Consider the following 288,358-nt stretch of genomic DNA (forward strand, 5'->3'; position numbering starts at 1 on the left):
GCCAAATTGCTAAACCTACTGACATAGCAAATAAAACCCAAAGAAACCTAAAGGTGTTATTGCTCAGGGTTAGGCGCCTAAACAATAAACTCCATACCCTACAAGCTATCCTCACTCTGGAGAATATAGACATCTGTGTGGTTGCCAAGACGTGGTTTATACCTGCAGAAAATACTCCAGGATTGCCACGGCTTCAGTGCTTTTCACACATTTACCTTATCAGTTGTACAGACAGGGACAAAACGTGGAGGAGTCTCCATCTACATTAGCAATAAGCATAACTCTAGGTCAGGCAAACAGGATGATGCCCTGCAATTTACTCATGTGCAAATCACCAGAGACAAAACCTCATACCATATCCTAGCAAGCTATAGTTCACCCTCTATGTCCCTAGAATCCCATAGCTGTTTCTTAGGCCTACTGGAAACACTCACCATTAAACCAAATATCCTATTCATGGGAGACTCACACTACTCCTCTATAGACTGTGAAACACATACTGCCTCATACTCACAGGCACAATGATGCCTGGACTTTATTAACACAAATACCCTTGACCCAATAGTGAGCAGAACCAACAACGGTTCAAGCATACTGGACTTGGACTTCCCCTCTCCCATCCTCACCTCATTATTTTGCATTTGTTTCTCATATTTTTCTTGCTCTTTTTTACTTCTAAATTCTCTCGCTTTCTGAGTGTATTTTATATGTTTTTATATACATTAACTATCTATATGTTATACACATGTAAAAACGGTTTCATAGTTAGATGCTCCTTCTATAATCCTGCCTTTCTTTTGCAAATATTCCTTATTTAACTTATCACCTGTTAGCTTTTCTTTCTTTTCATTTTTTATTGTATCTTTAATTTTGCCTGCAACTATCATTATTAGTCTGTGGTCAGAAAACCTTGTTTCTTTACTTCCTCCATCAGTTTATCTCATATTCTTTGAGTGTCTTGCTTAATCTATTTCTATCCTTATTCTACACCATATTGCCTTTTGCTTTCCTCAGATTACAATTAAGAACGCCCAATATACTTACACATAAGTAGATTATCACTTATTTTATCCCCTCAAACATCTATTTTTTCCCTTCCATATTTGTATATGCATATAATACAATTATACCAGGATTTATCTCTTATCTACTGCTCTCTATGCTTCTCCCATCTTTACAAACCTTAACAAAAGTGACCTTACCAAACTTGAATCAGCCTACAATAAAATAGCCAAGTTCGCCACTAGCTCCCCATATAGGCCCCACCACTGCTCTGCCCTACAACAAATAAACTGGATAGAATTCCCACAACAACTAACCTATACCCAACTTGTCTTTACTCACCAACTAATATACCAGCCAAACAGAACCCCAGCCCTACAACAATTACTCCAACCATATACCAACACTTGGCAACTCCGATCCTCACACAAAACACTCCTCCAAGTATCCAAAAGCAACAACAAAGCCGCGGACACCCTCTACTCCCACCACATTTCTGAACTTTGTAGTTCAATCCCCCATCACATCCTAAATGCTACCAGCCTACACCAATTCAAAACTCTGCTCAAAGACCACCTCACTAACAACTGGCTCTGCTCCTGCACTAAGCCAGGCTAATACCACATAAGCCCACATCAAATTTTATCCCCTAAATTTTAGTCTCCATGTAGACCCCACTCCCACTTGTTAACAACACCTATCAGCTACCTACAATAAGAGTATAATTTGAAAATTACTTTTCTTTTGTAAGGGTATACATATGTACACATATTAAAGTATACTCAAATGATCAACTAAAGATGGACCCCTGCCCTCAAAAAAATGTATAGAGATATATACAACTTTAATATATATCTACAGCCTATTGTATATTGTACTTTCTTTGTTGTCTCTAAATATCTCTGTTAAATTCTATGTAAAACTGACACTGTACCTGTCAATGTTATTCTTGTTTTATAGGAGCTTTTCTCCCTCGGCCTCCGCTGTAAATGGGCTCACACCCAGACAGAGTAACCTGGTCAACAAATGTAATACATAAATAAATAAATAAATAAATATATTAATTTAATTAATTAATTCATTATTAATTAATTAATCTCTCTGGCTTCAATTTTATTCTTAAATTATACATTAACACTCTACCTGCCAGCACTGATATCGAATCCATGATTTTTACTTCTTCGTTTTTCACACTTACTACAGTCCAACATACATCCTTCCTTATTGTTCACACTACTCTATTCCCACACATCAGTTCAAACCTTTCCCTTTTAGCATACCTTACATCCTATAAACAAATTACATATACATCAATTCTTTTGCACCATTCAAACACAGCCATTTTCCTCACATCACTATTTATGCTGTTTATGTTTAATGAGACCACATTAATATTCGCCCTTTCATTTTTCCATCTTTTTCATCCCATCTTTTGTTCATCTCCTTATCCCACTCCCTATAATCTCTGTCACACCATTTTCTGATTCTCCAAAAACTTCCCCTTTTTCTTGCTCCTTGGTGTTAAATACATCATTTTTATATTGCATCAAAACCCCTTTTATTTTTTTTTCTTTCTTTATATGTTCTCCTCTATGTTCATTCACTTCTTGTTGTGTGTCTGTTTTCCCATTTTGTATCAGTTTTTCCTTTCCCATTGTCCAATTTCTGTTCCATAATTTTTGTTTCTTTGTTTAAGAATTGTTTACATTGATTTATTTCTTCTATTTGTTCCCTTTTACTGTGTTCAGTATTTCCTTTCATGTATATTTAAAAAGCAATGAAACCAAAAGTGATCCTCCCACCCCAGCATTTTCTACAGTTTCATCTGTAATTAATCATTGTTGCTCACACCACCTTTTGCAACAATTCTGTAAAAGATGGGAAAATCACCACAAAAAAAGGAAAAAAAAAAAAAGAAAAGAAAAAAAACAGTGCTTTTGGGTGTCCCCTCTAATATGCATTTTCTGTCTTTTTATTTGCTACTACATCATACTGGATACATGCTGCGTTTTGCCCTCTTTTACATTCAGTTATCCATACTTTCCAATAAACTGTCAACAATTTTCTTTCATCTAAAACTTTTTTATTTATGTCATGCACTTCTTGACATACTTTTGAAAAATGTGTTTCAAATCACATTCATCTATGTCTGAAGCTCTAATCATATTTTTGTTTTATTTGCATATTTAAGTTCTGGTAAGACTACTCATTTCATGGGCCTACAAAACATTTTTTACATTCATTTACAGATTGTCCTGCCAAAAAAAGTCTGAAAAGTCACTTCACAAGATGATTCTATCCTTATAAAAGTTTATTGCACCAAAGTCTGTTACTTTAAATCCCTGTAGTGAAACAATATTGTGAAAAATAAGGTACCTTTTAATTGATTTTTCTTCTTTTTTTTTTCATTTTTCAGATTAATTCTTATCACACATCTTCTTCTAAGTACTGTTTCTTGTACATTCTCCTGATTAATATTCCCTCCATTATTTTGTACCTGATGCTATTTCCTGCAGCTATTATATGACAGTCATGTAAACAGAAAGCTTCCCTCTATGTTTTTCTCATCAACACGCTCTAGAATTACGTTAAGCGCCTCTATAGAGCATATTCTTAAAGCCAGCTACTCCATCCGTAGTTACGCTTTATGTTCCCTCTTCATCTCTGCCAGTCTCCTTATCCGTTTTTCCACTTAGTTCTACTGTTATTTCATCTCCATTACTGTTTTTTCCCTCTTCAAACAAAATGCCAGCCGCTATACCCTACTGCATTCCTCACCTTCTCCTGGTTCATTCTATGCCATTGTCGACATTAAGACTGGTGTTGCCAAATCTCTTGAATCCACAACTGTAACTTCTGTATCACCATTTTCAATAGAAACAAGTTTGTTCACTGCAAAATGACCAATGCTCTCTAAAACAGCCTTGTTGCCTTCATTTATCAAAGTGAACTCAAGTCTCAGCAGAAGCGCCTGTTATCAGGTAATGACTTGGAAGAATATCAGGTATCCCTTGGTGCCCTGAACAAATGACCCCTAATACTATAACTACCACCTGAGGGTCTCCCCTGAAAATCGTCTACTAGCCTAGTGGGACTAATCCAGTTAACAAAGGATAGATAGATGTACAGATAAACAGACAGATGATAATAAAGACGGTAACAATGGGTGCGTTATTTTACCAGGCTTAAATGTTTTTAATGCACTCAACTTTTGATGTCTATTGCAATTTATCTGCAGGTCCACCAGATGGCAAAATTGTTCTAGTTTATTATTTTTGTGTGTTTTTTCCATTGTGATTAATTAGCACCTGTACTTTGCATTTATTGAAAGTGAGTATATATTTTAATATACTATTATTAGGAATAAATTAATTTTTGTCCTAAAGGCAACAGAATGTCATCTTTATGAGTTTGTTTAAATGTTCTTTATATGCATGTATACATGGTAAAGATGGTTTAATCATCAAAACCATTTTGTCCTGTATTTACTTTGTACTTTTGGCCACAGTTCAACACCAGCATTACATTAATGAATTTGTTGCTTCATAATTAGCTGTGGATCTTTTTTTGTTGTTGTTCTTGTGCTGGATGAAGGTTTTCCTTGTTTGTATTTGGTTAATGTACAGACATAGATGGAGGAGGAGGATGCAAGCATGTTAGAGATTTGGTACCTGAAAAGCCCTGACATTTCTGTAACTCTGTTCATCTCACATTATGGTAGTACATCCTGCATGCTCATATATGGAACTTTTTTCATTTTTTGCACATTTGTAGGTGTTTTATGGGATGTGGTAACTTCTGAGGAAGAGTGGCTCTCCTGAGCCATCCTTTGCATGATACCACAACTATACATCATTCACCAGCTGTTATGGACTGATGAAAAAAGATGAGGCACAGGAGAAGAGTGAGACTTGGGGGACAACATTTCTGCTCACAGAAGATGACACAGTATTAAGAGGCCCACCCCCCTCTATGCTGGCATCATTCAAAAGAGCATTGTGAGCTGTTAGGCATGAGCACCACTTTAGGTAAGTCCATCACCCTCCTAAGGTCATAACACAATATCATAGCCTGCTCATTCCCCTACTCTGACCTCTGCTCATGGCTCTCTGCTTCACTGAGACTTCAGGTATGACCTGCCTCACATCAGTGTATCAATTTCCTGTAGAAATATGAGCAAACATAGCCTCATCATTCCTTCCTTCCCTCAACAGGTCTTACATCTTGGGGTGCTAATTTAGACCAGTCTGTTCTGGCCATAATGAAGATGTTATCTCTTAACACAAATGACTTTTGGATTCTGGCCTGTAGTTTTGGATTCAACAAGAGTTGCCAGGCACTGTCACTAAATGCTATTAGTCCTTGAAATTCTGAAATATTTTATGCTAACAAGGTCTGTTAGTGATATATGGTGCTGAAGAACAAAATCTGGCAGTCAGTATGTTATATACGTCTGTAGTATTTTGAGATGCTCATATTTATGTGATTACCTGTACGTAGAGAAGCTGCCTGATACCAAGGTATGTCAATTAATTTTATGTCACATCGGTCCTGCTGTAGTACCTTTTAGGTTTGTGTTTAATATGTAATGTAACTATGGTACTCCTGCCATGAATTTGCTAAAGACTTATATGGAAGATACCACCTGTATGTTATGATGCTGCCTGTATTTGTGAGGCTTCATTTGGAATCCACTCTATGTAGCTGGTGATACTTCTACTGTAATGCCTGTTGTGGGCATCTTTTTTAGCCACTGATGCATATTTTTCCACACATATATGTGTTGTTCAATTGCATGTCACATCTTACATAGAGAGCTGTTTGCTGTCTACATATGCTCATGATAGTATGCTATATATATATATATATATATATATATATATATATATATATATATATATATATATATATATATATATATATATATATATATATATATATATATGTGTATATATTTTAAGGTCATGCCAGAGCATCTCAATTGGATTCAAGTCCTGACTTTGACTAGATCATTGTCCTGCTGCAGAACCCAAGTGCTTCAGCCATCAAACACAGCAAGTTGTTCAGATCCAACCACCATGTTTAACTGTTGGCATGATGTTCTTTGTTTCATCAGTCCACAGAATATTTTCCCAAAAGTCTTGGGATCATCAAGATGTTTTTTAGCAAAAGTGAGACAAGCCTTTTTGTTCTTTTTGGTCAGCAGTGGTTTTCTGCCATGCATGCCATTTTGGCCTGCAGTTCTCTAGATGTTGTTCTGGGTTTTGTGACCTCTTGGATGAGTCATCACTGTGGTCTTGAAGGTTCACCACTGTTCCATGTTTTCTCCATTTGTGGATAATGGCTCTCACTGTGGTTCACTGGAGTCCCAAAGCTTTAGAAATGGCTTTGTAAACTTTCCCAGACTGATAGATGTCAACTACTTTGTTTCTCATCTGTTCTGGAATTTCTTTTGGGATCTTTTGGCCTACTTCACTTTGTCTGACAGGTTCTATTTAAGTGATTTCTTGATTCAACAGGTCTGAAACTGAACTCAGCTTTCACAAAAGTGTGATTAACCACAGTTACTTCATGATTTAACAAGGAGGGCAATTACTTTTTAACGTAAGATGATGTAGATTTGGATACTTTTGTTTTCCTTAATAAATAAAATCATCACTTATTTAAATTTGTTTGATGATCTTATATATATATATATATATATATATATATATATATATATGTGTGTGTGTGTGTGTGTGTGTATATATATATATATATATATATATATATATATATGTGTATGGGTCTATGTCTAAATTTTGAACTTTCAAAACGTCAACTTTTTTATAGTCGAGACCATAAGATTGAAGTTTTGAAAGTTCAAAGCATTTAAATGGAGATCGCTTTACAGCACAGAATAGTATATTTACCATTTTCCTCACTGTAGTGTGATCTCGGAGTTGGTATATTTAATTAGCAGTGGGTGCAGTGAGGCTTGCCCCCATGCAAAAAATGTAAAAAAATTTTTTTTTTTTTTAAATTTAAATTTTGAACTTTCAAAACTTCTGTCTTATGGTCTTGAGGTCTCAACCATAAGAGAGTCGATGTTTTGAAAGTTGGAAATTTTGAAGTACTTATATATATATATATATATATATATATATATATATATATATACATATGTATGTGTGTATATATATATATATATATATATATATATATATATATATATATATATATATATATATAGTTATAGGGATCTACATTTGGAGCTGCACCCTCCACACCACTCGCTACTTAAATATACCAACTCCGAGATCACACTGCATTGAGGAAAAGGGGAATCTTCCCATTCCACACTGTATGGAGATTTCGATTCAGACCGTTCAAACTTTTAAAAGTTCAATTATATGGTCTCGGCCATATGACATTCGAACTTTTAAAAGTTTGATCATCTAAAGAGGACCCATATATATGTGTATATATATATATATATATATATATATATATATATATATATACACACACACACACACACACACACACACACACACACACACACACACACACACACACATATATGTAACCTTAAAGTAAGGAAAGCCAACATATACTGCATTAGTGCTAGAGTTCACATTTATATTACACATTAACTTTGTTTCTTGCACTGCCCCTTAAATTATTTCAATAAGATTACAGTGCCCTTTTAATTATTCCAAAATCACAAAGCTATCATATAAACAACAACTAAAAATGTGTGCAAGAGCAAAGTGTATAACAGCTTTTAAAGCTGTTGATTGCTTAGAGGTACCCTTGATTTCTGGCCACCATTTGTCTCTCAGAGTGAGGCGTGCTACTTTTTTAAAGGGTTACACAGTTGACAGTGGCATGCTTATTTATCTGGTAATACACCGGGTAGCTAAAACTCCCCAATTATGATCAGGACTGTCTGCAGTCCTAACTTCAGTTTGTTATATGTTCTCAAAATGGTTTGCGATAATTTCAGCAATCAAGCTTTGATCTCAAGATGAATTTCTTTATTCCATTTCTGAACAACATGAACTGCTCATCACTGGCAACCTAGATGTATTCCTCTATATTATTATTATTATTATTATTATTATTATTATTATTATTATTATTATTTATTATTATCATTATTTACAGAAAGTAGCAGCTTATTTGGGTATTCATCTCTAGCATTGCCTGCTTGTGATAGCACTATGAAATTTCCTCTGTGTAGCACAGGTAAATAGGAACAGTGCAGTGCCATTTGTTAAACTGCACAAGAGGCATTGCATGAGTAGCCATCTATGCAAGAACATCACAAAAATCCATTCCTAAGGGAAAAAAAATTGGCTGGCAACAGGAAGAAATGGATAATTCCTTATGTAGTATTTCATGCCATGATTGAGCTTTCAGTGTGTTACTTTTAAATCTGTATAAACTATAACTCATATGTAGCAGTGCTGGCTAGACTATAGTCAGAAGCACTCAAAGTCATTTTGAAAGTAATTGCTGCCTGAAGCTGTGTATTGTACATTGACTAAAATGCAGATTGCTGTTCTATCAGGCAGTAAAAAAAAACAAGCTGTTGGATTCAATGAGGCAATAGTAATCCATTACCATGGCAACCGTATTCTAAAAATATCACCATTCTCCAAGGAGCCATAACAAAAGAACAAAGGCATGAGTGGACAAACATACCAAACTGTACAGTGATGATGAAAAACTGGCAAAAAAATGAGGGATCACATTTCCCATGTTTACTAATACACATACAGCAGAAAGTCTGTATGCAGTGAAAAAACATGTAAAACTTAAAGTAGGTAACAGTACTGTGGTTCTATTTTATTTTTTAGTGATTGATAAGTCACTACATCCCTTCATGATCTATGTTTGTATTCACTGCAGTTCATAAGTTATTGCATTTATTCACATAAATAGTTTATTACATTTTGCAACAATCTACAATGATCACATCATTCATGCTTTTTTTGTTTTTGCAGTTTTATGTATTTTTGTTTAAACTTCACTTTGACCATGTGACACTACCACATTGTGGTTTTTGCCTAAAAATTGGAATTTCATTTCATAGGCATCTACCTAGTTAATAAAAATAAATAATTTACAAAAATAGCTACATTTGTATAGTACAATATGATGTATATTATATATAGACAATGGCCAAGTTTTATTTCCCACTAGCATACACCAGACTTCTGCTTGTTAGAAAACAAATGGCTTCTAAAATAATAAAACCCACAAGTCATTCAGAGTTCTAAATGTATGAATTAATGTACAAGGAAAGCCTAATTAAAAATGAGAGCACCAGCTTATGACATACAAAGTAATCCCTCATGTATTAGCTCAGCATGAGAAGCAACTGCTTTCATTAAGATAAGAGCCATTTGAATGCAGTTCGTAAGTTGGGGATGATGCTTTTCCCTGTTATTGCTCTTTCCTCACTGAACAGTAAAATAGCCTATATATATCTCCTACATATGTGTGTGTGTGTGTGTGTGTGTGTGTGTGTGTGTGTGTGTGTGTATATATATATATATATATATATATATATATATATATATATATATATATATATATATATATATATATATATATATATATATATATAGATATATACTCATGCTTTCCATATTATTTGCTTTAAGCATGAACAATTTCCTTTTGTTTCCACAATTTTAATTCTTTAACACAAAACAATACACAGTTTACACTAAAGTAAATAATAATTTAAAAATCACTTTAGGGCTCTAACTCTCTGACTATGTGAATGTGTGCCAAGAGACTGTGCATGTGTGCGCATGCATGTTTGTCTGCGTGTGTGTGTGTGTGTGTGTGTGTGTGTGTGTGTGTGTGTGTGTGTGTGTGTGTGTGTGTGTGTGTGTCTGTGTTTGCCGTAGTAGGAAGGAGATGGCACTATATAAGCAAATAAGGAGTCATAAGTATATCTGTTCAAATACAACATGTATTAAAAGGGTTTTGTAGAAGGACATTTTGTACCAAATTCCTTTAAGTATTGTTTATTTTGATAATAAAACTTACAAAACATATTAAACATATCCACAAGGAGCTTATTTCCAAGTACAGTAATACCTTCCAGGGTGAGCATTAAAGGGAAATAGAAGGCCTTTCAGGTGTGGGATTGTCCTCTGCCTGTGGCATTAGGCTTCTCAACTCCCACCTCCCGTGCAGCACTCCTTTATTTCTATGTAAAACCCACTGTCTTGGTTATTATTTATTGTAAATCCTACAGCAAAAAAAAAAAAAAAAAATTGAAACAGAGCTCAGTGCAGCTACTAAACATTTAAAAACTAATGACCATCATTTTTTCTTGCTACTAAATGTCAAAATGAATGCAGCATGTTTTGTTAAATACAGTTCTGTACAAATAATGAAACACAAATTATTTTATTATTACTGTTCTTGCTTTAGACTGTTGTAACAAATGTTATCCTGTACATTAAAACATTTCTAATTTCTGCTCACTGATGACCATAGTGGTTGAAAGTATGTTATAATGAAGTGCCATGAATCTGTAGCCACATACAACTGTATGCACATGTGCAGTTCATCACTAGGTTGTCCACAGTGAACTATATCAGTACGGAGAAACAGAATGGAAGTATAGTCTTTATTATATAAAGACATTTTTTTAAAAAATTTGTTTATAAGCTAATGACATTGTATAATAGAAATACACCATGTCACTGCTATGGGTATCTCATACTTTTACCCACAGTGAGGGGAGGGGGCTCTAGTTTTGACACTTTAGCTGTAATCTTGTGATGACAGTACACCCCACTGTGGGTCGAATTTGAATTAACACTCCAAAGGTTCATAGATTCATAAGAGGTTACCAGGCTAATGGCCCTGTGGCCTTTACAAGCCTAGTCATGTAAAAACCTGAATACTCTTATTGACCAAGTTTAGAAAGTTGTTAGCAGAGCGATCTGTGATCAGTAATGACTGCCCCTGTCCATGAGGAACATAGGAGCTACTCCAGGGATGAATTTGATTTGTAGATGAGCAGGAATTCCATTAGGGTAGGGTCCGAGACTGCTGTATATTCCAGTAACAGGTCTCTTCTCAGTAGCCTGTATGATACAAAGTACAGTGACAGAGCTTTTAGTCTTTCCATGTATGTCATGTTTTGGAGGCCCTAGATTGTCTTGGTAAGACACCTCTGTGGTCTCTTCAGATGCTGCAGGTTTTTGTTGTGGTACATACAGAAGGGAGAATTGTGCTCGATTAGTGGTCTGATAAGGGTCGAGTACAGTGGAGCTATAACCTCCCTGGTCTTGGATGTGATAACCTTATTTATAGGATATGCAAGGCAGAATGCTTTTCTTACCACTATAGACATGGGTCTACTTTTAAAGGTTGAGTTCCACATCACCGACTTTCAAAATCCCGTGATGAAAATCACAAAAATTCAGAAACACGAATGGTGACTGTGTACTAAGGCAAGTAAACACTTGGCCAACATGTCCTGTTCTCCACTGTAGTGTGATCCTGGAGTTGGTATATTTAGTTAGGTGGGTGTGGGGGGTTTTACTTAGGTGTGAGTTTTGTTGACAGCTAGCCACATATTTACTTACCCTGGTAAGAATTGCCATTCAGGTTTCTGAAGTTTCGTGATTTTCATCTCAGGATTTTGACCCATGAACACATGGTGATTGAAGTTTAGATTGCTATCAAACTATGTTCCCAAGTCTCACACCACTGAGTTTGTGCTTAGAGGGGTGCTGTCTATATCATAATTAGCAGGGGATACATCTTTGCCAAAGGGGATAATGAGGCACTTTTTTGTTTTAAGTTTTATTCCATGAGTTTGGCACCGATTATTTGTCTGTGTTAGCCCTTTCTATTATATATTAACATCACTGAGGGCTCTATGATTGTGCCCAATTTACAGTAACCTGCAAACTTGGTAAGCCACAGGCCGACTACCTTCGCCTGGTCTTCAAAGCAATAGATTCCAAACAGTAGATGGCCCAGCACAGACCCTTGTGGTACCCTGCCGGTAACTGGTCTACTGCTGGAGGTGGACTCTCCAACTTTGACAGTGTGTGTTCTGTCAGTAAGCCAGTTTGCTACCCATCTAGTAATGTATGAGTTAATCCCAAGCTGGAAAAGCTTCTCCATGATACCTGATTGTGGGACTGTGTCAAAAGTCTTTGCTAAATCAAGATAGGTGGTATATACCATTTTGCCCTCATCCAGGGCTTTGATGACATCCTCAAAGAAGTCCACTAGGTTTAATAAGCAGGATTTACCCTTGACAAAGCCAAAATGGGTCAGATAAAGAGTTTATACGTTCCCTATAACCTTATGGAAAGGTCCATAATAATTTTTTTCCATGGCCTTGTAGATAAGGCTGGTTAGGCTTATGGGGCGATAGTTCCCAGGGTCAGTTGATGGACCAAATTTGTGCAAGGGGATTACTGCTGCTGTTGTCCACTCAAATGGGACAAAGCCAGTTTTCAGGCTATGGTTAAAGAGAAAGTGCTGAGAGTTTCTGTTTGGTCTTCTTTCAGATTATTGAGTAAGCAGCTTGGGATGTTATTTGGTCCCATAGACGGTGTGTTTTTGGCCTTGGAGAGCACTTGTATGACCTGTTCTTTCTAGATACTTAGTAGGGGACTGGTGTTCAAAATGATTTGGGATATGTCAGGTGGGGACCATACCTCTCAACCTCTTAAAGAAAGAAAGCTGGAGTAAGGCATAAATACAAGTGTGACAAAGGCCAGAAAATAGGGACAATTTTTAAATATTGCTCTTACAAACTTAGAAAGTTGATAGATTAGCAGGTTTTGCATTAGCATGAATTTTCTGAAGGGTATAACATCTGAAACTCAAATCTCTGTTACTATTTTCTAACTTCAGTCTTTAATGATTTGCCACTATTTTACCAGAAAACCACATTTAAAAAAAAAGACCAATAATATGAGGCAGAAGTCTGGACATTCTGTGAAAATTTGTACAGTTGTGAGGTATGGTGGGGACATGGGGGTGAAGTTATTGCCAACTCTGTCGGCTAGCAGGTTGGAAATTTCCACAGGTTCAGTGTGAGTGGTACCATTTACTATAAGTTCAGCACACAGCTGGGTATTCCCTCATAGGTTATGGACATAGCTAAAGAATGCCTTATGGTTGTCTTTAGTTAGGAATGCTAATTTAGATCCATAGCTAGTCTTAGATGACAAGATATTTAATTTTCTTGCTGAAGCTGTGGAGGGTATTCCTCCTCATTGGGTTAGTTCCCTCCTGTTCTTATTTATCAGTTTCTTTCTTTGATTGTATAACTCGTTTATACTTACAGTCCACCAGGGTGGCTTGTTCTTTTGGGAAGACCTGGGTTTGTTCCTGTTAGGTACAGCTGAGACATTGTTGTCTATGTTGACAGGGGCTTTGAAACTTTTTATACCATTTCAATAGGCAATAGTTAGTTTTGGAGACATTTTTTTAGTTTTTTTTTACTCCTGTGGGGGTGTCAGGTTTGATTTTTATTTCAAATGAAACAGATTTATGATCTGACCTTACTAGGGTGGGCAACACAAATGGGGTATTGGAATGACCCCCAACGTTGGTGAGCACTAGGTCCAGGACATTTCAGCCCCTTGTGTGGGTCTGGACCAACTGTTCCAGGGCATTTCAATTAACAAAGTCCAGGAATCTCATAGCAATCGTGTTTCTGCTTGTGTAGGTCTCCTAATTGATGGAGGAATAGTTGAAATCTCCCATGACCAGTGTGTTTGGCTGTACTATAGTAAGTACAGATAGATGGTATGGTTCTCCTGGTTCATGGTTGGGGTCCTGTTGTTAGCGATAATGTGGAAGGGTGTTTTCCATATAATTAATTATGGACGGTGCAGTGGTGTAGTGGTAGCATTGTCTCCTCACAGTAAGAGGTCTCCAGTTTGATTCTCAGCTGGGGTGCCTTCTGTGTGGAGCCTGCATGTCCTCCCTGCGTTCGTGTGGGTTTCCTCTGGGTGCTCTGGTTTCCTCCTATGATACAAAGACATGCATCTGGAGCATTTCTCCCCAGGCCTCCACTGAAAATTGGCTTTGTTCCAAGTCAGACTTTCCCGGTTAACAAATGTTAAAAAAATAATTGGACTTGGTGTAGCTCCATAGAGTTGCACTTTCACCAGTATTGGGGTGTATTTGGATTTGATGACTACGGATACACCTCCACCTTTGGTTCTTTTACATTCATTTTGGGGTCTAAATGTGTGAAAGGCATTGTAGCCTTGTACGGCTGGGGTGCTCTCAGCGGCCTTGAACCAAGTCTTTGTGGCAACATAAACATCAGCATCTTCCAAGATGAGGAGTGCTTCCAGGGAGTGCAGTTTACTGTTTATGCTCCTAGAATTAAGCAGCATGACCTTGATTTTGTCTTTAGTTGATTTCTTTATGTCAGAAGTTTAGATGTTTTGACATTGCCTAAAAAATGCATTATGGGTGGGGCAAGCATCTTTGCCAGTATTCTAAAGCCTTGAGGAGACAGGTGAAGGCCATCCCTGTCAAAGCAGCATGGACTGTCAACCACATCTTTCCAGGCAGGTAGATACTGGATCCCCCTGGAGTAACACCAGAAGCTAAGCCAATTATTGAAATCAATCAGCTTTTGTCTGTATTGTGGCATCATCCTTGGTGAAGGTAGAACTCTGCTTAGGGCTAGAGACATACCTGCCTGGGACATATAATTTGAGAGTTCGGTCATGTCTCTCTTCGTATAGTCCAGGGAGGTATGTCTCAAGCCATTTACACCAACATGTACTATGACAGAGTCATAATGGTAATTGTTGCTGAGTTACTTCAGTGTTCATGATTTGATGGATCCTAGCACCTGACAGGCAGTTGACTGTGACCTTCTCCTTGTTCAACCTGATTAGGGGGACATCTGTGTGTCTCACTATTGAGTCACCTATAACCAAAACATTTGGTTTTGAGGTGTTTTGCCTTAAGAGATTAATTGCTGAGGCACTGATATGTGTGTTGTGTGTTGTGATGGATTCTGTTCCTGTACTTGTTTGTGTATGCTTGAGCTTGGGATGTCTCTGATCTTTGTATAGGCTCTTAGTGAGTACCACCAAGTATGTGGTTTTATGTGTCTTGACGTGTCTTGACCTTCTATTGTGTGAGATAGAAGGTGTGTGTGCTGACAACATGTTGTATATCTTGTTTGTTGTATTGTGAGAGGACTAATTATAGTTTCTTGGTATAGTTACATCTCCCACATACTGTATTTGTTGCTTTAGGGGTAAGTGGTTGTCAGTGTACATGAGGCAATTGCTACATTGCCTCAGAATACCCATGCCAATCAGTCTGGCTGGAGAAATGGTAGGAAACTCTCCATCCATTATTGCAGGTATATATTAACGTGACTTAGAGGCATGGGTAGGGTGGACCAGGATTTGCTTGTAAGATCAGAAAGGGTGGCTATCCTGTGGACTTCTAAGGGCAGAAGACCATGTCAATGCATTAGAAAGTGCAACTGGGTTGCTCACTGGGTAGCAGTGCGCAACTGCGTTTCTCACAGAGAGACAGTGGAGCCAAAAAAGGTTCACTAACGGGTATCAAGGAAAAAAGTTTTGCTTCTAAGTGTTTGCTTCTATACACTGCAGTGCCAAGCTCCTATGCACAGTGCATAGCTATGTGCAAATTCGGTGCTTAAATACAAATGAAATTAAACAGTTGTAACTAACTAGCCAATGGGAGAGCCCAAAATTGAGCCTTCCACCAACAATCCCCAATTCAGATGTGTCCTGGGCTGCACATGTCTACCCAAAGGGTGGAGGATGTCCTTCCTAATGTAGGATGGCTGGTTTTAATGCCCAATATATTCAAACAACCTAGATTCAGCATATATGAATCTAACCTGTGCTATGACATACAGCAGTACTAGGATATCAAAGTGCAGGAAATAACAGTCAAAGCAGAAACAAAAAAATGGAACAATTCAGCAGAAAACAATTCAAAAAGTGCAATGCAAGCTTTAAATATACTTATTTTTGTAGATTGCAGTGAATGCCTCTAATTTAGTTTAGATTCACTACAGGTCTCTGGGTAAGTCACCAAACTCGGAGCAGCTCCGCCAAACTGAGTGCAAAACCACATAAACATGGTGCTTAAATATAAATTAAATTAAACAGTTGTAACTCTAACTAGCCAATGGGAGACCCCAAAACTGAGCCTTCCACCAAACAACACTCAACTCATATGTGTCCTGGGCTGCACACTTCTGCCACAAGGGTGCAGGAGGGCCTTCCTAATGTAGGATGACTGATTTAGTGTTCAATATGTCCAAACAGCCTAGATTCAGCAGATCTGAATCTAGCCTGTGCTACGATATACGTGGTGTTGTCAAAGGATATTTTATTGCTTCCACTTATTGCTCTATCTTAATTGAATGCAATTTTTTAAAGTTAGCCTTGATGTACCTGGTACTCATCATCATCGTTAACCCACATGAGGTCGTTATATTGCAACAACTATCTTGATCTCTCTCGATTTAATGCCACTCTACTACCTTTTTTGACAGTCTTGCTTGATTGTAGCTTGTCTTCTATCACACAATCCATCCATCTCTTTGTTGGACACCCTCATTTCCTCTGGCCTTCATCCTGTCTGTCCCAAATCTATACCTTGAAATTGCCTTGAAGTGTGTGTGTTCCTCATTGTTGGCTTCTCTGCCTTTGAATCAACTTGCAATTACTTGTATCTAGTTGTTAGACTTGTTTCTGGTACCCTTTCAGTTGTGACCAACTAAAGTGCGTTTTTACATTAAGAAGGGTGAGACTGCAATTCCAATGTGAGTAGAAAGGTAGCCTGGTCAGTCAGAGTTGGGAAGCACACAGGGAGGCTTAAAGCGAGAATTACTTGTTGTAGCTAGTTATTTGATTTGTTTTAGATACCTTTTCACTTTTGTCTGCTTAAAATGTGTTCTTACATTAAGAAGACTGGGACTGGTATTCTAGTGGCAGTAGTAAAGTATCCAGGTCAGTCTGAGTTGAGAAACACACTTGGAGGCTTAAAGTGAGATTGATTCATCAGCCTAAAGGTTTTTTAGGGACTTAGTTGGGTGCTAATCTGCACTAAAGAGCTACTTTTGCTCTGCTTTTACATGAAGTTTGAGGGTCATCCATCTTGTGATAGAATGTGTTTACCTGGTCTCTCTGAGTTGGGAGGCACTTTGGGGAACTTAAAGTATAGTCATTTATTGGTCAGAGAGTATAGGAGTTAGTTTTCAGCCCTTTCTGTCTGCTATAAATTAGGTGTGTTTTCATGGAGCTGTTCACTGCTCAGTTGTTTATAGCAGTACCCTGTATAGCAGCAAACCTATAAAGCTAGTACTGAGGACTTTAACTGATTACATAGAAAGGCTTTGCATGGAGCTAAGCTTAGGGCAGCTGGATTGTGCCATACAGCACTAAGATCATAGCACTATGTAGCATCTAGGCTTCTCCTGTGGCACCCCTCAGATGAACCCTGTAAAACCAAGACCCTAAACCATAACAGCCGAACCATAATATAGGTCCTGATAACATGGATTTGCAATTTTCTAATGTCTCTGTGGCCATCTTGGTAGATACAGGCATGCTGAGACAATGCAGTAATTGTCTCATGTACTCAGACAACTTTTTAATCCTCAAAGAAACTAACACAGTATACGAGAAATGTACATACATAACTTCCTTGGAGACAAAAAGCTGTTACAAATAAGGTTGTCAAAAACACACACACTAAATTCTTCACACATACTGCTTACTATACACATAGACCGTCTTATGCTGAGGCAGTAAAAAGAAACCTCTACAAACTCAAAGACCTCCTAAGCTATCAAACTGCAGCATCTACCCTCAGCAAATGCTAATGCATAGAAAAAAGCAACACCTAACACTACGCATAAGCCTACAACCACAGCCTCAGGAAATTACAGACCCTTAAGTTTGACTAGTCTATATCAAAGGCCATAGAAAGAATAATCGTTGACCTGATAAATGATGACATAGGAAAACTCCAAACACTGGACCCAACCCAATTCGGGTTTGTCAAGGACAGGTCATGCATACTGAATCTGGCAGATTTCTTTGAGAAAGTTACAAAGGCCATGGATGAGAGTAAAACAGTGCATACCACCTACCTCAACCTGGCCAAGGCATTTGACAGAAACATACCAACTACCTCAACCTGGCCAAGGCATTTGACAAAAACATACCACCTACCTCAACCTGGCCAAGGCATTTGAAACAAACATGCCACCTACCTCAACCTGGCCAAGGCATTTGACACAAACATACCACCTACCTCAACCTGGCCAAGGCATTTGACACAAATATACCACCTACCTCAACCTGGCCAAGGCATTTGACACAAACATATCACCTACCTCAACCTGGCCAATGCATTTGACACAAACATACCACCTACCTCAACCTGGCCAAGGCATTTGACACAAACATATCACCTACCTCAACCTGGCCAAGGCATTTGACACAAACATACCACCTACCTCAACCTGGCCAAGGCATTTGACACAAACATACCACCTACCTCAACCTGGCCAAGGCATTTGACACAAACATACCACCTACCTCAACCTGGCCAAGGCATTTGACACAAACATACTACCTACCTCAACCTGGCCAAGACATTTGATACAAACATACCACTTACCTCAACCTGGCCAAGGCATTTGACACAAACATGCCACCTACCTCAACCTGGCCAAGGCATTTGACACAAACATACCACCTACCTCAACCTGGCCAAGGCATTTGACACAAACATACCACCTACCTCAACCTGGCCAAGGCATTTGACACAAACATACCACCTACCTCAACCTGGCCAAGACATTTGACACAATTCCCCACTCAGGTATTATCAATAAACTCACAAAACTGGGCATAAATCCCTATATCATCAGATGGCCAGCAAATTAGCTCACAGACAGGACACATGGTTAAAGTGGGTCAATCCAGATCCAGCAAGAGGCCAGTGATGGGACCACTTCTGTTTGGAATATACTTTTCTCAAGTCAAGGCTAATGCGGAAGGCCTCTGAATGACAAAGTTTACCGATGGATGCAAATTGAAGGCAATCATTAAATCCATCAGTGATGCAGATATCATTTAGAAGGGTCTATATCAAACAGATGATTGGTTCCAGAACCATGGCCTAAAACTAAATGTGAAAAAAATGCATTATCATACCCTTTGGGAAGTCAAATACCCCTGCAAATTGCAAATTCAATAGCACACTCCTAAGAGTAGACTCAGAGTTGAGAGATCTAGGTATACAGATAGGTAGTAGCCTGAACTTTTCACTACCATGTATCCATAGTGGTGAGGAAGTCCTTCTAGGTGGAACAACTTATAAGTAAAGTTATGGCATCCAGATCCAGCTTATCTATAGTCCCACTGTACTCAGCCCTCATTAGACCAATAATTGAGTACAATGCACCATTTGGCATGTACTTCACTAGGCACTTACAGCAGCTTTAGTGACATCAGAGGCTCCTCACAAAAAAATACAAGGTGTAAACAACATGTCCTGTATGGATAGACTAAAAGCCCTCTCCCTTTACTTTGTCTCCTACAGACCATTAACGGGTGACCTATGCCTGACCTACACGGCACTCACATATCCAGACCTGATGGAGCTGCTGGACATTCATAAGTCAAACTCACCTGATCTAGGGATCTAAACTTAGTCAGCGACTCAAACAAAACATGCTTGAGAGACAGTCGTGTCTCAGAAATTGCTCCTTCTTTGGAGCGGGCTTCCTATTCGTGTTAATCAGAGCCCTTCCCTGGCCCTCTTCAAATGCAATTTAGATCAATGGAATGGGATTCACAAATTCACACCTGGGGTAGTACCTATGTCCCTTATGGACAGGGTCAGGGACAGTATGTAGGAAACTCAAGGCAGAGGCACAAACCTATGCCATCTTCCCGCCGCTAGATACCATATATTGGGTAAAACTGGCTTATATTGGCTAAGCTTGTAAGGGCTGTTAAGCCATTAGCCTAGTAATTTCCCATGAATCTATGAACCTATTAACATTCATAATATTCGAAACAAAATTGCACACCTAAATGCATAACTTATCTTTCTTCTCAATGTTAATAAACATACCAAACTTTGTATAGTTGTCTTTTACATACCACCAAGTAATAAGATTGGCTTATTAAAAGAAATTCTGTGCTAGATAATTACCTCATATCATGCGTTCTGGCCCCAAAATCCAGACAATACCAAGAAAGGAGGGGGGGTATCCATATTCCTCAAGGACACCCACACCTCAAGACTGGTGGCAACGCACGATGCATCGGAGACCATCCAGGTGCAATTAACCATAGGCAAAACTGCTCTGCAAATTGTAGCATGTTACAGGCCACCCTCACAAACTCAGGAACCTCACATGGCCTTCCTGAAAACACTAGAGGGGATAAATGTATCACCAAATACCATCATACTAGGTGACTTCAATTACCCTAATATAGACTGGGAACACTACTCAAGCCCAAACACCCTAGCCCAAAAGTTCCTGGAATTCATAAACTCAAATGCCATGGAACAACTAGTCACCATCCCCACAAGAGGAGAAAACATACTTGATCTCATCATCACGAACATGGGAGCACAATGTTCAACACCGGAAGTATACCCCTCACTGGTGAGATCGGATCACAAACTAATCTCGCTGGAGGTCCTCATCCCACCCCCACCTGAAATAAAAAAGACCACAGTAAAGAACTTCTAAAGCCGACTTCACACTTCTAAAGACTAGTGTGGTCTCCTTTAAGGACCCCGAGCCGGCAGAAAACAGTACTCAAGCCGCTGAATCACTTACAAATGCCTTCTACCAGCACCTGCAGGACTGCATGGATAAGGCAATCCCAAGCAAAACAAAGACTCTTTGTACCAAAGGCAAGCGTCCAGTCTGGTGGACCTCAGCCATAAACAAACTCTACAACAAAAGGAGGAAGCTACTACAAGATAGAGCAAAATCCTTAAAAGGTAAGACACCCTTGATCACTATAAGAAAAAACTAAGAGCTCTCATAAAATCATCCAAAGCAAATTTTGAGAGAAAAATAGCTAAAGACTCAAAAGACAATCATAAGGCCTTCTTTAGCTATGTTAGAAACCTGGGAGGGAACTCCCAGATATGCTCAGAACTAGTTTAAAATGATGTGAAGATTACTGATCCTACAGACATTGCCAACATACTGGCTGACAGGTTCAGTGCAAACTTCTCCCCTCCCCAAAGGAGAGATATCTATACCAAGCGATTGCAGCCCCCAAACATCTCCAACGCCCAAGTGAGAACTGCTCTCCAAAGCAAAAACACAGCATCCATGGGACCTGATGGTGTCCCCGGCTGTGTGCTCCACGAACTCAACGAGGAATTAAACCCACAGCTAGGACAGCTGTTTAATCATAGTCTTACCTCTGGATACGTACCCAGGGAGTGGCACACTGCAACTGTGGTCCCACTTCACAAAGGCGGTGCCTCCACCGACCCTGGAAATTACCGTCCCATTAGCTTGACAAGCCTTATCTGCAAAGCCATGGAGAGGATCATAATGGACCTCATAAATAAAGACATAGGGAATTTGCAGACTTTGGATCCATCCCAGTTTGGCTTTGTCAAAGGCAGATCATGCCTTCTAAACTTGGTTGACTTTTTCGAAACAGTCACCAAAGTCATTGATGAGGGAAAGGCAGTCCATACAGCCTACCTCGATCTGGCAAAGGCCTTCGATACAATACCCCACTCGGGTATCATTGAAAAACTCATCAGCTTAAATGTTAACCCATACATCACAAGATGGGTTGCAAACTGGCTGAGTGACAGAACCCACAGGGTCAGAGTTGCTGGCGCCATGTCAGACTCAAAGCCTGTCACAAGTGGTGTCCCACAGGGCTCAGTCCTGGGCCCACTCTTGTTTGGCATCTACTTTTCCGAAGTACAAGCAAACACAGGAGGGTTATGGCTGACAAAGTTTGCAGATGACTGCAAACTGGGCGCCATAGTAGAAAACACATCTGACACAGATATCCTTCAGAAGGGTCTCACAGAAATGAATAACTGGTGCCAGAGCCATGGCCTAAAGTTAAATGCCAAAAAATGCATAGTCATACCCTTCGGGAAAAACAAGGTTAGCCCTAGCTACCAAATAGGTGGCAATCCACTGAGCACAGAAGAAGTTATCAGGGACCTGGGGACCCAGGTTGATAGTAGTCTGTCATTTGACACCCATGTAGCTAAAGTAGTTAGGAAGACCTTCTACATTGCCCACCTTATCATGAAGGGATTCTCATCTAGATCAAGGGAGGTCATAGTTTCCCTATACTCATCACTCATCAGACCAATGATTGAGTACAATGCCCCATTCGGAATGTATCTGACCCGACACTTGCAGCAGCTGGAGAGGCCACAAAAGTTCCTCACCAAAAGGATAAAGGGTCTCAAACATCTGTCCTATGCTGCCCGACTGAAAGAACTCCAGCTCTACTCAGTCGCCTACCGCTTGCTCAGAGGTGACCTTTGCCTAACATACAAGGCCATGTCAAACCCAGATTTGATGAATATGCTTCACCTCAAAAAATCTAGATCCGTCAGAGCCACAAGGGCAGGAGACTTAAACCTCGACACGGCTATTAATAGGATGTGCTGGAGGGATAGATTCATCACCCAAAGACTCCCTATGCTGTGGAACAAAATCCCGGTATATGTGAGGCAGAGCACCTCGCTGGCCTTGTTCAAGAGAAATCTTGACCAATGGATGGGAGATCGCAGATATACCCCAGGGATTACCTCAGTGTCACTGCTCGACAGAGGCACAGCAAAATAATGGGTATAGTTCCCCATACTAAAGGGGTGGCGTAAGCCACAAAACTATGGGCTAGGCTTGTAAATGCCCTCGGGCAGATAGCCTAGTATGAACCTATGAACCTATGAAGATAATCACAAAACAGGAAAAAAGGCACAGGTTAAAGCCAAGAAGCAGATCCTCTGCACCCCGATGGTCCTCCAATAAAGCAAGCAAATGATATACGGGCACAACACAGGTTTATTGCAGCAATAAAGGCTCTCCCACAACACATAAATGTTACACATGTATTATACGTTTTCGTCCTCAACTTCCTCAGATGATCTGAGGAAGTTGAGGATGAAAACATATAATATATGTGTAGTGTTTATGTGTTGTGGGAGAGCCTTTATTGCTGCAATAAACCTGTGTTGTGCCCATATATCGTTTGCTTGCTTTATTGGAGGATCATTGCGGTGCAGAGGATCTGGTTCTTGGATAACTACAGATATTACTATTGAAATCATTATCTTAGACAACATTAACATTGACTGGTTATCTGTGACATCTAAAACCCCAACTACTAGTCTTAATTTGTATGGGTTCAAACAGCTGATCTCTACCTCTCCTCAGCTCAACAAAGTGAATCATATAAAGTCTATCCTTGACTGGATACCTGTCTCTGACCGGTATATCTTCATATGTCTGAAGGGTTCCCATTCAGAAGCCTGAAACATCATAAGCCTGAAAATCAAAATCCTGAAACCAAAAGCCTGAAAATTCAGAATCCTGAAAACTCAAAATCCTGAAAGCCCAAAATCCTGAAAGACCAAAATCCTGAAACTCAAAATCCTGAAAACACAAATAATGCTAATATGTCACTATAAAGACACTAATATCTACCAACTGACCCTGACCCTAACCCTAACCCTAAGGTCCGTCACTATCGCACACTCACCTGACCCGCGCCCTAACCCTAACTCACTTAAACCGCCCCTAACCCCAATATTTGTCACTATTGCATACATGCCTAACCTGCCCAACCCTAACTCACTTAAACCGCCCCTAACCCTAAAATAAAACCAACCGCACACTTACCTGACCCCAACGCATGACCTAACACCACAGGGCTAACAATAGCAAAGCCACAATGACATCAGTATGTCTATTTTGTGTTTTCAGGATTTTGAGTTTCAGGATTTTGGTCTTTCAGGATTTTGGGCTTTCAGGATTTTGAGTTTTCAGGATTCTGAATTTTCAGGCTTTTGGTTTCAGGATTTTGATTTTCAGGCTTATGATGTTTCAGGCTTCTGAATGGGAACCGTCTGAAGACATATTTCCGAATGTGCTTAAACGTGAACCATTTAGCTGAATTCCGTCACGCTGACTTTCTTAAATGTCATGAAAATATCACATTTTTACATTCCTGATTGCTCCACTGCCGAAACGAGTGCTACCATGGGTCAAAAAGGGGGCAAGGTTTTGTAATTTGGCGTTTTGGTTTTTGCAATTTTCAAATTTCGTGGTTTGCAGTTTGCGGCACCAGCGTTGAAGATGTGACTGTCAGACTTATGAAGGGTATACTCTCTGATCACAGCAAGTATGCTATCTCAGGGGTACTACTTGTGACCATCACCCTATATTCACCAAGAGAGAAATCACTCAACCGCTAAAAAAAACAATACACAACTACTGAAACTTTTCTTTCATCCTGATACACTCAATAATCTACTAAAATCCTTCAGTTGGATTCCACTCAAAAACCTACCACTAGATGATGCTGTTAACAAATTCAAAAATATATTCACGAATACCCTTGCCCCTACCAGAAATAAAATAGTAAATAAAACTCAAACTCCTTGGCTGTCTCATTCTACAAGAATTCTCATGGAAAAACATGACAAAGCATGGAAACAATGACACAAAGATAAACCCCCCTAAAACCTTACAAAGAGTTACACAATCTCACCAACAATTAAATTCACCAAGACAAAAAAAATTATTACTGATTCATAAAGTAATCATAAACAAATTCTCAAGAGATTCTGGAGCTCAGTTAAGAAAAATTTTCAACCTGGCTTTCTTTCCTCACCAAATCCCTATCCAGACTTATCCCAATCAGAAACAGCTACCAAATGTAACACTTTCTTCATTCACATCACTGCCTCTCTTACCTCCAGCTGTCAACAAAACATTTAGTCTACCTCAAAACTCTACTAGTCCTGACATCCATGCCTTCAGTCTCCAACATGTCTCCACATAATATCTTAAATAGCTACTAAAGAAACTTGAACTCTGTTCTCCTTCTGCTGATGATCCCCCTGTTTTGTACCTTAAGCTTGCTGCAGACTGTATAACATGCCCTTTCTCTATTCTCAACAAATCTATTCAAGACTCCCATGGCCCACCCTGTGGAACAATGTCTTCATTATTCCCCTCCATAAAGAAGGTAACTCCTCTAAAACCTCTAACTTTAGGCCATTTGCCATCTTGTGTCCCTTTTCTTAGATCCTGGAAAAGTATATTCATAAATAACTCTTCCAGTACCTCCTGCAAAATGATCTCCTAATCCCAAAACAACATGGTTTCTGACCAGGCCTAGCACCAGTATATCCCCTGCCATCCTTTTTGACACCATTACTAAGGCTAGAGACCAAGGAAAGTTTATCTCTTTTGTTTTTCTAGATCTCTCAAAAGCCTTTGACACAGTGTCACATGAGAAACGACTGACTCAAATATAATTTCTGGTCCTTTCTAAACGAACTCTAACATGGTACTCTAACTACCCGTCTGAAAGATATCAGTCTCTGAAGTGGCTCTCTTCTCTCTCTCTCTCTCTCTCTCTCATTTTCTCCCAATTAAAATGGTTGTTCTTCAAGGGTCTTTTCTCAGTCTACTGCTCCCGAACATATTTTCATCATTAACCTATATACCTTCTCTCAGCAAGCTTGCCTTATTCAGTATGCAGATGACTCAACTCTCATCTGATCATCTGCTAACCCACTACAACTACAATCCATGGCACAAAATGCCTTCAATTCAGTCAAACTGTGGCTACATCAAAAAGTATAAAAGCATGCACCTTCTCCAATATTATAAGCTGAAAGGTATGATCTGTATATTGGGAAATGTGTTTATATAAAGCATTAGACATTTTTCCTGTTTTTATGTCATAAAGATGTTCAAATATTCCTTGATCTCAGTCTTCCCGATATGTATGCAGTATGCAAACAGAAATGCTGTACACTGATATTGAGAATGCTAATGTAAGCTTGTATGTTCCACAGAAATCAAATATATTTTGTGATAAATTACTAAATTATAGGAAATTACAGCAAAAAAAGGAATGCATTAAAGTAAGACAAGTCCCAAAAGGTTTAAGGATATGGAAGTGTCCAACTGGGCTTGTGGAGCATTCCTTATTACGCCAAGAGCTGATAGCATTATATTATAGTCACGGTGTGAACTTATGGAACTCCTTGTGAAACAATGTTAAAGAAATCGACCAACATTATATAGAAATTAACGAGTTGGATGATGCCATCACTTGTGATATGAATTTTCGAGTCCACCAAGAACAATATAAACAAATATTTGGTAAAATTGACAATATATGTAAGAAAATTTAAAAGTGCAATTGTAGAAAGATGGCTCATGACTACAAAGAATATAACACTGGCAAAGCATATCCTAAACCACCGAGCAACCAGAAACGGGGTGCAGTACATGATGCCAATGAATGCATGTTTGAACAACAGGAACAAAATGGTGATGATGAATTACTTGAGGACTAGAGAGTCCCTTTAGAGGAACAACAACCCAGAAGATCAGAGCAGATTCACAACCAGGGGGTACAACACCAAATATACCCTATATCTGTTACAAACCAACCAGCATATGCCATGGCAGAAAGGAAGGGGCAACAAACCGTGAAACCGAATAATGTGTTTAGTCCAACATGTAATATTGTGTCCATTTCCAGAGGAGATTTTTTTGTGTACAATTATAGTACATCTGAATTCACTGTGGAACATGTGGACTTATTTACTAAATGTTGAACTTTTGTACCTAGTAAATGAATGAATATTGTAGAAACTATATGTGAATTGAGACTGTTTATTCGCAATCTAAATTTGGCTTTATTTTTTCAGGATACAGATCATACACAAAATGAAGAGAATAGTGTAAGAATGCCTAGTCAGTTTAACCCTGAGTTATATCCACTTTTAGTGATTTTCCAATACATTTGGGTTGTTTGGGAAAAAGGAAAAACTTTTTTTTGATACAACCACAGCCTCAGGAAATTACAGACCCTTAAGTTTGACTAGTCTATATCAAAGGCCATAGAAAGAATAATCGTTGACCTGATAAATGATGACATAGGAAAACTCCAAACACTGGTCCCAACCCAATTCGGGTTTGTCAAGGACAGGTCATGCATACTGAATCTCGCGGATTTCTTTGAGAAAGTTACAAAGGCCATGGATGAGAGTAAAACAGTGCATACCACCTACCTCAACCTGGCCAAGGCATTTGACAGAAACATACCAACTACCTCAACCTGGCCAAGGCATTTGACACAAACATACCACCTACCTCAACCTGGCCAAGGCATTTGAAACAAACATGCCACCTACCTCAACCTGGCCAAGGCATTTGACACAAACATACCACCTACCTCAACCTGGCCAAGGCATTTGACACAAATATACCACTCCACTCAACCTGGCCAAGGCATTTGACACAAACATATCACCTACCTCAACCTGGCCAAGGCATTTGACACAAACATACCACCTATCTCAACCTGACCAAGGCATTTGACACAAACATACCACCTACCTCAACCTAGCCAAGGCATTTGACACAAACATACCACCTACTTCAACCTGGCCAAGGCATTTGACACAAACATACCACCTACCTCAACCTGGCCAAGGCATTTGACACAAACATACCACCTACCTCAACCTGGCCAAGGCATTTGACACAAACATACCACCTACCTCAACCTGGCCAAGGTATTTGACACAAACATACTACCTACCTCAACCTGGCCAAGACATTTGACACAAACATACCACTTACCTCAACCTGGCCAAGGCATTTGACACAAACATGCCACCTACCTCAACCTGGCCAAGGCATTTGACACAAACATACCACCTACCTCAACCTGGCCAAGGCATTTGACACAAACATACCACCTACCTCAACCTAGCCAAGGCATTTGACACAAACATACCACCTACCTCAACCTGGCCGAGGCATTTGACACAAACATACCACGTACCTCAACCTGGCCAAGGCATTTGACACAAACATACCACCTACCTCAACCTGGCCAAGGCATTTGACACAAACATACCACCTACCTCAACCTGGCCAAGGCATTTGAAACAAACATACCACCTACCTCAACCTGGCCAAGGCATTTGACACAAACATGCCACCTACCTCAACCTGGCCAAGGCATTTGACACAAACATACCACCTACCTCAACCTGGCCAAAGCATTTGACACAAACATACCACCTACCTCAACCTGGCCAAGGCATTTGACACAAACATACCACCTACCTCAACCTGGCCAAGGCATTTGACACAAACATGCTACCTACCTCAACCTGGCCTAGGCATTTGACACAAACATACCACCTACCTCAACTTGGCCAAGGCATTTGACACAAACATACCACCTACCTCAACCCGGCCAAGGCATTTGACACAAACATACTACCTACCTCAACCTGGCCAAGGCATTTGACACAAACATACCACCTACCTCAACCTGGCCAAGGCATTTGACACAAACATACCACCTACCTCAACCTGGCCAAGGCATTTGACATAAACATACCACCTACCTCAACCTGGCCAAGGCATTTGACACAAACATACCACCTACCTCAACCTGGCCAAGACATTTGACACAATTCCCCACTCAGGTATTATCAATAAACTCACAAAACTGGGCATAAATCCCTATATCATCAGATGGACAGCAAATTAGCTCACAGACAGGACACATGGTTAAAGTGGGTCAATCCAGATCCAGCAAGAGGCCAGTGATGGGACCACTTCTGTTTGGAATATACTTTTCTCAAGTCAAGGCTAATGCGGAAGGCCTCTGGATGATAAAGTTTACCGATGGATGCAAATTGAAGGCAATCATTAAATCCATCAGTGATGCAGATATCCTTTAGAAGGGTCTATATCAAACAGATGATTGGTTCCAGAACCATGGCCTAAAACTAAATGTGAAAAAAATGCATTATCATACCCTTTGGGAAGTCAAATACCCCTGCAAATTGCAAATTCAATAGCACACTCCTAAGAGTAGACTCAGAGTTGAGAGATCTAGGTATACAGATAGGTAGTAGCCTGAACTTTTCACTACCATGTATCCATAGTGGTGAGGAAGTCCTTCTAGGTGGAACAACTTATAAGTAAAGTTATGGCATCCAGATCCAGCTTAACTATAGTCCCACTGTACTCAGCCCTCATTAGACCAATAATTGAGTACAATGCACCATTTGGCATGTACTTCACTAGGCACTTACAGCAGCTTTAGTGACATCAGAGGCTCCTCACAAAGAAAATACAAGGTGTAAACAACATGTCCTGTATGGATAGACTAAAAGCCCTCTCCCTTTACTTTGCCTCCTACAGACTATTAACGGGTGACCTATGCCTGACCTACACGGCACTCACATATCCAGACCTGATGGAGCTGCTGCACATTCATAAGTCAAACTCACCTGATCTAGGGGTCTAAACTTAGTCAGCGACTCAAACAAAACATGCTTGAGAGACAGTCGTGTCTCAGAAATTGCTCCTTCTTTGGAGCGGGCTTCCTATTCGTGTTAATCAGAGCCCTTCCCTGGCCCTCTTCAAATGCAATTTAGATCAATGGAATGGGATTCACAAATTCACACCTGGGGTAGTACCTATGTCCCTTATGGACAGGGTCAGGGACAGTATGTAGGAAACTCAAGGCAGAGGCACAAACCTATGCCATCTTCCCGCCGCTAGATACCATATATTGGGTAAAATTGGCTTATATTGGCTAGGCTTGTAAGGGCTGTTAAGCCATTAGCCTAGTAATTTCCCATGAATCTATGAACCTATTAACATTCGTAATATTCTAAACAAAATTGCACACCTAAATGCATAACTTATCTTTCTTCTCAATGTTAATAAACATACCAAACTTTCTATAGTTGTCTTTTACATACCACCAAGTAATAAGATTGGCTTATTAAAAGAAATTCTGTGCTAGATAACTACAGATAATCACAAAACAGGAAAAAAGGCACAGGTTAAAGCCAAGAAGCAGATCCTCTGCACCCCGATGGTCCTCCAATAAAGCAAGCAAATGATATACGGGCACAACACAGGTTTATTGCAGCAATAAAGGCTCTCCCACAACACATAAATGTTACACATGTATTATACGTTTTCGTCCTCAACTTCCTCAGATGATCTGAGGAAGTTGAGGATGAAAACATATAATATATGTGTAGTGTTTATGTGTTGTGGGAGAGCCTTTATTGCTGCAATAAACCTGCGTTGTGCCCATATATCGTTTGCTTGCTTTATTGGAGGATCATTGCGGTGCAGAGGATCTGGTTCTTGGATAACTACAGATATTACTATTGAAATCATTATCTTAGACAACATTAACATTGACTGGTTATCTGTGACATCTAAAACCCCAACTACTAGTCTTAATTTGTATGGGTTCAAACAGCTGATCTCTACCTCTCCTCAGCTCAACAAAGTGAATCATATAAAGTCTATCCTTGACTGGATACCTGTCTCTGACCGGTATATCTTCATATGTCTGAAGACATATTTCCGAATGTGCTTAAACGTGAACCATTTAGCTGAATTCCGTCACGCTGACTTTCTTAAACGTCATGAAAATATCACATTTTTACATTCCCGATTGCTCCACTGCCGAAACGAGTGCTACCATGGGTCAAAAAGGGGGCAAGGTTTTGTAATTTGGCGTTTTTGCAATTTTCAAATTTCGCGGTTTGCAGTTTGCGGCACCAGCATTGAAGATGTGACTGTCAGACTTATGAAGGGTATACTCTCTGATCACAGCAAGTATGCTATCTCAGGGGTACTACTTGTGACCATCACCCTATATTCACCAAGAGAGAAATCACTCAACCGCTAAAAAAAACAATACACAACTACTGAAACTTTTCTTTCATCCTGATACACTCAATAATCTACTAAAATCCTTCAGTTGGATTCCACTCAAAAACCTACCACTAGATGATGCTGTTAACAAATTCAAAAATATATTCACGAATACCCTTGCCCCTACCAGAAATAAAATAGTAAATAAAACTCAAGCTCCTTGGCTGTCTCATTCTGCAAGAATTCTCATGGAAAAACATAACAAAGCATGGAAACAATGACACAAAGATAAAACCCCCTAAAACCTTACAAAGAGTTACACAATCTCACCAACAATTAAATTCACCAAGACAAAAAAAATTATTACTGATCCATAAGGTAATCATAAACAAATTCTCAAGAGATTCTGGAGCTCAGTTAAGAAAAAATTTCAACCTGGCTTTCTTTCCTCACCAAATCCCTATCCAGACTTATCCCAATCAGAAACAGCTACCAAATGTAACACTTTCTTCATTCACATCACTGCCTCTCTTACCTCCAGCTGTCCCCAAACATTTAGTCTACCTCAAAACTCTACTAGTCCTGACATCCATGCCTTCAGTCTCCAACATGTCTCCACATAATATGTTAAATAGCTACTAAAGAAACTTGAACTCTGTTCTCCTTCTGCTGATGATCCCCCTGTTTTGTACCTTAAGCTTGCTGCAGACTGTATAACATGCCCTTTCTCTATTCTCAACAAATCTATTCAAGACTCCCATGGCCCACCCTGTGGAACAATGTCTTCATTATTCCCCTCCATAAAGAAGGTAACTCCTCTAAAACCTCTAACTTTAGGCCATTTGCCATCTTGTGTCCCTTTTCTTAGATCCTGGAAAAGTATATTCATAAACAACTCTTCCAGTACCTCCTGCAAAATGATCTCCTAATCCCAAAACAACATGGTTTCTGACCAGGCCGTAGCACCAGTATATCCCCTGCCATCCTTTTTGACACCATTACTAAGGCTAGAGACCAAGGAAAGTTTATCTCTTTTGTTTTTCTAGATCTCTCAAAAGCCTTTGACACAGTGTCACATGAGAAACGACTGACTCAAATATCATTTCTGGTCCTTTCTAAACGAACTCTAACATGGTACTCTAACTACCCGTCTGAAAGATATCAGTCTCTGAAGTGGCTCTCTTCTCTCTCTCTCTCTCTCTCTCTCTCTCTCTCTCTCATTTTCTCCCAATTAAAATGGTTGTTCTTCAAGGGTCTTTTCTCAGTCTACTGCTCCCGAACATATTTTCATCATTAACCTATATACCTTCTCTCAGCAAGCTTGCCTTATTCAGTATGCAGATGACTCAACTCTCATCTGATCATCTGCTAACCCACTACAACTACAATCCATGGCACAAAATGCCTTCAACTCAGTCAAACTGTGGCTACATCAAAAAGTATAAAAGCATGCACCTTCTCCAATATTATAAGCTGAAAGGTGTGATCTGTATATTGGGAAATGTGTTTATATAAAGCATTAGACATTTTTCCTGTTTTTATGTCATAAAGATGTTCAAATATTCCTTGATCTCAGTCTTCCCGATATGTATGCAGTATGCAAACAGAAATGCTGTACACTGATATTGAGAATGCTAATGTAAGCTTGTATGTTCCACAGAAATCAAATATATTTTGTGATAAATTACTAAATTATAGGAAATTACAGCAAAAAAAGGAATGCATTAAAGTAAGACAAGTCCCAAAAGGTTTAAGGATATGGAAGTGTCCAACTGGGCTTGTGGAGCACTCCTTATTACGCCAAGAGCTGATAGCATTATATTATAGTCACGGGTGTGAACTTATGGAACTCCTTGTGAAACAATGTTAAAGAAATCGACCAACATTATATAGAAATTAACGAGTTGGATGATGCCATCACTTGTGATATGAATTTTCGAGTCCACCAAGAACAATATAAACAAATATTTGGTAAAATTGACAATATATGTAAGAAAATTTAAAAGTGCAATTGTAGAAAGATGGCTCATGACTACAAAGAATATAACACTGGCAAAGCATATCCTACACCACCGAGCAACCAGAAACGGGGTGCAGTACATGATGCCAATGAATGCATGTTTGAACAACAGGAACAAAATGGTGATGAGGAATTACTCGAGGATAACTGAGTCCCTTTACAGGAACAACAACCCAGAAGATCAGAAGGGATTCACAACCAGGAGTACAACACCAAATATACCCTATATCTGTTACAAACCAACCAGCATATGCCATGGCAGAAAGGGAGGGGCAACAAACCGAGAAACCGAATAATGTGATTAGTCCAACATGTAATATTGTGTCCATTTCCAGAGGAGATTTTTTTGTGTACAATTATAGTACATCTGAATTCACTGTGGAACATGTGGACTTATTTACTAAATGTTGAACTTTTGTACCTAGTAAATGAATGAATATTGTAGAGACTATATGTGACTTGAGACTGTTTATTCGCAATCTAAATTTGGCATTATTTTTTCAGGATACAGGCCATGCATGAAATGAAGAGAACAGTTTAAGAATGCTTAGCCAGTTTAACCCTGAGTTGCATCCACTTTTAGTGAATTTCCAATACATGTGTGAAAGGATACTAGATATCTGGCAGAACACCAATGATGAATGAACATAGTAATAATAATTTAATGATGCAAGAAAAACAAAACACATGAGATGTTTAAGACCTGATAAAGGAGACCGAGTTATAGTTATGAATGAATATGACTATGAACAGAAGATGATGGTTATTTTGTATGATACTATGTACTGACAGGTCTCATTAAGTGATCTTAATGTTGCATATAATAGGACTGATCAACATATGGAAGATTTATTATTAGAAAAATCAGTTACATTGGATGAATTTAAGTATATGGTGGTGAAGCATCCTATATGGCCATCTATACATAGTTATCCCAAAATTCATAAAGACACTGAAAATCCACCTTTCCACCCCATAGTAAGTGTAACATATGCAAAACCTAATGTCATAGCCAAGTTTATTGATGTGCAATTAAAAGAACATGTTAAGAAGATTCCTCCCCTTTGCAAAGATTCATGGGATTTTTTGAATAGTTGTCAGCAGTTGAACAATAATACTGATGGCATCTTCATTACTATAGATGTTCCTGATTTATGAGTAGCATTCCACATGACATCAGATTAGAGTGGTTTACTGATTATATAACATTTAATATGAAAATTATGCAAGAGAAAACCAATACATTAGATACTTTTATGGAGCTTGTACTACTGAATAATTATATTTATAAAGGCCAGATTTTTTGTCAGTCCACAGTAATGGCCATGGGGGCATCCTGTGAATCTACATATGCTAACATTATAATGGCCTATTGGGAAAATACATTTCTTTATACAAGTGACTTTTTCCAGTATATCAAGATGTATTCAAGACTCTTGGATGACTTATTTATTTTATGGTCTGGGCCTGAAGTGTTGATACACGATTTTATGACATACATAAATAATACTACAACATTTTTATTGTTTTCTTGTACTATAAGTCATGAGACTATTTCATATTTGGATGTTCAGTTGAGTAAAGACCATCAGAATAATACATTATTTGCTAAAATCTTCAGAAAGCCCACATTTTCTAATGAGTTACTACACTTTGATAGTAATCATCCATACCATCAAAAGCAGGCCACCGTGAAGTGACAGATGGTATGTGCTGCTAGAATGATTACTACAGAAGAAGATTTTATGGAAGAGTGTGCATGTTTGAGTGAATTGCTCAAGAATCGAGGTTACCCATTTAGGCTTATTACCAGCATTAACAAAGAAGTGACATGTCAGAGAAGGAAAGGCATTTCCCAGCTCATATTATCAAATCAAGTAGTGAATTGTGGTGAAGTTCAATAAGAAATAGATGGGCATGAAGTGCAGTTAATGAGATCTAATAATATTATAACAGAGTTGGATAAACATGTACAAAATGGCTGTCACTTTGTTACAACATACAAAAATGATAGTTTGGTAATAAACCAAATATTAATTAATTGGTCAATATTTGGACAAGACCAAGACATTTACAATATTTTGAGTGCCAGTCCCAAAGATGTGTATGAAAAAGATATGAATTTTAAACAAATATTAGAGAATATACCAAAAAATAGTTCACAGAATGAAGGATACATGCATAAATGCAGATCCTGTCCACAGTGCCCTTATATAATGGTGACATCAAGGTGTAAAATAAATAATAGAAATATTATAGTAAAAGGGCACTATAACTGTCAGACAAAAAGCATGGTATATGCTGCTTTTTGTAAATTATGTCAAGCATACTATACTGGGAAGAATGAACGTCATCTGAGATCAAGAATATATGAACATCTTTATGACATAAAAACAGTCTAATGCTTTATATAAGCACATTTCCCAATATGCAGATCACATATTTCAGTTTATAATATTGGGGAAGGTGCACGCTGATGTAAAGGGTGGGATGTGGAAAACTATTTTAGAACAAAAAGAATTATGTTAGCAAATTTACCTGAATGCTACCATGTATCCAAGTTTAAATGATGTAATGTCTATAGCAAGCATTTTAAAGTTGCATACCAGCTACAGCAAAAGATGATTTTCAATGTGTTTTGCATGGTTAAACTATTTTTCGTTCTAAAGGCAAGTTCTCTTCAAGAGTGCAGCTATGTGACAGAGTTTATAAAAGCACCTTCACGTGGTAATTTTAAAATGGATCTGAAGAAGTTTGAATGTTATGCACTGCAAATGAAAGTACTTATCCTTTTACTTTGTAGCAGCTTTTCAACAGAGTATTATTACATTGCAGGCAATTGTTGCCTTTATAAGATGTTATCATTAACATGCTGAATTCTGCTGCAGTTGGATTTGTTTGTATATTAAGAGGTTGAGACGTGTATATCTAGACAAACTGCATGTAAAAATCATACCATGCTTCAAAGGGGTCTATATTATTTTGTTGAAAACTATTCACATTGAATGACTGTTCATCGAACAGCCATTCAATGAACATTCGCATCAGCGAAAGTTTTTCATAGGGAAGGCAATTACTTGTCCACCACAGTGACCATCAGACACTGTATTATTTCAAACCCACCCCCACCCCACCCCCCACTTATATATACCAACTCTGAGATCATACTACAGTGGGGAAAAGGACAAATTTCTAATGATGGCCAACTAACTCCCTTCCCTATGAAAATGTTCACTGATTTGAACGTTCTATGAATGGCTGCTAAATACTTTTTTTTTTTTTTTTTTGATAAATACTTTGTGTTTGATGAACACCCATTTGCTGTAGGTATTTCTCAATAAAATAATATAGCCCCTTCAAAGCATGTAACCCATCTGTACACATTAGGAATGGAAATCGGAAGAAACGTGAGTGTAAAGCAGACACTAGCAGCATAAAGCTGACTGTTATATTGGAACACTTCATTTGGAATATTCACTTTCTAGAATCAGCTATAATTCTCTGAACAAGCAACCCATATACTCGCTGAATGAGAGTGAGCACAGAGGACACCTTTGTTTCCATGGAATATAGAAATAAATTTAGAAAAGAACCATGCCGCCATCTTATAATATGCACCATAGCCACTGTAGACAAACAGTAACAGTTCAACAAAAACTGACAAGAATCCAAATCTGTTTTAGTGCTTGTCAATGAGAATCCCATGAAATAATACCAAAGGCAGACCTACCATTGGTAGAACAGTTACCCCAGTAAATAAATGACTGAATGTTAATGCAACAAAGTGGCATCAGTGGTTCTCTAGTTATAAACCTACTCTTAACTAATACAAATTGATCAGTAGAATGAATCCTGGTCAGTATGTAAACAGCAGAATGGGTCTTAGCAGTTATAATAGTTCCAGATGATCCATAAGAACCACTATAAATAGTTAGTGATGAATAACAAATGATGCGTGTCTGGCAATAAAATTATTTTTAATAGGCTTTGAGATGGGTGGTAATACTGCCTGTAAGATGATGAAGACTGTATTTTAAAAGTAACATTCTTCACTGGCACAAATAAAGGACAGATAAGATATTTAAAAATGTTGTAAAATCTTGACGGAAAGCTTTAAATGAAGTATGATTTTAAGGGAGCTGTCACTGCATAGTGCTCCAAACACAGTAACACAGTCTATGATCACATTCAGCTGCACATCCAGATGTGCATGAATTAGAAAATGCCTTTTATTATCCTGCTTAGGCTGCTTTTGAGACACAGCCTAAGGGTGATGTGGCCGAGCTTCTCAATGGTCTCTTCTTACATAAGCTCAGTTAGAAGCTATGAAGCAATTTGCTTAGAAGAGAACTGAGTTTTGGGCTCTAGCTGCACATATTTAGGTAAAGGTTCTAAATGAAAGAAATGATTCCTGAGGGAAGCCACTAGAATTGCTTTATTTTTATGACCATGGTAGCCCTGTCAATCATCACTCCTTAAGTACTGTGTCTGGACTGCTCCATGGTGAAAGACAGTCCCAAATTTGCAACGCCTTGAGACAATAAAAACCTCCCATAATGAATTCTAATAAGTAAATGTTCAAAACCTAACTTCAGACACATAATTATAAAAACATGTAAAGTTTAACACTAAAATAGGCCTTGCATAATTAATTATAACATGACAGCTAATTACCCATCTAAAAATAAAATTCAGCTTCCTGCAATATAGATTGTTATTAACCACACATCTATATAAAGTGTTTTAAAAATAGAAATAATACAACTCTGTCATCCCAAAATAACATATTTGCTAGGGAAACAAGAGGTATAAAACAACAAAAACAACAAAGGAAAGCTGTCACACTGAGAGTGGGGGAATGAATTTAGCTTGTGAAAAGGCACAGCATTATCAGGGCCATATTAATATATAAGTAATCCTAAGACATTTATCTTTCTTGTGATTGTCTGACTGGCAGAGCAGAGGATTAATGAGCTGCTTCATGTATTCAAAGGTATGGGGTTTGATTCCTTTTGCTTTCATTTGACTACTGTGAGACTCTGAGAAAGTTATTTAACCAGGCAGTGCTCCTATGGGCTTATCTGGTTAATAAATGTATAGAATTAAAAAAATAGGTGACTATATAACATTAGACAAGATGGTAAAGACAGTTCATTAAATAACAACATTGCTAACTGGAGGTACCCAATCAGCAGAGCACCTCTAGGTTAAAAGTGTCCGCAGATGACACTGTGAAGGGCCAACTCATTAAGCACTACTGGTTGGTGCACTGTTTCACATGCCCTCCTCATATGTAGCATTTCTCCCTATTTTATCCTTAATGAAAGACATTATATAAATTAGCCAATTACACTTGATAATGGCTAAGACAACAGTCACTGTATAGTCCAATCAGTGGATTCAAATGTGCCAAGTACTGAGAACATTGTTTAATGCAGATAAGAACAATAGTCAATCTAAATGACTCAACCAACATGTAACAATCAATGTTATACTAGAGCTTGTGGAAGTTCTTCTTAAAGTGGAATGTAGGCATAAGCCTGCAAATTACCAGCAGCTCATCAGATAGTGAAGTTCAATACAACTTTCTTGGAAACAACTCATTTACCAGTATCTGCAGGAGATGCAAATTGGATAGTATTCTTCTTTGCAACACTTCTAATGTGCATATTTGAATTTACCTCAGTACAAAATTTTGCCAGAGTATACTGCACTGACTTTACTGAGTTATAAACAACCATTCCAGCATTCAGAACAATACAAAGCCTTACTGGCTGTACACTCATTGCCTCGTTTTCTTTGAGCAGGCAGTACAGTAGGAAAAAAATCATGGTCAAAATGAATCAGTCTGGCTTCCTACCCCTACTCTCCAATAGCCCACAATTTCTGCAACATCTCCTGCGCTTTTTAAATAGGTCAGAAATCACAAACTGTGGAACAGTTCTTTGAGCCAGGAGTAATACATTATAGGGTTAATGGCTCTTGTGTATGCAACATTTTTTTATGCATTCCCTGCAAGTTAGTAAGTCAAACATCTGTGGATGATTTTCCAGATCATGTTATCTTTAAAGTTTTGATTGCCTTTAATAGTTCAGGTATTATGGCATGATTTTACTTACCTCAATTTCACACTCTTACATCAGTAATCACAAAGCTGTATAACAGGTTTCATTTTCATAATGTGACTTTTTAAGTTTATCAAAAATTGCAATGACTGTGTGCTAGATGGCAAGCAACTTTAAGTGCAAGTAACCAATGTGCCGTTTTTACATGTGGCATCTGCAATGATAGGTTTAAATTCTAAAAGGCAAATATTTCACCTCCCAGTGTCTTTGCCTTTTATTGCTTATGTTTCAGTTCATCAATGAATTTTTAACATAATCTTACAACATATAAGTGCCTGTTGGTATATTTTTTTCATTGCTGAAATAAAAGAAGGGGAATTTAGGGTCCTAGGACAAGAATATCCTATTCTTCCTGTGACTGATCATCTCATGGGAGACAACTATTTATTACAATGCCTTATCTGTGTTGTTTAATATATGTCAATCATTATACAAATTACTAGGAATCTTATCCTGTTCTTTTTCAATTTTATTACTTTTTACTTGAATACAAATGTATTTAGTTATTTATTGATTTGTCTGATTACTTGACCAAATAATTCATTGTGTTACCATGTTCTTTTTTGTGTTGAATTCTACTTCAGACTACAGAAAACATGCATATCCACTACAAGTTGTTTATCCTGTTATTGTGTCATCAACATGCAGGACCATATAACTAGGACTTGAGGAGTATCTGTCAGTTGATCACCATGCAGGAAATGCAAAGAAAAGTTAATTAGTTCCAGTGAAAAAACTAAAATAAATACATTTTATAATCAGAAAGTCCACTTGACATAATAAAAACATAATTAATGCAAAATGAATTGGTAAAAAAACACCTTTGCACTTGATCTTTAACAAATAATGGGCACATTTATGTATAAAAAAAAGTGGTCCATGGATGGTTCCTTAAAGTGATGTCAAACTTTGCCATCCATAGCTGAGGCTGAAAATAAAAGGAACACCTCCTGGAACTAAATGGAACATAATACAAGTAACAAATAAACAGTTGACAATGAGCAGACCGATACAGATATTTACTGAGAAAAATAATTAGCATTTTCATCTGACCAACACTTACGGACGTCATCAGAACAAAACAATTGTAGAAGACACATATTAAAAATTCTAAAAAAAATGTATCATATGATAAGTCACATAACTAAAAACATGAGACAAAAATAAATACATACAGTTAATGAATTTCCAAATAAAATTATTAAAGTTCTCAAAAGGTATAAATAAATGTTTCCTATAAAAATACATGAAAATAAATTATTTTCTTTTAAGGCATGCCTTAAGAACATACCATTTAACTCCAGAGGATTACATGATACTAATCTATAAATGGCCTGTGTAACATAAACCTAGAGACATCCTAGAGATATTATACTGTCTAAAACTGTAATACGTTCCTTTCATTTTATCTGCAGATGGCATGGCAACAACACTAGAATCATTCTGTAATGTATATTTTTATATATATATATATATATATATATATATATATATATATATACACACACACACACACACACACACACACACACACACACACACACACACACACACACACACACACACATTAAATTAGCATTTTTCTAAATACAAAGCATGATCTAGCTTCAGTACCCAACACCAATTTGCTTAAAACAATCTTCCAGTTGACAATTGTAATATTTTTGATAGAGAAACAATTAGCTGTCATATCAAAAAGTTTACTTGTTTTATTTACAGACTCATCTTTAACAGAGGCTCCTTGTTCTAAAATAGGTAGAAACTAACATTTTCTTTTTTAGATTCTTTTAATAATATTTTCTGCAGTAATAGTTCAAATAACTAAGTCAATAGCCCATTTTCACAATCAAATTTAAAAAAACCTTTGCACTTCATATTAAAATAATTTTTATTCTTATCATTTGACCACTCAGCATACATTATTTTCAAATGAGATGGGTGGTTACTGGTGAAGTGCAAATAATTTCTAACAAATGTACTTTTCTTACAAATAACACAAGAAATGCCCCTTTTTTAGAAAAAAAATATTTTTTATATCTGAGAAGTTAATAGCCATATCATAATCTCCTGAAATGAGCCGAATTAGAAAGTAAGTACAAACAGGTAAAACAGGGTAGGCAGCGGTGGGCCTTCCCCTTCCAGCCGCTGTAACTATATTTATTTTGTTTAAACTGAATAACATCATCTTTGTTAAAAACTCATCTTTAAGGTGACAGATGAGCCTGTTTTTTTTTTTTTTTTTACCCGGAAGAAACAACACAGACAACCTTATAAGATCTTGTTAAAGACGACTGTAGCTGATATGATTTATCCTGGTTTGTATGGTAGAAACTCCAAGTACCAGTAACAGGGAGAGTTTCCGCTCTCAACATAATGGTTTTCTCTCTCATTATTCATTGCCACTCTCATATACCAGCACAGCATATTCACAATGAAAGATTAAAAATGCCATTTTTAGACGTAATTTGAAAAGGTAAGGGATAGCTAATACACACTTTATACTCTAGTATCTCATGCAGCATTTATGTTAGCATATATGTTCTTCTTGTCAATCTGACCATGTTAATTGCAGAAGTCACAACAAAGCAGCTGGGATGGGCCAACATAGTTATTAAATGCATCAAGGAGGCAATTGCCACTTATCTAACAGAGGTATGGCTGGGCTACACAAAACGATATATGTCCCTTGCTACAGACAGACCTCTAAATGGTTAACAAAAAACAGTTGCTTTTGAGTGACTCATCCCAGATCTAAGTTAGTCAAGCGTACAAGGTGTTGATCATTTTAAAGGAACAGCTAGCAGGATACTGAGTATATCTGTGTAGTTGGTGGACATTATTGTGGCCTTTTCTGCCTCATTCAGTAGGTGAAAGGAGATAGATAATGGGATCCTGACTATAGAACGGAGTAATGGAGTAGCTGGTGTGGTAAGATGGTGACATCACCGGAGTCAGTTCTCTGCACTAACAAAATGGAGGTAAAGAGTAACCATGTCACATTTCCACTTGACTGGGGCATATCAATGATAGATATATTTATCAAGAGTCATTTTTTTGTTATGTCCAACTACATCACAACAGTGAAGAAAAAAGCATGAAAAGTCTTTTTTGTCCTTCGCTGCCAGCAAACGGCAATTGTCTGTGGAGGATTAATTAACCACTTCAGATCTCATGGAGTTGAAATAACAATTCAGCAAAGGTTATTAAACAGATGATATTATGCTCATTGCAAAATTAAATCATTTTTTTAAAGTGCTGTTATGAAATGTTGGAAATGTTATGCTGAAAATGCTAAATACTACCATATGCAGTAGGGCTTCCCCAAGGCTCTCATTATCCGGAAATATTTCACAGTACTCTGCATTAATATTTGCCAAATCCAGATTTCAGTATGTGATTTTATTCTAGTATTCTTCCTACCCCTTTATTGACTGGTAATGGTAATGCATATAAAAATATTATCAGATTAGCTTTATGCACACCCCCCAGATTCTGTATTCTAAAAACATGTTCTCAATAATGAGCAGAGCCAACAAAAGAGATTGTCAGCATGGTAAACAAAACAGAGCACCTTTATATTTATCAGGGGAGGGCTTTCAATGCCACAGCGTTTCTTGTATATCTGTATAACGTTGAATGATGGCCTCCATGCTTCAATTCCTATATATCATCACCTGAATACTGTCCAGTGTGCAAAGTTAACAGATGACTTTACTTGCATCCTTCACAAGTAATTAGCTGTGTACTGGAAGGACTTTGTTTTTAGTTTATTGCTGTGACAGTAGCAGTCATTGTAGGGACAACAGTACTATGCAGAGAAACAGTATGGAGCACAGCCAATACACCTACAGTCACCAGTGCTTCTCTGTGCCCTGCTAAAGCACTGCAGGCTACTTAGCCCAGGCCTGGGGAGGAAAAACTGTATCTATAGTCCTCCCACATTGTCAAATCAAGTGTTGTGCAATGCTACAAACTCAAATGAGGAGACAGACCTTCGAAGTGTGGCAATGAAACACTTATTCACTGGTTTTAAGTTCTTCTTAAAGTAATACTTTTAAGTATTTTATTTATTTATTCATTTGTTTTATTTTACATTTGCTTACTGGGAAAGTGCAACTGGGCAGAAACCCATTTTCAGCAGAGGCCCAGGGAGAAAAGCCCCACATGATGAACATCGGATAAACATATACATAGTGATGATTTTATACAATACATGGAAGTTAATATAAACAGAATTTACACAGCTTGTATAATTATATATATATATATATATATATATATATATATATATATATATATATATATATATATATATATATAAAGATAATGCTTTTGAATACAGCTTATCTCAAGACTGACTGTTGGTAGTGGAGTAAAGAAAGGGCACTTAAAGTTTGAAGTATAAGAGTGAGTTAGAAGTGGACTATTATTATATACTCAGTTTCTGTTCAGACTTGGAAAAGAGGGAGAGGTAGGAGTTATAGAGGATGGATAGAGATGGGATAAGAACTATTAGGGGAAGAAAAAATCAACTGCAATAGTGACTGTTTGTCAGACAGCTATTTTCTGAAATTGAGCAAGTTAAGGGAGGGGAGGGGAGAGAGAGGTAAAGTACACTGTTAGTTTTCAGAGTAGGAGAGACATTTTAGTAGCATTATTATTTACTCTGGGCTGTTACAAAGGGAAAACCATAGTTTTCAGAGTAGGAGAGAAATATTAGTACTATTAATATTTACTCTGGACTGTTGGAGGGGCAAAGCCGTTTGCCTGTTAAACAACTTTTGAGCAATTTTTTAAATTGGGTTGGGTTGGAAGTGGTTCTAATAGAAGGAAGAAGTGTGTTCCAGGTTTTTGCTACTTGGCAGGAATAGAGAGAGTCACCTGCAGTGTTTGAGGGTTTGGTAACTTGCAGTAATGATTTATTAGTTGAGCATACATTACATTTATTGCAGTAAGGTTGTAAACTAGGAAAGCTGGAATTTTCTCAGACTGATACAGTAGTTTGTGAGCCATGGTTAGTTGAGTATAAGCTAAAAGTGTAGGTAGTTCTAGCCATGAAAGTTTTTTAAGGTGATACAGTGGTGGGTCCTATGTGCAGAGTCTGTAGCAAATGTAACTATTTTTTTATAGCATGTTTCTAGTTTATCTAAGTCTGTCTTTCTAAAATAAAATAATCAAATAAATAAATAAATAAATAAATAATATTTTCTTTCCCCTTTACAGGTCCTCAAAATATAAGATAACTAGAAATAAAAGACAACAGAGTGAAATATCAGGAAATCTTGTGTAGGGTATGCAAGAGGATAAAGAAAGCCTGAAGAAAAGCACAAAACTTGGGATAGGGGGCACATTCAGGAAAACTGTAGGGAATAAGGAGTGAAAAAAATCCTTAGCATCAACAACCAATGGCCTCAGCTTCTTTCTCTAAACTAAAAACAGCAGAAAACTTTAGTCCCATCACTAACCCCGATCCTATATAAAAAACATGGAAAAAATAGGGCTAGCCACCCACTTGTATAAACCTTGGCTTTAGATGATAGTCACTGATGAAGTGACATCTCAACCCCATGTATAAAAATGGGAAAAATGGATTGTGGATGGCTGGATGGACGAATGGATTTACCACAAAATATTAAACTATGTAACTCAGTACAACATATTTTCAGCAAACAGCATGGCTTTAGGCCCAAATATATCACTATCTCTATACTCTCAGCACTCACTAATAGCATATATACCAAATGAGAGAAAGGCCTACTCACAACAGCCACGTTCATTGACTTAGAAAGGGCATTTGATTGTATAGGTTACAATATTTGACTGCTAAAATTGAAATGCTGCAGTTTTTCTGATGAAGTATGTGAATGATTTAAAAGCTACCTACACAACATAATTTCTAGTATAAGCTCTGACAACACAGATCACAACCTACTGCCAACCAGCATGGGTTACCTTGGGGTTCACTTCTTTTTTTTTAAAACAAGTTTATTGTTTTTAACATACAAAATAAATATCATAACAATCTTATACAAGCAATTAAAATGTAAATAATTATAACATTTAATAAAGCAACCAAAATATTTACAGAGACATCCACTACAAATCAAATCAATTGATTAAACTGTAATGTCTTACTAATGAAACTAAGATTTTTTTAACAGGTTTTGTAAAGTATCCCATATAGTATAGTAAGATTTATAGTAGTTCTAGACTTTATTGTCATTAATGCCATAAGACACACTTCTGTCATAACATTTTAAAATTCATTAAATGAAGGAGGAGTATCTGAAATCCAGTTTCTGGTTATTATTTTTCTAGCCACTGCTAGAATAGACCATAACAAGGGAAGTTTCACTTTTTTAACACATTTAGGAACAGGAGTGTTAAATAATATAAGTGATTTAGAGACAATGAAATTATCTGTGAAAAGAGCCTGCAAAAAATCATTGATTAACATCCAATATTCCTTCAGTTTTATACAGTCATAAAACATATGTACCCAATCAGCATTTATTTCTACATTACATCTCTTACATAAGTTGTATTTATTATTTATTTTATTCATCATTAAAGGTGTATAGAAAGATCTATGTAAAAATTTCCAAGTAAAAAGTCTCCAATTAATGGAAGTAGTTTTATAAGCAGATTCCAATATATATTGTTTATCTTGTTGTTTTGGTGATTCATCATTAATGGAAATAAAATAATTCCAATAAGTATCTGAACTGTAATGAGTTTCTTCTCTAATAATTTTATGTATGTGTGAGAGCTTACCTTTATCAGAAACCCTATGTTGCAAATTTAATATCAAGTAATCAATCAGAATTGGGACAGATTCTTTAACTGTTAAAGACATTAAATCAAGTTTATTAATAAGATGTTGTCTAAAAGTCTGAATTTCTAACCAACATGTTTCTCTCAAATCAAATTCTTGCTTTAAGAAGTCTAATTTTTTTACTTTGTTGTCAGACAGCAACTGATACCAATACTTTAAATCATTCTCTGTGACTAAAATAATTCTTTCAGAGGTGGTTGATAAAAGAATACCTTGTGTATACATTATAGGGAATAGGATAAAATTCCATTCCTTATACTTAGGATGCATAAATATAAAATTACAATATCTAATAATAATATTTAATGGGTAACTAGCTAGATATTTTGGTGTAATAGATGAAGTACAAAATTCCTTCAATAACCATAACATGGGGTTATTTACAATAGTATTTTTATGTATTAAGGAGATTTTCATGAAGTGAATGCTAATTAGTTCCCAATAATCTTTCCATTTTGCAACATATGACTGATCTATTAACAAAGTAATACCTTTTATAATAGAAGAGATAGTATATAAATTAAAGTCTGGGAATGAAATGCCCCCTTGAGACCAGCTATTAGTATGTTTCTTTAATGCAATCCTAGGTCTATTAGGTACCCATAAGAAATTTAACATTAGTGAATTCAATTTCTTAATAATTATTTTTGTAGGTGGGAGTATTATTGATTGTATTAAATATAATATCTTAGGGAATATTATCATTTTAATAATTGTGAGTCTCTTTTCCATGGTAAAAAACATATTGTTCCAGCTATTGAAAATATTTTGTATATTATGAAGACAGTTACTATAATTATTATGTATAATAGATTTAATATCTTTAGTTAATATTATACCTAAGTAAGTTATCTGACCTGAGTTGGGTATATATTTGTGAAAATCATTAGTGAGGCCATTTTTTCATGTGTATATAGGTAATATTTTAGTTTTTTCTTCATTAAATATCAAACCAGAGATATTTTTAAAATCTGTCATTTTATCAAATAATGACTGCATAGAAGAGTTAGTTCCTGCTGATGTAATTAGAACATCATCTGCAAAAAGTTGAATTTTAGATATTGTATTTTCATCTATATCAAATCCTACTATATCAGTGCTGTTTCTAATCAAATTAGCCCATGGCTCCATTATTAAAGTAAATAATAGTGGAGAGTGGACACCCTTGTTTTGTACCTTTTAATATGGGTATTTTTGTGAGACATATGTTCCTATCTTAATGTAAGCCAATGCTCCTTTATATAGATGTTCAATTAGATTCACAAATGCATCAGATAAATTTGTACACTTCAATAAGATAAACAAGTAGTCCCAACTTACTGAGTCAAATGCTGAACTTATATCAAGACTAATAAGTGTTAAGTCTTTTTTTTCCTGTTTGCATAATCAATTAACGTTAAAGTTCTTCTTATATTATCAAAAGTATTTCTATTTATAATAAAGCCTGTCTGATCTATATCTATTATACCTGGAATGATTGTCTTTAATCTGTCAGCAAAAATGCTCATAAACATTTTATAGTCAACATTAAGTAATGAAATAGGTCTATATGAAGTGCATCTGGTTGGGTCTTTATTGGGTTTTAAAATTGGTGAAATAAATGTGTATTGCCAGGATGGGGGAGTTATTAACTCATTTTGAGCTGAAATAAAAACCCTATGTATTAATGAGTAAGTACTTTTAGGAAGAATTTTATAAATCTCTGGTATAATACCATCATTACCTGGTGCTTTGTTTGATTTAAGTTTGTTTATTTGTGTAATAACCTCTGTATATGAAATATCTTTATCTATTAATTTAGTCTGTTGTTTATTAAGTTTTTTGTTCATGTTTGTTGTTATAAATTTCTTTATTTTATCTTTAGAATCTATGTTAATGTTATTGTGATTAATTTTATGAAAGTGATTTCTAAATTCATCTAATATTTCTGGTAAACTAGAAACATTCTTCTTTTTGCCTGGAGAGAAAATTTATTTGATATGATTTTGTTTATTCAGCCTTTTTGTTTTATTTTTAAGTCTATGTAAGTATTTGGGACTTATTGAGTAGGACAAAAACTTATATTTCTCTAATGTTATTTTGACTTTATGAGTTAAAATTTCTTTGTATTTCTCATTTAATTTATTTATTTCCTCAATTACTTTTTTGTCCATAATATTTTCTTTATTATTATGTTTATATGAGTCTAATTTGCTTTGAATATCTAGTAATTCTTTGTCCCAGGATTTCCTTTTATTATTATACCATCTGATACTTTGTCCATACAAATATGATTTTAAAGCATCCCAAATGTAAACAATGGAGACATCAGGTGTAGTGTTTAAGTCTAAGAAATGTTGCACCTCTGTAAGTATATAATCTTTATAGTCCTTTAGTTGAGTTAAGTATGCTGGTATTCTTTTGATCTGGACATTATAAGTACTCTTTACCATGAATTCAAAGACAATTGAATTATGATCTGATATAGGACATGAAATGATTTTGGAATTAATTAAGTCTGTTACCAGTTGGTTAGAAATAAAGACTCTATCTATTCTTGAATAAGTTTTATATCTGTTAGAAAAAAGTGTATGGTAATGATTTAGAATCTATCTGATTATTAATATCATTCAAATGATATAAATTAATAAAATCCTTTAAATGTTTTGCATTAGATGTAATTTTCCTCTTTCCTGTAGTAGTAGTATCTTTTTCATGTAGGATACAATTAAAGTCACCTGCTAAAATAATATCTCCTATAGAAAATGATATAATCTTATTGAGATGGTGTTTCACTGTATTAGTGCCAATTCCTGGTATCCAATATACATTGATTAATGTATATACTTTCCCATTAATCTGTATTGTAACCATACAAAACATTACTTTATCATCTTTATAAGACTTATTAGTTTTAGGTATGGGCATATTTTTGTTCCATAAGATAGCCACTCCTCTTTTTTTCTGTGTGTGTTCTGAGCTAACCAAGACTGTATATTTATTAGTGGCTAATTTATCTATATCCTTTTTCAGGAGATGTGTTTCTTGAAGGAATATTAAGTTGGCTCTATGCAAATTAATATATCTCATTAAATTTACATGGGTTATTCAATCCATTAATGTTTAAAGAAATTCCTTTTAGAGATACCATTTAACTTCTATGAACATATAAAACATATAATCAGAATAATAATTAACAAAATAAGTATTATTATGTCTCCTCCTTTAGGTGTTCCATTAATTATAGCTGTTTTTAATGAAAATCTTATGGAATTTTGTGTAAGTTTTACTTTTATTTGTAGTGACAATGAGTTTATAAAATGTGATGTGGATGTCAAAACTATATACATACAACAATAATCAGGTGAAAATAATGTTTGGATTAAACATTGCACCCAGCCTGAGTTGAAAACTCCAACAATACCACTCAAGTTATCCACCTATCCTAAGCAGCAGTACTTCAGCTGCCACCAAATTAATTCAATACTAACTATTATTAACTAAAGTTAACCTCATTTAACTTGATTATCTATTATAACAAAGCTAAACAATTTTATAACAGCTTCATATAAACATATAAAACATTTAGAAACAACTAATATTGCTATGTACATCTATTCTGTATAATACACTCATAATCAAAATAGCATTCTAACAATCTTGATAAAGGGAGCAAAGAAGAGAGAGAGAGAGAGAGAGAGAGAGAGAGAGAGAGAGAGAGAGAGAGAGAGAGAAAGGGAATATCCATATGGTAGTTTAATAAAAGTTTGTAAGAATAAGTTCTTATTATATGTTTATGTTCATTTGAATTCAATAACATATATTATCTTAGGCTATTATGGTTCAGACATTACTTATATTAGGGTATTCCCACTTTCTGCCATAGTAATACAGTTAAAAGCTCTTAAAACTTTAAGTTACTTGCACCAAAAGCTTCCTTCTCATATTTATTATTGCCAATTAAATAAATATTTATTCTCATGCATAAGTTAAAAGAACATACTGCACAGCAATGTTGATTCCTAGTTATACATAAATCATTGTGATGAAAGCCATCTCTTTTTTATATATCTGAACTGCAGCTTTAAAATATGTCATATGACAATTTCTTCTAAACTATAATCATAATGATACATGTACTTGCCTGTTAGTCAAGGCAAATGATTTATAACATTACATATGTTTAAATCATAAGCATTTATATACATTAAAGTGCTGCAGTCATATAAGCTTTCAAAAACAAGTGTACATGTGTTTTACCTTCTATGCCTTCTAAAATATCTCATTAGTTTACTATGTCATATTAAGTCATTTAAAATCATTTTAACTTTTATATTTTATAAATTACATCTTAAATAAGTAAGTTATTATAAAGAAAAACTCACATTTAGGTGTCATAAAGTTCGTTTTTCATCACAAAGTCGCATTTACAGCAGTTCTACTTCCTGAAACAGTTTACTTCTTGGATCTGTGATGTGTCAGTGTGAAATCAGGGGTCAAAGTTCAAAATGGCTGCTTTCAGCTTCTCTGCGTGTATTCTGAGTGTTGAAGCTTTTAATACGACTCGAGGACACTATTCACAAGGAAACCCACATCCCAGATTGTCTCCCATAACATTCTGGCGGGAATTTTAGTAAAAGCAAGTGACTGACATTCATTTTATAATACAAATGAATCTAAACAGTAAACCTTCTCAAGCATTTTACAAGTCATTACAGTCTCTATGACAGTGAAACCAAGCCTACAGTTGTTTAACATAAACACAACTTATTTTTATATGCCCCATTTCATTTTCTCATACAGATCTTATTACATACACATATCAGTATTATCAGAAGCATATAATTTTATAGATAAGAGAGAGAGAAAATAAAGGGGACCTACAAAGAGTATCTACAAAGATATATTACTTGCTGTTTGTTTTTACAAAGATATATTACTTGCTGTTTGTTTTAATAAAGTGGAACATGAGACATATTACTTTCAACTACTTTAGTTCTAGTTAACTGCAATTATATCATGACATATTATTTGAAATCATGCATTAAGTAATTAAGTCATGGTATAATATTTATCAACAGTATTTAAACAGCATAAATAATTTTAAAAAACTAATAAATAATTTTTCCCCTTATTTCATATTTTCCATCAAACCTCTCTCCCTGCCCTCCCCACCCCTCACTGAATATATAGTTTAAAGAGAATGCCATTATTTAAAACAAGAAGAGAAAGGGAATGTATCAAATTACTAACCTTAGGTCTCTTTATCACAAAGAGAAACAAGTTGATTCATAACAGGTTATTTGTTCCTCAGAAAGTTTGATTATTTATAAAACAAAATCAGTTCTTTGCACACAAAAAAGTAACTTTGAATAAATCCTTAAGATATTTGTGGCTTTCTTGAAAATGTAGTAACTGTAATTAAAGAGTTCAAAGAAATATAGAACATGTCATTTGTTTTTTAGTCTTTTTTGCTTCTCTGAAGTCTTCCAAGAAGTTCCTGTTGCCATCCTCTTTAGCGAAGGGCTTGCCCATTCCATATCTTTTATTTTATCTAATATTTTATTTTTTTTAAAATACAGCAAAGCAGAGTCCAAGTCTTCAAAAATTCTAGGGCCATCTGGTAAAAAGATTTTTAGTTTGGAAGGAAATAAAAGATGAGTTTTGAACTGTGCTTTCTTAAGCTCTCTTATTAATGGCAAAAAACTTTTCTTTTTGTTATTACCAAGGAAGTATAGTCATTGTCAAAACGCACAGTTGCCTCATTAATTTTTATAGGAGCTTTAGCCCATGCAGCCTTTAATACCATCTCCTTGTCATAAGATGATAAAATCTTACAATAACTGATCTAGGATACTTTTTATTTGTATTAGAATTAGATAAAGACCTATGAGCTCTTTCAATACCAAAAGAAAATGCTTCTGACAGATCTAAAGTTTTGGGAAGCCAAGTATTTAAAAAGGAAGTAATGTTGTTACCTTCTATATTTTCTGGCAGTCCAAAAATCCTTATATTATTGCGTCTGGATCTGTTTTCAAGGTCATCTAGTTTGGATTGAAGGTGTGTGTTCTGTTTCAATAAAAATTCAATGTTAATTTCTTCTTCCTGAATTCTGTTGTCCATATCATTAAGAGTCTCTTCTATACCTGTAATCTGGGCTTTCTGATGTTGTAAGTCTTGATGTAACAAATCCATTTATTTTGTGTTTTTTCTATAAAGTTATCAATTTTAACATCCAGTCTGTCCATTTTAGTTGTTAGCTGCTGAATAGTTGATAGTAAAGACTGAAGCTCTTTCTTGATGCTGGAATCCTGACTGTTAGCCTTACTGGAACTCATTCTGAACAGAGGTGATGAAAGAGAAATTTCCAAGAAGATTTCTGACAGGAAAATTATTTAAAATTTCTTTCTTTTTTAGATATTATTCAAGATACTAGTATTCCAAACGTTTTTAGAAAGAAAATTATTACATTAGTTGAATTTTAAAGTAATTATTTCCTGTCAGTGTAGTTATGTTGGTGGAGCTGAAGAAATCTGCTGCTATCCTGTGTTCATCCTTGGCCACGCCCCCTTGGGGTTCACTTCTGAGACTCCAATTATTCTCATTTTTCATAAGCAATCTTCCATGGAAGCTCTTCATCCTTAATTGCATTGTATAAGCTGGTTATCTTATGATCACCACAGTAGCCACTTTTCAGGAAAGTAACACAACTCTTTCAATTAAATTTAAAACCCTTTGGAATCTGCTTCAAAGCAATGGATTGATGTTCTTCATATTGATCACTGCTGCAGCATCCTATGCTATACAGGTTATATCCTGTGAAAGATAAAGCACCTGGCCAGCTTCCAAAGTTTTAGTGCACTTTCCATGCACCCAAATTGTCTGGCAACTTGAGCTGAGCTCATGAAAAGAAAAGTTTGGATGGCAAGCCCTTCAGAGCTTTCCTGACATTGAAAAGTATGCTCCCCTGAATCTTTTAAGAATCGATGGTCGGCTTGTGCTGCTCCTTTGCTGGCCAGATAAGTTCCCTTTGGGGAAAAAAAAACTCCATTATTTATTTTTTGTTTATTATTAATACTTTCCTCTTCAGGCAAGTTATTTTAAAACTGGAAGTTTGTGTTTTCATGGCTTGTCAGACTGTACTGTACCTTTAAATAGGCGTGCTCTTATTTTCATGTCAGTTTAAAAATTTAAAGTAACTGTAAATGATATTTTCTGTGGTGGAACTGCATTTATTTTCCTTTGTGGGACTGTGAAGTGTTGTAAAGTACCTTTTACTATGTTTGGTTTTGAAAAAAGTAACCTTTAAAGATTTTTGTTTTGTACTGACATTTGCTGCTTGCTTTCCCAGGAAAGAGGCACCGTTTTTAGTTTGATTATGGAACACTGTTTTGATCCCATGGTCAGTTCTTCTTCCAGCCACAAAAAGAAAAAGTTAAGCCAACAGCTTTTGCCATCACAGTGGCTATTAATTTGCATAATCTGGTGTGAGACTTTGTTGTGGTCATTAGTTGTACTTCAGACCACTTATCATTTACTCTGAATCCTTTTTGAGTAGCACCTACAGCCACCATGGACTGTCCTCTGTGGATTTTGGGGTCTCCTCAGTGGGCAAGAAAGAGCCACTCTTGTGGGTCCTGGGAGAGAGAAAAGAAAAGACTTGCCTGTTTTGTCAGAATGTTCTGCTCATTCCTGGAGAAGCTGCTACTGCCATTGATAAAACTGTTGGCCACATTTCCTGTCAAAAAGAGACAGAAAACTAAGCAGGCAACTACTCTTCCTCAAATTTCCTTAGGCAAGAGTAGATTACTGGGTCTGGCTCATGGTTTAATTTGGCCTTCTAATAAAGTAGTTTCTGGTAAATGAAAGGGAGATGCCTCCTTTCCTGAAGACATTCAAGATTCTGATTCTGGGCAGGAGGCTGTTGTACATCAGTGTGTATCTTGAACCTAGTCAGCCACTGTAGTTAGATAGCACGTGCATGTAAGTTACTGAGCACATATAGGATCAGTGCCATTTTGTATTGTCAGCCAAAGTGAATGCAGACATGAACGGAGTTGCACATGTGAGATTTTTGAAGTAACAGTTCTATGGAGTTCAAAGTACATGTTCCAGTTACAGCTCCTGATGTGTTTATGTATAATAAATTACTTGAATGCATACCCAGCCTCAGTGTCTCATTTGAATACACAAAACATGCAACATGGTGCGCAATGGGATATGAATCTGGTTCAGCTTACAAACCATGAGGCACAGAGTTAGAAGTGGAGAAATATGCAGGAGTGAACTCACAAACAGGTCAGTGGTTATTCAGAGTTACTTAAACTTGTTTAATTGATCTTTCAGTCACCGAATGAGTGATGAAACATTCAAAACATTCAAAATAATTACTGAGATTAACAAAATGTCTGAAATAGTGACATATTGATAAAAGTGTTCGAAATAATTTCCGGTGTTTAAAATGTACAAAAAAGCTAAAATTACCAATTTTTTTGCATTAACCAAAATATTTCAAAGTATCCCAGTGTCCAGAGTGTTTGCAGTGTTTGTAGTGTTAAAACCATTTCAGAGAGATTGTTGTGCAGTTTGCATAACTACAGGTCCCTGGTCTATACTTATGTTGTTGCGTCTTTTAGCTTTTCCCGGTTAAGGGTCACCACAGCGGAACTCCGGTCCGCTAATGATTGGTAGTTGATTTTTACGTGCCGTGTTACCAGCCCTGGCGCACAACCTGCAATGAAGGTATGCCCATTGTCGCATATCTCCACGCAGAAGACGCTCTAGCTGAGAGTCGAACTGGACAGCGTCTTACTGTGAGGTGACAATGCTACCAACTTATATTTAAACAAATTTTGTTGTTATGGCAGAGGGGTTTCACAGACCTGGACCTCTGGTGTTTGATAGTAATACTACTGAGAATTGGCGAGTGTTTGAGCAAGAATATTATATTTTCATACAGGCTGCATTTTCTGATAAAGATGCATGTACAAGAGCATTTATACTCCTAATTTATACTCCTGAATATAGCTGGCTCAGAAGTCATTAAGAGGGAATGCTCATTTGTGTATGCACCTGCTGTGTATGCAGGGGGAGTACCACCATATTGTGACACAGGCTGAAATGCGGGAAGACCTTGAGTGCTTAAAATGTAAATATAGAGAAATGTGTAACTCTCAAATGAATATTACAATGGAAGGACACATATTTTACACAATAAATCAAAACCTTGGTGAAACTACTGCAGCATATATTACTGACTTGAGAAATAAAGCTAAAACGTGCAGATTTCATGATCCAAGGGATGAGTTGATAAAAGACCATCTTTTTTAATTTCTCCAAGTCTTTTGGGTTTCTAATACTATGATGGGAATGGCCCCATTCCTAAGTCAAAGCATGAGTAAAGTTCATGAAATTAGTATTGTTTCAGTCTTTGACATTAGCCAAAAATCACTTTGCAGCACCCGCAATGTGCCCAGTAATGACTCCTTCTGAAATTAGGTTCATAGGTTCATAGGTTCATACTAGGCTATCTGCCCTAGGGCATTTGTAAGCCTAGCCAGAGTGTGTTTGGCTTTCGTCACCCATTTTACATGAATTTTACTATGCCCTTTTTCGAGGTTAGTTTACTGTGCCTCTGTCTAACAGTGACACAGAAGTGATACCTGGGGTAAACCTATGATCTCCCATCCACTCATCAAGATTCCTCTTGAAGAGAGTCAGTGAGGGACTCTGCCTAACTTGGACTGGGATTTTATTCCAGAGTGAAGGGAGCCTCTGGGTTATGAATTTGTCCCTCCAGCATGTCTTATTTATTTCAGAGCTGAGGTTCAAGTCCCTCGAGCACGTAGCTCGATGGGATTTGGATTTTCTGAGGTGCAGCATGTCCATTAATTCTGGGTTGAACATGGCTTTATACATCAGGCACAGATCGTCCCTAAGCAGGCAGTATGCAACCAAGTAGAGCTGGAGTTTTTTTAACCGGGCAGCATATGGCATCTGTTTGAGCCCTTTGATCCTCTTGGTGAGGTTCTTTTGGGGTCTTTCTAGTTGCTGCAGGTGTCTGGTGAGGTACATCCTGAAAGGGGCATTGTAGTAAATTATTGGCCTGATGAGGGATGAGTAAAGAGGCACAAAGACCTCCCCTGATCTAGATGTGAATCCCTTCATGATTAGGTGGGCTATATAGAAGGTTTTTCTAACCTCTTTGGCCACGTGGTTGTCAAATGAGAGATTGCTATCAACTTGGGTCCCCAGGTCCCTAATTACTTCTTCCGTACTTAATGGATTACCACCTATGTGGTAATTTGGGGGCACTTTGTTTTTGCCAAAGGGGATGACTATACACTTTTTGGCATTTAGCTTGAGGCCATGGCTCTGGCACCAGTTATCAGTTTCTATGAGACCCTTTTGGAGGATGCTTGTGTCAGCTGGGGAGTCTATTATGGCGCCCAGTTTGCAGTCATCTGTGAACTTGGTCAGCCACAGTCCTTCCATGTTGGCCTGTACCTCCGAGAAATATATACCGAACAAGGGAGGTCCCAGGACTGAGCCCTGTGGGACACCACTTGTAACTGGTTTGGAGTCTGACATGGCTCCAGCAATTCTTATCATGTGGGTTCTGTCCTTGAGCCAGTTTGCAACCCATCTAGTGACATAGGGGTTTATATTTAAGCTGGAGAGTTTATCTATGATGCCCGAGTGAGGCATTGTATCGAAGGCCTTTGTGAGATCCAGGTAGGCTGTGTGGACCACATTCACCTCGTCAATAGCCTTGGTGACTGTTTCAAAGAAATTGACCAGGTTTAAGAGGCAGGATCTGCCCATAACAAAGCCGAACTGGGTAGGATCCAGTGTCTGTAGGTCCCCAATATCTTTATTTATGAGTTCCATGATGATCCTCTCCATAGCTTTGCAGACCAGGCTAGTCAGGCTTATGGGGTGATAGTTCCCAGGATCCGTTGAGGCACCACCTTTGTGGAGAGGGACCACTGTTGCTGTACGCCACTCTTTGGGTACATAACCTGTAGTAAGGCTGAGATTGAACAGTAGCTTTATGTTGGGGTTCAGCTCTTCTTGGAGTTCATGTAGGACGCAGCCCGGGACACCGTCTGGTCCCATTGATGCTGTGTTTTTTGCTTTTGAGAGGACGGCTCTTACCTGAGCATCTGAGATGTCAGGGGGGGCAGCACTCTGCTGGGATAGATATTTTCTCTTTTGGGGGGGGAGAAATTTGCGCTGAACCTGTCAGCCAGGATGTTGGCAATGTCTGTGGGTTCAGTGTATTTTTTGTCATTTTGGACTAATTCTGAGCATATCTGGGAGTTCCCACCCAGGTTCCTAACATAACTAAAGAAAGCCTTGTGATTATCTTTAGTGTCTTGTGCAATTTTTCTCTCGAAGCTGGCCTTAGATGATTTTATGAGTGCCCGTAGTTTTTTGCTAATACTGATCAGAGATGCCTTCCCTTTTAGGAATTTTGCTCTATCATGTAGTAGCTTCCTCCTTCTATTGTATAATTTGTTTATGGTTCGGGTCCACCAGACAGGATGCCTGCCTTTGGGGGATTGAGTCTTGGTTTTATTTGGGATTGCATAATCCATGCATTCCTGAAGGTGTTCGTAGAATGCGCTTATAAAGGATTCTGTGGTCTGAGCCTTATTTTCCACAGGCCCAAGGGCTTTGAAGGATTCTACCTCGGTTTTGAGGAGTGTGAAGTTTGCTTTAGAAAAGTTTTTCACTGTGGTTTTCTGGGCAGGGGGTGAGGTCGGGATGTGGATATCCAGTGAGATTAATTTATGGTCTGATCTTACCAGTGAGGGATACACTTCTGGTCTGGAGCATAGAGTCCCCATTTTGGTGATGATCAGGTCCAGCATGTTTTCCCCTCTTGTGGGAATGGTGACAAGTTGTTCCATAGCATTTGAGTTTATAAATTCTAGGAACCTTTGGGCTAGGGTGTTGGAGCTAGAGTAATGCTGCCAATCTATGTTTGGGTAGTTGAATTCACCCAATATAATGGTGTTTGGAGAGACCTTCATATTTTCCAGTGTTCTCAGGAAGGCCGAGTGGGGTTCCTGAGTTTGGGAGAGTGGTCTGTAGTAGGCTATAAAATGGAAGGCAGTTTTACCCACTGTCAGTTGCACATGGATAGTCCCCGATGCTTCGTGCTGTGCTACCAACCTGGAGGTGTGGGTATCTTTGACAAATATTGATACTCCCCCTCCTTTTGTGGTTTGGTCCGAGTTTTGGGACCGAAAAGCATGGTATGAGGTATAACCTGGTAGTGCTGGGGTGCTTTCAGGATCCTTGAACCAGGTTTCTGTTACTGCACAGATATCGATGTTCTCCATGGTAAGGAGAGTGTTGAGTGCGTGCATCTTGAGGTTTAGACTTCTGGCGTTGAGTAGCATTACTCTTAGTTTCTTATCCCTTGTGATACCTATGGAAGTGGGTTTGTCTTTTGAGCCTTGCCTAAAAAAGGCACTATGGGGGTGGCAAGAGCCTTTGCCAATATCCAAAAGCCCAGGAGTGACAGGTGAAAGCCATCCCTAGCGAAGCAACATGGCTTGTCGAGCATGTCATCCCAGGCTGACAGGCATTGGATCCCCTTTGAATGACACCAGTACTTAAGCCAATTGTTGAAATTGATCATTTTGTCTTCATATTGTGGCATCATTCTTGGTGAGGGTAAGATGCTACTCAAGGTCAGGGTCATACCGGCCTGGGCTACATGCTCAAAGAGCTCCTCTATGTCTCTTTTCATGTAGTCTAGGGAGGTACATCTCAGGTCATTCACCCCAGCATGGACAATGACTGAGTCATATTTGTACTTGCCTTGGAGTGACCTGAATGCTTGTGTTATGTGGCAGATCCTAGCACCCGACAGGCAGCTCACTGTGACCTTCTCCTTGTTCAGCCTGGTGAGTGGGACGTCAGTGTGCCTGATGATAGAATCACCCATTACAAGTGTATCAGGTGTGTTTCTTAGCCTTAAGGGTTGTGATTGTTCGGCACACTGGCTTTGTGAACTATGTGTTGCACGTGTTTTGTTTTGGGGTAGTGGTTGCTTGGATGTCTGTTTTGGAGGTTTCTGCTGCTTAGGCAGATTTTTATTTAGAGCCTCCGAGTATGTTTTTGTGTGTTTATGGGTTTGGTTTGCTGTCGTGGTAGGTCTATGTGAGACTGGAATTGTAGTGAGTGTGGTTACCTTCTCCTCCTGACTGGTTACGCCAGTACTGAGTTGAGAGAGCTTAGCCTCCAGTTTGGCTATATGGTTGCATCTGTTGCATATGTTGGAGCTTGTTGGGAGGAGGAGAGGGTTGTCTGTGTACATGAGGCAGTTGTAACATTGCCTCAAGATTCTCAGATTCACCAGCTGGACCAGACAGGAGATTGACAACTGACCTTTGGACATGCTAGAATAGTATTGGGAATTCCTTTATAATTTTAAAAAAGGGCCATTCATATGGGGTTACATGGATTGGTAACATACCTAAATACAATTGTAAATTCTTTTTTATAAGACCCGTTGCTCCTACTACTATTGGAACTGTCTGGGTAGCTTTCTTCCACATTGCTCGTTTCTGCCTGCAGAGCTTGATAATTTATGATTTTGTGTTGCACTGTACGCAAGATACTGTAGTCATTGGGTGTAGTGATTTCAATTATCAATGCTACTCTTGTCTTCTTTTCTTGGGCTACAATATCCGGTTTTCTAGCATCTGTCTTTTGAACTGTTGGTAATGGGTGATCCAATGTGATATAAACTTCATCATTTTCTATGATGGTTTGTGGCTCATGTTTCCACTGCTTTTCAGCCACTTCAGTACCATAATGCTTGCACAATCCCCAGTGCAACGGTCTTACCACATTATTATGCCTTTCAGTATACAGTCCCTCTGCCATTAGTATATCACAACCAGCAACAAAGTGTGCGACTGTTTCCAGTTCAGTTTTACAAAACCTACATTTGTCAGTTTCTCATACATATTCAATGGTCTTTGTAAACCAACGTGTGTGTAGCTCACTATCTTGGGCTGCCAATATTAACCTTTCATCTCTTGGTTTGAATTTGCCTCTCCTTAACCATTCCTGTGTTCGCTCCTGATCAACATGAGGTTCTTCCAGAAGTTTCTATACTTGCAACTATATTTATACTTTTTCCACATTTCTTGCCTTCTCATCTGGTCCTTCACCTTATATTCTTTATTTTGTTATTTGGCACATTCAGTTGCTGCCTGATTGTTATCTACTTCTGGTTTGATTTCCATTCCTGCTTGATGCTGATATGCTGATATGATTCTGCTAAATTAAGCAGGGAATCATCTTAGATTTGTTCTCCTCATGTTTCAAAATGTTCACTACATTTGGGTCTTGTGAGGTCAGCAGATAAGTATAGAGTCCCAGAATTGCAGAACTATACATGTAATCAATTTCAAGGAGGCCCATCCATCCTTCAGAATGGGGAATATATAACCTTGGTATGCACTGATTTTTATAAATCATTTGGTGAACTTGAAGCATCCTTCTTGTTTTCCTGTCTAATCTATCCAATACATTTTGGGGGCAGTCAATCACTCCAAAACTGTAAGTTAGGACAGTAAGAGCAAATTGGTATATAGCTTGGATTTTGTTCCTAGAGGTTAATGCTGTTTTCAGAATTAATTTAAGTCTTCTAAAGTAGTCCTTACTAAGTTTTATTTGCATTTGTTCATGTTTTATTGTTGATCCTTCACCAATTCCCAAATATTTATACACTCCCTCTTGTTCAAGTTTTTTTATATCACATTCTTGTCCCAAATTGATATTTTCCTGGTGCTGCAGTTTTCCTGCTTTAAAGGTTGCTTTTGCACACTTATCAAGACCAAATTACAGTCTTATATAATTTGAAAAAGTTTTGACTACCTACAGCTGTGCTTTCAGTTCCTCATCTCATGAGCTATACAGTTTTAAATCACTGGCAAAGAGAAGATGAGAAGTCTTTACACTTTGTTGTTTTTTAGGAGCCAAATTGTAGCCATGACATAAGCTAAGTAAACAGCTTAATGGTTAATGTCAAGGCAGAATAGCATCAGTGACAGAGAGTCACCCTGGAATATCCCCCTTTGAATTTTTATCCCGGGAATAATAATTTCTCCTTTATCATGGCTTAATTGCAAAGTGGTTTGCCACTGTTTCATGGTTACTGTAATGTAGTTGATCATGTCTTATACATTTTAAAGCACTCTTTTATCCATGAATGTGGGATACTATGAAATGCTTTTTTATAGTCAATACATACAATACTTAAATTCTTCCCCTTTTTACAGTTCTCCACTATGCCTTTATTTAACAACAAATGATCCATTGTTCCATATGACTTTTCTTTTATTACCCTTTTGTTTTATTGCCATAATTGAGTTTTATTCTAAATGACTATAAATTCTGTCAGCATCAATTTCTGTGTATAGTTTATACATCATCAGAAGGCAAGTTATTGGTCTATAATTTTTAGGGTAGCTTGCAGGTTCACACTTAAGTAGGAGCATTGTTTTTCTTGTTGTTAGCCAGGTTGATGTCTGTTCAGGGTGTGCATATAAATAGTTCTTACTCATGGCTAAATCTTCATGCAAAGATGTTAATACTTTAAACCAGAAGTTAGATACTGCATCTGGGCCTGGGGGTTTTCCAATTGGAGGCTTTTCTTAACTTTGTTTCAATCTCTCTGGCTGTTACTTCATCCCATTTCATATCCTGTACATTTAAACTTCTTATTCTTTCTTTAGCATCTTTGTTATGATCCACAGGATCTTCAAAGACACTTCTCCAAAATGTATCTATTTCCTCTTTTTTTGGCGGTGTTTCAATTCCTTTTACTTTATTTCCTAATTGTCTATAAAATTGTTTTGAGTCATAAATAAATTGCTTATTTTGTACTTTTCCTTTATATTTATCTGTGTATCTTGTAAGTTTTTCTGCCTGTGCTGAAATTTTTAGTTTGTTATTTGCGATAGCGGGTGATAGATCCTGGGCTGTTGCAAATACTGTGCATTGCTTTAATCATATCTATTTTATAGGTTTTGTTGATCTATTCCCTCTTCTATAGTCTTCTAGGAGTGGCACTTCTTGTCTTAGTTGCTTTATAGTTTTCTCTGTTTGATACTTCCATGATGGCATTCAATTTCTCCCCTTCCTTTCTCCTCACTGTCCTGTGTTGTTGTGGTAGAACTTTATCAGTTATTAATTTAGCAGCACAGTAATATAGCCGGTTTACTTCTGTTATATCACATGGATGTCTATGGACAGTCCTAATTACTACATTCATTTGTTTTATCAGACTTGTGACTTTTTTGGGTTTTATTGACCTTCTGTAGTCTATTTCTCTCACTGATCTTAGTATATCTATCCATGTCTATTAAATCAAGCAACTCTTCTCTTAGCTCATTTTCTTCCAAACTGAGGGTACATCTCTTGTTTTCCATTTCCTGTGGGAATTCTATAGAAAGTTCTATATCATCTTCCTGTGGCACATTCTCTTCAATTTTGTCTTGTGCCATCGGTTGCTCTGTCATATGGGAACTCAGTGGCCTATCACTTCTCAACATTAACTGCATCAGAGTTCCCACAGTTTCATGTTCCTTTCCTTGCTGTCTAGCTTCAAGTGAACATTTATACTGGTTTCCTGTACAAGGCTCCAACATATCTGGATATGGCACCTGACCAATTGCTTCCTGTTCCACTGTTTTCCCCTTAAATTGGATATCCATTGCTCTATCCTGTTGTGGTGCTTTCTGCATTTTTTACACTGAATCCTTCACTTTGCAGGTACTCCATGACCTTAGTTTCTATTTCTTTAACTTCTCCATTACTAATCTCCTTTTCCTCTTTGTTTTCTTATTTTTTGTATTGTAAAGTTGTCCATGTCTGGATTCCTTTGCATGTATTTCTCTTCAATTATCTTTGGTGCTGCTCTTTTTGTATTGATTAGTTTTGCTTTCTCCTTTGCATAAATATTGCACCATATTAAATCTCTTTTTCTTCCCCATGTTCATATTTCTTCTTCAGATGTTTCCTGATCTTCCTGTTTCTCCTTACTTTGGGGACTGACTCCATCATGCATGTTATGTAACCTGTATTAGACCTTCTACACCAAATCCTTCACTTCGCAGGCACTCCATAACTTCAACTTCTATTTTTTTAACTTCTACTTTGCTAATTTTCCTTTCTACATTCCATCTTTGTGATGTTATTTTTTTATTGTAAAATGTTCCATATCTGGATGCCTTTGCCTGTATCTCTCTTCAAATATCTTTGGGGCTGCCTTCCTTATATTAATTAATATGACTTTCAACTTTGCATAAATATTGTACCTTATATTTTATTTTATTTAATTATTTTACATTTGTTGACTGGGAGTGTCTAACTGGGCTGAAGCCGTTTTTCAGCAGAGGCCTGGGGAGATAAACTCCAAGTAATATAAACAAACAATTTTACAATTTCAAGGTAATTTAAGAAACACTTCCAGTAATATATAATGCTTAATAGTCAAAGTCATAACAGAAACAACAAATGTAAACAACAACAGTACATCATTATATATAAAGGTATACATGCATCGGACGTTACAAGAAAAGCATAGGAAGTTTGCTATTTAGGCTAGAAGTTACATAATACATGAACTATTGCCAGTATCTAAAATGTGTATACAGTGAAAGGAGTTCAAAAGAAAATGTAGAGGTGACAGAAGATAGGGACTGATTAAAAGGGAACAGTATGGAGAGGCGAAAAGAATGTATCTAGGTTAGATGGATGTATTCAAAGAGGGTGAGAACAGTAGCAGGTACAGTGCCTTATAAAGTACTCTTTCATGGCCAGTTTGAATTGTTTAGGATGTGTGAGACTTTGGATTTCTAGTGGGAGCTTGTTCCATGCTATGGAGGGGTAGTAGCTATATATGTTGCACCCAGTTTTTGACTTGGGTTTATAGACATGTAATAGATCTTGGGTTGCACTCCAGAGATGTCTTGTAGGAGAGTAGTGGGAGATGAGGGGGTTAGGGCTGGACTGAAGGCAGGCTGATATACAATGGAGTGTATGATTTGGAGCTGTGAGAGGAAAAGCAAGTGAGGAAATTCAAGCCAGTTTAAGCATTTTAGGCAGAGACAGTGGTGGGATTTATAGGTTTGTTGAGCTGCAAATCTACCTATTTTGTGATAAATTAACTCAGGTTTGGTAAGTAGAGAGGAGTTAAGATTTGTGAGTATTTGGGAGCAGTATGTCAAGCAGGGTAGAAGGTAAGGATGAGTGAGAGAGATCCTAGCTTTTGCAGTAAAATTTTTTTATTCCTGTATAGTAGTCTTTCTTTCCCATGTCCATATTTCTTTTTTATATTTTTTCAAATATCTCTAGGTTTTGTTGTTTATATTTTCACACTTCCTCAGATGCTTCTTTTTCCAAACAGATCAGTTTCTTGATCTATATACTGTTTTTCACAAATCTGTTGTATTAATAAACGCAAATTTTCATTTGAAACCTCTGACAGTTTTTCTCGCGGACGTATTTTTCTTTCTTCTAATTTCACTCTTAATCATTTTGTATATGTCGTGTCTGGAAATTCTGGACTTTTTGCTTAATAGTAACAATAGATAATTTCTTTCTTGTGTGTGGTGTTAATAATGATGTAGTAGAAAAGATTTTGCTTCAAGATAATGAATTAACATTGAGCAAAGCTATTGGAATTTGCCAAATACATGAGATTACAGAAAAGTGTACAAATAGGTTTATGAATGAGTAAAGCATGTTTGCAGTATCTGCTGCTGCGAATGTTGATAGTGAGCAACAGAAATTTAAGATGAAAAAGAAATATACACCGTTGGGCAACACCACACCAAACCTCATTTTTTTAAGTGTCGTAACTGTGGAGGCAGTCATGAGCCTAAATGAAAAAAGTGTTTAGCTTTTGGTCAGCAATATCACAAATGGAAAAGGTTGAATCATTTCAAAAGGCTTTGCAAGTCTAAAACTTATGTTAAAAGAGAGCATCCAAAGAAGTGAGTAGATAAGATAGAGAGCTGTGAGAAGCATTTTATGTTGATGATATCTCTGTGATCAATGTAATAGTTAATATAGTAGACTATCAGCAGCAAAGAGTGAAATATTTTGTACTGTTCGGATTAATAGGAAACCTGTGGAGCTTAAAGTAGATACTGGATCCAAGTGCAATGCTTTATCAGCACAAATGCTTGCTAAAGTACAAGCTGGTGAGAAATTTAATTCAGCAAAGTGTGCAAAACTAGCTGGTGGGAAAAAGAGTAATAGCTCTTACATGGCATTCTGCTGGAAACAGCTATGACATGCAGTGTTACATAGCTAAAAGACATGTGCAGTCACTGTTAGGCCTCAACGACAGTTTGAGAATGGGACTGATCTCATTTAATAAAGAGGTTCACCATATAACTCTGAATAACAATGATAGTTTTACACATAGTATTTTTAGTGAATATGCTGATATGTTTAAAGATGAGATTCGTAAGTTTCCAGTCACATATTACATGAAGTTAGACCATGAAGTAAGTGAGCCCAGTTGTCAGACCAGAATGGAAGATTCTAGTAGCAGAGTAAAATAAAAGTAGAACAGATAAAATGGTGAATTTAGGTGTCCTTGCTCCAGTAGAAGAACCGACTGAATGGGTATCCTCAATGGTCGTAGCTCAGAAGAAAAGCTCAGATGATATCCGAATATTTATTGATCCAGGAGCCTTAAACAAAGCACTTGAATGTCCTCATCATCTGATGTGCACAGTAGAAGAAATAGCCACTCTCATGCTAAATGCCACTATTTTTTCAGTCTTAGATGCAAAAAGTTCCTTTTGCAAATTTCGCTGGATCGCAAATCTTCATTGTTAACCACTTTCAGTACACCGTTTGGTAGAGACAGATTTTTAAGAATGCCATTTGGGACAAATTCTGCCAGTGAAGTATTTCAATGTGCTATGGAACAAATATTTGCTGGATATCCACGTGCTATTAAAGTAGACAACATTATTTTTGGAGGCATGAGTGAAGACGAACATGATAGAAATCTCAGGAAAGTTTTAGATCATGCATGTGATGTAAGTCTTAAACTGAATCCTCAGAAATGTAAATTCAAACTGAAAGATGTTACTTATGTGGGACATTTGTTTACCAGTTCTAGCTTCCAAGCAGATCCATCTAGGCAATCAGCAATTCTTGAAATGCCAGTTCCAGAGAATGTCACAGCTTTACAACTTTTTTAGGTATGGTCAGCTATTTAGGAATGTTCATCCCAGACATGAGTGAGCTTTCCTCCCCATTACATCAGCTGACATGCAAAATGTACACTGGTTCTGGATGGAACAGCACCAAGCAGCACCTGATATTTGGAAGAAGAAAATTGCCAGTCCACCCACATTGAGATATTATGATGTTGACAAACCTGTAACTCTTTTGTGTGATGCTTCAAAGTACAGTCTTGGCGCAGCATTGTCTTTAGGAAGGTATATCAGTAGCTTATGCATTAAGAACTGTAACTCAAACAGAGGTGCACTATACACAAATAGAGAAAGAGCTTTTGGCAGTAGTGTTCGCATGTTTGAAGTTCAGTGATTATATTTATGGCAGACCTATCCAAACAGAGACTGATCACCAACCTCTAGTGACAATTTTGAAAAAGTCTAAACATACAGCTCCAGCAAGCTTGCAATGCATGATGTTAAAATTGCAAAAGTACAATTTCAATATAATATATACAAAATGCAAATATTTATACCTTGCTGATGCTTTGTCATGATCACCCAGACAAATAACAGAACAGCATGAAAACAAGAAAGCAGACTTTGAAGTCATGGAAGTCATAAATTTTTCGTCAACACGTCTTGATGAACTCAGAAATCACACAGCTTCAGACCCAATTCTCCAGAAGCTGAAAAATATTATCAGTCAAGGATGGCCAACACAGCAACCCAATTTACCACTAGACATTCAGCATTATTTTCCCTATCGAGAAGAACTCATGATGGAAGATGGAATCACCATGAAAGGTCATAAAGTGGTAATTCCTACAGCATTATAACAGGAATATATCAAAATTTTGCATTGTGGTCACCTGGGTACTGATTCAACCAAAACAAGGGCAAGAGACATAGTATTCTGACCTTCTATAAAAAAAGATATAGAGAAGGAAACTGTAGCATGTTCAATTTGCAACAGCACCAAACTGCACCAACAAAAAGAACCACTTCAGCTAAACCATATTCCTGTATTACCATGGTCGATGGTTGCTACTGGTATTTTCAAATAGAATGGTCAGCATTACTTACTTTTAGTAGACTCTTATTCATATTGGCTAGAAATTGCCCTTCTTCCTAACTTAACACCCAGCACTGTCATTACAAAATTGAAGGGAATTTTTTCTGTCCATGATAGATCGCACAAAGTAATTTCTGACAATGGTGTACAGTTTATAAGTCATCAGTTTAAGACATTTTCTGAGTCTTGGGACTTTGTCCATATTACTAGTAGTCCTGAGTATCCACAATCCAGTAGATTAGCTAAGCATGTAGTTCACAGTGCAAAACGTTTGTTGGAGAAATCCAAGAGAGATGGTACCAATGTTTTCCTTAACTTACTCAATCTCAGAAACATTCCTGAAGATAACTTGCTTGGTTCACCTGCTCAGAGGTTGATATCCAGACAGACTAGAGCAACTCTACCAATCAGTAAACAATTGTTAATACCAAATGTAAAGAACAACAGAATGTTCAAAACTCAACTTTCGAGAAAACGTCAGTCACAAACGCTTAACTACAACGTCGAAAACGCCAGTCACAAACGCTTTGTACACACCCAGTAAACCTCTTAGACCATTACTACAAGGAGAAGTTGTGAGAATGCAAACATATAAAGGATACAACCAAGTGAGAATCGTCAAGAACATTTGGGAAGAAACAAGATCTTACATCATACAGTCTGAAAGAATGAATTTCAGAAGGATTTGAAGACATATATTACCAGTCTCTGAACCAGTGATCCAGAAGATTGCCTGTGCCGATGACTCTATTTCTCAGAGTGACTCTACACCTATTGGAATCCACAGGACAGTGTACTTTCTTCAAAAATTCCAAATACAATCCCTGAAGGTCCAATTGTGAAAGAGTCCCCAGAGACTGTCCCTGTTGCTAAACCTTGTCAAAGTTTTTATGTGACCAGATCAGGTAGAATTTCTGGGCCCAATCCGAAATACACAGCAACTCGGACTTGAGTTTAAACTTGCTGTTGAAATGTTGTAAAATTACTTGATCTCCTATTGCATGTCGAAAAATTAAAGAGGGAGGATGTAGATCAGTGTGTATCTTGAACCTAGTCAGCCACTGTAGCTAGACAGCATATGCATATAAGCATGTGCAGGATCAGTGCCATTTTGTATAGTCGGCCAGAGTAAATGCAGGCATGAATGAAGATGCACATGTGAGAGTGCTTGAAGTATTAGGTAAGTTAGTCAGTTTATGAAGTTCAAAGTACATTTTCCAGTTACAGCTCCTGATGTGCTTATGTAAAATAAATGACTTGAATGCATACCCAGCCTCAGTGTCTCTTGAATACATGAGACATGTGACAGTTGTAGGGACAGATACAGGGTTTTCACCTCAGATTTCTGATTCAAACTCAGAGGAAAGCTCAGTGTCTGACTGTCCCTATTGAGGTTTTCTTTCTCTGAGACAATTTCTAGAATGTGTTTGTGTTTTAAGTAGTAGAACACTGAGGTTTTCTAACCCCTCAGAAAATACTATGAGCTGTTTGTGATGCTCCTGCACTGGCCCAGTAATCAAGATGCCCAGATGTATACAATGGGAAGATGACAGGTACACACATAAAGTACAATTTCCCATAAGAGCACACAGAGATCTCAGTCAGTCTGGGGCTGGTTTCTACCTCTTTCTCCAGATCCCCAATAAGACTCCTCACTGGCATAGCTATAGAGCTGAGTGCTTAGCCAGGGTTCCAAGCCAAGTCCTCCCAACATTTTTTCTGTCCAACCAGTGCTTCATGTCCCTGTCCAAATAGCTGACACACACACACACACACACACACACACACACACACACACACACACACACACACACACACACACACACACACACACACACACACACACACACTTTGAGAGTTAATTTATACACAAACACACACCTGGGGAAGGCTGGCACAGGTTTACTAGCTATGCTCCCTTCTGCCCAGACCATAAGGTAGTTATCACTGCCACCAGAACCCCTTATCAGCTACTTTAAGGCCCTTCCCAAAGGGTGACCAATCCTCCTATGTAATGTTACTACAGATGGTAAGTGTGACCAAAACTAAGGCTGTTTAGGAGCGGCCACTACAGTGCCATCATATACATATGCAAGTACGCTAAGAGCTTTAATATGTCTCACAAATATCAGCCACAAAGATAGGTTTAAATATATTTAATAATAAATAAAACAACAAGACAATACTCAATCAACACAGTAACTGCAGAGTACTGAATCACAGGAAATATTTTAAAACAACATTGCAGGACAGTCTCAAATAAATACAGAAAACATCTAAACTAATCTTTACTATATTCCTACCTATATCTAAAAGATACTATGCCCTAAATAACTTACAGAGCAACATGCAGGCAGAAGTGCTGAATGGATGTTTCTATGTCCAAGACAAGATACAAAATGCACAGCCTTTCTCTGAGAGAGTTCTTAAATTACTATCAAGCATTACTGTTTGGTCAACTTGGATGACATCACTCTTTTTCACCTGCCTTCAGTTCCCAGGCTAACAGATAGTAACAGAATTTTTAACATCTCTGTGTGAGAAGTACATATTTCTCAGATATGCAGCTGCTAGGAAGTCACAAAACAATAAAACACTTTACATTTTAAACATAGTAAATACTTCTCATCAAGACAATAGAAAATCTTCTAGCTCTGGACATCCTGTCTTCTTGCTGCCTTAACTAACTTTTATAGCACATCGTAAGGCACTTCATTTCAACTTATTTTCTGGAAGTTTTGTAAGTTAATCTTCTATGTTCCAGTAGGGTATGTTGGCTTGTTTTTCCTTGTCAGGTCTGTGAGGGGAGCAGCTATGGTACTGTAATAGGGGACAAACTTTCTGTACTACCCTGCTGTCCTCAAGAGTGCCCTCACCTGCTTTTTGGTAATGGGGTAGGCCATGCCTGAATGGCCTCCACTTTGGCAGGTTCTGGCCTGATCTTACCACTCCCCACTCTATGTCCGAGGTAGGGGACCTCTGCCATACCCACCTGACATTTGCTGGGCTTAATGGTCAACCCTGCCCTCTGTAGTCCACCCAGCACCTCCCTGACATGCTGAAGGTGCTCTTGCCAGGAATAGCTGTAGATGGCAATATCATCTAGGTAAGCAAGGGCAAAATCTCCTGCTTCTGCTAGGATATGATCTACCAGCTTCTGGAAAGTTGCTGGGGCATTTTGCATCCCAAAGAGCATCTTTGTGAACTCATACAAACCAAAAGGAGTCACAAAAGCTGACCTCTGTCTAGCACTGGGAGTCAAGGGCACCTGCCAGTAACCCTTGGTAAGATCAATAATGGTAAGATACTTAGCCCCACCCAGCTGCTCTAGGGCTTCATTGGGTCTATATTAAAACATCAAAGTATCAGAACTTCGAATGTTCTAATATCGAACCCAATTCAGCGAATGCTGACAACATTGAACATTCAGAACAGCGAATTTTTTCCTAGGGAAAAAAATACGCTGTTCCTAAACACATACACACAACACAAGCACACCAAACAAACAGCAATCCACACACATACACCTAAAATCTTACATCTAACCCTACACTGAACTGTACATACACCACTAAATATCCACTTACCTTAACCCAAACCCTAACCCTAAGGTCCTTCACTATCACACACTCACCTCACCCGTGCCCTAAGCCTAGCTCACCTACCCCGCCCTAACCCTCACGTCCACAAAATCGCACACTTACCTGACCCGTGCCCTAACCCTAACTCACCTAACCCACCCTAACCCTCACGTCCACACAATTGTACACTTACCTGAACCCGACCTGTAATGTTCCACCACAGCACTGAAAATAGAGAAGTGACAGAAATGGACAACTGAATTCTTTCCCTGGGAAAAAATTTGGTTTTCTGCAGCTTTGCTATTTTCAGCATTTGCTGAATAGGGTTCGATATTAGAACATTTGATGTTCTGAAACATCAATGTTTTAATATAGATCCGGCTTCATCTGCCCTAGGCATGGGGTACGCATCTGACTCTGTGTGACTATTTAATTTCCTGCAGTCCCCACAGAATCTGGTGTGGCATCCTTCTTTGGTACCAGCACCAGTGAGGAGGCCCAGGGACTGCTGGACTCCTGAATTATCCCTAGTTCATACATTTCCTGTAGCTACTCCCTCAGAGTCTGTTTGACTCTCGTAGGTACCCTATAAGGGGCCTGCCTACTAGGCCTTTGGGGTCCTGTGTCCACATTGTCCTGCACCAGGTGGGTGCACCCTGGTTTCCCAGTGAACATATCCCCAAACACCTGTAACACTGCTCGGATTTCTCAAACCTAGGTAGGGGATAGCTGCTGGGACACTGCTGCCTCTTCCACTGAGGAGTCAGTCCAAGCCTCACTGAGGAGATCAGTCACCAGATCCCCCTCAGACTCCTCTTGCCATCTACTGCAAATACTCAGCACAAGGGCCTCCCTATCATGGTAAGGTTTCATCATGTTAACATAGTAGAATTTGTGCCCCTTCCTCCTGCCTAGCAGTTCTACCAAGTAGTTAACATCACTGACCTTCCTTACTACCTTGTAGAGTCCCTCCCAGGATGTCTGCAGCTTGTTGTGTCTGACAGGAATGAAAACCATTACCTGCTGCCCTACAGCATACTCTCTAGCTCAGCATTCCTGTCATACCAGACATTTTTCTGCTGTTGGGCATCTGCCAGGTTCTCCTGCGCCAAGCCCATGAGTTCCCTGAGCCTCATCCTGAGGTGTAGGGCATATGCCACAACAGACTCCTTGTGGGATTCACACTCACCCTCCAACTCACCTCAAATCAAATCTAGAGGTCTCCTCACCCACAACAACTCAAAGGTTGAAAAACCTGTGGATTCCTGAGGAACCTCTCTGTAAGCAAACAACAGATGGGAAAATTTGCCCCATTCCCTCTTAAACTGGTCTGCAAATGCCTGTAGCATCATCTTGAGTGTAGAGTTTAACCTGTCAACAAGACCATTAGTCTTGGGATGATAGGGGGTGGTCTTTAGGTGCTTCACCCCACAATACTTCCACAGACAAGCCAGCAGGTCTGACATGAAATTGGCACCTCTGTCAGTCAGTATTTCTTTTGTGAAACCTACCTTTCTGAAAATCTCTAACAAAGCATTTGCCACCTTTTCTGCCTCCATGGAGGACAGAGCCACCACTTCATGGTATCTGGTAGCATAATCTACTACCACTAGGTTATACTTTTTCCCTGTGGAACTTGGGGTAGTCAGTGGCCCCACAATATCCATAGCTACCCTCTGAAATGTCTCCTCAATCACAGGCAAAGGCATCAAAGGACCTTTCACATTGTCTCCTGCCTTCCCTACCTATTCGCACTGCTCACAGGTCCTGCAGTACCCTGTTACATGTCTGAAAATCTCAGGCCAATAAAAGTTCTGCTAATATGTCTCTTTGTACGTTTTATGCCCATATGACCTACAAAGGGAATATCATGGGCTATGGCTTGAAGTGCCAGATGGTAGGCTCTGGGCACAACCAACTGCTGTATTCTCTCACTTTCTAGCCCTCCCTTAGGGATCCGTTCTCTGTATAGTAACCCTTTGTCCCAGTATACAGATTCCCTTTTCCCTTGAGAATCAGGTGCCTCATTGGCTACCTCACTCAGGCCTTGCAATGTAGGGTCTGAGAGCTAAGTCTGTCTCAACTCTCTGTTGCTAACCCTTCCCAGCTTCCCTTCCACAGGAAGTCACTGTCAGCCTGGGTACTACTACTCACCTCTGCCCTTGCAGTCACTCTGTCCAAGTACCCACAAGCAGCTGTAGTTCACCTTCGGTTTCACTGCTACATAGTAGCTCCCTCCCTGAAGTAACCACCTCACCGGTCCTGGGTGCAAGTGAGTGGTCTGTCTGGGTCGCCCCCAGGCAACCAGACCCACATGTTTGTCTCCACGCCTGGCTGTGTGTAACTGCATGCACACAGGGTGCTGCATTATCAAAGTCATTCTCTATCAGAACATCTGCAGGAATATCCTCAAACACATCTGTTTGCTTGCTTCCTTTTCTACCCTCCCAGTCAAGGTGAACCCTAGCCAAAGGTATTTGGAATGGGGTCCCTCCTAAAGCTCTGACTGGAGTATACTGCCCAAGCAAGTAGTACTCCTCTTTAACCATTTCAGGCTTCACAATGGTTAGGTCAGAGGCTGTGTCTCTCTTAGCCATGGCCTCTTTCCCATTCACTAAGATAGGATATAACCTCTTGTGGTAGTTTGGTACCCTTGTTGTCTCAAGACAACTTTCTGCTGGCATTTTGTCAATCCCACCTACTGGCTGTTCCACCTTTTGTTCCCAACCTTGCCTCTGTGGACAGCTATATGCTATATGGCCCCATTGGTTGCATTTAAAACATTTAACCCTTGGTCCTGGACTTTTACCTGGAATAGTGGCTTCCCCTGCTACTGGCATCTCTGTTGCAGCAGTCTGGGCTACGTTCCATGGGTTTCTGTAGACTCGTGAGCAGCACTGGGTGTCCCTTTCCTTTGCAGTGATACTCTGCTTGCTAGGTATAGGTCTCCCTTCTTCCCCAACTCATCTGCAGTAGTGCATTGTCTATCAGCTAACCAAATTCTCATGTCTTCAGGCAAAGTGCTAAGGGCTTCTTCCCTCACCAGAAGTTCTGCCAGCCCTTCAGAAGTGGTGACTGACATCCACTCACCCACCTATGAAAATAAGTGCTTAGTTCAGCAATATATTCACACACACCTTCATCTGCCTTACATCTATGCTCACAAAATGTTTTCCCTATAAGCTTCAGGTGTTAACTTAAAACATTCTAAAAGACAGTTCATTACAACATTATAATTTAAACAATCAGTATCAGACAATTTAGAAATTGCAGTTAAAGTTTTACCATGGACTAAGGGGATCAGGAACCATACCCAGAGCCCTTGGTCAACATTATACTGTTTACATATCCTCTCAAACATATGAATGAAACTATCAAAATTATCCCCCTCTGTAAATTGTGGAAGAGATTTACTGACCTTTGTTGGTTCTGGGGTTCAGTTACTCCCTTCCCCATTACTTCTATGACTTTGGTGAAGAGTCAGCATTTCCTTTTCATGTTGCCTCTACCTATCCTTCTCCTCAGTTTCCAGGTGTCACAGTTTCTCATTTTCCTCAGTCTCTAGATGCCTCAGTCGTTCTGCTGCCTCTATTTCCAAATGTTTGGCCGCTAGCTCAAGTCTCATTAACTCCAGATGGATTTTTAAGTCCACTGTGGAAACGTTGAGTTGTCCATTTTCTGAGAGTTGTACATCTCCACGGCCAGTCTGATTGTTCTCCTGGTTGCTATTCAGTGATGCAGCTGTGACTAAAGCTACAATCATGTCTGCTTTAGTCAGGTTGGTATGCACCAGTCCTTTAGCCTGGCACATTTCAGCCAACTGGCACCTTGTCAGCTTGCCATACTCCTCTGCTGACATGCTCACCTGCTCTCCCTGACTAACTAAGCTAAAATAAAAAAATAAAACAATTGTGATATGAACTCTGAATGCTCACTACGTGGCTGATTGAGAGTCGAAACACCTTCAGTGACCACAGTACACAGGCTACAGGAATTTAATATCCACACCACTGCATGCCAATTAATATGCAATGTGGCTAACTCACCACTGCCAACCAATTAATATGTGACACACCTGCACTGGCCCAGTAATCAAGGAGCCTCAATCCTCACCACTGGAAACACTGAGGGATGTACAGAATGGGAGGATAAGTACTCACACAGTAAAGTACAATTTCCCTTAAGAGCACATGGAGATCACAGTCAGTCTGGGGCTGGTTTCTCCCTCTTTTTCCGGATCTCCAATAAAGCTCCCCACTGGCACAGCTAGAGTTGAATCCTTAGCCAGTGTTCCAAGTCAAGTCCTCCCAACATTCTCTTTGTCCAACCAGTGCTTTGTGTTCCTGTCCAAGTAGCTGACACAATCACACACTTTGAGAGTTGATTTATACAAAAACACACACCTGGGAAAGGCTGGCACAGGTTTACTAGCTATAACCCCTTCTGCCCAGACCATAAGGTAGTTATCACTGCCACCATATCCCCTTATCAGCTGCTTTAAGGCCCTTCCCAAAGGGTGACCAATCCTACTGTGTAATGTTACTATTATCCAGATGATGGCTAAGGCTGTTTAGGAGTGGCCTGTACAGTGTCATCAAATACATATGGAACTACTCTAAGAGCTTAAATATGTCTCACAAATATCAGCCAGAAAGATAGGTTTAAATATATTTAATAATAAATAATAAAAAGCAAGACAATACTCAATCAGCACATTAACTGCAGAGTTCAGAATCACAGGAAATATTTGAATACAACATTGCAGGACAGTCTCAAATAAATGCAGAAAACATATAAACTAATATTTACTATATTCCTAGCTATATCTAAAAGATACTATCCCTTAAATAACTTACTTACAGAGCAACACACAGGCAGAAGTCCTGAATGGATGTTTCTAGGTCCAAGACAAGATACAAAATGCACAGTCTTTCTCTGAGAGAGTTCTTAAATTACTATCAAGCATTACTGCCTGGTCAGCTTGGATGACATCACTCTTTGTCACCTGCTGTCAATTCCCAGGCTAACAGATAGTAACAGAATTTTTAACATCTCTGTGTGAGAAGCACATATCTCTCACATGTGGAGCTGCTAGGAAGTCACAGAGCAATAAAACACTTCACATTTTAAACATAGTAAATACTTCTCTCCAAGACAATAGTAAAACTTCTAGCTGTAGACATCCTGTCTTCTTGCTGCAATAACTAACATTTATAGCACATCATAAAGCACTTAATTTCAATGTATTTTCTTGAAGTTTTGCAAGCTAATCTTCTATGTTCCATCAGGGTATGTTGTGGTTACATTCTTGAATCTCAGTACATAACATACTGTTCTGTATAAATCATAGCAATAGTCACAAATGACATAGAATTATTTACAAAATTCCAGCTAGCTGGGCTACCAGCATCACACTGTTACAGAAGAAATTTTCAAAACCTGCACCCATTCCTCCAGTTCTCTAAGCTTTGGAAGATGTGCATGCTCCTGCCTGTAATTTTTCTGTCAGTCAGCCAGCTGCCCCTAAAAAGGCAAATAGGATATATAAAGTCCCTCAGTCTTTTAATTTTTATATACCCTTCCCAAACTTGATCTAGTAGCTATAGCTTTAGATAATCCTTCAGCTGCTAAACATTTAGTTTAATTGCAATCGTACTTTTACAGATGGGGATGGGAAAATTATTGATAAGTATGAGAAAAAAGTGTATGCTTCAGCAACTCTGATTTTCTATATTTTGAATTCTCAGGCTCATATGTTAAGGTTTGTTCTGATTAACTGTGAAAGTTGAGGAACGTTTTATCTGCACTTTCTTCTTGTGATAAAACACTCCTTTAAATAATTTAATTTCTTCAATTGCTCAAGTCACTAGTCATTGCTTACAATGTTGCATGCCTCAGTTGATACTTCTTCCAGGGCTATGGCTGCTGGTACTGTTTAAGGAGGTTTGCATGGCTGCATTCTCAGAACTTCCTAGATGATTTTAAAAATTAGATTTTAAATTCTCCTTTGGATAGAAATTTAGTTTTGGGCTCCTCTGATACAGAGGTGATCAAAAAGTACGATCAAAGGGGTAAGCTGATACACGGAATCTGTGAGATTTTTCAGCCCCCCCCCATTCCAGGTTTTCCAAGGGATTGGCAACAGATAGTTTTAGACATATGGGTTGAGGAGATCAATAATCAGTGTTACAGGTGGTAATTCCTGGGTGTACTTTACGCACTCAAAACACGAAAAACCCGAATCCGAATAGCGTGACACATAAGGAGCGAACCGCGAATACATTGAATGAACAAAACTGCGAAAGTGGAAATATCGAATTCGCATAGTTGGCCCACCTGCGGTATAGCTCCGTAAGGTGTGTGTGATAGTTATGGACCTTAGGGTTAGGGAGGGTTAAGGTAAGTGCATAGGTAAGTAGTGTATGTAAGGTTTTGTGTAAGTAATGTATATAAGGTTTAGTGTAGGGTTTTGTTAAGTGTATGTGTGTGGAATATTTAGTTTGTTTGGGTATAGCTCCGTAGGGGAAGTGCGTGGTAGTTACGGACCTTAGGGTTAGGGAGGGGTTACGGATAGTGCATAGATAGTTGTGTATGTGGGGTTAGTGTAGGGTTAGCAGTAGGGTTTTGGTGCTTTAATTTAGGGTTAGAAGTAGGGTTTTGGTTAGTGTATGTATGTGTTGTTTTTATTGTGTTTGGGTAGGTAGTGTGTTGTGGGTGATGGGTTGGCCGACTATGACTGTCCGTGGTTTAAAATTTTGCACTTTAGTACATTCGACATATTCACGGTTTGCTCTTTATGTGTCACTCTATTCGGATTCGGGTTTTACGTGTTTTGAGCGAATAAAGTAGACCCGTAATTCCTCATCTTCCAGATCAGTCTCTTTTGTTTCCACCTGTTCTTCATCACATGCTGTCCAGGGAATGACAGAACCTGTTTCCCTTCCCTGGTGGAAAAGAGGTTTAATTCAAGGATGTTTTAGTGCCAAAGGAAGAAAATGCATGAGGACCAATTCTGGATCATTCTTTCAGAAACCTATTTGTGATAATGCCCAAATTCATGATGATGTCACTTCGCAACCTATTACCTCTTCATCCTCATTCAAATTTCCTTGTAAGATTAGATTTAAAAGATGCTTATCATCACATTCCTATTCATCCAGATGTCAGTGTTTCTTAAGGTTCTGTATGTCTGGAACACATTGTTAGTTCTCTCCCTTACACTTTGGACTATCCACTGCACCAAGCTTATTCACAAAGTGTCTATATCTACTTATAGCTCATTGCAGGTTACATGGTATTCACTGTTTTTCATTTTAGATTACTTGCTTATCCTTGCAGAGTCCTTTCCCAAGTGTTGGGAATCTCTCTCTTGGGTAAGAGATCTCTTACATATGCTGGGATTCCAAGAGAACATTAAAAACTCTTCCTTGACTCCTTCTCACAGGATTGTGATTTTGGGATGTCAACTAAACACCACAGTTCAAAGAGTTTTTCTTCCACACGAAACAATAGATCTAGATTTACATCTATTTCTAGAGTTTTCTACTCTGACTTCAGTCACTGGGAAAGAATACCTCAGGATTTTGGGTCTCATGGCTTCCATGATTCTCATATTAGTTCTGACTAGACTCCACATGAGAAAGATACAGTAACATCTGAAGTCTCTTTGGTTCCAACACCAATACCATGTCTTTTCAGATCCCAGGGAAATCACTTGGTGGAGACAACAGCTATCCCTAAATGAGTCTATATTAGAACATCGAAGTTTTAAAACTTCGAATGTTCTAATATCGACCTCTATTCAGCTAACGCTGACAATATCGAACATGTAGAACAGTGAATTTTTTCCCAGGGAAATAATTTGCTGTTCCGACACACATACACACAACACAAGCACACCAAACAAACAGCAATCCACACACATACACTTAAAATCCTACATCTAACCCTACACTAAACTATACATACACTACTATCTATCCACTTACCTTAACCCAAACCCTAACCCTAAGGTCCGTCACTATCGCACACTCACCTCACCTGTGCCCTAACCCTAACTCACCTACCCTGCCCTAACCCTCATGTCCACACAATCGCACACTTACCTGACCCATGCCCTAACCCTAACTCACCTAACCCATGCCTTAACCCTCACATCCACATAATCGCACACTTACCTGATCCCGACCCATAACTTTCCACCGCAGTGCTGAAAATAGCAAAGCCACAGAAATGGCCAACCAAATTCCTTCCCTAGGAAGAAATTCGGTGTTCTGCAGCTTCGCCATTTTCAGCGCTCACTGAATAGGGGTCGATATTAGAACATTCAAAGTTTTAAAACTTTGATGTTCTAATATAGACCCATCCCTAAATCCATGTCTCCCCTTTTCCCTCCCTGTTCTGAAGTAGTCAGCCACCATAGTCACCTCAGACCTTGCTTTGGTACCAGTTTCATGGGAGTTAAGAGTGTAAGGTGTGTGTGGGACACCAAAGACAGATGCAAGCATATAAATATAAAAGAGGTGCTTGCCCTGATCAGGGTACTCAACTCTCAATATCATCATTGGCCCCAGGGACCTCTTCAAATTGTTACAACAGTCATGCGGTACATCAACAAGCAAGGGGGAGCCAGGTCATACCCCCTCTATAGATTAGTCATGTTAGCTTGAGATATAGCTTCACAGCACAGTCTTAATCTACAGGCATCCTGCATTCCATCAAAGCAAAATTGTATGGCAGACAAGCTGAGCAGGACAAGGCAGACCTTCACAAATGGTCTTCCAAGATTTGATCCATCTGTGGGGAAGTTTCTTAAATAGACCTCTTTGCTTCCTGTCTAAACAATCATCTGGCAAGACTCTGAGTCAGGACTCCATGCAAGAAGACCCGGAAGACATATATCTTTTCCTTGAGCAGGAATGTTCCTATATGCTTTTTCACTCTTTCCTCTAATATGCGGGGTATTTCTGAAGATTCAGAAGGGCTCCTCAAAAGATAATTATGGTTACTACCTTCTGGCCCAGGCAACCATGGTTCTTCCTTCTTTTGGAAATGACCAGGGGCAATTACCACAAGCTTCCTCACAGACTAGATCTACTCACACAAGAACAGGGGTGTTTGATGCACCCCATCACCAACACCAATCAACTTTATTTATTTTATTTTACATTTGTTGACCGGGCTAGTCTAACTGGATACATGTCCATTTTCAGTAGAGGCCCAGGGAGAAAAGCTCCACTACATGTTATATACTTTAGCAAGTATTAAAAGCTTATACAGTAAAATCAGTTCAAACCATTGCATGAATGTGGAGGGCACCATTACAAAAGTAATTGCTACACTGAAAGATTAACATGCAAAGATGGAACAACAAAAAGACAGACTATGTTAACTCCTTTGTACCAGGTATACATTGAAGTACAAAGGAGTAAAAGGATAATCACAGATCACAAAAATAACTTTTTTTTTTCTGGACAAACTATATATTAGTAAGAATGTATAGCTAGAGGAGAAGAAAGGTGTAGGAGTAATAGTAGTACTTTTGTAGCAGTGATAAGGCAAGAGGTCAAAAAAAGTGTCAGTCAGGATTAGAACATGGGTATAGCCAAAGGGAATTCAGGAAGGTTTTTAGTTGCTTCTTGAAGAGGGGTGTCAATACCAGTGAGGTGAGTTCACTAGGAAGCTTGTTCCAATTAAAACCAACAGTGTCAGTAAACAGGCAGTCACCAGATTTATTGTGTGATTTACGGGAGGCGACTAGTAGCTTGTTAGCTGAGCGAAGGGTTGTGAGGTTTTTATAAGGGGTAATAAGGTTACTGAGCATGGGAGTATTTGTGGGGTGATACAAGATCTTGTGGATGATTGTCAGTTGTTGAAGCAGTAGCTGGTTTTGTAATTCCAGCCAGCCTAGTTGTTTAAGATTTATGCAATGGTGGGTACGAAATGGAGCACCTGTGGCAAATCTAGCAATGTTGTTGTATGAGGTTGCCAGTTTATTAAAATTGGATTTTGATAGATTGGTAAAAATAGGAGAGGTGTAGAGAAGGGTAGAGATCAGATGTGTTTGTGCTATAGTACTTCATTTACCTGCCTGTATGACGGGGTTTTAATTCCATTTAGACACCTGTTCACTGAAGAAGTGCAGCAGGTATCAATGGAGGCAAGAAGGCCTGCTACTAGAAAATCATAATTATATATTAACAAATGGAAAAGGTTTTCTAGTTGGTGCCAACAACATAACCAGCACCTATTCAGGAGGAGTTGTTTACTGAATTTACAATATTTGTGTGGTTACTATCCTATGGCCTTTCTTACTCTTCTATCAAGGTTCATTTATCATCCATTTCAGCATGCATGCTCATGGATCCTCCTTTTTCAATACATTATCATGTCAAAATGTTTTTGAAAGGGGTTTTGCATAAGAGATCTCCAAGAAAAGTGGTGTCCCCTTCTTGGAATCTTAATTTTGCATTAGAGAGGCTAACATGTGCTCCATTTGAATCAGCTAATCTGGCTGACTTGAGGTTCTTAACATGGAAAACAGTTTTATTGATTGCTCTAATCTCTGCAAGAAGGGTATCTGAGTTGCAAGTTCTTATGATGAGTCATCCTTACCTCATTTTCAATAGGGGCAGGATTTCTTTGAGAACTAATGCTTCTTTTAAACCTAAAGTGGTATATGAGTTTACTTTAAGCCAAACTATCTATCTCCCAGTTTTCTTTCCTGAGCTTAAAAATAAGGGAGAAAGGATATTACATACCCTGGATGCCCACAGACAAATCAGATACTATCTTGACAGAACTACACCTTTCCGGTCTTTGGCTCAAGCTTTTAACATCACAGCTCATTAATATCTTTGTCATAGACAAACAACCATTCACTATGGAATGTGGTATTGCAAAAACACTTGGGTTTTTAGGTCAATCTCTGTCATTCCTCCCTCATGTTAAACAGCAGTCTCACGAGGTTCTTATGCATTGTATACTGCCTAGGGGATTCACCTACTTACTAAGGAAGCTAGGCAAGCAATAGCCATTGGCGTTTTACAACCAGGGCTGGAATACTGTTTGCCCATAGTCACCCACAGTCACACCAAAACACAGACATACTTCAGAAAAAAGAAAACAGAATTCCCAGATTTAGCCATCTAAGTCTTCTTAACAAGCATCAGTGTCTAAACATTAGTAAATCCAACTGGCTTACAACTGAAGGGACAGCAAACTCCTTCCTCGGTACACTAATTTATAAGCTAATTCATGACCACTACTGTCTACCCCTTAAGAACCTATTACAGTTCAGAAACTCACATTATAATCTAAGGAGTACGTATGATACTCTTCTAATTAGACCTCCTTACATTCTTACAGTATCAAGGAATGCATTTGCTAAACTTGTTCTAAGTACATGGAACTTAATCCCACAACATATAATATCACTTGATGACATACAGGCATTTCAAAAATCTCTGAAAAAACACAGGGCACATTCCTAGTAATGTCACTGCCTCAGCACGCATGGCTAGAAGATGCTATTTTCTGGACACAACCGGCATGCCATATTCAACAACAGACTGTAATAAGTTATAACTCTAACAGTCTTTACTAAACAATAGACTGTCATATGTTATTACAACTCAAATAGTCTTTTCTCACTTTTAAACCCATCTCCAAGATTTATTTACATCTCACTTGCTGTTACGGCAGAAGTAATTCCTATACTTGCCTCGTACATGCTTCTCAACCCATTACTTGCCTTTAACTCACACATCTCCCTCTTACTGTTTATATATTTCACTATTACTAACCTTTCTCTTCTGCTAACTATTGCCTTCTCTTAAACCTAACAAAGTCTCTTGGTTTAACAAAATAGAAGCCCACTAATATGAATTTTGGATTTTGATAAATAGTACATCTAATATGTATCTTAATAGTCTGTCCTAGGATTTTTGTTTATTAGTTTAACATTCTGAGCCTACTATGACATCTAATGGTTGTCTTATAATGACATAAATAGAGCCTGTCACTTCAGTGTGTGTATGGTCTTTCATGTTTTCACACTTCAGTGCTCTGAGTCTCTCAAGTTTCAAATCCAGTCATGTATTTTAACAACCTACTGTTAATGTTTATTTGTTTGTCTAGTTGACCTTGGTCATTTGTGAAAAAGGACACCAGACCAATGTAGCTACCCAGTTAACAAATATATAGATAAATAAATAAATAAATAAATAAAAGAAGTCAGCAGCTAATAAGGGCTAGCAGAGAGGAGAGGGAGAATGGTGGGTCTGAAGCTCTACACGTGCATTTATGGTGTAGTTGATCGCCCTGTAGGGGGAGAAGCACAGCTAGTAGGAGAAGCAATACCGTCGAACAGGTGATTGGGGAGGTACGGAGACTGATACAACAGGAAATATGATGGGATTGGATAGGAGGGGTAACCATAAGGTAATTTAGAAGAGGTGGTTGGGGGAGAGAAATCAGATCCAAGCAGGCAAATGGTAAGCAAGCTGAGAAAGATAATGTGACCAGGAAAGAGATAGGTGAAATAGAAATAAGGTAGAGAGGAAAAGCACTTAACACTGTGATGATGAACGGTAGAGATGAACTATTTTTACATTATTGGGCAGTTGGGTTTCTCTTGCTGCATTATTGGCCATTTCCTGACTTTCTGGTCTGTCTTGACTGACTCTCTGGAATCACTGTAAGCTAAATGGTCACCTTTATAACTTGCAGAAATGTTAGCTGGCTGTAATTTAGCATTTCTTCTATTTAGGCAATAATCTCCCATTGGGACTTTTGAACCCAGTGAATGAACTACAGGAAATTTTCCACCAATTACAGCAATTACATTATGAGTCCTCTGTTAATTAAAATCTTAATATTACGCATTAGGACAGGACTTTATTGATAGGTTTATAGATACTTAGTAGACCATTGGTCTGTGATGATCTTAACAAGTCTATCTTTACATTCCCATGGTAGTTTTAACCTTTATGTGAACATTTATATGTTTCCCTTGTCCAAAAGTAGGTTCAGTTCAGAGTTTAGATCTACTGACTGTCCTGCAGCATATCGACTGTTTGATCATTCACTTCTCAATGCTGGTAACATTCTGGATGCTGAATTTAGCCAAACTTCAAAAAGACATACTAGCTTAATGATTATTGCACACAATAATTTTTTGAGAATTCAGTGATTTACTCACTTCAATCAGAATGGCAGTTTTATTTGGCAGTGATAGGGTCCATCAATAAAAGTAGTCTACACACAGAGTTGAAGTGAGTGGAAAAATAACATAAAGCAAAACTCTGTCAGGTCTGCCTGCAGTTTGTTCCCACATGCTTCCTTAATTGCAAAAAAAAAAAAAAAAAAATATATATATATATATATATATATATATATATATATATATATGGCTTTCTGTCACAGGTGATCACTGCCACCCACTTCTGATAATGGAGTACCCACTTTGACATTACTATGTGCTTGGGCACCTCATACAGCCTTGTGAAATGTTAGTCTGTGTGATATTACAGAAAGTGAACAATGATATGCTTACTCTGCTTAACTTTTTTTTTTTTTTTACTTAACTTGTATGCCCTTATTCTGCATTATAATTTTTGTACCACACTGCGAGACTGACCTTTAAGTATTCAGTCATTTATATAACTGCCTGGCACACTACAAGTTAAGGGTAGTTTTGAATTAATGTATTCAGAAGAGATTAGAAAAACACAGATATCATCATTTTTGCTCATGGAAGAATTATTCCTAGTTCATAAAGAGATATGTAAGGCTGACATGTTCACGTTACTAGAATATTAAAGTTGTATATGATTCCAGTGTTAACATGTTCAACAACGTTACTCTAGTTGTTTTTTGCTGGTACTATTATTGTTGCAAACTTCTCTTGTATATCACACATTCTTAATTTGTCTGCAGCCTGGTTACTAAGTATTCGAGCAATGTAGGGACTGTTTTCGTAGTTTAGGTAACAGAATCAAATGTAGTCCTTACTTGTTTCTGGTGTTTGTCTGGGAGCTTTGGACAGAGGTTTACACTTTGTGCTATTAAGTATGGACCCTATAGCAGTCTTGGGTGTGTTTCTCACAGCCTTAATTTACCTGATGCTTCACTATGAACCATCACTTAAGAAGCTGTTAACAGAGAGAGGGACTGAGCACACAATAGAGCTTTCTGGTTAGAATATGTTTTGTAGAGCAATAATGTTTCATATTCTGATAATCAAAAGATTTACTGCTTTTCTTATCCCTACTCAGTATTTAGAAATATTATTTCAGATCTGATTCAGGCTGCAATAATTTGAAGTGTACCTGCTTCTACTGTACTCTGATGAGCATATCATTTTTCACCACTATTTAATGTATGAACTCAAATTTCTCTTAATTCCCATGGAAACAGTTATAGTTACCCATAAGCCTTTGTCCTTAATAAACTCATCTGGGCAGTGATATAATGCTTAATTTGGACTTTCTATTTTCTCAGATAAATTTAGAGGATACCTGACTGTCTTTCTCCTTGTTTCTTTTTATTGTTGTTTTTTTTTTTTTTTTACTGTTTTAATGTTAACCTCTTGGATTCAGTTGTCTCAAGCAGATAAGCCACAGAGGGAGAAAACCCTGACATGGTCCATCCAGCTTCAACTCAATAAGTGTCTCAGGCACCAGCAGGAAATATTACTGGAGAGGAGAAAAATGATGGGGCTTTTCTTGGTTGCTTGCTTCTTTAGGGTCAGAGGTATGGTAGCAAGTCTAGTGAAAGGCAAGCTATTACCTGCTGCCTGATGGAGACCAGGAAATCATAAATGGCAGAAAGCTTGGATAGGGATGTGGGTGACACATAGTCAGTATCATGACCCTAGAGAGGATGGGGCTAGTCCTACACCATACATTATAATATGCAGTGGCCTATAGAGAAGTGCTAGCACATAGGAAGGTAGGGTCTGCACCTATGCACTGATCATCTCCAGAGATGGCAGCAGTATGATTACTCCTTCCCAGCCACTCTGCTGTCCAGTTACTGGGGTATGGTACAGCCCTTGTGAATTCTATATGGAGAGCCAGGACTCTGCTCAACAGAGAAAAGGGCTGAGATATGACCCACAGATAGTAGTGGGACCTGGATGAGGTTCAAGCTATCAGCTATGTGCACTGACTGAATTCAGCAGTGAGCATCCCTGTAATCCAAATACAACCCACTAGAGAGAGAACATGTAATATTAATAGTATGTAGGAGCAATTTGTGAGTAAAAAAGTTCTTAGAGTACTCAGATAAAGCTGAATGCTATGAATGAATTATCTTTTGATTATAGGCATTGTTGGCTTGCTTTTATTCGACAAAGAAGAAATATTATTCAACAAAGAAGAAATATGTTTTTTTCTATGTATTATACCTATTCCTTATGCTTAGCACTTAATTCCAGACTCACCCTGTTGTCTCTCTTCTCCTGTTCCCTCGTATTGGCTTGTCTCCATAATGGCCCCTGTCTCCATTGTCATACTAGTGGCCTTCCTCAGCTATGCCTGAGTACTAGGTGTCTGATCCTCACTGAGCTTCCTATTAAGATTCTGATCTGCTCTCTTTCTGAGTCTTTCTGGTATATCTGATGTACTGCTTTAGGCTTTTTTTAATTTGCCTGCTTGCTTATGACCATTCTGATTCTACCTGTACCTCCTGTTCTGTTTGCTTTTCTATAGCCACTCTTTGTAATATAACTTCTACAATCTGTTTATGTTTACACTAAACAGGTTCAGCTTCAGCTTCAGTGTACATTTAGTAATCTAAACAGTTCTATGCATAGTGCTCTAACTATACTTGTGGGGAGTCATTTGTTTGCTAAAAGGGTGTCTTTGTTGTCATCACCAGGAATTTCATATCAATTTATTGCCAGGGTAAGGCACTACCCTGAGCTTGTGAGAGAGAATTCTCAAAATACATAGTTTTGAAAACAGACTTCTGTAATTTGTCATTGCATATATGCAAATGAGGAAGGCAAGCCTCCAAAGACATTGCTATGACTGCACCAGATTCCCAAAAAATCTACAGAAACACATCTCAGAATTCTGGGGTGAGTATACATTCATGGTCAGTCCTGATCTGTCAGGGGAGCTCTGTTATGGTCTCTCTGTATATAGGTATTTGACCTGGAACTCACAATGGTAATAGAATATCTATGGGGTATCATATGCTAGCCCCAAACAGGTAGCTTTTAAAGGCATGTGTTTCTGTATGGTATGATAGTGTTGGGACCCTTGGATATTTCACCTCATCTGAGTATCTGTGATCAACTGTACTCCTGTTGTTCAATGTTATATTACTGTGCTCTGTTATATGTCTTATTCCTGAGCCACCCTGGCTATTGCTATTTATCATTTTTTTGTTTAGCCCTCTAGGTATGACATGTCCATCTGATTTTCTGCTATGTATGCAGTCTCCTTCTTCATCAAAAAACATATCCATTATTGGCTTTTCCATACTTGTCCACCACCTAGCAGCTGCTGCAGTATTACCTGCTGTATAATATAACTACTGCTGCTGCTTTGGTATGGTACTCCCTTCTCCCCTTCTGTCCAATGTATTTTCCCTTGTTCATCATCTTTTATCATGTATATCGCTTCTGTGGATAAATCCTATCCTTTGTAAACCTGGATATTTACACTGCTGCTTGGTGTATTGCCAGACTGAGACTTTTATACATAATGGGTGTCATTAATGTAATGTGTTATGGAACTGCTTAAGGTTTTGCAAAGCATTAATAGCTTCTGAAATGTTGGTGGTACATTCTCCATAGATGGAAATCCTTGACCTTCTTCATGTTTCTGGCTCATCTTTCTTTGAGTAGTATATTTTTGTTGTCAGCTTGGAACAAACCCACTGCTGTTCTACCCTTGGGCTTTTACAATCCAGTCTTCTGCAGTAAACTAGTGTTTCTGAGGACTAAATTGAGCAAATTAATACTAGGCCTTTAATTGTTCTGTCATAAGAAAACTCATATATTCCATATGCCAGAACAACAATATCACTGAATTTGTTTTTACAGAATTCTTTGACAACAGTCTGGTACTAATACTTAGTTTGGCCTCACTTCCTCTCCTCTGTCATACTGCTGAAGTCAGTTGCTAGTGTAAGTAATATTCTCTGCATATAGGTGTTGGTTTTTGTGATAGGTGTTATATTTTTCTGCTGTCTACATTCATATCATTTGGTAACCAATGTACAATGATGCATTTTGCTAACAGATTCATAGGTGAATACTAGGCTAGCTACCTTGAAGGGTTATTTTAAGTCTAGCCACTTATCTGAGGAGAGAATCAAACCTTGTATCTTATGTTTATGAGGTGAAGACCTTAACCATTATGCCGATATTTGTTTGGCTCTTTGTTTTATGCATTTGAATATCTGGTTCTACAACTAATGCTTAATGCTGGAGTGTTTCATTTTTATTTATTTTTCCAATAACATTTTATTATTTTATAAAGGGGTAACAGATAAAACAGTGCATGAAGTTACATAAAAGTTCAAATGCAGTATATATATATATATATATATATATATATATATATATATATATATATATATATATATGATTTGAGAGTCAACCTTAGACATTCTGTACCCCCTAAAGACATAAAACTATAAACCTATATACACATATATAAATATATACAAAAGATGCTGCTGCAAGCAATAAACAAGAATAACTAGGAGGTTCTACATGGAGCCTTGATTTCTGGAGTAATATGAGGATGCCCATCAAAACCAAATTAGTGAGTTGTATCAGCCTAAATTAAAACCATTAAACAGATATTCAATCATCCTGGATAATGTTGAAAATAAGTTTCCAACATTTCTGATAGTATGCTTGTTTGTTAGGGTTATTTGTAAATATTTTTTTGTGAGGATATGTATTTTATTGTTAGATTCCTGAAACCATTCCATGATAATTTGGTGCAATCTAACCAGTTTTTAGTAATGTAGAATTTAATAAGTGAACAAAGCACAAAGGTAATAAGCACATGCAATTTCAAATTAGATAAACTAATGTCTGTAATATGTAAAATCGCTAGTTCCTAAGATAGAGTAGACTTTTGATAGCCCATTTTTCCTAATCTAAACTTTATAAGTGTGATTGCATGATTATAGGATGTGTAGGAGGTCTGCTTGAGGAAAGGAGCATCATGAACATGAGGGAGAGACATTTGGATTCAATTTATTTAGTCTGCAGGGTGTAAAATAAGAGTTATTATTAATCATTAACTGAGTGTAGATTAGCTTTCTGAAAGGGAAAAATTTAATGGTGGATTGTATTGCTCTTAAGTTTTTGGTCCTCACTGAGGTTGACATTATGTTGATTCCAATAATTATAAAAAAATAATTGAATTATGGAATTTAGAGGCCACCACCAACTTATATGTATTTGATATCATATTTTTTCCTGGTTAGGGTACCAAAGAAGTCTCTTACACTAGTTACATCAGATTCAGTAATCCATTTATCAGCAACTATAGTTGTTATAAGTTCTCTTATTTGACATAAGATAATAATATATTTCTGACTTAAGTTCAGCTCACATCTCAGTTCTCATAGGGATTTCTGTTTAAATTCATGTATATCCCATACCATGTATTCTCTGATTAGAGGATAGTCCGAGAGATTAATCATTTTGTTGTTTAGTCTGATATTGGGGCTCATATGAATTGGTTGGATATAAGGAAGGGTCTCATCTAACTCCATATATTTTAATAAACACTGAAAGGTTTTAAATATTTGCTTTAGAATAATACTCACAGGAAGTTCTTTAAGCTTTCATTCATTAAGAAAGGGAGGGCTTTGCGATTAAATTTATTGCTGCTTACATGGTTGTGCCAAATCCTCATCCAAAGGGGGTGCCAAGTATCTTCCTTTAAGTCAGAGTTTGATATTAGGATAATCCTCTTAGTGCAAATAATCCAGTAATATAGATGGAAGTCTGGCATTCCCAATCCTCCCTTTCTTTTCGGATAACAAAATATTTGATAGCTTATTCTAACTGCTCTTGGAGACCAAATAAATTTGGCCAAATCTTTATTGACCTTTTGGAAAAAATTGTTAGGGATGACCAAGTTTGAAGCATTACATTGATACAGAAGTTTAGGTAAGACATTCATCCTGACAATTGCAACTTTAGGTAGCAAGGATAGCTTTAATTGCTGTGAAGGTCTTGTAGAATGCCTATCCATGTTTTCATGAGGTTGTTTTAATACTTGTGATGACCGTGCCCTGGCCCAGCAATCAAGGAGCCTCAATCCTCACCACTAACTAATAACAAGGAGGTCATCTCCTAGAAGAGAGGAAAGGATAACTAATACACACAGCAAAGTACAATTTCCCTTAAGTGCACACAGAAATCACAGTCAGTCTAGGGCTGGTTGCTCCTTTGCTCACCAGGTCCCCAATAAGACTCCTCACTGGCACAGCTATAGGGTCCAGGTCTCAGACTAGCTGGGCAAGCTAGAACCTCCAGTACCCTCTCTGTCCAACCAGAGCTTCGTGTCCCTGCCAAGTAGCTAACACAACATACACACACTTCGAGATAAGTATTTATACAACTTCACAAACACTCCTGGGAAAGGCTGACACAGATTCTCCAGCTGTGCCCCTTTACCCAGACTATATGGTAGTAATTACTGCCACCAACCAGCTAATAATATCAGCTACTAAAAGTCCCTTAAAAGTGTGTCCAATTACTACTGTGCAATATTATTATCCAATGGTAATGTGACTATTCAGTCTAGGCTTATTGGAAGGGCTTAGACAGTAAAATCTATAAATATATAATGTACTCTAAAGCGTACTTTATCTCTACATAAATCAGCCACAGGTAGAAGGTTTTAAAATATTTAATAATACATAATTAAAACACAAGACAAAACTACTACACCACAGAGATATCTAAGAGCTCACAGATCACACAGAAACTTAAAAATAATACAATAGGATAGGTCTGATTTCAAAGAAAAATACCTAATTAATCTTTACTAGCTTTAACTACTCCTACAAGAAATCACAGTGCTAGAACTTACATATGAGCTTAGGAAGAGTGCTGAGTTAGATATCCAAGATCAAAATGCTTCAAGTCTCTTGTGAGAAATAGTATTTAAACATTACTAACAAACATGTCTGCTGGGTCCTTCCCAAATGACATCATGTTGACACTTAGGTTTTCCCAGGCAAACAAACTGCATTATTTAGCAATCTAACACCTGCTCAGAAGCTTACAACAATATAAGTCATTTCACATGTATATTCTAACAGAAACCAGAGCAATAAAGCACATTCCACATCTAAATTCTGGTCATAGACTTTAACCTTAAAACAATGGGCATAAAACCTTCATCCAGATGCACTGGAGCTGAATTCTAACATGAAAGGGTCACAAGATGCTACACTGGGCCAGTAGAGTGTAATGTTGTCACATATTTTGCAGTTCCACATTTCACAATATTCTTTTACACTCAAGAAAACATGCCTGCATGTTACATTTATTTACAAATGAAAGAACTATATATTAAATTCTATTTGACTAGGCTGGCAGCCTTCGTCCATCTCTCCCCAATTGTCACATCTCTCCCCGCCCCCCCCCCGGGGAACTCCAGCAAGTTTTTCAAGTGCCCCTTGAGAAACATTGTTTGAGAATGTCAGGTCTATCTGGGTATACGTCACCCCATTCCCTGTCTTGAGATTCCATCTGCATTGGCATTGCTACTCCCACTGCGATGCTGCACTGACATATCATATGCTTGCAACCCCAGACTCCATCTTAGCATCTTGGCATTTTGCTGATTGACTCTGTTTAACCATATTAGAGGGTTTTGATCTGTCATTACAGTGAATTTTCTTCCATACAGATAAGGCTGAAGTTTTTGTAGTGCCCGCACTATGGCTAGACATTCCTTTTCTACTGCTGTATAGCATTCCTCCCTGGGTTAAAGCCTACGACTGAGATAAACCACTGGGTGCTCTTCTCCCTCTGAAGAAATCTGGCTAAGTACAGCACCCACCCCATAGTTTGAAGCATCCACCTGCACAACAAAGTCTTTGCTGTAGTCTGGACTGGCTAACACAGGGGGTCCTCCCAAAGCTTCCCTAAGCTTCTGAAATGCCTACTCACATGGTGGAGTCCACACTACCTTATCTGGCCTGTTCTTCCTTGTCAGGTCTGTGAGTGGAGCAGCTATGGCACTATAATTGGGAACGGACTTTCTGTAATACCCTGCTGTCCCTAAGAATTCCCTCACCTGATTTTTGATAACAGGTGCAGGCCATGCCTGAATAGCTTCCTCTTTGGCAGGTTCTGGCCTTATCTTACCACTCCCCACTCTATGACCTAGGTAGAAGACCTGTGCCATACCCACCTGACATTTGCTCAGCTTAATGGTCAACCTTGCCCACTGTAGTCTGCCCAGCACCTCCATGACATGCTGAAGGTGCTCTTGCCAGGAATGGCTGTGGATAGCAATTTCATCCATGTAAGCAAGGGCAAACCATTCTGCTCCTGCTAAGATATGATCTACCAGCCTCTGGAAAGTCACTGGGGCATTCTTCATTCCAAAGGGCATCTTGGTGAACTCATACAAGCCAAAAGGAGTCACAAAGGCTGACTTCTCTCTAGCACTGGGAGTCGAGGGCACCTGCCAGTAACACTTGGTAAGATCAATGGTTGTAAGATACTTAGCCCCACCCAGCTGCTCTAGGACCTCATCTATCCTAGGCATGGGGTAAGCATCTGCCTCTTTGTGACTTTTTAGTTTCCTGTAATCCACACAGAACCTGTTGCTGCCATCCTTCTTTGGCACCAGTACCACTGGGAGGCCCAGAGACTGTTGTATCCTGAATCACCCCTAGTTCCAACATCTCCTGTACCTTTTTCCTCAGAGTCTGTTTGACTCTCTCAAGCACCCTATAAGGGTCCTGCCTGATAGGCCATTGGGTTCCTGTATCCACCTGGTGCTGCAGCAGGTAGGTCCTCCCTGGTTTCCCAGTGAACATGCCTCCAAACTCCTGCAACACTGCTCGGATTTCTCAAACCTGGGAAGGTGATAGCTGCTGGGACATTGCTACCCTTCCACCGAGGTGTCAGCCCGAGCCTCAATGAGGAGATCAGTCACAAGATCTCTCTCAAAGTCCTCCTGCAATCTACTGCAAATTCTCTGCACAGGGGCCTCCCTATCATGGTAAGGTTTCATCATGTTAACATGGTACAATTTGTGTCCCTGCCATCTGCCTAGCACTTCCACCATGTAGTTAACATCACTTACCTTTCTTACCACCTTGTAGGGTCCCTCCTAAGCTGCTTACAGCTTGTTGTGTCTGACAGGAATGAGAACCATTACCTGCTGCCCCACAGCATATTCCCTAGCTCGAGCATTACTGTCATACCACACCTTTTTCTGTTGTTATGCTTCTGCCAGGTTCTCCTGGGCCAAGCCCATGAGTTCCCTGAGCATTGTCCTGAGGTTCAAGACATATGCCACAACAGACTCCTTGTGAGACTCACACTCACCTTCCCACTCATCTCAAATTAAATGTAGAGGTCCCCTCACCCTATGCCCATACAGCAACTCAAAGGGTGAAAAACCTGTGGATTCCTGGGGAACCTCTCTGTAAGCAAACAACAGATGGGGCAAATATTTGTCCCACTTCCTCTTAAACTGATCTGCAAATGCCCATAGCATGGACTTGATTGTAGAGTTTAACCTCTCAACAAGACCATTATTCTGGGGATTGTAGGGGGTGGTCTTCATGTGCTTTACCCCACAGGACTTCCACAGACAAGCCAGCAGGTCTGACATAAAATTGGCATCTCTGTCAGATAGTATTTCCTTTGGGAAACCTACCCTGCTGAAAATCTCTAGCAAAGCATTTGCCACCTTCTCTGCCTCAATGGAGGACAAAGCCACTGCCTCAGGGTATCATGTAGCATAATCTACAATCACTAGGATATACCTTTTCCCTGTGGAACTTGGAATACTCAGAGGACCCACAATATCCATAGCTACCCTCTGAAATGGCTCCTGAATCACAGGCAAAGGCATCAAAGGAGCTCACACCTTGTCTCCTGCCTTGCCTACCTTTTGGCACTGCTCACAGGTCCTGCAGTACCCAATTTCATCTCTGGAAATTCCAGGCCAATAGAAGTTTTGCATAATACTCCTCTTTGTATGTTTTATGCCCATATGACCTGCAAAGAGAATATCATGGGCTATGGCTAGAAGTGCCAGATGGTAAGCTCTAGGCACTACCAACTGCTGTACTCTCTCATCTTCTAGCCCTTCTTCAGGGGTCCACTCTCTGTACAGTAACCCTTTGTTCCAATATACAGATTCCCCCTTCCCTTGAGAATCAGGTGCCTCCCTAGCTACCTGCCTCAGGCCTTATAATGTAGAGTCTAAGAGCTGAGCCTGCCTCAAGTCTCTCCTTGTAACCCTTCCCAGCTCCCCTTCCACAGGAAGTCTGGCATCCTCTGACAGTGGTGCCTCACTGTCAGCCTGGGTACTCACCTCTACCTTTGCAGTTACCCTGTCCAAGGGACCATCAGTACCCACAAGCAGCTGTGGCTCACCTTCAGTCTCACTGCTACAGAGTAGCTCACTCCCTGAAGTAACCACCTCAGCAGTCCTGGCTGCATGTATGCAGTCTGTCTGGGTCTCCCACAGGCTACCAGACCCACATGCTTGTCTCCTAGCCTCACTGCATGTAACTGCATGAGTACATAGTACTGCCCCATCCAAATCCTTCCCTCTCAGGACATCTGCAGGATAGTAGTTCCATACCCCTGTTGTCTCAAGACAACCTACTGTTGGCATTTTGTCTTTCCCACTTACTGGCTCCCTCACCTTTGGTTCCCCACCTTGCCTCTGTGGACACCTGTATGCCACATGGCCCCACTGGTTGCATTCAAAACATTTAACCCTAGCTCCTGGATGTGTACCTGGACTAGTGGCTTCCCGGCTACTGGATAATTCTGTTGGGGAAGTCTATGCTGCCCATCATGTGTTCTTTTAGACCCATGAGCAGTACTTGGGGTCCCCTTCCTGTGCAGGGCTGCCCTGCTTGCTAGGTGTAGGTCTCCCTTCTTCCCCAACTCCTCTGAAGTAGCACACTGTCTATCAGCTAACCAGATCCTCATGTCCTCAGGCAAAGTGCTAAGGGCTTGTTCCCTTACCAAAAAGTCTGCCAGCCCTTCAAAAGTGGTGAGCTGACATCCACTCACCCAGTTATGAAAATAAGTGCTCAGTTCAGCAACATATTCACATAGATTTTCATCTGCCTTGTGTCTATGCTCACAAAACATTTTCCTATACATTTCAGGTGTTAGCTTAAAACATTCCAACAAGTGTCTTTTTACATCAGTATAATCAAAACAGTCAGTGTCATGCATTTTTGTTAAAGAAGTTACAGCTTTCCCATGGAGTAAGGGGGTCAGGAACCATACCCAGAGCCCTTGGTCAACTTCATACTGTTTACATACCCGCTCAAACATATGAATGAAGCTATCAAAATTATCCCACTCTTTAAACTGTGAAAGTCATTTACTGACCTTTTGTGCTTCTGGGGTCCAGTTACTCCCTTCCCCATTACCTTCATGACTCTGGCGAAGAGTCAGCATTTCCCTCTCATGCCTTCTCTGCCGTTCATTATCGTCAATTTGTAGACTCCTCATTTTCTCGGCTGCTTCTAGTTCCATACACCTGACCTCCAACTCAAGTCTCTTTAGCTCCAGCTGGATTTTTAAGTCCACTGCAGAAAGGTTGAGCTGTCCATTCTCCGAGGATATTGTATCTCCACTGTCAGTTTAATTGTCCTCCAGGCTGCTGTTTTCTGATGCAGCTGTAACCAAGGCTGCAATCACGTCTGCTTTAGTCAGGTTTTCATGCATCAGCCCCCTAGCCTGGTACATCTCCGCCAGCTGGCTCCTTGTCAGTTTTCCATACTCTTCTGCTGACATCCTGTCTGCTCACCCTGACTAACACTAAGCTAACAAAAGAAATAAAACAATTGTGATCTGAACTCTGAGTATACATTGCATGGCTGTTTTAGAGTACAAAACACTTTTAGAGATCACTGTACATAAGCTACAGGAATTCACTCTATCCAAACCACTACAAGCCAGTTAGTATATGAAGTAGATTCCACCACTGCCAAACACTTGTGACAACCATGCCCTGGCCCAGCAATCAAGGAGCCTCAATCCTCACCAGTAACACCAGGGAGGTCGTCTCCAGGAAGACAGGAAAGGATAACTAATACACACAGCAAAGTACAATTTTCCTTAAGTGCACACAGAGATCACAGTCAGTTTGGGGCTGGTTTCTCCTTTGCTCACCAGGTCCCCAATAAGACTCCCCACTGGCACAGCTATATGGTCCAGGTCTCAGACTAGCTTGGCAAGCTAGAACCTCCAGTACCCTCTCTGTCCAACCAGTGCTTTGTGTCCCTGTCAAGTAGCTGACACAACACACACACACTTTGAGATAAGTATTTATACAACTTCACAGATACTTCTGGGAAAGACTGACACAGATTCTCCAGCTGCGCCCATTTACCCAGACTATACGGTAGTAATTACTGCCACCACCCAGCTAATATCAGCTACTAAAAGGTCCTTAAAAGGGTGTCAAATTATTACTGTGCAATATTATCATCCAATGGTAATGTGACTATTCAGTCTAGGCTTATTGGAAGGGCTTAAACTGTAAACTCTATAAATATATAATGTACTCTAAAGCATAATTTATCTCTACATAAACAAGCCACAGGTAGAAGGTTTTAAAATATTTAATAATAAATAATTAAAACACAAGACAAAACTACTACACCACAGAGATAGCTAAGAGTTCACAGATCACATAGAAAGTTAAAATAATACAATAGGACAGGTCTGATTTCAAAGAAAAATACCCAATTAATATTTACTAACTTTAACTATTCCTACAAGAAATCACAGTGCTAAAACGTACATGTGAGCGTAGGCAGAGTGATGAGCTAGATATCCAAGATCAAAATGCTTCAAGTCTCTTGTGAGAAATAGTATTTAAATGTTACTAACAAACATGTCTGCTGGGTCCCTCCCAAATTACATCATGTTGACACTTAGGTTTTCCCAGGCAAACAAGCTGCATTATTTATCAACCTAACACCTGCTCAGAAGTCATTTCACATGTATATTCTAACAGTAACCAGAGCAATAAAGCACATTCCACATCTAAATTCTGGTCATAAACTTTAGCCTTAAAACAATGGACATGAAACCTTCATCCAGACGCACTGGAGCCAAATTCTAACATGAAAGGGTCACAACATGCTTCACTGGGCCAGTAGAGTGCATTGTTGTCACATATTTTGCAGTTCCACATTTCATAATATTCTTTCACACTCAAGAAAACATGCCTGTATTTTACATTTATTTACAAATACCAGAATTATATATCAAATTATATTTGACTAGGCTGGCAGCCTTCGCCCATCTCTCCCCAATCATCACAACATGGTTATAGGAATATGCTCAAATTGTATCCCTAGGTATTTAAAAGAGTATTCTATTTTAAAAGAAGCTTCAGATAGTAGGTATTCTTTGTGATATAGTGGATTAATAGGAAAAATAAGTTATTTTTTTTATTAACTTTATAGTTCGAGACCTTCGAGAATCTATCAATTGTATTAATTAGCTTCTTAATATCAGAGTTGGGACACTCAAAGTATATATTTAGATTGTCTGCATAGGCAGATAGACTTACTCTAACATTCATAGTTCTTGGAATGGAGTGAAAGGTGGCTTGGGAAATATAAAGTAGTAGGGGTTCTAGGTATAAGTTAAAGAGGTGGGGGGAGAGGGGACAACCCTGTCTAGTACCATTACTAATTTTAATAGGTTTAGATAAGGTCTTATTAATATAGAGGTAAGTATGTGCTTTATTATATAGAGTTTCAATAATATTAATGAAACATTTGGGGATGTCGAAATGAGCCATAATCATAAATAAGAAGTTCCAGCTTACTGCGTCAAAAGCTTTACATGCATCAATTACTAATGCATAGCTCGGATTCTTCACCTTTTTATTGAGATGTAACAAAGCATCTAAAGTTAAGGTGTTGTCCCAAGTCTGTCTGTTTGACATAAAACCAGTTTGTTCATGGGTAGTTATAGAGGGCATAACTTTTTTCAGTCTCTCAGCTAGGACTGAAGACACTGTTTTAATGTATAAATTAATTAAGGAAATTGGCCTATAATTGTGTGGATTAGCTCTGTCCAAACTGTTTTAGGTATAAACATTGTTTTAGAATTATTTAGGTGGCAATCAGATATACTATAAATCTTAATATAGTTATAAACTTTCAAAAGAATAGATGACAGAGTCTGCTTAAATACTTTGTAAAATTCTGTGGTATATCCATCCAGACCTGGTGCTTTACCTTTTTTTAATCTCCCTATAACATTGATTATTTATTGCTGATTCAGGGGAGCATTTAGGAATTCAATGTGATTCTTTTGTAATTTAGGTAATGTAATATTATTAAGGAAGCTTATAATTTCCTCAGAAGAAGGCTGCTGGTTATTCAGGTAATATATTTCTAAGTAGATCTGAAGAAAAATATCTAAAATGTGTATATCTGTTTTATAAATCTTATCTTGGTATTGAATTAGTAATATCCTAGATGTTTCTTGTTTGTTTGCAATAATTCCAGCCAAAATTTTAGATGGGAATTGTGCTCACTCTGAATATTTAGCTATGCATTTTAGCTCATACATAGCGTAATTATGTTGGTGTAGTTCATGTAATCGTCTTTGGGTATTGTTAATTAAGCTTTCAATATCAGAGTTTGGGTTAGATTGAAGTTTCTTTTCTAAATCTGTCAAGTTAGCTATTAATTTGTATTCTTTTTCTTTAAACAATCTTTTAAAATAAGTTGCTTTCTAAATAAGGACCCCTCTCATCTGCACTTTGCACTCAGCCCATTGGATATCATATTGAATGTAGGTACTCTCCATATTTGTATCGAAATTTATTAAAATATCTGATATCTCTCGGACTACCTCAGATCCAAGAATTAGGTTGTTATTTAGGGACCAATTACAGTTTCTGATCCTCTTAACTGGATTATCAGGAAGATTTGGTCTCAAGGTAATTTTTGAGTGATCCAAAAAGTGTCTTGGTTCTGCCGAATACTTAATATCCCCTTCTGCCAGAGCCTCAGAGATAAGGAAGAAGTCTATCCTTGATCAGGTATTGTGGCATTTAGAGTAATATGTGTATAAACCTTTCCTCTCCTGACCTTCCCCATATGAAACAGGATCTAACAACCCAAAATCTACTATAAGTTCGTCTAGGGCCATTGAGGCTTGCACATTTTTGGATAAGAGAATACTGGTATGATCTATCTCTGGATTAATAACCGCATTACAGTCTCCACCTAATATGTATTCATGATCAGGGGATTTATTTAGAATATTGTATATTTCTAAGATTAAATCTTCCTGTTTGTGGCAAGGAAAAACCACCAAGAGAGCAGGAACTGAATGCACACAGGTTTATTCTGGTACCTCAGCTTACACAGCTTTCAAAGGAATAACCCTTTCCAAAACACATGCATCATTTTATACAAATTTTCTTAAATTCACTTAATTAATTAATTGGATAATCATACCTTATAAACAGAATTAAAGGGACCATAGGAGAAAATTTCTAAGACACAGACAATAAGAGATATTTTTTGATATATTTAAGTATTGTAAGAAAAATGCAAAAAGCAATAAAATATACAATACAAAAATTAGTTTTTTCACTAATACTGCATAATGGTCAAGTTGTTTTCTAAATTTAAACCTTTAGGTTTCAAAGTACCAAAGTTAAGAATAAACATACTTTCCAATTTTAGCAGCTTACATAGAAAATTCCCAGCATTATAACTGTCAGGTCTAGCCAAAGCACAAAAGAAGAAAGAATCCAAGTTTCCATTGTGTGATGTATTAAAATGTTCAGAAACTGGATTTTCAATCCTGCCATTTCTAACATCACCCATGTGTTCCATAATTCTCAACTTTAGCTGGCGTTTAGTTTGTCCTATGTAGTACTTAGGTGGAGTATATCCACAGCCCACTATATAAACCACCCCACAAGATCTGCAATTAAACGTATCCTGAGCTTGATATTTTATGCCATTAATACAACTTCCTGTCAAATTCATAACCTAAAATATCTCTTATTGTCTGTGTCTTAGAAATTTTCTCCTATGGTCCCTTTAATTCTGTTTATAAGGTATGATTATCCAATTAATTAATTAAGTGAATTTAAGAAAATTTGTATAAAATGATGCATGTGTTTTGGAAAGGGTTATTCCTTTGAAGGCTGTGTAAGCCGAGGTACCAGAATAAACCTGTGTGCATTCAGTTCCTGCTCTCTTGGTGGTTTATCGTGAGTTATTTGGAACTTCTTGAGTTGTGCTGATTCTGTTGGGGAGAGCAGGTTCTGTTTTATGTTATTTTATGCATCAATGGCAAATTCAGCTCATGGTGATGAAGGCTTCCGTTTTGCTGATTTGTGTAAGGAAAGAGATGATAAACTGGCGGCGTCTGATCCATGGGCAGTTTCAGCATATACTGATCATGATAAGAGGTTTGATGAACTTAAAAAGCTAAGGTTCAAAGAAACCTCTTTATTTTACGACACTCGCCTGCTAGAGAAATATGTTAGTTTGTCGATTACACCCAGGGGACTTCGGGTAGACAAACTACCTGCATTTAAATTTAATGACGATGAGACTGAATTTCTTGAGGAATGGAAGGCTGCCTCATTACAGTGTTCTTTAAGTTGGCTTAAGATACTCATTAAGCGTAACCGAAAGAATCTGGGAATAGTCCAACTTAAAATTGCAGAGGTGGAGGAAAGTTTACTAACTGAAATCTCTAGTGAAGTTTTCCGTCTTACAATGAAAGCCATTAATGTAGAGACTAGTAAATTTGAAAATGAAATTATTTCCAGAAAGAAGAACAAGTTGAATAGGGACATTAATGACTTTAGCAAGAACACTGTATATTTGTGGCAGCGTAAACGCAAAAATGGTACATCCGGAACCGGAAGAACTGAGGGAGTTCCTAGACTCACTAGAGATTCCTCCGTCTCATCTTCTGACACGGGTACTAGCAGGAAGAGTGTTTCATTTGAAAGAGTGGATAATGCTGAAGACATCAGTGGCCAGTCGTAGATGGAAGAACAGGTGAATTGCAATTTTCGCCAGGGTAGTAAGCGAAAATCCAGAAGCAAGGGTCAGAACAGGCGACGTTGAACAGGAGCAAGTTTCTGCTGTTTCTAGAGAGACTTTGAGGTTGGGACAGTTTATTTTTTCTAATGTTTCATACATTAATGAACAGAAGCATATTGTGAATTTAAGTGACTTTGTAGTCACTTCTGATATGGAGCAGGTACTATTGAAAGGTAGTAAGTTTGTGCCCACTAAGATACCAGCTCTTTGACATTAAGCGTTTCTGTAGAAAATTGTATTTGAAAACTTTTTTTGAAAGTAAGAAACGACAAGTTGGTAATACATTAAGCTCTCTGAATGATTTAGAAATTAATATTGTTAATGAAACCTGCATTTCTTCGGATGTTTTGTCAAGTTCTTTCGATTCTCTGCTAAATATTTCCATATATGATTATGAAACTTCTGTTTTAGATGAGGGGGCCGTGGAAGAATCTGAATTTGATCCATGTAATGTTGAGACTGGGCGTTTTGTGACAGGCTATGGTAAACTTGAAGTTCCTAGTTTGCCAGGTCACAGTTCTTTCTTGCCACCTAAAAATCCTGCTATTTTGAAAGCCTTTGAGAATGTGTTACTTTGTAAAGTAGAAGCTGAGTATGGAAATTTTATGAAAAAATATTTTTCTTATAACCTTACTAAAATGAATGGAAAGCTTTAAAAGATATGCAAGCTGTTTGTGACACATTTGCTTTTTGTCAAGCAGATAAGGGAGGGAATTGGGTAATTATGGACAGGGCACACTATTTGAAGATGGTGTTTGACTTATTATCAAATGAAGTGGTCTATGTCGAGTTGCCAAATAATCCTGTCATAGAATATAATAGAGCCCTATTAGAGTTACTGGAGAGGGGCGAGAGACTGGGTTTCCTTACTAATAAAGATGTTTCAAAACTTTATATTACTAATCCTAAGAATCCCAGCTTCTACGCCCTACCGAAGATACAGAAAAATCTTGCAGATCCACCTGGCCGCCCTATAGTTTCTTGTTGCGGTTGCTTTCTTGAACATATTGGTATATTATTGGATAGTATTCTTAAGAAAGAATTGGTTCATGTTTCTTCACATATTAGGAATACAAATGACCTGTGTATTAAGGTTAAGAACATGCAATGGGATAGTAAATTTTACTGGCCCACGGTGGATGTAAAGGCACTTTATACCAGTATTAAGACAAGATGGGGGTTGGAGGCCATATGTAGTATATTGGGGGAGGGCCCACGCACCTCTTTTATTATTTCTTTGTTAGAGTTTGCATTAACACATAATTATTTCTGTTGTGAAGATAAGATATTTCTGCAAAAAGAAGGCACCGCAATGGGTGCAAATTTTGTTCCTAGTTATGCGATATTGTTTATGTCTTTTTTTGAGACTACCTTTCTGTATAGGTTGGAATTCTTTCGGAATAATGTTGTACTCTATTATAGATATATTGATGATTTGATTTTTGTATGTACTGGCAGTACTGTTGAGTTTGAAGGCTTTATTGCCAGTTTACATGAGAATAGATTTGGTCTTGAATTCACTTATATTCTGAATAAAAGTACTATTCAGTTTTTAGATATCTTGTTATATGTGGATTCTAATAGAGTACAATATAGACCATACAGGAAGGCTACGGCAACCAACAATTTCTTACATGCCACTAGTGAGCATCCAAGGCATTTGATTGAAGCACTACCTTATGGTGAGTTTAAACGGATTTTGGAGCATACCTCTGAGACTAAGTTGTTAAACTTTGAATTTGAGAAGGTTACAAATAGGCTCCTGGAAAGAGGTTACTCTGAGCTCTCCATAAAGAATAGTAGTGATAGATTGTTAAATCTTGATTCATTTATTAGGAAGACAGATAAATTCCATGATTCTAGAGAGAATAATTCTGTTTTGAATAATAAAGAGAACAGAATCTTTCTAGTGAATAAGTATTCTTCCTTTTCTTCTACTCTTAAGGAAATAGTTGATTTTCTTTGGCCTATTATTTGTCATAATGACGAAATTGGTCATTTATTTCCAAATAGAGTATGTTTTTCATATGGTAGATATGCAAATTTAAAAGAAAAACTAAAATTTAAATCAAATATCAGATCAAATATGTCAAATGTTTTTCCATCAACTAAAGGCATGTTCAAATGTGGAAAATGTAGAGTTTGCTCTAAGGTTATGAATTTGACAGGGAGTTGTATTAATGGCATAAAATATCAAGCTCAGGATACGTTTAATTGCAGATCTTGTGGGGTGGTTTATATAGTGGGCTGTGGATGTACTCCACCTAAGTACTACATAGGACAAACTAAACGTCAGCTAAAGTTGAGAATTATGGAACACATGGGTGATGTTAGAAATGGCACTATTGAAAATCCAGTTTCTGAACATTTTAATACATCACACAATGGAAACTTGGATTGTTTCTTCTTCTGTGCTTTGGCTAGACCTGACAGTTATAATGCTGGGAATTTTCTATGTAAGCTGCTAAAATTGGAAAGTATGTTTATTCTTAACTTTGGTACTTTGAAACCTAAAGGTTTAAATTTAGAAAACAACTTGACCATTATGCAGTATTAGTGAAAAAACTAATTTTTGTACTGTATATTTTATTGCTTTTTGCATTTTTCTTACAATACTTAAATATATCAAAAAATATCTCTTATTGTCTGTGTCTTAGAAATTTTCTCCTATGGTCCCTTTAATTCTGTTTATAAGGTATGATTATCCAATTAATTAATTAAGTGAATTTAAGAAAATTTGTATAAAATGATGCATGTGTTTTGGAAAGGGTTATTCCTTTGAAGGCTGTGTAAGCCGAGGTACCAGAATAAACCTGTGTGCATTCAGTTCCTGCTCTCTTGGTGGTTTTTCGTAAGTTATTTGGAACTTCTTGAGTTGTGCTGTTTGAGGCAAGGACCATAGACATTGAGGAAAATAGTTGGTTTTCTGTTAAAAGAGTTTAGAGCTATAAAATAGCACCATCTGCCCCTTTTGTCAGAATAATGATCTGTAATTATTTGCTGAAAAGATTTTTTAACAATAATGGCTACACCTTTAGAACTGGAGTTCTCCCCAGCTGCAAGTATTGCTTTAATCCATTTCTTATTTAGGACACCTTTCCATTCCTCTGTAAGCATATGCGTTTCTTGTAAAAAACAGATATGTGCCTCAGATGTGAAAATTAAGTGTACTAATAGTTTTTTTTTTTTTTTTTTTATCTTCCAGCCCCCTCACATTCCATGAATCAATAATCCATAGACCTAGGACTAATAATTGAAATACATGTTGCTATAAATGTAGTATGATACCTGTACTTGGCAAGGCTGCAGGAGGTATTGACAATGTAAAAAAGTATAAAGACAGAGACAAAAATAAAAAAATAACAAAAAAGGGGTACACAAAAGGATATAATTTCAGCAGTAGCATCAAACTCTTTCAAAACTAAACCTGTGCCTACCTACCTACCCAACTTATTTGAAAGAGTATAAGGAAATAAGGTTACAGAAACAAAACCTAATGAAAATTTCTTAGCTTGAGAGGTTATGTAATCTATAAAGGACATTACAAACATTTATTTAACCAGTTTAACAGTTTGAGAACATATATACAATAAAAATGCAATTCCTAGAGTCGTCATCCCTTACCCTTCTTGCATAGTATCCATTCTCCTCCTAAAGATATATGAAAATAGCCACAATAAAAATAAACAAAAATTACTCAACCCATTTCTAGGCAGGAATATACATATTAGGTATCATTAACAAGTGCGATACCTGAGTATAAAAAGGTTAAGATGGGTGAAAAGGGTTTTTTTTACCACACATGCATTATCTAATAAAACCTTATATTAAGAGCTATTAAGTATGTACAAGGATAGTTCGGAGATTTAAAATGAGCAGTACAGTAAGTCATAGCATGAAGTAACACATTATAACATCAAACAATAAACTTTGGAACCTGGGTTATTTATAATTCCAGCCACCACAAAATGCAGGTGTAGTTTAAATCACAATCAGTAAATGACCAGCAAGAGAAAAGTGTACAGACACGTAATCTGTTGGTTATTACAAAACATAAAAGGAACTATATTGAGAACATGATGTCAAGCACCATACATCTGTGTTTGACTAACTTAAAACAAATGTATGTAAATAGTAAATGAGTGCAGATTGATATTATCCCTTGTATTAACAAAAAACTGCTGGTATCTTAATAGCTGCATCCTTATTTTAGCCGAAAGCTAGTTAATATTCATGACAAAAAAAAACAAACTGTTTCACGTAAGATAAAATATAGTATAAAATATAGTGCCAAAGATTTTCTTCCAGGTTTATGTTGAGCTATAATTGAAGCTAATAGAAATCCTTGACAAAACCCTGCTTACTACAGCTCCTATTATTGTGTCAATAATATTACACACAAATCGAGAAGGATACGCAACAGTTAATAAGTAAGTAGCTTATATCTTCTTGATTGAAAATAATTACCCACAGAGACAATACACTTGTTACAGACTTATTTCGGAGTTTCATGTGCAGAGCCCGAGATTCACCGAGACATAGCTTGAGTGTCTTTCTGTAAGGGGAAGATTAAGGTGCTAAGAAGCAGGAAGTAGTAACCAGAATTTGCACCTACCTTCCAGCAATTTAGAGAGGGGAAGTTCCATAAAGGCTGCTTCCTTTCTAAACATGTATTTCTGGTTATATTTATTAAACCTCAAGAAAATCAGACTAAAATAAGTAATCGGACAAAATTCCAACTACCATTCTAGGAAGCAACCAAGATAGACCACATATAAGTCTGTCTGCAGGAAATTCATGGGTCTGGGGCTCTTCCAAAGGTTTTACCAAAGGCAACATTCGCTTCTTTAGGTGAGTCAATAGCAAATTTAATATTGTATGTGAAGATCAACGTATTTGGGTATCTCACTTGGAATTTAATTTTACGACTGATGAGTTCCGAACAGTAGATTGATAACTTCTGGCACTTTTCTTTAATTGCTATTGGGAGGTCTTGTGATATATTAATTTTATGGCCCTTCCATATAAAATGAGTTAGCTTTTTTGATGTTGATAGTATTCTTTGGACATCTCGGAAATTTAGTAATTTTACATAGATCTGCCTAGGAGAGTCAATGTTCTGTCTGGTAAATAAAGCTCTATGTGCTCTTTCGATGATGATTCCAATAGTGTTTGCTTCAACCTGAAGAACAAATTAAAACATTTGGAGCGATATTTCAGTTAACTGGTTGTGATTATAGGATTCTGGTACACCTCTCACTGGTTAATTATTATGCCTACTCCTAGCTTCCAGATCTGTGATCTTTTGCTGGATGTAAATTAAAGCCGTATTTTTAGCACTCAGCTCATCTTTCAACAGGGATATCTGTATCTCATTTGCTTTGGTGTTTTCCTCTATATTATCCTTACGCAACATGATTTGATTTATTTTATTTCCAAAACTTGCAAGTTGCTCGGAGAAACCTTTGACTGCTGTTTAGAGGGGTAGAAGAGCTTCTTTAAATTCCCCCATAAGAAAATTTGACTCCATTCTCTGTTTTGTATTAAGTTTACTTAGCTCAAGCTGTTTTGTTGTTGTTTTCTGTCTTTTGGGTATAGTCTCTTTTTCTGGGGAGACTATTGCAGAGAGTTTTGTCTTACTTGTTTGTGTTTCCATATTATCTAATTCTTTCGGCATTTCTGTAAAGTAGTGAATGCTTGATTCTGTTGTAGACCAGTATTGTGCTTGTTACAGGCTTGGAGATTACATGTGGTGGGTGGTCTTCTGAGTTATCCAAGAGTATAACATAGAAGAAAAAAACTTCCAAAGTTAAGTTGAAACAGTTTGATTAAGCTTCATACAAACTCAAGTTGCATGTGTTTATTGGAGATCTCTTGTTTGAACTGTAAAAAGGAGGCTAATTATCCCAAACTGTAATTTTGGATAGGAGCCTCATGGAGAGGGTGTTCATAGGACGTCCACCATCTTGGAATCTCATTTCATTTTTATTTTAATATTGTGGTTGTTTCATAGTCAGCATCACTGCTTGTTTTCCACATATTCACATTTTTGCTAAAATAAAGACTTTCTTGCTAATCAGATTTCAGTGTAACAAATTCATCTACATATTTGGCAGCATTTTACTTTACTCCCACTGTCAGTCAGCCAAGTCAGCCTATGTATTTCTCTTTCACTGGGGTGAGAGTGAGAGGCCATAATTTAGGCAGCCATCAGGGGTAGTTTGCATTTTTTTTTATTTTCTCCCTGGTCCTGGTGGTGAGAGGGGCATGCAGTGGGCACCCCCACTTTCAAAAGGGTGCTCCCACCAAGTGGACCTGCCCTTCTCTTCGAGCACATGAAGTGGACTATCTAGTCTCCAAGAAGACTTCACTACCCACTGTGTACCTAAGTGTAACTAAACACCCCTGATCCCTCGCAAGAGGCAAGCAGACTGTGCCCTTTTACTACTCCCCTCCCTGCCTGGCTAATCCAATGCCTGGACTGCTATGTGAACCTCATTTTCATGGGTCAAAGTAAAGTTTCCATCCTTCTGCACCACGTAGCCTAGCTGAGGAAATGGCTAATTTGCTTAAGCTGCCTCAGTATTATTGTTCAGACTGATATTTCAGAAAACATTTGTCATGCTGTTATATGTATAGTCCTGCTTTCTTGGCACTGCACTTGCAGTTACTTAGGTCTCCTTAACAGAAGTGCACATATTCAAAGGGTACTGCTATTTTATGTGTATAGATAAGTTATTTAGCCTGATATTGCAAGATAGTTTAGGAAAACTATCTAGCTGTATTAATGTCTTGCTGTTACTTCATGAAAGTACAACTTAAATTAAAATGTATTAAATAATGAACTTGGAAAATGAGCAATCCTCACTGGATGCTCAGTATCCCAGAGCAGGGAAATAATGTATGAGTAAAGCCAAGTTAAAAAGTGCAGCACCTAATCTGGCATGAAATCCTAGCACCCACATGGAAATCTTCAAGAGTCACCATTTCCCTTCCCCTCGCCAACTGTGGCTCGTGAAGAGAAGGTGTAATTAGTGAGAGGGATAAAAAAAAAAAAACAAAAGAAACATTAACAAATAAACAATAGGAGTAACTGCAATTACAAGCACCTGACTTTTCCTTTCACTCTTAGAAAGCCATAGAGTGATTAGGGAAATAAATAAATAAGTACAAGGCTCTTACATAGGTAACTGCTGCAACAGTTACAAGAACCTGCCTTTTCCTTTTCCCCTCACTAACTGTGGCTCTTAGAAACTCATAGTTATTAGTAGAGAAAAAAATAAATCAATAAATAAATGAAAGTCTAATGCAGATATTTGCAATAGCATATACAAAGATGTGACATATTATGGATCTGGGCTGTGTGTCTGTGTATGTTTGCGTGTTGGAGAAGGAGTGTTCTAATGCTTTGCACTGTATGTAGCTGAAAACAATGATCTGGGATAAATTATTGGTGACTGTGTGTGTGTGTGTGTGTGTGTGTGTGTGCGTGTGCGTGCGTTTGTGTGTGTGTGTGTGTTTGTGTGCACGTGCGCACGTGTGTCTGTGTGAGAGAAAGAAGAGAGTTTGAATGTATTATGCTGCATACCGTTGACAGCAATTACCTGAAATAAATTACTACTGATATTATTAATGTGTTTCTTCATTTGATCATAGTAAGACAGCTCATCTATGCACAGTCAGTAAAGTGTTCGATACTCTTATGTCATTTGTTCAATTTTATTTTAATAAAGATGTTTAAAAAAATAAAGCACTGGATACATTTACTGCATATGTGTACAATGTGCATGTGTGTGTGTGTGTGTGTGTGTGTGTGTATGTCTGTGTATGTATATCTTAAGTTTCTTTATAGGCCTTAAAGACAGTATCTGCATGGCTCTGCATTGTTTTAGCATGTGTGTGTGTATGTGTGCATGTATCTATATTTATATATTGTGTATGTGTGAGTGACCATTATTAACTACTTACATAACTTATATTTTGGACATAAAATGCTTACCCCAACAACAATTTCGTACCCTACCGCAGCTTTGAAAATTAGGCAGATACACTGCTTCAAAAATATAAAAAAACTGTATAGACTAATAATAAAACAAAGACAAAAATATTTAATAGGTAAATCACTATCTCAATTAAGTAATGTCCTCCAGGATGGGAATTACAGGGAAATAATAAATATTCCAGAGGTGAGGAGTTCCTCCAATTGTGGGTTTCAGCCAAACAATAACCCTGAGCAGTCCACTATTTTCCTGCAGTTCTTACCCTGTTGGGCATTATTACTTGTTTGCTTGGAGTAAATTAATGTTAAGGAATCCCACTACAATGCCTGCTCATTTGTTTACATTTTGGCTTATATCTGACTCCAGTTATAATTTTGAATATTTTGGCTTGGGTTGTCCTGCTAAGATGAGTGAAGTCCATTCCAATGTACTTTTCTATTTTTTATATGTGTTAGCTTGTCCACTAGAAAGTCCCACTCAACTGAATCCATTTACATGGGAGCCATACCTCTTAACTGTCCAGATTTTTGAAGAATGTCCAGACTTTTGCCTCATACTTTTGGTCTGGTCCTCATAAAATTTGTGGTTTTCTAAGAAAATCATCAAAGATTAGTCACTAAATAATGACAGACATTTGACAGACATGGAGAAAAGCTCCATGACAGTATATAATATACCACACGGTAGCGCAATGTGCAGTATGAAGCATATGTTAAGTCTGTTGTAGTGCAAGGAGCTCAGTGATTATACTCTAACGAATCTAGAACAGAAGCTGCCATTAAAAAAGGAATAATTAGTAGAGCATATAAAATATTGCATGATAACTATAAGAATCAATTGGAGGAGATTAGAAAGGATTGGGAAGAGAGACTGGATATGCAATTCACAAAGAAACAATGGGAGGATACATGTATGTCTCCAAATATGCAACAAAATCTAGAAGATTTAGGATTTTTGCTTGGAGATGTTTACATAGATATTTATATACCCCAAGTAGACTCCAGGGAATGTTTTCTCAGGTAAACAGCAAATGTTGGAGATGTGATAGTGAAGAAAAAGATACTTGGGAACATATGTTCTGGGAGTCCCGAGGGTTGGTGGACTTTAAGAATTCCCTGCGGAATGCACTGTTGGAGATGTTGGGTGGGCTGATTGGTGTGATCAGGGAGATGATTTTTCTGAGCTATGATACAGAATTGGAATTGGCTAGACATGGTAAGGCAAAGCTGTGTCTAATTATGGTGGCTGCCAAAAAGCAATTACTGAAAAATGGACATCAGAATCTAAACCAACTATATTAGAAGTTGTGAATATAGTAACAGAGATAAAACAACTGGAATTGAGATCTTTACAAAAGGGTAGGAGCAAACTGCATAGGAAAAAATGGGAATTGTGGGAACAATACATACAGGGGAGGAATGAAGTTTAAGAGAAGGCAGGACTTAAATGAACTATCTAATGTTTGACTGAAAATGATTGGGTAGATTATAAGTGATGTATAATGTTTGGATCTGGGAGTGTGTCAGTATGATTTGTGATGTAAAATGCTTGCAACTAGGATTGTGTCGGTGTGGTTTGTTTTCATTTATATAAATGTATAACTGCTTATGTCATAAGTGATGGTTTAATAAAGATGTTTCTTGTTTAAAAAAAAATTCTGAAAAATGACAAATATGTAAAGCGTTAAAATGACACTAGACCTAACCTTAACAACTGTTAAGCACCCCTTGCTTACATTGTTAAGGTTAGGTCTAGTGCTAGGCAGTCAAATATGCTAGTACTGACCAGTAATTGACAGCAGAAGTAGTACTGTCCAAAGGGATAATGTGTCCCTTCCTCTTACAAACTTAGAATTTAATTAGAATAACAGGAAGTGTTTGCTGGAAGGTTTTTTTTTCTAAAAGGTACGAACTCTGAAACTTAAATGTATGTCACTATTCATTGACTACATTCCTCTGTGATTTGTCAACCACAGACTTTTTGAGGAACAGACCAAACAAATGAGGCAAAAATCTGGACATTCTGCAAAAATCTGGACCATTGAGGGCCATGAAAGTGGAGTGTAAATGTAATGGAAGGCATTATACTGGCTTTCAGATAGTGCCCCTCAAGTGCTTTACAGCTTTGAAAGTTGTCAAACACTTAACGTTTTTTTCTCTCTCTCTTTTTATGTCATAAGTATTACATGGAACAGATAAAGCTCCATGCACTACAAAGAATTAGGACCAGGTCACTAATCATAACTTTTTATGTGTTTTTGACATGGAGGCCAAAATATTCACCACCATGTCTCTAACATGTAATAAACAGGCTATAATCAGCAAACCAATCATAATCCTCTATATGTAAAAGTGAAAATGAAAAAAATAAAAGGAGGAGGTATAGCTATTTACATAAAAAACAATCACACCTCTGGATTGGTCAAGCAGGGTGACTTGCTTGAGCTGCTCCACTTCCAGGTGACCATAGGCAAAATCCCCCACCATGTCATTGCTAGCCACAGGTCCTAAACCATGAACCATGAAAACTACTCCACATACCTGTTGTCATTAGAATCACTTACCATTTGGTCAAAACACACTACTCATGGGTGATTTTAAGTACTCCTCCATAAAATGGAAAACATATGCGACCACTAACAAGCAGGCTTAGAGAATCCTGGACTTTGTCAAATACAAATGACCTGGAAAAGCTGGTCTGCACTCCCACCAGTGGCTCAAATATCCTTGACATAGTAATCACAAACATGGGAGAGTGTTGCACCCCCCAGTATTATGCACTCATTGGTAAGACTAGATCATAAATCAGTCTCCTTTGAAATAAATATAATGACAGATCCCTTATCAAACCCTAAAACCCTAAGAATTGTTCCAAGGCAAATTACCTTCTATTAAGTTATAACATAGGTAATTTTAAAGCTCCCCCTAACCCCTGCAAATACAGAGGCCAATGCTGAAGTATACAAGAATCCCCTGTAAACAACTGCATAGAAGCAGCAGCAGCTGACTGAACTAAACCCAGGTGTAGCCAGAAAAACAAGCCACTATGAAGGACCCCTAGCATAAACAGACTATACAAAAGAAGGAAGACATTCCTGTCTAGAAGGAAGTGGGAGGGTGGACAACAGAGAAGAAATTCCCTAATTAGTCTCGACAGGCAAATCAGGGAACCAGTAAGTCTTCAAAAGCTAAATATGAGGCTAAAATAGTCTCCCAAGCAAAGGATAACTACAAAGCATTTTTTAGTTATGTCCAAAATATTCTGTGTAAAACTTAGCAATGTGCTACGTTGGCTGTAGAAGACACTACCTGTACCCTGCCAGAAGAAATAGCAAACTTGCTAGCTGATAAATTCCGCTCATATTCCACCCCCTCATCACCTCCAGTCACTCCCCATAAAATACTCCCAACCATTCCTTTCCTGTTATCACAAAAGTGCAGGTCACCACAGTGCTCTCTAAAGCTAGAAACATGGCTTCAACGGGACCTCAGGGAATCCCAGTGTGTGTGTTAAATAGCTTGAAACATGACCTAGCAGACCCATTCAGATCTCTATTTAACCACAGTCTGCAGACAAGCTTTGTCCCACTAGAGTGGAGCACAGCAGCAGTCATCCCAATGCACAAAGGTGGACCATCAACTGACCCAAGAAACTACCAACTCATAAATCTGACTAGCCTCATATGCAAGACTATGGAAAGGATAATCATGGACCTGCTTAACGATGACATAACAAATCTCTAGACTCTCCAGTTCAGCTTCGTCAAGGGCAGGTCCTGCCTACTCAATCTGGTGGACTTCTTTCAGAAAGTCACCAAGACCATGGATAAGAGAAAGACAGTGCATACCACATACTTTGACCTGGTCAAGGCATTTGACACAAAACTGGGCATAAACCTGTATGTCACCAGATGGATAGCGAAATGGTTCATGGATAGGACACATGTTGTTAGAGTAGGTGAAAAATATAGGACAGTTATTGTTTCGACTGTGGATATATTGCATGATATGAAGTCTGAAACTTGCACTTTTGGTAAATCTTGCATTTTGGAATTTGGCATATATTCAGGTAAAGTTAAGAAGATTTTAATGAACAACTGGCATATAATATCTGCTGATCAAGATATAGCACCCGCATTAGGTGAATGCCCAAGGTTTGTTTATAAGGTAGGGGCCAACATAAAATCTATTTTAGAGAAGGGTATCTTTATTAAGAAGACAGAATACATGAAAACTGCAAAATGTGGGGCATGTAAACAATGTCACACTATATTTCAGGGAGACAGTGTGAAATTGGATAATTACAAACACACTAGAATTAAATTCTGTGGGGGCAACTGTACAACTAAAATGGTGGTGTATATTGCCATCTGTAGAACATGTTCAGGATTCTATATAGGTAAGACTCAAAGGAGTTTAAATAAATGTATATACTCTCACCTTTATAGCATCAGAAGGAAGGATGAAAAAATGCTTTGTATAAACATATTAAACAATATGGTGACAAACATTATTTTAATTTTGGTATAGTGGACATTGTGCACACCAATAACAGAGGGGGTGACTTTAATAATTTATTATTATATAAAGAATTTTGGTGGCAAATATATACGGATGCTTCCACTATACCAGGTTTAAATGACACTGTATCTGTCAAACCACTATTGGTCTTAAAATGAACTATCTATTAGGTACATTGTTATATGTTTTTAAACATGTTTTGATATGATCTAAATGTAAATGTTTTTGTTAACATTTTTTCAGTTTTTTAACTTGTTCACTTTATCAACACATATTATATGTAACATTGCTTTTAGAAATAACATGAATATTATTTAATATTTTATGAATAGAGAACAATGGTCAAGGATGTGTGTACAGCTTTAAAATTTCAGACTGAATTTTGGCACCAAAAATGTTATTTAAACAACTGTGATGCAAGCTATGGTGTTTTGAGGAAGCTTGTTTCATTCAAGTGAAAGTGCTTAACCATTCTTTGTTTGTTGGCATTACAATAAACTTTTGTTCACTTCTACTTGGTTTCACTGAAGGTGTTGTGGACTGTTATGAGCGTTGAATAGAGGTGAATTCCCAAGACACAGAGATGGAATTTTGCACACAGTGCATTTGCTGTTTTTTCTTTTCTAGTACAACACTAGAGAGGAAGAGTGGGAAAAATGAAATGCAGACAGAGACCAGCAATATTCAGTTAAGGGAATAAATAAATGCAGTACAGTTTTGTTAACAAAATGCAGACAGATAACAACAATATTCAGTCATGCAAATAAATAAATGCAGTATAGTTTTGTTAGCAGAATGCAGACAGAGACCAGCAATATTCAATCAAGGAAATAAATAAATGCAGTACAGTTTTGTTAAAATGCTGACAGAGACAAGCAACATTGAATCAAGCAAATAAATAAATGCAGTACAATTTTGTTAACAAAATGTAGACTGAGACGAGCAATATTCAGTCAAGCAAATAAATGCAGTACAGTTTTCTTAACAAAATGCAGACTGAGACCAGCATTGTTCAAGCAAGCAAATAAATAAATGCAGTAGAATTTTGTTAACTATCACTGAAACAGACCAAGTTCAGAAAAGTATACTTATATCAACTTTGTATATCCAGATAGTTATAGAATCAATTCATCCAGCTACAAGGAAGCAGCTCTGATACTGAATACAATCTCACAGAAATATAACTCTTTATACCAGTAGTACAAAGAAAAGTACCCTCAGGCAAGCAGATAAATACCAAAAGCTGTTTGGCCAGTAGCTCACACTTTATATGGGCTAGCGCCACAGAATGTAAAGCAACCCCCCCCCCCCCACTGTGAAATCAACTGGCTTTGAGCTCAAGTGTTGCAATAACCCTGAGAAACAAAATGCAGACAGAGAACAACAATATTCAATCAAGCAAATAAATAAATGCAGTACTGTTTTGTTAACTATCACTGTAACAGATAAAGTGCAACAAAGTATACTTATATCAGCTTTGTATATCCAGATGGTTATAGAATCAATTCAGCCACCTGTGAGGAAGCAACATGTCCTTTAAATACCTAGGCTTATGGCTGGACCAGTCACTTAACTTCCATAACCATATCAAAAACACCAGGAAAAGATTCTGCTCCAGGAAAATATCTCCTTTTGTTTGAAGACCAGTAAGAGCTGTAATAGGCAAATGTATCATCCTAACTCAACTCAAATAAGGCCCCTCCATCATTGCCATAGCCAGTAAAAAAAACTCATAGACTCTAGAAAACAAAATCTGCTGATTAATTTCCAACTCCCCCTCTCAGAACAACACTGCACCACCCCTAGCAAAGACAGATGGCTTTCAGTTACCTGCAGAGTTGACCAACTCCTAGGATCTCTTCTTTTCAAACTACTTCCACAAGGTGCCTTCCTGCCTCTTGTTGCCAAACTCTATAACAAAAATACTTCCATAACATCCACAACTTCTCCCAATTCACTCGCTTGTGACAGACCCCCCCCAACTAAACTGCAGTTACTAGACACTCCTTCTCCATTCTTGCACCGACACTCTGGCAATCCCCTTCACTTAAAATAAATCTTTGCTTTCCATACTTTCAGAGCACAAATCAAAAGATAACTCCATAAAAAAAATTGAACTGCAATTGCTTTTCCACATCACCTAACTCCCACCTGCATCACTTCCACCCTTTGCTCTCACCTGTTATTACCCTTATTTACTACTAAAATGAATTCTCATTTATTTTTCTCCTTTTTAATAATATTTTCTTTCCAATTGTCTGCTGGACTTTGTACCTTCTGTGATTACTCTGTTTGTGAATCAGTTCTATTTTTATTTTTTCTTGTGAATTTCTTCTCTTGGGCTCTGGTTGCAAATGATCTATTGTGTTCAGTGTACCACCCCCGTTACCAAATCCCAAAACAAAAAAAAAGTTAATAAACATACACATGTATACTTCAAGTGTTTCTAACACCCCTGCACACACACACACACACACACACACACACACACACACACACACACACACACACACACACACACACACACACACACACAACATCAAATTCCATCACTTGATTTTAGTAATAAACTTACTCACAGTGTAAAAGAACCATGCACATTTATTAACTTAAATCAAAACCAAACCAGTTTCACTGCAAAATACATTACTTTCTCACTGTATTTTAACATCTAATGAGCAAAGTGCCAGCACACAGTTATAAAAGTTCATTATACATGCAAACAAGTGATATTACATTAAAGCAATATGTCTGTCGACATTTCATAAGCAAAAAAAAGAAAGAAAGAAAAAAGAAAACACTGACTGTTTTTAATTTGATTATACATATACACAGAATGCACCACATCAAAGCACTTATAAAATAGAATGCTTATAAATACAATATATAACTATAAGCAAACAAAACAGAAAATGTGCGTTGGACAGATACAATTTAACCAGATCCAATATTGCATATACGATATAAACAAATACATCCAAGCATGCCAGTAAACATGAATTTTACACTGAATACATAATTATGTTTATGAAGTGCACTTATCATCCTTACCCATCAAATAACACTCATGTTGGCAGAAATTCAGTAAACTGACACAAAGCCAGTGTGTAATGGGCATGTTTATGAGAAAAGTTTGTTAAAATAACAACAGAGACATGCTTTCCATGAAAGTAATACCTCAAATGTATGATGGAGAGAGCTGTCCTTAAATAAGCATATATTCAATACTGTAGGAAAAGCCTTCAACCTGTCAGATCTTGTCTGTTGTAGGTTCTTGCCCAGACCCACATCTCCCCTAAATCCCCTTTACTCTGCTCTCATATACTCCATCACTGAATACAGTGCAACATTTGGTACATACATTTCTATATAACTGTACCAACTAGAAACCACCCAGTGTTTTATAACCACAAGTATCCAAGGTTTAAAGAACTACTCATATTCCAATAGACTAAAAGCCTTGTCCTTCTTTTCTGTAGAATGCAGACACCTGCAAAATGAACTGTACCTTGCCTTTTGAGCTATGCTGAACCCTGCTCTCTGTGACCTCCTTTTCCATGAAAAGAAATAATCACCAACAGGTTGTGATTTATTGAGGAACTAATGGACCACCCAAGGATGTTGTGAAACCTGACACTTCTGGAAGGCCCATTATTTTCCATACGACACCTCTGGATGTATTACTTCACTTAGATAATGGGTTATCTGCTAAATTGGTTTGTGATTGATTTATTGTTAGTATGTGTATATTTCTGATATTTTTTATATAGAATAATTCCTCTGCATACTGTTTCAAAGTTGCTTTGTGCCCACTGAATGGCACACACAGTTATTTCACTCCACAAAGGGGGAGCCACCACTGATCCCAGGAACTATCGCCCTATTAGCCTGACAAGCCTGGTCTGTAAGGTCATGGAATGTATCATCATGGAACTTATAAACAAAGATATTGGTAACCTCCAAACTCTGGACCCCACCAAGTTCGAGTTTGTGAAAGGCAGATCATGCCTCCTGAACCTGATAGACTTCTTTGAGGCAGTCTCCAAAGCCGCAGACGAGGGTAAGGTGGTTCACACAGCCTATCTTGACCTCACCAAGGCTTTTGACACCATCCTCCATTCTGGAATTATAGCTAAACCCACTAAACTATGTATAAATCCCTGTGCCACAAGATGGGTTGCCAACTGGCTCACTGACAGAACCCACACTTAAAAGTTGCAGACTCCAAATCTGACTTCAAACCAGTGACAAGTGGAGTACCACAGGGTTCAGTTCTGGGACCTCTCCTGTTTGGTATCTACTTCTCTGAAATATAGGCTAACACAGAAGGTCGTTGGCTAACAAAGTTCACAGATGACTGCAAACTAGGAGCCATAGTTGAGACCCCAAATGATGTGGACATCCTACAGAAGGACCTTACTGAGACAGATGCCTGGTGTCAGAGCCATGGCCTCAAGCTCAATGCCAAAAAGTGCATTGTCATCCCCTTTGGTAAAATCTCTGTACCCATGAACTACCACATAGGAGGCAGTCTACTTAATGCCAAATGTGTGATAAGAGACCTTGGGACCCAGATGGACAGTAGTCTCTCCTCTGACAATCACATCACCACAGTAGTCAGGAAATCCTTCTGCGTGGTACACTTCATCACAAAAGGGTTCTCATCCAGGAAAAAAGAAGTCATTGTTCCCCTCTACTTGACACTCATTAGACCCATTATAGAGTGCAACGCCCCTTTTGGAATGTACCTCACAAAACAGCTGCAGCAGCTGGAAAGGCCACAAATGTACCTCACAAAGAGGATTACTGGCCTCAAAGAGATGCCCTACACTGACCATCTTAAAAAACTCAAGCTTTACTCCATAGCATATCACCTACTCTGAGGTGATCTCTGCCTAACATATAAAGCTATGTCAAACCCAGAGCTATTGGACATGCTACACCTAAAGAAATCCCAATCCCTCCAAGCTACATACTCTAGGCATCTAAACCTTGTCACCACAATAAACAGGACATGCTGGAGGGATAGATTCCTGTCCCAGAGACTTCCTATACTTTGGAACAAGCTACCCATTTATGTCAAGCAAAGTTCCTCATTAGCACTCAAGAAAAATATTGATGAGTGGATGGTAAATATTAAATACACCCCGGGGATCACTTCTGTGCCTCTGCTCGACAGGGGCACAGGAAAATAACTTTCTTGGGTGGCATAAGCCAGGGAACCTTGTTGGCTAGACTTACTTAGGCCCTTGGGTCGATAGCCTAGTACCTACCTATGAACCTATAATTGTTGTTGGAGATATATTACATCTAAAATACACATGGAACTAATCAAGCCACAATAAGAACCATGAATCCACAACAAAAACATGGCAGCTGCACCACAAACTGCTTGCTTCTTTAAACTATATTAAGTGCTTTCATTGTATAGAAAGACTTCATCAGAATGAAATGATTAAAATGCACAACAACTTTATATACATGAAACCCATCTCACAAATCTCTTTACTGTGCAATTAAGCACATTAATCAAACCAAACAAATGGGCGGTCACAGTGGTGCAGCAGTTAGCATTGCTGCCTCACAGCAAGAAATTTTCTGGTTCGATTCTCAGCTGGGGTGCCCTCTTTGCGGAGTCTGTATGTCCTCTCTGTGGTTGCGTGGGTTTCCTCCGGGTGCTCTGGTTTCCTCCCACATCCCAAAGACATGCAGTAGCTGGATTGGATACTCTAAATTGGCCCTAGTTGTGAGTGTGTGTGTGTGCCTTTTGTGGAAGGTTGGGTGCCGGGCTGGCAACTCGACACCGTAAAACTCCACTGCCAATCATGAGTGGACAGATGATCCGCTGTGGCAACCCCTAACAGGGAAAAGCCAAAAGAAGAAGAACCAAACAAATAATTAAATAGATAATGAATTGGTTAAATAACAATCACAAAACAAAAAAATGCATTATGCACACTAATATATATATATATATATATATATATATATATATATATATATATATATGGTATGCTGACCCTGCTACATGAAGAGCAGCCAGTATGATTCTGTATTACTTAATCGCTTTACCACTTCTTTGCATAATCTGAAAAATGCCAAGAATGCAGTGCTTCCACCAAGTTTTTCCAAAGCCAGTTAACACCATAGCATTCAAAGCCAATGTAAAAATTATAAGTGCAGAAGTGTGGTTAGCCCAATTAACATTTTGAAATTTGGTGTAGAGCTTTACCAGACCTCATTAGCCTAAGCAGCCTGAGGACTGACAAAGTGGAGTTGGGGACAATGTAACCAAATGAAATAGTGTTCCATCCCATGCGGCTATGCTTTTAGAATATGGACTCCCTATTTCTTGCCACTACTGATAGTACTACTGTATAGGGAGTTTATACAACCAATAAGCTATGTGGTTGTTATTTTTCTGCTGATTATTTAAGATTGTATACTTCTGTTATGGTTCTCTCAACAATTTGTACCTACTTATTCTTGTAATTGCTTTTTAATTTCTGTATAATTTAATCTTTGTAATTATAACTGTTGATTTTCTGTACTGTGGAGCTTTTCTCCCTGGGCCTCCTCTGAAAATGGGGTATATTAGGCCCAGTGGATTTTCTGGTAAACAAAAAGCAAGTAAGTAAATAAATAAATCCCAACCAAAGCATAATGTGCATTTCCTGGTCTAGAACAAGTATATTATTAAGTTACGTATGCCTGGTCTATTTATTTATTTATTTTGTACTATGTCTTTCTTATTCATTTTACAATCAGTTTCTCACCTACAGTACATAATCAGTCTATAACACAATAATATAATATTTCAGATAAGTAGCAAATACATAATTATACATTGCAGTCATAGCTCACATATGTCATACCACAATCTATGTAACATAACACCATTGCTCTGATGTCCTTGTCTCCTCCCTCCTTCTCTCGTTTATTTTGTCAATCATTTTTGTTCTCATGTCCCTGTGCCCTCTTTAAATCATTTCATTATTTATTTATTGATTTAGACTTTGTTGACCCCATTAGTCCTGCTTGGTCTGAAGCCTTTTCTTCAGGAGAAATGCAAGACGGCATTTGTATTGGCTAGTTGAAATTTGGCTAGGGCTGAGGGAATGTACCCTGTTTTTATGTATTTTATATATATATATATATATATATATATATATATATATATATATATATATATATATGTCTGTGCCATGGAATTGTTTGCATTCACCAGCAGCTCAGGCAGATGGGGCTAGCTTTAAATTAAAGTTTTAAGACCTGAATAAGCTCATGCAAAACACTTCCATTTTTCTCAACATGGAAACACTTTCTTTTGCAACAATTAACTAATGCCCATCTTAAGCCTTGTATTCTTAGTGGAGATTTTTTATATATGCTCGTGTCTTAAATAAGAGGCTGAAACAGGTGTGAGGCATTAAAATCCTTTTTATATTGTGTAGGAGCCTGCAATGAAGGGTGAGGGACGAAGGTGAAATTAAAACCTCCCATCCACTTTGTTTATGACTCACGTGAAAATAAACTCTTTGCTTGACTAACAAGCAGCAACCTCCCCCAAAATCTTGTGTGATGCTTCATAGCTGCTCAAAGCCACCAGACTACCAAACAAGTCTTCATTTACTACCTCAAACTAGAAAATAAATAGCTTTGTGGAATAATTTTAGTCCTGTTTTATGCAGTGAATCTAGAGTTTATACACAGCTGCATTGCCTGACCAGAGAACCAGACTATATATAAAGAAAATCTATCATGTCTAAACCATTTTGATTATACTGAAATTCTTCAAAACAGCTGTAGCTCTGAAAAAAAGACTCCCACAAATGAATTAGTTCAAAACATTTAGCCCATCATAGTTAAAATGCAAAGCCAGACAGAATCACTGTACTCAACCCAAGACATTAATTAATAGTTGTAATCTGTCAATCATTTATATCAGTTTCATGACTCAGAAAATGTAGACAAGCATTTCCTGACTGTTCAAAAGAATATAAAGAATAACTAACAATAAATGTATATCATATTATTCTTAAAACAGACTTTATGTGCCATTTTACAGAAGTACAATTAAAAAGAATATAACTAGGCAACAAGTGCACACACTGACATTTAATGATTATGTTTAAAATGATTAATGGTGCAAAGCTTTCAAAATAATGTAACATTGCTAAAAGGAATGTTAATATCTCATTTAAGTCTCACTGGTTTATAGAAACCTGGTACTTTATGCAACATTCACACAGTAGCATTTTTTTAAAAGAAGCTTAGTACATAGCATACATTGTTACTGAATAAATGGTTACTAGAAACAGTTGTTTAAGAGGCAGAGGTTCTGTCACGTAGCAAAGCAACAGAATAATTAGTTACTAGAAACAGCTGCTTGAGGGGCAGGGATCTCATGTAACAAAGCAGCAGGACAAATGAAGTAATCTACAAATGTTAGTTAGTCTTACAGACTGTGAAAGTTTAAAAAAGGTCAATTACTTATAGAGGTATAACTTTCTCCCGGACCTTATACACATATCAGCAGAGTCCAGCATATTTGCTAGGTCTTTTTTACAAATGCAGCTTATGAACTGACAGAATACAACCATGAAACTGTGCAAGAAACTTTAACAAAGTAATATTAAAACATTCTCCCAGCAACCTAGGATTAAAGTGCAGCATACATACACACACACACACACACACACACACACACATATATATATATATATATATATATATATATATATATATATATATATATATATATATATATATATATATATTTAGAATCACCCCCCCCCCCCCTCCAGTTTAGGCTGATTAAAAAGCAAAAGGCCCTTCTCCAGCCCTTTATCTCCTTTCACCTTTTCATATTACAAAATCATCTCCCAAGTGATGCAATCTCTTAGCACACAACCCTCTTGACTGCTTACAATAAATATACTGAATGGTAATCGGTGCACTACTCACATCTGATAGAAAGACTGTCACATCTCCAGCCATTATTCCCTTTCCTAATATCCATCCATATAAAAACAAAATGCGTGGTGCAAAGGGATTACATTTTCCAAGTAAAATGTATAAATTTAGATGAAAGGACATCTGGCCCAGGAGTCTAGTCGCTAAGAAGCTGAGACATATTGCCACTACATCATACATATTTATAGACATGTCATTTTCTGTAGTGTCCAGCTAAAGCTTCCAGGTAATTCCACAAGAACTCTATACAGCCTCTGGCTAAGAATCATCCATTTCTGCAATAAACTCTTGTTCATAAAGCTCCATAAAACTATGTTAATATCATCCTCTGTAGTAACTATCATGTCCACATTTTCTGTCTCCCTTATACTGATAATGGCCGTATTGCTTTCCTGTTAGGCATCCCTCTTGAATAAGAATCCAGATTTGGGTTCCTATTATGTGATCGAAGTTTTGAAACTTCGAACATGACAATATTGAACTTGTCTGTTCGAAGTTTCAAAACTTCAAACACAGAAAAAAAAAATAAAACATTCAACAGCAAACTAACTGTTGCAAGCAGGGGGGCAAGCCCACCACACCCCTCGCTCTTTAAATATACCAACTTTGAGATCGCACTAACAGTGCAGTAAAGGGAAATATTCCCTTTCTGCACTGTAGTGTGGTCTCAGAGTTGGTATATTTAAAGAGTGGGAGGTGTGGGGGGGTGCAGGGGAGGCTTGCCTCCCTACTTGCAACAGGTAGTTTACTGTTGCATGTTTTATTTTATTTTTTTCTGTGTTCGAACTTCTGCAAGTTTGACTATATGGTTTCGACCATATAGGGTTCGAACTTATTGAAGTTCGATCACGTAATAGGAACCCTCGTGATTTAGCCCCAGTTACCCTGTATTTTAACTTCTAAAATGTATCTTGCCACTTTGTGGCTTGTCCCCTCACAGGCAACTCAGTTTTTCATTTTAAAAATTAGCATTTCATAGTTTCTGGCTGCCTCCATGCAGGTTTTTGGGTGCTTATCTTCAGCTCCATCAGGGATCTCTATGTTTCAAACAATCTGACTCCTCCTGCCCTCTCTTTCCATTGGGAATAAATATTATTTTACTGGGAAGATGGCTTTAAAAGTGGTCCAGCATCACTAGAAAACCCAAATCTAGTAAAGGATCTCCATCAAATCTACGTCTTCTGGGAGCTTTCTTACCTCCCACTCTGACATCATAGTTACTGACTGATGGTCCAACCAAACCTCCACCATTATTTCCATGCTCTTACAGTGAAACCCAGAACTGTAGAAGTTGCCAAATACCCTGCCTACTGCAGTGTTGATCAGAATACTTAAAGAAAGTGGGTCAAAGGATCAACTTTAGGGTCTGATTTAGGTCTTCTAGGAATATGTTTCCACTGTTTATCAAGCTCTTTGGGCACCATCCAGCAGTCAGTTATCCATTCATTTTGTTACCATCTTGTTCTTACCATCAGTCACAAACTTCACAGCTGACCTCATACGTTGCCAATTTTTTCAATTCAAAGGCTTTACTAGAAGGTAAATTAAATAACTGCCATTAAATCTGCTCCAGTGCAGTCTTTTTGTACTGCTGTAGCTGGCCACATTAGAAAGGTATACACCCAGTGAGCCCTTCCTGAATTAGAAAGGCATGCGCCCAGCGAGCCCTTACTGAATTAGAAAGGTATACTGCCAGTGAACCTTTACTGATATTGATGTCAAACTGTTATGTCATTCTAGCCTGCCCTTTAGCAGAGTGTCTCTTAACAGCTACCAAGTCTATCAGCCAGAAGCTATTCAGGCCCTTCCTGGCTCCTCTCTGTTGTTGTAGCACTATACTAGTTGTCTTTCAGTCATATGACATCCAGTTCATCTCCTGTGATAGACTGAAAAATTTTTCACCAGAACCTTCCATGCATCTGTTAACTCTATTAGCATGTGTTTATTTATTTATTTAGTTTCCTAACTGTGTTCTACATTTGTCCAGCACTGGAGTCTACTTTTAGTGAAAACTCCTTTTTAAACTTATGATTCTGTAATGTTTTGAGTGTACTTGTATAGGAAGCACATTGCTTGCATTCCCAGCACATTGCTACTAGCAAAAGATTATAAAAAGAAAGAAACAGTAGATGAACAAATATGCATGTGACCCATAAGAAGCTGTAATGCAAGTCTTGCATTTCCTGTAACTTTATTTGGGAAAGAATAGGTGGCATGGCATTGTTTATTTTGTACATGACACCATCTTTAAAAATAGTGTAGATGTTCAATTATATTAGCATACAAAATTCAAATGGATTTTTACATGAAAATCCATATTCCTTTAGATATTGTTTGGTAAATTGTTTTGGCATCAATGTTAGTAAAAGTCTATCAGCATATTCATTCAGATTTGCAAGTTATTAAAAATGGTTAACAAAATTAAATTCAGTAAATATTTTTTACAACTTCTTGTACAGCATTTTCAAGCAGAGGTACTGTTTGTCATTTCATGAATGATGCTGTCACTGGAGGTTGAAATTTTCACCTTTGGAAATGCTTGCTGCACAAAGTCTCAATGCACCTGCAGCTATGTTGTCAGGATGTCAATATTTAAATCTTTACATTTGTACAAGTTTACAACCTCATGGTGACCTCAGATAAAAGCTACATTAGCAGAGGGAGGCAAAAGATTTTCCATCAATGTCAGCTGACAGCAGGCTTCCTTATAATAATATCTCTGTAATTTATCCAGGCATGCATCAGTATATTCAGAGTACATTTAGCAATGCCCCAGTCTGTGACAGTTTAGAGATGGTGAGAGATGCACTAACATCCCAGTGACCTTGCTGGGACTATATGCTGCCTTGTAAGGTGTGTTTGCTTTCAGCAATTTCCAGAGCTGGTGTCAGATGTCTGATTATGTGTGTGACATACAGTTACGGTGGTATCAAAGGTGCTCTCTGATGCAGGATCTACCAGCATCATCTGGACACCCATAATGACAGTAGTTTACATCAGTATTTCCAAATGTAATGTCACAAACAGGGCTAATCTCTGCTACAATCTTCTCAACAGTCCTAGTTGCTGTGCTACTTGAGGATAAGAGTAACAATGGTGTTTTTTTACGTAAGATTACAGTTGGTCAGGGTATTTTGGTGCACTTCCAACGGATTATTTAACTTTCCATATTTCTTGCCAGGAATATTAGTCCATTCCTTCTCAGCTGGACTTTTCTACCTCTTATACCTATGCATTCCTATTTTCATATGATCCTCTGTACTACTGTGGATTGACTCTTATAGATCACCTGCACATTTTAAGCTTTATGGTACCTGGTGATAGTGGAGAACACCATCTTCCAGACATACAGTAGGAAACCCAACCCAAATGTCACTGTCATGATAATTAATGCATACCTGTATCGCTGTGCCATGCATATTTAATGTATATTCATTATGTATCTGATCACAATACAGAAAGTAGGTAATGGATATTCATAAAGGAAGCCATTTCTAACCACTGCAATTGCTGAATTTTGTATTCCTAGGCTCTTACTATTGTCTTTCCAGACCAAGGTAAAGCTATTTCTGCAGCGTTCCTGTGTGAGCTCATCATCATTATTACTGTGATTGACTTAGAAAGTTAATAGAACAACAAGGTTTATATCATCACACAGTTTGTGATAAAATCAAGTATGAAACTTCTGCATTATTGACTTGACTGCATTCCTCAGTAATTTACTAGAAAAAAATCAATATTTTCCAAGGGACAGGGTAAAATAAAATATGAGCCAAATCAGGGACATTCTGAAAGAAAAAGGAACAGGTGAGAGGTATGTTAAGTCTTTACGTAATGTCTGTGCTTCCCCTCAGCACTTCTGCTGTGAATGTGTGCATGTCACGGCAGGATCGTTACCTGTGTATGAGACATAAGAGACTCATACCTCTCAAATGTTTTGCTCAAGCATCGGGGAAATGAGGGAGGGACAAAGGCTAAAAATCAAAGACAATGTTTAAATATTACTTTACTTTGTTTGTGTCTTTCTGCTTTTTCCGGTTAGGGGTCGCAACAGTGGAACTCCGGTCCACTAATGATTGGCAGTAGAGTTTTACATGCTGGCTTGCCGGGTCTAACACATAACCTTCAATGAAGGAATGCCCATTCACGCATGTCGCCACACAGAAGATGCTCTAACTGAGAATCGAACGGGCAACGTCTAACTTTGAGGCGACAATGCTACCGCAGCACCACCACCGCAGTCTTTAAATATTACTTTAGTGCACCATAAAATTTTATAAGGGCTAGTGAAACAACCAGGCACATTTTTCAAAATCAGAGACAGTCAGTAGAAGTTTTGCTTTGTGAATATTCATTAGCTGATGGGGTTAATGACTGTTCACAAGCAACTACTTCTTCCCACAACATGTGCAAATCTATTACCTCAACAGGTGACTTGTTAATAAAGGTTAACGAAAGCATGATTTAATGGATTTGCACATGTCAGTCACCTTAGGAATGTTCAGACTTTCCTGAATCAAACTGAATGGGGGATAGTGTTTTACACTTAACCCGCAATACCTTATATGTCACTTATATGGACACACACACATTATAAAACTAAAGAGGAAGGCTGACCAAGATACTCTCCTCATACAACATGACTGTGTGATTCAGATTCCTTTCGTGAATGCTAAAGTGCATTGTGAAGTGTTGGCATGCAGCCTCCCCAACACAAATTTAGCAAACAGTAGCTGTCACATACACAGACCCAGGCATTATGCCCCCCAATACAATTGTAACAAACAGTAGCTGTCACATACATGGAAACTGGCATTATGAAATTAATGCAGCATACACACTTACTAAGAAGTGTTCTGCCATCATTTGAGCTGGACTTTAATGTAAAACATTGTGCCTTACCAGTGCATTTGCGTAATTCTCAGAATGTTACAGCAGTAGTTTAGTCTCAAAGTCATAGATACTGTAACATTTTTAAAGATTTTTTTTTCATTGTTCTGCATCTTGTGATTTGGACACCTGATAGTGAAGTCAGGGAAAAGGAACTCTGTGACCTGTAGGGAAACCTTCTCTTGACATTGTGCATTGTGTTTATGTCACAGTCAGCATTCATGGAAAATTACATTCCTAGCCTTCATAAATCTTTAAAACTGCTCAGCCATTTTGGAAAAGGCAAATTAAGAAACAAATAAATGTAAATAGGTTGTGAATGGACAATGGCAATAATCAGTGCATTCACAGTCTTTGCATAATATTATAATGCCAAAAATCCAAACTAATATTCTTCTGTTTCTATGAGTCCATACATGTCAATGAACACAAACGTAATGCAGGCAGCCAGAGGCCGGTCTTACTACAGGGAATAACCAAACAAAAAATAATCTAACCACCATGGCTAATGACGTACAATTTAATAAGAAGCAAAACGTTTAATGTCACACAAAAATATATAAGCGCTTTCACACTTATGTCCTTCTTCAGATCTAAAAAAACAGGAATGAACCAAAAATATTTAAACAGCTTGCAACCAATCAAAAAATCAACTGCATAAAAGATTCAGTGACACAGTAGCCATGCTTTCAACGCTGGTTTTAAAGGGATATTCACATTTAGTCCAAGAAATTTGTCTACTTGCAGACTGGCTATTTGCTTCATCTCAGCTACTTCAGTTCTATCGACAGGAGGTGATGATATATGTATGTTATTAGCTGCGCTGGTCGGACTATTTTTTATTTAATCCATATATGTCAAACACATAGTTTCCCCATTACTTTTTCTCAGCCAGCAATTTGAGCTTTGATAAAAGTGCAATCAGTTTCTTTCTATACACTTGATTAACATAGAGAAACAAGAAAAAATGTCTGCTTGCATAATTAGCAATGTAGAAAGGTAATCTCTCAAGCTGTAAAATTTATTGTGAAGTGTCAGTGACAGCATGCAGTAGATTGCAACCCATTTTTGAACTGTTAATATGAATTTGGAAGCATTTTACATTTTTGTAATGGCTAATGAGAAGCATCTCTAATGTACTGCATTCTACATGGATATAGCATTTCATGAAGACACACAGTAATATGCCATATGTCTCAACTGTACCAGATTAAGCTTTTTGAAGGGAATAGCCCATGTGTTTCACTGTTCCACACTCCCGATCTGTGGCTCCATAATTTCTGTTCCATCTCATTGGCTAGGACTGGGCTAGCAAATCTCATCAATAAGAATCTGACATTGGAGTGAGGCATAGAAGCCATTGGTCAAAGAGATCTAGCCAATCATTGTGAAGATGCACTTTTAGAAAACTGCTGCCCCAGTGTTCATGGTCTCATTTATTTTAGGAAGAAAGACAGACTTTTTACTGCAATTGCCAAGTTGTCAGACGCAGATGAATTACTGAGCTTCATAGAAGATGAAGCAGGTTAGAAGCAGTTGAGTCATGGAGCAGCCATTTGTTTTCATATTTGGGAGCTGGGGAGCCATCCTGCAGGACTGTGGAGTGGTGTAAGCAAACCTTGCAACTGTCCACGATTAAGTAGAATATCCTCAATGTTGCCTCACATTTAACATCTATTTCTCATAAAATGTGGGAGTTTTAGACTTTATACTAATGTCTTTTTTGGCTTTTCCCAGTTAGAGGTCACCACAGCGGAACTCTGGTCTGCTATTGATTGGCAGTGGATTTTTTACAGTGCCGAGTTGCCAGCCCGATGCCCAACCTTCAAAGAAGGTATACCCATTCATGCACCCACCTACCTGCATGTCTTTAAAACTTCAGCTTGGCCAGCTAAAAACTTGGTTATATTCAACTGGACGTATAAGAGAATTTAAGTACCTTTTTCTGCACTTTTTTTAAAAAATACAGTATTTAAATTGATTTAAACTGTGTATGAAGGAGTGTTGAAGGAATTTTTATCTGAAGTTATTCTGCTCTTCAGTAACTTGAACTAAAGCTAGTGTTGGCTGAATTTTGTTATTTGCTAGTAATTACAGGTGTGGGGGTAGCCACATTCTTTGACTTCCTGTCCTTGCATATTTAAACTGGTGCATGTGAAATAATTCCTGCTTTAAAACTTCAGCTTGGCCAGCTAAAAACTTGGTTATATTCAACTGGACGTATAAGAGAATTTAAGTACCTTTTTCTGCACTTTTTTTTAAAAATACATTATTTAAATTGATTTAAACTGTGTATGAAGGAGTGTTGAAGGAATTTTTATCTGAAGTTATTCTGCTCTTCAGTAACTTGAACTAAAGCTAGTGTTGGCTGAATTTTGTTATTTGCTAGTAATTACAGGTGTGGGGGTAGCCACATTCTTTGACTTCCTGTCCTTGCATATTTAAACTGGTGCATGTGAAATAATTCCTGCTTTAAAACTTCAGCTTGGCCAGCTAAAAACTTGGTTATATTCAACTGGACGTATAAGAGAATTTAAGTACCTTTTTCTGCACTTTTTTTTTAAAAATACAGTATTTAAATTGATTTAAACTGTGTATGAAGGAGTGTTGAAGGAATTTTTATCTGAAGTTATTCTGCTCTTCAGTAACTTGAACTAAAGCTAGTGTTGGCTGAATTTTGTTATTTGCTAGTAATTACAGGTGTGGGGGTAGCCACATTCTTTGACTTCCTGTCCTTGCATATTTAAACTGGTGCATGTGAAATAATTCCTGGTTTAAAACTTCAGCTTGGCCAGCTAAAAACTTGGTTATATTCAACTGGACGTATAAGAGAATTTAAGTACCTTTTTCTGCACTTTTTTTTTAAAAAATACAGTATTTAAATTGATTTAAACTGTGTATGAAGGAGTGTTGAAGGAATTTTTATCTGAAGTTATTCTGCTCTTCAGTAACTTGAACTAAAGCTAGTGTTGGCTGAATTTTGTTATTTGCTAGTAATTACAGGTGTGGGGGTAGCCACATTCTTTGACTTCCTGTCCTTGCATATTTAAACTGGTGCATGTGAAATAATTCCTGCTTTAAAACTTCAGCTTGGCCAGCTAAAAACTTGGTTATATTCAACTGGACGTATAAGAGAATTTAAGTACCTTTTTCTGCACTTTTTTAAAAATACAGTATTTAAATTGATTTAAACTGTGTATGAAGGAGTGTTGAAGGAATTTTTATCTGAAGTTATTCTGCTCTTCAGTAACTTGAACTAAAGCTAGTGTTGGCTGAATTTTGTTATTTGCTAGTAATTACAGGTGTGGGGGTAGCCACATTCTTTGACTTCCTGTCCTTGCATATTTAAACTGGTGCATGTGAAATAATTCCTGCTTTAAAACTTCAGCTTGGCCAGCTAAAAACTTGGTTATATTCAACTGGACGTATAAGAGAATTTAAGTACCTTTTTCTGCACTTTTTTAAAAAATACAGTATTTAAATTGATTTAAACTGTGTATGAAGGAGTGTTGAAGGAATTTTTATCTGAAGTTATTCTGCTCTTCAGTTATTCACACCCACACGCCCTGTTTTTGTTTTGGTGTTAATCTTAGTGGCATTGAAACTGCCCGCCCCTCAGCCTGCCTCTGGGCCCATCTCATTTGCTCACTCAACTGAGTGAAGTGAGATCATATTCTGATTTCAGGCACTCCTACTGTGTACAAAGAGAGCATCTGGGAAATAGAAAAAAAAAAAATTAAGCTTATTTCCTGCCTTTCTTGTTAAGTGGTACAGACTATTTGTAGGCTTCTGAGCCCCCAAGCCCTTCTGTGTTTGAGGGAAGCCTTCTAGCTTGTTTATTTCTTATAACTAGCCAGTTTTCTAGTTTCAGCACTCAAATCTGTTTCTTTGATCTCAGCACTTGTTCAGAAAAAAAAAAAAAAAAAAAAAAAATTTCATCTGCTTTTACTGTACTTGTGTTTTTACCTACTTCTTTTACTTTTGCATCATCTTAAAATACTCAATTGTATTTATTACTGCTTGGTGTAACTCATTCTAAGCCTTTTGGTTTAAACACTTGGGCTTCGGACCAGTTAGTTGTTTTGCACTGAGAGGGTTTGTGGTCTGCACTGTTGTGGCAGAACAGGTAGCTTACATCCTTCTAGGTTGAGAACTGCTGATTGAGGGCTCAGTGTCTGTTATTCTAAAAGTGTATTAATTCTGGTTTAAGCACTTGGGCTTTCAAGCCAGTTATTTTACATTAATAGGGTTCGTGGTCTGCACTCTTGTGGGAGGAGAGGCTGGACTCTGCCCTTCTGAGCTGGGAATTTCTGGTTAAAGGCTTATAGTGCATGCATATCTGAACTGTTCCTTACTGAAGTTGGTGCGCCTTGTTTGCTGTGACATAGACTGGATTCGGGCCTGCTGGATCTAGCTTTGTTTGTGTAACTTGAGCACTAATCCAGACATTCTCTAAAGTATTCAATGGTATTTATTACTGCTTGGTTGTAACTTGATTAAAGTGTAGCTATCATTCAAGTCTTTTGGATTAAGCACTTGGGCTTCAGAACAGTTGTTTTACATTAGGAAGGTTTGTGGCAAGCACTGTGGTGGCAGGACAGGTAGCTTTCATCCTTCTAAGTTGGGAACTGCTGATTGAGAGGCCAGTGTCCAAGTGTATTAGTTCTGGTTTAGGCACTTGGGCTTCAGGCCAGTTATTTTACATTAAGAAGGTTCGTGGTCTGCACTCTTGTGGGAGAAGAGGCTGGACTCTGCCCTTCTGAGCTGGGAATTTTCTGGTTGAAGGTTTATAGTGCCTGAATATTTGAACTGTATCTTACTGAAATTGGTTCACCTTGTTTGCTCTAGCATAGACTAGATCCAGGCCTACTGAATCTAGCTTTGTTTATATGCTTGTTGTTTGTTTGCTTGTTATTTCCCTGGAAGCTAATTCCACCTAATACGCAACTTCTCAGCGCTTCTGTGGATCACTAGTGATATCTGCATTGCTTACTGTACTTATTTCCTTGTTTCACTTGAAAGAAAGTTACTGTTTGTCGTTTTGCATTTAGTTACTTGTAACACATTGCACTCAAGTTACCTGGCACTTGCTCACTAAAGCAATTATATAAGTCAGCACTAAAAATTAAAAGCACTACACCCTCACTCCCCACTGGCCCTTGTTTTCAATTAAGGATTTCCCAATATTATTCTAGCATGTCCAAAGGTCAGTTGTCAATCTCCTCTCCGGTCCAGCTGGTGAATCTGGGAATCTTGAGGCAATGTTATAACTGCCTCATGTACACAGACAACCCTCTCCTCCTCCCACATAACACAAATACTTGCGAGAGATGCAGCTATTTAGCCAAACTGGAGGCTGAGCTCTCTCAACTCAGGACTGGCAAGACCAGACAGGAGGAGAAGGCAACTACACACACCACAAAACCAGCCTCACATAATGCTACCACTCCACTGAATCAAACACATAAACACACAAAGACATACTCGGAGGCTCTGAGTAAAAATTTACCTAAACAGCAGAGGCCTCCAAAGCAGACACCCAAACAACTGCTACCTCAGGACACCCCACAAGCAACACATAAACCACAAAAGCAGTGTGCAAAGCAGTCACAGCCCTTAAGGCCAAATACAACACCAAACATACTTGTCATAGGTGACTCCATAGTCAGACACACTGACGTCCCACTCACCAGGCTGAACAAGGAGAGGGTCACAGTAAGCTGCCTATCGGGCGCTAGAATCCGCCACATAACACAAGCACTCGGGTCACTCCATGGCAAGTACAAATATGACACAGTCATTGTCCATGCTGGTGTGAACGACCTGAGACGCACCTCCCTGGACTACATGAAAAGAGACATAGAGGAGCTCTCTGATTATGTAGCCCAGGCAGGTATGACCCTAACCCTGAGCAGTATCCTTCCTTCACCAAGAATGATGCCACAATATAGAGACAAGATGATCAGCTTTAACAATTGGCTTAATGTCTGGTGTCATTCAAAGGGGATCCAGTGTCTGTCTGCCTGGGATGACATGCTTGACAAGCCACGCTGCTTCGCAAGGGACGGCTTGCACCTGTCACCCTGGGATTCGGATATTGGCTAAGGCTCTTGCCACCCCATAGTGCCTTTTTAGGCAAGGCTCAAATTCTAAACCTACCACCCTAGAAAACAAAAATGGGAAGAAACTGAGGGTAATGCTGCTCAATGCCAGAAGTCTAAATCTCAAAATGCACGCACTCGAGGCCCTTCTCAGTATGGAGAACATCGATGTCTGTGCTGTAACTGAAACCTGGTTCAAGGCTCCTGAGAGCACCCCGGCACTATTAGGTTTTACCTCATATCATGCGTTCCGGCCCCAAAACCCGGACCACACCACAAAAGGAGGGGGTGTATCCATATTCATAAAGGATACTCACACCTCCAGGTTGGTGGCAACGCACGAAGCTTCGGAAACCATCCAGGTGCAACTAACCATATGCAAAACTGCTCTACAAATTGTAGCATGCTACAGGCCACCCTCTCAAACTCAGGAATCCCACACAGCCTTCCTGAAGACACTGGAGGGTATAAATGTATCTCCAAACACCATCATATTGGGTGACTTCAACTACCCGAATATAGACTGGGAACATTACTCAAGCCCTAACTTTCTAGCCCAACGGTTCCTGGAGTTCATAAATTCAAATGCCATGGAACAGCTAGTCACTGTTCCCACGAGAGGAGAAAATATACTAGATCTCATTGTCACAAACATGGGGACAAAATGCTCCACACCGAAGTATATCCCTCATTGGTGAGATCTGATCATAAACTAATCTCACTGGAAATCCACATCCCGCCCCACCCCAAGCAAAAAGACCATAGTGAAGAACTTCTCTAAAGCAAACTTCACACTACTCAAGACTGGTGTGGTATCCTTCAAGGCCCCTGAGCCAGATGAAACCACAACCCAAGCTGCGGAAGCCCTTACAAATGCCTTCTATGAACACCTCCAGGACTGCATGGATCAGGCAATCCCAAATAAAACCAAGACTCTTTCCACAAAGGGCAAACGTCCAGTCTGGTGGACCCCAGCCATTAACAAACTTTACAATAAGAGGAGAAAGCTATTACATGATAGAACAAAATCCATAAAAGGGAAGTCACCCTGATCATTATTAGTAAAAAATACGAGCACTCATAAAATCAACTAAGGCCAATTTTGAGAGAAAAATTGCCATGGATTCAAAGGACAATCATAAGGCCTTTTTCAGCTATGTTAGGAACCTGGGTGGAAACTCCCAGATATGCTCAGAATTAGTCCAAAATGATACAAAATCACTGAACCCACAGACATTGCCAACATACTGGCAGACAGGTTCAGTGCAAACTTCACCCCTCTCCCCTAAAGGAGAGATAACTATCCCAGCCGAGTGTAGCCTCCCGGACATCTCAAATGCGCAGGTGAAAGCTGCTCTCTCTAAAGCTAAAAACACAGCATCAATGGGACCGGATGGTGTCCCCGGCTGTGTGCTACACGAGCTAAATGAGGAATTAAACCCGCACATAAGGCAGCTGTTTAATCTCAGCCTTACCACAGGATACGTGCCCAAGGAGTGGCGACGGCAACTGTGGTCCCACTCCACAAAGGCGGTGCCTCTACGGACCCTGGTAATTACCGCCCCATAAGCTTAACAAGTCTAGTCTGCAAAGCTATGGAGAGGATCATAATGGAGCTCATAAACAAAGATATAGGGACTTGCAGACATTGGACCCGACCCAGTTTGGCTTTGTCAAGGGAAGATCATGCCTTTTGAACTTGGTTGACTTCTTGAAACAGTCACCAAGGCCATTGATGAGGGAAAGGCAGTCCATACAGCCTACCTTGACCTTGCAAAGGCTTTCGACACAATACCCCACTCGGGTATTGTAGAAAAACTTACCAGCTTAAATGTAAACCCATATGTCACAAGATGGGTTGCAAACTGGCTTAAGGACAGAACCCACAGGGTTAGAGTTGCTGGCGCTGTGTCAGACTCCAAGCCGGTCACAAGTGGTGTCCCACAGGGCTTGGTCCTTGGCCCCTATTGTTTGGCATCTACTTCTCAGAAGTACAGGCCAACATGGGAGGACTTTGGCTGACAAAGTTTGCAGACGACTGCAAACTGGGCCATAGTGGAAAGTGCATCGGACACGGATATCCTTCAGAAGGGACTCACGGAAACAGATAGCTGGTGCCAGAGCCATGGCCTGAAGTTAAACGCCAAAAAATGTATAGTCATACCCTTCGGGAAAAACAAGGTAACCCCAAGCTACCATATAGGTGGCAATCCACTAAGCACAGAAGAGGTTATCAGGGACCTGGGGACCCAGGTTGACAGTGGCCTTTCTTTTGACACTCACATTGCTAAAGTGGTTAGAAAGACCTTCTACATTGCCCACCTGATCATGAAGGGATTCACATCCAGATCTAGTGAGGTCATTGTTCCCCTGTACTCTTCACTTATCAGACCAATGATCGAGTACAATGCCCCATTCGGGATGTATCTCACCCGACATCTGCAGCAATTGGAGAGACCCCAAAAGTTCCTCACCAAAAGGATAAAGGGACTCCAAAATCTGTCATATGCTGCCAGATTGAAGAAACTCCAGCTCTATTCAGTCGCATACCGTCTGCTCAGAGGTGACATGTGCCTGACATACAAGGCCATGTCCAACCCGAATTAATGGACATGCTCCACCTCAAAAATCCAAATCCACCAAAACCACTAGAGCAAGCGACTTAAACCTTAGCACGGATATAAATAGGACGTGCTGGAGGGATAGATTTATCACTCAGAGACTCCCTATGCTGTGGAATAAAATCCCGGTCCATGTGAGGCAGAGCACCTCGCTGACTCTGTTCAAGAGAAATCTAGACCTGTGGATGGGAGATCATAGGTTTACCCCAGGAATCAACTCTGTGTCACTGCTGGACAGAGGCACAACAAACTAATGGGCACAGTATTTTTTCATATAAGGGGTGGCGTAAGCCACAATAATTTGGGCTAGGCTTATAAATGCCTTAGGGCAGATAGCCTAGTATAAACCTATGAACCTATGAACCTAAATGTAACCTGACCATGGGGAGGACATGTAGACTCCACTCAGAAGGCGCTCTAGCTGAGAATCGAATGGGAGAACCTCTTGCTGTGAGGCGACAATGCTAGCCATTGCACCAGTGCAGCCCCGGAGTTTTAGACTTTATATCTTTCAGAAAACAACAGCTTGCTAGAAAAGCACAGATCTTACAAGGAACAGACAGACAAATAATATGAGGGAGAGATAATATAGCTCTCCACCTCATAGTTCAAGAATCAGGGACAAAGGCAATAAAAAAAAAAAAAACATTCTGGATGACAAAAGCCCCAAAATCAGGACAATGTTTAAAAATGTTGTTGTTACATACCTTTCCTGGAATAATAAGGTCTTGTATTAGCATGCATTTTCTAGAGTTTTAGACTTTATATCTTTCAGAAAATGCATGCTAATACAAAACCTTATTATTCCAGGAAAGGTATGTAACAACATTTAAACACGTTCCTGATTTTGGGGCCTTTGTCATCCAGAATGTTTTTTTTTTTGCCTTTGTCCCTGATTCTTGAACTATGAGGTGGAGAGCTATATTACCTCTCCTTCATATTATTGATCTGTCTGTCTGTTCCTTGTAAGATCTGTGCTTTTCTAGCAAACTGTTGATAATTGTAGTTACTATATAATGACAGATATTTGAGGTTTAGATGTCATAACCTTCAGAAATTGTGTGTTAATTGAAATGTATTAATGATGGGTAACTGAGTTTCAGACTTCATATTCTTCAAAATGTCTGCTAATGAGTAACTTCTTATTTTAGCAATGTTCAAAGAAAATAAGAGCAATGTTTACAGTCCATCTTTGACTTTGAGCCTTTCTCTCCTGTAATTTTTTGGCTTTTTCCTAATTGTTGAGATAAGAAATTAAGATCTACATGCTTCATATTTTAAGTCTGTTCCTTGAAAGATTTGTAGTTTACTATAAAACTGATGGGCATTGCCATCACTAAATAATGACAGACATTTGAGTTCATATCCCTCAAAAAATGCATGCTAATGTAAACCTGTTCTTTTGGCATGAAATATAACATTAGGTTTGCAGAATACAAACTAAATAAAGTGCTCCTGTATTACAAGAAAAATATCAAAAAACAGTGTTTGAACATTGTGTAGGGAGGCCGTGGTGGTGCAGCAGTTAGCATTGTCACCTCACAGCAAGAGGTTCTCTGGTTCAGTCCTCAGCTAGGGTGCCTTCTGTGTGGAGTCTGCATATCCTCCCTGTGGTCGCGTTGTTTTCCTCCGGGTGCTCTGGTTTCCTCCCAAAGTCATGCTGTAAGTGGATTGGACACTCTAAATTGGCCCTAGGCATGAATGCGTGCATGTGTGTGCCTTCTGTGGAAGGTTGGGTGCAGGGTTGGCAACTTGACACCATAAAATTCCACTGCCAATCATGAGCGGACAGGTGATCCCCTGTGGCAACCCCTAACTGGGAAAAGCCAGAAGTAGAAATGTCTGAACATTGTGGGTTGATCGATAACTTTACAAAAAAAATTTAGTTGAGAAATAATTTCCTCCATACACTAGGAAACTGGTTTGTGTTATGAACAGGACAAAAATAGGGTGTTTCACATTTCGACTGTTTGTCATACATTGCTCAGGTTTGTGCTTCACATTAGTTTCTTCACAGGTTCAGACCTATGCACTATGCAGCTCCTTTAGTTATGCAAATGTGAATGCAGATATGTAAGTCTGTAAAACAATTGAGAAATGTTGTCTAATATTTTTGGGCAGTGCATCTTAGAAAACAGTCTTGGTGCCAATTTATTTTGCACGCCTTGCCAATTAATTTATTGATCATTAGAGAATGGGCTTGTTGTACATCAGTAGACTGATTGGAGAATGAGAATTCTCCATCAGAGGATTAATGTACAAGTAATGCCTGGTAAAAAAATGAGTCCGCCGCTTCATGGCAGCTTATCAAGCCACCGTGGAGCTCAGACTGAGAAAAACAGAACTGCCGCCATTATTTTATGCTCACTAAGCAGCGTTTTTGCTGTTTAGTGAGTGTAAAATAAAACAAAAGTAAAAAAGTGTGTGTATGTGTTTGTGTGTGAGTGTATGTGTATACGAGTGTGAGTGACAGATCAGTTAAGCTGCTATTTTACACTGGCTAAGCAGCACTTCTGCTGTTTAGTGAGTGTAAAACAAAAAGCGTGTGTGTGTGTGTGTGTGTGTGTGTGTGTGTGTGTGTGTGTGTGTGTGTGTGTGTGTGTGTGTATGTATGTGTATGAGAGAGACTGAGAGTGTATGTGTGTATGAAAGTAAGAGAGAGATGATCGTGTGTGCGTGTTTATGCTGTCTACTTATGTGAGTGAATACATGCTTGAAAGCAAGAGTGACTGTGTGTGTGTGTTTGTGTGTGTGTATATGCGTGTGAGAGAGAGATCGAGAGAGACACAGCGATCATGTGTGAGTGAATGAGTGTATGAAAGCAGAAGTGACTGTGTGTGTGTGTGTGTGCGTGCGTGCGTGCATGTGTGTGTGTTTGTGTGTGTGTGTGTGTGTGTGTGTGTGTGTGTGTGTGTGTGTGTGTGTGTGTGTGTGTGTGTGTGTGTGTGAGTGTGAGCGAATGAGAGAGAGTGAAACCGATCTTGTGTGCATGAATGCATATATGAAAGCTGTGTATGACAGAGAGAGAGAGAGAATGGTCTGTCTGTAAAATTGTTGTGTTTTACTTTCTTTTATCTCTTTTTAAGTACTATATTATTTTTTTGTATATTATTGATGTAAAATGCTTCCTCCAACACCATTAGCATACACTACAGAAAGTTTGAAACATTAGGTGGAGGGACTATTTTACATCAAAATATAAAAAAAATAATATAGTACTTAAAAAAATAAGTAAATACAACAATTTTATAGCAAACCCATTCTGTAAGTGCAATAATGCCCTCCAGGATGTATGTTAATGTGCAATTAACCCCCTTCCAGGGGCGCAGGCACCCCTAGGCAGGCACTAATTACACATTAACACACACCCTGTTAGGCATTATTGCTTACTTATTTTTTTAGTTACTTGTTGGGAAAACAATCTACAGTGCCATGATGACTCTGTAAAGACCTATTATATTTAGTACTTGTTTTATACCTGCCAAGTTTCCTGAAAAAAAAAACAAGTCTGCACAGTACAGTCTGAAACTTTAATATTAAAAGTTAATTACAGAGATTGTACACACTTATTTGTGATCTGTGATTAAAGAAATAAAAAGTGTTAAAGTTCTCAGAACAATTAACTGACTCATTGAAGTATAAGAACAGGCAACCTGCAAATAAAAAAATCAATATATACCCTCACAAATCAAAGCCCTCACTACTCAGATGTTCTTTGATCTTCACTTGTCCATCTCCACTGCTCCTTGCATTTCAGAACAATGTGTTACAGTTACTAACAGAGACTTTCCCACAGTTTTCTGCTGCCTCTCGTTTATTCTAACACATTATACTCATACTAAATGCAGCCAGCTGATTGGTTGCTTGGAATGTGTTGGGGGAGGGGAGTACTAAAGGGGCTTGATGTATATGTTGGATGAGATAAAGGTCTATAGAACAGAACTGTCAGCCACTGCAGTATTTTATTGTAGATTATTAGTAGTGTAGTGTGAATATCATACATACAATAACATTCTTGCATTCACTTCATTTTAAAATATCAACAATATATGTTACTGGATGACCATTCTAAAGTCTAGTGAGGGCTTATGTTTGTGCAGATGTCGGTGACTGACAGTATGGAATTTTATTAGTGGTCTCTTGTACATGCATAAAGTTAACTAAGCAATTAGCTATATTTTTGTTTAAGCTGCAGCAAAATTCTGATTTGAACATGGCATCATTGTATTTATTTAGCGTTTCTTGACTTGGTTAGTGGTTTTCCTACATTGTCTCAGTGAAGCATGCTGGCATACTGAGTTATAATGATGACTATGTCATAGAGAGATGCACCTGTGCCTGCCACATCTGTGCTCCTTAGAAATGCATATCTGTGGTGGCCAGGGAATTGGAAGGTCTCTCCAGTCAACAGGTGGATCAGCAATAAAGTCTCCAAACAAGCAACAAAAACAATAAATGTGAAGACCTAAAAAAAAGTGGCAGTGTGACTTAAGTGCTTAGCTTTCAAACTGATATTGATGCACTGCCATCATGGTGAAACAAAACATATAATAAATGAATGGATAATGTTTTTTGTTGGGTTAAAATCATGTGAAGGAAGGAAGGGGTTCCTAGGCTTCTCTGGACATGGAGGCTCTGCTTTTGGAAGTAACTGTAACATACCTGATTCCATGCTCAAAGTATATATGTGTGTGTGTGTGTGTGTGTGTGTGTGTGTGTGTGTGTGTGTGTGTGTGTGTGTGTGTGTGTGTGTGTGTGTGTGCGCATATGTGTGTGTGTGTGTGTGTGTATGTGCATATATGTGTGAGTGCGTGTGTGCGTGTGTGTGTGGGTGCGTGCGTGTGTGTAGACATGCACTCACATGTCTATACATATTCATATTTATAGTTTAGAATGCAGACAGAAGAAAGTGTTTTTGTTTGAGTGTTTGTGGGTTAGTGTTAGAGTAAGGGTTAATTAAGGTGCTAGCATTAGTGTTGAGTGTGTTTGTTGGTGTGTCTTTCAGTGTCTGATCCTGTCTTGTGTGGTGGTAATGCTACAGAAAGGGTTTTGCTAAGGTAATGTGCACCCCCTGCAACATCTTACTAATGCATGCTAACCATACTGCTCAACCTCTTAGTGTTAGAAATCTGGACAAAGCCTAAAATAATGGGGGGACAAAGGCCCAAAAATAGAGACAGATATTAAATATTGCTCTTACACAGAAAGATGCTAGAATAACAGGATTGGTGCTAGCATGTCTTTTCTGAAGGATATGAATTCTAAAATTCAAATGTATGTTATTATTAAGAGACTTCAGTCCTCAGTAATTTGCCAGAAAACCACAAATTTTATGAGGAACAGACCAAAAATATCAGGCAAAAATCTACATATTCTGTGAAAATCTGGACATTTGAGAAGTATAATGCTGACCCTAACCCTAACCTAAAACCTGCCCCTAGCCTTGCACCTTACCACAGAAAAAACTTCATGCAACACTACCACTATTTAAACAATAGCCTATGGATTTGCTAAGGTTTTGAATTTTGATTTTAAATTCATTTTGTTTAGTTTAGTTGTTTTGGCAATTTATTTGGTTTATTTCGGTTTGGGTGGGGTTTCTTTTTTGTTGTGAGTTCTTTATTTTGATGTATTGATATTATGAACTGTTGGTATTCTGATTTCTTGATTTTATGTACTATCAGTATTTTGGTGTTCATATTTTAAGTGTGAAATGTACGGACTGCCACAGTGATGCAGCAAGAAGTGCTATTGTCTCACAGCAGAGACTCTCCAATTTGATTCTTGAGTGGGGTGCCTTCTCTGTGGAGTCTGCATGCACTCCCTCCATTCATGTGTTTTTTTTTTCCTGGTGCTCTGGTTTCTTTCCACATTTCAAAGGCATGCAGTAGGTGGATTGGACACTAAACTCGCTGTAGGTGTGAGTGTGCATGTGTGTATGGAAGAACAACAGTGACAGGTCTAGCTACCCGGCAGTGTGAAAATTAGCTTGAGATGACTGTCACTGTTAAAGACACACTCCAACTCCATGTGCAAAACTGAGAAAAGGGGGTTGTGGATGGATGGTGTGTGTGTGTGTGTGTGTGTGTGTGTATATATATATATATATATATATATATATATATGTTTTGCGTGTCTGTGTATATGTGTGTTGTGTGTCTGTGAAATGATTTTCATTTTCTTAATATTTTTCTTTAGTAGTAGCAGTAGCAGTATAAGGGCTGCATAATTCAGCATAAAAGCAATCAGACCAGGCAAGGACTAGGGATATCTGGGATAAGGAAGAGTTTTTCACTGGCATTGAGAAGGAAACTAGAGAGAGCAGTTTTCTTAAACCTTGCAGTTCTGGTGCCTAAGCTCTAGAACATTAATATTCATGAGCACACAGATCTGAACTTTGGAATATTCCTATTTAGTCACTATTATACCTAAGGTCTCAATATGTGGCTGAATATGGGCAGAGTGATATGTAATGAAGGTACACTAAAGAAAAACAACAACCAGTGCATTCCTACTGTAATATGGCCAGGCAGGTGGACTTAGTAAAGGTCATTAAGGTTTAACTTAAGTCAGCAGCTATTCATGGCTCTCCGTGAAGGGTAAATGAATGCCTAGTAGAAATAGAAGACCTGTACTCCTCATGATGGATTCAGCCAGGTGGAGCTGCTGTTAAGGAATCCCATCTTCTGTATGTGTCAGAGTCAGGTTTCCCTGTTTAAATTGTATCACTTCCTGTTTTCTAGTGAGCGAAGATTATGGAATTACAAAGGACCATAAAACTGGAAAGTACATAACTATAAGCATGCCCTTATTTGGATTTTTCTAGTATCTGAGTTGAAATTTTTGGTTATTTCTGCAACAGGTACAAAACTCATTAAGCTTGATTGCCTTTTGTGTGTGTGCTTTTAAGAGATACTTTTCTATTATCAGTATTTGTTACAGCTATTATCTCAATTATATGCTATCAGCTAGATTTGTACCAGTAGCTATGACTTCTGATAAGTGTTTCAGCCATGCTTTATTGGTCAATCAACAACTAATGAGTTTTAAGCAGATCAAGCAAAAACAGGAGACACTGTATCAGAAAAAGAAGGCAAGAATACAAACTGCCAAGGGGATTCTAACTTGTAGACCTATTGTCAAGAATCCCTGCCGACTCTACCTTTGCCTTCTGAGGAAGGTGCATAACATAGTCACAGTGTCTCAAGAACAGCAGGCAGCAAAATTATTATATTCATATATTACACACACACACACACACACACACACACACACACACATAAATATATAATTTTTTATATATATATATATATATATATATATATATATAAATGTATATATATATATATATATATATATATATATATATATATATATGATAAGGAGACACACTCACGCACACACACTAACACACACACACACACACACACACACACACACACACACACACACGAACGCAGACTCACATGCGTGTGCGCACACAAGTTGTTAAATCATTAACACTTACGTGGTGTGGAATGTCATACCTTTAGCAGCCTAAACATACATCTTTGCATTCTTGAACATTTTCTAAAAAATAAACTTAAAAAGTATAGTTGAGCAGATGTAAATATTTTGTGAATAATAAAAGCTATTAAAACTGTATAAATAGGAATGTTATCAGTAAGAAGTATTCTTTATAGTATAACAATCAGTTAATTCACAGTCTTTCCACAAATATTATGCTATATTACAATGTAGTCAAACTCAGAATTGCATTGTTTGCTAAACTTTCACAAAAGTGTCATATCTTGAAATTGAACAATCTAGATACATAGTTAGAAGCGTTTATATCACGTTATCGAAAGATTAAATTAGCAAATGCTATTTCATCGAACCTAAAATATCTAAACCACATAATATCGAACATTCAGAACAGAGAATTTTTTTCCTTGGGAAAAAATTTGCTATTCCGAAACACATACACACAACACAAGCACACCTAAAAAACATCAATACACACACATACACTTTTAATCCTACAACTAACCCTACACTAAACTATACAGACACTACTATCTATCCACTTGCCGTAACCCAAACCCTAACCCTAAGGTCCATCACTATCGCACACTCACCTAACCCACGCCCTAACCCTAGCTTACTTAACCCGCCCCTAACCCTAATTCCCCTAACCCACACCCTAACCATAACCCACTTAACCTGCCTCTAACCCTAACTCACCTAACCAGTGCCCTAATCCTAACAACCACACAATCGCACACTTACCTGAACCCGACTTGTAAATTTCCACCACAGTGCTGAAAATAGTGAAGCCACAGAACCGGCCAACCAAATTCTTTCCCTAGGAAAGAATTCAGTGTTCTGTAACTATTTTTAGCATTCGTTCAAAACGGGTCAATATTAGAACATCTGAAGTTTTAAAACTTCAATGTTCTGAGAGAGATCCAGTTAGAACACTTTTGTTAACCAGACATGAGCTTTGACATGACAGCAAGGCATTTTTCCCTGAGAGCATGCTTATTGAGATATTTACAGAAATATGAAAAAATATGCTTGATTATATAACTAGTAGTACAAATAACTCTGAATATCTCTCAAGATGTGCAAATTACAGTGCAAATATCAATGGCAGTTGTCTTCAACAACATCTAAGTTTCCAGGTGATCCATTGCAATAATTTGTAAGTCACTTTGTATTTGAAGTATTAAGCATATATGGAAACATTGCTTATTTTTATAATTACTAGCAAACATCTAGCAATATCTTATAGTTTCATAGTTTCATAGGTAAATACTAGGCTATCTGCCCAAGGGCATTTATAAGCCTAGCCAGAATGTGTTGGCTTTCACCACCCCCTTAGATTAGTTCCCTGTGCCTCTGTCCAGCAGAGCCATTAGTTCCCTGCGCCACTGCCCAGCAGAGCCACTGCAGTGATCCCCGGGGTAAATTTTCTGTTTCCCATCCACCCGTCAAGGGTTCTCTTGAAGAGAGTGTTAGTGAGGGGCTCTGCCTGATGTATACTGAAATCCTGTTCCAAAGCATGGGGAGTCTCTGGGACAGGAATCTATCCCTCCAGCATGTCCTACTTATCGTTGTGTAAGGTTTATATCTCTAGAGCGTGTGGCTCTCCGGGATTTGTTTTTTTTTAGGTGGAGCATGACAATCAATTCTGGGTTGGACATGGCCTTGTATGTCAGGCAGAGATCACCTCTGAGTAAGAGGTATGCAACCGAGTATAGCTGGAGTTTCTTGAGTCGGGCTGAATACAGCATCTGAGGCCAGTAATCCTCTTGGTGAGGTACTTTTGTGGTCTTTCCAGCGGTTGCAAGTGTCATGTAAGGTACATCCCAAATGGGGCTTTGTATTCTATGATGGGTCTAATGAGTGATGAGTAAAGGGGCACAATAACCTCTTTTGTTCTAGATGCGGACCCTTTTGTGATTAGGTGGGCCACATAGAAGGATTTTCTAACCACCTTGGCAAAATGATTATCAAAGGAGAGATTTCTATCTACTTGGGTCCCCAGATCCCTTATTACATTTTCTGTATTTAGGGGACTACTGCCTATGTGGTAGTTCACGGGTACTTTATTTTTTCCAAAGGGGATGACTATGCACTTTTTGGCATTTAGCTTGAGGCCATGATTTTGACACCAAGTATCCATCTCAGTGAGACACTTCTGGAGGGTGTCTGTATCAGCCAGAGAATCAATTATGGCCCCTAGTTTACAGTCTGCGAATTGGTCAGCCATAGTCCTCCTATGCTTGCATGTACCTCTGAGAAGTATATACCAAACAGGAGGGGTCCTAGGACTGAGCCCTGGGTGACGCCACTTGTAATCGGTTTAGAGTTGGACGTACAGCCTGCAACTCTCACCATGTGGGTTCTAGCCATGAGTCAGTTAACAACCCATGTCATGACGTAGGGGTTTATGTTCAAGCTGGTGAGCTTGTCTATAATACTAGAATGGGGAATGGTGTCAAAAGCCTTTGCGAGGTCTAGGTAGGGTGTGAACCTCCTTTCACTAGTCTAATGCCTCGGTAACTGTCTCAAAGAAGTCCACCAGGTTTAGGAGGCATGATCTGCCCTTAAAGCCAAAATGGGTAGGGTCCAAGGTTTGGAGGTTCCCAATGTCTTTATCATTTTGTTAATTGCTCCTTACCCTTTCCAATGATGCCTGTTATTATCTGGTAAGTTACTTATTTAAAGAAGGCAGACCCCAAAAAATTCTGGATACCATAAGGCACTATGGGTGTTCACTGGCAGTATACCAAAAAGGCATTACAGGCTTGAATGATCCGCTGTTGTTCTTCTCCCCATTCATAGTCTATTTTCCTGTTTGCATATTTTTCTACCATCATATTTTACTCACTAATTGTTATTTACTTCCATCTTTGTATATAGTTTTTGTTGTGTGGTCCAATATATAGTATGTCTTTGACAATATCACTTAACCCTATACTATTCAATACAAGGTTCAAAACACACAACCCCCCCCCCCAAAAAAAAAACAAATGTACCAAACAAAGCAAAATAAAACAGTATAAAAACGTCTCAAAGAAACTAAAACACTTTATTGAACAAAATATGACTGGTAAGTGAAATTGGGTTATGTGATTGTATTTTAAGCATTTATTTTTGATTGGTTTCATTTTGCAACTTGATCTGATAAAGTTCTGTTGGGAATGAAAGCACTTACCAGTTGCGTTTTGTTCAATAAAGTGTTTTCTTTTCTTTTCTTTGAGCCTTTTTTATACTGTTTTATTTTATTTTATTATCCTATACTACCTTTGGATGTGGAAGTTCTCTGCAGCCTACCCCTCTGCCTCACTGTCAGCCTGGTGCGCAAAATAATTTGCTCTCAGGATAACACACTTCAACAATATTGCAAAGAGTTTTTCAGTCATATGTGATTTAAAAAAAGTCTTACATTCAGATAATGAATACAAACGAGGAAGCACACAAATCTATGTGTGTGTTCCCAAACCTGTTCCTGACTGTGAAAGAATCAGAGGAATTGCTGCTCTAAACTCCAGGGTAAGTGCTAATTACTGAAGCAAGCTTGAAACTATTTGGTGTGCCTTGCTGCAGGTGTGATGCCAAGCTACTGATTTATGCCACCACAAAAATCAACTAGGTAACAAAAAAAAAGTAAGCTCAAGTCAGAGCAGACCAAGTTTAAAAGACTTAGAAAGCTATGACTGGGGTGGGAGAGAACTGTTATATCTAATGAAATGCTTTTTCAGAATAGAAGCTTTTAAGTGACATTTGTCTAAAAATTGATAAACATGTGTAGGTATATGCTGGTTAATGATCTACATACTGTTCATTTGGCTGTGCATCTATTGGACTCTCTTTTACACTTCATATAGGTACATATTGTGCAGATACCCATTGGATCCCTGTTTTGTTGCATACCTCCTTATTCCTTAATATCCATTTCACCTGTATGGTTGTTCATGGCAGAAATGGGCCATTGTCCAGTGGTGTATCTGCACAGTGACATACCACAGGAGACAGTGACACTAGTGTTGGCCATATCCATTCCATCCCATGCAGTCAGGTTATCACTGCTTTGTGCCCTGTTGTATTACTGATAATAAGACTTGTGTATTGTCACTCGTCTCTCTCTAGTATAGATGATAAACAGGTGGGGAAGTTCATTTATATGCTTTATTACATAGAAACACATCGGGGTGGATGTCAGCATTACAAAATATAAACAAACTGATTAATTGATAGACTACACAGACATACATGCTTACATCTTGACAGCTTACTGCAAAATGGTAGTCAGGTTCACACATGCTTAGTATTTATACACTTGTGCAAGCCCCTAGAAAGCTTCTTAAAGCAGTGCATACATATTGATCTACATCCTCTCTCTTAAATAGATTTCCCTCATTGAAATGACATTGGAATAAGACACACAATAATATAAACCATAGAAACAAACACAGTGTTCATGTCCAAGTAGCCGTGTATCTGTAACATGGTCTGGAAATGTGACCTGATCTAGTGATATAGTAATCGGAATTGAGTTTAGCAACAGGGACAGCCCTCATTGAACAACTTGTATCAGGAACTTTAAGATTCATCTCTGGAATATGGATATTTACTAGAATCTCCTCTGGAACTGGAACACTGGATAACTAACTCTGAGATAAAGAGTCATTCTCACAGGCTAGGTACTGTGGTACAGGCTTGGACACCATCATCAAATGTTTCCAATTCTGCCTAAACTCTACTCCTTTTGATTCCACAAAGTACAATCTTGGCTCTGGACAAATACTCTTTACTACTCCAATCTGATCATAACCTTTGCATGTTTGCATTCTCACTGTCTCTCCTTCACGTAATGGATTGAGGGGTTTGCTGGACTTGTCATAATGAGACTTCTGGGTTAGGCATTTCTTGCTTTCACTGATCTGTTATTCTTAGCACTTGGAGCCAATAAACTACTGCTGATTGGTAATGTAGTTCTAGTTTGTCACAACAGAAGTCTCTGGGCAGGTGAACTAAGATGTTTATCACAAAGAATATTTCAAAGATTCAAGAGATTCAGGAAAACATCACTATTTTCTTGTTTTGGCTTCTCTAGTAACTGTATTGCACTTTGAACTGCATGTTCTGCTAAACCATTTGATTGCGGTTACTCAGGACTACTCATAACATGGATAAAGTCCCACTCTCAGTGAATCTTTTGAATTGCTGGCTAGTAAACTGCATGCCATTGTCAGAAATTACTTTGGGTAGACTACCATGGACTGCAAAATGATGCTTCATCTTAGTAGTGGCTGTACTGGACGCTAGATTGGGAAGTAGGTCAATCTCAAACTAATTAGAATAAGAGTCTACTAATACCAAGTGATGCTGACCATTCCATTCGAAAAATGTCAGTGGCTACTGTCGACAAAGGTAGTTCAGGAATCTGGTTTAGCTGAAGTGGTTCCTGCTATTGATGTGTCTTTTTTTCTATTACATACAGAACAAGATGAAAGTACTTTCTCAATATCTTGTGACACAGAAGGCCAAAATACTAGTCCTCTCACCCTCCTTTTAGTAGAATCAGACCCTGGGTGGCCATGATGCAAGACAGCAATATACTTTTGTTGCAAGGACTTTGGAACAATCACTTTTAGACCTTTCATGATGATACCATTGTCAGACAAAATCTCATCTCTGTGAGGAAAATAAGGTTGCACTTCTTGAGGTAAACTAGATTGCTCTGATAGCCATCCTCGATTGATAACGTGATTCAGCTTTTGTAAAACAGGAACTGAGGCTGTATGATTTCTAAGCTCATCGAGATGTATGGAAGAAAAATTTCTCACTTCCATGACTTCAAAATAAAGTTTCTCATCAGTGGTATTTCTGGGTGATCTGGATAATGTATCAGCAAGATAAAGAAGTCTGCCTTTTGTGTAGACAGGATTAAAATTGTACTTCTGGAATCTCAACATCATGCATTGCAATCTGGCTGGAGCAGTATGCATAGGCTTTATCAAATTAGTGACTAGAGGTTGGTGGTCTGTTTTGATCTGGCTAGGGCTACCATAAATATAATCATGGAACTTCGAACATGCAAACACAATTGCCAAAAGCTCTTTCTCTATCTGTGCATACTTTATTTCAGTTTGGGTTAGATATCTGGACGTATAGGCAACAGGTTAACCCTGTTGAAGAATGACTACACCAAGACCAAATTTCAAAGCATCTCAGGAAAGAGTAACTGGCTTGTGAACATCATATTATCTGAGAGTTGGTAGACTGGCAATTCTCTGTTTCAAGACATCAAATGCTCTTTGATGTTGTTCCAACCATGACCAGGATACATCTTTATGTGTCAGCTCTCTGAGTGGTGCTGCTATTTGGCTTAAATCTGGAATGAACTTGCCTAAATAGATAAACAAGCAAAGAAGACAAATCAAATATAAAACTAAGCACAGTTTCACAGCTGAAGTAGACTCCACACAGGATCTGGTACTTAAATCCACCAAGTTTAAGAAGATATGGAAGGGCTTGAACATTGTCTAGAGCTGGCATCTTAAGAATAGCTGTGTGCTTGGAAGGGCCTGGTCGTAAACCTGAACTAGTAAACAAATGACCAACATAAGTAACTTCTTGTTACCTGAACTTGCACTTACAAGGATTCGCTTAAGATTCACTTGACAAGCACATTCCAAATCTTTCTTGAGGTTTCTGTCATGCTCATCTTCACCATTATCTCCTACTAGAATATCATCTGCTATAATAGCACAGGAGTACACAGAAAAAAATTTGCTCCATTGCACGTTGAAGGACTTTACTGGCAGAATTTATCCCGAATGGCATTCACAAAAATCTGTACCTGCCAAATGGAGTACTGAAATGAGAATTTCTTGTCAAACAAAATTTGCCAAAATGAACTATTTGCATCTAGGACAGAAATAACAGTGGCAATTGGGATCAGAGCTGCAACTTCTTCTAGTGTTCGTATTTGATGATGAGGTCTTTTCAGTGCTTTGTTCATTGATGAATACATATTCTGATATCATCTGAGCTTTTCTTATGAGCTACTACCATGGAAGATATCCATTCAGTTATTTCATCAACTGGACAAATTACACCTTGTTGCATCATTTTATCTAGCTTGGCTTTGACTCTGTTCTGTATAGCTACTGAAACTTTCTGGGCTGGCCTGACAACTGGGCTGACATCTTGGTTTAACTTCATGGAGTACACAAATGGAAACTTGCCCAGTTTGTCTTCAAAAAGATCAGCATAGGTAGAGAAAATATACTGGGAAAAATTAGAAGAGTGGTCTTCCTTATTAAATGAAAGCAGTCCCATTATCAAACTGTCTCTGATTCCTAATAATGACTCTACGTGCCTTTTGACCACATAAAATAACAAGTCATAGCTTCTCCCAGCAGAGCAACATGAAAGTACTACTGAGCCCTCAGTCTGAATCTCTTCACCACCATAAGCAACAAACTTCATACACTTTGTCATTAAATCAAGCTTCTCATCAGCATATACTCTAGCAAATATTTTTGCCGACATAACATTGCACTTTGAACCTGTCTCAGCTTTGAATTCTGTGGGTCTTCCATTTATCAGTACAAAATACTTCATTATTTGCCCATAAATCTACTGCATTGACTGTTTTGTGAAGCACTGACATACCATCAACATGAAAAGTAGGGTCTTAGCTTTCTAATTGATCAACTTGTCTTTTTGAATGTTCCCTTTTAATAAAAGAGTGTGTGCTTTTTGATTTACAAACCTTTTGAAATGATTCCACTTATTACATTTGTGACATTGCTGATGAAAAGCTAAACATTTTTCCCTTTTAGGCTCATGACTTCCACCACAATTATGACAGTTGGCTATAAAACTAGGCACATGCTTTGAGTTTGCTGACTCACTGAGACTGTACAGTTTCCAGAGCACATCCTAGAACTTGCTAGAAAATTATGGGGTTTCCCCGTGAGTGCTGAAGGGCTTACAGTTACTGCCATGTGCTTGGGCCTATTTCTTTTAACCATGTGCTGCAAACTATCATCATTGGTTTTAGAAGTTACTGGAAGCATGTACCTCTCATTTGTAAGCATATTTATGTGCTTTTCTGTAAGCTGATATATCTGACAAATCTCAAAGGCCTTATTCAAAGCTAAATCACTGTCACATGAAGCAAAATCTTTCTCACATCTTCATCTTTAATACCACACACGAGTCTTGTCTTTTATCAGCTCATCCCTTAAATCACCAAATCTGCAAGTTTTAGCCTTGTTTCTCAAAATAGTTATATATGCTGCAAAGGTTTCACGAGGCTTTTGATCTCTTGTTTAAAATAAGTGCCTTTCCATTGTAACATTCATTTGGGGGTTACACATTTCTATACATTTACGTTTTAAGCACTCAGGGTCCTCCCTTGACTCAGCCGGTACAACTATATGATGGTTTTCCCCCCTTCTGCAAAAGACAGCAGGTGTATACACAAATTAATGTTCCCTTTCTATGGCTTCTGACCCAGCTAAATTAAACAGAATAAATGCATTTGTATGGTTGTCTTTATCAGAAAATGCAGCCTGTATGAAAATATTGTACTCTTGCTCAAACACTCTCCAGTTCTCTGCAATATTATTTTCAAACACAAGTGGAGTTGGCTTTCGAAATCCATCTGCCATGCCCACAGATTATAGTAAAACACAATGCAATCCTGGCCCACTTGTAATTATATACAAACAAGTACACAGTCGGCACTTGTAATAACATTCAAATGCACAATAAACTCTTTGAAATGCTCTACTTTGCGAAATATGCTTTGTAATGACTGTATTTTGTGAAATAACTATTGTAATACTGCACAAACATGCAAACACTTCATATACTTCAGACAATTCGAATAGCTTTGATTAATGTGAAAAAGTAGTGCTTAGCAAAAAAATGTGGTTGTTTCCCTTATTTTATTAATTTTATGTGATTTGGACTTTATTTCAAACATTTTCCGTAGTTATTTTGACTATTTCTGTTAATGCATCATAATTTTGGAAATTTCAGTTACTTAGAAATTCATTTAGAACATTCTGAATGTCTTGTTTCATATTTTGTGAATAAAAAATAGTTTGAGTAAGTTTTAAAACCTGAAATTCATGTCTGACCTCTTTTGCAAGTTATACATGCAGTAGGGATGATTCACTCCTCTATATTCCCCCAGTTTTAACACCACATGCAGTGCCTCTCTGTCTCAAAGCTGAGGAATCGGGATCGTATTCTGACACCATGTCATTCGTCCCTCTTTAGTATAGATGACAAATAAGTGGGGTAGTTCGTTTATATGCTTTATTACATAGAAACACATCAGGATGGATGGCAGCATTACAAAATATAAACAAACTGATTAACTAACAGACTACACAGACATACATACTTACATCTCTACAGCAAACTACAAAATGACAATCAGGCTTGCACATGCTCAGTATTTACACACTTGTGCAAGCCCTTAGAAAGCTTCTTAAAGTGGTACACACATATTGATCTACATGTATGGTCTCTCATTTGATGCTGTAATACTGATCTAATGCTCAAGGTCTAAAGCTACCTATCTCTACCTCTTTCTCAGACCAAGTGTGTACTTCTGTGGTCCAGACAAGGCTAGCAGTAAATGGTTGCCTGAGTCTTAGTTTTACATTCTATGGGTGTTTACAGGTGTCTTGTTTGTTTGGTGTCATGTCCCATTCAGCTGATGTAGGTTTATGATGTGAATAGCTAGCTAATGAGAGTCCACATCAATGAATGTCTTAGAATCATATTAGCTGAAGCATTCATGGTATTACAGGCTGGGGCAGTGATTTTTAATCCATACCTCCATTCTTACATCAGCATTTTATGCCCTCATTAGTGCATATTTAGGTGATGTGCTATCACAGCCTACTCGGGACAATAGCAGGCCTTAGGCATAGGCCAACTTGCTGGCCACCAATGGTGCCGGTGTAACAGTGGAGCGTTTCCAGTAATCCTAATGGTGTAGGTAGATCAGAATGGGGGCACCAGGTGATGTGGGGGAGGGCGCTGTGGATCCCTTTTGCCTAGAGCACCAGTTGACCAAAGGCCAGCCCTGCTTGGGACAATAATACCTCTGAAAGGAAGGCCTCTGCAATGCTGCTTGGTCTGTTTTGGAAAAGATATAGATATTTTTAGGATACTGTGGTTCTTTCACCCCTCCTACTTTCATTTTATTTTATGCTAACCTGACTGTACAATATACTCATTTCATTATCAGAATGTTCTTGTAATCAGAAATAAAGTTTTTAGTCCACCAGTTGACCTAAAAGAAGGAAGATCCTCCTTGATCAGATCTTGTTTGGGTTAATCTTTTTCACCAGTCAGTATTTAGCAGAAATCTAGATCCCCTGTTTGGGATGCGTGCATGCTCATTCCAGTGCATGCAGTAATACCTTGCATTAGACAAATGTGTGTGCTTGTGCACCAGGATTGCTAGTTCACAGCTAGCCATGAGTGAGCACCCACCTGTAAATCAAATGATAACAAGGGCAATTTGATATATACACTGCTAACAAGTAATACATATTTACAAAAAAAAAATCCAACTTTCAGAAAATTCCAACAGCCAAATCTGTCTGGCAAGATGCCTATCCATGAGGGAAAAAGGAAAGGTGTACTTGATTCATCAAAAAAGGACATCTGGAAGAGCAAATTATATTTTAATAACATATCTATTACATCTCATATGAAAGATCCTCTTTGATATGTCCTTGGTTGTGTTAAATGCAAGCAATAATCATCATAGTGGCAGGAAATGAAGGACCGGACAAAGGCAGAGTCCAGAAGTACTGTTATTCAAAAATAGGTCAGACTCATGGAACTTCACTTGAGTAAACTTTGTTGAAAATGTGCACTGAAGACCAAATGGCTCCGATGCAACTGTCTGTAATAGAGACATTTTGAGGCACTCACCAGAGATGGTATACAACATCCACCAGAACATAGTGCACCACCTGATGGAAAAAGATAATAGAGTTGGTAATCTTCTTGGAGACTGTGTGTTTGGCAACTACAAACTCTTTCTTCCTTTGCATAAACCAGATAAGCTTCTGGTCTAACTTCCTGAACACATGCACCAGTTTATGTAAAACCTGAGATGAAAGTATACATTCAAGATGTCCATGTCCAACATTAACTGGGCCACCATTAACTCTCAATCCCCTACCCAAACAATTAACCTCTTTAACTTCACCCAGCTAATAAATTCCCCCACCATGCCAAATGAAGATGGAACCTACAGCTCCATCATTGACTGGATCTTAGTGTCTTATCCAAATCTAATCTCAAATTCAGGAATCCTTCCTTACCCCCTCAGTGACCATCTACCATCTTTTGCTGACAAGTACCCCTCCCCCCTTCATAAACAACATCACTACATTCAAACCCTAAACATATCCAGCTTCAACCCACAAACATTTTCAGACTGCCTAAAATGAACTGACTGTACCTACTCAATAACCTTGCTCCTCTCAGGACGAAAAGAGTTAAAGCTATAACTTTTCCCTGGTTATCTAAGGAAACTAAACAGATCATGCTCCTAAGAGACTAAAAATGGAAACAATACCAAAGAAATAAGCAACCTAATACCTTACTAGAGTTTAAACAACTCCACAACTCCATAAAAAAAACTAATAACCAGAGACCACAAAACATATTACTCTAAGCTTCAATCTGAATATACTAAGAACCCTAGAAAATTTTGGAATACTATCTCCTCCCTCCTTCACTCCAGCAGTAAAGACAAACCATGCCCAAACCTTAACTGCTCTGATCAAGAAACAGCCTCTCTGTTTAACACCTTCTTTGTGGAATGTATAGCCATACTTACTGCCAGCTTCCCCAGCTCCCCTCCAATATCCCCCCTTCCCATACATTCCCCTCTGATCTCAAAACATATACCCCTTTCTTCAGCCTCAATCCTGTGCCCACACACATAATAAAAAACTCCTCCTCTGACTGAAACCATGCCCCAACGCACCAGATAATTTACCTGCATCCTTCCTCAAACTATCTGCCAACAGCATAGCCTTCCCTATCTCCATCATAATAGATAGGTCCATTCAAGAATCTTATCTTCCCTCACTTTGGAGACAAGCATTCATCATCCCACTCCATAAAGGCGGTAAAAACACTGACACCACTAATTTCCGTCCTATTGCCATACTTTCCCCACTCTCAAAAGTCCTGGAAAAATGTATTCACTCACAACGGATGCCTTATCTAACACAAAACAACCTCCTAACCCCCACACAACATGGATTCCATCCTGGCCACAGTAACATCAGTGCACTCCTCTCCTTCCTCAAGTCCATTAACCATGCTCATGACTCCGGTAAAATCATATCAACCCTGTTCTTAGACCTTCCCAAAGCCTTCGACACTGTCTCCCAACCTGTACTCTGATCACAACTCTCTTCCCTCAATCTCTCCCCTTCCATGATAGCGTGGTTCACCAGCTACCTCTCCAAAAGACAACAAGCTATTAAATGGAAACATTCTACTGCTTCCCTACTATGCACCCATACTCTGGTACCCCATAGTTCTGTCCTTGGCCCCTTACCTTTCAATATATTCATCAACAACTTTCACCACTCCATCTCAATTCTACACTAATCCAGTATGCAGATGATTCAACAATCATCTGCTCAACTGACACCGCTTCTGACCGTCTGTGGATAACCCAGTCAGCGTTTTCAAATACTGAAACCTGGATGCAAAACAACCACCTAGCCCTCAATGTCAATAAAACCAAATTAATGATTTTTCTCCTATCTAAACACTCCCCCATTGATAGAAACACCTTCAATATCATAAGCCAGAATAACACCCCCATTGAAATTGTCCCTCACACCAAACTGCTCTGCATAATTATTGACGAACATCTAAAATTCGATATCCACATCCAAACTAACATAAAAAAAAAAGACCTCAGAAAATTAGGATTCCTATATAGGCATAACTGTTATTTCACGCCTTCCACCAGAAAGACCCTTGCCTCCACATACCTTCTCCCCTCCCTAATGTATGGCACTCCACTGTTCTCGAATCTTCAGCTCAGCCTTCAAACTAAATTAGAAGCCTGCTACAATAAAATCTGCAAATTTGCCACCAACTCTAGGAACTCATCCCATCACTGGATCTCCCTCCACTCACTGCAATGGCTCGAGCTTCCCAACTATCTGAACCTCCTTAAACTCACCACTGCCGAATTCAGGACCACCCTTTGCTCAACTGGTGCCCTAGGCAAAAGGACTCCACAGTGCCACCCACACCACCTGGTGCCCCCATCCTGGTCTACCTAAACCAACTAGATTACTGGAAAAGTGCTCCTGCTGGAGCGGCGCCCTAGGCGGCCTCATAGTTGGCCTATGCCTAAGGCCGGCTATGCTGCCGATAAGCTCATATTTAACCCATTCTCCTGTCCCTCTCTCGCTCTCTCTCTCCACCTTTTTAAACCCCTATATTCCTAATCGCTCACTTAGGTCAGAGAATGTGCTCAAAATCTACAAACGTTTACAGCCACCTGGACACTCTCTGCTATCCTGCTCCTTAGCTAAACTATGGATCTTTCTTCCTCCCTCCCTTAGAAATACTCATAACCACTCTAAATCCCTCCTCCATTCCCACCTATATTCAAAGTGGGAATGCCCCTGCTTCTTCCTCACATAGGTCCTCCTATATCAAACCTCACCTTCTAACTTTGTGCATCATCTCTGCACTCACATAATTTGTCCTCCTACTCCTCCTTAACTTCCAGAGTTTGTTAATAGTTTATTTCAAACAATTTCTCATCCTCAAATGTAATTCACTGTTAATAACCCTTAGACTGTACTGTTGTTAGACTTTTACTACTATTATTGTGGAATGTAACATTTCAATTGCAATTTACTGTTAATGACTCTTAGACTGAACTGTTGCTAGATTTTAATATTATTATTATTGCAGAATGCAGAATTTTCTTTTTACTGTAGAATACTGCAAAAAAGCTATATGACTTATTTGCTTTGTATGTGTATATGCTAATATGTTTGTCATTGTTACTGGAGCTTTTGTCCCCGGGCCTCCATTGAAAATGGCTCTTTTTAGGCCCAGTGGACTTCCCCGGTCATCAAATGAAATAAATGTATAAATAAATAAATAAATAAATAATGTGAAGCTCTTTTTGTCCCCTATTTTCTGCCACTGCAAAGAAAACAGAGAAGAATGAACTGGCACAGGAACATCTCTTAAGCCTTCAGGAAAAGGCCTGAGCCTAGCCTAATAGAACTCAATTCTTCTGAAAGATCAGATATGGTTCCACATACACTCCATACATTTGGGCCTAGTGCTCTGAGCTTGCAAATGTAGAAATGTCAGCCATGTAGAAGAGAGTCTATCAAGCAATGAACAGTGCAGCAGAGCTGGCAACCTCGTATAGTAAATGGGCAAACCTGTCAATTGTGAAGTTCCACCGACAGAAAGGTTCTAAAAAAGTGGCTCAACAATGTAGGACGTCTTTAAAGAAAACATTTATTGGTCAATGTTGAGCTACAGTATTTCCCTCTTCAAGGCCAAGATATGCATAAATAACTGATACATGAGCTGTAACTGTGGCCTAAATTGTATAGGTGCCCAAGATAAGTCAGGATCACATGCAAGCTATCTGAGTGAGGAGAATCAGATTATCATTCCATCTAAACTGAGAACAACTTCCACTTCAAGGAGTAGGCCTGCTTACTAGAGGACTTCCAAGCAGCTACAATAATGTCTAATACTCCAGTAGGCAAATCCAGTGGCATCAGGGGATCTACAGTAAGAGGCAGGCTCTGAGTTTGAGTTATTTATCCCCATCCATGAGGCACATCCTTGGCTAAGACCAGAAGAAGTTATGCATTAGTAGAAAGCTTTGTGCATCAAACCAAACTTTTCTAAGCCACAAACATGTGATGAGAAACAGTTTTACCGTTTCTTACAGGAACTTTGTGAAGAGAAGTAGAATCAGCAGAAATAGTTAGAATGTGTAAAGGAATCTTATTGCTATGGAAAGGAGAACACATCCACTCCCGCACCCCTTGTCCTGCTACACTTATTGAAATGGGACAACCATGATCTCCATAGTGGAGAATAGACTGGACTCTAAAGTGTCATTTTTCTAGAAGACTTGGACTTGATATAATCTCTGATCGCACATCTCAAGAACAGACACATATGAAGAGCTCAGTATGGCTACAAGCTCATTCCCTTCCCCAGGAATGTGTACATTGAGTAAGGGTATGCCATTGTGTTCCCTGCTTGCTTAGCTATCATTTGATGGACTGGCTTTCTGACCAGAAAAACAGAAGCCCCAGAAACAGCTATGACACCAAGGACATAAAGGTCAGGATGACTGCTTTTAACTTCATTTCAATAATGTGGCATCCCCCATCCATGGAGGGACAACATCACCTTGAACTACGCTGTAGTTTAGGTGAGAATCCCACACTAAAAAGAAAACATCTATCATCAGATTCTGCAACAGATTCAGTTTCTGAAAGGCAAAGTTCACCAAGAGATTGATGGTGATTGATCACCAGTCCAAGGACTGGTAATTAGGGGCCTAACACCAGAACAGTGACACTTTACATTTCACTGCATATTCAGGCATACAAATGGCATCTTGAAAATCACAGCAGCAATTCAAAGTATGCATCTGAGTCAGATCCTGGAGCCTGGGTTAAGAAGCAGCCAAGAATCACCAGCATTAGTGAATGTTTACCTCTGCACATATGAATGCTATCTTCTGACTAGACTTTATAGATGACCTCTCCATATTTGTGGTCATTTTCAGGAACTACAACCAATGCAACACCCAGTATAGTGGTGTATCCCGGGAGTTAATGGAAGGCCAGTCATTCAGGTAGTAGAAAAATGTAGATATATTGGATATCTTTCGCCTTCAGGGTTACAGCAAGAGTATGAGCCTAATCCCACAATTCCACTGTGATGGACTGGTCCACTTAGAGTTCTTGCTGGGCAGAACTTGTGAGCATCAGAACATGGTGAAATGTGACCATGTCAAGGGCCCATTGATTCTTTGTGATTGTTCTCAAGACTTTTCCTCCAGATAGTCTTTAAGCAGAGTCAAGAGTGCTGTAGAGCAGCTGGTGTGGTTCTTTTGCTGACATTTTCAATAAAGAAGGGTACAGGACATTGTGATGATTTAGGGAGTCATTTCTTAGGCTGAATGTTCAGAATATCAAATGTTCTTTAGTTAAATATTTGGAACATTGAATTGGCTTTTATGCTGGTTGCTGAAATTTATGGGGATTGTAAAATCCCTTTACTCCAATATACGGTGATGTCAGCATTGGCATATAAATGAGTAGTAGGAGGTGTGGATGGTGCAGCAGGCATGCTCCCTGAGCTAAAAAGATATATTTTTGGTTTGATGTTTTACGGTATGAGGATGTTTGTTTTGAACCTTTGTGATTTTGATGTAGTGACATAGATCCAATGATTTAACATCTTTTCTAGGTGGCAAGGATGCATGTTCCTCTTTTCTTGTTTGCTAGGCTTAGAAGTAGAAGGGGTGGTGTAGATCAATGGGTTTATAAAGGCCATCTGTACCGGTAAGATCCTGTTTCTTTGTTAGGTGATTATCAACCAGATCATGAATGGTCTGCCTGAAGAGCACCTCCTCTTAAAGAGCTGACATTTAAAATGTTGTTCCTGGGTTCCCTTGTGAGGGAGGACAGTTTTTGCCACATCATGCTGTGGGGGCATATACATGAGCCTAAAGTACTAGTATAGTCAACGTTAAAGTGGGCTTTGTGATAGTTTACCTTGGAAATTATTGACAGGGTCTCAGTTAAGTCCTTCTTGAGCCCAGAATCAGGAAAGTGCAAATGGTAGAAAAAATGGCCACTAAACCTAAGACAAATGCCTTCCAAAAAAAAACATCAAAGTAGCTATCAAAATGTACCAAACAGTACCTGGTCACATGACTATGGAATAACCTTCCTTATCTGATAATGACTGGATATTTATGATGCTTTCCAGTCTCTTTCTTTCCTCTTACTTTATTCTTCACCATTTGACACATTTCCACACTCTTACTTCATTCTTCACCATTTGACACATTTCCACATAGTGTACTCTTTAATTCTTTTCAAGACACCGCCTTTAAACACTGCCATTCATCCGCCTTCTCACTGCCTAACACATATTGCTTGACCTCCGAATTCTGTGCTACAACTTTTCCTGAATCTTCCAGTTTGCCCACTAGTTTTATCCTACCAATACTTACATTTCTGTGTTCCTCTCCCCTTTTGACTTTTTGTCTTCTCATCTTACCTCTTATTATCGATTCCTTGATCACTGTAGGTTCATAGGCTCATACTAGGCTAATGGCCATCAGGGTCTTTATAAGCCTAGCTGTGCAACCCAACCCAGTTTTGTCCCAGAGTTCCTTGGATGCCTAATAATGTGTGGTATGTTGGTAAGCAGGTAGCTAAGGGTTATGTGCATGGGGACTATTTTAGTTAGGGATTACTTTAATTACTGTTGACCTCTGTTCATCAGAAACATGGGAGCCAAGTCAGGGGTGAATTTGCAATTTTCCATTCAGTGATCAAGGCTTGGTAAGAATTGAAAACATTTTCATTGGCCCTTGTATTAACATGAGGACATAATCATTGGTTTGAATTTTTGTATTGTGAAAAGAAAAAAATCTTTATTTGTGGCCACTAATCACATCATCATATGCAAATTAGTGTATACAGCATATATATATATTTATAGAGCATACTTTTTTTTTTCTGATGAAGTTCCTTCCTAGCAACAATAAAGGAATGAAAGCTAGACAACAGTTTCCGCTCGTGGTTCTTTTTTTTTCCATTTTATTTGAACAGTGTCAGGGATGAACTCTGTTTCAAGTAGATGCAGAGATCATTTTGTGGGGATCCTTTCAGACACACATTGGTCTCCCTCAGTATTTTTATTTATGTTGTAGAGAAAGTTTAGGTCCTTGGCTCTAGTGTTTCTGGTGTTGTTTGCCTTGCAGATGTATAACACATCAGAGCTGGATCCAAGGATGCCTTATATGTCAGCCATAGATTGCCTCTCAGCAGTCTGCAGGAGACTGATTACAGAGATAGGTCCTTAAGGTGATCTGTGTAAGACAGGATATTCATACTCTGGATTCTCTGGGTAAGAAACCTTTGAGGGCATTCTAACTGTTGCAAGTGCCTGATTAGGTATGTAATAGCTGGTCTGATAAGGGCTGAATAGAGTGGTACTATTACTTCCTTGGATCTGGATGCCAACCTTTGCTTATGAGTTGGGTGACGTAGACTGATTTTCTTACTATTTTGGCGATATGGTGGTCAAACATCAGATTACTGTCTGTAATTGTTCCCAGATCCCTAACTAATGGGTCATTTCTTAAGGGTGTTTTGTCGATGATGTGATTAGCTTGGGTGTACACTTTCCAGAAAGGCACTATAATGAATTTCTTTGCACTGAGTTTTAATTCATAACTTTCACATCAGTCATTTTTTTGTGTAAGACCCTCTTGTAGAATGTTAGGGTCATGGTGGGAATCTATGGTAGCTCCAAATTTATAGTGATCTATAAAAGCCTTGACTTTTGATAAGTAGATGCTAAACTGGGAATACATGCATTTGATCGTCCAGTAGATGGCCGATTGGAAAATATTTGACAGCAGTTCAGCGAATTCACATAATTGCGAACACAATGTATGTAAAAAGCAAAATATCCATTCCAGCCTCACAAACTGTCATCTAGGAGCATACATCCAGCCTCTTGGACAGATATCACAACCCCTTCAGGTCGGGGCTTATCCCCCCCCAAGCCTTGCCTTACAAACCATAAACCTTCAGTCTTCCTGACCTATCAACAACACAAGAGACCATTGTACCACTTGGGGAAGGGGGGGGGTACCAGAGTGTGAATAGTTGAGGCTACGAGGTGACTGCCCACCAGCATGTCTCCCATGCTGCTCCCCCCATTCACAAGTAAATCCAGAAAATATTGTACTGGCCAGGAAACGACTCAGGAAAATAAAATCTAACCTTTATTCAATCAACCATATAAAGTATTAAGTGCTTTTGTCCTATTCAACTTAGGACTTCTTCAGAATACTTTTACAATTGAAACTTCCTTTCCTTAAATAATGTAATCAAAATCCTTCTGATTACAATCAATTAGTTTATTTAAAGAGGCAGTGTGCGCAAAACCAATCATAAGGAAAAACCCTCTCCACTGTACAGATACCCATGAAACTTAAACAGCAATACAAATATATAAATAGTAAAAAGCAGCCAACTTTATAAAAAAACTACATCAAATAAAAAATACAAAACATTTGTAAAAAATGTTTTTATTTAAGCCACTTCTAAAATCTTTATTAAAAATGGTTGAAGGGGAAATTTTATCATTAATACCTGGGGGAGTCTGTGCATTTAGCTTAATCTGCTACATGACTTCCCTTACCTCCAGCTTGTTCTTTGATTCCCCACCGCTTGGATCAATCTGAACTTGTTCCAAAATAGCAAATGTAAAACTTTTAAACTGAAGACAATTCTGGGAATGTTTAAAAAGAGCAATTTTATCATTCTGGACTCTTATGTTTTAAAGATGTTCATAAATTCTTTTCCTAAAACACCCTTCAGTTTTTCCAACATAAAATGTCGGACATCTATCACATAAGGCCATATAAACAACATTCTTAGTTTGATAATTACCCCTAATAAAATGAACCACTGAGCTAATTCTATTCTGTAAAGTTACAGTCTCAGTCTCCAAAATATATGAGCATTGTGAGCATGACCCTCATCTACGTGTGTCTGCTCTACTGAAGGTACCTTTCCTGTACCTTTCACCTACTTCAAATCTCCCCTTCAAGTTATAACCTGTCTTAAATACAAAAGATGGGCTACTGCCTACAAGTTCATATAATTGTGGGTTACCCCTAATGATGTTCCAATTCTTATTGACCAGATCTTTAATGGTCCTATAGTGTGGCCCATATTGAATAACCAATGCATTCTCGTAATTCTCCTCAGCATGTTTGTTCAATATTGTGAGGGGACCACTTCCCAAAAGGGGTTTATATCTCAACCCCCATTGTTCTCTAGCATAACTAACCATGTCCTTTACCAAATCCAAGGGGTAGCCACAATCTACAAACATCCGTTCAATGAAAGATAACTTAGAAACTACATCATCAAAATTGGAGGTCACCCTGGCTGCCCTAATACACTGACCTTTTAATGTACTCTTTTTTGGCAAAAAGGATGGCAGTTGAAGAAATCCAAATAACTATTACTGAAGGTGGGTTTCCTGTAAACCCTTGACCTGAACTCTGTATCTGTACAATTATGCTCAGTGAAAATATCCAAGTAATTAATTCCACTCTGGTTAAAATCATAAGTAAATTTCAAAAAGGTGGAAGACTGGTTTAAGTAATCTACAAAGTTCTTAATCATACTTTCAGGCTCCTTCCATAACACAAAACATCATCCAGGTATCTAACATAAAATTTGATATTCTTGGAAAATGCAGCGTTGAATACACAATTAGCTTCCCAATCGGCAAGCACTAAATTGGCGTATATCGGAGCACAGGAAGCCCCCAATGCTACTCCTCCAGACTGCCTATAAAATTCCCCTTCAAAATAAATAAAATTAAAATCTAAAACAATAGACATTAATTCTACCAACAAATTTATTTTGTCATTTGAAAAATTAATGTGTTTGAACAAACTATTACTAAAATGATCTAAACCATCACTTTTGGGGATAGATGAAAAAAGGTCCACCACATCTATGGTTACGAATATTAAGTCTGAAGCCCACAGTTCTTCTTTTAATCTACCTTGGAAATCCCATGAGTCCTTAATTATATGTTCAATTTTGTTAATAACAGACTTAAGATATTTATCAATAAAAATGCCAATTGGATAAGTTTTAGACCCCCCTCTCTGAGTCTATGGGTCTAAATGGGGGTTTCAAAACATCTTTGTAGACCTTTGGGATTCCAAAAATCTTAGCAGTCATGGGACTTGAACTTTCAAAAATTTATAAGTATCAACTGAAGTCTTCCAATAAATATTCATCTAAATAGGAGTCAGTTCTCTGGTGTCCTATATTGATCTTATTAATGAGGAGACAATATATGTGTTGTCTTTATTTAATAAATAAGACATGGCCTGGATGTAATCATGGGTATTAAAAAGAACTATCTCCCCACCCTTATCCGGCTTCATAATTCTAATCGAACTCTCTCTGCTAAAATAGTTCAATATTTCCCATTCCTTTTTGCTTAGGTTGAATAAGCTGAATGGTTCTTCATTAAACTGCCTTCAAGTTTACATAATTTGTCCATAAGGATGTTCTCAGGTTGGGGTGTAAAGGAGGCTTCCAAGTACTTTTTCTTTGAATTACTGATTTTGCGGTGGTTTCCCCCTCATTTTAATTTATTGTATTCATTAAAAATACCAAATTTAACTTCCTTACATATGCCTTGGCCTCCAGAATGGAATCAACTAAATCAAACTTTTTAGAAGGGACAAATTTCAGTCCCTTTGAAAAATAAAGAAAAGTCTTCAACTGAAATATTAATACCTGCATAATTATAAATACAGAAACCTTTGTAAGAATGAATAATATTGTTAGTAATCTTTATCTGGGAGTCCACCTTGTCCCCTTTACAGGTTTGTCTTTCTAAGGGAAATTCAACTCCCCCTGCCTTAAGTCATGGTGATACCACTCATGTTTTTAGCTTTTCTGTTTGCCCTTCCAAAGAAATATTGTTCCTCTTTTTATTCTGTATGGCACCATTAGGAATATTTCCACATGTGGTCATCTTTTTATCATGGGTTTTACCAGCTTGTACCTGTGGGTCCTGTATTTTAGACTCATTACCTCCCTTCCCCAGAATACAATCATCGGGGTAAGCTTTCTTTTCTGCATACTTCCTCAAATCCCTGTCAGTTTTCTTCTGTTTCCTACAAAAAATCTCAACACATTTATGGTCAACAGTCCCCAACCTTTTGTTGTAAAGCTGTTCCCATTGAACAAAAAACAAATTGTTTAATATTTTATCATTCGAGGATTCAACTTCACTTATTAAGCTGCTAATAGCCATATCATTAAATTTAATTATTTTGGGCATTAACTCAAACCCATGTTGGTTAAACATGTTAATAAATTCCTGATATATATTATCAGTGCAAATTAGTCCAAATGGGAATTTAAAAAAAATGAAGCCCTTCTGGGACAATGTTCAATTCCAAACATTTGGCCAAATAATTATCAATCTGTAATGCTTTAGTCCTTGACAATTTCTTCTCCAACACATATAGTAGGGCTTTCAAGCAACCAGTACTGTTGACATTCACATTTGTCTGATCATCAGTCCTCCCAATCAGTTTTTTTTTTAAATTAAACTCTTTTTTAAGCATTCACAAGACCTCTTCACAAATTGCTGTTTGGTATATTGAACATAAGCAGATCAAAAGCTCAACAGAGTATATTCCAATTAATAAGCTGCTTAAAAGACAGTGGTAACTGTAAATTGAATAAGTCCAAACCAAACTCATTAAGATGCATCCCATCAAAGGTATAAAAGTCCTTGTCCAGCCTTGCAAGATCAACAGTGTTCTATGACACGAATGTCAATTGATCCTGCTGTCTGCACCACCTGGTGGATGATAAAGTACCTGAATAATTACATTGTGGAGCTCTTCACTGCCCCTCTTTAATTAAATCTGCATAGGTTAGGAGGCCAACAGACAAGGAAGTTAGGTTGTACAGTGACTAAGGTGTGCAGATCACATAGAATTCTGGGTAGGGAGACTTTTTTGGCACTTGGGTTAAATAGTTGCCTCCCAAGTGAATGATTACTGCAGTGGGTCTAGATCCAGGGTCTATATTATAAGATTAAAACTTTAGGTACTTGAATACTTAAAGGTTGATCTGTATATATCGAAGGCTAAAAACTGGGAACGGCCACTTGCACACAGGGAAAGAATTTGCTTGGCCATATGAAAATATGTAAACTTTTAAACCCAAATCAAGTGGGGGCTTCATCCCCCACACCACCCTAACTAATTATACCAACTCCGGGACTAGTCTACATTGAACAAAAGGGCAGATTCCACATAATGGCCAAGCAAATTCTTTCCCTGATGAAAAATTTGCGTAAGTAGCCGTTCGTGGTTTTTAGCTTTCAACATTTACAGATCGAGCTTTAGGTAATCAAGTACCTAAAGTTTCTTTCTTATAATACAGATCCTAGATCCACTGGCTAGAAGTTGGTTCCAAACATCCCAAAACCAAAAACCAAGAAAAACCTGGAAAACCATCCCAGTGAGCTATCCAGGCATCTATGCCCAGGAAGCAAGGCAACCCCTTGGGGTGAACCCCTGTCCTCGTTGCTACTATCTGTACAAATGAGTCTCCCAAAATCTACAACAAGTTTTTCTCTTAAGAATAAAATATACTTGTTAAGTCCTAATGTAAGAAAGGAAGCTGTTGATTTTCCACCTCTACCCTCTGTAGGATTTTAAGTGAATGCCCTGTGACAGCCAGGTTTGATGTCCTACCTATGCAAAAGGAATGTGAAGTGTAACTCTGAGAGGGCATGTGCTGATGTGCCAATGCCTTCTGGAGAGTCTAATTTATCTCATTGGTGGTGATCAAATCGCCTGACCTCAAATGAAAAACAGGACTTGATGGAGCCCCCCCCACCAAGCTCAAGTCTCTGCAATGTTGCAGCCCAGTGCACTGAACAGGTTAAATAACAGCTTCCACTTTCTAAGTGAATTTGGCTCCACCCGACTGGATTGGTCTGCCTTAGATTTTCTCAACCATACATATTCATTCATTCATTAAAACACATCTTTCCAATACAAGGTTCAAAGCAATTAGTTTACTCTAAAGGTCCCAGCATAAAGCCATGTAAACAAAGTGGCCCACAGCACAAAAGAATAAAAGTCATTTAAAGTGTAATGTCATCCCATAATAATGTGACCCAAGAGATAGGAATCTATGGGTTTCCTGGGATCTTACAATTCTCCCCTAGCATCGTCCCAGCCTTTAAACATCCTATACATCAGCCGGTGACCCAAGTAATCTGGGAGATAGAGTTTTAAATGAACTAGACCTATTATTTTCACTCTATCTATTGCACGTTTGAAGCGACTGTCTAAGATAATCCCCAGAGTAGTCAGAAGAGTATAATCAGATGTTCATTTCTTGTTTCTTACTTAAAGAGTTGTAAACTTGTTGAAAAGTATATGTTGAGTATTTTATTTAGAATATTGAATTATTGGTGCATACTTTTAATTGTTATGAGGTTACATGTTTATAAAGTAGCTTAGTTGTTAATTGCTGGCCTGCTGCTTCAGTATTTACAAACCTGCCTGCATTTGCTGAGGAAGTCAGTGAAAATAAGTGCAATAGAATTACTTATCCACATGCTATTAAATTAAAAAAAGGAAAATGAGAAAATATTCATGAGTAGGGCAAGATGAAGGGAACAATACAGGTTAACTAGGAAGTGAGAGATGTCCAGATACGCTTAGGTTTTAGAGAATGAGATTGGCTTGGGATCTGTGGAACTCTCTGAAGAGAATGTAGGGTTGTCAGGAGAATGGGAAAGACTTGTTAGAAAATACAAGAGCTAGAAATGGTAGTGAGTTGGCTTGTCAAATGAAAATGTGCAGCAAAGTCTAAAGTGGAAGAAGACCCAGGAATTAGGAAATAGAATGAGGAGGAGAACTATAGGAGGGCAATATGCAGTAGATAGAAGCACAAGGTAGACATTGTTAGAAGAATGTATTCAAGTGAAGCAGCAGACAAAAAGGAGAATGGAGAAGGCAGAAGAAGTAGTCAGAAAGGAAATGGTGAGGTGAGAGAAAGCTAAGTAGAGGGACATGGCCAGACCATTCTGGCAGGTTAGGAAGGGGAGTCAGGGCCAGAAGAGGTCATTGAGGAGGCAGCAAAAGTGGGAGAACAGGATTGGAGGTGACAGGAAAAGACATTCATCTTGAGAGTAAGTGACAGGGTGAAGAAGGTATCAGGAAAGTGTTGTTTACTGGTAAGACAGAACACAGAAGTGACCAAAATGAGGAGGTGTAGAGGAAGGCAAACAGAAGGAGCATTTAAAGACCCATGAGGATAAGAGGAGAAGAATCCTTTAGTGGATACCAGTTGGCAGGGCTTTTAGAATGGTACAAGAAAGAGGCTGGAAAGATTTAAGTACTATGCAAGGAAACAAAGTTGACAAAACATAGCAAAAGCATAAACAGTGGCACTTTGCAATGCAAAAAGTCTAGTGATGATGGGCATCTTCTAGCACTGATGCAGTGGAGAATGTGGACATTTCTGATATCATAGAAGCATGGCCAGTGACAGGAGGCAGTGGTACACAAGGGTACCAATGTACACATTGATTAAGAAAGACATATGGGCAGGATGAAAGGGGTATCCCCATCTTCATAAGGGAATATGTCAAATTACAGCACAGAGAGTAGGAGTAACACTACCTCTTGAGTAAGAAAAGTGAGCAGGCATGGACAGAACCTAAGATAAATTAATTGTAGTGAAGATTCAGGAGAGGAGGTGCTGCATCAGATAAATAAATGGAAGAGGTTGAGAAACTTTAGGAGAGTTTGATAGGAGGAACAGTGTTATTTTCATGAAAGAGATCAGAATATGCTGGATAAAAAAAGGAGTGGGGGATTATTAAAGTCTTACATGTAGGGGGTTCAGCCATTTTGTGTAGGACTCTAACAAAAATTATACTATTCCAGAGTTGGACCTACACATGGTTATGAGTATCCTTGTGAAAGCATTGTATTCAACAGTGATCATACTACTGCATAGCCCAGAGTAGGAAAGGGCAAAATCCAGGGATAAAGATGATGATACTAGGTTTTGGGTTTTATAATAAACTTGTGGACAGTAGCAGAAAGGAGTTAGGAAAGTGGAGGTAACTAAGGATGTGATCAAGCTCTAGGAAAGGGTCATGGCTGATGTACTTAAAACTTTGGAAAGGGATACGAGGAAGAAAAAAATGTGAAAAGAAGGTAAAGACCAATGTATCCACATAGGAATGTGAATTTAGTGATTAGTGTAAACAACAGGTCATACAAGAGCTTGAAGGGAGGAGATGAGAAGGTGGAGAGATAGAGGACAAGGGGTTAACAAAAAAGGAACAAAGGATGTGAGAGCAGTAATACTGCAGGATGAAATGCAGTTGGCTGAAGGGGTCAAGAAGGGAAAGACAGGCTCTTTTGGTATATAACATAAAGCAGAAAGAGAGGAAGAGGCCTAACAATGCTGAATAAGGATGGAAAGGAGAGCAAGGAAGACACAGAAACAGAGAACTTGAATGAATACCTCACCTCGGTCTTCATGAAGGAAAGGGAGGCACCAAGCTTAGAGGGAGGGAGATCAGACTGGAGAGAGCAGGGTACAGACACGAGCATAGAGAGAGAAGAGGTGGAGAAGGGACAGACAACAGCATGCAGACAGAAGAGGTGGAGAAGGGACAGACACTAGCATAGAGAGAGAGAGGAGGTGGAGAAGGGACAGACACCAGCATGCAGACAGAAGAGGTGGAGAAGGGACAGACACTAGCGTAGAGAGAGAGGAGGTGGAGAAGGGACAGACACCAGCATGCAGACAGAAGAGGTGGTGAAGGGACAGACACGAGCATAGAGAGAGAAGAGGTGGAGAAGGGACAGACATGAGCATAGAGAGAGAAGAGGTGGAGAAGGGACAGACACTAGCGTAGAGAGAGAGGAGGTGGAGAAGGGACAGACACCAGCATGCAGACAGAAGAGGTGGTGAAGGGACAGACACGAGCATAGAGAGAGAAGAGGTGGAGAAGGGACAGACTCCAGCATAGAGAGAGAAGAGGTGGAGAAGGGACAGACATGAGCATAGAGAGAGAAGAGGTAGAGAAGGGACAGACACCAGCATGCAGACAGAAGAGGTAGTGAAGGGACAGACACCAGCACAGAGACAGAAGAGGTAGTGAAGGGACAGACACCAGCACAGAGACAGAAGAGGTGGAGAAGGGATAGAGACGAGCATAGAGACATAAGAGGTGGAGAAGGGGCAGACACCAGCATGCAGACAGAAAAGGTGGAGAAGGGACAGACACCAGCATAGAGACAATAGTTGGAGAAGGGACAGACACCAGCATAGAGACAGAAGAGGTGGAGAAGGGACAGATATAAGCATAGAGAGAGAAGAGGTGGAGAAGGGACAGATACGAGCATAGATAGAGAAGAGGTGGAGAAGGGGCAGACACCAGCATGCACACAGAAGAGGTGGGGAAGGGACAGACACGAACATAGAAAGAGAGGAGGTGGGGAAGGGATAGACACCAGCAAGTAGACAGAAGAGGTGGAGAAGGGATAGAGACCAGCATAGAGACAGAAGAGGTGGAGAAGGGATAGACACCAGCATAGAGACAGAAGAGGTGGAGAAGAGACAGACACCAGCATGCAGACAGAAAAGGTGGAGAAGGGACAGACACTAGCATAGAGAGAGAGGAGGTGGAGAAGGGACAGACACCAGCATGCAGACAGAAGAGGTGGTGAAGGGACAGACACGAGCATAGAGAGAGAAGAGGTGGAGAAGGGGCAGACACCAGCATAGAGAGAGAAGAGGTGGAGAAGGGATAGAGACCAGCATAGAGACAGAAGAGGTGGAGAAGAGACAGACACCAGCATGCAGACAGAAAAGGTGGAGAAGGGACAGACACTAGCATAGAGAGAGAAGAGGTGGAGAAGGGACAGACACCAGCATGCAGACAGAAGAGGTGGTGAAGGGACAGACACCAGCATAGAGACAGAAGAGGTGGAGAAGGGACAGACACTAGCATAGAGACAGAAGAGGTGAGGAAGGGACAGACACCAGCATAGAGACAGAAGAGGTGAGGAAGGGACAGACACTAGCATAGAGACAGAAGAGGTGAGGAAGGGACAGACACTAGCATAGAGACAGAAGAGGTGAGGAAGGGACAGACACTAGCATAGAGAGAGAAGAGGTGGAGAAGGGACAGACACCAGCATGCAGACAGAAGAGGTGATGAAGGGACAGACACTAGCATAGAGACAGAAGAGGTGAGGAAGGGACAGACACTAGCATAGAGACAGAAGAGGTGAGGAAGGGACAGACACTAGCATAGAGACAGAAGAGGTGAGGAAGGGACAGACACGAGCATAGAGACAGAAGAGGTGAGGAAGGGACAGACATGAGCATAGAGACAGAAGAGGTGAGGAAGGGACAGACACGAGCATAGAGACAGAAGAGGTGATGAAGGGACAGACACTAGCATAGAGACAGAAGAGGTGAGGAAGGGACAGACACGAGCATAGAGACAGAAGAGGTGAGGAAGGGACAGACACTAGCATAGAGACAGAAGAGGTGATGAAGGGACAGACACTAGCATAGAGACAGAAGAGGTGAGGAAGGGACAGACACGAGCATAGAGACAGAAGAGGTGAGGAAGGGACAGACACTAGCATAGAGACAGAAGAGGTGAGGAAGGGACAGACACTAGCATAGAGACAGAAGAGGTGATGAAGGGACAGACACTAGCATAGAGACAGAAGAGGTGAGGAAGGGACAGACACGAGCATAGAGACAGAAGAGGTGAGGAAGGGACAGACACTAGCATAGAGACAGAAGAGGTGAGGAAGGGACAGACACGAGCATAGAGACAGAAGAGGTGAGGAAGGGACAGACACTAGCATAGAGACAGAAGAGGTGAGGAAGGGACAGATGCAAGCATAGAGACAGAAGAGGTGAGGAAGGGACAGACACTAGCATAAAGACAGAAGAGGTGAGGAAGGGACAGACACGAGCATAGAGACAGAAGAGGTGAGGAAGGGACAGACACTAGCATAGAGACAGAAGAGGTGAGGAAGGGACAGACACGAGCATAGAGACAGAAGAGGTGAGGAAGGGACAGACACGAGCATAGAGACAGAAGAGGTGAGGAAGGGACAGACACGAGCATAGAGACAGAAGAGGTGAGGAAGGGACAGACACGAGCATAGAGACAAATGAGATGGAGAAGGGACTTCCCTGCATAAGTCTAAATAATGTATAGGGATCGTGTGCGATGACTACCAGTACAGGAAGATTATGGAAATGGTACCCTGGGAAATTGCAAGGTTTGTCAAAATCCTGAAACAACGACTGTTTATTTTCATAGGGGACAGCAGTCTTCAGAACAGGAAATGTCTATCTTGCGTAGTTACAGTAGAACATGACTAGAGGGAACCAGTGGGCACAGTCTCCTGCATTTCACAAAGACCTTTGACTTTATTTTGCACAGACTGCTGCTACGATAAAAGCACAGCATGAAGTTGTAACCAAAACTGAGGAAAAGGAATAATATATGGTTAAAGAGTAGGATGCAGAGGGTCACAGTTGGGTGTGAAATATGTTAGAAATATGATATGTGATCGATATAGCAACTCAGGTGTCTCTCAGGGATTCAGTACTCTTCAAAGTTTTTTTTTTTGTTTCAGACATATATAAGAGAAAAAGAATATACACATTTTTGCTAATAACATAAAGGTGGATGCATAGGAAAGTAGGAAATACTTATGGAAGAACAATAATATCAGCATTAAGGCATGAGGTCAAATAGCATACAAAATAAGATGAAAGATTATGTATTGAAGTTGAAAGATTAAGGATAGATGGGTGATGAGGATTGATACAGGCAACGTACTGTACATGAGCCATGGTGTAAAGCTTTAAACGGCATTTAAAACTGACGGGGAAAGAGTAATAAAAGGATCTGGAGTGTTGGCCATACTTGGAGTAGACTACTAGGAAAAGCAGACAAGGGCCACGGAGCTTTGAAGAGAATGTCTGCATGTATCATCATGGGTGTAGACTCCAGAAACAAAAAGGTAATGCCTCTATTCTGCTGGTTCCAGTTAAGTCACATGTGAAGTATGGTATGTAATAGTGGAGGCCGTGGCAAGGACAGGATACCTAACTGCTAGAAGGAGACCTCCAGTAATGTCCCAGAATGGACTATGGAATCAGGGAGAAAAAATACACCAAGAGATCAGAGAAGATGGAGCTGTTCTCACCAAAGACCTGAAGAAAATGGGGAAATGATGTGGATGAACAGGATTACGCTGGGAAGGTGTTAAGATATCACCACGAATGGGAATGTGGAGAGGAGTGTGTATGCACAATACACTGTAGAGGCTATCAACGTCTTCTTAGAGAAGGATGTGGACCAGCAGAATGGACTACCATAATAGATAGTGAAGGGGAAATCCACGGGAACATTCAGGAAGCATGGGCCTAATGAAGAAATAATGTGTGTGTGGGATGGGGGTGGGGTGGTAGAGGAGTGAAGCAGAGCTAGAATATTCCATGCACTTAAAGAACAGACAAGACATGTTAATGCACTTCTGTCATCAAGTAAATGCAATGTAATAGATGGTTCAAATTAACGTCAAGTGCTTTGAGCAGGCATTGCATGAAAACAAAGGATACAGTGCTAAGACAATGAAACAGAGCAAGTGGTGAGGGTACTGTGTCAAATTGTCTGACTGAGGAGTCTGCATGAATCTTTAATCCTCTGGACTCCTTTATGTACCTATCTATGATATACTAATGGAGTATCACGTTATCATTGGCTCTCTCTACACATTTGAAAAATAATTCAATAATTTAAAAAGCTGTTCTCACATCTATCCATGACCATACTATTTCTTATCACTTCAGAAATTGTCTGTAATCTTTCATTTTATTTTGTATGCTAGCCAACCTCATGTTACTGATGTTTATTTTATTTTTTAAAACTTCTCATTAATACTTGTATGGTTGAAATATTAGCGCATTTTCCTTCCTCTCAAAACTGATAAATACTGCATTTTACTTTGGTATGATTTTCCATTTCTATTTTGTGTTGGATTTTTAACAAAAAAGTCCACAATGTCAGATATATTGTCATGAGCATCATAGAAAAATAGTCATTTGTAAACATTGCTAAGATGTGCATTTCTGTATATCAGTATAATTTTGAACAGAATCAGTTCCTCCGTCACAGCTACTATAAGATGATATTCTATCTTCAACATAATACCAAAGTACAGCACAACTTAGTAAGTACCATAGCCTGGCCCTTTTGCACATATGGCAACCATGAAATTTAGAAAATAGTTGGCTGAATTATACATACTGCGGTGGTGGTGCTGCGGTTGCGTTGTCGCCTCACAGTTAGACGTTGCCCGTTCGATCCTCAGTTAGAGCATCTTCTGTGTAGCGACATGCATGAATGGGCGTTCCTTCATTGAAGGTTGTGCGTTAGGCCCGGCAAGCCAGTATGTAAAAATCTACTGCCAATCATTAGCGGACCGGAGTTCCGCTGTGGCGACCCCTAACCGGGAAAAGCCGAAAGACACAAAGTTGGCTGAATTATACATGACGCATCTTCATAAGACATAACAGTTTGAATTCCTGACAGACTTGTTTGCCTCCTCTAACATCTGTTCATTGTTACTGAAATACATTGAGAACACATTGTTGCTGCCTTTGCTGGTTGCTGGGTGATACATTCCAACATTCCTACAGCTGTGTAGCTATTTATGTGGTACATGTCACTGTGTTATGTTTGATCACCTTACATGAGATAATCTGTTTGTTATATGACCTTGAATTAAGTGCTCATTGTAGGTCACAAGGTTCTGGTCTATTTTAGTCCTTCAGCACCTGGTACTTATGCATTGTAACTAGAATGCTGTCCTTCTTACCTTCCGATTTTTCCCTGTGAGCTGTGGCAGGCAGGACTCAGTAGGCTTTGTTGCATTTTATCAGAAGCTTTCTGTGAGGCTAAGAAGATTATGTTAACAGGAATTTGTCATTTAGGCTTTAGTTAACCTTCTCACAGAAGACCAAGAAAGTTATTAAACATACATATAAGCTGTATCACATTCCACAAAGTTTTTTTAAACCACCTTTAATTAAAATGTTTTAATATCTCAAAAAGGATTACAGTTTGACATTTATAATTATAACCAAAAGAAAGAGGATTTAATTTGATAGAAAATGCAACAACTACAATTTAAAATTCTCTTTTCACTGTACCCTGACTACTTGGTTTGTGTAAAATTACTTTTTATGGCCAGACAACTGAGTTCTGACACAATAAATGTGTTTTTGGATACAGACATATCTCTCAGCTCTCCAGAATTTCACAGAATGTCCAGATATTTGCTTCATATTTTTGGTCTGTTCCTCATAACATTTGTGATTTTCTGACAAATCATTGAGGACTGAATTCACTAAGTATTATTATTATTATTTTACATTTGTTGACCGGGCTAGTCTAGCTGGAGAATATTTCCATTTTCAGTAGAGGCCCGGGGAAAAAAGCTCCACAAAACATACTAGTAAGACATACTAGTAAAAAAAATGAAAAAAGACAACAATACAAAAACTACAGCCAAACAAAGACATAAAAAATACCTAAGTAACCACAGATACTTTGAGAGGCAGATAGTGCTGGCACCTCACAGCAAGAAGTTCTCAGGTTTGATTCTTGGCTAAGGTGCCTTCTGTGCAGAGTCTGCATGTCCTCCCTGCATTTGTGTGGGTTTCCCCAGGTGCTCCAGTTTCCTCCCACATTCCAAAGACATGCAGTAAGTGGCTTGGGCTTGATAAATTGGCCATAGGTGTGAGTCTATGCTGTGGAAGAACTTGTGGCAGGGCTAGCCACCTGGCGGTTTAAACCTTGGCTCTAGATGATTGTCACTGTTGAAGTGACACCCAGACCCCATAAAAGAAAAGGGGTTATGGATGGATTTGAGTCTGAGATTTTATATCTTTCAGGAAATGCACTTTAATGCAAAACCTGTTATTCTAATAAATTGATAAGTTCATTATTTAAAATCTTTCCCTGGTTTTGGCATTCTGTTCGCCATTCATTTTAAAATGTTAAATTAAGACATTGAGAAGTATTGGGGCAGATGATTTGGCGAGGATAAAACAGTTCAACTCAGCTTTATTTGCAGTTTAGTCACTTCAAGGTCAGTACATCATTCTCCACTTGCTGACTTCTACATGAAAATGGAGTTAGTATTGTTTATTGTATGTCTCTCACTGACAACACTGTAAATATAGTTTTGTTCTGCACTGCTGTATTGAGAAGTCAGTAAGTTGAAAATATGATACAGACATGTGCTGCTTTGTCTCCAGCTGCGTTCAGGTTGGGGGGAGGGAGGTAGCTAGTTTATAATAACAGGTTTTATAATAAATCGTGGTCATTTTACTATTAACAATGCTGATAAAGATTACCTCATTTGCTCACTTCATAATGTGACCAAATAGGGTTATAAACAGAAATGCAAAGTTAACTGTAAATCTAAGTTTTGAAATGCTGTGCAAGCTGTGATTGTCAAACCACCTTTAATAATACTTTTATGCAAAATGAAGAATTCTTTTACCACATAAAAATAATAGAAAATATATGCATTTAAACATTTGTTATGGTCTGCCACTTAAGCAACCTTTTTCTTCAGTCTCCATATTCCTACTTTGCATGGAAGACGAACATGTTCTGTCTGAACTGTGGCACCCTATAGCATTTTCCTTTTTTAAGTTACTTACTTCTTTACAGTTAAATGTGTCTGGATCTGAAAAACTACAACTTTAGTGTCCTTCTTGTAGCATGTGCATAGCCATTCAGGACTCTTTATTGTTGATTCAGATACAGTTAGCTACAGGATATGGCTGTAAATCATAATACATTATGCTTAGAGCAGCAGACAGCTTCCACAAGACATTACTTCATCTGCGTAAAGTTTTAGGTCTACTGTGAGATGAGGTTCCAAATCATGGTGTGCCAACTAGGTATAATTTAACTGCAGTGTCAGTCGCCTTACACAGACAGCACACCACACCAATAAGCAGCTAGAGTAACATTACAGTACACTCAAAAATTCTACAGATACTGCACAATAAGTTTAAAACCAACAAGTCTAAAGTACTCACACTTGACAGATATCTAAACCAAACGTGAAACCAACACTTCTAGAGTGCAAGCAATATATATTTGTTCAAATCCCATTCATTCAAGTCATATAGATCAAACAGGCTAAGACTCTCAAATATTTACTGGGTGGATAAGTATCCAAAGACAGTGATGCTAGGGGATGTGCCCTCTGCACAACCATAACTATTATAACTAACTCCAAGATCACCATATGTTGGAGTAGGTTATAGTTTTGTCAGTCTCTTCTCATTTGGTTTAGTTGACTTATAGACTTTAATGAAATGGGAAATGGGTGTCTGAGAACAATCAGTGTATATATTAATAAGTTTAGTATTATTATGTCATCTCGCAGGTGGTCTAATCCGCTTGTGCGATGTCCTACATCCTGAATGATCAAGCTTAGAAATGAAGCACTGTGTGCACCCTGAAGTTTAATTAGCTTAAACCATCAGATATTGGACACGGTCCAACTATTCAGGTCAAAACAACTAGGAAAAATATGAAAGAATAGCCTTTTCAGCTATTGAAGTTAAGCTAAAGCAACAAGCAGTAATAGTAAGAAATATTTGTAAATTAAATGCCAAACAGTAGTAAAAATATTGCTACAATCAAATTGTCTTCACTTTTGTAAATAAAAACAGCTTCATGTTCTTCATACCAAAACAAAAAAATCTTCTTATTCCAATTAAAAATAGCTTCACTTCTTATCAGCAAAACAGCAAATCTTTAATGGGTGAAAGTTATATAAATCAGCAGATAAGTGCTATCCTTATATACAATTTGGAAAAGCAGAACTCCTAATCTCATTCCTAAACTTAATAGTCAAGAAAATATGCATTGCTGTGCTATATATCCCCCAGGACAGAACATTCCAATACCTAAAAACTAAAAAATACAGACACAACAAAGACAGTGCTAATTTCATAGATCTCACAATATCAAAACTGGAAGGCTCTGACCGGCTCTCAAATAACAGCAAAAAACAAAAAATGTAGCATCACTTCAAGGCAAGCACAACTCTCAGGTAAAAAAACTGCTAAAGTCCTTTATTCGTTTTTTGTTTTTTGTTGTATTTTCTTGTGAGATCTGAGGCAAAGTGGTTTGGTATTTAATATGTCTCTCAAATAACCTATGCCAAAAACACACCAGAGTAAACTTACTATTGTACCAGGACAGTATGCATCCTTTCCAGACTAAGAAGGATGTGATTAAATCCCAGTGCCTCAAGATTGCAAGAGTATTGCAGGAACTAAGGGATTTCACCATCAACATAGTGAACCTAGGGAAAGATTTCCTCACCCATGGTTATAGTAAAAAAGTTCATATTTGGGATGCCTGAACCTATCTCCTTCCAAAAAAACATCAACCCTGATTACCCAAACTCTGACAACAGCCACATAACTAACAGGAGAAGAAACCACAATGAGGAATATAAAGACAGTTACTTACTTCAATGACTGCAGAGTTATAATGGACATCATTAAGGACAAATGGATTATTCTCAAGAATAACCAAATGCTAAATTATATACTACCAGAAAAACCTAGTTTCAATATTTAGAGAAACAGGAATATCAGACATTTTGTTGAAAAAAAGAGCAGAACAACCACAGACCAACTCAACTCCCTGAAAGGTACATTCCCTTGTGGACCCTCCAACTGCAGTTACTGTAAGCACATGAGCAACAAAACGTGTTTCCAGTGGTCTAACACTGACCACTACTACCACAGCCAAGAACCTGGAATTGAAATTCAGAATCAGGAGTTTACAGGGCCGACTGCACCCAATGCCCTGCCTTCTGTATCAGGAAAACTATCAATAGACTTAAAACCAGAATTGCTAGACACCTTACAGACATCTGCTACAGCAACAACAATGCACTGCCTAACACAACTGAGATCAACCTGGACACGAGACATTCCAATTTCATATTTTTGACTGTATACCAAAAGAAGAACTACATTTTTAATTAAATGACAGACCAGAAAAATATGAATTAGATTGGCATCTCAGACTAGAAGCATGTAAACCAACAGGACTTAACAGCCAGATTTTCATCACCAGCTTTCAAAATCTTAGGAGACTTCATCACCATGCTTATTACTGACAGCTGAGCTGTCCTGTTTTAATTTGACTTTGGTGGAGATTTATACAATTATTTAATATTACTTTTTAATTATTAATTGGTTATTAGTTATTGTAGTTCTGTGCAGAAAAGTTTTCTTTTGAATTAGAAGGTTCCACTTGAGAGGCAGATCTGAAGAAGCATGAGCGAAAGCACTGCAGACAAGTTATATTTATTAATTTTTAACATATATCAACATTTTCTAGTGGGGTTGTTTTTCTTATTATTTAAATTCTCCTATGTATTTAAAAAAGTACTGTTATTTAACTCAAAACCTAAAGGGCCCAAATATATACAGGAAGAATGCAGAGTCCCTGTAATCACAACTACGCAGGTAAAAGCTGCACTCTCTAAAGCCAAAAACACAGCATCCATGGGACCGGACAACATCCCAGGCTGCGTTTTATATGAACTTCAGAACGAACTGGCTCCCCACCTAAGCACCATGTTCAATCATAGCCTCACATCAGGCTTTGTGCCCACTGAATGGTGCACAGCAACAATTATCCCACTCCACAAAGGGGGAGCCACCACTGATCCCGGGAACTATCGACCTATTATCCTGACGAGCCTGGTCTGTAAGGCCATGGAACGTATCATCATGGAACTCATAAACAAAGACATTGGTAACCTCCAAACTCTGGATCTCACCCAGTTCAGGTTTGTGAAAGGCAGATCATGCCTCCTGAACCTGATCGACTTCTTTGAGGCAGTCACCAAAGCCGTGGATGAGGGTAAGGTGGTTCACACAGCCTATCTTGACCTCGCCAAGGCTTTTGATACCATCCCCCATTCTGGAATTATAGCTAAACTCACTAAATTAGGTATAAATCCCTACATCACAAGATGGGCTGCCAACTGGCTCACTGACAGAACCCACACTGTAAAAGTTGCAGACTCCAAATCTGACCTCAAAGCAGTGACAAGTGGAGTACCACAGGGTTCCGTCCTGGGACCTCTCCTGTTTGGTATCTACTTCTCTGAAGTACTGGCTAACACAGAAGGCCTCTGGCTAATGAAGTTCACAGATAACTGCAAACTAGAAGCCATAGTCAAGTCCCCAAATGATGTGGACATCCTACAGAAGGGCCTCACTGAGACAGATGCCTGGCGTCAGACCCATGGCCTCAAACTCAATGCCAAAAAGTGCATTGTCATCCCTTTTGGTAAAAACTCTGTACCTATGAACTACCACATAGGCAGCAATCTACTTAACACCAAATGCGTGATAAGAGACCTTGAGACCCAGGTGGACAGTAGTCTCTCCTTTGATAGTCACATCGCCACAGTAGTCAGGAAGTCCTCATGGCACACCTCATCATAAAAGGGTTCTCATCCAGGAAAAAAGAGGTCATTGTTCCCCTCTACTCATCACTCATTAGACCCATTATAGAGTACAATGCCCCTTTTGGAATGTACCTCACAAGACATCTGCAGCAGCTGGAAAGGCCACAGAAGTACCTCACAAAGAGGATTACTGGCCTCAAACAAATGCCCTACACTGACCGCCTCAAAAAACTCCAGCTTTACTCAGTAGCATATCGCCTACTTCGAGGTGATCTCTGCCTAACATATTAAGCTATGTCAAACCCAGAGCTGTTGGACATGCTACACCTAAAGAAATCCCAATCCCTCCGAGCTACATGCTCTAGGGACCTAAACCTTGTCACCACAATAAACAGGACATGCTGGAGGGATAGATTCCTGTCCCAGAGACTTCCTATACTCTGGAACAAGCTACCCATCTATGTCAAGCAAAGTTCTTCATTAGCACTCTTCAAGAAAAATCTTGATAAGTGGATGGGAAATAGAAAATACACCCCGGGGATCACTTCTCTGTCTCTGCTGGACAGTGGCATAGGAAGATAACTTTCTTGGGTGGTGTAAGCTATGGAACCTTGCTGGCTAGGCTTACGTAGGCCCTTGGGCCGATAGCCTAGTACCTACCTATGAACCTATGAACCTATGATAATCTGCTGTATACCAACAAGAACATTTAGTTTCTATATATAAAAAAATACCAATCACACGTAACCCAAATGACGAAGTCCTCACTGACGTTTGTTTTAAGACCCATAGCACATCAGCTTTTCACTTTTTCACCCAGCCAGATTTTACTTCCTGATTTATCAATCCAGACACACAGACAATGGATAGTGTAGTATATGGTTTTGACAAGTTAGCCTACATACTTTATTAGATGGTTAACACCTAATGGTACACATTTATGTATCTATAAAAAACACCAAACACACAGACCCCAATTACTATATCCTTATAGGTACATTTCTAAGTCTTAAAGCGCACCGGTTTTTTAAAGTTCTTTCATTCAAATTTTACTACTGAATTTACTTGCTGCAAATGCTCCATTCAATCACACTGATTCTGTAAGCAAGAAACCCATTGGAATATTAAAACAACTTATATTCTAATATATATTCTAAGAGATAATTAAGGTTTAACCAATCACAATTGTATGTTTATATTTCTATAGAATTCAATAGAATGATGATTTTTTTCTTTGTTTGTGAAATATTTATAAACACAAAATGTATTTCTAGTTTCTTTACATAAGCACAGCACTTATCTGCCGATTTATATAAGTTTCACCCAATAAAGATTTGTTGCTACAAAGAAGTGAAGCTATTTTTAATTGCACCAAGAAGATTTGATGTTTTGGTATGAAGAACGTAAAGCTGTTTTTATTCACAAAAGTGAAGAAATTTTGATTGCAACAAGATTTTTTACTATTTATTATTACTGTTTGGAGTTTAATTTACAAATATTTCTTACTACTACTGCTTGCTGTTTTAACTTGGCTTGAATAGCTCAAAAGGCTATTCTTTTATATTTTTCTATATCCCAGATGATGGAATGTTGAACACTGGCATTCCTGACTGTCTTACCTTGCCCCCCCCCCTTCTGGACCCATGGTAAAGCTTGATCCTGGGTCCAGAGTTGTAGGGAGTTGCGATGTTCAGTATTTGTGTAGTGTATACCAGAATTTGGCATTCTGACTTTTGCTGAGGTGTGTCAACCATATTCCTACTTGACTGCCTATTACTAGTATTACTAATAGGTGTTAAAACTTTCCTACATTACGTTATACAAGATTTTAATGCTGATTTACATACACACATTGTTTAATGTTACTAAATCTGTTGATTTTTTTCTGGCCTTATAATCAAGCCTGTCATGTACACATATTTAATATTTAGTGGCGTTAACCATATGATTGTGCTTAATGCCATTGTACTGTTCTGCAGTGATCTGATAAAGCCTCACCTACTCATTGGTAGTTAGGCAAAAAGTGCTTTAGACTCCCGATTTTATTATTTTGTTCTTTTTTCATTACTTGCATCAGTTTCAATAACAGCAGTAAATTGATTATGTTTCTCATGGCCAAAATGTACCTTTTACTTTATGTCAATATAGTCACCCAACCATAATCTTATTTCTAAGTTTAGATAATAACCCCCCCCCCCCCCAGGCTCAGTTTAAGTGGCCTGAGGCAATGCTGCCTTCCTGCCCTGATTGGATTCACCAATTCCCATTAATTAGTTCTAGCTTCACATAATTAGTTTATGTCTCTTTTCAACAAAGATTCATACATTTGTGATATCACTCCCATCATAGGCTCAACTTGTGTTAGTTTACAATCTGTAACATCTGCACTGTTTTAGTATGTAAGTCTTATGGCAGTAAACCTATCTATATAGCATACCTAACACTTCTTTGTACTGTATTAGTAATCTATGAATTATTTTCTACATGTTTCAATTATAGATGGATTCATATCTTACAAATAATTTAAGCTCAAGTAAATTCAGTATACGCCAAGGACTAGACAGTCCATACAGTTGTATATTTTTCCACTCTCCCTAGTCATCTCTGCAAAGGGTTTTTGCAGCCGACACTGGTACAAGACACACTTACTGGAGGCTCACTTATTGCCATGGTGGGAACGACATGTGGCTTTTTTATAGGGATTACTACTGTGGCAACTAGGACTTATGACACATGTTACTGACACTCTCTTATAATGTACCTATTTTGGCAACGTTTAGATGGAACAAACTGAAATCGAAGTCACTTATCTCTTTTTCATTTAACCCTCTTTGGTTCACTGTCATAGAATGCTGCAGTTTAACTTAGACATAGCACATACAGAGCCCCTTTTTCTTCCTCTCTGAGCACACTTGCAATTGATATATCACTAGAAAGTTAAATTCATCCTGTCGTAGAAAGGGCTCTATGCTCCTGATGTAAAGGATACAAGGTAGGTGCTCCCAGTCACAGGCTTGGCAAGATTGTTCTGACTAGCTGTAGTTATGATTACTACAGTATAATACTTTATTATTTTAATTTGACTGGTTGTCACAGTTTTTGTATTGTTGCCTATCTAAATATGACAAATAGCATCTACTTATCACATCACGACACATTGACGTTCTAATAGTTACATATAGCCAAGGACATGATTAATATAAAGTATTTGTATCAATTAGGCACTAGCCACATAGGATAGGAATACAGCACATAAGCTATAACCTATTAGCTACCAATAGGAGTAGATATGAGGAACAGGTATGAGAGACGAGACTTATCCTACTGGAGCTTGGATGAACAGTCGATAGCATACATTTAATGACCCCAGTTTGAATTAATTAACAATGATCTCTGTGTTAAAGCAGATAAATGCTGTATGTCATGTAAACTGGATTTAGATCTGACAAAGTTCTTTAAAGGGTGAAAGCACTACTCTGTTTGTTTATAAATTAAATAACGTTTGATTTCTGAACAAGTTATAATTGCTCAATTACTCTGAAGTCTCAAATGAGCTTGTCTATAGTGCATGCTTCTTTTTTCCTTATTTTTTAGGATTCTCAGCCAGAAGTTTTATTTCTCACAAGTATCAGTTTTCCCTGTGGTCTATTGTTTTGAAAAATATTATGCCTCAATACAAGGATCTGTGCATTTATATATATATATATATATATATATATATATATATATATATGGAGAGAGAGAGAGAGATACAAATATCAGTATAAACACAAACGTTGTGTTGCTCTTTAGCCAAATAATTCATAGAAATTCTCCACATCATTAGTCTGTTTAATATTAGCACGTCTCATTACAGTATCATATCATGCAGCACAGTCTTTCCAGTAATGTAGGAGATCACAGCAGAACAGGGACTCATATGGGTTCAATGGGATCATAAGCATTGTAAGGCAAACTGTTTAGTCCTATAACAATGTAGAATATTCCAGATACAGGTATATATAACAGTGTATAATATTCCAGATACAGATATTTGAGAAAAAGTTAACATTAGAGAGGAATGAATTTCCTCTGCATTGTGTGTCGTTATGCATGTTGGACGTTGTTTCATACGTGTGTGTGTGTGTGTCTACTTATATAGTAAAGATAATCACACTGGCTGTACAGCTCTACATGGCGATATAAATTATGTGCTTAATATGAATAAACTTATTGTAATAAACATCTGAAGAGAAGATACATGACCATACTGTTAAAAACTGAAGTCAAAGCAAAGCATTATAAAGGTTGACAGAGCAGGTTCATTCAGTTAGCTGGTGAGCGATTTCCTAGAGGGTACATTTGGATGGGGACCCATGGATGACGTGAAATTCAGATGCAGAAGATCATGGCTGTCATAAATCCTTTGGAGGCACAGAGAAGCATGCAGCACCATGCCTATAGCTTCAATAAACAAGTGCAGAGGGGTAAAATAATGTCAATGGACCCCAAGGCACCTACAGACAGAAGACAGTATGGCAGACATCAGCAGCAGTTTGCCCAGTGTATATGTCAGTGGCAATGAAAATGCAGTGGACAATGGGTAGTACCTTTATTAATGGCGCTTGTGAGCTGTTATCCCCTTCAAAGTGTCTACAAAATATTGTCTAAAATGCATACTGGTGCATAATTATGACTAAAGCAGCCAACGTGCAAGATTTTCTTCAGGCTGCAGCAGACATCTGTATGCTGCTGCCGCTGTTACATAAGCTTGGAGTGTACACCTGAAACAGCACACATCACTCCCCTGCCCCTATGCATTTGGTTACTGAAGGTCTGGCCTTGGGGTTGTATGCTCCTCTGCAGCTACAGTGAATATGCAACAGCTATATGCCTCTACAGTGTCATTTCACTTCAGTCATGTGTCCCCAACCAAATGTACTCACAGGGAAATGTCTCTCCAGTAACCGCCTGAATCCTCTTCTCAGCTGAGAAAGTGATTCTTATGCTTGTCTGCTCAGTCTACTTATATTAACTGTTATGTGATTTTGTTTATGCTATTCATATTTTTTCTGAACACTCTCTAATCTCATCCTAGGTGCCAGCTAGGCTGATACTCCTTCCTCTCTGACATGATCACAGTTAATCCTTTTTTACCTGTGTGTATTCCTTCCGACTTCTCAATCTAGCTGACAGATAGGCTGCTCTCCCAATGCTCTCTCATTTCTCCCTGGGTGACAAATAGGCATATACCCATTCCTCTGTGTCATCCTCACAGTTAAGCTTCTTTATCACTTACTGATATACGCACCATCGCTCACACTCACCTTTCTCTTCACTGCATCCATCCTCTTGTACTCCCGTACACTCTTCATATTCTCCTCGCTATTTCTAATTTCCTCTTCATCAATGCACCCTGCATGTTAACGTCAGCCTACCAATACCCTCTTGTAAGCTGACGTCTCCCTCAAAACTGTATAAAACAAGCACAACTGTCATCCTTTAGTTAGTTATCTGTATATAACTGGCTGATAATTCTTTGGTAAACTCCCTGATGACTATTAATAGCCAGTCACCAAGCTCTCCCACAACTTCTATACAAATAACTTTTCACCATCACCTCTACTCCCGGATACTAGTCTATGTGACTAAAACAACTACAACACGTATCACAAACATTCCTGCTGTGGGACACAGTACTGTCCACTACAATCAGAAAATATCTACTCACTATAATTTATTATCTCCAAAGAAACTCCTTAGATACGGTGATTCCCATTCTGGCACTGGTCCATTACAACTAATAGACCCCACAGTATCCAAGCAAATCATAGGTCAAACAAAAATCTGCTCGACCAGAAGCAAAAACTAAAAATACCCTGAATTAATACTTGTAGTGTAAGTAACAAAGGAGCAACCCTTGAAGCATGGCTTATTACAGGAAACCCTCATATTTTAGTCATTACAAAGATCTAACTAAAAAGTAACTGCTTTCCTTCCTCTATTATGCATTCCAGCATGACATCCTCCATAAGTTTAGGCCTGGTCCAAGGGTGGGTGGTGGGGTAACTGTACTAGTTAAATAAAACTCTTACTTACAGATCACAGACATTAAAACTGCAAATCAAATCAATGAATAAGCTTCAAAATCGCTCTCTGCTAATTTAATTTTAGTAACTCACAGCCACCATTACATCACTTGTATCTATATACCTCCCTCCTTCCCTCATTAGTCACCCCAATTAAAGACACTCTTTTGGAAATCTTTCCAAATGGATGCCATAAAACCACAATTATCCAAGACATAAATCTGAATGCAATGGATGGTGAGGGAAACTGCTTTAAAAAATGCTTGATCGAATCAGCTTAGAGTAGCTAGCAAAGGACCCTACCAGACTCAACCTTCAAATGGAAAACACACAATGCTGAATCTTATCATTACAAATATGGTAAACAGATGTTCAAACATTAAGTTTTTACCCAATTCTTTCAGTGGCCATTATCCCATCCTCTTCCAGTTAGTCCTTTAGCTTAACGAAACCCAACCCTCATATAGTCACTGGTTGCACTTTTCCAGAACACAAACTTGCCCTCCTTCAACTACAATGTATTAGCATTGACTGGTTACCTTTATTACCTCCTTCATGACCCAGTAATAACACTAGATCTCTTCATGAAAATCCTCTCCTCTATCCAAGACCCCCTGTTTCCAATCTCATACAGGAGGTTAAGGGGACTAAAAATACCCGTCTCTTTAAAGACATTAGGAAACTCATGAAAGAAAGGGGGAATGTTGGACAGCCTTGAAGAGACATAGTTGGGGGTGGGCAAAGAGGACAACCGCCATGGATGAAATGTGTTAGGGGTCATGAATGGCAGATCCTGAAAATTCTTCAGTGTATTACCAGCATTTAGAAATGAATACCAATAATGCGTTTATAGTCAGAACTGAAATGCTGCAGCACTCCTTTTGTGACATATACTATAGCAGCTGTTTGCTACAAAGGTAGCAAAGAAAGGATTTTTTTTGCTCCTTAATTTAATTGAAGGGGGTGTCAGATCAAGGGGCAGTGTATGGCACTGTAAAGCAACTAACTATATAGCTCACAAGTCCTGAATGCAATTCAGACTCCATTTTTAGTAACAGTAGCAACAACTCAGCTGAGGACTATAAATCTCATTTCAGCTATATAAACCATCACCAGCACCTTTCATTCCACTACTTCCTAGCAACACTCCAAAGCCAACAGCCTACACTCTAATCTGTACCCCTTAACTGCATATGCAGCGACCTTTTACTTCATTGAGATGTCTATAAAGGAAACTAACAATTGTCTAAAAAACTTATAAATCCTAGACATCCAAAACTAGTTTCCTTACTAGTGCAATAAATAAATTGCCAAACTCTTACTTATATTTTCAGTATATCCTTCACCAATGGAATTGTCTCTCCATCCCTTAAGCACTCCATTATAATCCCTCTACATAAAGTTCCCACACCTAAAACTCATAAAGATGTTTGACCAGCCTCTAATCTTTGCCACCTGGTCAAAACATTTGAGGAAATTCTATACAAAAAAACTGCTCACTACATCAGTAGCTGCGGCCTATTGTCAGACAAGCAGCCTAGTTTCAGAAATGTCTTCAGTACCACGGCAGCTCTATTGTCTGCTACTGATTCCATTTACAGCAATATTAATGACAAGCATATCACGGCTGGACTACTTATGTGTTTGACTATGGCTATTGACACTGTAAATCACAGAATCCTTATTACTAAAATGAAAACAAAATCAACTTTGTTCATCAAATGGTTCCAAGTTACCTTGAAAATAGAATATTTGAGACCCATACCAATAACCAGATATCTTACAATGGCACACCCATTAGTGTAGTCCCTCACTGTTTTCTCTTTTCATTAATGACCTTACTGAAGACCTTCCCACTTTGGATGTCATACTGTATGCAGATTATATACTTTTAGTACAAGCTGATAAAGATACTTCTAACCTTCAAGCTCAACTCTTGCATCCTGTCTGTGATCCCTACTCTTGGGCAGAGTCTAACAACCTTCTCATTAACCATAAGAAACAACATTATGCCCTTCTCATTCCCACATAAATATCAATAGGCTTGCACCTCTCACTCTTAGGCTTTCGAATACTGGCCAAGGCTCTTTCCACCTCCATAGTGCCTTTTTTAGGCAAGGCTGAAAAAACAAACCCACCACCATAAATAGCACAAGTAACAAAAAACTGAGGGTAATGCTACTCAATGCCAGAAGTCTAAACCTCAAAATGCACGCACTCGAGGCACTCCTCAGTGTGGAGAAAATCGATATGTGTGCAGTAACAGAAACCTGGTTTAAGGCTCCAGAGAGCACCCCAGCACTACCAGGCTACAACTCATACCATACATTTCGGCCACAGAACCCGAACCAAAATACAAAAGGCAGAGGCGTATCCATATTCATCAAGGATACCCACACCTCCAGGTTAATGGCACAGCACGATGCTTCAGAGATCATCCACGTGCAACTAACAATGGGCAAAACTGCAATTCAATTTGTAGCTTGCTACAGATCACCCACCATGTCCCAGGACCCCCATTCCGTGTTTCTGGAAACACTGGGAAACATAAAGGTCCAACCAAACACCCTAATATTGGGTGATTTCAATTACCCAAACATTAACTGCGAGAACTACTCATGTACTATCTCCCTTGCCCAACATTTCCTTGAATTTATAAACTCAAATGCCCTGGTTCAACTTGTCAACACTCCTACCAGAGGTGACAACATATTGGACCTGGTCATCATCAACGTGGGCGACCAGTGTTCCACACCGGAGGTCAACCCCTTGCTGCTTAGAACTGACCATAAACAAATCACTTTGGATATCCACATTCCGCCCCCACCCCCGGACAAGGAAACCACTGTGAAAAACTGTTCAAAAGCAAACTTCACGTTACTTAAGACCGAGGTGGAAAGTTTCAAAGCCCCTATGCTGAAGGATAACGCTGTCCAAGCTGCAAAATCCTTTACTAATGCATTCTAAAGGCACCTACAAGAATGCATGGATTGTGCCATCCCAAGCAAAACCAAGAAAGACTCCTCCAAGAAAAGGAAACCAGTCTGGAGGACCCCTGCCATAAACAAGCTATACAATAGAAGGAGGAAACTAATACAGAAAAGAGTAAAATCCCAAGAAGGGAAGACATCCCTGATTAGTATCAGCAAGAAACTACGATCCCTCATAAAATCATCCAAGACGAGCTTCAAAAGAAAAATTGCCAAGGACTCCAAAGATAACCACAAGGCATTCTTTAGCTATGTCAAGAATCTAAGTGGCAATGCTCAGATCTGCTTGGAGTTAGTGCAGAATGGCACAAAATACACTGAACCGACCGATATCGCCAACATCCTGGCAGACAGGTTCAGTGCAAACTTCACCCCACTCTCACACCCAAAAGGGCCCATAACCTTACCTGAAGAATGTAGAGTCCCTGAGATCACAGACACTCAAGTTAATACAGCCCTCTCCAAAGCCAAAAACACAGCATCAATGGGACCAAACAGTGTCCCAGGCTGTGTCCTACATGAGCTCAAAGACGAACTACCCCTCACCTAAACGCACTGTTCAAACTCAGCCTCTCCACAGGCTACATACCCATAGAGTGGCGCACAATGGTTATTCCACTCCACAAAATTGGAGCCACAACAGACCCCGGGAACTATCACCGTATAAGCCTGACTAGCTTGGTCTGCAAGGCTATGGAGTGCATCATCATGGAACTCATTAACAGAGACATTGGGAACCTCCAAACACTCGACCCTACCCAGTTCGGCTTTGCTAATGGCAGATCATGCCTCCTAAACCTGGTGGACTTCTTTGAGACAGTTACCAAGGCTATAGACGAGGGAAAGGTGATACACACAGCCTACCTAGACCTTGCAAAGGCCTTCGACACCATTCCCCATTCTGGTATTATAGACAAGCTCACCAGCCTGAACGTAAACCCCTATGTCACAAGATGGGTTGCCAACTGGCTCATAGATAGAACCCACATGGTGAAAGTTGCAGGAGCTAGGTCTGACTCTAAATCGGTTACAAGTGGCATTCCCCAGGGCTCAGTCCTGGGACCCCTCCTGTTTGGCATATACTTCTCAGAGGTACAGGCAAGCACAGGAAAACTATGGCTGACCAAGTTCTCAGATGACTGCAAACTAGGGGTTATAATTGACTCTCCAGCTGACACAGACCTCTTCCAAAAGGGTCTCACTGAGACAGACACCTGGTGTCAAAATCATGGCCTCAAGCTAAATGCCAAAAAGTGCATAGTCATACCCTTTGGAAAAAACAAAGTACCCACAAACTACCGCATAGGTGGTAGTCCCCTAAATATGGAAGACGTAATAAGGGATCTGGGGACCCAAGTAGATAGTAATTTCACCTTTGATAATCACATTGCCAAAGTGGTTAGAAAATCCTTCTACGTGGTCCATCTAATCAAAAAAGGGTTCACATCCAGATCAAAAGAGGTCATTGTGTCCCTCTACTCATCACTCATCACTCAGCAGACCCATCATAGAGTACAACGCCCCATTTGGGATGTACCTTACAAGACACCTGCAACAGATGGAAAGACCACAGAAGTACCTCAGCAAGAGGATCACTGGCCTCAAACAGATGCCCTATGCAGCTCGACTGAAGAAACTCCAGTTGTACTTGGTTGCATACCGCCTACTCAGAGGTGATCTCTGCCTGACATACAAGGCCATGTCCAACCCAGAACTGATGGACATGCTCCACCTAAAGAAAACCTTATCCTCTCGAGCCACACTCTTTAGGAATCTAAACCTCACCACAACAATAAATAGGACATGCTGGAGGGATAGATTCCTGTCCCAGAGACTTCCCATGCTTTGGAACAAGATTCCAATCAACATTAGACAGAGCTCCTCACTAACACTCTTCAAAAGAAACCTTGATGAGTGGATAGGAAACAGAAAGTTTACCCCGGGGATCACTTCAATGGCTCTGCTGGACAGAGGCACAGGGAACTAATCTAAGGGGGTGGCGAAAGCCAACACATTCTGACTAGGCTTATAAATGCCATTGGGCAGATAGCCTAGTACCTATCTATGAACCTATGAACCTATTACTGATAACAAAAACACTATCATTCCATGTGTTTCCAAATACAAATTTGTAGGCCTTATGCTAAACTCTTACCTTTTCTTCTCATTTCACACTGACGTAACTACTACAGTTCTTAATAAAAACTGTGCTACCAAATCACGCATGTACTCTCTGTCTATCCACATTGCTATTGCCAAAATATCGTCCTACCCAAACTAGAATATTGACTACCATTTTTGATCTTTCACTCTGCTTATCGCATTTGAAGACTACCCTGAAAATATCCTTAGCTGGCTTTCCACTAACTTACCACAGGAATCTATAGTGCTGGGTGACTTTAACATAGACTGGACTAGCTGTATTGCAGCTAAGCCAACCACCCATCTCAACCTATATGGCTTCTCCCAAACTATTACTTCTCCAACCAGAATGCATAAACCTAGCCACAGAGAAAGCACCTTATACTGGATTCTTGTTAACAGTCATCCCAGTACATATAAAACAGGTACAATTCCTGAGGATATCAGTGACCACTCACTCACCTACATAATTAGGCAAAGAACTAACATTCCCAACCCAACTTTTTATAGAACTACGCTGACCAATAAGTACTTTAATCCAGATAGCTTCCAAACTGAACTTAGGGCTTGTGACTGGTCTCCTCTAAAATACCTCTAAGGTGAGGATGCAGTGTTATACTTTAACACCAAATTCTTACAAATTCTGGACTCCCACGCCCCTACTCATTCAATCAGAAATAGGACAAAAACTGCCCCATGGCTTACTAAAGACACTAGACAAAAAATCAGACTGAGAAATAGAACATGGGCCAAATGGAGAACTACCAGAAACCCAACAGACCATCATAACTTTAAACATATTAGAAATGCTACCAAGAAATTTATACTCCTTGACAAGAAAAACTTTTACCTTCAGCTCCAGCATAAACATCAGTACAATTCCCAAAAGGTCTGGTCAGGTATTAATAAAGTAGTACAACCAGGACGCTCCAAAACACCTACCCCATCAGGTACCTCCCATAGCAATCCCAAGCATATTGCAGACACCTTTAATACCTTCTTTACTGAAACTGTTCACTCTTTAGCCAACTCACTACCCCTCCCTGTAAATACTAGCCTGACTCCCACTTCAATTACCTCTCTTCCCTCATTTCATCTACAACCAGTACCCCCTTCCCTCATTTGCCGTCTCCTTGGAAAACTTAAACCATCCACCCTCTCTGCTGACCTGCTACCTGCTGAATATCTACAAATTGCTGCTAAAGCAATAGCATATCCTGTCTCCATTCTAATAAATAGTACAATTACTGAAGGCACCATCCCATCAGTCTGGAAAATCTCCCATGTCATCCCTCTTCATAAGGGCAGTAACTCTACTGAACTCTCTATCGCCCAATAGCATTACTCTCCCCCACTAGTAAAAATCATGGAGAAATGTATCCACCACCAACTATTAGACCACCTACTACAAAATAACATACTAGCAAACTATCAACATGGTTTTAGGCCTTCCACAGCACCACCACTGCCCTCTTATCCTTTTCAGACTGTCTCAACAAACATCGCAATAGCAATACTCTTTCTTCTGCTCTCTTTATCAACTTCTCGAAAGCCTTCGATATGGTAAACCACCAGGTACTTCTGAGTATACTTAAGTCCTTCTCTCTTGATACTCAGGCACTAAAATGGTTCAACTCCTATTTACAAAACAGAAAACAAGCAGTGCTTTGGGAGAATAACCTTTCCACCCTTCTTCCGGTTACCTTGGGCATCCCTCAAAGCTCCATCTTGGGCCCTCTCCTATTTTCTCTTTTATCAATGATCTAAACATGAATACTCCACAAGCCACCTGCATACAATATGCAGATGACTCTACATTAATATGCTTTGCTTCATCCATATCTGAACTGCAGTCCCTCACCCAAGCAACATTTAACATAGTTGAGAACTGGTTCCTCCAATGCTGTCTCCTCCTTAGCCCCAAAAAAACAAACTATTGTTCTTTACTCCTACACAAAAGTCCTCCCCCCTCCACTTCACTGTAACATCAAACAATGGCACTGTCATAACTCCTGACCCTACCACCAAACTCTTAGGGGTAACTATAGATGACACCCTCACCTTTGATACCCATATAAATACTACAATAAAGTCAGTGGACAAAAAACTAGGCTCTCTCTATAGGCTAAAACAGTTTCTTACTCCAAAAGCTAGAACTGCAATTGCCCATACCTATCTTATCTCTACCCTCCTCTACACCTCTCCCATTTATACTAACCTATCAGAAAACAACCACAACAAGTTTAATACCTCCTACAATAGCATTGCCAGATTTGCCACTGGATCCCCATTTAGAACCCACCACTGTCACAATCTCAAACAGCTAGGATGGCTGGAACTACATAATCAGCTTCTCTTTCACCAACTTATTACTGCCCACAAAACCCTTCATCATCCTCGCAATACTCCTATACTAACTACCCTCATCTCCCCCTACAATAATCTTAAAACCCTACGCTCATCAAGGAAACTTCTAGTATCCACCACAAAATCAAATAACAGGGCTGGGGACTCTCTGTTCTCCAACACAGTAGGAAAAACCTGGAATCAGCTCCCTAGTGAACTAACCTCCCACTCCCCTACACCACTTTTCAAAAAGCTACTTAAAACATACCTCAAGACTCACTGGCTTTGCCCTTGTACCAACCCAGACTAAAAGGCTACTGCCTACTACTCTCACTTTTCACTTTTCATTGTACTACTGCACTGCCAGTACCTCTCATTAACCTTACAGCTTATGTGCAGTTAGCTATCTTACTCTGTACTTCTAAGTTTTTCTACATAACCCAACTTAGAGTTTTACCTGCTCTCTTAGCTGACAACAGTATGTATGAGTCTTCAACATCTGTATCATCACAATCCTGCTGTATCATAGTTTTCTTGCTCTTATATCAACTCAATCCTGCTATTTACTACACCACTAAAGTATTGCATCTTAAATTACATTCTCATCACTCTATATTCATGCTTCCAGTTATGGTATACTATTTCTTCCCTTTTTAATTGATGTTAAGTTCCTGATCTTTAAATCTATGATTTTAATGCTCTTTAGTCTTGTAAGGATACTTTGCAAGTTGTTTAAAAATGTGTTCTAGGATTACAAATATATTGTTTTTATTGTGTTTATGTATTTTTATCTATGTTGGAGCTTTTCTCCCCGGGCCTCCACTGAAAATGGACATATATCCAGTTGGACTAGCCCGGTCAACAAATGTAAAATAAAATAAATAAAATAAAAAATTGCAGAAGAGTAACTCTGTAGATTTATCCTACTTATTGGCACATATGATCACCACTGCAACCTTCTAAATTGCCTATAATCAATTATAGTTATAAAGTTCAACCTTCTTAGTTGGTGCCATTCTGTACAGGGTCTTGAAAGAAGGTTACTGCCTCACTTTGAAAAAATAACTTCCTGTCAGGGAACAGTCATAGACACACACTAAGAAACTCCCATGAAGACAATATCCTTTTAAACTGGACACCATTTAAAGCCATAACTGGGGAATGTGCATTTTTGAGACTGGGCCCTGCATTATGGAACAAACTCTCACCTGATATTAAATGACAGAACTCACTTCCTGGATTTAAGAAAGCCCCATCAGAACACCTAAACAATGCTGCAACTTGTCTTTTCTTCGGGGACAATTTCTGTTAATGGCCACAGAGTCAGGAATCTCTTTAAGTCTTGCAATTCCATAATTATTACTGCTCAGTTTTCCTGCACAGAAAATGGATTTACTGTATATTCTTCAGATAAACAACTGTATGTTTATTTATGCCTTAAATTTATATTGTAAGAATATACTTGTATATCAGCTGTAATGCTGTGCTCTGTCATACAATATAATTTGTGTTACTATTCTGCTTTTCTCCCCAGGTTGGGGTTTATTTTGTATTTATATATTGCATATCAGTTGCTGTTCTGTGTTATGTCATTTCATGCTACATGGTTTTCATTTGTATTTACCCTTTATGCTCAGGTCATGGCTGAAAAGGGTCTTTGGAGCAGCCTGCTTACCTGGTTGCCAAATAGTAAGTAAGTAAGTAAGTAAATAAAATAAATAAATAAATAAATAAATAATGCATGTTGTTAATATTACAGAAATTTCATGGTGACATTCATATTTTACTTGTTGCAATATCTGTTGTCAATGTATTGCTTTCTTCTGTGGCCCAGATTTTGAATGGAAAGGGACCTCAAGCAGCCCACCTACCCAGTTAACAAATTGTAAATAAGTAAATACTTTATCAATCTTTATCAGTTATAAAGAGTGACACTGTATTTGTGTGTAGACAAACAGACTTAATTACAGATGTGCTGTGTTGGTGCATATGATTGAATTTTATTTATGTTTATTTATTCATTCATTTATAGTGGACTAGATCACTAGTGTTACTTTTCAGCCATGATCTAGCTACAGAATGAAAACAAAACCTCATGATCCAACACAAAGTAGCATGTAAAGAAAAAACGCGAAGTGAGAACTAATAAACGACTGCAAACACCAGAATGTATAGTTTAGTGCTTTTATTCACTTTAATTGCACAAACTTCTTCAGAATTCTAGCAGCAACATACAACAATCATTCCTTTAAATAAGTTTCAATTAATTGAATAATTAACTAATTACACTTCAATCAGAGAATCTTAAAAAAAATACAAAACTACTACTTAACAGTAGTGTCTATTATTTAAAAGATATTTCACATTTAAAGTACCATTTAAACCAGGAAACTCTTCAGCATTTAAAAATACCTACCATCTAAGCTCCTTAATTTCTAAGGCAGTATTAAAATAAAAAACAAATGGTGTCATATTAACATAGTCTAATACAAAAAAGACAAATTTCTTAAAGTCTGAACATTCCATAGCATGCTTAGCCAAAGCATTATTCACATCTTTATTTCTGATAGCTAAACAATGTTCGTATATCATTTTATATAGAGCCCTAACAGTTTTGCCTACATAAAAATTGTGGCAAGTTCTGCAAGAAGCTAGATATACTATGCCACACTTTTTGAATATGAGGAAAATGGATAGTCTTGGAAGAGTCAATGTATCTGCATTGCTTACAATTATAACAAGGATATATGTACCTACAGCTCCCTTATAAAAACCCGGAGAAGAATATTCACCTATTTCCAAAATAGATTTAACACTAGCCACTTTCTTGTAAATGAACATAGGGTGGTCACCCACCACTTTAGCTAAATCCCTATTGCCAATAATAACCTTCCAGTTTTTACAAATGGCTTGTTTAATTCTCTGAGAATCCACACAGATTGGAATAGGAATGGCACAGTCCATTTTTGTGTTTTCCCCTGAATGATTAAGTTTAGGGGTAAAGCCATTTATTAAGATAGGTGGGAATTTGTTGTTACTATTTTTGATGATAGGTGGGAATTTGTTGTTACTATTTTTGATGACATCATCCTTAATCTCAGTTAATTTATCTAAAGGATAACCTTGATGCACAAACATACAAATAAGTTTGTTTCTTTCACTGATGAAAACACTTTCATCAGAAATAAGTCTACTCAGGCGAACGAGTTGTCCACGTACCAAATTAAATTTCATGAATAAAGGATGTTTACTTTCAAAATGAAGAAAATTATTGGTATAAGTGTCCTTCCTATATATAGTGCTAGTAAACTTCTTATTCTCCATATCCATAGTAATATTTAAATCCAAAAAATGGACACTAGTCCCAAAAATACCAATTTCATATTTCAACCCACATGCATGGCTGTTGATTTCATATAAAAAGATGTTCAGCTCATCTATTGATCCATTCCAAATAAAAAACAAATCATATATGTATCTTTTATACATAGAAATATGTTTAAATCCATGAAGTTTAGTGAAAACAGACAATTCCCACCAACTTAAAAATAAATTGGCAAAAGCCATTGCTACCTTTGCACCCATGGATACCCAACACAGTTGACGATATATCTTCCCATCAAATAGAAAAAAAATATTCTTTAATACTAACTCCAATAACATGCCAATGTACTGTACCATTACCTCACCAAATTTAAAATAATTAATTAACAATTTCTTAATAAATTCTATCTCCATAGTTTGACCAATAGAAGTGTACAAAGACACTATATCCACTGCTACCATAAAGGTTTCTGTACCTTGAAACACACCATTTTTCAACAAATTTAAAAATTGCCAAGAATCCTTAATAAAATAAGATTAAAATTAAGATTCTTTGATTGAAGTGTAATTAGTTAATTATTCAATTAATTGAAACTTATTCAAAGGAATGATTGCTGTATGTTGCTGTTAGAGTTCTGAAGAAGTTCGTGCAATTAAAGCGAATGAAAGCACTAAACTGTACATTTTGGTGTTTGCAGTCGTTTATTAGCTCTTACTTCATGTTTTCTCTTTAGTTGTTTATTCAGTTCTTCATGCTGTAGTAGTGTTTTGGATTTATTTACAAAGTAGCATGTACATGAACTAATAGTTACATCATATGAGATTATCCAGTATATAGTTATAGCATAGTAAATTGCCACATTTCATAAAAGAAAATAACTAAAGTAATTAGTAATACTACTATACTATTCATTATCAACCCCTTTCTAATATTCCATAGTTAAGCTGTTGACTCTTTTCATTATTTTAATTGCTAGAAATTGCAGGTATTATTGCAGTATAGAGGTTCATAGGTTAGTACTAGCCTAACTGCCCTTGTAAGCCATTTTAAGCCTAGCCAATTATCCCTTATAAGACTTAAACCCTGCACCTTGTGCTTGTAAGGCAAACACCTTAACAATTAGGCTACCCTCCTAACCCCTTTTTTAATGTTATATTTCTCTTTGCTGTATACAAGTCTGTGTCTATTTCTAATGAATGTTGCACAGTGTATATACCTACACATGCTATGTGCATGCTCTTTTCTGAAAGGATGTTTATGTAAGCTACTGTAATTTTTTTCTCCCATGTATGTACACTTACCTATATTTTGTATTACTTCTGATATCATGAAACTGTATGTTATCTATATGTCAAAACTGTTGTTAAATGTGGAGATTTTCTGCATGGGCCTCCTCTGAAAAAGGGTTTTATCACAGTCAGACTTTCCCAATAAACAAAGATGAATAAATAAAAAAAATAAGTAGAGGAGACGACATCAAGGAACTGTGAGAAGTTTTAATTTTATTGTTCCAAGTCTGCTTTCTATTTCAGTTTGCTTTTTGTATTTTTAGGTAGCTAAGGATAGGAATTATGTGGAAGCATCAGATTTGCACTGCTTGTGTTTATAGCATAATTCAGTAAGAGATAATATAATCTAGAAATTAGGTAGTTATTACAGTGCAGTGTCTACAGACAGCTCTGCTTGAAAAGCATATTGAGAGAAGGTCTCACCAGTACAGGTAAAGGGCTCCATGAGTTTGAGATAATAACTGAAAATGTCCTACATCTACAGCTGAGAGTACATTGTGGAAGTATAAATCTGAGAGGAATCTGAAGTGGGCAAATGGAGTGACTATGTGGAGTCTCCAAGACAGAAGCATTCTTAAACAGAAACTAACTGAAATGAGTGAGGTTGAATACACAGTTGTGAGTTACTGAGATAGATTTAAGACAAATAGACATTCAGCTTAGTGTGTGACACCATGGTGCTCTGCTTTGTGAAAGTGCACAGAGAACTGGTGGTCCTGTCTTAGATGGTGTGCAGTGTAGCTTGATTATATTCAGAAATTATAAGCAGTTGAAGAGCACAGTCTGTTGTAGGAATCAGAGTACTTTTGCTCAAGATAGCTGTTTGCTCTTTTTCAACCCCCCCCACCAAAAATTCAATGTTTCTTTCTAAGGGGTCACTATGTAGGGAGAATAGACAAACAGTATATAGCTATACTTCTAAGTGTTTGATGAAGCCAACTATTTCAAATGCCACATTGGTACAAGTACAGACCAACCACTTAGGAGGTGATATGACATCCAAACTGATGTAATTTGAAGTCTTATCAAGGCTGATTGCAGTAAACCTTTCCAAGACCAGTAATAACACTGTGGCAAAGTTATATTCTTAGTAGGGACAACAAGAACCTGGTAACTGACCTGTATGATAGGTGAACAGATTGTCATTGTAAATGTGTCATTTAAGCTGTCAATTTTGAAACTACAAGATAATAGAAATAATGTGGAAAGTAATGGCCCAAGCAAGAATCCACAGAGAAGCCTCCATTTACTGCAGCAAAGGGGAATGAAAATGATGTAACAAAAAGTACCTTTTATATTCTTGCTGAATGTCAGGTAATAGTTTGAAAATATGTTTCAGAGAAAAATATGTGAAAGCATAACGTGCATGTGGCAAGTTTGGGAGTAGATTGTTTTCTCTGTCTTCTCAGTGAGAATCGATGTTCTTTTAGTAGTTTACTGATTGCTAGGGTAACAGGGTGAAAGAAAAAAATGCATGAGAGAAGCCTAAGAGATAAGATGGTCCAATTATGTAGCCAAAGTCTTTATCAGGAATATACTGAGGACTGCAGTGTGGTCTGGAAACTGAGGTGTGAAGAGAAGAAGAAGATGAGTTGCCCATGACCTGAAAAAGCTAAGCAGTTATGTAAGTTACAGATAGGTTCATACATTCCTAGATTAATAACTAGGGTAACTCCTCTTATGGGCTGTTTTAAGCCTAGCCAATTATCCCATGTGAGAATCAAACTCTGTACCTTGTGTCTGTAAGGTAAACACCTTCACCATTATGTCAACCTCCCACTCTGAGCAACAACAGGCACAGTTTAAGTCAACAGTGATGCTATTATTAGTCTTACTTTTCCTAGTCAAGAGAGTAAAGTAATAGCAGAAAGGGTAACGTGATAGTGGTTTGCCCTTGACAAATAGGATGATAATTAAAATGGATATGGAATGGAACACCAATGACCATTTAAGCAAAAAAAACACAAGAAATATTGAGTGTAAAAAGGAGCTAAAATATATATTTATTTTATATGGATTCAAGGGACCCACACCTCCCATGAAAGGGATTTCTACTCTATGCACTTCTTTTGTAACATAAATAACTCCAAGACTACACAAATTTGTGAAAAGTTAGTATGTTTTCTTAAGTTGGTATAGTTTAAATCGTTGTAAGTTTCGTAGACAGTTACCATTTGCAACACCTATGAAGTATAGTGCACTTGGTTTAGATGTTGACTTAATAACTTTTTAGGTACTGCAAGTTTTATTTTAGCTTTCTGAATAACTTTTAACTTAGAGGTGATCCATGGCACAGACTGATGCCTAAAGTATTTGGCTGCATGTAAGAAATATTTCTTTTAAGGAGGAAGAAGAGTCAGAAGAAAGTATTCTGGGACTCTTTTTCCAGTTAGATAACTATGATACATGGCACTAACCTGCACTGAACAAATTCCAAAAGAAAAAGTTAATAGTAGTTATTAATAAATAATTTGCAAAACAAATGGACACACCCACAAACAGCCACCAAATGAAAAGGTAATCCAAAGGTAAAAATAATAAATTGTACTATTTATTTTAACAGCAAAACATTTTGGGATAAAGTTCCATTTCAGTTTTATTGTTTTTACCATCTTCTGTGTGCCATTTGTTTTTGTATCTTACCACAAGCAGTGTTTTATGTATTGTAATAAAATGAAATTCAGTTTTCATAAGATAAAATCTGGGAATTATACTCATGATTTTTAAGAGTAGTTTCTAGTTGTTATCATGATTCCCTTCTTATTACTTAGTGTGTGTGTGTGTGTGTGTGTGTGTGTGTGTGTGTGTGTGTGTGTGTGTGTGTGTGTGTGTGTGTGTGTGTGTGTGTGTGTGTGTGTATGTATAAAAGTTATGGTGAATGAGTGCTCTGGCTTAAAATGCCAAACTCAATGAAAACTCATAAGGTTTTCCAGTACTGAGATAGTCCAAATTTGGAATTTACAGGTAATTTCCTTAGAAAACTGAAAATCAGGGTCCCTGCCCTTTATCTTTGGAGTCTTTAATGAAATCCTAAAATAGATTGTGATACCAAAAACTCTATGGGCCTGATTCCAAAAGACCTGCGCACAGTGTAAGTGACGTACTCCAGTGTATTAAGGATACTCCATATTGTGGATGTTCACAGACAACTCAGTACTATCTTGATCTTTCAAATTTTGAAATTTTGTTCAGATCACTGGATCAGTTGTTCATTTCATGTGAAGGTAAGAAGAAGGGACAGCTTTTATTAAAGCAGATTATTTCAAAACAGTTTTCTAAGATTATCACTTTTTTGTTATGCTTACTACAACAATACTATTCCAGGCAGGTGCAAGACCCACTCAGGGCCTTGGCTTCATCTCTGGCATTTTGGAAAGGAATGAATTTTAGGAGTATTCTAGAAGCTACTACTTGATCCCGTGTGTATACTTTTACAAAGCACTATAGCTTGTCTCTTTCTCTAGGTCCAGACTTTTGCTAGGACTATTCTCAAAGGGCTCCTGGACTCTTCACCTTCCACCTCCCAAATGTATTTAGCTATGGTAATCTTCCCATATAGCTACAGTTACTGCAGCAGTGATCAATATAATGAACATAGTACAGTTGTGTAAGTTAAACGTACCATAATAGTAGATGTTTAAATGATCACTGCTATAGTATTCTCTTCTTCCCTCCATTCCCCTTGTATTTTGTTGTGTTTTTTATGCCACAGTGTGGACATTTATTTTTTGTAGTTTATAGCAGTGTCCTTTCAGGGCTCAACCTCTCTCTCTCTCTCTCTCTGTTGGCAGAAAAGCTCTGAAGGGCTTCACACCCAAAACTGTCTTTTAGTCATCTTAACTTAGGCTGCCTGATTGGTTGTGGGATAGGTGGCCTGAAGCTTTGGAAGTTGGCTGGCTATTATATCCTTGGCAGAACATAACCCATATAGCAAAGGCTACTGTAGCAGTGATCATTCCATCATCTACTGTTATGGTGAGTTTAACTTACACAATTAGACTTTATTACTTTATTTTTTAATGTTTTCCTTAATGTTTCTGACCTGACTACTAGTATTACACTGCAAGGCATTGCAGTCACTGTTGCATTTGCTTAGTATATCTGTCTATTCCTTTAAACATTTATTCATATCTGAATTGTTATAGTGTTCTAATATTTCCTTTAATATAAGTTGAAATAGTAGAATTACATCTTCCTTCAGATTGTTACACCTTTATATGTTTGCACAGCCTATCTGTTTGAGCAGGGGGTGTTGTCTGAAATCTTACCACAGACTTTCAGTGTAGGTTCTACTTTCAGCTATTATAATTTGCATACTTAAGTTGCAGTTTTATGTAACACACTGAATTTTCTTCAGGAAAAGGCAGAAGCTGCACATGTATAAAAATGCTAACAACTAAAAGGCAGTTTTTACTTCCTTTCAATTCAAATGTTGATAAAAAAACATACTTACTGTTACAGATAGATGTAGTACATGTACTTCATGATAATGTGTGCTTTGATAACTTTCTGCTTTATAAGTGCAAACATGTATGAGGGTTGTTTAGAAATTAATACAAAAGTAATACAGCTGGTCATCTCTCACTAAACTATGTCCTGGTTATTCACTTGACACTGTAACCTCAACCCCCCCAAACCTCCAGTCTGGCTAAGGTGCTGTGGCTGACTGAATTCAGCCATCATGTATGTGTAGTTGATATTGTGAAAAACATTTCTGTCTTATACAGTTATGATACTAATAAATATTTTCTGGCCTATACAAAATCCTTTCATTACAAAAACTGTCTGCAAGTATTTCAAGTACTAATTAAGGTTATACCTACTGCATATGAAATTATGCAGCAATGTAATTTTTTTTGTTTTGTTTGTGTATAAATGCATATATTTATATACATAAAAAACTTACATGAAGACATACAACTATATTTTTAGACATATATATGTATACTTGCATATATTTCTTTCTTCATAAATGCACATTTGATTTATATACAAAAATATGTCATTACATAAACATTCCATATTCGTATACAGATGCATTTCTGCATTTTAGTGTGTATAATAATTACATATAGATACATATTTGCAGTTATGCACATTTCTTGTAGCATCTACCATCATTAATACAACTGTTTTATAGTTTATTTTTATGCCTATTTTTGATATGATTAAAAATAAATAAAATGATATACTTAACATAGAACTCAGGCCTTTTCTCAGTCACCTGATCTACCCACTCAGTCAGCTGGTCAGTCCTAGGTTTCTGTAGGTCATCATGCCTACTTAGCATAGTTAGCATAGACTAGATCCAGACTTGCTGAATCTAGTCTTTCATATACTTGAACTGAAATCCAGCCATCTTACATTAAGAAGGGCTCCCCTGCACCCTTGTGGCAGAAGAGTGTGGATATAGCTTTGTCTGAGCTGGGGATTGCTAGAAGAAGGACCATCATGTGATTTCCTATTGCAGAGTAGTTTAAAACTGCTTCATTTTGCCTGTATATGTCTCGCACTGTGCAAAGAGGGATTAGCAGTGCCTTGTATAGATGCAAATGCCTAGAAACTATTTTTTCCCTAGACACCAGTCAGTGAAAGTCTCCTTGTTAATCCCGGAGGAATAGCTGACCTAATTTGCCCTCTCTCAATTTGGTACTTCAAGAATTGCCTGCTACTACAGTCAGTTTCCCAACATTTATCCAGCCAACCTGATTGACATGGACATCCTGAGGCATTTTAGCAATTGCCTCATGTATACTGACAACCGCTTGCTCCTAAAGCAAACAAATTTAGTATGTGAGAGATGTAACTATACCACAAAATTAGAATCAGTCCTATCACATAACAATAAACAAAGCATTAAACAAGTTGTCAGTACACACACCTCTCCACTGGAAGATGCTGACATTTGTGCAGTTACTGATATTTGGTTCAAGGCCGCAAAGAGCACCCTGGCTGTACAATGTCTTTCACATGTTCAGACCTCAAAATGAGCATGAAAGAACCAAAGATGGAGGTATATCCATCTTCATTAAATCCAAATACACCTCAAGACTAGTAAAACAGTATGACTCTCTTAAGCTACTTCAGGCCCAAATAAATGTAGGCAAAATACCCTACCACATCATTGCTAGCTACAGGTCCCCCACCATGAGCCAGAAAAAGAACATCACTTACCTGGACTTGCTAGAGTCGTTCAGTATACAGACAAACACCTTGGTCATGGGAAATTTCAACTATCCTTCCATTGACTAGGTGACTTACATGAGCACAAACACATTGCTCTGAGGTTCCTGGATTTTGTTAATTCAAATGCCCTGGAATAGTTGGTCTGTACCCCCACAAGGGGCTCAAATGCCCTAGATCTAGTGCTCATCAACACAGGGAGCCTCTGTGTGTTGCCCTCCCTGGTAAGGTCAGACCATAAATCAGTCTTGTTTGAAGTAAAGATCAGACCCGACACCCCCGCAGGATAAAAAAAAAATGAAAAGTTCAAAGCCCATGCTAACACAGCCAACAATGACTCCTATGCAGAAGAGTACACAAATGCCCTATATAGCCACTTAAACAAACGTATTAACAGAGCTAGACCTGACAGGACTAAAACCAGGTCCTCCCAAAAAAAAAAAAAAAAAAAAAAACAAGTGACCCTGCTGGACTGTAAGTTTAAATAAGTTATATATCAAAAGAAACAAATTGATATCTAAGAACAAGAGGGAACTTACTAAACAGAGGAAGAATACCCTCCACAGCTTGAACAAGCAAATCAGATATTGTGTAAAGCTCTCTAAGGCTAGTTATGAGACTAAATTAGCATCCTTAGCTAAAGACAACCATAAGGCATTCTTTAGCTACAAATGAAACTTAAAAGGGAATGCCCAGCTGTATGCTGAGCCTGTAGTAGATGGTACCACTCACACTAAACCTGAAGAAATTTCCAAACTGCTAGCTGACACATTTGGCACAAACTTCACCCCTGTTCCCACCAACTATACCCCAAAGTATAGTAGACCACTAGCTCTCTACCTAGTATCTCCAAAGAGCAGATCATATATTAGCTCTTCAAGGCCAAAAACATGGCCTCTGTATAACCAGATAATATCCCCTGTTGCTTACTAAACAATCCAAAACAAGACCTGATGGAACCACTTGGAACTCTCTTTAACCATAGCCTGAGCATTGACTTTGTTCCGGCAGAGTGGAGAATAGCAACAGTAATCCTTTGCATAAAGGGGGTCCATCAACCGACCCAGGAAACTATTGACCCATAAGCCTAACCAGCCTTATCTGCAAGACCATGGAAGGAATCATAATTGACCTTATCAGCAAGGACACAGGCAACCTTCAAATTCTTGACCTGATCCAGTTTGGTTTCATCCAGGGTAGATCTTGCTTATTAAACCTGATGAACTTCTTTAAGAATGTCACCAAAGCCCCAGATGAGGGTAAAGCAGTACATACCACCTATCTTGAATGAGCCAAGACTTTTGACACAATTCCCCACTCAGGGATCATTGAAAAACTCTTCCAGCTGGGGATTAACCCATATGTCATGAGATGGGTAGCAACTGGCTCACCGACAGAATGCACACTGTCAAAATTGGGGAGGCCACCTCAACTAGAAGACCAGTTATCAGTGGGGTACCAGAAGGATCTGTGCTTGGTCCTCTACTGTTTGGAATCTATTCCTCTGAGGCCGAGGTGAAAGTAGATGGCCTGTGGCTTACCAAGTTTGCAGCTGACTGAAAACTGGGTGCAGTCATTGATCTCCCAATCCATCCATCCATCCATCCATCCATCCATCCATCCATCCATCCATCCATCCATCCATCCATTCATCCACCAAAACTCCTATTCTCATTTTTCACATGAGGTTGGGATGTCACTTTAGCAGTGACAGTCATCTCAAGCCAAGGTTTACACCACTGGGTGATGTAAACATAATACAGAAGGGGCTGATGCAGACAAATGATTGGTGCCAAAGTCACAGAATAAAACTAAATGCAAAAACCGCCTCATTATCCCCTTTGGCAAATATGTAGCCTCTGCTAATTATGATATAGATAGCACTCCACTAAGTACAAACCCAGTGGTGTGAGACTTGGGAACACAGGTTGATAGCAATCTAAACATTGATCACCATGTATCTGTCATGGTAAGAAAAGCCTTCTACATTGTGGATCCCATAAATAAGGGCATAACATCCAAGACTAAGGAGGTTATAACTCTGCTGTACCCAGCCCTTATCAGACCACTAATTGAGTACAATGCTCCCATCTGTATGTACCTCACCAGACACCTGCAGCAACTGGAGTGACCAGAGAAGTTTTAATCAACAGAATTCAGGGCCTCCAAAATGTGACTTACATGAAAAGACTGAAAGCTCTGTCACTGTACTATGTATCATACAGGCTGCTGAGAGGCAACCTGTGCCAGACCTACAAAGCAGCCTCTGACTCTGCTCTAATTAAAATGCTGCATATCCCCAAATCAAATGGGACAAGAGTCACTCGTTTCAGGGATCTCAACCTAGCCTGTGGCACTAACAAAACATGTTGGAGAGAAAAATACATCTCTCAGAAACTGCCACTCCTCTGATATAAGCTCCCACTTCACATGAAAAAGATCTCCTCAATGACCATATTTAAGCACAACTTTGACAATTGGATGAGTGACCATAAATTCACCCTGGGGGTAGCACCTATGTCCCTCATGGACAGGGGTAGTTGATGCTGATCATAGAATTGCTCTGCTAATAATGACCATCTAACTATGGTCAATTAGGGTACACAGGTTATTTACATGGCTAAGATTGTTAAGATCTTAGGGTCATTAGCCTAGTAACCTCCTATGAACCTATGAATCTATCCCTGTGTCAGCACTGGGGGCCATAGTGGGTCATCCCTTTCAGGGATGAAAGGTGCTCACCTGACTCTTGCTAAGTGTCTGTTTTTATCCAGTCTGATGCTTTTACTCAGGCCTGGATCATATCCAGGAATGAATCACTCAGAATGTAAAACACAATTTTGGTCTCTTTGTCAGACCAGCTCAGAGCAAGACTTTGTGCCTTCAGAAGTGCTCCCGTTATTTAAAGTGCCAGTGCCAGAATGAAGAAAGTAAGAGCAGAGAGGTGGTTCACAGGTTTAGAACCACTATATCTGAAGAGTGGCATCACCCTAATAAGCAGGGGTATTAGACCTGGTGCTATATTATTGGCAAGTGTGAGTTTTACCAAAAATGCTTTGTTATCTACACGTTTTTTAAGGAACTCATTCACGCTGTGGATAAAAGTCATTAATGAAATCATTAGTTTTCATCTTACTTAAAACTAGTCCTACTGCACTGGGGATGCACAAGCCAGTGCATTTCTTTGTGCCGGTCCCAAGCCTGGATAAATGGGGAGGGTTGCATCAGGAAGGCATCCGGCGTAAAACTTCGCCAAAACATTTCATGCAGTCACCAAGAAAAAATTTTATACCGGATCGATCGAGGCCCGGCTTAACAACGACTGCCACCAGTACTTTTAGCATACAGGGTGCTGGCGGAAATTGGGCTACTGTTGGTCGAAGGAGGAGAAGAGGCGTAAGACATGGCCAAAGGCATGAGGAGAGGAGAAAGGCTAGGACTGTGGTAGTGAGGGTCGGAACTTTGAATGTTGGCAGTATGACTGGTATAGGGAGAGAGCTAGCTGATATGATGGACAGAAGGAAGGTTGGTATATTGTGTGTGCAAGAGACCAGATGGAAGGGGAGTAAGGCTAGGTGTATCGGAGGTGGGTTCAAATTGTTTTATCATGGAGTGGATGGGAGGAGAAATGGCGTAGGAGTTATTCTGAAGGAACAGTATGCTGAGAGTGTTTTGGAGGTGAAAAGAGTGTCAGATAGAGTGATGTTTATGAAGCTGGAAATTGATGGTGTAATGATGAATGTTGTTAGTGCATATGCTCCACAAGTTGGGTGTGCAATGGATGAGAAAGAAAAATTTTGGAGTGAATTGGATGAAGTGGTGATGACTGTACCCAAGGGTGAGAGAGTGGTGATTGGAACAGATTTCAATGGGCATGTTGGTGAAGGGAACAGAGGGGATGAGGAAGTGATGGGTAGGTATGGTGTTAAACAAAGGAATGCAGAAGGTCAGATGGTAGAGGATTTTGCAAAAAAGAATGGACATGGCTGTGATGAATATGTATTTTAACAAGAGGAAGGAACATAGGGTGACATACAAGAGTGGAGGAAGATACACACAGGTGGATTATATCTTATGTAGGAGGGCCAGTTTGAAGGAGATTGGAGACTGTAAAGTGGTGACTGGAGAAAGTGTTGTTAGGCAGCATAGGATAGTGGTTTGTAGGATGACGTTGGTTATCAAGAAAAGGAGGAGCAGTGTGAGGGCAGCACCAAGGATCAAGTGTTGGAAATTGAAAAAGGTTAATTGTAAGGTGGAGTTCAGGGATGAGTTAAGGCAGGACCTGGGTGGCAGTGAAGAGTTACCAAATAGCTTGGTAACTACAGCAGAGCTAGAAAGGGAGACGGCTATAAAGGTGATTGGTATCACATCTGGACAGAGGAAGGACGACAAGGAGACATGGTGGTGGAATGAGGAAGTACAGGAGAGTATACAGAGAAAGAGGTTGGCAAAGAAGAAGTGGGATTGTCAGAGAGATGAAGAAAGTAGACAGGAGTATAAGGAGATGAGGTGCATGGCAAAGAGAGAGGTGGCGAAGGCTAAGGATAAGGCATATGAAGAGTTGTATGAAAGGTTGGACACTAAGGAGGGAGAAAAGGACCTGTACCGATTGGCTAGACAGAGGGATCGAGCTAAGAAAGATGTGCAGCAGGTAAAGGTGATAAAGGATAATGAGGGAAACATACTCACAAGCGAGGAGAGTGTGTTGAGGAGATGGAAAGAGTACTTTGAGGGGTTGATGAATGAAGAGAATGAGAGGGAGAGAAGGTTGGATGATGTAGGGATAGTGAATCATGAAGTACAATGGATTAGCAAGGAGGAAGTAAGGATAGCTATGAAGAGAATGAAGAATGGAAAGGCTGTTGGCCCAGATGACATACCTGTGGAAGCATGGAGGTGTTTAGGTGAAATGGCAGTGGAGTTTATAACCAGATTGTTTAATGAAATCTTGGAAAGTGAGAGGATGCCTGAGGAATGGAGAAAAAGTGTTTTGGTACCGATTTTTAAGAATAAGGGTGATGTGCAGAGCTGTAGTAACTACAGAGGGATAAAATTGATCAGTCACAGCATGAAGTTATGGGAAGGAGTAGTGGAAGCAAGGTTAAGAAGGGACGTGATGATTAGTGATCAGCAGTATGGTTTCATGCCAGAAAAGAGCACTACAGATGCAATCTTTGCTCTGAGAGTGTTGATAGAGAAGTACAGAGAATGTCGGAAGGAGTTGCATTGTGTTTTTGTAGACTTAGAGAAAGCATATGACAGGGTGCCTAGAGAGGAGTTGTGGTATTGTATGAGGAAGCCAGGAGTGTCAGAAAAGTATGTAAGAGTGGTGCAGGATATGCACGAGGGTAGTGTGACAGCAGTGAGGTCTGCGGTGGAAGTGACGGATGCGTTTAAGGTGGAGGTGGGGTTACATCAAGGATCAGCTCTGAGCCCTTTCTTATTTGCAATGGTGATGGACAGGTTGACAGACGAGATCAGACAGGAGTCCCCGTGGACTATGATGTTAGCAGATGACATTGTGATCTGTAGTGAGAGTAGGGAACAGGTGAAGGAGACCCTGGAGAGATGGAGATATGCTCTAGAGAGAAGAGGAATGAAGGTCAGCAGGACTAAGACAGAATATATATGTGTGAATGAGAGGGAGGATAAAGGAATGGTGATGATGCAGGGAGTAGAGGTGGCGAAGGTGGATGAGTTTAAATACTTGGGGTCAATAGTTCAGAGTAACAGTGAGTGTGGAAGAGAGGTGAAGAAGAGAGTACAGGCAGGATGGAGTGGGTGGAGAAGAGTGTCAGGAGTGATTTGTGACAGACAAGTGCCTGTAAGAGTGAAAGGGAAGGTCTACAAGAGGGTATTGAGACCAGCTATGTTATATAGGTTGGAGACAGTGGCATTGACAAAAAGGCAGGAGTTTGAGCTGGATGTGGCAGAATTAAAGATGTTAAGATTTGCACTGGGTGTGACAAGGGTGGACAGGATTAGGAATAAGTATATTAGAGGGTCAGCCCAGGTTGGAAGGTTTGGAGACAAAGCCAGAGAGGCACGATTACATTGGTTTGGACATGTGCTGAGGAGGGATGCTGAGTATATTGGGAAAAAGATGCTAAGGATGAAGCTACCAGGTAACAGGAAAAGAGGAAGGCCTAAGATAAGGTTTATGGATGTGGTGAGAGAGGACATGCAGGTGGTTGGTGTGACATAGCAAGATGCAGAGGACAGGAGGAAATGGAAACAGGTGATCTGCTGTGGCAACCCCTAACGGGAACAGCTGAAAGAAGATGATGACACCTGAATGTTAGGAAGGAATCATTTCTTTATACATTCCTCCTGCAGTGTGACATCAGGACTAATTTCCTTTTTTTGGAGGGGGGATGTTTATTTATTTTTTGCAGTGTATGTCAGAATCAACTTTTAGTGAATGTTGAGTGATTTTAGGTGATAGGATGTGCCACCTGATGTTGAATGGGCAGGGATTCCACTTCATGGTTGTGCAAACTCACATGCATATGACTCCATTTTGCCTTTTCTAAACTGTTTCAACTTAGAGAATAATTGAGGTTATCAGCTTATTCCTGTTGCATACTTAGAATTGCTAAGTAGTACCACAGACTCTGTTGCTATCCCAGTGTGTTCATGTGAATCCAAGGACATGTTCATGACTATCCAAGCCTTGGTTATATGGTTATGTTGCTATATACATTTGGTATCACTACGATTCATACAGATGACGTTGAAAAGGCCTAATTTGCATACAAAATGCATAAATGATCCTGAACTTTCTTCAGTGAGTTTCATCCCATTGTATTAACTTGTGATTACTCAAGTTAGGCGGTAAATAGCTTAGGAAGTCATGTAAATTATAAATAAGCAATAAATAATAGAAATATTGCAAATTAATATGAAACAGTTCAAAACTATGTTAGATTACTGAGTTTACTTGAGGGAATGTTTACTTTACTGATATGATGGGCAGAGTAGAGTGACTTTAGAATGTTATTTATAAAAGGAAATTCATTACAGCAGAAGTAGAAGTGCATAGCAATCGCTGAAAAAGATACACTTATTTTGCTGTCATTCAGTGATTGTGCACACATGGTAGGAGTGCAGTGATTTAATTTTGAAGTACTAAAGTGTCAAGGATGTTTTGTTGGTGCAACATACATTTGTCTTTACTGGGAGATTTCTGAGTGTCATTGCTGATTGAAAAATAACAGTATTAAGAATACAAGAAGGTAGAAGGGGAAAGATGGATCTGTTAACAAACTGCTTGCCTAACTACTGTGAATGCATTCATGATGGTGCAAACATTAGTTGAACACAACCTTACTTGGCTGGACTGAGACTCTGCATACGTATATAATTATGAGTTTTTGTGTCACCTTTTTTCTGATGATGGCTTGGATTATTTCATTGTTATGTTCTTTGACTGATGATAACATCAAAAGTTATTTATTTATTTTTTTTTGTGTATGACTGTGGCATGTTGTTTTAGGTGCAGTAATGATGCAAAATAAGATATCAAGGTAGAGAAAGGATAACTTTAACCATGAGAAAAAAAAATGCATCCTCATGGCAGCCCTTAGGACATATGGCAAATGTCTTTTTAGAAAAGTGGAGCCCAAACAAGCTGAGAGGGCAAAGGCCTAGAATCAAGTGGTTATGAATATAAATACAGTTGGGAGGAATTGCAGATTTACACAGTGCAAAAAGAGTCAAGTCGAGGTGGGATGCAATTGTCCATATTAGTAGTACTGGGGGAAGAGGGTGCCTCTTATCCTTTTAATACCAGATGGGAAACAACTACGGTGGTGGTGCTGCAGTAGCATTGTTGCCTCACAGTTAGATGTTGCCCGTTCGATTTTCAGTTAGAGCATCTTTTGTGTAGTGACATGCGTGAATGGGCGTTCCTTCATTGAAGGTTGTGCGTTAGGCCCGGCAAGCCAGTACATAAAAATCTACTGCCAATCATTAGCAGACCGGAGTTCCGCTGTGGCGACCCCTAACTGGGAAAAGCTGAAAGACACAAACAAACAAACCAGATGGGAAATAACAGCTTTCCATTCATAGGGATGACTGTGACACAGAAAATGATGGGAATGGAATAATCAGAGGTGGAGTGGACACTGGCTATTACCAACACCTGCAGCAGCAGCACATGTCTGCTCAGGAAGGTTGATTTAAAAACAGTAATGTATATTTATACAGAGAAATGAATTCTGACATGGAATGACTACATCAACACATGGTTGAAATAACAAATTCACCACCAAAACAGGAACAGGCAAGCAAAAACCGAGGGTAATGCTACTCAATGTTAGAAGTCTAAATCTCAAAATGCACTCACTTGAGGCACTCCTTAAAATGGAGAACATCGATATCTGTGCAGTGACTGAGACCTGGTTCAAGGCTCCAGAGAGCACCCCTGCACTATCAGACTATAACTCATACCACACTTTTCGGCTATGTAACCTGGACCAAAACACCAAAGGCGGAGGTGTGTCCGTATTCATTAAGGATATCCACACCTCCAGGCTAGTTGCTCAGCATAATGCATCCGAGGTTATCCAAGTGCAACTAACTCTGGGCAAAACTGCAATCCAAATTGTAGCTTGCTACAGATCCCCCACCATGCCCCAGGGTTTCCACTCCTCTTTTCTTGATGTACTGGAAAATATTAGGGTTCAACCAAACACCCTAATAATGGTCAACTTCAACTATCCCACCATTAACTGGAAAAACTACTTGTGTACCAACTCCTTAGCTCAACGCTTTCTGGAATTCATAAACTCCAATGCCCTAGATCAATTTATCCACACCCCCACCAGAGGCAACTATATCCTAGACCTAATCATTACCAACATGAGTGACTAGGGTTCCACACCTGAAGTCAACTCCTCGTTGGTCCGACCATAGGCTTATCACCCTTAATATCCACATCCCGCCCCCACCTCCCATTAAGGAAACCACAGTAAAAAATTTCTCCAAGGGCCAACTTCATGCTTCTTAAGACAGAAGTGGTGAACTTCATAACACCCATGCAGATGGACAATACAGTTACAACTGCTGAATCCTACACAAATGTACTCTATAAGCACTTACACGAGTGCATGGATCATGCTATCCCAAACAGAACCAAGACGCTATCCCCCAAAAAAAGGAAGCCAATCTGGTGGTCCCCTGTCATAAACAAACTGTACAACAGAAGAAAGAAACTGTTGCAAAAGAGAGTAAAATCCCATGAGTGGAGGAGCTCCCTGGTTAGCCTCAGCAAGAAGCTGAGCTCCCTTATAAGATCCTCCAAAGCTAGCTACAAAAACAAAATTGCCATTAAATCCAAGGACAACCACAAAGTATTCTATAGCTATGGCAACACCCAGATCTGCTCTGAGTTACAGCACAAAGGCATGAAAATTACAGAACCAACTGACATTGCCAACATCCTGGCAGATAGGTTCAGTGCTAACTTTAACACCCTCTCACCCCCTAAAGGCCCCATATCTATACAGGAAGAATGCAGAGTCCCTGTAATCACAACTACGCAGGTAAAAGCTGCACTCTCAAAACACAGCATCCATGGGACTGGACAACATCCCAGGCTGCGTTTTACACGAACTTCAGAATGAACTGGCTCCCCACATAGCACCATGTTCAATAATAGCCTCGCATCAGGCTTTGTGCCCACTGAATGGCGCACAGCAACAGTTATCCCACTCCACAAAGGGGGAGCCACCACTGATCCTGGGAACTATCGACCTATTAGCCTGACGAACCTGGTCTGCAAGGCCTTGGAACGTATCATCATGGAACTCATAAACAAAGACATCGGTAACCTCCAAACTCTGGATCCCACCCAGTTCAAGTTTGTGAAAGGCAGATCATGCCTCCTGAACCTGATTGACTTCTTTAAGGCAGTCACCAAAGCTGTGGATGAGGGTAAGGTGGTTCACACAGCCTATCTTGACCTCGCCAAGGCTTTTGACACCATCCCCCATTTTGAAATTATAGCTAAACTTACTAAACTAGGTATAAATCCCTATGTCACAAGATGGGTTGCCAACTGGCTCACTGACAGAACCCACACTATAAAAGTTGCAGACTCCAAATCTGACCTCAAAGCAGTGACAAGTGTAGTACCACAGGGTTCCGTCCTGGGACCTCTCCTGTTTGGTATCTACTTCTCTGAAGTACAGGCTAACACAGAAGGCCTCTGGCTAATGAAGTTCACAGATGACTGCAAACTTGGAGCCATAGTCAAGTCCCCAAATGATGTGGACATCCTACAGAAGGGCCTCACTGAGACAGATGCCTGGTGTCAGAGCCATGGCCTCAAGCTCAATGCCAAAAAGTGCAGTGTCATCCCCTTTGGTAAAAACTCTGTACCCATGCACTACCACATAGGCAGCAATCTACTTAACACCGAATGCATGATAAGAGACCTTGGGACCCAGGTGGACAGTAGTCTTTCCTTTGATAGTCACATCACCAGAGTAGTCAGGAAGTCCTTCTACGTGGCACATCTCATCATAAAAGGGTTCTCATGCAGGAAAAAAGAGGTCATTGCTCCCTCTACTCAACACTGATTAGACCCATTATAGGGTACAATGCCCCTTTTGGAATGTACCTCACAAGACATCTTCAGAAGCTGGAATGGCCACAGAAGTACCTCACAAAGAGGATTACTAGCCTCAAACAAATGTCCTACACTGACCGCCTCAAAAAACTCCAGCTTTACTCCATAGCATACCGCCTACTCTGAGGTGATCTCTGCCTAACATATAAAGCTATGTCAAACCCAGAGCTATTGGACATGCCACACCTAAAGAAATCCCAATCCCTCCGAGCTACACGCTCTAGGGACCTAAACCTTGTCACCACAATAAACAGGACACGCTGGAGGGATAGATTCCTGTCCCAGAGACTTCCTATACTCTGGAACAAGCTACCCATCTATGTCAAGCAAAGTTCTCATTAAGACTCTTCAAGAAAAATCTTGATGAGTGGATGGGAAATAGGAAATACACCCCGGGGATCACTTCTGTGTCTCTGCTCGACAGTGGCACAGGAAAATAACTTTCTTGGGTGGCGTAAGCCATGGAACCTTGTTGGCTAGGCTTATGTAGGCCCTTGGGCCGATAGCCTAGTACCTACCTATGAAGCTATGAACACAACAATTACCATTAACAGGTGAACCCTCCACTTCTCCACATAATGACAATGAAGGCAGATGCATGGTAAGTGTCCCCCACACCTCCTTTCTCAGTGCTTCTCTATTGGTAATGTTTTCAATTAATTTTTTACAGAGTCAGCAGCAGAAACAAACAGTTACACCACTAAACCAACAAATTTGATGGATATCAGCAGTATATTGGCTGTTGAAGATGATTATAATGATAGCAGTTATATTTATGAGGCAGTCTGAGGAAGGTGGCATGCAGTTTAATGGCAGGATCTTACACCCTACAACATGTTAGTAACTCTGCAGGAAGTGACTGTGCATTAAAAAGTCAAGCACGTGCTGACATTACACTCACATTTGCACAGGGACAAAACCCATTGCACCTCTACACCAGCATCACCAAACCCAGATGACTACTTTCAGGATAAGGCAGAAGTTCAGAGGTAATAGTATCCACAGTGACACCTTTACAAAGGGATGCCAGACATAGGAATTTGTCCAAGGAAATGTGTGAATTACTTGCTGCCCAGCAGCACATTTTCCTCGATATTGTTAGGGATCGGAGACACAAAAAGTTAACTGGAAATGGTCAGAGTCCTCCAGGGTATAAGTGAACATTTACAGAGAAGTGGTAAGGAGCAAGGGTAATGCCATAATCACAATGATGCCTAGTATGGTGTTACACCAAGTGTCTGTGACCACCTCCATTTCTACTCTGGTTATGACCTACCATGGTCAAGTAGGAGTAAGTCTTGGAAGTGGACATGTCAGGGCAGATCACATGAGACTACAATTAGTAGGGGGATCAAGCACAACAGAGTTTACACAGGCCATGTCAGCATTCATCTGCACCTAACAACCTCTCATTCATGATCCTGATCATAGTCCCACAGCACTGCCAAGTCAGTGTCTGCAGGACCACCTGCATCAAGCAGATCATGACGCTGGACCAACTCACCATTCAGCTCTCATGACAGTCCCTCTTCAAAATAACTTGCACCATCACCTAGCCTATCTTTAGGAGATGTGTATGACACATTTGGCCTTGACCTACTGTGATTCAAGTGTGCATTTCTATTACTTACACTTTGACCTTCATTCACACATCCTGTTTAACTCAAAAGGAAGTAAGTTATAAAATAAAGTAAAAAAAGGGTGGGGGAACTTAGGACACTTCTCAGTTGTATGGATTTTATTCCTGTAATTATATTGCTTAAAACCTCATGGAAATATGGAAAGAAAGCTATATCTCATAACAGAAGATTGAAGTCATTAATGCCATTAATACTCAATGCATTATCATTGTTCAGGGAAACACTAATAAGAAAATTAGAGATAAAAATGAGTATCCTGCCATAAAAAACAACCCTGCTGCCACTTCATATTCACCACTGCATAAATGGTGATGTTTGTGTCTCTGAGGCCACTATTATTGTATATGACAAATTAAATAATGATTTTGCAGACAGTCCCTGACTTTTCTTCATGATTTTGACATGTTCCAAATCACTGAGGTTTGCAGTCACTAAATGTGTGTGATGAAAGCAAGCTACCCTTGTAGTTTACTCATGTTATAGCCTGGCTTAACAGGAATGCCCCCATTTTTACCTCATTTTAACCAACTTCTCATAAAAATGCCATTTTCTGGCAAATCACTAAGGACTCTACCCCAGGTATCTACCCTCTAGCCTCCTATGCAGCTACCTTCCACAATCATAACAGTAAAAGAAACCAGGAGCCTTCTCTTAAAACTTAACAAATCATGTGCTAAATTTAGCAAATCCACCCTACCTTTCTTAAACTGACAGTAGAAATAATTGCTAAGCCTTTAACACATATCTTTAACTTGTCTTTAACAACTGATACTGTTCCTAATTTTAAAAGCTCAATCATTATACACATAACTAAAATATCAACCCATAAATCAACCTATGATGACAGAGCTAACTCAAACCTATGCCCCATTAACAATTTTTTTGAGAAACTACTATACAATCAACTTCTTAAACACATTAATAACTATGGATTGTTCTATGACCAGCAGGATGGTTTATGTAATTTATTTAGCACCACTACTGCCACAGATGGCATTTATAACAATATTAGTGATGGCCTAATCTCTACTGGTATCTTCATTGATATGACCAGGGCTTTCAAAATAGTTAATCGTGAACGTCTATGCAGCAAACTGACAAACATTAACTTTGGAGAAAATACAATTTCCTGGTTTTCAACTTACTTACAAAATAGATTCTTTCAGGTGTTTGCTAATAACACCCTCTCCAGCTCAGGAACATTCTGTACTAGAGTTTCCCAAGGATTGGTTCTGGATCCTCTACTCTTCACTCCATTCATATATACCACTCTATACCTTACTAAACTTAATTTAGTCATGAATATGGAAGACATCCTCCTGATAGAAAGTAGAAAAACTGGAGTTAAATCTTCAAGAATAAAATAATGCTATGCTGTTCTCCTCCCATCACGAATTTCCCCCTCTATAACAAATTATTCTAAAAGATAGCAATAACACTCCCATCCCTAATGTAAAGTAACAAAAATACCTAGAGCTCAGCCTAGACTGATCTCTAAACTTTAGCATTCACACAGACTTAGTCACCAGTGAAGTATTATCCAAACTTAAACCCATTCCAGGATATCCTACTTCCTTACGCCACAGCTAGGATAGCAATTGCTAGAAATATCCATATTCCAAAGCCATAATACAATTTTCTGGTTCTCAAATTACTTACAAAATAGATTCTTTCAGATGTTTGCTAATAACACCCTCTCCAACTCAGGAGCATTCCCAAGGACTGGTTCAGCAAACCAGCTTACCCACCTGGTTAATGAAAGAAACAAAAAAATAAATAAAAATTAAATAATGACAATTATATGCCTCCATACCCCTTATAACATCCACACGTTTCAAACAACTGAAAACAAAACAGGCAGGTTTACACTCCTAGGAGACCAACATTTGCACCACTGTCGGGTATTACAAAAATTCAGATGGTTACCCATTCTGAGGCATGTCAGTCTCCTTAGGTGTCTGCTTTTCAAAATTCTAAAATCAGGTTACAACTTTAAAGTGAAAATTACCCGATAGAGAATCAACTCAATCTCTCAAACATTATACCCAATAGAACACTGTCACACTAATGAGATCTGCCTTCAAGGCAGTAACCGGTGAGAAATCCTTCTCTAAACCAGGGACTGCTACCTGGATCCACCTCCCCAATGATCTAAACACTCACTAATTCTCTGAATTAAAAAGAACTTTAAAAACACACCTGCAAAAATATGTTGCATGTACCTGGTTTCAAGGCACTGGCCGACTTGCTAGCACCCACTGTTGTTTTAGCTGGTAAAAGGGAAACATAATATTATGGGCAACTTGAACACTCATCCTATGTTTTTCTGTTGTAAATACTTTCTCTCCATATGCATAGTACTTTGTACTCTTAGATTTCATTTCCATCTAGTAACATCCAAATGTTATTTTATACCACTGTGCAGTTACTCTGCATATGTTATTATGCTTATTTTTACTTGCAATGCATTCACTGATTATTACTTGTATTAGCACCTGGGTTGTGACTGAAAATGTTCAGTAAACCAGCTCACCCACCTGGTTAACAAAAGAAGCAAATAAAAAAGAAATAAAAATTAAATAATGACAAACATTTGCGTTTCAGACTCCATGTCCTTCAGCAAAAGCCTGCCAATGCAAACATTATTAATGTAAAAACATTCTGAGTATATAAGAACAATATTCAAAATTACCTTTGTCTCTGCTTATTGCATTTAGAGGTTGAAATATACTTTTTTGTATCACAGTCAGATGAGGTATGCACAGCAAAGTGGCTGTAATTGCTGGATGAGGTTGGGGTCTATTTGTGGATGAAAGTGACCTAGTTTCCTATCATTTGCTCAGTTAACTATCTGGCTTTGCAGGATGTATGTGCATTTGTGTGAACCAGATTGAAATATTTGTCAGATAACTATTGTTTATGAGACCCACAGTTGAAATCATATAACTCTCCTCTCAGCTGTCAATGAGTTTGCTGAATGCCCCCAATTTGGCCTCATATACTTTTGTTCCCTATAAAATGTGTGGTTTTCTGACAACCTGTTGAGGATTGCAGTCACTAAATAATAACAGACATTTGAGATTCAGATTTTATTTTATTTTATTTTACATTTGTTGACCGAGATTGTCCGACTGAGCTGGAAAAGCCCTTTTTCAGTGGAGGCCCAGGGAGAAAAGCTCCACAAACATTACAATAAGATTAACCATTTAAAGAAATAGAAAATATTTACATTACAGTTCAATAAACATAGCTGTGTAACTAAGTAATCTTAGTAATACAATTTTAACAAATGAAGAAAAAGAAAAGAAATTCTCATGTAATTACTATTATTGTATATTATGACTAAAGGAGAGAGATAAAAGATGAATATTTTTAATAGAAGAAGGTAACTGTTCATGGTAAAAAGAAAAGCCAGATACAAGAGAGGTAAGGAGGCTTGGAATAGCAAAGAAGTAGTAGAGGTCTATTAAGCAGAGTGGCCTAGTAGGCAGACAGAGCACTATTTTAGGGATAGTAGAGAGGGTTAAGGGGGGGTGAGTACAATGACAGGACCGGTGACTTTTTAAATGTAACTTGGTAGATGCTTTGAACTGTTAAGTTGATTGAGGGACCTAATTTCTAATGGGTGTTCTTCAGAAAAAGCATGCTAAAGCAAATACTTTTATTTCAGCAACTTTATGTATATAACAATGAATTATTCCCAAGTCTGGGCCTTTATTTCTCATTATTTGTGGCTTTGTCCTGATTCCTGTTCTAAGAGGTTGAGAGGTGTTATTTTATGCCACAATCAGATGAGTTGCACATGGCAAAGTGGTTATAACTGCTGGATAGGTTTAGAGGTGACTATGGTTAAGTAACTTATCTTTTTGTTGTTTAGTCAGTTTAAACAGTCTGGCATTGCAGAGCGAGTGTGCATTTATGTGAAATAAGTTAGAATACATAGGCTACTGTTATTGAGTCTATTTTATCACAATTTGACATCTAAAGTGTATACAGTCAACAACAGTGCTATGTTTTCTGGGTATGAGGGGCTGTCTGTGGATGTGAATGGCTTACCCTGCTGCCATAATCATGTTAAACAAACAGTCATTAGTCTGACTTTGCAGGACTAGTGTACATTTCTGTAAAGCAGGTTGGAATACTTTACTGTGGCTTTCTTTTTATCTCAATCAGACATTTGCAATGTAAATAGGCAAGTATATGTAACTGATTGGCATGGGTGTTAGTGAATTATAATAACCACAGCCAGGAGGATGAATCCAAAAGATGCATGGCCCCCCTCCAAAAAATGCATGAGGGGTGGTGGGCCCATGGCCTTAAAACATTCCAGGGACAAAGGTACTGTTAATAAACCACTGTATGGGACTACTGTGAATGTGTCCAGATGCCTCAAGGTAGCCACTGCATTTGAAAATTTGGGCAGTTTTGTATAAAATGCAGACAGTACTACAAAAACAATGCAGTCTGCTGAATAAGTCTAAAGTATTCTGTCTGGAGGCCACATGAACAAATTAATGATGGTGCTGCTTTGAGTCAGAAACAAAGTCTGTAAATATTTAAGATGGCTGTCGAATGTTTACAAGCTGAAATCAACAATGCATTGTGATTTCATGCAGTATAACTCCTCAAAGTAGATGGGAATATAAGGGTAGGCAACAGGCTGTTTAGAAAGGTGGCCCCAGAATACTGGACTCATCTTCCAGTATTCACTAGAAGTGTTACATAGCTAATTAGAACTTAAATCTAAACTAGTATAATATATTGATTTCAAATACAAATTCCAGTACAGTAATGATAATGGATAACAATATTTTTGTTTAATTTCTAAGCTGCAATTACTTTAATGCTAATGTGTTTGTTCTCTGCCTGTATTCAAATTAGAATATATAAAATGATTGAACTTTATGTCATGTTTGTCACAGGTATTCTATGCAACTGACAAACATGTCACTGGATTTTCTATATTGTTTGTGACTGTTTTGTGCCTTCTGGTATAGGTCATGGCTGAAACTGTCTTTGGGCCAGTTCTCTTTCCCAGTTAATAAACAGACAAATAAATAGTGTCACATAAAGCCATGAATATTTTATCCAAAAATATTACTTGGTCAACTGTGTCTCTTGTTTTGGTTTGCCTTTCTAAAAGTAAAGGGGGAAATTAAATTCATACTGATGTGTGCCTATCGAGTGGCGTTCAAAAGACATGCCTGAATGGGCATGACTTCATTGAAGGTTGGGCGTTGGGCTTGCAACTCGGCACCATTAAAAAAAATCTATTGCCAATCATTAGCAGACTGGAGTTCCTCTGTGGTGACCCCTAACCGGGAAAAGCAGAAAAGACAAACAACAACAACTGATGTGTGCCTATCCATTGTTTCACTGGATAGGCAGTAATACAGTTAGAGAAATGGACCCTGTAGATGATCTGTTAACTATATGTTTTGAAAAAGTATTTAGTACTTTTAATTATTTCTGCTGGGTGCCAGTTGATAAAACAAAGCAGTAAGAGCAGTTACATGATAAAAGAAAGTGGTGAGAATAACAAAATGAAAGTCTGTGGCATCATCAGATATTTGTATAACTCACGTTCATTTTAATAAGTTCATAGCTTCATACTAGGCAAATTGATCCAGTCAACCAATGAGACACTAGCCATTGCAAGTCACATTTTCAGTACCCTCTATGAATAAGGACTAAGGGGAAGCCTAGGGGTAAAATTTTGGATCCCCATCCTTTCTCTACTAATCAAGATGTATTTTAAACAGAGTAAGGCAGTACTTTATTTCACAAGCAGTACAAACGTATTCAATTGGTAGGGATCCTTTGGGGGAGATATCTATCCTACTATGTCGTTCTGTTAATATTTTGATGTAGATTTAGGTCCTTGGAACTGGTGTTGGTGGTATTACCATTTTTGGATATGTAGTAGGTCAAGCATGATAATGACATTAAATACCTGAAAGGCCAAGCAAGAGGTTCACAAACAATCAAGAAGGGATAGCTAAGAACATGAAAGGGAGCTCATTCATTCAGGGTAACTTAACAAAAACACATACCTGAGATTTTCTTTTTTATGAATCACTGGAGGTTTTGAAGTTTGACAATGTGTGTGTGTGTGTGTGTGTGTGTGTGTGTGTGTGTGTGTGTGTGTGTGTGTGTATTCCGAAAGAATCATTGCATTTAACAGTGGAACTGATTAGTTACGAGTAGACAGCAACAATAATTTCCTTATATCTGGAGGCTATACTTTTAGTAATTAGTTGTGCTAGGTAGTAGGAATGTCTAATGATAGTTAATATATGCTAACTGAGAGCTCATTATCCATTAGAATGCCTAGGTCCGTAACAGAGGCATAGCTAAGGTGGGGCAAAGAGGGCTGCCAGTCCATTTTCAAGATATTAGAGGGTGTGATTCTCAGTATCAGCACTTACTTTCTGAATGCTGACACTACATTTGCCCAAGCACTCTGTGTGTCGTCTAGTGCAGTACTGCCACTCAGAAATGAATATCAGTAATGTATTTTCTGTCAGAGCTGAAATGGCAATGTTGTATTTAGCTGCAGCAAGCTGCTTGTTACATTTGTAGCAAGTGCTTTGCTATGGATTAAGGTTGAGAAAGGAATGTTTCTTTCTTTTACTCCTCAAGTAGAAGGGGGCATTTCTTTCAACTTGAGGGGCACAGACTGGGGAGAATAGACCTCACTTGCTCTTTAGATCTTAGATGAGGAATGCCAAACTGAGGAACAGAATTTTTTTGCTCCTAAACATATAGTTGAGTGGTGCCAGGTGATGGGGAGTGACACAAGGCACTAGGTAAACAAACTATGGCTCTAATCACTAATAACATTATCAGCTTTGAGGGCATACATTTAATATAGCAGGCACAGGGTGGTCTTATTTCCCAAATGGTACTAAAGCTGCATTTTTTACTGCACTGAATGCAAGACCATGGCAATCTACTAGAAGGGATATAAGGAGAATTATATTTGTTAACAGGTGAGTTTATTTAGGATAACAGAATGTGAGATGAGTGCCAGAGATCTTTGCTAGATCAAGGTAAGTTGTGTACAAAAACTGATTACTATTCAGAGCTTTGTTCATCCTCTTAAAGAATTCTACTAAGTTCAGTAGACAGGACCTACTGTGATAAAATCCAAACTGATTGGACTGCGGGATTGCAGGCTTCCTATATAATTATTTATGAGTTCCATTATAGCACACTAAATTACTTTACAGGTAATACTGATATGGCTAACATATCTATAGTTCCTGGCACCACTGTTAGGATCACCTTTGTGTAGGGGTATCAGTATGCTTATCTCCAATTGTCAAACACATATAATTCAAGAGGTTTAAGAGGAGATCAGTAAAGCTCTGTTTGGTTCTGACCAGAAGACAGCCAGGCATGTTGTTAGGCACCAGGAAGCTAGTGTCACTGGTTTGCAGAGTGTTTAGGACCTACTTTGAAGCAGGGATAGTAGGGATACAAAAAATTGGACAGAGCATTAAATAAAAGTGGGTTCAAAGACCCAAAAATAGGGACAATGTTTAAATATTGCTCTTGCAATCTTAAAAAGTTGATAGAATAACTGGTTTTGCATTAGCATGAATTTAATAAAGGATATGAAGTCTGAAACTCAAATGTCTGTCATAGGTTCATAGGTTCATACTAGGCTATCTGCGCTAGGGCATTTATAAGCCTAGCCAGAGTGTGTTTGGCTTTCGCCACCCATTTTAAATTAATTTTGCTATGCCCTTTTTAATATACTGTGCCTCTGTCTAACAGTGACACAGAAGTGATACCATCTCCCATCCACTCATCAAGATTCCTCTTGAAGAGAGTCGATGAGGGACTCTGCCTAACCTGGACTGGGATTTTATTCCAGAGTGAAGGGAGCCTCTGGGTTATGAATCTGTCCCTCCAGCATGTCCTATTTATTTCAGTGCTGAGGTTTATTGTCTAACTTCAGTCATTAATATCTTGCCACTAATTTGCACAATTTTATGAAAAAATATGAGGCCAAAATCTGGACATTCTGTGAAAATCTGTACAGTTGAGAGGTATGAGTAGGGATAAGTTAGATATGGCAGTAAGCTGTAGGAAGAGTGATGTGAAGGTGGAACTAATTTCACCTGTAGTATATTGGTTATGTTTTCTGGATCTGAAAAGATAACACTGCTAGAGACCACCTGCATGCATCAATGAGTATTAATTTGAAGATTTGTGACATAATTAAAGAAAGCCTTATGATTATCCTTTGATAATGTAGCAATACCCATTTCATACTTGGTTTTGCAAGATTTGATTTTATGACAGTTTATTGCAGATTATTTACAGATTACCTTTAAAAAAATGGGAATTCAGTTTATTCCACAGACAGAGGACTTGGTTTTCTTATACTGTAGAGTTTATTAACAGGAAAATTCCAACATAGTAAATTAAATTTGAATTTGCCATCTTACTTTTGGTTTGACTGATGAGGGCAGATGCCTCAATGCAGAAATTTGACTGGGAGCAAAAACGCGGTAGTACAAGTGGCTACTTTAGCTATTGGTTCTGTATGATGGGCAGTGCTTTTAAATGTAATTATCTTGTCTGGGAGTGCTAGGAGATTTGTTTTACACAAATCCCTGAGTGTAGTAATGTCAATTACAGTGCTGTCTGATATGACCAAAGCCGTATCCAGCAATAATTGATCATGGCAATTGCATATGGCCTGTTGGCTTGGGAGGCACACTCCTGGCTCCTACAACATTTAATTTTTAAAATAAACAATTAAAAACAAAGAATGTATGTGCATCTTTCCATTTTTCTTTCAGAACGCACACTATGAGTGTGTTATACATCTTTAGTATGCTGCATGCACAGCAAAGCATGAGCTTAAAATGCACATTGGAACTTCTCGGATTGCCTACGTCCATCCTTCTAGAAAGGACCAGCGAGCTTGGAACTGCTGCTTTAAATACACATTGGACCAGAGAACCGCTGCTGCTGCTGTTTTCCTTTTTGAAGGTGCGTAATATTCCAGGTGTGTGTGTGTGTGTGTGTGTGTGCGTGTGTGTGTGTGTGTGTGTGTGTGTGTGTGTGTGTGTGCGTGTGTGTGCATGTGCGTTTGTCTCTGTGTGTGTGTTTGAAATGCCCTAGTTAGGAATGGCAGGTTAATTAGCTTGCTCAACTCAAACCCTGTACCTTGCCTAAAGGAGACAAGAGACTTAATTCTCTATACCAACTACCAGACTGCTCACTTAGTCAGCAGAGTTGACTGAAATGTACGAAATTAGTAATTTTTGTCTTTTATTGGTCCATACATTTTGTTTTACTGTCTAATGGAAAAAATCTTGTGAACTACAGGGGTACATTTTCAAGGAATGTGAGTTTCAGTGCATTTTTAAGGAATGTCAGTTTAAAGGGAAGAAATATTTACTGTTGCTCATGCTAAGCCTGCTTTCAGTGTACATATGTTTTTCCATCAAAAAAGACTAGGAGAGGAAGTTCTCCAATGACCTAGCCAAATTTCCCCCTAGTAGTATAAATGCTGACAGGGGTATCGCCTGAAAAGAAGTGACTAGCCTACTAAGACTAGCCTGTTCAACAAAGGATATTTAAACTAAAAGTTTTAAATTAAATCCACATCTCTGCCTTCATTTCAAAAGTAAAGAAGAAAATAGTGTGCATGCTGACAGTTATGAGCAGCGTTTATGGTAATTTGGAGGGAAAAATATAAGTAATAGGACGCCAGAATGGTTGCAGGGGAGCCTGGTCCATCCCCCTGCCTTAGGCCGCATTTGTTCTTGATCTGGCCCTGGATATGATTATGGAGAAGACTTGAGGAGAGGACCAGATATTTACTATTAGTGAGGACAAGCTTGATGAAATTTGAGCTCCATGTAAGATGGAACACTATCTTGTGCAGAGAAATGGTGTTAATGAAGTTGGGGAAATACTCTGTATATATGTTGCTAGTGCTGTTTTTCCTTAGTGTATGGATGGGTGGTTGACATCTCCCAGTCAGACTGTGTTTGGTTAAATGTTAAGAACTCATATTAGTGTAGGTAGATGGTATGGGCAGTGGGAGACATAGACGAGGTTTTATAATTAGCAGCAGTATGATAGTTACATTTGTTTAATGGTGCCAAGATGTCTAGGAGCTCAAGTTCATGTTGGCCTTGTCATGAGGTATAGTTTACAGATGAACATAGACATGCCCCCGTCATTGCTAGAAGATCTGAATGAATACTAGGTGCTAAACTCAGGTAAGTAGGGAGTATTTTCACAGCACTGGAACTAAGTTTCAGTAATTAGACAAATGTGCACCTGCTAAAGAGTCAAGAAGGCTTGAAGGGTGAGCATTTTTCTGTTTAAACATCTAACATTCAGCAGTGCTGCCATTATATGGGCCTGATTTTAATGCATTAACCTGGAAGATCTAGAAGACTGGCTAAGCCCAAAAAGGGAACTATGGGAATAGAATTCCTTTAGGTAGTGGTACAGGTCCTCCCTGGTGAAATGGGCAGGATTGTCAACCATCTCCTCCCATGATGACAAATACAGAATATCCCTAAAATTATACCAGTTATGGAGTCAAATCTTAAAATGTATTTTCTGTTTATATTATGGCATTATTAGCTGTGATGGTAAGATGCTGCTGATGACATCTCTTCCCAGAATGACAGCCAAATGTATAAAAAGCTTAAACATGGCTCTCTTCAATCCCCACATGTAGAGCATTTAAGATGATCACATCCACATCGGATAGGAAACAATCAGATCATAAATGTACATGGGGAACAGTGATGTAAGGGACCTAGTGATATCACAAATCTGAACACCAAAAAGTTTGCTGACTCTCGCTCTGTCCTTGAGACATCCTTACCCTGGTCAGTGAGATATCTGTATGAATGACATAAAGGAACAATTCCAGAGTCTAAAATTCTGACTGTGAGGAATTTGTCCTGATACCTCCCAGATGTCACCACCCTCTTGCCACATCAACAACAATACTTCTGGTTTCAATTTACTTTATGCAGCCCTGTTTTCATTCACTTTGGTGAACAGAATTAACAATATTCAGTTCCTGTCCAAGTTTTCAGTTCCTGATCACTGGAAAACAGTAGGATTATCACATTTGTGTGTGTGTTTGTGGTTAGGCAAGACTCTCAGTGTTTATTCTTAATGAATTCTTCAAAAACTTAACTTGATTGTGCAGCTTTTTATTTCCTTTACTTATTTTGCATAGCATAACTGTGAGCAGTATAATCAAAAGAGTACAGTTTAGTGAATTATACTAAATCTTGCCAGTCTATTGATTTATTCCCCTTACTCCATACTAAAGCAATCTCAGAATTAGCATGTATAGCTATCTCAGGTTGCCATACTGGACAGCCCCCATTGTGGCAGTAAATTTTGGACTTATCAAAATCCCGTGGTGGTGGTGCTGCGGTAGCGTTGTCGTCTCACAGTAAAACGCTGTCCGGTTCGATTCTCAGCTAGAGCATCTTCTGCATGGAGACCATCATGAATGGGCGTACCTTAGTTGAAGGTTGTGCGTCAGGCCTAGCAAGCCGGTACATAAAAATCAACTGCCAATCATTAGCGGACCGGAGCTCCGCTGTGGCGACCCCTAACTGGGAAAAGCCGAAAGACACAAACAAACAATTATTTAAAATTAATCTCTTGCTTGCTTCACACGTGTTTTTTTACAGCAGGTCAGAAAACCATTAGACTTGGTTAGTATTCAGAGATCAAAAAAAACAAATGATAAAAAGGAAGATGGCTTCTAATACTGTTCAAAACTTGCATCATTCTGATGATTTTTACAGAGCAAGTGGCAGTCATGCATAATATCATAGCACTTAGCTAGCATTTGGAAATCTGCACAAAATGAAATATGAAATGGACAGAAAAACTAGCGTTTTAGCTTTACATTGCTCATATGCCTTTCTGCAAGGTAGTAGCAAGTCTGGTCATAAAATTCCTGAAAGGCTACTTTTCTCTGAGAATAAAATGCACAGGTGAAAATAATGAATGACTCAGTGAGAGCTGCTGTGAGCATAACTGCAATATGAGATGGAATTTGGTTCAGCCCATTGAAACTTCCTGTAAGCACCCCTCCCCAACCCTGCAGCCAAGGCTGGGACATGCTCAGAAAGCCAGACTGAAAATGTAAACAAAGACCAGAATAAAAACAAAAAAATCTCTGGGACTGTCCCTTTAAATTAAAATACTGCTGTGAGTGATGCTATGCTCTGCTGGTTCTACAATCTTTTGGTATACAGCACAGGTGGCTGCTAATTAGGGAGAAAGTAGAGGATATAGGTGCACATGGAGCATGTTGGGTAATAGTGAGTCTAGGTGTATGGGTGCAATGTGAACATGAGGCTGAGTTTTTTGTGCCTGCTAGTATGTTCCTTAGGAGGCTTAGGTAGGGATTTCATCCAAGCCTCAATGTATGTGAACATCATAGTAATATTGGATAGCAGTGGGGTGGGAGTATACTGCTCACTGACAACATTTAATGGCAGGTTGGCCCTCAATTCTAACCAGTTTTAAACAACTAATAAGTGATGTCTGTGTTATGTAGCAGTAAGAGGTTTACAGTGAGCATGAATCTTTTATTACACTGCCTAAACATACCTAATGTGAGCAGGCTGGCAGCAAATACAAGTAAGGGGGAACTGTGGAATGCAAATGCAGAGGTCATGAAAAGTTATACTCCAATAAGGTTTTGAAACACAATCTAACTGTGGAGATTAAGGAGTTTGTAAAAGGGGGGTACACAAAGGATGGTTTGCAGAAAGGCTATATAGATAGTGCAGGTTCAGTAGACTATGTAGGCTATTCAACAGAATACCAATTTATAAAAGCAGATTACAAGTGTTGATAACAGAACACCAAGAACTATACAAATGAATGCTGTTACTGGTTAGACAACAGAATACCAGTGCTGTGCAGCAGACAGGCAGATAATATGCAAAACAGTGCAAATATAAAGAGTATATAGCACTGTATAGCTGCAGGAAAGGATACCATGGGGAAATGGAGAAATGGAAAGAGAGGCATGCAGATGGAAGGGGAATGACAAAGAGGGAAGTGTGAGAGATGCAAAGAGAAGAAGAAGGATGAATGAAATACAGTATGTGAGGGGATAACAAGATGAAATAAGGAAGAATTTAATAGGGTAAGAGAGAGCTGCAGACTTCATGTAATGGGCCCCTGTCTTAAGTCTGAGTATATTTGGAGATCCCTGATTGTGAGTGAAATAAAGTCCCATAGTTTAGATGATAGGATGGATGCATGGTCAGTGCAATCAAGTTTAGTTTTTGGAGTTAGTAGGGTGGATTGAGATTAGGAGATATCCCTTAGATTACTTAAATTACATATGTGGGTTTTGGTGAAAAGTTTAAGAGTGAGAGGAAAGATGTCTCAAGAGAATGGACTTTGTGAATTACTGATCCTAGGAGGAGGTTGGCTCTGAAATATACTGGGAGCCGTTTAGCTTTGGCAAGAGTTAGGCAGCGGTGTTCTTTAATGGGGAGTTAGTATTGAACTGGCAGATTTTATTGGAGATGGTTTGCAAGGTGGTAGCTGTGATGCCCCTGCACTGGCCCAGTAATTAATGGGCCTCAATCCTCACCACTGGCAGCAGTGAGGGATGTACACAATGGGAGGATGACAAATATACATACAGTAAAGTACAATTTCCCTTAAGAGCACACAGAGATCACAATCAGTCTGGGGTTTGTTTCTCCCTCTTTCTCCAGATCCCCAATAAGACTCCGCACTGGCACAGCTATAGGGTTAAGATCTCAGGTGAGGGGTCAGGCCAAGGCCTCCAGAATCCTCTCTGTCCAACCAATGCTTTGTGTCCCTGCTCAAGTAGCTGACACACACACACACACACACACACACACACTTTGAGATTTGATTTATACACACACACACACACACACACACACACACACACACACACACACCTGAGGAAGGTTTACTAATGATGCCCCCTTCTGCCCAGACAATAAGTTAGTTATCACTGTCACCAACCCCTCCTTATCAGCTACCAGAAGGCCCTTACAAAGGGTGACCAATCCTACTGTGTAATGTTACTATTATCCAAATGGTTAATAGTGACAAAGAACAAGGATATTTAGGAGTGGCCTGTGCAGTGTCACCAAATACATATGCAAGTACTCTAAGAGCTTAAATATGTCTCACAAATATCAGCCACAAATTTGGGTTTAAATACATTTAATAATAAATAATAAAAGAACAAGACAATACTCAATCAACACAGTTACTTCAGAATCACAGGAAATATTTAAAAACAACATTGCAGGACAGTCTCAAATAAATACAGAAGACATCTAAACTAATCTTTACTATATTCCTATCTCTAAAATAAATTACTTTTCCCTAGTTACTTGCTATTAGCAAGGCAAGTGCAGATGATGATGAGTGGATGTTCTTGTTAGGTCCAACACAAGATACAAATGCACACAGTCTCTCTCTGAGAGAGTTCTTAAATTGCCATCAAACATTACTGCTGGGTTAGCCTGAGTGACATCACTCTTTGTCACCTGCCTTCAGTTCACAGGCTAACAGAAACGTAACATATCTATGTTAAAAATACATATCTCTCAGATGTTTGCCCAAAACTGGAAGTCGTAAAACAATTAAACACTTTTACATTTTAAACCTAGTAATTACTTCTATCCAGGACAATAGCAAAAATGTCTAGCTCTAGACATCCTGTCTTCTTGCTGCATTGAAACTAAATCATAAAGCACTTAATTTCAACTTATTTTCTTGATATTTTGTAAGTTCCAGCAGGGTATGCTGGGGTTACATTCCTGAAGCTCAGTACGTAACATACAGTTCTGTATAAATCATATCAATATTCACAAATGACAGAATTATTTACAAAATTCCAGATAGCTGGGCTGGCAGTGTCACAGTAGCATTTTTCTTTGAGGCTGCAGCTGTTGCAGGTAGTCCATATTTAAGTTGGAAGTATTCCTTTGCCTATGGCAGCTTTGGCTGGCTTGGATAGAAGAGATGATAGCTTGCTTGCCCAAAACAGTAGTGTGTTGATCTTTTTGCATGTGATTTGAATGTGTATTTGAAAGTAAAAAGATTGGTCTAGCCAAATGCTAATGTATTTGAAAGATGTGGTAGTTTCTATGTTGTTTTTGTTAACATCTTTAATGTTAAGGAAGCTGGATGCTTTGGCTATTTTTGGTTGATTCCAAATAACATTGCTTTTATTTTTGAGGGTTTGAGCATATGTTTTTGACCTATTCGCCATTAGTTGAGGGTTTGTAGGTCATCTTGGAGCTGGGTTTGTATACTAGAGATTTGTTTGACCTGTAGATGACCATGCCATCTGCTTAAAGAATTAGAGGTATCTGAGGGTGATCAGATGGGAGTTTGTTGATAAATATTAAAGATAGCAGAGGGGCTTAAGTGGAAACCTGGGTCACTCCTTTCATAAGAAGACCTTTTTCAGAGATAGTGGTGCCTACTTTCATCTTTAAGAATCTGTTGGTGAGTAAATCTACAAACCAAGATTTTGCATCATCACTAATACCTGTTTCAGTTAATTTGTCAAATAGTAAGTTATGTTCAATTAGATCACAGGATTTTGTGAGGTGGATAAAGCTAGCTCTTGTCAAGTTGCTTTTGTTCATGTAGGACAGGATATTATCTGTGATGGAGCAGAGAGCTGTTATGGTGGTGTGTCCAGGCCAGAATCCATGTTGCTTCCTGGATAAAAGATGGCATTGATGTAAATAAGCAATAGTTTGGTTGTAAATATTTTGTTCTAGTGTTTTACCTGAAGTGGTAAGTATTGAGATAGGACAGTATTGCAAAGTAGTAGTTGGCTTGGGTAATTTTGGAATAGGAGTGACTATTGTGTTTTTCATATCTGAAGCATATTCTTATTAGTTAAACAGAGGTTTAATATGTGAACGAGAGGGTGGGAGATGAAGTTTTTACTAAGAGGAATGCACCAAGGGGCTAGATTATCTGACCCTGGGGAGTATCTATTTGTATATGATCCCTTTAGGTTTCTATCCCTTTGGTTCTAATCTGTTTGAGGTGGAATAATGGAATGTAAATGGGGAGGGCAGCTGTGAGGGTGGTAGCTTTGTGTGCTTGTCTTTTAACACAGTAAGACTCAGCAGTTTTTACTGCAACATCATAATAATCGGAAACAGGTATCTCAACAAAGAAGCTCAGATGCCACAATATAACACAGTGCAGCAGAAACAGGTATCACAGGAAGGAGGATCACTTGCCACAGTACAACACAGTGCAGCATAAATGGGTATCACCTGCAAGGAGGCTAGGATGCGATAATATAGCACAGTGGAGTAAAACTCAATAGAGGACAGCACAGCATAACAGGCCATCAATTCAGGCAAGCAGGCTCAGTGGCCACAAACTAAGTTAGCTTAGGAGGTAGAGAAGAATATGTGTTTTGGTAGGCTTTGGTAATAAACACAACCAGAGGGCCAAAATTATGACAGGTTTAGGAGATTGAAAAGCAACACTGTTAAGGCAGGCTTTTCAGGTATATGCAATTAAGGCTGATTTAGGGTGTAGGCATAACACATAAAAACAACACAAAACAATGCAGTACCTTAGTACCAACAGTCTAGTCTGCTGACAGTGTAACATACAGCTGGTGAGTGCACCTGACTGCAGAGCTAAGTAACACAGTAAAATTCAGAACAACCAAGCACAAAATGTGTAACCCACCCCAACAGCTGGTATGAGTAACAGAGGGCAGCAGTAAGCAACAGTAACACCCAATTTTACCATGCACAAAATAGAGCAGCTCTGTTTAGCAACTTACAAAAGGTGGAGTAACTGCAAACAAAACTATGTAGTAATTATTGATAACGTAGCTGGAAAAACACAACAGAGAATATAGCTTACATGCTTAGAAAGGAAGTATAGATAAGAAAGGCATTCTCACAGACAGAATTTTATGATAAATTAATGCACCCACTGGTTACTATACAGCACAGATTAGTGCATTGCTGCACATAGTGCTGCTGTTTCTGGTGTTATGAGCTTGTTTTTAGAGTCTTTACCAATAAAAATAAAACAAAAGGCACACAACATTGATCATCTCAGCACAAAGAAGAGGTAGACCTCACAAAAATAGTTGAAAATAAAGCACACAAGAACCAGCAGCCAGCAGAAGCACAATTATCTAACTAGCTTTCAGCAATGTGTACACTTTTCCTATCAACCACTAGACAGAAGCTAGTAAAGGTTCCAAACAAAAAGAATCATAAAATCAGGTAACAGTCTCAGAATTACTTGATATTAGCACACAGCCAAGAGAAACAATATACATAATCTTCAGCAATTAATTCCTGGAACAATGCAGTTCTCCCTTTTCTAGCAACAGAAAAGGCAGCAAAAGTCCTAAAAGGATGGAACTCTCTTCAAAGAGCAAGGTGAGAGACATTTGTTTAATTATGATTACTGAGACATAGCTACACAGCAATATCAGTGGCAATGCAGTTAATTTAGAGTTTCACACTGTATCTTACAGACGGAAGTCAAGCACTGTGTCTAGGGGAGGAGGAGTCTGCATTAATAACAGATGGTGCAGTAACTGTGTGGTCATTGTGTCTCACTGCTCTGAGAATCCTGAGTTTATGTCTATAAAATGTAGACCTTTTTACATTCCTAGAGAGCTACATGGACTCTGCATAACAGTGGTGTATATCCCATCTACTGCTAACAGAAATGAGGCACTCACATTATTGTACCAGTCTACCTGTGACATGCAAAATAAATACCCTGCGTTTGCTCATGTGATAGCTGGTGATTTTAATCAGGCTCATCGAAAGTCAGTACTCTTCCCATTACTACCACCATGTAAACTTTCCAACAAGGGGTAGGGCTCCTTGGATAAAGTATACACCAATATAAAGCAAGCCAACAAAGCAGTGCAGCACCCACACCTCAGTGGTTCTGATCATCTTTCTACATGCTGATGCCTGCTTATAAACCTGCTCTGGTCAGGGAGAAATCCACGGTGAAACAGATCAGGATTTGGCCTGAGGGAGCATTATCAGCTCTCCAGGATTGTTTTGAGTGTACTAACTGGAACATTTTCAAGGAAGAAGCCACAACAGACTAGCACACTGACCTAGATGAATACACCGAAGCAGTGATGGCTTACATCATAAAGTGCATTGATGATGTCACAGAGATAAGCATAATCACAAGAGTTAACAAAAGCCATGGCTTACAAGTAAGGTCTATGATCTTCTGAAGGCATGCAATTCAGCATTCAGGGCAAATAACAGGGAAGCCTTAAATGTGGCAAGAGCAAACCTGAAGAAAGGCATAAAACAGGCTAAAAGGGAATATGGTAGGAAGATACTAAACCACTTCAAAGCCATGAGGGATACCAGCTGGTTGTGGCAGGGTATACAACAAATTACAGACTATAAAATAAGAGCTGCACAATGTGATGATAACACTGACTTCCTAGACAGGCTGAATACCTTTTTTGGAAGATTTGAGGAGAGGAACACCACAACTGTGTAAAGGTTACACACAGAGCAGTATGATGCAGTACTCACCCTTAGCCGGATGGAAGTAAAAAGGGGGCTACAGAAAGTCAGTCCCAGAAAGGTGGTCAGTTCAGGTAATATCTTGGGTAAGGTGTTAAAGAGCTGTGCAGATCAACTGTGTACACTACTCACAGATATATTTAACACCTCACTTGCCATAGCAAAGGTCCCTTCATGTTGCAAAGTAACAAATATCATCTCTCTATCCAAAAAAGCCTCACCCTCCAGCTTGAATGACTTCAGGCCTGTTGCACTAACATCCACGGTTATGAAATGTTTTGAGAGGCTAGTCAAGAAACACCTGTTGGTGAAATTAACATTAACTTTTGCTCCACTGCAGTTTGTCTACAGCGAAAACAGATCCATGGCTGATGCAGTAGTGGTCGCATTGCATCTTGCTCTTGAGCATCTGGAGAGCAAGGACAGCTATTTGAGAATGCTGTTCATCGACTTTAGCTCAGCATTTAACACAGTTGTCCCTATGCAATTGATCAATAATCTAGTACATCTGGGCAGCAGCAAACACCTCTGCAATTGGATCCTAGACTTTTTGATTAACGGGCCACAGAAGGTTTGTGTGGGCAAGAATACCTCTAGGAGCATAACACTTAACACAGGTGTTCCTCAGGGTTGCATTCTCAGCCCCCTATTGTTTACTATCCTAACCCATGACTGCACAGCAAACTTCAGTACAAATCATAACATCAAGTTTGCTGACCACACCACAGTCGTGGGTCTCATCAGGAGAGAGGACGAGAGTGCATACAGAGAACAGATTAACACACTGATTGCCTGGTGTGCAAGAAACAACCTTGACCTGAATGCAAGTAAAACAAAAGAGATAATTGTAGACTACAGGAAGAGGAAAACACCCCATACACCGCTCCTGATCAACAGCAAGATGGTGGAAAGGGTAAGCAGTACCAAATTCCAAGGAGTTCATATTTTTGATGATCTCTCTTGGTCTGGGAACACCTGGCATATAATGAAAGAAGCAAACAAATGTCTCCACTTTTTGAGAAGACTCAAAAAGACAAAACTACCATTGTCAGCACTTTCTACCTTCTACAAAGCAGCAATTGAAAGCATTCTCAACATCCAGTTTTTCAGTATGGTATGGGAGCTGCTCGGTTGCAAATAAGAAACCCCTGTAGAGAGCGGTGAGAGTTTCCTACAGGATAACTGGCACTAATCTGCCCACAATCCAGGATCTTTATACATGGAGGAGCCTAAAGAGAGACACCAAAATGCTAAATGACTCAACTCATCCTGCAAATAGTCTGTTCATGAACCTGCCATCGGGTAAAAGATACCGCAGTATTCAATGCAGGTCAACTAGATTCAAAGACAGCTTTTATCTGATGGTGATCAAACTTCTTAACTCCAACATTAGGTCTGATCATTGACAGGTCTGGATATTGGGACTTCCCATTCACTGTGCAATATTATTTATCTATTATTTAGTAAGCCTAGCCAACCATTATAATTTATACCACTAATCCAGGTGCAATATGTTTTCTTCAGCTGCTACTGCTATGAGCTTGTTCACCCATAATGTGGTGCATGGTTCATGTGCAATACTATTACTTGAACTTTGCTGTTAGATGTGTATTTTTAGTATCTTAACAAGTGTGTGTTTCTAGGAACATATGCAGCTATATACTTAATTGTAGAGTTGATTTACAAGATGGTGGTAGTATTATTATATATTGCTTTAAATTATGTCTTTCTATGTATGTGGTTTCTTTTTTGTCTGTCCCATGATGAACTGATTGCACGGAATCTAATTTAATATACACTTGTGTAGATCTAAATGACAAAGTTACTTTTGACTTGACTTTGACTTGACTTGAAATAAACAAAAATCACTAAAAGCAAACTGTCTTAGTTGATATTAGTTGATATTAGTTCAATGTTAGCACAATGCTCTAGGAGAAACACGTAGTAAATCCAGTCTTCAGTAAATAAATCCTATAACAGTGCAGTTTTCCCTTTTCCAATAGGAGAAAAAAATGTCAAAGAGCTTCAAGTAAAAACATCACTTAAAGCAAGTAAAAGCAGTGTCAGTATTAGCCATAAAAGTCTCTTCTCTTAGTCTTCATAGGATATTCTCTCCTAAACATATTGTAGGTAGATTTCCAAACTTGTCTGAAATATAAATGCGAATAAGTATATATTGGCTACTGGAAGAATACCAGAATACCTGGGAGAAGTTATGGCAAGAGGAATTATGTCTGTGCTGCTGAAACCCTTGCCTCAAATAGCATCTTCAGTGCCAGAGAGATGGCTAAGGATGGAACGTGAGGTAGTCACTGGTATACCTCCCATTCAGGGGAAAACAAGTAGGGTTAGTCACTGCAGAGCTGCAGACAAAGGCCTAAGGTGACTAAACTCAAAAGGCACTGCAACACTAAAGCCTTGTTTGAATGGAGTATACACATAAGCAAATTCAGATGTTCTTGGCACCTGAAAAAAATTGGACTGGGGCTTAAAAAGAGGTAAGGCACTAGAGAATGCAGTAAGACATTGGCCATGAGTTCTGCCACATAAGGTATATTCTTTACAGGGAAGTAATGGGCCACTAATGCACTGCCAAAGCCTAAGACTATCAGAATATGAGGGATCATAAAATAGCAATTAAAAAAAGGAAAATAAAAGAAAATGCACTTTGGCTGCAAGGCTGTCATCTATACTTGTTAAGGAATTAGATTTTATGTGATTACATTTGAGTCCCTCATGGTTTGTTTAGATGTAGAAGACAGAATAAAATAATTCAGAGGAATGGATTACAAGTCAGTCACTCTCTTTATCACAATCTTAGAAGTATTGGAGCACAGTGAAAGTAGATGACTGGAAAATGTGTGAAGTGCATTCTGAATGCACACACACCAATGTTTATACCTGAAGTAGCTAGAAAGCTTTCATTTCCCATTAGGTGAGCTTGTGAAGCTGAGAAGTAAGCCTTGACCAGGACAGAGTAGCGGCAGAAGGAGCTACTGGTATAGAGGTAACCCTGGACTCTGGCCTTCTGTAGCCTTCTCTCTGGTAAACTTAAGAAAAGAGAAACAAAGAATACAAAAGAAAATACTCTGCTTAAATGGAGGTTTGTATATTTACAAAAGAACATGTTTAAATAAAGGTTTTCATATGTATGAACTGTATGTGTGGATGGGGGGGGGGTGTAGATTTCTAAAATACTGTAAAACCAAGGTAGCTATTTGGGGAGGGAATTTTTCATGCAGAACTGAATTTGTCTTCTGCTATTTTGAGTTTTATCAGCTGCTCATTAGCAAAGCAAATATATCAGTTAGGGCTTGTATGTAGCTTCATGCATTTGCATCTTTTTTTTTTCATCAGGACCTATATAAAACTCAATAATCCAGCTCAGGGTTTTCAGTAAACAGTCATATGATTAGTGCTTAAATGAAGGAAAACCTCTAAGATGTAGATTACTGCTGGGATGTACTATGAATCCTTACATGTAGTACATCTCAGGGAGGCAGTATGAGAGAAAAAAGAACAATATTACTAAACAGAAAAGTGACTTACTTCCTATAAAAACACAAACTATTTCAAATGAAGAAGAGGAAGCATCATGATATCATACATTACAATGAAATTAGATCATATAGTATGAGTTTGGACAGTAATGAACTGAGCAGGCACTGGTATATTTTAAGAAATTTTGTGTCACAACAGATAACTGATATACTTGTAAGTGAGATGACAAAGTAAGCATTGTTAGCTATCATATATACAAAAGCATGTTGAAAAGTCTGTCAAGAAAAGAATGCAGACTAAATGTTTTCCCATACTCTTTCTCAGAGCATCCACCAGTCACCTACGAACCGTTGACACACTAGTATTTAAGGCAATGTTTGATCGACCACTCATCTATGAACCGTTGACACACTAGTATTTAAGGCAATGTTTGATCGACCACTCATCTATGAACTGTTGACACACTAGTATTTAAGGCAATGGTCAATCAACAGATGCCTCTTTGCCAGACGCCTCATGCGTAAAGTGCTGCTTTTGACACATTTCATTTCCAGCTTAAAATTAATTTTGTAAAACAAACCTCACCAAGAAGACAATTATTGCTTCATAAATCTGTTTGTCATGGTCACTCATAAAATGAGACTTGTGTTACTCCCCATTCATCTCCACTGCACTGTGTGATTTAACAAAGCAGAACAACTAAAGGGAGTACAAAAGAGACTAACATCTCTGAACGTCAGTATTAAACAACTTCAGTGTTGTTGGGTACTGTAAAATCATTTTATAGTTTGCATGTTCAAAAGAAGATAACCAGTATAACACTAAAAGATAAATCCCATACAGGCTGCCTAGCAACTGTGTCCATATACAGCTGGGCATTGCCCACATAGGATAGCTGCTGTTGGCAACAGCAGGACACTTCCTGGACAGATGTAATTCACAAAGACTCTTTATTATCAGTTTAAGACCTCCCTGTAGTTTTATTTATGAGACTCTCTATTATCCAGTTGACACCTCACTGCCATTTCTTTTGTGTGAATGCACCCCATAATAATTGCTGTCAGTGTTGTGTACCAGATGTTAAACTTGAAAACCCTCAGAGAGGGAATCCTTCTCTCTTCAGCTGAAGGATAAGGAACTCATGATAGAATTGTACTACTCTTGTAAGGAGGAAGAAGATGTTTTTGAAGGGCTGTGGCAGGAATATTTATTACACTAGACAGTATTAGTGTTACAGGTTAAATGTCAGCTAACCATGTTTGGCTGTACAATGCTGGGAATTAGTCAGGTGCAAAAACAATATCTTATGTCAGTTAACAATATCTGCTTGGCCAGTCCTAACAATGTTGGATACAAAATAACTGTTTTTAGCAGCAAAAACTTCATTATTATTGTTGACTGGCATGAGCTCTGATTGGTTACACAAAATTATATCTTTTATTATAGAAAGACAAGGAAAAATGGGAGCGGTTACAGTAGCTGTGTTGTAGTACTAGCTAGCAGGCGTCCTACAGAATCTGATGGCATGGCTGCAAAAGACTCACCACTGCTGGAATTCTAGCTTTCTTACAGATATTTCTTGCCTATTTTAAAACTAGACATGTGGCAGTGGCAAAAGGCATGATTCACATTCTCTTTTTTACAGGATGAGATGTCTTACAAAACAATGTATTTATCTATTTACTTGTTTGTAAATGTATTGATTGCCACACTGGACTCATCTAATATGTTTTTTTAATTGGTGAGTTAAGTTGTTACAACACATAATAAAAAATAAATCAGTTTAGCTGACAATAGAATATAAAGCAAGCAATAACACAATAACAACAGCATAGATGCACACCGAATACACACAAATAACAGATCATTTAAATAGTATAGGAAAATTTTACTCAAAACTTAAACATTCATGTTCTGACTGCAAAGGGTCCTTCTGTGCCATAGTTTAAAACTGGCTATTAGACCAGCCCATCAACCCTTTTAACAAATGACAAATAAGTATAACTAAATATGTAAACAGTCAGACCAAACAAACAAGTACACACACACACACACACACACACACACACACACACACACACACACACACACACACACACACACACACACATCTGCACCCACACACACACACACACACACACACACACACACACACACACACACACACACACACACACACACACACACACACACAAAAACTAGATACCATGCATACATATACACACAAAGCCAGCTTTAGATGATAAATCTACCAGCTCCTGTTCTCATGACCTTCTACTGGGTCACAAATGAGAGCATCCTGACAGTTTTACAGCTTGTTATGGCAACTGCTCCACCACAGACAGCAAGTCCTTCCAAAGAGTGGTGAAAGCAGCAGAAAAGACTACCAAGATCACTCAAGACTTGCATGAGTCTCGCTGTCTCAACAGAGCCAGGAAAATAGTCATGGACTGCACTCACCTACATATTGACTGTTCCTGCACCTAATATCTGGGAGGTGTTATCATGGTTTACTATTGAATGTGCGAATGCTCTTCGTTCGAACGGCGACCTCATCGACGTGTTTGCGCGAACCGAAACTGTGAAAACTGTTCGCTAGTGAACTGAAACCGCGAAAACTTCGATGATCGACATTACAGGCCGCGCAACACCTCCACACCCATGCTACCATGGGTCGGATAGGGGCGAGGTTTTGCCGTTCGCACATCTGGGGGTCGGTGTAGTGGCGATCGCAGTTCCGCGATCATGCAAGACGAGTCGCACATGTCGGGATCGACATTTCAATAGTAAACCGTTATCATACATTGCAAAATGGCCAGATTTAGCAGAGTCTTCTATCCCATGGCCATCAGGCTACTGAACTCCAGTAGCAACTTACATCTCAAGGACAGTAGGGAATATACAGAGTGAGGAGCATATTTGTGTACAATAACCTTAAAAGGTCATAAAGACACTGTACAATTAATCTAACAGAGTATAATCTTATTTCTGTGCAACATCCGCTGATGCTAAAATACCATCCTGTGCAATAAGTAAGAGCTGCAAAATTTTTGTGCATTGTTGTATATGTTAGATGTTTGCACATAGAGCCTGGAGTAATGCAATTTCATTCAGTTGCACTTGTTGTGGAGTCTAAATGACAATAAAGTTTCTTTGAATTGACTTTGAATTTGACTTACAGGGGCTCACACTTGAAGCCCACATTTTCTATTCCCTAGTGGTGCTACTGTCATAATGTAGAAATAAAATCAAATACAAATTAAAAGGAAAGTTAACAAATCAATTAACAAAATTCAGAAATGTCCTAACTTCAAACAAAAGAACCCTTGTCAAATGAGCCTGGAACATCACAACCCACACTATGTCAGAGACATATGGCTGAGACAGAATAGATGGGAAAGCAACTTAACAGTATAAAGAATACTTAAAATGTTATGCATAATAAAGATTAAATGCTATCAATAAGTTTTATTTGGAAATTATATTTTGAGGGGTTTATATAAATCTGAAGCATGACTAATCTTCATAAAGACATAACATAAGAGTCATTTATACTGCTCACTTAGTAACTTTTTTTTTCCTTTTTAATTTTTTTTGGTCCCCAGACCACAAGTTCCTCAGGCCTCTATTTCAACCACAGTATAGACCTGCTTTGTGGCTACACCTGATCAGCCAGTTTGTTGCCCTGACAGGGTGAGAGCTCATCAGACCATTTCTTTCTGTTAGTGTGAGTTTGTTTGAGTGGTGCTGCCATCTGCTGTGAAGGTGTTTCTCTGTAGATATGCTTATACCTCCCTCCCAGCTTAACTACCATGACTGCTTCATCAAAGGGCACATGCATGCTTGCACACACATGTTATATCTCCTGACTTATGTAGTCCATCACTGTGCATTGAGGTTATCACTCCGGTCCTTTTATGTGCTATGTGTCACACATGTCACATTCTTACAGGTGTGGGCATTGTGAAAGACAAGACTTCCATCCTACTGCTAGGATGAGTGAGCCAGTATGGGCCTCTCTCTCGCTTTTTTTCTCTCTCATCTACCCTCACTCAGCTCCTCCAGAAGATATGGGTTGTGCTGATCATAGTCAGGACTCCAGCCCTCTCTGCCTCAGAGTTGGGCTTACAAAGTAATTCTTGTATGTCACAAAAACAAAATCTATTATTCAGAATGAGTGACAAAATACCTTTACTAGCTGCAAAAATCACATATCAGCTTAACCAAAAGATATACACACTATGGTATTTGTCCACCCCAGTACCTCAAAAATCCTTTACTATCAAGGATGTGATCAATGCTATTAGACAAGCCTCCAGCTTCAAAATACATGCACATAACTTCTGGATGTCAAACACAGAACACACAATTAATAAATGCCAACTTTAAAGTCGGCAAAAAATGTGACTGGACTTCTTATGCAATTTCCAGAGCTGTAGAGAATGGTATATTAATAATACAAGAAAAGGACTGCATAATACTCTTTTTTTTTTTTTTGGCCAAAGGCAACTTCAAGTCCTAAAAAACAAACCTTGTAGATTCTTTGCCTTCCATCTCTCAAAAAATAAGCGTCTCTCAATCACACAGCAAGCACACCACTTACTTCTCACCTTTATTCATAATATAGTGATGTGAAGAACTACTGCCTTCCTCAGCTAGTCAACCAAGAAAATATACAACACACAAACAATGAGCAATGCAGCAAATGTAAAACATGTCCTTAAAGTACAAAAAACAAAATTAAAACCCATATTAAATACCCCGATTAAGGGTTGCTGTGCACAGTGACAGCTTAGTGATGAGCATATGCTGCTGAGTTGCTTCGAATGTACTGCACTGGTTCAGTAAAGTCTGAAAGGTTAATGTGTGTGATCACATTTCAGAGCAGCTGCATCTACTGTACTTTAGAAGATAAGCATCCTCATTACCAAAATTAAATTCATTTTCTCCTAAAGCAGTCAGCTAATCTACCAAATCCATCAAATCAAAATTTCATTTTAAATCAGGTCATGGCAATCACAGTTCAATGACTGCAAAAGGTTTAAAATGTATTTAAGAACAGAAGTACATGGGGCAGAATGTTATACCAAAACAAAAATGGATTAATAAACAATTGTTAAAACAAAACATGCAATTAGTATTTCAAGTCAGAAAATGTCAAATGTAACATCATAAAAGTAGATTTTACCTAATCCTTAATCATCTTGGACTGCTTAGACTGCACAGGGTATCAGAGGCATTCAAAGACTGCAAAGCATATATACAGACATAAAGAAATGATTCAGCTGCCAACCTCCTACTTGCAGATTTTCTGTAGCTTGTCATTAGAGACCAGAGAGAAAGAAGTCAATAAGGTGCACTGGCAGCCAACTGAGCCTCAATAGTCTGTGCTGCAGAGAATGGACTGTCATTTAACACATGCCTCATCTCATGCCTAATAAAGTTTTCTTTTTTTGAATGAGATCATTTACTCCTTACTTCTCACATCCTTGACTTACCAAATTCCAGAGCCTTATGTTGTATGTCTCCAGTAGTAGAGTTCATAATCTACTTGAGGGTAGTGGAGAAAGAAGCAATGATTGTCAGCCAGTTTTGCTGGCACCCAGTGCTTTCTCTTGGCTTTTAAGTTCATCTCACAAATAAGCCAGTAACTAGCTATGTAGCTGACGGTTGGGGGGGGGGGGTTGGTACATGCAGACTCTGTCAGCTAACGTATCTTTTGTACTACCCACTGCTACCTTTTTAGATGGACTGCTGTTCCTTCTGATGGATAAAAAAATAAAAAATGCACTTTGCAGTGGTACATCAGCAAGGTGATTAAGTGACAGAAGAATATGAGTTACCTAGAGATCTCCTCAGCCCTAAACCAAGTCTCACATTATTGAACATCTGCATGTTAATGGGTATTCAAAGGTCAGTGAGCTGAAACCATTTTATTTTTCAATGGGGAAGATACTCTGAGAAAAAGAGCTCTGAAAAAATATTTGTAGTGATGTTTCTGTATTTTTCCACTGCCGCTCTGGTTGTCTCCATACATCTGCTATGGAACTCTTAGCTCCTTTGTTTAAGCCTTGTTTGTGTCTGTCCTCAAATAACCTTTTAAATAGTGGTGAAGGCTTTCTCAAAAATAAGGAGAGATATGGCTTCAGGTCCAGATGAAATAAATTAATTGTTTCTCTTTTCTGTTAAAGAGAGTATTATAGAAATTTTAGCATACTTATTTCAATTATCGTTAAAATTAGGTTTTGTACCAACTCAATGGAAATGTGCCTCGATTATCTCTAAACATAAAGGTGGTAATGCTTTTAGGGTTGATAATTTTGGGTGTATAAGTTTGACTAGCCTTATTTGTAAAACCTTTGACAGAGTTTTGGTAGATGTACTGTGTTCGTCGATACTTTGATATCCATGATATTTTTCAACATGGTTTCTCCTCAGGAAGGTCTACTATAACAAACTTGATTAGTTTGTATTCTGATGTAGTTGAGGCTTTGGATTTGGATCTTCCAGTTGATGTGATATATTTGGATTTTTCCAAGGCCTTTGGTACTATTTCTCTTCAGTAAATAATTTTAAACACTTTAATTAACTTATCACTTGAGACATAGGCGCACACACAATAATAGAAAAAAAAATCTCATTAACGTTTTTTTCATTTACACAAATTATACATTATATATGTGTTTTATTTCTTTATAACAGCTGTCCAGCATTATATAAATTGCTCAGTTCCTGCCTTCCCTTAAACCTCATTCCTCCTCCTGAACATTATTTTGTAATTTGCTCCTTCCCTTTTCTACAGATCCCACTTACAATTATTTTATCTCTTTTAGGACAGTCAGTACTTCAAATACAGTTGGTTTTGATTTTGATTTCCATTTTAGCAACATATTTTTGGCAGCCAACAGAATCAAACTTAATAAGGTTGTATTATGTCTAGACAACTGAAAAGAATTACTGCCTTAGTTACAGCCATTTGCTCCCCCAATATTTCTGACACAGTCATCAGAAAATTATCGGTGCCTTGGAAAAAATATAATTTTTAATTACTATGCTATTACATTGATTGGTAATTGGTTAAATAAAAGGACAGCTAGTGTGGTAATTCATGTTAATAGATGCATAGAGGCAGCTGTACCCACCAGTAGTACAGAACTAACTCAAAAAACATGCTACCCTCGTGGAATCACAAAATAAATAGGCTGTATAACAGAAGGAAGAAAATCATGTCAGAAATTAGGAGGTACAGCATCTAGCAGGATAAAAGCACTCTCATCAAACCAAACAAACAATTCGGAGGACAAATAAAGTCTACGAAAGCCAAATTTGAAGTAAGTTTGGCCTCCCAGGCCAAGGACAACAGCAAGGCATTCTTTATTTATGTCTGCCACCTCAAAGGCAATACACAATTGCGTGCAGAGCTCATTTTAAATGGAGCCACTTATACTGAGCCAGAAAATATAGCAAACTTATTGGCCAACAAATTCATCTCTAATTACCCCACTCTCTCCTCAACTTTCCCTAAGGAAATACCATGAAATATAACTCCCCCTACTATCACTAGGGAACAGGTCCTTAATGCTCTCTCTAAGGCCAAGGACACTGTATTGATGGCCCCAGACAATATCCAAGGATGCCCTCTAAATAGCATGAAACATGACTTATCAGGCCCTCTGGAATTGCTATTCAACTGTAGCTTCCAAACAGGCTTCATGCCTCATGCACGAAGAACAGCAACAGTCATCCCTCTGCACAAAGGTGGCCCATCTACACACTCTGGAAACTACAGACCCATAAGTCTCACTAGTCTCATATGTAAAGCCATAGAAAGAACTATCATGAAAATGATCAGTAATGATATAGTAAACATCTGGACACTGGACCCAACCCAGTGTGGTTTCATCAAGAGTAGGTCATGCCTACTCAACCTGGTGGACTTCTTTGTGAAGATCACCAAAGTGATGGATGAAGGCAAAATAGTCCACAATCCCTACAAACCTGTATGGTACCCGATGGATAGCCAACACAGACAGGACCCAGGAAGTTAGAATTTGGGAGTCCACCTCTAGATAGAGGCCAGTCACAAGTAGAATCCCTCAGGGATTGGTCCTTGGAATGCTTCTTTTTGGCATTTACTTCTCTGAAGCCAAGGCCATTGTCAATGGTCAATGGCTGATTAAATCTGCAGATGATTGCAAATTAGGAGCTGTCATTGAATCCCTCACTGACAGAAATGTTCTCCAGGAAGGGCTGACACAGACAAACAACTGGTGTCAGAGCCATGGACTAAAACTAAATGCCAAGAAATGCATAACAGTATCCTTCAGGAAGTCATCCACCCCCGTTAACAATCCTATTGACAACACAGCCCTTAGAGTTGACCCAATAGTCAGGGACTTAGGGACACTCATAGACATAAGTCTATCCTTGGAATGTACAGGAACTACTCTAGGGCTAACTTACTACTATTAAGTAATAACCTGTCAAAATCTTCAAGCCCCCATAAACCCTGAGAACACTGTTGCATACATGGAATTGTTGAAAGAAACCCTATACAATCATGTTAATAGCTGCTGACTAAATTTGCAGATGATTGCAAATCAAGAGCAGTCACTGAATCCCCCACTGCACAAATGTTCTACAGGAGAGGCTGACACAGACAAATAAATGGTGTCAGAGCCATGGACTACAACTAAATGTCATGAAATGCATAATAGTATCCTTTGGGAAGTAATCCTCTGGTAGCTATCATATTGACAACACACCCCTAAGAGTAGACCCAGTAGTTAATAAGGACCTGGAAATTCACATAGACAGTAATCTAAACCTTTAACCATTACATGACTACAGTAATGAGAAAATCATGCTACGTTGTGCAACTTATGAACAAAGGTATGGCATCTAGGTCCAAGGAGATCATTTTTCCACTATATTCTGGATTCCTCAGGCCTATCACTGAGTACAGTGCCCCTTTAATATGTACCTAACCAGGCATATCCAGCAATTGGAATGATCACAGAGGTTCCTCACTAAAAGAATACATGGCATAAGTAAAATGTCCTATGCAGACTGTCTCAAGGCTCTATCCCTGTATTCTGACTCCTACATGCTGTTGAGGGGAAACCTATGCCTTGCATACAAGGCATTATCAGACGCCACTCTGATGGGCATCCTGCAAATCCACATAACAAACATCACCAGAATTACCCATTCTAAAGACTTAAAACCTTGCCTGTGGCATAAATAATAAGACATGCTGGAGAGACAGGTATGTATCCCAAAGACTACCCCATCTCTGGAACAGGCTCCCCATTCAAATGAAACAGAGTTCATCCCTAACTCAATTCAAGTGTAACTTGAACAATTGGATGGGGAATAGGAAATTCATCACTGGGTTGGCACCTATGTCTCCAATAGACACAGAGAATCTGTAAATGGTTCATCTTCCAGGCTCCTGCTTGCAAATGTTTCATCTCCCAAGCCTCTGCTTACACTTATCAAATGTAACAGAACTTGTCAGAGATTTGGGATGTACGGCTAGGTTTAAAAAGGCCCTTGTGGTAGTTAGCCTAGTAAACACCTATGAAAGAACCTAATGGTTCAAATCAGAAGAGTTCTTAATATCTAGAGGAGAATTCCAAGGTGTGTTACATTACCAACAGCTAATAATTGCTAGACTGGAAAATTGCAGATGATGCAAAAATTGCAGGAGTAGCTACTCCAGTAAAAGATCAGCATTGTATACAAATATATTAAATTCACTATACAGTTGGACTCAGTTGAATGCTATGCATTGTAATAATTTTTTGTGCAAGGTGCTAGATCTAAGCAAGAAAAAATGAGTCTACCCATATAGTATGGGTTATTTGTTTATTAGGAAAACCCTAGATTGTGATGATCTAGGAATTTTAATCAACAGAATATTGAGTTTTGAGGGGCATGTGAATAAATTGATTAGAGATGCATATTCAATAATAAGGACATTTTTAGAACTGTGTCATCTGGGGATGGTAATGCTTTTTGTTTATAAAGCAGTTATAAGACTAGTATTGCAGTATGGTTCAATAACTGTGTTTATCCCAGGAATGATATTAGCAGACTTGATTTGGTTCAGAGATCCTCCACAGGGAAAATTAGAGAGCTGTCAGGTATTTATATGTAGGTAGACTATTACTGACAATTAAGGGGTGACATAATATGGATTTATAAATGTCTGTCTCATTCTAAATTAGGTTGTCTGTTCGAGGTAAATTTTCTTCAGCATGGCAAATGTACTAGAAACAAGTTATTAGTGAATATTAAGGTGATGCATACATTTGGAAGTAAATACTTTCAATACAGAGCAGGAAAAGATGGAACTCCTTGCTGTTATAAATTACAGACGCATAAAGTATTAATGTGTTTAAAAAAAGTTTTACAGTTTGGGGAAAAGGTATATTGGTCATTAAGTAGGTGGAGATAAGCCAGTAAGGATCTCTTGTGAGGCCCCTGGCCAACTTTGAACATTGATCCTTGTTTGGTACCAACATCTAAGATAAATACACATCAGAATTTTTATATGCTGGCTGTATTAAAGTAAAACTAGATTGTCTATTTATATTATAATGTTGCATACAGTTAGTGAACTGGTTTATTGCTAGTGGAGTCTGATTTAACTGGCTTGATTGTCCTATTAAAGACCTATATGTCAATGTACATCCAAAGGCTAGGGTACTGAATCATTTTGTTTCTTTCTGTGAAAATCAATAATTTTTCTTCATTTTGCTTTGATAAAAAATATGCAGAAATGCAGTCTTGACTATACTGAATTATATTTAGTATAAGCAATCCGCGGGTTATTTACATTTATGTATAGTCCCATAAAGTAGGTGAGTGCTGCATTTCTTGTTCATTGTCCTGGCAGTAAAGCCATTCATAAAACTGAATAGTGCTGCTGTTAAACCCTGCATTGATATTTTGGTATGGTCCACATACTGAGACTCTTTAACATCACTATGGCATGACCATTATGATCACTAATCCTTTTCCTAATCCTCTGCAACTCTACCACCTGCAGCTACTCGATGGCTTCCAAACTGCCCATGTTCCATAAACCAGAATCAGGCATTGCATCTACAGCTGAATTACACATGTTGTAGTCACACACACTGTGGAATAATATCTCCCAAAACCCTTTCTCTTATCTAATCCTATGCACGTCTACCTAACCCAACCCAACTACTAGTTAACCCCAAATGGCTGTGTTACTACTGATAACAGTACATGCAACTAAAATAGGAAACACAAACAGCTGTGTTACTACTGAAATAGGAAACTATATAGTGCAGGCACTGCTTCTCTGAAATCTAAGACGTGACACATGAAAAAAAGCCTTCTCCATCATAATCGTATGCCTGAGTGTGTAACAGTACTGCTAATGAGCCTTATCTCAGATGACAAAGATCTAAAGCACTACCAAATACATTAGCTACCTGAAACTAGCATTATCAGTGTTATCAGCTCTGGTCTCTGTCTCAGATTTGTAATACAATATGTCTATCTATCTATCTATCTATCTATCTATCTATCTATCTATCTATATACCAAGTTCCAAGAAGACACTGGGGGCAGGATATACACAATGGCTCAGGTTACTAGTAAGCCACAAACAAAACTATGGTAGTCCACTAAGCTTTGTCAAATCAGAAATTAAAACAAACAGTACAATAGTACCTTACTCACAATGCTCAGTCTATGTAGCTATTTCCAGGAAATAGGCTGTTTTTAACTAAAGAGAAATCTAAAGCTACAGGTTTCACTCAAACCCAGCTCACAATTCCAAGGCTGCAGGCTTCTCCCAGGCCTAATATGTAGCTCTACAACTGTAGGCCTTTTTCAGGCCCAACTCTTATGTTCAAAGCTGCAGGCCTCTCCTAGACCTAATTTTCACCTCAAAAAAAACTAGGTACATGCATGGGTATGATCCACAGATAGCTCTGATCGGATATGCACTCCATATTTCTAAGGTTCTTCCTTTACATGTTCATGCAGTGACAAACTGACATCCAGTCTTTCTGACTTTGGGCAGCCTCTTTTATATACAATCAATCTATAATGTATTCTATGTATTGTCTGACTAACACAAAGTTTTGCCTAGCTAACTAGGAATGAGAATATTCCCACACCCCACACATTCAAATACATATTTTAAAGGTACATTACCTCTTTTTAGAGCTAACATATTACAATGTTGCATCTATACAAAACCTTATATGTCACCACACACACACACACACACATACACACACACACACACACACACACACACACACACACACACACACATGTATTATATTGGGGCTAGGGAATATTGGGGTCACTGAATACAGTCATGGTTCATTACACTTTTCTCTTGCTCTGAAAGGGACAATTGTAGGCAGTTTCTACATCCTGGGCATGGCACCAAAGGAAGGTTCATTTGCATATAATGCAAAATAAAGGGATGTGTTACTCAGATATCTCTTATTGGCAGAAATCTGGTGTTGTCTGTTGCAGGTACATGTATGGTTGCCATAGTTCCCTGTAATAAGGTAGTTCAGTTATGCAATTTAAGACTGGAACCTCTGTATTAAGCCATTAATACTTATGGTTGACATCTAGTTAAAGGTGATGTTATTGATGTTTTTAATCAGCTCTGTACGCTGGGTACACAGGTGATACTTCCTGAGCCACAGGTGTGCAGTTGTACCTACCTAACATTCTACAACTCCTCTGGTATCTACTCACTGATTCACAGGTTTGTGACTCGTTGACCAAGCTGTAACTCCTCCTTCAAATACCTCCTGCATACCTGGAGGTATGCAGCAGAAATATGCACTACTCTGAGATTTTTGGGCACTGTTATAAGTTGTATAGGGTGCTAGTAAGTAACCCAGACTGGTCCCCAGCCCTGTGCAATTGCATACTCTGTTTATGAATACCGTTTTGAGTATCACTTCTAGTCTATGGACTGAATTGTGTTTTATGTTTTTTGGGATGGCTGTGTGATCACAGTTTGTATTTGGCAGAGTGTGTTCATATGCATTTTTATTGCATTTATTTACTCTTACAGTCTTAAGGCTAGGGGAATGTTTCTAGAAGGTTAGAGTCTTATAGTTTTTGGTTACTGTTCATATGCAGTGCAAGGTCTTTACTGTTTAGTGTGAATTAAGCACAGTCCTCAATAATGGCAGTAAAGTAGTGACAAATGGGTGACAACATGGGTGGAGCGCTGATAAAATATCCTGTACTCTACTTTAAACGTGTACCCCTTTATATAGCCATTTGTTATCAAGCTAGATAGCTGTAGTCTTGCATATTTGTTTGTCATTGTGATAAAAGTAGGATAGACTGGAGAAAAATAACAGAAAACCAATATTTCTAAGATGCAACTGAATAAAATGGAATATAACTTATAACAAAATTGCCAAATGCATAGTAAATGTTCCAGACCAGACTCACCACTGTATTAAGTTCATAGGTTCCTAAGTGTATCCTAGGCCACCAACTACTCTAGGGCCATTATAAGCCTAGCCATGCATACCAAATGTTTTCTGAGCCTTAGAGGTTATTTTAAGAGGTATATGTAAGCCAGGGTATGATTTACAGATTGACTCTGTCCATTAAAGATGTAGGTGCAGGTGCTATCCCTGGGATGAATTTCTGATTTACCATCCACTGGTCCAGGTTACACTCGAATAGGGTTAGAGAAGAACTCTGCTTTACTTGGATGGGAAGCCTGCTCTGGAGGAGTGGCATTCTCTAAAACATTTACTTGTTCCTCCAGCATGTTCTAGGTATGTTGCAAAGCAAAGTTCAAGCCCCATATTGCCTTACAAAAACTAAACAGGCTAGAGTTGCATTATTTACTGACAGTATATCAAGTAAAAACTAAGCGCAAAATAGTTTCTAAACTTACCAAATGCCAAGCCCTAACTAGAATAATTAATAAACACACTCCAGCAGGAAATCTATACGTTCAAGCTCATAACCTCACACTAGTTACTGAATGAAATTACTGGCATATAGACTCACCATACAGTGTTTACATAGGCAAATTATGGAATGCCATTCCATCATACCTTAGAAATGACAACAAGAAAAAACATTTGTCAACAATTTAAACAATCACTTAACAAGTAATTGGATCTGCACTTGTACTTAAAACCATACACGTGCTTCAGTTTTCATCTAAGACAAGACACTTGCTCACAAGTTAAAATCATCTAGCATATAACTGATCTCACCCATGAAAACAGTATTACACACATCCATTTTTCCCTTTATTTTTCAGCAAATATGGACCTCTTTTATCTCATTCTTTCTTCATTTAATATATTCTCTCATTCCCACTCACTCTATTTATCTGTCTATCATCTTTTATACCTACCCTGTTCTTTCATATCTAGTTCATTCTCTCTCCTTCATTACCCCTTACGCATGCTGTTACGTCTTCACACTTATTATTTTACTTTTTCATTCTTCATCCCTCTGTTTCTTTATTCATTGCTCCTACTATACCTACACTCCTCTTTTCTTACCTTTTCGACTGCCATACTTTTATCTACTTTTTTGAATTACTTTCCACATCTTAACCATTTAACTTATTTCTAAATGTGTACAAACTCATTAAGACAAATCTTTCACATTATTATCATATTAACCCTAAATTAATTTTTTAGGTTTTGTCCACTTGTATACTATGTTTATAACTTGTTTTGTGCTACAAATTGTTATTGATTTTGTTTAGAATTGTTTGTAATAAATGTACAGCTTTTCTTTCCAAGCTGCCACTGATAATGGGCTATGCTCAGTCAAATTATTCTAGTCAACAAATGTAAAATTCTCCTTCTTTCGGCTTTTTCCCGGTTAGGGGTTGCCACAGTGGTTTCACCTGTCTGCTCATGATTGGCAGTGGAGTTTTATGGTGTCAAGTTGCCAGCCCGGTGCCCAACCTTCCACAGAAGGCACACACATGCACACACTCACACCTAGAGCCAATTTAGAGTGTCCAATCCAAAATAAAAAGTAATAAATAAGTTATTTTACTAGGAAGGCTCTGATTTCATAGTTTACTTTTCAAAGAGAAAAACAGTGGTAGTAAAATAAAGTTGCTTTGTCATTTCTTTTTAAAACCCATTGCAAAAATGGTATATATTCAGCAAACATGCAATATAAATTGTAGGTAAGTAACTAAAAAAATATGGCTATCCAAAAAGGTTTTAGACCGAAAAATGTACAGCTAAAATTAGCAAAAACATTAACTTTAAAAGAAAATTAGTTTTTGATAATGAAAGTGGATTTTGCAAGAAAAAAATGTTGTGATGCTTGCAGAGAGCCCTATCCATTTCCATATATTGTTCATGTTAGTTGTAATGTGACATTTATCTGAAGCTTGATAAACACTCTAAAGAATATTTGGAAATACATCTGGCAGGATTTAGGCAGTGCATTTTGCAGTGCAAATTAGAGATAGCAGTGGCCATGTGTAGGGTGTAGGGTGTGGACAATTCTAGTATACAGATAGTGTGGCAAAATAGAACAAGATGCAGTGAACACTTGTAACTGCATAATGGCATGTAAATGAGGAAACCCATGCAAATGGGCTACAAAGGTTGTGTAAATAAGCAGACTCAAAACGGTGGACTGTTTCAGAAATACATAAAATGGCAGAAATGCACAACAGCATTTTTCAAGCGGAGATTCATAATGCACATAATGAGAGCAGCACTTACAGTATCACTATATCACAGCAGCACGTGCTGGGTTGAGCCAGTAGCCACAATGTTACATGTCATGGCCATTCATGCCAGTAGGTAAGGTACAGACAGCACTTAATATACCATCAGCCCACAGACCAGAAGAACGTGGACAGTTTCCAAAAGGACAGGGATATGGTATGAGACCTACACAACCTGTGTAATGTACAGGTGGAACTGAGGAAGATGCACAGCATGATCATTCCTGTGGATACAAAGGTATGTGTAATCTTAACCATCTTAGCTACATGGACCTTCCAGTACTTTTGAGGACATGTTAGGGATGTCAGAGGTGTTAGCCTTGTAAATCTTAAACCAGTTCCTTGATATTACACCATAACATGTGGAAGAACACATATGGTCCCCAGGTCAGCAGAAGAGAGAACCAGCACCATGTTGGCTTTTTATGATGTAAATAATTTCCCTGAGGTCACAGGAGCCATAGATTATGCATATTTTGCTATCAAGGCCTAAAACACATCAACGGGAAGGCATTCCACTCTCTGTACTATTGGGTGATCTGCAATGTCCAGGGGATTATTTATAATGAGTTCATATGCCATGCAAGTAGCTTCACATGATTCATTCATTTGGAACATATCTGACATATATTAATGGTTCATTTGAGAGAACTTCACACAGAATGCCACTTGACTGGTAAATGCACAGAGACACACATACACACACACACACACACACACACACACACACACACACACACACACACACACACACACACACTAGTGAGACATGTCTCTGCACACAAGTACCAAGCAAACAGGGAGTAGGCTGCATATCTTATGTTGTTTCTTGTGCATTGCAGGCAAACAGCATTCCCCTAAAGCCCTGGTTGATGACTCCATACATAAACCTGAGCCCATGCAGAACATGGCCTACAACCCAGTCCATGCGGCAAAGCAAAATATTGTAGAGCATGTGTTTGAAGACATGTGTCTGATGTGTGGATACTTCAGCTGGGGCAGTGCAATACAGCTGAGATGCATGCAATGAGATATGTGAATTGTATGCCATGCTCCACAACATGATATTGAGCAAACATCTTGTCAAGATGTTCCCAAAAGCTAGCTCAGCAGTGGGAAGTCAGGGTAGGGAGTCAGATGAGGAAGACACAACAGCTGAGTATGACAGTCAAGACAGAGATGAGTGCAATACTTTGTAGCCCTGGCAAAGAGGCAACATCCGATCCATAGCTATGGACCATGGCACAGACAACGCAGAATAAAATAATGCATGGTATCACAATGAGGCTATGGGAGAAATGTATGGATAGGCCATGCTGTGCATCAGACATCACTGTCCCCACAAAGTTTAAGGAGTGACTGGAGCACTGACATATATTAATGGTACATGCGAGCACTATAAAATGGGGTAGGGAGTTGGGAGGTGAATTTGATAGCCCTGTACTCTGGGAGTTTGTGGGAAGTTGGAAATCACATCTATCAGTGGTGGGGTCAAGCTGCCATGATGTGACAATTGAGGATGTCGTTTGAATTAACTAGTGGTGTCATTACTTGATAAGGTCCATGACAAGAAAGGGGTAGTTGAGCCTTATAAACAGTGTTGTCCATAACATGGATAAATTCCATTCCACTGCACTCCACTCCATAATCTAGAACAAGTTCAGTTAAGATCAAAACAGAAGTAGGCTGTCTACATTGGATTTTATTGTGACACCTTCAGGATTAGCCTCTGAATTGCCACCAATGAATAAAATCTTATTATAGTACTGTAGTTGTGCATGTAACTGGCTTTGCTGTGTAAAACGTTAGATTTGGTTAATAATCAGTAGGATAGCATTAATGGAATTGCTTATTGTAGAGTATGGTACCTGGCAATGGAAATGCTCAAGAATAAGGCGAAGATAGACTTTTGCAGCATTTTAGGGAATAAAATATCAGTAAAATAGTTGTTGTTTTCTTTTCCCCACCCTTCCACCACTCATCCATAGTTCTTCATTGCAACATACACATTCTTACATTTGACCCAGGTGAAGAAAACACCAAAAATGTATAACAAAAAATGAAGCACAACAAACTGAAAGGGGAGATTAATAAGGGGATTATTGCAATCATCATGTACATAAGTTTTTTTTTGTTTAGTAATATTGGATTATTCATTCAAATACATTAAACAGAATTGATTAAACTCAGAAAGGGTAGGAATACAGTAATTACTTCAGAATTTTTACTTTCCAAAAAAAGATGCTATGGCATATGGGAACAAGACATAGGAATTACTGCAAAACTTTTACTTACAAAAAAAAGATGCTACAGCATCTTGGAGCAAGACACTGGAGAAACAATTTCACTACCGAGGAAAAACATATCCCCAAGAATGCACTTAGGACCTCTGGAAAATGTCTTTTTGAAAAAAGCGGGACAAAACAGACAGGGTGAACAAAGGTGAGAAATCAAGCCAGGGCTGATATGAATACTATGGGGAAAGGAACTTCACCTTGGCACACTGCAGGAAAGGAGCTAATGATATGGTGTCCTGTGGAAGGAGTGAAGCTAGACTGAATGCAATTGTTCATAGTAGCACTGGCAGTGGACCTTCCACTGTCTAAACTTTAATACCAGATGAGGAGTATTTTCTCTCTTTATAAAGTGATGACTATGATGCAGAAGAGGGTGGCATGGGGTTCATTCAAGGTGGTCTGGACACGTAAGTTGAGAAACCTTCAACATATAAATACATGTGATGCAGAAGGTCGGCCTTTTGCTGATTTTGGCAGTTTTAGGGCATACGTACTTTGTTATGTTGAATGTGTACAAGTAATTGTGACATTTGTTATCAGGTACTCCATTGACATCAGCTGTAGAACCACCTCAGCATAAAGTACATGGTAAGTGTGGATATCATAAATATAAAACTAAATCACATGCTTATCACAGGTATCATTCTTCACATAACTAGGTATTTTCTAATAGTCTCAGCACCAGAAATGATCACATGGTGTGATGCACCACAGGAGTTTTTTTTTTTTACAGCAGAATGGCTATTGCCCATGATGCCTTCGCTCTCACACTCATAACACAACCTCAGGACAGTGGTACAAAGTCACAAAGGGTATGGTAGGGTACCCATACCTGAAGTAGGTGGATAACTCTATAGTCAGTGACACAAGTTCACACACTGCTTATAATGAGAAAATTGCATTATTAGAAATGGAGAAAACACCATGTAGCTTAACACCTCTTTCCTTTGCACAAGTTGAACTTCTGGAGGAAGACACAACAATGGCTGAAGTTCCATTCATTATGTACTGTTACACCTGTACAAAGGTGTTCCAGCAAAGACATTTTTGACAGTTGGCTCAGGAGAAATGCAAGGCCTTCTCTGCCAAACAGAAGACCTGCCATGACATAGTTCAGATCAAGGCTAATGCCACTGAGAGTCAGATAGATATGGCTAGATTGTTCCAGGGCATATTCTTGGAACTTCACCAGTATGTGGGAATGGTAGAAGCCAGGGACAATGTCCTGATGGTCCTCATGTACAGCATTGTTGCACTCACAGTGTTCATGTCAGTCTCTATATGAACACTAGTAAGGACTTACCAGACAAACATTGGAGACACAGCTGGATGTGGGTAAGTGAATGTCCACATGCAATGTGGATAAGTAGACTGGACACCACATGTCTGTGTATGTGTGTCTAAGCCTGTCCTGTTTTGTGGTAGTGTTATGGAAATGTTTATTTTTTTTTTTTGAGATAAGGTAAGGTATTTTGTTAAGGTTACCGACAGGGGCAGACTTAGGGCTAGGAATAGGGGCAGACTTAGGATTAGGGTTAGCACATATTACTGAGATATTGCAAGTGAGCGAAGCACAAGCATATACACATACAAAAAAAAAAAGCACAACCCACCTAAACAATTCCCATATAGATCTGCAAATAAAATACCCCAAAACTGAAACAAATAACAAAAAGGCAATAAAATATGAACCTCATCTTCCATTTACTTCAAAATAAAAAGCAGTAACTTTTCACGTTGCACAAACAAAATGCACACAGACAGTCCTCACAAGAAACTGTCCAAGTGGACACTCATGAAATGAAATTCATTTAAATTAGAGCAACAGAATAAAAATAAATACAATAAATGCATTAACAAAAATAAAATAAAACCTGGACTTCAACTAGCTTACTGGGAAACAACACTACTGTTAAATGACTCAAACACTATATATCTAAACAAGATTAAACTAACTAAAAATTAACTAAATTATAAAACTAAGTTACATAAACAGCCATGACAACTAAAATGCAATGATTAAAATATAGCTCAGAATTAACACACTGAATGTGTATACAAATGTAAACAAATAAATATCAGCTGATTAGTTCAATCTCAACTAATATATTGTTGCTACCTACTATTAGTGATCACATGTACCATTCACTAAACAGTGCTATTTACCATTTGATTGCTGCAATGAAGATTATGCAGGTATGGAGATGAGGAAACAGTGATATTGCCTACTACCGTTTTGTTTCCTTCATGTTTGTGTGATCTCAGAATTTGTAAATATATAAATATTATATTATAAATATTAAACAGTGAAAGGTGTGGGTGACACAGCTTCTGATACTGGGGCAGCATTGGGTTTTTTGTTCCCTTGTAAAATGTTTGTGTGTAAATTTGGACAATGTGTATAGACACAAACTCTGTGGTTTTTTTGGTGTGTTATACTATTTCTGGTGATTTCATCGCCAAGCTTTGGGGTACATGTGGTCTTTTGATAGCTGGGATGCACTGTATTGGCTCTCATACAGAATATCATTCACTAACAGGGAAGCAGATGGAGCTTTTATAAGACACAAAAATAAACCAGCTCAATTTACTTGGTCTTATCTCTACACACAGCATTTGTTCTACAGTCAAATTTCTTAAACTTGTGCAACCTTCACAAATGTCCTGGGAAGATGTGGGTATACTAATAAGTCCTTGGATGGGTGTCATTCAGATAAAGTTTGTGCTAGTAAATGAGAGGGTTGCCTCACTCTAGCCAGAAGTCAGAGAAGTGGAGACTCTGCCTATTGTTTTTGTATAGGCACTTAGCAGGTATTTGGAGTATATGGTTTTCTTGGAGGCAGTGGGAATGGTGCACAAAAGGGTACCACCTGCCTATTTTGCAGATGTACTGGGAGACTTCGATGCTCTTATAGAAAATGAAGAAGAAACCAGGACTGTGATTGAGAGGGTCTGTCAGCCTGATCACAACCAAGTTTTGAGCTGTTTGATGACATTCGTGCTAGTTGTAGATTGTGAGTTACAGAACTACAAAAAAATCACAGCAAAACTAAAGGAGGACAGTGAAAAATGACAACTGCTGTTCCTATTTAAAGTCAGTTCTTATGTGAGGACAGCCCCTGCACCACCTCAAAGTGGGGGTTGTGTTTTCATACTTCAATACTTATACATGCTGACTATTAGATCACCATACTTCTGAGAAAAGCAGCTATTCATAAACACAGCAAACTTGGATGTAGAATACGTAAGCCCCCATTTTTGCATGTTCAACTTTATAATTCTAGAACTCACACTTGCGCTTCACAGGATTTAAAACTGTTAGTATGTTTAACCACAAGGCCACTCACAAGTGCATTTTGTACAATTATTCCTTGGCCCAGAGATCAATAATTGACTAGACCTGAGAACTCATAATTTGCACATTCTGGTTAAGCAGGGTGCTGAGCTGTTAGCTGATCACTATTTGGCAGTCAGATGGGTCAGACAGCTAGGACAAAAGTTGGACAGAACCAGCAAACCCTAAACATGTAGAGTGAGTACCTGTGTGGGATGAGTTCAACATCAGCCTCCATAACAGCTTCTTCTATGAAGCTGAGAAAGTCAGGAAGGTGGAGTCTGAATGGACTCTGTTTAAAGCCTGAATTATTAGGCTAATGGCAAGAAGTTGTGGCCAAAAGATTGTTGGCACTTGCCATGGTGGTTTCCTCTGGACTCAGAAGTGGACACCAATGGTGAGGGAAGCAGTCCACTGGATTTCTAGACTTGCTTAATACTTATCTAGAAATCCAGAAGACAGAAGATGTTGCAATCAACAAAGTAAAAGCCAGGGTGGTCGAGTAGTGTGGAAAATCAGTGATGAATAGCTGCTATATGGCTTCAAAAAAGGTCTTGCAAACAGGAGAGACAGACATTGTCAAGCCTATTCGCAGCAAGGATGTAGAGAGCCTGTCCTTGACTTGGGACATTGTTGAGAGGTGAAAAGAACACTTTGTGGAACTACTGACTGCAATAATCATGACTGTCTCAGATAATGGAGTGCCCGAAACAGATGGTGGTAGTGGCTGCATTTCAGTAGGTGCAACAATTAAATAGTTCCATTGTGGCAAGGCTGCAAATGTAGATGATACACACAGAAATGGCAAAGGCACTTAATGTCAAAGCTGGGATGTTAATCTAAAAGTAAGGCAAGTACTACCATGCTGTGTATGAAGCAACTTCACTTTATTAAAACAATAAAAGCAGTATCATAAGCACTTTCGGGTAAATCCCTTCATCAGATGATAAAACAGTAGTAAAAACATGGTATCTAATATAGTACAACACAACCAATTAAATCAGTAGTTTACCATCCTTTTTGCTAGAGCTGGTTTTAAAGGGACAACATCATTTAATCCTGGGGCTTTGTCAGCTCCCAGTCTAAGAATCCATTGCAGCTCTTTGTATTCAGTTTCATTATATAAGAGATGCAATGGATTCTTAGACTAAGAGCTGAGAAAGCCCCAGGATTAAATGATGTTGTCCCTTTAAAACCAGCTCTAGCAAAAAGGAGGGTAAACTACTGATTTCATTGGTTGTGTTGTACTATATTAGATACCATGTTTCTACTACTGTTTTATCATCTGATGAAGGGATTTACCCGAAAGGGCTTATGATACTGCTTTAATTGTTTTAATAAAGTGAATACACAGAGTGGTAGTACTTGCCTTACTTTTAGATTTACTATTTGGATTTTTTTTGGCAGTACTTTCAGTGGAGGAGTCCTTTACTTTTTGTTCTTTACAAAGCTGGAATGTTGTGACTAACATGCTTTTTTGTATATTACATGAAAGCTTCAGTACAAATGGCCTGTTAAACTTGGGCTGAGTATCCAACATGAGAACACGAGGGTGCTATCTTTGTTACTTACAAATGATGTCATCCTATTTGTTTCAAATGACTGTGATCTCCATTACACACTGGAGTGATTCACTATTCTGTGTGAAATGTTTGGGATGAAAAGTAGTACTTCCAAACCTGAGGTCATATTTCTCTTCAGGAAAAGGGTAGATTGTCCCCTGCAGGTGAGGGGAAGCAGCTAACCCAAGTGAAGGAATTTAAGTATCTTAGGGGTCTTGTTCAAGAATGAAGGTAGAGGAGATCAAGAGGCTGATCAGCAGATGCACGCAGCAGAAGCTTTACTGCAGGTATTGTGGCTGACTGGTGCTGAAGCAAGAAATGAGTCAGTCGATGAAGCTTGCAATTTACCAGTCAGTCTATGTCCACCTCATCACCTACAGTCATGAACATGTGATATGGCTCAGAAGATGACACAGGTGACAGAAAACAGATTCTTTGCAGGTTATTTGGGTTTACTATTTAACATAGCCTGAGGAATTCAGTAATCCAGGAGGATCTCAGAATACAACAACTGCTCCCCATGTTGAAAGGAGTCATGGTTCTGGCACATTGTAAGGACGACTTCAGGGCAGACCATGAAAATGTTTAAGTGATTATATCTCTCAGATATCCTGTGAATATCTGGTTTCCCAAAAAGTGAATTCTGAGGCTGTGAGAGTATGGTCTACTTCATCAAGTGCTTTTGAAAATGGATGGATAGATGGGTGTGTGCATCTACACACACACACACACACACACACACACACACACACACATATATATATATATATATATATATATATATATATATATATATATACACACACACACACACACACACACACATATATATATATATATATATATATATATATCAATCAGCTGATATATCACTGATTATGCATAAAGTCATCAGACTAATATTATTATTATTATTATTTGGCCATGTGCGATTCATGCTCTGGTTTCTACATAGAAAGATTGAGCGTAAGCTAAGTCAAAGAATCTATGAGCATGACTATGCTATTAGGAAAAACAATCTGAATAATGCATTGGCCAAACATATTTCTGACAATGTGAACCATAATTTTTCTTTTGTAGTAATTGATCAAGTTACTATTGATGAAAACAAGCTTTGGGGTTTACAGTTAGAAATAAATGAGCTAAAATGGCAAATTCGCTTTCAAGCTGACAGTTGGCCTGGCATCAGTGATCGCACTTCTATCTTGACCATATTGAAACTCAAAGCACTTGAAAGAAAAAAGGTTTTGAAACAACAAAAATAAGATTGTCTGACAACTGGTAATAACATAGAGTTTTTTATATATTAATTTATACATTCATGCACATGTTTAAATATACATACATATATACTCTTTTTGAATATTTGTTGTATTAAATTGTTTTTAATGTAGTGTTGACATCTTTAGGTTTATATGAGGCAACAGTTTTATGGTTAGCTGTATATCATGATAACTGACACTGTTTTTAACCAGTAGAAGTAACTGTCATGGTATTTAAGGTGAATGCAAGTAGAATATTTTGTCTGATGAAGTTTGAAACTTGTTCAAATGAAAGCGCTAACCATTTCCTTGCTACTGCAATCATTAAATACTTGCCCCAGGATTCATGAAGCTTGCGCCATGCGCCGGAGTAGCATTGATGATCTAGCACCAAATATGGCTGTCGAGCGATTCAGGTAAGAGCTGTTTCCACGTGCACTACCAGCGTATGCCAGAGCTGCGCAGCTCACGGCGCTTGTATGCTAATTACCCCATGTACAGCAGTGTAGCATGCAAATGAAGGTATATAGCGATTCATGAAGTGGTGCAGGCATAGCGTAAGCATGCAGAAATGTAAACCAAAAAAAGGTTTACATTTTTTCAAACAGAACATCGGAGCCATGAAAGCAGACCAGACTTACGCATTACAATGTTAACATATACCAATGGCTAAATATATAGCCAATGGCATAAATAAACACGCACAACACATAAAAAATAACATTAATGTCATGGCCACACTTACGCAAAGTACAACCGCAGTGCATGGGTGCGCAAATGGGAACACAAGGAAAATATATTTAGATGTCATAAAACTGCAATGTAACACAAATCATGATTTTGCCATAATAGTCAATGGTATGCATGCTACACCACAACAAAGGCGCAAGGGTTACTAAGGGTCTGTGACAGTGTTCCGCGCAGTAACTAGGAATTAGTAGTCAATGCCATGCAAATGAGTCAAGTAATACTGAATCACAAACGTCCCGCCGGCATAAGGATGTACCACACAGCGCAGCGGTACAACACCGAGGAGTGGCCTGGAGGTAAACATGACATCATGAGAGGTGTGCACCGCCGTAGCTGTAAGCACATTGGAGCATTGGTAATCTGGGTTGCCTGCTGCTAAGCAAACCCGCAGGATAGGGGTGTGTACCTATCCATAGCTACGCTTAGCTGAGAACACACAAGGTGACCAAAAGTGCATGTGAACGTGGATGAAAACACACTCAAAAGCCGGAAACCATGTGCGCGGTGCGCAACTTTGGTAAAACAGGAACGTTACGGGAAGACAATAAGGAAATGCTGCAGCATGGTAATTGGAGTGCAAATGAGTAATTAACACCTAGAAACTCACAGTGGGCCATAAACGACAGCTAACAAGACTGCTAGCAGCTACCTGCAGAACAGGAAAGGGGAGGTGCCGTACAACAAATAAAAGAGAATTGTCACAGCAGAACAAAGCAAACTTGCTGTAGATCAGCTACATAACACATTTCCCAACACAATCCTGGGTTGTGGAAGCACAAAACAAGAAAGGCGGCAGTTGGATGCATGCCTGACAATGGGAGGTGAATCGGTTTAAAAATAGAAGTAAAGGGCAATAGATGAATCATGGCAGACAAGCGTAAGTCAACACCAAAGGCCCCACAATAGCAGTACCTGCTGTAAAACCAATAATTAAGATACCCTGCAGCTGGAATAGCACAAATACACCCAATTACACCAGCATCATCCATTGCACAATAGTATAAGGTGTGATTTCCCAGACACTCTGCACCATTGGTGTATACAGATGGGGAACTTTTAATATGTATATGTTAGGGGCTGCCGTAGCTTTGATTCACCGGCATGTGTTGGAAACTGATGGTGGTGTGGAGGATGATGCTGACAACCATTTCAGGCAACAGAGGAGGAGATGAGTGTTCAGACCCAGGGTAACCTACCAGGGGCTATATGATCTGGAGATAGTAGAGTGTTACAGGGTGGACAGGGACATCATACAGCAACTTGTTGAGTTGTGCCAGCTACGCCTCAGAGCCAGAAGTAACAGAGGGGAACCCATCCCAGCTTGAGAACACTAGCCACAGGTACCTTTCAAAGGCCAACTGGGGATATCATGGGGATCTCACAGGCATCAGCATCCAGGGTACTCCACCAGTTCCTGGATGCCATGTTACCACATGCCAATGAGCACATACACTTCCCCCGAACGCAGGAGGAGTTGGCCAGCAATATGCATCTCTTCCACCGTGTGGTGGACTACCCGGAGGTACTGGGTGCAATAGACTGCATGCACATACACATCAAGTCACCACCCAGTGAGCAGGGTAGGTGCTACATAAACAGCAAGGGATTCCCCTCCATCAACTGCCAGGTCATGTGCAATGCCCAGGGCATTATCATGGATGTGTGTGCCGGCAGTCCTGGAAGCTATCACAACTCCCACATCTGGCATGCCTCACAGCTGTATCAGGTATTTGCCAGGGGGGACATCCCATATGGCCACCTGGTGGGGGATGCTGGCTATACACTGGAACTGTGGATGATGACACCCATCAGAAATGCACACACAGCCACGCAAGAATGCCATAAAGAGGCACACGCAGAAACCAGAATCATCATAGAGCGCGTGTTTGGGATGCTAAAATCACGGTTCTGTTGCTTGAACATATCTGGTGGAGCCTTGCAGTACTCTCCAGGAACGTGTGCTCACATCTTCATAGTATGTGGCATGCTACACAATATGATCCTGTGGAAACAGCTGCAGCAGGGACAGAATGGTGAAGGCCCTCACAGCCCACCACCATTACCAAGGGACCCACAGACACAGGGGGGCTCAGACCACGAACACCCTGTACTAGCTTCATTAGGCAGATGGAGGCATGCCCAGTATGCCCATGCCTTGGCAAAGAGGGAACATATAGCACACACACTGACATTGTAGGCACACATGGACTGACACCCTTCTCCACCTGCACACACAGCAAACATGGATGGCACACACACACGACCACCTGTAAATTGTCATGTATAGGTGGTCTACTGTGTGCATCCTACATAGGTAGCCCTCAACTATTGTACACACAACTGCCATTGGCACAAGGTAAGTCAATACCTGAACAGTATATTAAGCTATCAGCATGTGTCCATACTGTATGTACTGGTTCATAGATACATAGGTAGGTACATGGCCAGCTGCCGAGGCCACTCATTAGCATAGGCAAAACATGTCTGCTGTCGCCACCCCATTGATCAACTAACTGTCCCTCTATAGAGCAGAGCCACTTGCGGGATCCCTGGGGTGTAGCTACTGTTCACCACCCACTCTGCAAGGATTCCCCGGAGGGTTAGTGAGGGGTTTTGTATAATGTTATCAGGGATGTAGTTCCAAATAATGGGGAGTATCCCTGACAGAAATCTTCACAGATGTGTACATGTTACATAGTATACCTTAAACACAGCTTGCATATATAGGTAGTTCTCCACAGAATAATAAACATGTGGAACACACAACCGCTGAAATGTGAGTTCATCACCCTTGCACTACCAGTGCCTGCTCTGAGAGGTAAGATATCACTGCCAGGATTAGAACATGCAACCATGTACACATTCATCACAATAACATACCACTTAGCTACCTGAGATGTACCAATGGCAGTCATGTATACTGACAGGATAAAACAAAAAAGGTAGGAATGTGTTGAAATAGGACAAACCGGCATGTACACAATGAAAGGTGTATGTTTTATATATATATATATAGATATATAGATATATATATATATATATATATATATATATATATATATATATGTATATATATATATATATATATATGTATATATATATATATATATATATATATATATATATATATATATATATATACACACAATCATATATAGAGAGAGAGAGGGAGAGAGAGAGAGAGATATGTCGATATATGGGGATATACATATATATGTAGATGTATAGATAGGTTAACAACATCTACATAACCATGGAGGTACATATAAATGGGATACCTACCACATACTGACTGCTTTACATACTGACGCACGTAATACCGAGGCTTAAGGTCCAAAAGAACACAGTACTGAAACACCAGATGCGCAAGGTGTAATCTCACGATGTTAATGGACAGTTAGTCAGTGCTCTTGGTGTTGCAGTTTGGGTAGGTTACTGTGTGTACGTGTATTTCTTAGGGCTGTAGTGTATGTAAGTGTGTGTTCTGTATGTGGTGTGTGTTGTTGGGGGACTGTAATGTGTGGTTGTGGGTTAGCTTTGTGTGTCTGTTTGCACGACTTAGGATGTAGAATATTAAAGTAGTGGGTGGTGTGTGGGGCGCAGACACCTACATGGGGTGTGTAGGGGGGGCTTGGCCACCTGCTCATAAGTAGTGTAGGATGGTTTGTTCGGCTGTGTTGGGTAGCAGTGTGTCTGTGTGTGCATGTGTGTGTTCCATGTTCGTGTTACCTTCGCGAGTTACTGTCGATGTTGGTAATGTGGGGTATGGGAGTCTGTTCCCTGGACTGTGTGTGTCGGAACACTGTGGTTTCGGAATTCCGTAGGTCTCCCGTATACATTGGTTGAAGTTTTCACATATGTGTATAACACAGACCATAGCAATCACACATTCCGCCACTATCAACCTTTATGAACAAAGGTTATGGAGAGTATATGCCTATACACCATTACAAATATATGCTATGGACATGAGCCAATTATAGTGTTACCACCTGTTCCACTTTGTGACGGTGGTTGTGTCCTGACCAAATATATTAAATGTGACAAATGTCCTGGGATTGTAGGACATAAGTATGTTCCATATGTACTGTAATAGTTGCATACAATAGTTATTTCAGTATCTAAAGTACCTACATGGTACAGGAAACAGGATAAGCTACTAAACTGCTACAATAATAAGCTTATAATTAGGCAAGAAAGAAAATTTCTATCCCTTGTACTGACCGTGGGTTTGTGTCGGCCTGTAAAATCAGATGTGTGTCCCAAAAAGGACCCACTATGGACATATGAAAAGGTGGCAACCCTAGCCAAAGAGGGTCAGTCACCAACACAACTATAATGACTGCAAATACCTATGACAGAAATACACAGCTATCATGTAGCAACACATGATTACATTCAGATGTATTACCGAAGGGATTCAAGGACTAACATCACCTGCATACTATACAGGAACCACATAACAGTGCCTTAATGAATCAGCCTGCAAATACCATTGTAGTAGTCCACAAAAGGATAGGTGTTTAAATAGGGAAGGAACCCTCACACACATAGCGATTATGTATAAAAGCAGTTCCTACACACCTGCATTTGCTATGCGCACTCACCAACATCACCCCCACACCCAAACATATACAATCTGTAATAACATCACAAATCATTCACATACTGTACGACATTTCAGAGCCTTAACATACCTTGTCAGAGACACACTAACATGGTCCTAAGTGAAATAGCAGCTGTTATACAATGTAACAGCTGCTGATGTAATAGGGTTTGTTTGCACTAATCCCGTTTCAGAGGGTTGTGCATAAACCGGGATGTGTTAGCAATTAGTGAGTAACAGCAGAGTATGCTACACTTGTACACCAAATCAAGGATGTCTGGTGAGCACACTGTACACCACATAACAGTTCATGCATAGTTATACGGCCTTGAGCTGGCCAAACATCCTTGCCAGACTTAAACATCTGCAGAAGTATCAGGTACAAACAAACCCTGCATAAGTAGCACTGTTCTGAAATATAACAGCTGTACTCACATGTGGAACTAAATCGTCTAGCCATTACACACAGTCTACGGGAGTCATGAAGCTAATATATCTCTGTGTGTCTCCATATAGCTATTGAAATATATCGCAATAACACATCTAGGCCGTCTCCCTCAAAAGTAAGGCAAACGGACAACCCCTAAAAGAAGTACTCACTTATACACCACTGTTGCCATGGTATCGGCTAATGGAGTAGCTGCACAGCTGATGTGCATCCAATTAACTACTTTGGAACACCAATTTGTGGACAGGATACCACATGTTACCGATATGTAATTAGAAAAGGATGTGTCATCACACATTCAAACCATCCGTATATACCAGCGGAACATTACAAATAACATTGAAATACAAACCGAAAAGGATTGAATCAACTGTTAACGATAAGTCGGGTTACTAATAAGGTATTTAGAACAGTCAGTATGTGTGTGTATGTAGTACTATTCTGTAGTATTAAAAGTGCATGCAATCCATATAGTGGAAACCGTTATCTTGTAGTGATATATTGTTGAGGATAGTCATGCTTGTAGTATTTGTGTGTACTGTTGTAGGTCACAAGGCAAACACCACATACACCACAAGGGATGCTATATAAGGGCTTTGAACAGAAATACTCCTCACCAGCCGACGTCAGTGGTAGGGTTAGTCCAACAAGTATGTGCTATAACAGGGGATAGTATATGTTGATATATTGTAACTGTAGCCATATGTATGGGTGTAATACAGAGAATAACATGGGGAAGGTTGGGCCACTGTGCAAGTATGTTTTGCATTGTGGGATATTCTGCCAATAACTGTGTAATGTACAGTATTGTAGGCAGATTTGTATTACAAGCTACATAGCATTACTGTAATGGTAGGCAAACATTAGTTATGTCAATCGGCATTTACAATACACAATAACAGGATGCATATGTCTTTTAGTGAGCCGACAGTTTATCAGCATGATAGCAAAGTAAAATGGAAGAGCTATTTAACTATCCATGCACATAAGACATGTAATATGTGCAAAGGTAGGTACTAGGCTGTCTTACCAAGGGTATCTGTAAGCCTAGCTAGCATGTGTTGTCTTTTGCCACCCCCATAGGTTGGTTCCCTGTGCCTCTGAATGGCAGAGCCAATAGTTCCCTGTGCCTCTGTCCAGCAGAGCCACTGCAGTGATCCCCGGGAACATGTCTGTCTCCCATCCACATGACAATGTTTTCCTTTAAGAGTGCTCATGAGGGGCCCTGCCTGATTTACATTGGAATCACGTTCCAAAGCATAGGGAGTGTCTGGGTCAGGAATCTATCCATTCAGCACGTCCTACTCATCGTTGTGGTTAGGTGTATATCCCTAGAGCATGTGGCTCTCAGGGGCTTCTGTTTAGGTGGAGTATATCCAGCAATACATGGTTGGACATGGGCCTTGTATGTCAAGCAGAGATCACCTGTGAGTATGCGGTATGCAACTGAGTACAGCTGGAGTTTCGTAGGTTGGGCTGCATAGGTCATCTGTTTGAGGTTAGTAATCCTCTTGGTGTGGTACTGGTGTGGTCTTCCAAGCTGTTGCAGTTGTCTTGTAAGGTATATCCCAAATGGGGTGTTGTATCCTTTAATGGGTCTGATATGACATGTGTAGAGTCACAGTGGCCCCTCTGATCTGGATGCGAACCCATTAGAGATTAGGGGGGCCATGTAGAAGGATATTCTAACCACCTTTTTCATTATGGGTATTGAAGGAGAAATTGCTATCTACTGGTGTTTCCAGATGCTGTAATACCTTTTTTGTATGTAGGGGACTAGCACTTATGTGGTAGTCCGCAGGTAATTAGTTATATCCAAAGGGGATGACTATGCACTTTTAGGCATTCAGCTTGACACTATGATATTAACACCAGGTATCCATCTCAGTGCGACCCTTCCAGAGGGTGTCTGTCACAGCTGGGGAAATAATCATGTCCCCTAGTTTGCAGTTGTCTGCAAATCTTTTCAGCCAAAGCCCTCTTGTGCTTGTCTCTACATCAGAGAAGTATATACCGAACATGAGGGGTCCTAGGACTGAGCCCTGGGGGACAGCAGTTGTAACTGGTATACAGTCGGACCTAGGGTATGCAACTCCTACTGTGTGTGTTCTGTCCGTGAGCCACGTTGCAAACCATCACATGACGTAGGGGGTTAATGTTCAGGCGGATGGGTATGTTGATAATACCAGAAGAAGGAATGGTGTTGAAAGCCTATAAGAGATCTAGGTAGGCTGTGTGGACCTCCTTATCCTCATCTAATGCCTTGGTAACTGTCTCTAAGAAGCCCACCAGGTTTAGGAGGCATGGTCTGGCCTTAACAATGCCAAACAGGGAGGGGTCAAAGGTTGGGAGGTACCCAATGTCTCTGACAGTGATCCATGATGTGCACCATATCCTTGCAGACCAGACTAGTTAGGCCTATAGGGAAATAGGTCCCGTGGTCCATTGTGGCACCACCTTTGTGGAGTGGGATAACTGTTGCTGTGTGCCATTCAGTGGGCACTATGCCTAATGTGAGGCTATTATTGAACATGGTGCATAGGTGAGGAGACAGTACAATCCGAAGTTCATGTAAAACACAGCCTGGGATGTTGTCCAGTCCCATGGATGCTGTGATATTGCCTTCAGAGTGTGCAGCTTTGAGAGGGATCTGCCAGGATGTTGCCAATATCCATTGTTTCTGTAATGTTTGTGCCTTTGTGCTGTAACTCAGAGCAGATCTGGTTGTTGACATCGAGGCTCTGTGGTTGTTGTTGGTATTAGTTGCATTAAAGTTTTCATAGCTAGCTTTGGAGGATCATATAAGGGATCTCATCTTCTTACTGAGGCTGGCCAGGGATCTCCTCCATGCATGGTATTGTACTCTCATTTGCAACAGTGTCTTCCTCCTGTAGTATAATATGTTTATGGCAGGGGACCACCAGATTGGTTTAGTTAATTATGACTATAGCGTCCTGGTTCTGTTTGGGATAGCACAAGCCATGCACTCCTGTAAATGCATATAGAGTGCATTTATGTAGGATTCAGCAGTTGTAACAGTACTGTCCATCTGCATGGGTGTCATAACGTCCACCACGTCTGCCTTAAGAAGCATGTAGTTGGCCTTGTAGACATATTATACTGTGGTTCGCTTAATGGGGGGTAGGTGCAGGATGTGGATATCAACCGTGTTCAGCACATAGTCTGATCAGACCAACAAGGAGTTGGCTTCACGTGTGGAGCACCAGTCACTCATGTTGGTAATGACTAGGTTTAGGATATTGTTGCCCCTGGTGGGTGTGTGGATATGTTGAGTCAGGGCATTGGTGTTTATGAATTCCAGAAACCGTTGAGCTAATGTGTTGGTGCACGAGTATTTTTCCCAGTTAATGGTGGGGTAGATACAGTGAGGCTTATGTAATGAGTGTGGTGTTGTGCGACTGTGTACCTTCTTCACGACAGTCAGGCTCAGTCTTGGTTGGAGAGACCTTTACCTCCAGTTTGGCTAGATGAGTGCATCTTTCACAGGTTGTAGTGTTGGGTGGTAGGCGGAGAGGCTTGTCTGTGTACATGAGGCAATGTGTGCATTGCCTCAAGATGTCCAGATTCATCAGATAGACAGGTGAGAATACTTGCGGTTGACTCTTGGACATGCCTGAATATAGAACTACATTCACCTAGATAAGTGAGGAAAGTGAGTACAACAGCTACATTACTCTATGCAAGTGAGAAAAGTATGTACAAAACCTGTTCACCCTTACTGTAGGTGATGTGGAAGATTGAGTGCTATAGTAATCATTAGCTTACGTACTGTTTACAAGTCCTGAACAAGTGCTTAGCATGAATAAGCAATCCAGATAGGGTCTTGGATAATATAAAAACACGGCCCCCTCCCCCCAACAGGTACACAAGCATATATCCATGTACACCACAGTGCCCCTGTACCCACAATTATGCAGGTACAAGCTGCACTCAGTCTGCATGGGACCTGCCCACATCACAGGTTGTATCATACACATATGGAAAAACAAGACGCTCTCCACATACACATCATGTAAAACATAGCTCCATGTCAGGTTGTGTACACGCTGAATGGTGCACACCAACAGGTATCACAACCCAACAAAGGGGGAAACACCACTGATAATGGGAAGTACTGCACTACTACCCTGCTGAGTCTGGTCTGGAAGGCCATGAACTTTGATCACTTAAGTGATGTCAGCAGTACAGATGTAGGTGACAGTATGGTTGATGTCACACTACATATCATAACCTTGCCAGGTCATAGGACATCATCACCCATACTGTGTACCACCTACACTCGATATACTAGATGTACATTCATATGTCACAGGAGTGTTTAGCAACAGGACTGCTGGCAGAAACAACACTACAGAAGGTGTCTGAATAATACGTGATCATCACACTAGTGGCAGCTACAGTATGTCAGGGTTAATGAATTCTATTCCCCCTCATTGTAGTCCATACCTCACACACAAACAGAAGGCATCTGCCTATAGAAGTATGCAAATGACTATGACCTAGGAGCAATAGCTGACTCGGATTGTCACCCCTATGTTAATAACCCTGTACCCATGAACTACCACCTAGGCAGCGGTCATCATAATGAACACGTGTGTGAGGGATGCAGCTGGGCAGTTGTCTTTCCTGTGATAGCTACATCACCACACCTGTCAGGGAGTCATATGTGGCAATCCTAATAATAATAGGGTGCCATTCATGAATATAGAGATCATTGTCCAGCCATACAGACCACTCAAGTGACCCATATCAGATGACATATTTCCTTTAAGGGGGTATTGGCCATGTGCAGATGGCCTACACCAGCCTTCCCGTTCCCCATCTCCACTATGTAGGATGATGCATACCCTAAATAAATCCATGTCCAACCCAGTGATGTCGGACATGCTACACCTACTCATCCTGATCTTGAACACATACTTCATGGACATCCACCTACCACATGCTGGACAGATCCTTGTCCCATACACTTGACACAGTCCTGCCATACTATGCATTCCTGTCCATCAAAGCTGCACATCGCTCCCCTCTCAGACATGGTGTGATGACAGCATGGTAACGCATGGTATATGTATCATTAACCCTGTGGATCAGTAATGTGGCACTGCACCATCTGGCCCCACAGACCCACCTGTCAGCTACTGCCAGGTAACTTTTCATCCTAGATGCATACATGGCCCATGGCATATAGCCCACTAGTTGACTTTGACTGTACATGCCATAGCTGATATCCATCCCTGCAAATACTATCTGGCTAGCCAGTGTCCCATGTGTATCACATGTGCAACACAGGTGATACATAGCAGGATGTTGAATCGCTGTACAGTGCCGTGTAGATGTATATGGCAGAACACATACATGTAAAACCTTATGTGAGCATGTCTGCAGGGTCACATGTCATGTCTGTTAAGGCAGTATAAGTCCTTATATGTGACATATACACTGCATCAAGGTCGACTGCATCAATGTGGACACATCCAGCCATGTGCTGATAGGTAGGAACACCAGTACAGGCAAACAGACATGCCCACATCAAGACAGCATCCACATGGAGTATGAACAATGTAATCAGGTGACACACACACACACATATATGGTGATAATATCCAGTCAACATTGAGTGTCACATGTGTGGGACACAAACATGTCAGTGTCATGTAGGTTTGCAAATACAACTATTTAAACTGAAGTAATGCGATACACATGTATGTTCAGCTGTAGCTCTGTATGTCTCTGAGGTACTATGACCTGTCTCCATCATTATGTCTTCCAGGTATGCCGCGTGCAAGGCTTCCCCTTTTACACGCTTGGAGGATGAGGCCCTCATCCCATACCTACTCAATAATCATGACATCCTGTTCTGCCATGTGCCACAGGATGCACAACAGCAGGATGCCCTGTGGATGGAACTTCGCAGGAGGATTAATGATGTGGGTGGCCACAACCGCACATACCAGCAGGTGCGCAGACACTGTACAGACCTCATTAGATGGGTGAAACAGCATGCGAATGCAATCGCCAGGGAACAAGGTGCAACAGGTGGTGGACCACCAACCCAGCCCCCACTCACACATACTGAGAAGCTACTGGCCAACCTGGGGACACCTGCAGAACCACATCCACAAGCCATAGCCGATATTGTGGAGGTGGGTGTCTCTCAAACACTGAGCCTGGAGTTGCCTGGTAAGTCAGTACTGCACGTATAACAACTATATTTCATATAGCTGCATGTGTCACTGTACAATATGTAATGTAACATCATATGCAAGGCATGTATACACACGTGCCGCATACTATAGTATGCTACTCTGTGTATGCACACATGTGCATACATCATAGTATAGTCTAATGTACTGATGTATGTGTTATGCACATTGCTCCCTGTAGCCTTTATACAGGGGTGGATTATGCTCATACTGCTGTGTTACTCCTATTTAGGTACCTCTGGTGTTCCACAGCAACAGCAGCCCATTGCAGGTGAGAGTGTTATTATTTATCAGGAACCATAATGCACAAATCTATCTGCCATGTGGCCATTCACAACATGTACACATAATGTGTGGTCCTGTCACAATATACAGGTCGGACTTGCAATGCATCACAATGACTATCCATGTGCCACACTTGCAAACTATGTGAATCATCTCACCGACATGAATACTCACATACTTTATTGCCAGATGTGTTGACAGCTGTACATACAATGGTGGAGGTGCTGTTCACTTTAGGAACATACAACAGATCTGATCTACACATGTGGTGGAATACAAACAGTACTACACAGTGGGCTGGAGTATGGCCAGCACACAGGTTTCACCGGTGTGGATCATAGCCCTGCTATGAATGTCACACAATGTGATGTGCTATCTTGACATGTCCATGACATCAATTGGCCTGGCTGCTGCACTGCTTACCTAACCTGAAAACATATCCCACATACCATCCTTTATCTGAATAACCCTGTTGTCAGTGGAGCATATATGTCATATGGGACAACACAGACATGTGAAACAGATGCCCATCACTATAATTTGGACAACACATGTACACACATGGCCATGGAGGATGGCCAGAGACATGGAGCAGCACACACACTAGAAGTGTTGTGCTTGTGTGTACACCCTATCGTACAATGGCTACACATTGTTCGGCCATGGCCTTTATATAATGGTCATAATGTAGATGTGGAACACTAGACATCCTACAGGCCTGTGCACATCTTGTGTAGGTGTAACATCAATCCACCACATAGGATGTGTTGAACATCTTGAGGGTGTTGCAACATGACAGCAGTTACCTGTACAGTATCCACATTAGGCCACAGACACAGTACATTCCCGTTGCTGGTGATGGACATAAATGCCATGTGCAGGGGTGACATCCTTATACCCATCAGTGACCTGTGTCACAACTTCTACATCATGGTTTAGTGTGTATACACCTCAGTGACGTGGGTCACATTCCACAGTATATATGTATTGTATCTGAACACAGTCATGACTATGAACCCTGTCTGTAACTCACACTGTATAGCACTAGAGACTCCTCATGATTCCCTGCAATGGCCATGCACATCAGCTAAATTTGCATTATATCTGTAGGGTGGACAGACACCACTGAATTGGTACACCATTGCCCCACTGTATATTCAACAGGACACTGCTGTTTTAAAAATGTATGCATGTCATTGCACACGTCAGCAGATCACATGTCATACTATATGTAATTATCAAGGTCATATGCCACACATCAGGCAGGTGTACTGTTAACCTGTGCTGGTCCACATGGTGTAACACAGGGATGTATGCTAACCACTACTATGATTGTATAATTTGCATACCGTCTGCTATCACACATGCATGCTGTGTGCAACGTAGGGATGTATGATAACTACCACTATTATTGTCTGCGCTGCATGCCGTCTGCCATATCACATGCATGTTGCATGCCTTCTGTCATATCACATGCGTGTGTGTTTATTGTATAGATTGTAATGTACAGTTCTTGTCTGCCCTCACAGATGATGTAGGTGCATTGCCCTCCTGCGGTACATCAGATGTTAATGTCCCCACAGACTCTAGCAGTGATGATGAATGTATGATTGGGTCACAGGCAGAGTTGTCAGGGGCTGAAACTGTGCCATTGGTTGCCATTTCATCTATATCCACCTCATCCCCGCACACAGATCTCATACCTGCACATACCCCATCACCAGTGGCCATAGCGAAAGGACAGTTGGAGTGTGGTAGCTTGGAACAGGAAAGTGTGGGGGCTATGGAAGGTGTGCCTGCACACCATGGTGTCAGCCAAACTACTGGTGGTGCCCCACACAGGCGTGTGACCAGTGCTGCTAGTAGGAGGACCTCTGGCCAACATGCTCCTTCACGACAGAGCACAGCAGCTGGTGTCACCAGGTGCATGTTTCAGGCTGTAATGGAGGCACAGGTATGTGCTGAATGGTGCAACAGAGAAGATCAGAGGCTACAGAAGGCTGCTGTCCGTTCTTTAAACAACAGCATCCAGGCAATGGTAAATGCTCAACAGCAGATTGCTGATGCTTTGGATAGATGGTTGGGTGACATGGTTGGAGTCCCTGACTGTGGCATGACAATCCGCAAGCGTGAGCTGTCTGTGTTGGAACATCTGGTAGGAGTGAAGTGTTGGGCATGTGGACGTAGGCCTGCTACATCACCTGTGTCAGGTCTACGTGTATGAGCTACCTCACATGCCTGCTCCCATAGTGGTGGTAGCAGCAGCAGTGCATCTGGTGCTGTGCTGTCCACACCACAACACAGCAGGCCACGTGCATGTGGCCTGGGACGGTCCCAACAGGGACACAGTTCCAGTGGACTAGTGACATCAGACAGTATCCAATCTGCACCTCTGTCTAGTAGTGCCCATGCAACCCCTGGCAGGCACAGGTCACATGTCCGTGGCTGGACACCATGAACTGTAAAACCTCACCTGTACAGTCTGCAGCTGTCAATAATACCCCTGTGTAAGCCAGACACATGGGAGAACTGTGTGCAGACATATATGCACACACTGGACACATATGTAGGGCACCGCAAGACACACATGCATAACATCCACACACACCCAATTAGATCAAAGGCCCAAACCCACACACATGGTATCATCCAATGGTGCAGCCTAGGCCTCTGGCAAACATTAACACCCTGTGCATATAATGATACCTGTGCCGCATCCCTGACATCCACACCATCGGTGCAGGGGCATGCTCATATGGTCTGATGCACAGGGTGAACAGACTAGGATGATATGTGCAGTTTACAAATATTGAGGACTGTTGACAGTCAGCAGATATACCATGTAGTACAGGTGTACAATACTGTTAACAGTATGAGTCTTGTGTAACAACAGTAAATGCATGTTGGTCATGTTGTTCTGCTGTCCTTCAGGTCTAATTGCACGTGCCGGTGGATGTCTCTGTTTGCAGTTGTGTCCCATATGTCAATATGGACTACTCACAGGTATGTATGAATATATCAGCATGCACCGTGTAGCTGACACATACCAGTGAGAATGTCCCACGTTACAAACACGTCTACCATTCCAAGAGCATGATCGCTGTGTATTAAGCTACTGTAGCCACAGACATGACACCCATGAAAGGTGACATCACAGGTACAGTTACATGGAGTAGTGAGGTAAGAGAGTGGTCTAGCTGATTACAAGGGTAGAGGCCAGTGGGAAGTGTGATGCCTCAATGGGAATCAGTAATACATGTTCCCATGACAGGATGCCAACACACAACTGTACCCACACACTCAGGTATTGACACACATGTATTCAGTGACACTGTAACACACACACACACACACACACACACACACACACACACACACACACACAGCTTCACTGACACAGTAACACACACTCGCACACAGTTGCTACTGGTGTGCTGAGGACCCCTGCCTATGTGCAAATCATCATTACAGCACTGTGCACCTACATGACGCACCACAGAGAATACACACATGTACAGGTAGTCAGTACGGCCTAAGATCGGGGACATCAACACGGATAGTTTAATGCATCGCCTGGGTGGTGGGAGGGGTCCTATCAGTTCAGTATAGTAACATACATCCTCTCCCCAGGGACCAGTCAGCCCTATATAGACACACTGTGGCATTCAGTAATTAATACACCTATGTCATGCACATACAGGTACCTCACATGTGTGAGATACACGCCCCTGCCTATGTCCTGCTTTATACATTGCAGTCTGTACAGATGTGTACACTAGTGTACAGGAGAGTGAGTAACAATTGAGATGTAGTCCCCAAAATACGTGGCAAATATGGACACACACGCAACCACACATGCCAGTACTGTGAATCTCAGACCTGCCTAGCTCATGTTATGTATGTCAGACGTACAGCAGTATTGCATGCATTACAAACTGTACTGACACTTCCTGTGACAACAGTGCTGATATATGCACTAGGGACGTCATATCTATTAACAGGTGTCAAGTGATTTACCTTCGCTATCACCCTGACCGCTGTCTAAGTTGTGTGTTATGTCCTTCAGTTAATGAAACCATTGCTTACCGGTTACACAGGGTATTGTAGGACCGCTTGTGACACACCTGTGAGCTGTCCACAGCAAACATCCATCTGCAAAGTTGCCCCGCCACTTAGTTAATTCAACACATCTGTCCATACCTGCGGTACATCTTTCTGTACATTCAGCATATCACCATATACAGTTGGCAATGCTGAGGCTGCATTGCAGCTGCATGATGTACTAGGATACACGCCACCTGCATACATCAGCAACTGCACACCCATGTTATCTGAATGCACAACACTACGTGTACAGGTGTGTAGGTCCTACAATCCTGACATTTGGTCATGTTTGTAGGCATTGCAATTGCTGGATATGTGCAATAACATACATGACACATGGACTGTTGTATGATATGATGGGTGACCAGACAGAGGGGATGTTACCTCTGTCAGCATTGATATCGCACCTTATGTACTGTTATCATTCAGCAGCTATGGACCTACATTCCATGTGCAGGTGTGTAATGGCTGTAGCCACCTGTTTGCACAAAGGACTACAACAGCTATGCTATTTACAGGTATGCTGTGTGTGTGGCAATTACATACCCAGGGCAGGTACATGTATGTCATATCCATACATGAGGGTGTGTACTGGTGTACAGCAACAGACATCTGCTAATGGTGGACAGTACTGTGGACCCTTGGTATGTGTACAGCTGACCTGGTCACAGACACTGGTATCATTGCATTGCATAACACATGATGCAACTGTGTCAGTACATGTGTACTGTCTACAGTTGATGTAGAGCTTAGTACAGTAAACAGGTCAAGGGTCATATGGTGGTGTACTCATCTGTCATACAACATGTATGGTTGCGTGGTGGTGGTCTGAGGGCATGGTGGTGTCTGCAGTTTACATCCTAGAATGCAGCATGTGACACTGTGTCCTGCACATGACTCATCTGTGATTCCTTTCATGGGGGGACCGGTCAGTACATGTGAGTGGCCTTTATGTATGTGGGTACAACACATGGAGTGGTCCATACCTGTGTTATGGCCCACATGTCTGGTTCTGAGGTATATGGTGGTAGTGCTAGTTTCTGAGGTATATGGTGGTAGTGCTATTGTGCACTACAGAGACATCAGACAGTTGTTCCTCACTGCACAAATGTCAGTACTCGCCATTGTTGGATTTACAGTGGCCAGCTGTGAATATGGATGCTACAAATCTAGCACTGGTTAGCATAAGAAAACAATGCAGTTGTCCTGTAGGTGTATGGGAGTTAACCTGTGTTTGGGACATTTGCCTTGGAATGGCACTGTGTGGGCGGATGCGACTTGGGTAATATCCACACTCCCTTGTATCATGGATGCATGTGATATGTGTCAAAGGCCTGCCTACTGTCAGCCATGTCATCCCAGAATGACAGCTGATTTGTTAAAGACCGGTGTCAAATATATGTAGAGCAGCATTCCCGCTAACAATGACAACTACCAACACCAGAGCCCATTACAATGCATTATTTACGTCTACCTGTAATAGCATGGCCACTGTGGCCCTCTGTGTTTAGCATCAGAGTGCATCCCAGTCAGCCCTATGCTACTAGGAGTATGAGCATGCCCAGTATGTCCTTGTGTAGATGGACACATAGTAATGCATTCTGACCAGCCCTGTGCTACTAAGTGTGTGAGCATGCCCAGTGACACCTTGTGTTGGTTATGTGCCTCTGTGTATGGGCATGGCCATTGTAACCCTGTATAGTGGTAGTAGTCATCCATTCCACAGATGGGCATACTCCAGGTCAGGATGGATTCATACTTTAAACACACAGGTTCACAGGTATGTACATCTTAACTGCCAGCATCCCTGTTGATGTCCACATTCCCAGATGGTCTTAATGACAGCCTTGACATGTGTAGTCTGTGTGGCGTGATTCGTATATATGTAGTATTGTAATAGTAATCTGTAAATAGGCAGGTGTTCCGTACCCAACACTGGCGTGTGTGTGTATGTCTGTCCCTGTTTGCCGGTGGACTCTAAATTGCTTTTAGACTGGCCACACTCCATACATTTCTTATACCCACTGTTAGCAAGGCTGATGATGTCACCCATCTACAAATACACCTCTGGGTGGGCTGTGTCCCAGTAATCTCGGTAGCGCGTTCTGTAACTGCATAATGCTGTAGTGTAATAAAGTAGTTAGGTTGGTGTTCTACTCCCACACTTGCTGTGTGTGTGTGTGTCTCTCCCCGTTTGCCTGAGGACTGAGTAATACCTTTATACTGCTCACACTCCATACATTTCTTATACCCACCGTTAGCAAGGCCGATGATGTCACCCATCTACAAATACAACTCTGGGAGTACTGTGTCCCAGTAGTCTTGGTAGCGTGTTCTGTAACTGCATAATGCTGTAGTGTGATAAGGTAGTTAAGTCAGTGTTCTAATCCCAGCCATGCCAACTGTGTGTGTGTGTGTGTGTGTGTGTGTGTGTGTGTGTGTGTGTCTCTGTCTACCTGGGGCAGAATAATGCTTTTAGACTGGTCACACTCCATACAATCCCTATCGTCGTCTTTGCCAATGCTGATGATGTCACCCACCTAGAAGTACACCTCTGGGAGTGCTGTGTCCCAGTAATCTCGGTAGCGCGTTCTGTAACTGCGTAATGCTGTAGTGTGATAAGGTAGTTAGGTCGGTATTCTAATCCCAGCCATGCCACCTGTGTGTGTGTGTGTGTGTGTGTGTGTGTGTGTGTGCGCGTCTCCATCTGCCTGGAGACAGAATAATGCTTTTAGACTGCTCACACTCCATACAATCCCTATCGCCGACTTTGCCATTGCTGATGATGTCACTCACCTAGAAGTACATCTCAGGGAGTGATGTGTCCCAGTAATCTTGGTAGCACTTTCTGTAACTGCGTAATGCTGTAGTGTGATAGAATAGACAGGTAGGTGTTCTATTCAAAGGCATGACAGGTGTGTGTGTTTGGCAGTCATATCCTATGTGTTGGTGTCTGTGAGTGGCTAGCTACTGGATGTGTTGAGGAGCGTGTTTTGTTGTTTTCCTATATAGTGCCCATAAATGTCACAATCAGCCAGGAGACTGGGTTGGCAAGACATACACATACATTCGGCAATAGGTCTGGTGAGTAATGTCAGCAGCCCTAATCTTACCCTTAATACAGTCTGAACCCGTGTGATGCACAGAAGCACACTTGCCTTGATATTAACACCAGTACATAATGCAGGAGGCGCATGTGGTTTCCTTTTCATTCTTGTCTAATGCTTTGCTTTCATATGGTCCGCTGTTGAGATATATATTCTATATCTACGTATGTGTGTGTATATGTATATGTGTGTATATATAAATATATATATATATATATATATATATATATATATATATATATATATATATATATATATATATATATATATATATATATATATATATATATATATATACATATATATATATATATATATATATATATAGATATATATAGACATTAGCACACATAAATCTACATGATGGAATACATGTCCTATACTGTTGAATGCCTGTGCTGGATGATCTGTACGTGATAACCTCAGATATATGTATATCTGCCATGGCTTAGTGGTCAAGCACATCGTCTGTGGTGTGCAGGGTCCTTGTTTCGAGCCGTGCAAAGGCTGGTTGTTTTGTTGCTGGGAAGAACAAGGGACATTGAATACAGTGATAGTAAGGTGCTTTTAACCAGTTGTGTGTGGGTCTGCATGACAGTAAGCAGTGGTTATTTTTGTGGAGGCTCAGTATGGGTCATGTAACTATGCATTAGAAGACAATACTATGCAAACGAGGTGGAAAATAGTGAATCCCGTTTATCCTCAGGGTGTGATGCAGATCCCAAGAGTTTATGTGTATAGATAGCCAGGTGCAGGACTCGAATATAGGTGAAAGCATGGGGGGGGGGTGTCATGCATACTGTACATAGATTGGAGCCCTGTGTCTCGGGATTGCTCCTAGCTTAGCACGCCTAAGCTAGGGGTGTGTCTATACCTGCCTAGTGCTATTGGGGGGGACAACAGCAGTAGAAGAGTAGTCAAGGTGAACAAGCTGGGAAACAGGTGATATTTATCAGAATCAGCAGATTACAGGTGCAGCAGACCAGCCCGGCCCAGAACACTACGATAAACTGAGCAAGCACCATCCCCTCGGGTTTTTCCACACTCTACACCACCGGTGTATACATGCGGGGAAATTTTAACAATCCTACGAAATGAGAAGGGCTGCAGCAGGCAGCATAGACCAACATGTGCAGGAGGCTGAGGGTGGTGAGGATGGGAATGCTGCCGAACAACTCTCAGTGAGGAGACAGAGAAGACTGTACAGACCCAGGGTAACCTACCAGGGGCTACATGAGCTGGAGATAGTGGAGCACTATGAGGTGGACAGAGACCTCCTACAGCAGATTGTTGAGCTGTGCCGGCCACACCTGACACATCGAACAGACCGAGGGGAACCCATCCCAGTTGATACCAAGGTATGTGTAGGCCTAGGTATACTAGCCACAGGTACCTCCCAAAGCACAACTAGGGATATCATGGGGATCTCACAGGCATCTGCATCCAGGGTATTCAACCAGTTCCTGGATGCCATGTCACCACATGCCAGTGAGCACGTACATTTCCTCAACACAAGTGAGGTGTTGACCAGCAATATGCGTCTCTTCCACCAAATGGCAGACTACCCTGGGATAGTGAGTGCTATAGCCTGCATGCACAAATGCATCAAAGCACCACCCGGTGAGCAGGGTATGACCTACATTAACTGCAGGGGCATCCCCTCCATCAACTGCCAGGTCATATGCAATGCCCAGGGCATTATACTGAATGTGTGTGCTGGCTGCCCTGGAAGCTATGACAATTCCAATATATGGCATCTGACGCAGCTGTACCACAGCTTTGCCAATATGGACATCCCCTACGGTCACCTAGTGGGGGATGCTGGGTACCCACTGGAGCCGTGGCTGTTGACACCCATCAGAAATGCACACACACCTGAACAACAACGCCATAATGAGGCACACGCACAAGCCAGACATATAATAGAGCATGTGTTTGAGATGCTCAGGTCATGGTTTCAGTGTCTGGACACATCCGGTGGAGCCTTGCATTATTCACCAGCTACATGCACCCAAATTGTTATGGTCTGTGCTATGCTACACAATATGATCTTGTGGAAACAGCTGCAGCAGGAACAGCATGGGGCAGGGCCACACAGCCCCCCACCAATGCCAAGGCCTGCACAGGCACAGAGTGACTTGGAGGAGGAACAACCTGAGCCAGATCCAGTAGGCGGAAGGAGGTGTGCCCAGTATGACCTGGCCTTGGCAAAGAGGCAATGCATAGCATATGCACTGACACAGTAGGGACCAGGGAATGTCACCCTCTCTGACTCGCACAGACAGTAAAAGGGATGCCAAATATGACACTACCTGTGCTCAGCCAAGTATAGGAAGTGCACTATGTGCATCTGACATAGGCAGCCCTCCAGCACCATCCTCAGGTCTGGCACACCCTCAAGGTAAGTCAATCAACCTACCAATTAGCAGTTGTATTAGAATGTGTTGGTACCTGTAGCTATGGTATGGATGTGAGCATGCAAGGGAATTTGGTGGCCAAATGTTAAAGCAGCAGACAGTAGATGTCCATAGTGGCACCATGACATATGTAGCACACACGGGGGTCACCATAGTAGCCAGTAGTACACAGGGTGTCATAATTCACTGCGGGTAATGGGCTGAGCATCATGTGTGTCCATACAGCCCACACAAGTCTCAACCAGCTGGACAGGTGTAGACCAACACAGACAAATGTTGTACTGTGGCCTCTGAATATGCCCTATGGAAGACCCCCCCCCCCACAGACCCACACAGACAGACTACAGCAGGCCAGGCAGTTGGATGTAGGTTGTGAAGGCTAGGATGTCTGAAACTAATATGTTGGTAATTAAAGATCTAAGATCTGGAGTACACTGGTATGCCTCTAGCCAGCACAATAGGTAGGTCTACACACTGAAATGAAGTACCTGACATACCAGTACAGTAGTAGCAAAAGTGTACAAGTGTCAGGTGTGCTCCCCTTCCAATGTACACATATAGCAACAGTCAGGTGCCCCCCCCCCCGGTGCTTTGTAGGAATGTGGGTACAGTTGATGTCCCCCACGCTGTGCAGAAATGTAGCAACAGTCAATGCCACATGACTGATGGATACCCTGCAGACACAGCATGCCACCTGTCAGTGTACAACGCAGAAGTCGGCACCACAGTACAGACTACCTGTACATGTAACACATGCAATACAGTTAGCCATACTGGGCATGCTCAAATACATGAAGGTATGACGGCAATGTCAGTTGACAGTATGCGGAATGGTCATACTGGGGATGCTCACACACATAAACACAAGACGGCCACGTCTGCAAACACCAGTGGTCCAGACATATCTGCCGGTACATTGCTATACTGTTGGATGACTGTGCTGTATGGTATGTGTGTGGTACTGTCTATTGTCTGTATATTTGCCATGGTGTATTGGTAATTCACATTAGCTGTGTGCGCAGGGTGTTGCTACCAACACTTGCAAAGGATGGTTATTTGTCTGCGGGCAGAACAAGCCCATTGGATACGGAGGGAGTAAGGTATATCGAAGCAGTTGTGAGCGGTTGTGCATGGGTTTGCACAGTGTTAAGCACTGCTGACCTCTGGTTACAGCTTCTTACACTTGGTTAGCCTTCACATTTCTTTACCAGTGCAATACTCGTATACTGGTAGCCAAACACGCTTACACCCACTCGCTCCCTCACTTGCACATGCACCGATATTGGTTCTTGCATGTGTCACTCATGCTGGGTGGGCGTGATCCCTTGTGATGCCTATTACATTGGACTACATGACTACATTATCGGGTATGGCTGACCATTAGGCAACGGCATGGCGTTCGACTGTACGGAATCGGTGGCCTGTCCAGTGAGTTAATCATATTATATGCGTGTTCCTCATACAATCTGCTCCCATCTGGCTGATACATGGGAACCGATACTCTGCAATGCAGACAAGTAAATGTGTTTTGGGACACACATCCGTCTGCCGGATCATGCTACCGCATACCTATTGTAGGTTTGCCACCTTTAAATTGGCCGAGGTGGGACTTTAGGATTAACACATGTCCCACTTTGCATGGGACAGTCCCTCCTTAGGCAGATGTGTCATGCGAAAATAATCAAGACATAGCAAATGTCCTGATTACAGGACAATATTATATTCTACGTTTCTCTAATAGTTGCATGCAACAGTTATTGTATATATGACACTTCTATATGTTATGTGAAGTAGCATAAGCAAGTGGACTGCTACTAGACTAAGCTTTTATTTGTGCAAATACGTATAGTTCTGTACTATGCACGGCTGTAGGTATGTTCTGACCTGGTAAGTCTGACATTTCTACAGAGCAGGTCCCACTTTGGCCATTTTGAAAGGTGGCAGCCTTATAGGACCTATATGTAGAGATGTCAGATTTGGCAGGGCAACACATACCCACAGAGAGTAGAAAATAGACTACTTCACCGGTTTGCCTAAATAAAAGGTTATTCTTGTAGCATTATAGTTGCTAATACTGTTTCCTATAACATCTAGGTGTTTCAGATACAACATAATCGTTTTATGCAACCACTACAGACAATATATGGATTCTTTGCCCTAAATCACAGGCCATGTGCCATAATAACATTTATTTTGCAGGACACAACTGCACAAAGGGGAGTGCCCCTCACAAA

This window comes from Protopterus annectens, chromosome 2.part0 (genome assembly GCF_019279795.1).
Source record: "Protopterus annectens isolate FY-2018-M chromosome 2.part0, PAN1.0, whole genome shotgun sequence".
Taxonomy (NCBI): Eukaryota; Metazoa; Chordata; order Ceratodontiformes; family Protopteridae; genus Protopterus; species Protopterus annectens.